At 31.5% G+C, this 243,793-nt stretch overlaps 6 protein-coding genes across 8 annotated transcripts in view; 1 reads left to right on the top strand and 5 right to left on the bottom strand.

Moving 5' to 3' along the window:
- Positions 1–211: 211 nt before the first annotated feature.
- On the bottom strand, positions 212–24,368 carry LOC143079675 (palmitoyltransferase ZDHHC1-like). The gene is made up of 13 exons (XM_076255152.1): positions 24,135–24,368; positions 18,075–18,261; positions 17,516–17,688; positions 16,996–17,097; positions 14,684–14,808; positions 13,907–13,930; positions 12,111–12,137; positions 10,570–10,698; positions 10,069–10,181; positions 9,214–9,254; positions 8,283–8,391; positions 4,757–4,919; positions 212–4,398 (listed from the first exon to the last, which is right to left on the bottom strand). Exons 2-13 carry the CDS (start codon positions 18,243–18,245, stop codon positions 3,737–3,739), a joined length of 1,839 nt encoding a protein of 612 aa, XP_076111267.1. The 5' UTR covers positions 18,246–18,261; positions 24,135–24,368; the 3' UTR covers positions 212–3,736.
- Positions 24,369–32,943: 8,575 nt separating this feature from the next.
- On the bottom strand, positions 32,944–44,780 carry LOC143079673 (pachytene checkpoint protein 2 homolog). Its single transcript, XM_076255147.1, has 11 exons — positions 44,435–44,780; positions 40,600–40,765; positions 39,717–39,896; positions 39,073–39,163; positions 38,312–38,448; positions 37,639–37,725; positions 37,228–37,334; positions 36,310–36,463; positions 35,729–35,841; positions 34,785–34,854; positions 32,944–33,697 (listed from the first exon to the last, which is right to left on the bottom strand). The coding sequence occupies exons 1-11, from the start codon at positions 44,524–44,526 to the stop codon at positions 33,605–33,607; spliced, it is 1,290 nt and encodes a 429-aa protein (XP_076111262.1). The 5' UTR covers positions 44,527–44,780; the 3' UTR covers positions 32,944–33,604.
- Positions 44,781–51,544: 6,764 nt separating this feature from the next.
- Positions 51,545–151,550, bottom strand: LOC143079672 (inositol 1,4,5-trisphosphate-gated calcium channel ITPR3-like). The gene is made up of 68 exons (XM_076255145.1): positions 151,432–151,550; positions 149,034–149,160; positions 140,293–140,366; positions 139,539–139,672; positions 138,933–139,019; positions 129,081–129,158; positions 126,016–126,096; positions 125,513–125,610; positions 123,691–123,778; positions 121,972–122,059; positions 121,710–121,817; positions 120,726–120,871; positions 118,516–118,594; positions 117,945–118,039; positions 115,917–116,042; positions 115,675–115,806; positions 114,507–114,692; positions 113,662–113,784; positions 112,887–112,991; positions 112,538–112,651; positions 108,992–109,069; positions 107,978–108,110; positions 107,660–107,769; positions 107,213–107,329; positions 103,391–103,541; positions 102,325–102,424; positions 102,024–102,078; positions 99,600–99,700; positions 98,376–98,475; positions 96,484–96,591; positions 95,137–95,273; positions 94,632–94,699; positions 94,278–94,333; positions 93,546–93,707; positions 92,109–92,347; positions 91,721–91,805; positions 89,573–89,763; positions 86,528–86,641; positions 85,678–85,849; positions 85,235–85,339; positions 84,638–84,709; positions 83,880–84,009; positions 82,517–82,655; positions 81,166–81,324; positions 79,587–79,743; positions 78,530–78,627; positions 76,032–76,049; positions 74,630–74,732; positions 73,434–73,484; positions 72,948–73,160; positions 71,199–71,333; positions 69,886–70,035; positions 68,802–68,903; positions 67,240–67,323; positions 66,506–66,691; positions 65,463–65,574; positions 63,404–63,519; positions 62,653–62,822; positions 62,356–62,508; positions 61,221–61,382; positions 60,716–60,827; positions 59,688–59,811; positions 59,143–59,318; positions 58,689–58,841; positions 55,165–55,242; positions 54,350–54,469; positions 53,965–54,102; positions 51,545–53,732 (listed from the first exon to the last, which is right to left on the bottom strand). The coding sequence occupies exons 2-68, from the start codon at positions 149,138–149,140 to the stop codon at positions 52,905–52,907; spliced, it is 8,670 nt and encodes a 2,889-aa protein (XP_076111260.1). The 5' UTR covers positions 149,141–149,160; positions 151,432–151,550; the 3' UTR covers positions 51,545–52,904.
- A 36,671-nt stretch (positions 151,551–188,221) lies between these two features.
- Positions 188,222–198,427, bottom strand: LOC143079671 (uncharacterized). Its single transcript, XM_076255144.1, has 6 exons — positions 198,328–198,427; positions 197,511–197,921; positions 196,721–196,842; positions 194,595–196,297; positions 193,730–193,954; positions 188,222–188,458 (listed from the first exon to the last, which is right to left on the bottom strand). The coding sequence occupies exons 2-6, from the start codon at positions 197,919–197,921 to the stop codon at positions 188,373–188,375; spliced, it is 2,547 nt and encodes an 848-aa protein (XP_076111259.1). The 5' UTR covers positions 198,328–198,427; the 3' UTR covers positions 188,222–188,372.
- Positions 198,428–208,552: 10,125 nt separating this feature from the next.
- On the top strand, positions 208,553–213,745 carry LOC143079670 (uncharacterized). The gene is made up of 2 exons (XM_076255143.1): positions 208,553–208,704; positions 210,568–213,745. Exons 1-2 carry the CDS (start codon positions 208,656–208,658, stop codon positions 213,054–213,056), a joined length of 2,538 nt encoding a protein of 845 aa, XP_076111258.1. The 5' UTR covers positions 208,553–208,655; the 3' UTR covers positions 213,057–213,745.
- A 13,580-nt stretch (positions 213,746–227,325) lies between these two features.
- Positions 227,326–243,793, bottom strand: part of LOC143079668 (uncharacterized) — a 21,315-nt gene continuing 4,847 nt past the window's right edge. Inside the window, exons 2-9 of one of the 3 annotated variants that reach the window (XM_076255140.1) lie at positions 237,452–237,650; positions 236,334–236,917; positions 235,884–235,965; positions 234,313–234,373; positions 233,158–233,273; positions 229,823–229,901; positions 228,746–228,812; positions 227,326–227,774 (exon numbers count right to left, since the gene is read on the bottom strand). In XM_076255140.1, the coding sequence (XP_076111255.1) occupies positions 227,739–227,774; positions 228,746–228,812; positions 229,823–229,901; positions 233,158–233,273; positions 234,313–234,373; positions 235,884–235,965; positions 236,334–236,917; positions 237,452–237,584 (1,158 nt within the window). In that variant the 5' untranslated portion in view covers positions 237,585–237,650 and the 3' untranslated portion in view covers positions 227,326–227,738. The remainder of the gene's footprint in view (positions 227,775–228,745; positions 228,813–229,822; positions 229,902–233,157; positions 233,274–234,312; positions 234,374–235,883; positions 235,966–236,333; positions 236,918–237,451; positions 237,651–243,793) is intronic. The other 2 variants (XM_076255142.1, XM_076255141.1) reach the window with 2 other exon arrangements.

Here is a 243,793-nt window from a genome sequence, read left to right as displayed (position 1 = left end):
AAACAAATCCACGAATTACGTATCTGATTTTTTTTTTTTTTTTGTTATCAGAGATCCACGAATTTACTATACCACGAAATGTCTTTTTTTCTCTATCCACGAAAATTGATACCCACGAAAATAAATGAATCCACAGTATTCGGGATAATAATTTTACATACCAGGTAGAAGAAATACAAAAGTAACCATACACTTCAATAATTAACACAAATATGTTTTAAAAAATCCATTTAATAGAATAGAATCAATGATCCAAAATGTAATAACAATTTTGCATAACATGCAACTGATGAAAATCACAGATCCATTGTAAAAATAAACATCACAAAACATTATCACAACAACTTTGTTATAAATAAAACTTAACAAAATACTATGATAGTGGACTTTAAAAAGAGAAATAATACTAAATAAAAGTTCCTGCCAATTCTAATACTTGCTAATACAAATGAAAAAAAAAATTGTTTACAATACAGTGTGATTGCAAAAATGTTGTTCAGAATTGTGCCTGATAAACAGGTACTAAAAAATCTTCTACAACTTAAAATTCTGCTGTTGTAGTTTGGGATCCATACATGAAGAAAAAAACTTCTATACAAATTTTCAACACATGATTTAAAAATAAGATGTGGTATGATTTGATTTCCAATGAGACAGAATGATGTTGGTCAGACTTGTATTAATTGATAAAATAAGCATCACTCTTGCAGACCAAAACATTTCCACAGACTACAGTCCCAGATGTCCATCTGACAAATCTTTTAGTAGTGTCTGTAGTGATGTTGATTTTTATTACTACAAATATTTTTAATAAGGCTTAAATTAGGTATTACTACAAACATTTCGAAAAAGGCTTAAATTGGACATCCATAGTTTCTCCATTCAATAAAAATGTCCCATATCCTCTAAACCTGCTTCAAAACCATGCATTTTTTTCTGCCAAGTATAATGCTATAATACTAGATACATCATGAATGTTGTCATGATTTGTGAGGGGTAAAACATAATGTATTTCTCCGATTTAATTCAAAATTTGTCTGTCAGGCTTTTGGTAAATTTGGCATAGAATGCACTTAAAACTTACAAATCATCAACATGGAGATGACGGTCAAAATACTGGATTTGGTGTTAAGAGCACTACTTTTGTACTGAGTCTCTGAACTGAGTATAATTTTATGACTGAAACCCCCATGATTAGGATAGCCTCAAAGGTTAACTTTGCCTGAGGGAGTTGCAATCTAAATACCGGTATTAGTACAAACTGAAACCCCCTGATTAGAATAGTCTTAACACTCAAAGGTTAACTTTGCCTGAGGGAGTCGCAATCTAAATATTAGTACAAACTGAAACCCCCTGATTAGAATAGCCTTAACACTCAAAGGTTATTGAATAATTTCATACCAACTAAAATGTACACAAAGGATGTATTAAAATGAAATGGAATGGAATGTTAACCAACAAATATGCTAAATACTAAAATGAAAACAATAATTAAAAACAAAATACATACTAAATTGTAAAAAGCACTTTATATTATACAAATGGTGCAATATTAGGAAATGGATGGATGTAGATAAAAAAAATAGGTAACTGACTAAAGCCCTGTTTAGAATTTAACCTTGAGACCTGTCTCAAGGGTTAAAATTATTTTTTTGTTTTTTTATTTTGTTTACATGTAAAAATCCAACTCTTCATGTCAACCCAGGACATCACAGAATTAAGTATGGACATGAATGTCATTTGAGTATTGTGTACCGCACATCAAAAGCACTTTGTTTGGTAAAAAAATAAAAAAATCTTCTTTTCCATCTATTCTCTGAAAAAAAAAATTGCTATTTCTACTTTGGCAAACTTTTGATTCAATGTTTCAAATGAATAAAGGCCCTATTACACAATTTTTTTCTCTCAGAAAAATACATAGTTGTTTTTTTGATTTAATCTATTTTTGGACCTAAATATAAATCATGTGCCAATACCAAATAAATATCTCATCAAACATGTTTATATTAAATTGTCTATAGATACAAACACTTCTTATCACAGTCTCATGTTATTTGGTATGCTTATGTGCTTGTTATTTACATATTTCACAAATTTGTATCAAAATATGCAATTTTTTTAAACATTTTTGGAGAAAAAAACTTTTTGCTATATTTCAACTTCAAAAATCTCAGTGAAAATTCAATTTAAAATTCCTTACAGCTTGAACTTTGCACATACATATCAACTATCTTTACGATTTAACCACCTTATTTTTTACATAATTTGATTGTAAGCCAAGTAGGGCTAAGTACACCTCCTCATTTTCAGCACTTTCTCATTCACACAATAAATTACACGTCTTATGTCATATTTTAAGAATAAATTTGGCAGACATAGCATACATCTTCTACCCCATAATTTCTAACATTTTAATAACAGCAATACAAATTTTTACATCATACAAAATACTCTGCACTTAAATAGACCTGTCCAGAAAGATTAATTCTGATTTTGAAAGTAGACTTTTATTTTTATTCCATTCTCAATTTTATTTTATCTTTGTAACTTGTTTTCAGAAAGGAATTCTTATTCTTAAAGGCCAACCTTGGCAAAAATTTAGTAGCAGTAAAGCAAAATGATAAAAAGAATGTGTGAATTTAATTTATAAAATTAATTTGTCAGAAAAAAAAACATTTTAAAACTCTGTAAACTGTCCTTTAAGGGCAAATAACTGAATAAAAATTAAAAACATCCCTTAAGGGGTAGTAACTGATTGATTATTTTTATAGACAGCATCACTTTTGAAAAATAACTTTATTGCCAAATTTACCCTACCTACAAAAACCAATTACCTTCCATTTCAGACTTAGGACAAGGCAAAAATCAACTTAGCATAGAAATTTCAGTTGCCTTCCTTTAATTTTTATATTACGAGATTCTTACAAAGAATAGAAATAGATTTTTTTCTTTCTCAATATTCATTAATTTAAATTAACATAAAAGAAATAAGAATAAATGTATACATCACTTAAGTTTGATAACATGAAAATGACATTGTATGAAATAGTGTATTTTATCAAATTTTATGGAATCATCTGAATAGTTTGCAAAAATTTAAAGCAGTTGTTATGAAGAACTGAAAATTGTATTGTCAGAATAACAAAGATTTGTAAATTTGTAGTTCTTAAATTTCTGGTTTGTAGAGAAATATACTGAATTTTTTCCAATAACAGTAAGAAATCTACTGAAGTAGGTTTTTTTATGCCCCATTTATGGGCATTATGTTTTCTGGTCTGTGCATCCGTCTGTTAGTTCGTTCGTCCGTCCGTGCGCCTCGCTTTAGGTTAAAGTTTTTGGTCAAGGTAGTTTTTGATGAAGTTGAAGTCCAATCAACTTGAAACTTAGTACACATGTTCCTTATGATATGATCTTTCTAATTTTAATGCCAAATTAGATTTCCCCTCATTTTCACCGTCCACTGAACATAGAAAATGATTCTTGTTTTAACTACAATGATGCAAACGAGTGCAGTGAAAAAATACAAAGTTAAGCTTAAATTGATTAAGTGCAAACTAAAGTTGATGGAACAGTATATAAGTTATAAATATAACTGTACTTAAGTAGAGAAAAATTTAAAGGACACATGAATTAACACGTCTTCTAATACTCTAGCACATATTACAATCATTTGAAAAGGCATGCAAACAATTTGGTCCCAAAATTTCAAAATATAAAAAAATCACTTGTACGTTAGCTACAGCTCAGTATCCAACCCACTCATTTCTGGCACCTGAGAAAGTTTCTGTGAAGTAGTCAAATTATTGTTATTATAATAATCTGGATATCTTGCTGTTAGGTAAGTATCATCTGACCTTAGTGAACTAGGAGGTCTATATGACAAATTGTCTAAAGAACTTGCAGTCAAGGGACCTAAGTCTAATCGTGGCACTTCTGGTGGAGGCGATTCTAGTTTTGGCAGATCTCTATGCTGCCTGAGTTTTAACACAACTGGAGTTACAGGCATACCATTAGTATAATCCAAACTGCCATCCATATTATATGTGGCATTGGGATTTACAGTCAATAAAGTTGTAGCATTCAAATCTTCATCTGTATTCCTTGTTTTTGATTTTTTACGTTTTGGTTTTTTACTTCTTCGTAAAGAGTCTTGTGAAATAATTCCAGAATCTGGACTGTCAGAACCTTTTGCAATATTCTTCTGTGATGAATTTCTAAATGCTAATGGCCTCTGTCGAGGTTTAACTTCGTGTAACGATTCTGCTGAATCCGAATTATATTCCTGTGATGCACCAACAGCTTTCACAGGAACAAGTGGGGGTGGTGATACTTTTATTGGACTATGAATCGGTAATTCCAATTCAACATTCTGAGCAGTTGTATAGAATTGAGGATTATCTGTAAAATAAAAATAAGAATTTAGAAATTTTTCATTTAGAGATTTCAACAATAATGTATCATGAATGGAATACATGTAAATGCAACTGGTTTACATGTACACATCTAACTGTTTACTATCAAAATTAAAATTGAAAATTTTATCTCTAAATTGAGCAAAAAATTCTATCTGTTAATGTTATGTTTAAACTATACAAATACCAAACTGTTGACAAAGTTAGAAACCACTATTCACTTCCCTATAACTGGTTTGAACTGACATTATAAAAGACTTGAAATGTATCAAAAAGACAGAGCTTTTGTTATATTTCTGAACAATTAGCATTCATTGTATAAACAAAATTAATAGTGACATTACCAATCGTAGAAATTTTTCTGTCCGTCTCATCATCTGAACTTCTGTGTGTTGGTGCTTTGTATGATTTTTTCTTTTTTCTTTTGATTTTTTTAGCTCCGACTTCATTGTCAATATGAGCATGTGGCTTTTTTCTTATACTTCCATCTCTGTAAATTTTATCTGCCTGCAAATATTCGAAAGGAAAATATTGAAAAAGACTCATGCAAAGGAGACCTAAAACATTTGCATTAAATATATCAGTGACCACTAATGGTTTCCCATAAACTGACCTCATTTCAAACTAATACATGTCAACTAAACAAAATATTCAGTTAATAGGCCACCTAAAGGGACGGGGCGAAATAATCTCCAAGGCAATACAATTGTATAACATATTGACATGGGCAGTAATGGTTCCCTTTAAACTGATCTTATCACAAACTAATATATTGTTGATGCAGACATCATCAATGTTGGACAAAGCACTTCTAAGTCTCGCTTTTTCAACTTCATAGAAGCTAGACAAAACCAGATGCTCCGCAGGGCGTAGCTTTATACGACCGCAGAGGTTGAACCCTGAACGGTTGGGGCAAGTATGGACACAACATTCAAGCTGGATTCAGCTCTAAATTTGGATTGTGATTAAATAGTTGACACAGCATAGGTTTCTGACACAGAATGAATGTGTTCTAATGAACTTAAAATTTTTGTTTTCTCTTAGAGCAATTCACTATGCTGTTGAATATTAATCCTCTCAAAACAAGAATGTGTCCTCAGTACACGAATGCCCCACTCGCACTATCATTTTCCATGTTCAGTGGACCGTAAAATTGGGGTAAAAACTCTAATTTGGCATTAAAATTAGAAAGATCATATCATAGGGGACATGTGTACTAAGTTTGAAGTCGATTGGACTTAAACTTCATTTAAAACTACCTTGACCAAAAACTTTAACCTGAAGTGGGACAGACGGACGGACGAACGGACGGACGAACGAACGGACAGACGGACGGACGGACGGACGCACAGACCAGAAAACATAATGCCCCTCTACTATCGTAGGTGGGGCATAAAAATGTTTGAAGAAATTTTCTTTTTTATTTATGAAATTTCAAATGAGAAAAATTGAACCCAATTTTTTTAATCACATCCCCCTTTCCCTTATTCCAAAACTAATCTCAATTAAAATTTCTAATGGAGTTTGCAACAATAACTACTCATTTAAATACATCATAAAATATTAAGATGTAAAAAAAACTGCTTGTTATCACTGAATGTTATTTATTATAATTTATCAGTTGGTAGTAAAAAGTGAATATACATTGTATATTGTATATAACAAAGATTTAAGTTGATTCTGGACAAAGAAAGATAACTCCAATTAAAAAAAAATCTTGCTATTGCACAATATTTTGCAATTAGATATTTCTTGCTTACTATTCTGGACAAAGAAAGATAACTCTAATTAAAAAAAAATTTGCTATTTCACAATATTGTGCAATTAGATATTTCTTGCCATTGCGCAATACTGTGCAATTGAAAAGACTTGCTATTGCACAACACTTAATATAATAATTTTAGATCCTGATTTGGACCAACTTGAAAACTGGGCCCATAATAAAAAATCTAAGTACATTTTTGGATTCAGCATATCAAAGAACCCCAAGATTTCAATTTTTGTTGAAATCAGACTAAGTTTAATTTTGGACCCTTTGGACTTTAGTGTAGACCAATTTGAAAACAGGACCAAAAATGAAGAATCTACATACACAGTTAGATTTGGTATATCAAAGAACCCCATTTATTCAATTTTTGATGAAATCAAACAAAGTTTAATTTTGGACCCCGATTTGGACCAACTTGAAAACTGGGCCAATAATCAAGAATCTAAGTACATTTTTAGATTCAGCATATCAAAGAACCTAACTGATTCATTTTTTGTCAAAATCAAACTAAGTTTAATTTTGGACCCTTTGGACCTTAATGTAGACCAATTTGAAAACGGGACCAAAAGTTAAGAATCTACATACACAGTCATGACAGTTAGATTCGACATATCAAAAAACCCCAATTATTCAATTTTGATGAAATCAAACAAAGTTTAATTTTGGACCCTTTGGGCCCCTTATTCTGTTGGGACCAAAACTCCCAAAATCAATACCAACCTTCCTTTTATGGTCATAAACCTTGTGTTTAAATTTCATAGATTTCTATTTACTTATACTAACGTTATGGTGCGAAAACCAAGAAAAATGCTTATTTGGGTCCCTTTTTGGCCCCTAATTCCTAAACTGTTGGGACCTAAACTCCCAAAATCAATACCAACCTTCCTTTTGTAGTCATTAACATTGTGTTTAAATTTCATTGATTTCTATTTACTTAAACTAAAGTTATTGTGCGAAAACCAAGAATAATGCTTATTTGGGCCCTTTTTTGGCCCCTAATTCCTAAACTGTTGAAACCTAAACTCCCAAAATCAATCCCAACCGTTCTTTTGTGGTCATAAACCTTGTGTCAAAATTTCATAGATTTCTATTAACTTAAACTAAAGTTATAGTGCGAAAACCAAGAAAATGCTTATTTGGGCCCTTTTTGGCCCCTAATTCCTAAAATGTTGGGACCAATACTCCCAAAATCAATACCAACCTTCCTTTTGTGGTCATAAACCTTGTGTTAAAATTTCATAGATTTCCATTCACTTTTACTAAAGTTAGAGTGCGAAAACTAAAAGTATTCGGACACCGGACGACGACGCAGACGCCAACGTGATAGCAATATACGACGAAAAATTTTTCAAATTTTGCGGTCGTATAAAAACCTTTCTGCATGTCAATGGTCAAATCAAAGAACAAGAAAGGCTTTGGACATCATATTTGAATGTGGATCTATTAGCTAAGAACAAACATACTAACCATAGATAACAAGAATTTCACAGTTCCTCCGTCCAAATATGCATAGACATGAGATTTATTTGAAACTGTTTTTCAGTGTGTTTAGATTCAGTAGCTTATCTGGTTACTTCCAGTTTGGTAGGTGAGTGTCTTAGGAAAGGATTTGAAAAATAAGCAAAGAATCTGGCTACACTTCACACTGAAAAGTATGTTCACATAAAACCTGACCAAAAAAAATCATGACAGTCTTATTTGTAGTTCCCTAGAAATGTGATAGAAACTCAAACAGGGCAATTGTGTGATAGAATATATAATTTTTCAGTAAACAGGATGTTGAGGACTGTTGAATTGGAAACTGCAATACACGGTATAGCATGTTTACATGAAAACTGCATTACACGGTATAGCATGTTTACATGAAAACTGATAACAAATTCGGGGAAACTCTGATTTGTAGTTCCTGAGAAAAATGTGACAGAATTTCCTGGAACCAACAGTGGTAAAACAGTATACATGTACATCCCCTCCTTTACTTTAGAGCTAGGGTATAATTTTGAGATAGAGGATATAATAAACCATCTATTCATCACAACAGAGTGAACAGGAGTAACTATCTATACAGTGATAAACAGCTATAAAGGAGACTTTACACATACATTATTATTGTTTTCATTCTGTCTCATTGGACTGGTTGTAGGTGGTGGGGTCTCTCCAGAGGTTTCTCCTTCATCTCTGTGTTTATATTCTTTTTCTTCTGAACCTTTTCTATAAAAAAAATATTTCCTCTTACAACAGAATCCTCTATTATAGTATGATAGTCATTTTATTTAAATAACAAGTGGTAAATAATATATATATATTTGTGTTTCACTTTTAGTTTTAATAAAAAGTCATCCTTAAATATTATTCTTTTATAAATCAGGGAATAATCGCATCAAACGATAGTCTTTCTTGTACAGTCTCTTTATTTTTGGTGATATTACTACCATAAAAATTTTTTTTTTAAATAAAAATAGTTCTCCAGTATATAAATTGCTAAAAAATTAGTCTGTTCTTTGTCTTCCTCCTTAATATATTTATCATCTACTTTTGTGTACTTTGGTATGTTTTACTTCATTCCAATCGTAATTCAAGAATAAGTAATGTATGTTTTATAATTCTTGTTTCTGGTTATCAGTTTCCATTGTGTCTCCAAAAGGACTGTACTTGAGTGCATTATACAAACTAAGTTGTAAAATAGTGATAAACAAGAATGTGTCCCAAGTACACGAATGCCCCACTCACACTATCATTTTCTATGTTCAGTGGACCGTGAAATTGGGGTAAAAACTCAAATTTGGCATAAAAATTAGTAAGTTCATATCATAAGGAACATGTGTACTAAGTTTCAAGTTGATTGGACTTTAACTTCATCAAAAACTACCTTGACAAAAAAACTTTAACCTGAAGCAGAACGAACGAACGTATGAACGGACGAACAAACGAACGGACCCACAGACCAGAAAACATAATGCCCCTCTTCTATCTTAGGTGGGGCATAAAAAATAGTTTTCTAGTTACATCCACTTAATTAATGCATTTACATACTTGACAATTTTTCTTGACCCTCTTGGTCCTACTCTGTTCATCTGAAAACAAGAAAGAAATTAATTACTTAAAGAAGTGAAATATTGTTTTTAATAATTTTGACATTGTTGAAAAGTAAGAATTTTGTCAAAGTTAAATTCATTCCAATTAAATATATCTTAATTCCTTGTGCATATAGGTGTTTTAATTACTTTTGCTAACATGACATGTCAAGCTTTTTGTCTACCAAAAAAAAATTCAAATTAATTTTACAGAGGATAACAGATTGGAAAAAAACAAACATAAAAACATAACAAAGACCACCAATAATGATGTCTCATATTATTGTAACATGTTCTTTGTGACTCAAATCTCAATCCTTTCCTAATTTTAATACATGTGTGTAACTTTACTTTTAAACTGTTATTGCTCAAAGAATCAATGATACATGCAAATATAGAAAACTGTTCTTATAATATGCCAAGTACATAATCTATTGCAACTCACAACATGGCACTGATCTGTAAACTACATATTGGGCTCCAATAGGGTAACACTTACCAAATAAAACATTAAAATATACAGTTTTGAAATTTTTGAAGATCACAGGTCGTTCTAAATGAGATATCTGGTAAAAAAAAGTGTCTTACCAAGTCCATGACGGGCAACTGCTGGGTTTAACCATTTTGGACCAACATATTAAATCAAATCTATCAATCTTATTTGTCATGAACATGACTATAGTCTTTTACCAGTAAAAAATATAAAAAACATATGCAAATCCTTCAGGAAGAAATAAGTATTTACACATGATAAAACTTATGTTACCAAAATCTTCAATGCTTCAATATTTACAGACAACAGCATTAGGCTTACCATGCTTACAGGAACTCGCTTGCGTCTACCAGTAGACACAGGTGGTTTGACTGCTTCAACTTCTTTTTCTCTCTGTTTTACAATGTAATCATAAGTTGTCATCTTATTATACACTATAAAATTCAAAAGAAAAATGTTAACAAATGTCATTTGTTGTACAAACACATTGAATAAAACAAATTGTGATGTGCTTTGTTCATAATATAGAACAAATCAGAGTTACATTCATGGTTTCATTCTCAGATAAAAAGTTGAATAAATAAAGTAAAATTAATACTAGTAGGATCAATAGTCTAACAACGGATGATATCTTCATATGTAACAATCATACTAAAAAATTGTATGAAAATATAAGGCAAAGATACTTTTTATTACGGAGTGGATCTGCTAAATTAAACAGTTAAAGAAGTAAAAAAAAGGCTTCAGTTCATGATCAATCTAAATTAAAAATCTCCACGTTCACTTATTTTATTATGCTTGGTCAATAGAGCACAAACTTACTTAGATAGCAATGGAAGGCAAACAGATGGATGAGTAATGCTAAAGATAGTAAGAGTAGTATTGCTGTTATTCCCAACAAGGCTAACCATCCTGCTTTTTCTTCTATTGGTATGTGCATAATCTTAAACTCTGAAAGTAAACAAAATAATTTAACATGTGATTGTTATCTAGAAAAGCTACATAAGAGAATTTTCAGAGAAGCTTTTTCTTTATTTGCAAAAATCTTCTAAAATATTCAATACAATGTATCACTTGGAGACTGCTGATGAAATTGGTAGTTTTATAAGATTAACTATTCTTAATTATGATGTTTCCTGAAAATAAAACTTATCAATCATATCTTGTTGGCAAAATGGTTTTGCCACATTTTTAGCCTTTACTTGGTTCTCAAGATTAAGGCTAAAATCATTGCAAATAAGAATGTGTACTATGGACACATTCTTATTTGCAATGATTTTAGCCTTAATCTTGAGAACCAAGTACACGAATGCCCCACTCGCACTATCATTTTCTATGTTCAGTGGACCGTGAAACTGGGGTCAAAACTTTGATTTGGAATTAAAATTAGAAAGATCATATCATAGGGAACATGTGTACTAAGTTTCAAGTTGATGTAACTTTAACTTCATCAAAAACTACCTTGACCAAAAACTTTAACCTGAAGCGGACGGACGAACGGAGGCACAGACCAGAAAACATAATGCCCCTCTACTATCGTAGGTGGGACTAAAAACATTGCAAACAAGAATGTGTCCATAGTACACGAATGCCCCACTCGCATTATCATTTTCTATGTTCAGTGGACCGTGAAATTGGGGTCAAAACTTTAATTTGGAATTAAAATTACTAAGTTTCAAGTTGATTGGACTTCAACTTCTTCAAAAATTACCTTGACCAAAAACTTAAACCTGAAGCGGACGGACGAACGTTTATGTTTATGTAAGTTTGCAGAGGTGTGGTTGATTTCTAATCAGTAATTTTAAAAATGTTGTCTTTGTTCCTTTCTGGTCATATAGCTTTTCAACAGTTACAATTCTTATACATCCTTGCTTTCAAATATACAGATTTGATTGTTCCTGATGCAGGTAAATCCAGAAAAGCTTTTCAGATGCATGAAATATATAAATTGTTGTTTCAATTTTTTAATATTGGAGCAAAAATTTATAAATAAATCAAAATGTGATTAAAAGGCATGTCACCAGGTCACTGTTAAATGATGTTGACTATTCTGTACATTCTCATGTCTGACTATCTTATTGAAACTTGTATTTTTAAAATATTTTCAATGAATATTGGAAAACTTTACCAGTTTTGCTATAACATGTATAACTCAAATTAAGAATATACAGAAATAAAATAACATTATATGTATGTATTCTTTATCTATTATTCATATTAAAGAGGATTACAATTTTATAGCAAATTTGCTTAATTGAGTTTTCAAGGAGATATCTAGAACATTGCAATCTTGTTCATACAATTAGAAAATATAGTTTCTGTTGTTTAATGAATACAATCAATAATAAACTATATAGTTTTACCTGGTGATGCTGATGTCAAATTTGGATCTGAAAAAGTAATTAAAATCAATATTTCTACTTGACCATAATGAGATAAACAAAGTTTCTCAAACTTCCGACAATTAATAGTCCTACCAATCAATACATATCAAATTAGTTTGAAGATCTAAATATATTCAAAACAATAGGATCCATTCTACTATTAACCTTAAGCTACTGCAATCAAAACATTACATTTTTAAGGTCTCTTTAAATAGGTTGGAAGTTGAATTGGTTTTTCTTTTTTGTTAAAGTGATTAAATAGAGACATTGGGTACAGGGCTTTCCATTGAAGCCGGTAGCCGGCAGGAAATCCACAGTTTATGGTGGCTTCAAGTGCCGGCTACTTCACTGACAAAAATATAAATTCAAAAAGAAAAAAATACCTTTTTTCAAATGTTTACAAGCAGCCGAGAGACGTATTGTCGCATAGTCGCGGTCACGATAAACAAGGGATGAAAAGTCAGTGTTACCTTGGGCTAAATATAGTTCACATGAATTCAGGTCACTGATTGATTGTCTATTTAAAGTCAGAATGCATCGTTTCTTTTCAAAGATAACAAGAGAGACGTTCCGGTGGTCATTGAACAATAACAATAGAGACGTTCCGATGGTCATTAACTCGTTGGTTTTTTTTTTGCTTTTAAAACGTGAAGACAATCAGATAGGATGACAATCTTATGTTATGGAATAATATCAGTCAAATTAAAGAAAGTTTAGTAGATCATATTGTTCAGAATCTGGAAAACAATATCTTTTGAAGTTCATTTTTCAAAGCCCACGTGGTGTTCAGAGAATCAATGTCAAAAACAAAAGTAGAATATTGTCGACTCGACCTCAAATAAATAACATTTCCAAATGATTTATGTATCCGACTTATTTAACAGTTTACAAACAAATAAGAGAAAATCAGAGGATATATCTATTTTCTGTCAATGCTTGAGAAATAATTGTATGATTTAAATATGCGTAACAGTCTTTAGAGAGAAAAGGGGGGTCATTTGTTTACAAATGCACGTAGTTATACAAAATAAATCGATCAAGATTTCTAACAAACCGGATTATTATATCAATAAAACTCCTTTAAAAGTAAATGAATTTTAAGCATAAGGTAATAAAAATAAAAAACTATAACATAAAAAAAAAATGAAATTTCTTTGAGATTTTTTTCTTTCTTTAATTTCATACATAAAAAATGGTCATTTGAAAGATGAAATTATGTGCCAGGAGATTGCAAGAATGCAGGATTTTGCTCTATTTATGCCACAGCTTCTGGGGGCCTTGAGCACCCCCCCCCCCCCCCCCCCTCCCCAACCCCCAACCCCTGGCATAAGGCGGTGGTGGTGTAAGCATGTTACAGCCGCCTATAATTTTAATTGAGCCTTCTACTTCAATTTCAAGGGAAAGCCCTGTGGGTATACATGAACTCATACCAGAAACAGACATGTGGAGATCAAACATATAAACTTTGATGAAACAAATAACAAACCTTAATTTCACAGTCTTTTTTTAAGATTTATCATTCTTAACTTTGGATTGTCTGATGTACATTTAAAATTTTGAGAAAAATGTAAATTACAAAAATCCTTCCTATCATCAGATTCAGGTACATACCCAAACAAGAACACACCACAGTACCTAAATGAATTCAAATCATGCATTATTTCTGATAATGTTGTTTATGTTTTGTATTTATAACAAGTATTAAATATATTTACTTATATGGCAATAAAGATTTATTATAAAACTTTTTATTTCTCTATACTTATATGACTTACTTAATTGCAACATTTCTTTGTAATCTGTAAATATAAAGAAAACATAAATCAATGATTTATACATGACATTAAATGAAATGGGTGAAAAAAGTAAACTATATAAGAGCCTGACTTATTTTTTTACAACAAATCTATAAGATTTTTTTCCTTCAAATAATTAACCAAATCTGAAGATTCCTTATTTGATATAGCAAAATCAATGAAAAATAGGTAACACAGAGGTTCAAACCCATCAAGATAAAATTGAGAATGGAAATGGAGAATGTTTCAAAGAGGCAATAACTGAAAGCCACCAACCCAAAACAGGGCTATAGCTGGCCCAAAAACCAAAATGTGTAGCAGCTCAGTGAAAATAGATGTCAATCTTTAGTATTATTAGTATTTTAGGGAAGTATTGATGCTTAATTACCATAACAATGTATATGACGAGTTTTTGCAGGACCAGTCATACTAGAGCGCCTGAAATCACATTTGTTTTTTTGGGTGGGGATTCATGTTGCGCAGTATGTTGCGCAGTCATTAGTGTCTATGTTGTGTTTTGTATACTGTTAGGTTTTTTTTCATCAGTTTTTGTTTTTTCCCCCATGGCATTGAAGGTTTATTTTCTTTGCATGAGTTTAATAATAAATATCCCTTTGGAATTGTTTGCCTCTCTTTTTCATTAGAACTAACTTAATAGCATATGGAAATATTTACTAAAGAATATTTTATACTTGGTTTATTTTCTTTCCTTACTTATTCATGTATTTTTTCATTATCTAGTAAATAATTTGTTACCTATATAAGGCAGTAGTATTTCTCCATTATCTTCATCTGTGAAGTATGCAATAAACTCTATCATACAAACAAGGAAGACCAGTAAAACACCTATGATCCCAGTAACAAGTACAGCGAGAAACCAACTGAAAAATTATCAAAATGTATGTTTGAAAGATTTTTGTCACTATTTTGTCTACAAGAAATTTATCCATTTCATTCAATTTTCTTCAATATTTTAATTGTTGAAATTAAAAACTAGAGGCTCTAAAGAGCCTGTGTCGCTCACCTTGGTCTATGTGAATATTAAACAATGGACACAGATGGATTCATGACAAAATTGTGTTTTGGTGATGGTGATGTGTTTGTAGATCTTACTTTACTAAACATTCTTGCTGCTTACAATTATCTCTATCTATAACAGTACTTTCTGTGGAAAATGTTATTGAAAATCTTCAAATTTTAAGAAAATTGTTAAAAATTGGCTATGAAGGGCAATAACTCCTTAGGGGGTCAATTGACTATTTTGGTCATACTGACTTATTTTTAGTTCTTACTTTGCTGTACATTATTGCTGTTTACAGTTTATCTCTATCTATAATAATATTCAAGATAATAACAAAAAAACAGCAAAATTTCCTCAAAATTACCAATTCAGGGACAGCAACCTAACAACCGATTATCCAATTCATCTGAAAATTCCAGGGCAGATAGAATTTGACCTGATCAACAATTTTACTTCCTGTCAGATTTGCTCTAAATGCTTTGGTTTTTGAGTTATAAGCCAAAAACTGCATTTTACCCCCATGTTCTATTTTTAGCCATGGTGGCCATCTTGGTTGGTTGGCCGAGTTACCGGACACCTTTTTTTAACTAGATACCCCAATGATGATTATGGCTAAATTTGGTTAAATTTGGCCCAGTAGTTTCAGAGGAGAAGATTTTTGTAAAAGATTACTGAGATTTACGAAAAATGGTTAAAAATTTACTATAAAGGGCAATAACTCCTAAAGAGGTCAACTGACCATTTTGGTCATTTGACTTATTTGTAGATCTTACTTTGCTGAACATTATTGCTGTTTACAGTTTATCTCTATCTATAATAATATTCAAGATAATAACCAAAAACAGCAAAATTTCCTTAAAATTACCATTTCAGGGGCAGCAACCCAACAACGAAATGTCCGATTCAACTGAAAATTTCAGGGCAGATAGATCTTGACCTGATGAACAATTTTACTGTGTGTCAGATTTGCTCTAAATGCTTTGGTTTTTGAGTTATAAGCCAAAAACTGCATTTTACCCCTATGTTCTATTTTTAGCCATGGCGGCCATCTTGGTTGGTTGGGCAGGGCACCGGACACATTTTATAAACTAGATACCCCAATGATGATTATGGCCAAGTTTGGTTAAATTTGACCCAGTAGTTTCAGAGGAGAAGATTTTTCTAAAAGATTACTAAGATTTACGAAAAATGGTTAAAAATTGACTATAAAGGGCAATAACTCCTAAAGTGGTCAACTGACCATTTTGATCATGTAGACTTATTTGTAGATCTTACTTTGCTGAACATTATTGCTGTTTACAGTTTATCTCTATCTATAATAATATTCAAGATAATAACCAAAAACAGCAAAATTTCCTTAAAATTACCATTTCAGGGGCAGCAACCCAACAACGAAATGTCCGATTCAACTGAAAATTTCAGGGCAGATAGATCTTGACCTGTTGAACAATATTACCCCCTGTCAGATTTGCTCTAAATGCTTTGGTTTTTGAGTTATAAGCCAAAAACTGCATTTTACCCCTATGTTCTATTTTTAGCCATGGTGGCCATCTTGGTTGGTTGGCCGGGTCACCGGACACATTTTTTAAACTAAATACCCCAATGATGATTGTGGCCAAGTTTGGTTAAATTTGGCCCAGTAGTTTCAGAGGAGAAGATTTTTGTAAAAGTTAACGCAGGACGACGACGACGGACGACGACGGACGACGACGGACGCCGGACGCCAAGTGATAAGAAAAGCTCACTTGGCCCTTTGGGCCAGGTGAGCTAAAAATAAAATCTGAAATAATGATACATATAAGCCTTCTGACAAACAAAATTTGAAAAACATAGATTGGGCCAAAATTTACCGCTTTGCCCCCTGGCTCATAAGCCGTTGCAACATTGAAACAGATGCAATTTATTTAAATGCATTGTTATTAAGATTTAGACAAAATAAATACATCTGCAAAAGTTACATTTGTCCAGATGCAAGCTGAAAATATTTAATTAAAGATATTTAATAACTAAATTTGTAATTTTTTTATTTTCAAAATTATATACTTACTTATAATTACGGCCACCAACACAGTTGTTTAACCATTTGCAGTGATGGTCAAAGTTCGTCACACACTTATTACATGCACTGCAATGCTTAGATTTAGCACCTCTGAAAATAATATAGGTTTTAAATATTATAATGACCTACCATAGTTGATAATATTAAAATCAAATTCATTACAAAATCCTAAGAACTCTTGGTAGGCAAAAAGACCAACTAAATCTAATAATGAATCTATTCATGTAAAATATAGTTTTGACAAAATGAAGACACCAAATGGTACATACACACAATTGCATACCTATCCACATGTAAAAAAAATCAAAATGGTAACTTTAGCCTGAAAACACAGAGGTGATGAGTTTGAAACCAGCTCTTGGAATCTCTATTGACTAGGATTGTAAGTTATCCAGTCAGAAGCCACAATATATCATGGCGTGCTAAAGTGCTGTTAAACATCAACAAACAATCAATACAAATACAAGAACATTAATCTTCAATACACAAAAGACTAATATAAACTTACACATCAACTTCACAAATATAACAATGCATGTTTTCTATAACATGTTTATGTTTCCGTCTGTCAAATTTGGCTGGCTGTTTACTGTTTTTCTGTATAACTGCTTCATCAGCAGGGTTGATAGTACTGGCTACAATATGAGACACTGCATGTGCAACTAAAGCAAGCCCAGTCACCTGGTAATTGTTAAGGAAAATCTTGAATCTGACCCTTTTTAATATTTTTTTTTTATATAAATATAATATAATGCAAATAGACTGTTCCAACTGGCACTTGCAAGCCGCTGAGCCAGTCAGCCTTGACTCATTAAATAACTAACATATTGGCAATTTGCTCCTCTCAAGACTGTCTGATATATCATACTATAACTGATGTATTGAACAGTAATTGTGATGTAATACTATGTATATTGTACCATCTATTACAGTAGCTCATTTTAAAATAAGATTTTTAAATCAGATGTATGTAACATCTACTTCAGAAATAAGATTTTTAAATACGATGTATATAACATCTAAATCTTCCAAATATATAAACCTATATGATCAGTTTAAAAGGATACAATATATCCTGCTGGGTGCCAGTTTGTTGGTAAGGCTGGAACCATAGTGGTGAAATATACTACAGTATAATACAAGACAGCAAACCATGCTACAAACTGTAGAGGATGAAAAGGACAACTCCAGCCATTCACCCTGAAATGGTGATGGTATTCTGTATCTGGATGAGGCATCTTGTCCTTCAGTAATCTGTAAAAAAAAAAAAATAATAATAACTTTCTTTAATAAATAATTTAGTACATGTATTAATTTTGCAATTTCCATATCAGTTTTCTCTTTAAAGTCATCATGCATAACAATAGTGAACATTGTTAAAGTTACATTCCGATTCTTAAAATTTCCCCCGTTAAATCAGAAGAGTAGGAAAGATGGAATGAAGAACAATAAAATATGACAGCCACTGAAAAGAGTATAGTAAGATAGAGACATGAATAAAATGTCCTGTAATTGGCCACTTAAAGATCCCTTAAAGATTTTTTCCCAAGGTTTCTTTAAATGCAGGGCATGGCAAACTTTAACTCCATAGTCCATACCCACGACATCATATTTAAACACCTCCAAGTGTGAATCCCTAACTTCTTATATAGATCCTACGTAGCAGAACATACACCCTTATTTAGCATCCATGGTTTTTACTGCCAGGTAGTAGAAATCATGCTGGTGATCAGGGATATCACCTGCCTACTGAGCCCCATAGTCAGCACTTCAGTGATGACATGGGTTCATACTTATGAATTAACTGTTTACAAATTTTTTTTTTTAATTACTATGTATTTTAAACACCATGAACAGATAACCTTCGCGTTATTTGGCATAACCTTTCAAAATTATTAGGTTCTTAATGATCATCAACTTCTTACTTTATTTGGCCTTTTTTTTTTAACTTATTGACGAAAGGCGTCTCTTGCATACAAAATTCTAATTCTGGTATCTATGATGAGTTTATTTACCTTAATAACCCTCACCCATAATCACAAGGTTTTAATTAAAGTGCAGGGAAAGATTTAAATATCTTTTAAATTTTTTTTCTGCTCAATATGGTATTTACATGATGAATTTGCCATACATTGAAGGGTCACATCATGTTATTTACATGTACTTATTACAACTTAAATGACTTACATGTATAGATATAAAGAAACTAACCTGTTTAATAAGTGTTTCTGATAAACAAAACCCAATTGGTTACAATTAAATAATTTTGAGATACTTTTCAAACACTGTTACACTTTTAGAAATAGAATAAAATCCCTCATAACCATCTGCTGTAACTTACAAACAATTTTCCAGGTGAATAACAATACTACAAGACAGTGAAGAGGGATCAATAATTTCTTTTTTTCATATAATATATTGTGAGAAGATGTTGATCTTGAGTTAATCAGGGCTAACTCAATGATAGGTAAACACAGATTTTACTGTAAACAAGACTGTTACAAGTAGGTTAATGATCTCTTGTATTGATTTTTTTCTGTATATAAATTAATGTTTTTTTAACATGTTAAATGGAATAATCAGGTCCATTAAAAATCTAGAAGACATTTTGAAGAGTCTTTTTTAAAGATGTAAAATATTCAGAATCATTTGAAGGAAGAGCATGTGCTATTGGTATTAATTTATGTCACATGGATTGAGGAACCATTACATTTGTGTGGATATTTGATTTTGTGGTTTTGCCACTAGCAAGTCTGCATATAAGCCTTTTGAAATTTCATTGAAATCTAAAATTTGTGGTTAACCTTTACCCATATAATCACTGAATGGTAAAGATTGCTTTAATTTATCAGTTGGTAGTAAAGGGAATATTGCATTGTATATTGTATATAGCATTGATTTAAGTTATTCAACTTCTATTCTGGACAAAGAAAGATAACTCCAATTTCAAAGAAGATTATATAAAGCATTGGTTTTAGGTGATTCAACAACCTTTCTAGACAAAGAAAGATAACTTCAATTTATTGACTTGAAACTACAAAAATGCTTGTTTTTGGTCCCTTTTTGGCCCTTTAATCCTAGACTGTTTGCCCCATAACCCTTAAAATATATCTCAACCTTCTACTTATGGTATTAAACATTGTGGTACAATTTAAGAACAATTGAAATACTTATACACAACTTATTGTCCTGACATGAAATAAATGCTATTTTTGGGCACTTTGGGTCCCTTATTCCTAAACCTTAGGGACCATAAATCAATCTCAAGCTTCCTTTTGTGGTTATAAACATTGTGTTAAAATTTTATTGATTTCTGTTTACTTATACTAAAGTTATTACTGTAAATTCAGAAATTATTGCTAGGTTTTTATTATTGCGAAAAATGCGACAGAGTTGTAATCTCAATAATTCAACCTCGCATTTTGAAATATTTTACCAGTCTTCACGACGAGTGGCAGCCCAGGCTGGTAAAATTGCTCTCGGGCCTGTAAAAATCAGACCTACAGGCCAACAGAATTTAACTAAAAATTTTCAAAAAATGAGCTGCGGGCCTGTAGATTAGCAGTTCAGCGTGAAGACTGTTTTACATGTATTAAACAGGATTTATCTCAAAATAGTAAAAATTAAAATTGCATTTAAGTCTTAAACTGATAGAATCGCAATAATAAATGCCCGCAATAATTTCTGAATTTACAGTATCTGGAAACCATCTGTCTTCGGACGACGTGATACCAATGTACGACCGCATAAAAACACATTTAAATATTTTTTATGCCTAAAATGACTACATATGTATATTTGAGGGTCTGTTTATGTATCATCACTGACAATAAGGCCATGCAAAAATTATTGTTGGTTTCCCCTAACCCTGCCGACTCTGTTTTTACCCTCCGGGTCAATTCTTTTTTTTCTATTAAATTTTATTTTTTTGCAGTTGAAAAAGGGTTGCCTTGGTTTCTATTGACAATTATAAATGATGCTATTTGAAATTTTCTGATAATCTCTTAAAAGTGTTTCAATATTGCTTAATTTCATTCCTTCAGTTTCACATAGATTATACAACAATGTAGAATGTGAAACAGCTACTGTTGAATACAGGTCTACAACAACATTCTCTGTAGAACGAAACTGATTTTTCACCAAAAGAATAAAATGTTGTTCCTGCCTGCTAGGCCTTGATAATTTTCACATGTTAGGGGAAACCAACATTCATTTTTCAATGACCAAAGAGGTCTTATTTCAAATGAGGGTTTACCTCTTGAAAGGGGGTCTTCAAATTGAAGTTCCAGTTAAATTCATGGTTTATTATAAATTTCCCAATTTGATAAAAATGATGCATATTTTCCCATTAAAAAAGGGTAGAGATAGTTTTGAAAAAAGCCGACAATATCACTGCCCCAGGTTTTGGTGGGGTTCATATTGCTTTATACTGCATACATGTACATGTTGTCTTTTAGTTTTCTATGTTATGTTTTGTCTGTTTGTCTTTTTCTTTTTTTGCCATAATTATTGCATGACTTTATCAGTTTCTTTTTTCGATCTACGAGTTTGAATGTCTCTCTTGTATCTTTTGCCCCTCTCCTTCATGTGCATTTACCATCTTAATAAACTTTAACCTGGTTAACACTAGTAATTTTTGGGGCTCTTTAGAGCTTGCTGTTCGGTGTGAGCCAAGGCTCAATGTTGAAGTCTGTACCTAGACCTATAATGGTTTTCTTTTATAAATTGTTACTTGGTTGAGTTGTCTCATTGGCACTCATACCACATCTTCCTATATTAAAATGATGTAAACAGACAGAAAGTCACAGGACATAAAGTCACAAATTTGGTAGGACAAAAAGTCACGGAACAAAAAGTCACAAATAATCTGTTGACAATTGTTTGAATATATCAATAAATATAAGACAATGTAAGAGAAATATCTTGAAATATTTACTTTTTAATACATATATTCATATTCAAGTTTAGGAAATGTGTCATTATACTTGAAAAATGATAATTTATTTAATTTTAATCATGCAAAAGAAAGATTTCTTGGCACCATGAAGCCATTTAAGTGTCAAACCACTTTGAAATTTTGTTTTTTTAACATGCAATTATTTGATCATCCTTGATATTTTTTTGATAAATTTTGTTTAAAATTTTGGTTTGTATACAATAGTTCAAGAATAATACAAAAATATTTTTGTAGAAATTAGCGTTTTTTATTTAAAGAAAATAATCAGAAAAAATTAATTGTGACTTTTTGTCCTGTGACTTTTAGTCCGTGACTTTTTGTCTGTGACTTTTTTTCCTGTGACTTTCTGTCCTACATTCTAAAATGAGTGTCACCATCGTATTTATGTGCATTACTAAAGGGTTGATTGGTTATTCATCAGTTCATTTATTTCATTCATTCATTCCATTTTCTGTTTCATCATACTCATTATGACGATTGACTGAGACTGACGACATTTCTAATATACCTCACTGCACAATTTCATATTCACGTCTCTACACACCTGAACGATTTAAATAGAATAAAATATTATTGCACGAGCGCAGGAAAATATATGTACGCCTTATTTATATATAGAGATTTAGTATTTCATTAACTGAATATAGCCGCCTTTCAATGCTGACGCTTAAATGCTTAAGCAATATTTACAGGTTAGTTAATTTTGTTATTTGAAAAAAAATATTTAGTTTCTTGATAGAGTTTCATTCATTAAAAGTTATATGGAAATATTATGATAGTTTTATCATAATCTGCAATACGGCTTTTCTGTACTTTTTACATAGTTTTATAGTATAGTTCAAAATTACTGAATTACAGCTAGAAATTGTTTTATTGGCGATATTAATTCATGGCGTAATTTTAAAGTGCTTTGTTGAATTCATTAGTCCGTCAGTTCTTGTCTCATTGTAGTTTGTGGTTTTATATTTAGATTATGAATGGATGTTATTGTTTCCGAATTTGTTGAAAGATTTGTGTATGTTGAAATAAATGTATATTTACAGTTAATAAAAGTGGTATCAAAGTCACTGTTTGGTATAAGCCATCACGATAATTTGGTGTATGTCAAGTTCACTGTGACAAATGGAGCCTTCAGAGAGAGAGATGACCTAGCTTTGATACCACTTTTATTAACTGTAAATATTGCTTAAGCATTTAAGCGTCAGCATTGAAAGGCGGCTATTCAGTTAATGAAATACTAAATCTCTATATATAAATAAGGCATACATATATTTTTCCGCGCTCGTGCAATAATATTTTATTCTATTTAAATCGTTCAGGTGTGTAGTGACGTGAATATGAAATTGTGCAGTGAGGTATATTAGAAATGTCGTCAGTCTCAGTCAATCGTCATAATGAGTATGATGAAACAGAAAATGGAATGAATGAATGAATGAAATAAATGAACTGATGAATAACCAATCAACCCTTTAGTAATGCACATAAATACGATGGTGACATGAGTATATATTTAACCTATCCATGTATTTTGTTCAAATAATAAAAATTATGAAACTAGACAACAATAAGAATAAAATACAAATCAGGGTGAATGGACCCTGAGCAAAAAGGTTAGGTTTCAGGGCATGCAGGTACTTGGCCAGTAGATTAGGGGCCAGTAGATTAGGGATCACTAGCGGACAAACTTGAAGTTGAATCAGGGCAAACCGACCCTGATTTATCAGAAGTCAGTAGAGTAAATGATGTACTGTAATTTTGAAGTCTTAGAGTTCCAGAATCAGTAAATTCAATTATATTTTATTCATCAGTATTCAGTACTTGTAGTCAACTCGTATGCATGTTTCTGATCTACATATACAACAACTGATATATGACATATATCTTTTCTGTGAATAAACAAATATGGTGCTAAGACTTCTGTCGTCATGAAAGGTGCTTTATTTCATCTTCAACCAAAGGGTATCATGTATTTGTCTCACTTGTCAATTACATTTATTATAAACTCATAATATTATAAATGATAAAAGTGATAAAATTATAATTCCAGAATTAACACTTCAAACGTCGATGTTTGTACACTTCTTTTCTGATCATAAACATGCCTTCGCAAGATTTCATATTTAGACGCTCCACATTAACATTCTTGAAACTATCTAAATGGTATACTTACACTGACAAATTACATATTCTTAAAATAATCCTCTTCAGGTTACCATTTCGAAATTTTGACAGGCAGCCATTTTGATTCCAAGGTGATATGTCAACTATATTTTTTATATTCGTTCGCAGCTCTATATTATTTCTATTTCAGTTTGGTTATATCAGTGCCATGCACTTCTTCAGTTAATATGTTCAAAATTAAACACAAAAAGATACTTTAACCGTAGTAAATAAAAATGGGAACTATTTCTAACATCATTGATAAGGGAGGCAACTCTACATTTGAGAAGTAAACAAATAAACATAAAGTATTTGCTTTTCAAAAAGCGTACGTTTTTTAACGCCTAGATACGGTTTCGGAAATCACCGAATCTTCTTTGTGAGGTTTTATTTGAAACAGAAAACAAATTTCATTCGTTTTCCCGTTTGAATGGTTTTACACTAGTAATTTTGGGGCCCTTTATAGATTGTTGTTCGGTGTGAACCAATTAAGGCTCCGTGTTCAGTGAAGGCCGTACATTGACCTATAATGGTTTACTTTTTTTTTAAATTGTTATTTGGATGGAGAGTTGTCACATTGGCACTCACACCACATCTTCCTATATCTATTGAACACAGGGACTGTAAATGTCTGTTGAAACCAATCTATCGAAATTACCACTATTTCCTGAATCTCAGTCATGATGGAAATGTTTATAAGTGAAATAGTTACCACTGGACATAAAGTCAGTTTAGCTAGCAAGCACTGTACGCAATCAAATTATCAAAGTTAGACAAAGTTTTTCCGTTAAAACATCTGACGTCAAATGTTTGCGAAATACTCAATATAATTAAATCGAATGTTGTTCAGACGTACCATCGCGTACGGCAGCCGTTGAGCTAATTAACATTATTTTTTCATGATACAGTTCAGATTATTCTGATCATAACAGATTGGTCAAGGGTTAAAAACATGGTCGCTGCGGTATTTTTTCATTTCGGCCGGAGTATTTTCTTTTCAGGTAAATTACTGTACCAATGCCTGCACCAAGTCAGGAATATGACAGTTCTTGTCCATTCGTTTTTGATGCGTTTTGTTATTTGATTTTGCCATGTGATTATGGACTTTCCGAATTGATTTTCCTCTGAGTTCAGTATTTTTGTGATTTTACTTTTTACTGTGCCGGACACAACGAGTATAGATATGTTCAGAGACGATTTTCGAAGACATATATCTAAACGAGGGACTCTGACTTTTATTTTCGTCTGGGACATAAATATATTAACCGCTATTTCGGCCAGATTTCCTCTTTGGGATGTTTAGTTGCCCCTGTGAGGATGATTTACCGTACATATATGTTTTTATTATTCTTATTTCACTATTTATGATCATCTTATTGTTGACTACAAAAATAGTTGTTTAAACAGCATCATTTCCTAAAGCTTTTTAGCTAGATAATATGGACAGGTCACATAAACGCGAAATTAAAAAAAAAAGATTTGTTTCAGTCCTTAAGTACAAAACTTACCTTGTGTACACTGATATTGGCAATTTTTTGAACTGACACCATAAACATTTTAAAGGTGTCAATTTTTGTCTGATCATGTGCCAAGCCATTTTAATTAACCAGGCACTTCTTTTCCCGAGACAGTCCTTTTATGATGTGTGAAAAACACATGCACATAAAGAAAAATAGATCAAATATAATTAAAGAATCATCTATAAGAACAAACAAATTGAACTTTTAAACTTCTTAGGAACTTTGCCATTGAATGAATGAATTCTTTCTTTCATTGAAAAACTTCCAGAGTAATGGAAAATGAACTTTGATTCATAAGTTTAAATTTTGTCCTGAAAGTTAAGAGGCTTAATAAATAATTGCCATTAACAAGTACATTTTAATTTGATGAAAAGCTGATTGGAAAAATATATTATTATACCGGGTATCAACAAATATCCACTTTTCTGAGTGTTTAATATAATACTTCCATGGTTTGTGTAAATAGAAGAAAGGTTGTATGGGTGATTTCTTGCAATGTTGAAGTGAGGTTTGTTGGTTATAACGATATCGTAATCACATATTCTTGGTATGTGCATTGGTAAAGGGTGTGTTTTATGAATATAAAATAAAGAAATTTGTAAGGACTGCAAATGAGACATACATGTATATATTCAATCATGTACCAGAAACTTATATGCCGGCGAAGATGTCAACAAAGACATAGGTCACCATGCAGGTATGTGTTCATCTCTATAATTTGCTGTTAGTTGATTAGTGTTAATAGTTGATGTTGTACTAAGTTTAATGAGTTGTTGATGTGCAATTTCCGGTTTCATTTGAATCAATGTGGGCAGTATCAATCTCTAGTACTTCTCCCGAGTTCCTTAATCTTTGTGGCATCTATTTGAAGGACACCAGCATTACATGTCTTTAATTGTTGTTGAAAGTTTTTTTTTAATAGGATACTATTTTAACTTTGTATTTCAATTTTGATCAGATATACGAGATCAATATAGTTAACAACCTTTGAATTATTTGGTGTACTGAGAGGACACAAATATTGAAGCAGTAATTAAATGACATTGCTAGCGGAATTTCTCAAGAAATAAAGTTTACTTCGTATGAAGCCTTTGGTTACGTACGTATAGTATACCCTGAAATAAGTTGTCAATAAAAAAGTTTTCTCGTTTGAATTGTTTAACATTGTCATATCACAGCCTTTTATAGCTGACTTTGCGGTATGGGCTTTGCTCACTGTTGAAGGCCGTACGGAGACCTATAGTTGTTAATGTCTGTGTCATTTTGGTCTCTTGTGGACAGTTGTCTCATTGGCAATCATACCACATATACTTTTTTGATATACAAGCATCACGATGATGTCAGTTTCTAAGGATGTGTTCAAATTTTATATTTACGCCAGACGCTCGTTTCGTCTACAAAAGACTCATCAGTAACGTTCTAATAAAAAAATGTTAAAAAGGCAAAATAAAGTACGAAGTTGAAGAGCATTGATTTAATTTTAAAAGTATCACTGTACCATGACCTCTTTATAAAACAAGATCTACGTTGTATCAATGCGTTGGCCAATTATTTGTACAGAAACTTAAATTTGAACTCAATTCTCTCACTCACTGAATGATGTAAACTGTGCAGCAATCAGTATTTGTTTGATACTATTTCAACTGGAGAGACTTTTTTTATTGGAGTATATGTTGTGGTTTAAAGTGAATTGTCAATACCTAGTTTCCCGATCAAACAGTTTTCTGTAATGGAATTAACAATTACATACAAAACTTTATGAGAGACAGGCGAAAGATACCCAAGGGACATTCAGATTCATAAGTCGAAAACAAACTGACAATACCATGACAAAAGACAAAAATCGACGAAAAGACTAAAACTACACAAAATAAAACACTAAAGACTGAGCCTCACTAACCACACCAAAGACCCAGGAGGGGGTGATCTGATGTGCTCCGGAAGGGTAGGCATATACTACTCCATATGTGGAACCCGTGATGTTGTTCTTGTAAGTGCAAACCCGGTTATAAGTAAAATTAGTTATCTAACACTCAAGGAAAAGGGGACGGAATTGTGGCTACAACAATTGGAATATACCCGTCGCCATCTCTGTAACAGATATTCCATAACTGCCAATCAAGCCGTGATTTCAACTTCACCACTTTAAACTATTAAATTGGTTCAAAATGCTTCCTTGTAAACAGCAACACTCTACTGAGTAAATCATGATAGGAAATGCAAGCTCTGGAATATCGTAATGGCTGGAAAAATACTCTCCATATGTAGGAGCTGCTGGAATGTTGCTAAACAGAAATGGAAAGTTCACAATTGGGAAGCTGAAATCATCTCTTTTTTTTTTGTTTTTTTGTAAAGTTTTGTTCTCAACCGACATTATTGTCAATTTCTTGTAAAGAGATTAAAATGTATTTTTTGTTACATTTATTTTAAGTTCGATAGCATAGATGGGTTCAATATTTAGTAAGAAAAACTTTGAATTATTAGTGAAAGGATATCATCTATATAGTGGAAGGTAAAGTTGATGAATAATGCTAGCTTCTTTTGGCTTTTCATAAGAAGCTCGTATATGAAATCAGCCTCATAGGAATAAAGGAATACCGTTGAAGAAGCAAGAAGAAACGACAATTGGTTCCCATGGGAATACCGATTGTGTGTTGAAAATCAGTGATTTTGAATAAAAGTAAGATTTATCAAATCCTAAGACAAGATACATGTTTCCACTTGTTTCGGCTTTGATTGTTGATAAAATTAATGTTAATGATTTAGGCAGTGGTTTGTGGATCACTCATAAGATCAAGCAATATAAAGTTATTTGTAAGGACCCTTATGTTATTTAGGTATCGAATACAGTGAAGTAAGATCCAGTTATTCAACTTAATTTGGTTTAAAATCCAAAGGACCATAGAACTGGCCTACGATTGTTCAGGATTTCCTCGTTGGTAATTGTTGTGTTGGTATACATTTTGAGTTTCTTAGTGAGTTGTCAATTGTCAATACCATTTCCTATATCTAGCATTTTTGTACTGCGATTAGCTTGTAAGTTTTATCTCTTGTAGGATGTGATTGTTTAGCGTATATAAATTGTAATTAGAGTTTTTTATTGATGGATAAGACATAGCTTTGAATCGCATCTTTCAATTTGTCGGCCCAAATTCAGTTTCTAGTTGTTCCAAATCTGATTTAAGTTTGGTCAGTTTGAAATAGTAGTCTCAGGTTTGAATTGTTTTGTATTATTGACAATCGTCTTCAAAATAGTCTTACTGATGATGTTAAGCTGTCTGGTTTGTCGTTTATGTGGCAAAGAAACATGATCGGTTCTCCTCCTCAAACAGTGTCCTAATAAGGAACATCAGAGTCAACTATTGTTTCTCCGGATATATACCCCTTCAAGATGGTGCGGAGGAATTTGACAGCCATTGGTTCTTTGATTCCATATTGGTCTAGTTTGTGGAGTAATTTGTTGTGTGTTACTGTATCAAATGCTTTGGTGTAGTCCAATATTGCTATTTCGATTTACTGTCCATTGTCGTGCTCTTGTAGGAAACCATTGATGGGATTAATGAGTTGGTATTCTCATGATTATCCTGATCTGAATCCACGCTTTATATTGGTTAAAATCTTTTTTTTAAAAATGTGCCGGCATATGATGTATTCTATTATTTTGCTGGTGAAAGATGTTAGATACAGGTCTATAGTTTTCTGCGAGGTGTTTGTCTTCCTATTTGAAAATATTTGATATACTTGAATATCCCCAGTCTTTTGGTAGTTCACCTGTGTCTAGCGAGCATTTGTATAATTATTTGAAGAATAGGTAAAAGTTGTCATTGTCGTGCTCTTGTAGGAAACCATTGATGGGATTAATGAGTTGGGATTCGCATGAGTATCCTGATCTGAATCCACGCTTTATATTGGTTAAAATCTTTTTTTAAGGATGTGCCGGCATATGATGTATTCTATTATTTTGCTGGTGACAGATGTTAGATACAGGTCTATAGTTTTCTGCGAGGTGTTTGTCTTCCTGTTTTCTGCGAGGTGTTTGTCTTCCTATTTGAAAATATTTGATATACTTGAATATCCCCAGTCTTTTGGTAGTTCACCTGTGTCTAGCGAGCATTTGTATAATTATTTGAAGAATAGGTAAAAGTTGTCATTATCGTGCTCTTGTAGGAAACCATTGATGGGATTAATGAGTTGGGATTCGCATGAGTATCCTGATCTGAATCCACGCTTTATATTGGTTAAAATCTTTTTTTTAAGGATGTGCCGGCATATGATGTATTCTATTATTTTGCTGGTGACAGATGTTAGATACAGGTCTATAGTTTTCTGCGAGGTGTTTCTCTTCCTATTTGAAAATATTTGATATATTTGAATATCCTCAGTCTTTTGGTAGTTCACCTGTGTCTAGTGAGCATTGCATAATTATTTGAAGAATAGGTAAAAGTTGTTTAGCACATTCTTTGAGAATGCAGACGGTGGAATGTTGTCAGTTTCAGAGCATTGTTTGGATCGGTTTCTTCAAGTCCATTATATGGTCAATCCTTATTGCTGTTAAACTGTTTTTATGCCCCACCACCTACGATAGTAGAGGGACAATATGTTTTCTGGTCTGTGGGTCTGTTCGTTCGTTAGTCCGTCCGTTCGTCCCGCTTCAGCTTAAAGTTTTTAGTCAAGGTAGTTTTTGATGAAGTTGAAGTCCAATCAAATTGAAACTTAGTACACATGTTCCCCATGATATGATCTTTCTAATTTTAATTCTGAATTAAAGTTTTGATCCCAATTTCACGGTCCACTGAACATGGAAAATGATACTGCGAGTGGGCATCTGTGTACTATGGACACATTCTTGTTGACTCTTATTCTTAGTAAATTAGTGTCTGATATGACTTGAATGATTCTAGTACATGTAGTAGTTCAGGTTTCTCTTTACTATCGCTGGTGCGATTAGGCTCCTGTTTAATGGAACTATTCATCAGCCTTGGCCTTTTGTTTAAAACCTCAAAGATGTTTTGGTTGACATATTGGTAATCTGCTTTTTTGGGTTGTTTCGTGCATTCCTGTTGAAAAGACCTGTGTACCATTTGTTTAGTTTGTTTGTATAGCCTTTTTTTCAGCAGTTTTCTCTCTTTATGTTTGATCCATGGGAAGTTGTGTCGTAATCTTATTATGTATCAAGGTGATTTGAAGCCGACTTTTGAAGGTGTCCCAAAGTACCTCAGCACCTTGCTGATGTTTTTCTTTGACCCCTACTAGTGTGTGTTTTAGGTCTATGTTAATTGCTGCCATTTTGCCTTCTTATTTATGTAGCATTTTCTTGGTTGACTTTTTTTGGTGTTGGACTTTTGTTTCAAGGTTGATGATAATATTGTGGTCAGAAATACCTGGTATGATGTATGAAGATTAATCAAGAGTTTGTTACAAAAACGAGATCTAAGATGTTTCCTTCACAAGTTGACACCATATGTACTTGTGTAAAGTTGTATGATTCAGTTGTCAACAAGTCCGTTAGATTTCTGTTGGGTCCAAGAGCAGTTGCTGTGTCCCATATGATGTCCGGGTAAATGAAATGCTAGTTTTCCGGCTGAAGAATCGTGGTTTTCAGTGGACTTACTCACAGCTTCCACTAACAAATAGCCATTATATTGTGAAAGTGGTGTTAAACATTAACAATCTATCAATAAGTTGAAAGTTTTCAAGTCAAGGTTAAACTGTAGTTATCAGATAAATTTAGCATTATCAATGATCCATTAAAATGAGATCAAGGTCAGATGTTCGTCTTATAATTATTTCATACAGTAAATAAATTGACCTTATGCTTTTTGTATCAGAGAAATGGACCTTATTATAAAATCCTCATGTTCGCCAATGAACCATAAAAATGACAACAAGGTTATTGATCTCTGCCAGATAGAAATGTACAGCTAACAATGTGTTTGATCCATATTATTTTCATTACCAGAAATACCATTTGAGTATACTCGATTTCTCAATTCATTAAAACGTTTGGTGAGCTAACTGGATACCTGCATCTTTGAACTGATAAAGTAATTGTGATTGCTTGACTTTTTACAAAAACCAGTCTTTATTCTTATGTACACAATCCCACCCCGCCTTAAGAAATATATCATTTTCTTCATTTAAAACAGTGTTAAAACAAGGTAGTCATAAGGACATTCTGATCTGATTTTGTGTCAAACAAATGCACAAATGCCGTCTTATAATGTCACCCAAAACGACACACTTTGACAACATGATAACAATTGGAATCAAGCATAGTATTTAATAACAAGAATGTGTCCAAAGTACACAGATGCCCCACTCAATCATTTTCCATGTTCCATGGACCGTGAAATAGGGTAAAAATCTTATTTGGCATTAAAATTAGAAAGATTTTACTATAGGGTACATGTGTACTAAGTTTCAAGTTGATCGGACTTCAGCTTCATCAAAAACTACCTTGAACAAAAACTTTAACCTGAAGCGGGACGAACGAACGAACAAATGGACGAACGGACGAACGAACGAACGGAGCCACATACCAGAAAACATAATGCCCCTCTACTATCGTAGGTGGGGCATAACAATAAGAACAAATACAGTTGACCTATTGCTTATTGAAGGTGTAGTCTTGACACAGTGCAGACAAACATCAACACATCAAGGATTGAAGAATTTTAACTATTTTGCAATTTTAAGTGCATTTATCACCACTCAAAGAGGGACGAAAGATACCAAAGGGACAGTCAAACTCATAAATCTAAACATGACACAACATAGAAAACTAAAGAATAAACAACACGAACCCCACCAAAAACTAGGGGTGATCTCAGGTGCTCCAGAAGGGTAAGCAGATCCTGCTCAACATGTGGCACCCGTCGTGATGCTTATGTGATAACAAATCCGGTAAATAGCCTAATTCGGTAGGTCACATTCATGAAAGGAAAGGGAAGGATTGTAGTTACAACGTAAGGAACATGTCCGATATCATTTGTGAAATGGTTATTCCATAACGGTCAACCAACTCGTGATAGCGTCCGTAAAATTTACGAAGGGATGATTTCAACTTCACCATTTGGAACTCTTGGTTTAATATGCTTCCTTGTGAGCAGCAAGCATGGGAATATTGTATCAATTGGGAGATATATATAAACTGCTAGTAATTTCATTATAGGTTAGTGTGCATTCAGTTGGTAAATGATTTTCCTTTTGATGTGAGTGTCTGCAGATGAGATAATTTGTGATGAACCAAAAAGTATGTCTTATATCCATTGTGCAAATATTAAACAACAACCACACTAGTAACTTAATCAATATTTATTATATTAGTATTTCATTTTAAAATTACTAACATTTCAGGGCTTAAAGTCTCCAATTTACTCCTGACAAGGAATAATCAAAGAGAATATCACACATGGTAATGTCAATTTTCATTCTTTCTCTCTCATAATAACAATTATATTCTCATCTCTGACAAAGTTCCCAGTAGATAAAAATTCAACAACTAACAACTTAATTATCGGATATTAATAACACTTAAACTTACTTCAATAACATAAGTTGACGTTGAACTGAATGAGACAACAGTATGAAAAGTTTAACAACTTTTTTTTGCAGCCCAATTTACTTTATTCTTGGAACAAATTTGAAATGTAGTATTTGATACCAATTTTGTTATGATTTCACTTTGATTAGTATAATTCTTTCCCAAATTCTTTTTGTAAAAACTGACAAACATATTACAAAACATTTACATTTTAAAAGTTTTGCTGATTTCAAGTATTGAACCTAGAGAAAAGTCTGTGGAATTTGATTTGAACTTTGTTTGCAGTTGAAACAAAATAATATTAAAAAGATCTGATTAACTAGATATCTTTATACCATTTCATATCATTGATATGCACATTTTGTTTTTAGTATGATAACTATAATGTGTATAGGTGTCTACAATAAATATTTTCTGCTAATCTTTTGTTAAGTCAGCTCTTTCTTGAAACTGTCTTTCAACTGCCTTGTCCAATGCTTTCAGAAAATCTTCTAATGATACAGAAGGACACTACAAAAAATAAAATAAAAATTATTGTAAAAACTTAAGATTATCAAGACCTGCAAAATTGGTAGAAGTTCCAAGGAAAATTTCTTGTTTCTTTGTCTTGTGTGCAATATTAGAAATATTCTTATCACAAAAAATTTAACCAGGTTCATCAGAGTACTATTACAGAATAATAACATTGAATTAATTTATGAAACAATTTATCAGATGTCCAATCTACAGCAAACAATGTTTTGAACCATTGTTTAGCATTCTGAATGCAAGAAATATTTTAAGTTCAAAATACTCAGTCAAATATTAGAATCTGAGTTTTAACTGTGCAACAAACTTAGTTTTCTGTAATTGCTACTACCAGTATGACAATTGGAGATAAATGAATCTTTAGAATAAAACTTATTAAAAGGTTACAGAAAAAAATGATTTTAAAAAGAATAGGCTGAATTTCTTCAGATAAAGCTAAATAGAAAGTTGAATGCAATGATCTCCAAAATCTGTTTCATTATACAAGTACTACATTACTAAGCATTGATCTATCTTGTATACATTAATTTATGGTATTATTTGCCATAATCTCATTAAATAAATTGTTTTGCAATACTTATAATGCAGATGGATTGGAATATGAAAAAAAAATGTTTTCTACATTAAACATACCAGGAGTCAGTTACACAAAATAAGTTATAACTAAGATTGGTCGTTAGTCATGAACAATTCAGTATACTAAGATTGGTCGTTAGTCATGAACAATTCAGTTTACTAAGATTGGTCGTTAGTCATGAACAATTCAGTTTACTAAGATTGGTCGTTAGTCATGAACAATTCAGTTTACTAATATTGGTCGTTAGTCATGAACAATTCAGTATACTAAGAATCAATCTTAGTCGAAAGTTTTTTTGTGAAACTGACTCCAGGACTTTTAAATAAAGAGTATACAATAAGGTAAGGACATGATTGAAACTGAAAAATGTGATGCATCTCTTGACCTTTTATAACTTTTAAAAGCCTCAGATAACTTGAACAGTTATTCAAGGGACATTTGAACAAGACTTATCTAGGTTCTACAGTATAACCACTTTGCTGTGTTACTTACTTGTACAAACATTGCATGGGCAATAAATGGTAGTTTTCTTAGTGTTCTTCCACTTAAACTGTGACTTTTTCTGAAATCATAGGAAAAATGAGATGCTTATTTGATGTATTACTTAGGCCATAAAAAAGAATAGGTTTGTTTGCCCTAACCCTACCTACCAAGAAAATATCTGCCTACTCAAAATCAAACTAATAGACATCTCATACTTAAATTTCTCTTTGCAAACAAAAAAAAAAACAAAAAAATGCCTACCTACCTACCCACTGTCTCAATGTTTGGTAGGGTTTGGGCAAACCAAAATAATTTTAAGTGTGGCCTTACGAAGCAAATATACTGCAATTTGATTAACAGGTGTAACTAATACATCACCACAGCTAAACTTTATCCACTCGGTGATAAACAAAAAAACATACACTTGTTAACATGAAATGGTACCTTTCTGTACTTGATTAACTAAATTTTGAGACAGATTGACCTACGTTTTATAGAGACCAAACTAAAAATATAATAGTTACCTCCTTAATTTGCCTTTCAACATTAAGTAAACATCGATCATATTCAACCTTATTGCTTACAAAACAGTTGTTGAAATAAGAAAATTATAACTGGACAAACATTTTATCTTTCCTTTTTTATCTTACTATTTCCTTTTTTCGTTTTCCAAATTCTCAAATTATGAAACTGATCCAAGGTTTCAATAAATTTTATCTTTCATACAGGGATAAACTGAAAATGGACCCATGAAATAAAAGCAAAACTAAAGTAAATCATGTTAATAAAGAATTTCAGCACTGATATGGTTTCAATATAAATATTTCAAAATAAAAATAATAACTGGTAATATAACTAAACTTTGCTTTCTAAGAAAATCTTATATATCATTTATTTGTGAAAAAAAATGTTTAACATGGTTTTGGTGATTGTGTTAAAAGGGAACTACTTACATAGAGATGTCCCTTAGCTGTAAACTAAGTCTAGTTGCATCATTCTGCATGAATCTCATTACTTCTAATTGTCTCAAGTCAAACATTTGTTGAGCAGGACTTATTATTTTGGCCTGAAATAAAACATATGTAATTAATCTAAAATTTGTGAGATAATATATGAGAGAAGTTAAACATAATTATATTTTAAACAAACAACTTCAATGTATGACACCATAAATTTTGATGATAACAGTGACAACCATGACAATGAGGACAAGAATATTTCATGTATATGAACCATAATTTGTACTTAAAGGACATGCTAAGCCAGTATTTTTTATATGCTAGTTTACAACATATAGGAAGAAATTTGAAACATGGTATGTACAAGTGAATGTCAAAATGACATTTATTACATTCAAAGTATCATTGCTAAAGCAATCAAGGGCAGAACTCAGAACTCCTGAACAGAAATTGTAAAAATCAACTTGACCTACATTAATATATTTTTTAAGGTTAAAAATGCATGAAAACCAAAGGTTAAAAATGCATGAAAACCAGCTTATCTATGAACTGTAGATCATGATTATATTTCCTACCTTCATTAACTCACATATACATGACAGATAGATTTTATAAATAGCTCCAGGTGAAGGAGGTCCAATATACTGTTTAATGTCAGCACGGTCAACAAACGCAAGATCTATTGCTCCAGTTACATTAGAAGTGGTTAAAATCATCACATTGTTGTGTCTGTGGAAAAAGAAAGAGAGAAAACATTAAAATATAGAATTGAGATTAATTTCAACTGATTGTCAAGAAAATAATAAAAAAAAACAAAACAAGAAAACTTTACAACAATATACTTAAGTATGTTTGATGGGATGATAATTGCACTATACTTGATGCAGAAGCAAATCTATGGTAAAAAATATGGTAATATCAGAACAAACCATATCTTAATGGTCTATCATAAGTCATCCCCAGACACAGACTCTGATTTGGAATTACAAAACTGTGCAATTGGCTGACCTCCAAGCCCTAAAGAGCCTTGGTCTTTCACCTTGATATATTTGCACCTTCAAAATGGTCCCTCTCCAATATTGGAGTCTAGAATATAGTTTATGAATAAAAAATTTATTCTTGTAGAAAAGATTGCTTTCACCATACAAACAAATGTCAAGCTGCAGATCAAATTTAAAATCATTCATTTGCATAGGTGCCAAGAAGTGTTTCACTAAAATGTTCCTTGTTCAATGGGTTTTGTAAAATTTCATACTACTGGCACAATCAGGAAGTGACTGCACAGCATATGTAAAAATGCTTACACAATGAAACTAAACATTATTAAGCTGCAGACCATTCCCTTTGTAGAACCCAAGAAAACTTAGATGAAATGATTGAATGACAAGACAGAATAGCGTGGCTACTAGACTTGCTTTCCCAATTGCTGATACAAGTAACACATATAAAACAAAATAATGGATAAACTGAAATGCAGGATTAAAATAACTTACTTTTTTATTTGATCTATTTGAGTCAGTAAAGCATTTACAACTCTAATGGCATCTGAAGGTTCACTTCCAGATAAAGCACTTTTTCTGGCTGAAGTCAAGCTTTCCACCTGTAAAACATCAATATTCATATAGATTGATGTCCTACAATTGATCAAACTAAAATGTAACCTTCAAATGCAATAGCAAGATTGTCCATTTTTTGGTTCTATAAAGCTGATCTAATTAGAGATGTATGTAATAAAATGTACTTTAACTCAGCAGAGCGTGATTAAACAGTTATGCCTTTATACAATATCCTTGACATTGTGATACAAGTATTCAGATTTCATTCTAAACAATTAAAATTTGAGTGAGATTTTTATACATGTAAATTATATTGCTCATAATGTTACTGTGCTATTATATAATTACCTCATCAATAAGAACACAAACTAAAGACTCCTGGTCATCAATAAGCTCCTGAATTTTCATAAACATCTTCATCACCAATTTACCACTCTGAAACAAAATAACAAAACAGAATATCAACTCAGATAATACAACAGTTTAAAATCTGTAAAAAGACAAGAAATTTTTCGTAAATTGTCTCGTTATAAACTTTGCCGATAGTTTTCTCAATTGAATTGTTTCATATTTTTCATGTCAGGGCCTTTTATAGCTAATTAAATGGTATGGGATTTTCTCATTGTTGAAGGCTGTATGGTTGGTATAATTGCTTACATCCACTCCATATGAACTTTGGTGGATAGTTATCTCATTTGCAATATTACCACATCTCCTTATTTTTATAATAAGGCCATAAAATGAACTGGCCTTTTGAGTTTTGGATCTATGAAATTGAACAGGTGGTCCCTATTCAACAAAATATTTCAATCTTAACTTATTGCTTGTTTTCATCTTCTTATTGTTGATATAGATAAGTATTAGCCTTGCCAACAACATATTTGTCATTAGAGACAAAAATCATTTTTTTAAACCACTTCAATTTTTGTACATCAATTAATAATTTAAAATTTCACCTTTTACTACAACAGACAAAAACATAGCCAAATATTCATATCTATGTTTAAGTTGAGAATGTTACCTCTGAGAACCATTTAGAAAACAGACTGTGACTGTTAATTTCTATCAGCTGTCCATATTTAAACCTATCAGATAGTCTGATCACTAATTTTTGTGCTAATGCTTTACACAATGAGGTCTTGCCAGTTCCCGGAGGCCCTGAAAGTAGAAATCATTTATCTGTTAATAATAAGTCATTGGTTGTTTGAGGAAATTTCAGATTACTTTTAAGATAAAAGTATTCATTTCATTAGTTTTAAATAACTGCAACACTTTGTACAAAGTTCCTGAATCTTAGCATTAATTCTGTTGAATTAAAATAAATCTAAGATATTTTATTTTATTTTTTTTCTATATCAATCAGACCGTTGGTTTTCATGTTTGAATAGTTTTACACTAGTGTAATTTTTGGGGCCCTTTATAGCTTGCTGTGCAGTGTGAGCCAAGGCTCTGTGTTGTAGACTGTACTTTGACCTATAATGGTTTACTTTTATAAATTGTGACTTGGATGGAGAGTTGACTTATTGGCACTCATACCACATGTTCTTGTATCTATGACAATGTTGTTACATTCTGCATACAGAATTGACTACAACTTACACCATCTAGGGAATGTGTTTGGATGCTTGATCATTCCGATTCTTGTCCTTAATTTATCCTCATTTCCTTAATAAGAAAGGGTAGCTACAGACATAAAATCAAAATTAACATAAAGTTCCCCCCCCCCCCCCCCCAAATAAAAGTTCAGAAAAAAACCCAAACATGTTATCTTTATAACCTTACCATGAAGCAGTATTACTTTGTTCCAGGATATCACATTTGTATCTACTTTTCTGTCAGAGAATAAAATGGTAGTTGCTGCATAGTTCAACAACTGAAATATAAATTCAAATATCTTTTCTGCACTTTGATTTCCTTTTTCATATGTAATCATAACTTTAAGAAGCATTCCTACATGATTCTCACCATAAGTTTCAATTACTTTATACACTAGTTTGGCTAGAACTTTGATTGAAGTTAAAGAGTAAATGTTGTTTGTAACAAGATATCTTCACATTTGTTTCTCAAATTGCAACCTTGACCTTTAACTCATTGACCCTTAAAAAAAATAATAGGCATAATACCCTTCCATCTGTATAATTTCCATTTCAATCAATCAAGGGGTACACAAGTCGCCATTTGTAAACTTTTTGTTTCAGACCAACAAAGCATATCAATATTTGCTTCAGACATTGCTTTCTTTGCACATTGGCCATTGTATGTGGGTACATACTTAATTAACTTGACAGAAACTTTAAAAAAAAAAAGCAGCATTCAATATTATAGAAGTGAATCAATTTTACCTACAAATGTATCCATGCTTCTATTCACAGAGAAGTCTTTAATTTATCAAATTTACACAAAACCAACCCAAAAAATGTAATTACATTTCCTTTAATATCATCATCGAATACTAAACTGTCCCACATTCCATGAAAGTCTGTAGAAGGTAACAACCAATGGTTAGCAGCAGCTAGATCTTCATCATCTAATTCCTCTGTACCAGGTCCATCATCCTGTAACTGGTACGTATGTATCTGTATATTGTTTCCTGTTAAATCTATACCCTGTAAATTATAGATCAATCAAATATATATATCACAAATTCAACATTATACTTAAGACCACTGAAAATTGATAAATTACATGATTTGTATTTCTTTGTATTCACTTGCTCCAAAATGTTTAAAACCAAACAAAAAAATTACCGCCATTCCTGAATTATGACTCCATTAAAATGAAATCTGCTATCTTATTTGTCGTTTTCAAATATTCATCCCTAGTTACACAATTCATACAATGTATGTAATTTAAAACATACAATTTTATTTGTATTTAAAAATTATTTGTCCCTCCTGAATACAGAACTTCCTCTCATCACCATCTTATCACTTGCAAAATTATTCATTTTGAAATAAAAAGAAAACATTCCTAAACTCACTTGCAACAATTTTTGTCATGTTTGTACATCAAATCAAAATCCCAAGAACAAGTGTTTGATTTGGAGTGGTCTAAAGGTTGAGTAGTAGTCAATTCGTCAGAAATCAAATAAGCACTGTTAAAGTCAACGTTTTGTTCAAATTGTGACTGTTAAAGTCGAGTTCATGAGTCAAATGAACCCCCCCCCCCTTGGAAATACCTGGCCTGACACCTTGACCTATAATGGTTTACTTTAATAGATTGTTAATTGGATGGAGAGTTGTCTCATTGGCACTCATACCACATCTTCCTATATCTAAACACTGATTTACCATATTATTTTTAGATTACCTTTTTCTCAGTATTTGATAAATCTGTATCACACAAAAAGACTGACTGAACATGTTCTCGCAGGAAACTGTCATCAAAATCTGTTATATACAAATCTCCATAAGCAGTTTTATGCCTTTTTAACAAGGCCTGTACTTTCTCACAAACTATATTATTCCTAGCAGTGCTGAAAAAAAAAGCCAAACATGAAACTAAAAAGTATGCCTCTTTTACAACAAAGACTCTATCTATTTACTTTGACACTAAAAAGAGGTTGGGACATCTATGTCAGTGATTCAGCAATTCAACAACACAAAAATTGTACATGTACATGTAGGTACTCAAAGGATAATTTGGGAGAACAACAAGGCAGTAACCAAATCCAAAAAAAAAATGTTTGTCTATAAGTCAACATTTCTTCCAAGTCAAACTAGAGGCCCATAAAGAGCATGTGACAATCAACAACATCTTCAACAACAGCCACTATTCAGTTAGTTATATAATCATTTAAGGGGAATACCTCTACTAGGAGTTAGCTGACAATTTCAGTCATATTTGTAGAAAATATCCTACTGATAAATTTCTTTCTTAAAGATTCAATTTATCTATTAAAAGAAAACAGACTCAGTGGGCAAACGGACCAAGGGAGAACATGTTATTAAGATGACCAGACCTGGTACCATGTTCAGTTGTAGAGGGAAATCAGGGAATTTACAAATTTACACCAGACATAATTATGAACAATTTTTGAACTGTGATTAACATTTATTTTCATGATTTTATGTAGACTACTTTTCTTGAATTGTTTTACCATAGAATTTAAGTTGTATGAAGGCTTTCTATTTTGCATCATGTCCCATATAATTTTCTATTCAGTTAGGTTACTTTAGTAAGATTTGCGTGACCTTGTTTTACAGGTCAAGTTAGCCACATATGGATGCAATTCCGAACAACACTATATTACTATATCTTGCAAAAGAAATCAATGACAACAGTCTAGATTGATAAAACACATTTATCTTAATCTCAAACACATTTCCAGAGGAAAATAAGATGCACAAGTTTGTCATGTGTAAAGGAAAGACTCAAGTTTATATATTAACAAAAGAAGGCAATATGCACAAACCTTTATGTGGATTTTCATATATTTTCCAAGCTATATTGTCGTTCTTATAATATTTTCAGAACGATTTTGTCATTCACCAAGTGCACATGAATTATATTATCATGAAAACAAGGGAATTTTAATAGGGTTTTTATTCATAGAAACATTTATTGATAATCATAGATAAATATGATTTTAGAAGGCAAACATTTGAAATCGTTCGTAATTTTGTCCAGTCATAACACTGCGTCTGGTGGGGCTATCTTTATAGTATTAATGAATGGGTGTTTTTATAATGGCCCTGTTATATGTCCAAGGCCTGTAATAATGGTCGAGGAAGTCTGTAATGGCGGGAGGCAATGCCAAGAGCCATTACAGACATCTGAGGCCATTATAACTGACCGAGGACATATAACAGGGCCATTATAAAACCACCCATTTCTTAATACATTTATTAACCAACTGAACAAAAGTGTATGTGTTGCTGCCAACTTGATGTACTCTCTTTCTCTTTTAGTTTAGTTTTAGTTTGAAAAAAATAATTTGTACACCATGATAAAGCTTTAAATATACCAAATATCATGAATATCCAAGATATTAAGTTGAAAGAAGTTATGTGTTGAAAAACAGGATGAACAGTCATCCCTTTATATGGTTCTTTAATGTTGGTTGCTGGTTACTGAATTAAATAAAATACAAGAAGGTAGTATACTTTTTACAACTTAATTTTAATAACTTTATTAATAACCTTAATACAGACAAACTGAGCATTAATGTAGGGCCATTACAGAAAAACTGGGCCATTACAGAAAATCAGGACCATTACAGAAAATATGTAATTTTTAATAAACAGTCATTTTTGGCATAATTTACTTAGTTGGTTAATAAAAAAATTATATTGGGACGTAGTCCCACATAACGGTAGATCTTCATTCTACTATAAATGACCTCAAAATCGTTAACTTTTAATCAGACTTTTTTAATTCCCAGCACCTGCACAGTATTCTACTTCCTTTTTCCAGTCTTGTTTGCATGAGACTTTGTTTACAATATATATTTATCAGTCTAGTAATATATAGGAAGGAACTCAATACCAAATCATTTCCATTTGAATGTTTTAAATGAAAAAAAAGAGGTTACCTGATGACAGCGTTTCTTTGTTAACATTGAATATGACGTCATAACTTAAATGACGTCACAACTCAAATCCCTAACATTCTGCGCAAATGCAGGAATTAAAAAAAGCAAAAAAAAAAAAAAAAAAAAAACGATTTTGAGATCATTAGTACAATGAAGATTTTTCCTGATTTAAAAAAAAATAAATTATTGATTTTTCTACTGTAATAGGGGACTTTTTCCCCTTAAAGCACCAGGTAAAATAAAGTTTTTCAGGACAAATCAATGGTTCTTGAGATATAAATTAATTCTTGCTATCCTTTGGATATTGTGGTACTGGTTTGGCGGATACTTTGTCCCCAACCGGCAACTGTTCATACCTGCCAACTTTCACGATTTAGGCGTGTACTACACGATTTTGACCCTTTGTCACGATTGCACGATCGTGTTCCTGAAAAACCCTCTAAAACACGATTTGGTGAAAATCTACACGAAAAATATTGTTGTTCCCGATTTTGAACTGTGTCCAATGGAGGAAAATCGTGTTCAGCCAATCAAATTGTGTGTTTCTCATGATCAAATTAATCAGCCAATCAAAAACGTTTTCTCTCAAGATTATTTTAACATGCTAGATATTGAACTTGTGTTGTTAAAAAAAATTGTTACTTCCCTTTGAATTATCCTGTTTTAAGTTATTTTGCTCTTAAAAGTGTAAATTGTAAAAAGACTATAAATGAATAATATTTTAATCAAATTATCATAAAAGGATGGTAATTAAATGAATTCAAATGTTTTGGGACAAATAAAAAAATATAAATTTATAAATTATTTTAGCAATCTAGACTTCTTTTCAAAGACTAGATTAAAGTTTATATTTTAAGTCTCTCTACAATTTTTGTGATTGTTAATCTTAACAAGTACATTGAGATTAGACTGAACATAATAAAGATAAAAAAAAAGTTTAGACTGAACATAATAAAGATTAAAAAAAAGTTTAGACTGCATAAAAGTCCCAGTAAGTAAATCTAGTAAACACTGAGACTGAGAATTGTTTAAGTCAGAATATAAGATTTAATTAATTTAGTGAACAAAACATAGCAAAACATTTTACACTGTCTGAGTCTTTTTAAAAAGTTTTCTAGAAATATCATATGACTTTCATAAAGCTTAAAAACCTTGCAATACTGTTGTTAGTGTTTGTTATTTTTCTTATTAATTTATTTATCATGTTGCAAATATACATCATACATGTATAGCATATTTCTTTCTTATTTGTCTATACAGTTACCTATGATAAGGAGATGAAGACATGATACATACCTATACAGATATAAAGATAAATAAATATAATGATTTATTTGCAAGCAGTGAATACTCAATTATCAAAAACAAAACCAAACAAGAAACAGATTCTTCTTTATAATATTTTATTTTCATTCAAATAGAAAGGCAATAAGGGTACTATAAACATATTACAATTTTTCTAGACTACAAACAAAACAGCACGTGCAAAACAGTCGTCGCGAAGAATTGTAACCATTGAAATTGTTGTCGCGCGCTAAAACCCCCATGGGCATTTTCAAAAGTTGGCAGGTATGACTGTTCTACAAATATTTTTAACAGTTAAAAGCAAACCTTGTTGGCTTCTGACACACTTCAACGTGGAATATCGGAACATTATTGTTGGTACAAGGAAGTGCATCCCCAAGTTCAGATACTTGGTCCATGTAGAAGATCAAGAACTTCTGGTTTTTTTTCTTTGATATTAAAAATCAAAATCTGGCTCTCTAGTGACTTGAAGATTGAGAAAAAAATTGAAAGGGGTTCTTTTCAGCGAAAACCTTAAATGTTATCTTGTTGTTTGATGCATGTTCTTGTTAATTTCGATTGAAATGAGAGATTTCCTGGCTTTTGCAAGAAACTGTTTTTTTGTATTTGGCCGCGTTTCGTCTGCAGTCGTAGACTGGTCTGAAATGAGTTGTCGCCCATATGCAAATGTCGTAAAACATATAGCAATAGGTGAATATATAAATACATTATTAAGTTATGTTGTATAATACTATTTAGTAAAATACAAACAAAAGCTTTAAAATTATATTTGAAAACCAATTTAAAGGAAAATGAAAGAATTTCGCATATTTGCGGTAAAGTGTGAATCCTATGCCCCTCGAGACAACATTCAATTAGGGTTCATATATGATGTGTGTGGTTTTTTTTTATTTATTAGTAAAGCTGATAAATGAATACCACTTATTGGAAATTTTGTGTCATGATTAAGTCAGATTAAAAGATTGAGATACATTTTTTCTGTAAAACTATCTTAACCGTTGTTGATATTTATCGTGAAACCGACACTGAGTTCATCATCAGAGACATCATCGGTATATTATACAAATACAAATATTTTTATTGGCACAAACCCATTAACAATAAATGGTTAAGACCTGTGGCATTACATACAACTATAATAATTGACATGGTAGAATAAAAAGTTCCATGATAACATATCATGCTAAATTATGAAAAGTTACAAAATGATGTATCATATATTAAGTTCACTATTTCTTATATTTAGACACTCTGATATGAAAGAGGAAGACAGTCTAAGTAATAATGCTGAGCTTTTATTGACCAATAGAGATATTTTTTCATCAACGGTAATGTTACGCTGTATTTGAAATATAACATTTATTTTATTTTCTAATATTTCTCGCTTTGATGTATATCTATTACATTTTAATAAGAAATGTTGTTCATCCTCAATTTCCCCATTTTTACAGACAGGACAGTATCTTTCCTCTCTAGGTATATTAAGATGTCTTCCCCTTTCAATCATTAAAGGATGTGCACTTATGCGTATTTTGCATATTGCTGCTCTATCATTTATATATATGACCCCCCCCCCCCCTTCCCTATATGTACATGTGTATAATTAGTAGCACCTATTCTCCTTTATTGTAGCGAAATCAGAAGGACGTTTAGTTCACCAAATATATAATGCTACAAAACAAAAAGCAAATTTTAACCCATGGGTCAGTCTCGTTAAAAGGTTAAATATTATTATTCAAAACTTATGTTTATCATATTTGTCAAATGTTAATCTTACTATTAAACCCCTTTGTGGTTTTATTAAAAACAAATTTACCAGGGTTTTCAGGAACAACATGCAAATATTTCAGCATCTCTAAAATTAACATTTTTCCAGAGTGTTTACAAAATGAGTCAGAACGGGCAGGTTATGTTGATGCTTTAAGAAATAGATAGATCAGATCGATCATCATTGTGTAAATTAAGAATAAGTGCTCATAACCTTGCCTTTAAAAGAGGAAAATATTTAAAAGTGCTCAGAGATCAAAGAATTTGTGAAATCTGTAAAAGTGGCGAAATTGAAAAGGAACAGCACATGCTGCTACACTGCAGATGTTACTCCTAACTTCATAATCTTTCAGTCAGTTTAATTGAAGTCTGGCGCTGGCATGTCAGTTAACTGCTAGTAGTCTGTTGTTATTTATGTATTATTGTCATTTTGTTTATTTTATTTGGTTACATCTTCTGACATCAGACTCGGACTTCTCTTGAACTGAATTTTAATGTGCGTATTGTTATGCGTTTACTTTTCTACATTGGCTAGAGGTATAGGGGGAGGGTTGAGATCTCACAAACATGTTTAACCCCGCCGCATTTTTGCGCCTGTTCCAAGTCAGGAGCCTCTGGCCTTTGTTAGTCTTGTATTATTTTAATTTTAGTTTCTTGTGTACAATTTGGAAATAAGTATGGCGTTCATTATCACTGAACTAGTATATATTTGTTTAGGGGCCAGCTGAAGGACGCCTCCGGGTGCGGGAATTTCTAGCTACATTGAAGACCTGTTGGTGACCTTCTGCTGTTGTTTTTTTCTATGGTCGGGTTGTTGTCTCTTTGGCACATTCCCCATTTCCATTCTCAATTTTATTTTTATTAGAGAGACTTTTGTATTAAAAATGTTCAAAACTGCAGGAAAAAATATAACCACATTGTGCGATATAAAAATAAAATAAGTCTTACACTTAATAATACATATTAAACGGCACTAAAAGTACCTTCCTCTTTCGTAACAAATTGTTTAAATGCACTGAGAAGTAATCTATTGCAGTAGACTTTCATTATGCCTTTAATTTTTTATTCACATATATACATTATATATATATAATTGTTTGTATTTTACTACCATGTATTATATAGTTTATCCATTCGGTCATTACCATTTATTGTAAATGCGTTTGTGCCATTAAAATATTGTCTATATGACTCTGGTTTCATGATGTCAAAGGTTAATTTGTCTATTTTAAGTGTTAATGCAGGTGATGTGCTTACTCCTAATTTTTATTCTCAAATTGGAGTAAAGCAAGGGGATGTTTTAAGTCCAAACCTTTTCAAGATTTTTATAAATGATTTACCAGATGCATTTAAGGAAAGCCCAGATGCTGTTGATATAAATGGTCGCAGGATTGACTGCCTCATGTATGCAGATGATATTGTTATTTTTTCTAGTTCCAAGGCAGGTCTTCAAAAACGACTTGATGATTTATCAAAATTTTATACTAAATGGTGTTTAGAGGTCAATCTATCTAAACCCAAAGTTATTATATTTAATAAACCTGGTAAACTTTTAAAAGAATATTTTTATTTCGAAAAAGATACAATATCAAAAATATAAAATGTGTTAACAATTATAAGTATTTAGGTTTAAAATTTATATCTAGTGGACTTTTGAAGCAAGGAAAGGAAGAATTATACAAAAAATCACTAAAAGCTGTATTCAAATTGCAAAGATCTTTATCATCTTCCAATCCAAGTATTTCTACTCTATTACATATATATGACCATGCAATAAAACCCATTTTAATGTATGGCAGTGAAATTACAGGTATGTTTAAAACTAGCTCTGCAGCATGCCAGAAAGAAAGTGAATATTTATTACAGCACATTTATATGAATGATTTTTTAAGATAAATCCAATTTAAGATATATGAAGTATATATTAGGTGTAAACAAAAAGTCCTCTAACCTAGCTGTGCTAGGAGAGCTTGGTAGATTCCCTTTATATTTTTCAGTTGTATTATCAACGCTAAAATATTGGTTTAAAATAAAGAAAATGAAAGAAGGTTTACTGTATGATATCTACATGTGTAACAAAAACATGTTTAATAATAATATTGAATGCTGGTATTCATCCATACATTTCATTTTTAAAAAGCTGGATATTCATAATTTGGAGGTGAAGCTCAACTTTTTTTATCAAGTCAGTTAAGCAAAAACTTTGTAAGAGTTTTGTAAAATTTTGGAACACAAAAAGAACAGATACACAGAGTAGTAAATTAGATACTTATTTCAAACTTAAAACTTGTTTTTCGAAAGAAATGTATCTATCTTTAAACAATTTTCAATTGAGAAGTGCCATATGTAAAATTAGAATCAGTGCACATGATCTCAAAATAGGAAGAGACAGGTATAAAACATTATATATAGAAAGAGATCAAAGGCTTTGTAAGAAATGTACTCTAAATCTGGTTGAAGATGAACAACATTTTATAACTAGTTGTCCAGCATACAAAAATGATAGGGAGCTATTTTTCAAGGAGATAAACTGTACTTGTCCTAATTTTATACATTTTCAAATGAGGCAAAATTTGTTTGGTTATTAACTAATGAAAATTTGTCTGTACTTAAATATTTAGGGAGCTATATTATTACATGTCTAGATGTTAGACGAAATGTTAATTAATGTATGTAATAACAATGATAATTGTAATGATTTTATGGATCTGATCCTGCCTGGAATTAAATGTATATGATTTTTATAGAATGAAGATAATAACATCTGTCTGAACTTTTTTTAATGTTTTATTTTATTATATAAAAAAATGTTTTTCTGTTACACATCATGATGTATACATGTTATGCTGCCCATCAAGGGTCCTTGATTGGACTTGATTGGAATAATACATATTCTTATTCTTATATTCTTATTCTTATTGTTGCTTGTATCATTCTATATATGGTCAATGGAACTTAAAGAGGGATGAGTGACTTGGCGTCCGTCGTACGTCGTCTGTCGTCGTCCGTCGTCGTTAACTTTCTCAATTATCTTCTCCTCTGAAACTACTTGGCAAAATTTAACCAAACTTGGCCACAATCATCATTAAAAATGGTGTCCGATGACCCGACCAACCAATCAAGATGGCCGCCATGACTAAACATAGGGGTAAAATGTAGATTTTGGCATATATCTCTGAAACCAAAGCATTTAGAGCAAATCTGACATGGGGTAAACGGAAACGCGCGTCTGACGTATTGAAATTATAATCCTGGTACCTTTGATAACTATTTACACCACTGGGTCGATGCCACTGCTGGTGGACGTTTCGTCCCCGAGGGTATCACCAGCCCAGTAGTCAGCACTTCGGTATTGACATGAATATCAATTATATGTCATTTTATAAATTTACTGTCATAAAACTTTTAACTTTTTGAAAAACTAAGGATTTCTTATCCCAGGAGTAGATAACCTTAGCCGTATTTGGCACAACTTTTTGGAATTTTGGATCCTCAATGCTCTACAACTTTGTACTTGTTTGGCTTTATAACTATTTTGGTCTTGAGCGTCACTGATGAGTCTTATGTAGACGAAACGCGCGTCTGGCGTATTAAATTATAATCCTAGTACCTTTGATAACTATTATCAGGTCAGATGAATCAGACAATCGGTTGTTGTTTGCTGCCCCTGAATTGGTAATTTTAAGGAAATTTTTGCCGTTTTTGATTATTATCTTGAATATTATTAGAGATAGAGATAAAATGTAAACAGCAATAATGTTCAGCAAAGTAAGACCTACAAATAAGTCAGCATGACCAAAATGTTCAATGGACCCCTTAAGGAGTTATTGCCCTTCATAGTCAATTCTTAACAATTCTCATAGATTTTTAAATATTTGTAAATTTTCACAAAATAATTTCCTCTGCAACTACTAGGCCAAGTTCGTTATAGATAGGGATAATTGTAAGCAGCAAGAATGCTCAGTAAAGTAAGATCTGCAAACACATCACCATCACCAGAAAACAATCGTGTCATGACTCCACCTGTCCTACCAAGGTGAGCGACACAGGCTCTTTAGAGCCTCTAGTTTATATTCATCTGTTTCCTTTTTAAGGTCCTTTGATTACATAGCTCCTGTGGTTTTTATGTACATTGTGTGTTTAAATATATTACTCGAGTTCAAATTTAGTGATTCAAGAGAGTTGCTGATGATGGTAAACCAGTAAACGGTTCGGACGCACCCAATTTATAAAGTGTTATAACGATTTTGCTATAATCATATTGCAATAATAGCTGGTTTTTTTCTTAAGTCATGAGATCATCATGAGATCAAATCTTCCAGGAACCACACAGACTTGGTTAATTCGTAAAATAATGACAATATTTTTGTTAGATAAATCAAGATTCTGAATTTGACAGCCAATTAGATGGTTTGATAAATATGTATTCTAACAAATACTGTTGATTTTAATGTTATGATAAGATCTCGAGATCTTCAGTACAATTGTGATTTTAATCAGTTCTTTATTTTTTTTCTTTTAAGATCAAGAAGAGTTGTTTTCAATTTGTTTTCTAGAGCGTCAATATATAACCAACAACTGTTGTTAACGTCTATTTTTCTGTGTAGTCGGGTATTGGTGGCTGGCGTGGTTTGTTGTACTGTACAATTGACAACTCCTGTTATCCTGGTATACATCACTGGGATACGATATACGCATGTTTATGATATACAATTATAGTTTGTTTAGCCACTGCTCATGATCAATAATTTTGTTCAGTTAATATCCATTCGTCAATGCATTTTTTTTTAATATGGAAAACTTTTTGACAATTGTAATGATGGTAATCATAGTTTTCAATCCTTAATAGCAACATACCTACACCATACCATATCGAACATCGCTTGTAAGACTGTTTTACTTTTCTATTTGGAGTCTTTTGTTTTTTTTGTGTGCACTGCATCGTTTTATTTTTTGTCTTTCTGCCGAGACTTTGACTGAGTTTCCTTGATGAAAGTTATCAATAACCAGTGTTGTAAGCACAGGGATCATATATGATATCATATCAATAAAATATGTCGGCTTCATATCTTATCCTTTTTTTCATGGTTTCCTTCTTTTTTTTTTACTCTATTCTGGATTTTTAGCCATTTATAATGTAGTTTGTGTACATCATTCTCTATTCTGGATTTTTAGCCATTTATAATGTAGTTTGTGTACATCATTCTCTATTCTGGAAACACCATATAGACCCTCACTTATCGCATAATAAAATCAGAAACTGAATGAACTTAACAACTTTAAGAAGGAGAATGACTGAAAAAGATGCGGAAGACACCAAAGGGATATTCAAAGTCATTAGTCGAAAACAAGCTTGCAATTCCAGGCAAAAAAAGAAAGGAAGAATGAAAAAATACAAAAAGACAAATATCAATTTACAAACACTACATAGAATACTAACGACTGAGCAACATGAACACAACTAAAACTGGGGATATCCCAGGTTCTTCGGAAGAGTAAGTAGAAGAAATCATGTCAGCAGACTTGTGGTAGCGGACATGAGTTGTTTGAATATTATTATTAACCAACTGTTATGGATCCAAAAAATAATCACACATAAACTCTTTTTAGAATGTAAATATCAGTAAAAAAATTAAAGTAACTAACATGGATAGCATAAACGTTTATTGATACACAAGACAAGAGAAAACAAATCCAGTATAGTTGAATTAATCATTTAAGCCATGGTACCACTGATGAATGCTACAATTTCAGTTCCGATTCAATCGAACATAAATGAATAGCATATAAAAGATTAGCGTGGTATTGACAATACACATGATACACGTGCTTTATGCAAAAAAGGCAAAATATAATTACGACTAATTTTTTCCAAAATATAAATGAGCTCGTACTTTGGACTTAATAACATACAGTCTAATAGTCTGTTCGAGGAATATTGCACATTTTAATGATGAGGAAAACAAAACATATGATTTTTTTTACTGCTTTGTTTTGATTACCGTAATGGATAAACGCATGTGTTCTTTTTTAAGCATTGGTTAAGCTGTCTTGAAACATTCAGACAGGTATTTGTGATAGCACATTATTTTTAATGAACAGGTTATAAAGGATACTCATTACCTACGAAATGTAATAACTATATACATGTACACAAATATTATCAAAATCTATTAACAAACACACACATGATCTTTATATATCATATGCTACTGAAAAGGAATTATAAAACTCCAAAACAATTTTTAGGCTTCCTTCTAGCTTTATATTTATGAAACACATTATGTTCAATCAATGGTGATCAACCATGGAAATGTTTGTTATATGATCAACGAAAATAAGTCAAAAGATTAAAATGGAAAACAACATTAAATTCATTGACTTTAAGTTTTGAATATTGATTAATATAATTTGATACTCTTCAGATGAAATGCAAGTGAAATTGTGCAATATGGTGACGTTGACATATAGTATACCGTTACAATTATCTGCATGCAATGTGCAAAATAGACTATATAAACATTTTGTGCTTTGATTATATATAAAATGAAAGAATAATTTTTATGTGAATTTTGTAACCGAGATTATTGTATTCTTACTATTGAATCCCAAATACGACGAATCTCCTTATTTTGATATTAATCAAGAACTCTAATATTTATTTTAGTTTTATTTTTACTGTGACAACATAAATATCCTCATCGATTTTGTGTATGTAATATTGACGACTTTTTGTGTCTACCATTTCAAATGTAGGTCTTTTAGCCTGCTAAAACATGTAATAGTCTATAGACGCGAAGTATGAATAAATTAAACATCCCATTTTCAAGTCAGCGAAAGCAAACATTCAGACAGTTGTGACTTAAGTCACAACAATCTACCAGGTAACACCTAAGTATGTATGTAGTTACTTTCATATCATTATTATTGAATTGAATTGTCCATACATAATTCTTTAAGTCATTCAAAATTATATATCATCTGTTAGCTGAACATTTGAGGTGCCATATCAATATCGAGATTCCCCTCTATATTCACTACTATGTGTGCTGTCTGCATCCCTGTCTCTATCACCCGGGTGGTCGAACTCTGGAAGGTCAAACAACCCTTCTACCGATTCTGGTCTAAAATCACTAGCTCTTCTATCTGTGCTTCCTCGACGATCCATGAAAGAAGGTGGAGGTGGTGGGAAAGCTTCTGTTTCAGGGAAGAACTGAATACCACCTCTTGGACTTGTTGTTCTGCTTTCCTGCCATCTTGGACTTAGCATACCACTTGTGATAGTATCTCGTCTTGTTAAAGGACTAGGTGTTATTGGTCTTATTTCTCCATCACTACCCTGCCGAGACCACGATGGGCTTCTCAGTCTATCTTCATACCTTATAGGACTAACACTGCCAAAATATGGATCATCATCATCATATCGAGATGGACTTCGTCTTCTCAATCTATCATGTTCCATCCTACTTGGGCTTCCACTTCGACTCCCAATCGATGGTCGCCTGTCAAACCTAGATGTAACAGGCAAAGGCGATAACAATTCTGATTTATCTCTTCCTAGCATACTCGTTGCAAGTCCTACGTCACTGTACCTTCTAGGACTAGTTCTTCCACTTAATACACCTGACTGAGGATATGTAGGTTTAAGGTATTGTTGTGGCGGTGCTAGTTGAGTAGTAGGGTCATCACCTGGTAACTGAGGATAAATCATTCCGGTCAGAGGATCTTGTTCGGCCGGGGCTGGTAATTTTGCACGTCGTCTGAATGACCCCAGTCGATGTTTCTGCTCCCACACTTTTTGTCTTACCCTTTCTTCACTCCGTTTCTTCTCAAGTTCCTAAAATAATCAAAACCTCTTGCTATTTAAAAAATAAGATATACTGAGAAGATAATATGAACATTAATTTATCATTTGATTCAAATATTGGCCCCTGACAGTGAAATAGTACTGCTTACTTCTATGCTATTTTGTCCCTGGTAAAAAGTTGTATCATTGGCAATCATACCACAACTTCTTATTTTCATTCATAGAAAAAAATCATAAAAACTACTGGCAAAAAAGGAATTACCTCTCTTCTTTGTCTTTCAACTATTGATGTGACATGGTAAAGGAGATCATCGATCTTTGTTTCTGTGGAATCCTTGCCCATTCCTGACAATGATAGAGCTCGATCTAGCGGGAAGAAGTCGTAATTTTCTTTCAACAACTGTAGGGTAAAGACAAGAAGACAAAACATATGAAACATGACTTTTTTTTTAAATAATACGAAGCAATTTACAGACTCCATATTGATAACTAAATTTTGAAAATTAACTTCATGAATATTTTGACAATGTTTGTTTAAATTAGAACCATATTTCGACACTTTTTTTATAAATCATTAAACAGAATTAATATTAACGAAAAAGTAATATGCACATGCTAGAACCCTGTGCCTGGCCAAGGATACTTACCAATTTGTAAACATACATTTCCAGTGCTGTGTAGTCGTTTACTTTCGTGCCATTCAAATGAATGAAGAAAAAGACATATGCCCACATGTTATGCTCGTGTCTTACATGATGATCAAAGCCCTGAAAAAAAGCACAATAAACTTTTTAATTTTCAAGAACAAAACACAATTTATTTAGAACCTATTATGTCTGTTTGCTTTGTCAATATAATGAAATCTTATGCAACTGTCATAGAAATATAAGGGATATATTAAGCTAGCAATAAAAAGAACAGGTTTAATCCACCATTTTCTACATCAGAAAATGCCGCTGACCAAGTCAGAAATATGAAATTGTTATTCATTCGTTTGATGTGTTTGAGCTTTTGATTTTGACATTTGATTACGTTAAGACTTTTCCTCGGTGGGTCATGAATGTAATAATTTGGTATTTTATCATTCCTCGGAGGGTCGGGAATGTTATAATTTGGTATTTGAATATGAAAATCGACAAATATTTATGTAAATAAAAACTTATCAGATAATTTACCAACACAAAACCTCACGATATTATTGTTGTCTGATCTTTTCAGGTAAAATGAGCTCATAACTTTTGCAAAAATGATAAATGATAAAACAATAATTGAAGATATAGTTAACTTAGTTTATTTGAACCAAAACAAACTGCAGCTATAATTTTAAAAGTTGAGAAAAATACACAGAGTACTACTTAAATAAGCAACAATTTTAACTATCATGAACAACAAGCGAAAAGTTCAGAAAATATGAAGTCTTTCGGTGGTGATAAAAGTCGTAAATGCTTAAAAAAATTAAAACCTTTCCATGATGCTCAAAGTCATAACTGTTTCTGCTGCATATGAAACAAGTATCACGCATGTCAGCCTCTGAAGTCCACTGAAAAAGGATATTTAAATAAGTTAATTATCTAAATGGATTACATCGCAATCATGCTACACTATGTTGCAATATCAACTTGTTCACTGATATTGGTACAAGAAAGGAATCAAGAATCTGTCGTTAAACATTTCACAAATAAAATCTGTTATTTCTATTAAAAAATAAAATAACATAAAATTATCATTGCTCTTGCACAATACGTATTTCTAAACGATTTGAGACTAAACTAAAATAAACCTCTCACAAAGAGAGTTAGGTTGTTCTATTTAAATCCATTAGGTGTTGAGGCTCACAAACGTTTAGTGTTTTTTGCTTCACACATGGGAAATTTGTTTTGGGTTATAATAGGTTTTATTATGTGAAGAACCATATTGATTCAATCAGTATATACAATGAAGATAATATTAACAAATGCTGGACTTTTTGATCAATAATATATTTGTTGAATTTTGAGGATTGCTATTTCCAATGGGTTCTAATAGTGCACCCTACTGGCCGATTTTTTTTATAATCATAAGGAACAGAATTAATTCAGAACCTTCTAAGGACAAAAAGAAAAAGCTCCTTGCGAAATTCTTTAATTTTTCTATCATATATATTGATGATGTCCTATTTCTGAATAATCTTTATTTCAGTCAGTATTTGCATCTCAATTATCACAATGAAGTTGAAATAAGATACTACTGATACCAGAAGAAGTGCTCCATTCCTTGAGCTTTTCCTTTATATTGACACTAATGGACAACTTCACACTAAAATCTATGATAAATGGGATGATTTCAAATTTCAAATTATTAAATATTTCATTGCTCAGCAGGTACATACCCTCTACCCCTATCGTATGGTGTTTACATATCTCAAGTGACAACTAAAGCTAGTGCTAGAGAAAAGATTTAAAATGACACTCTAGAAATTTCACGAACACCATCACAAATTGGTTGGTCTATATGTTGTGTCTGTGTCCAAACTAGCTAACGACATTTTTACCGCGTCTTTGATTGTCGATTACAATTAAAGTCGTATAGTCTGCTAAGTACAGAACGTGATCTATTCCAGAATATGACGTGTTTTGCCAAGTAATTTGCATTGCTTACGACGTGTCTCGGTAATTATACATCCAACATTCATGTATTTGTTTTCGATTAAGCAAAAGCAAATCCGGGTCACAAACCAAATCAGAGGGAAACAACTAACTTTCCCTCTGTTTTGGTTTGTGACCCGGGTTTGATTTCGCTTAATCGATTTATTACTATTGAACAACGGTCTACTACTGTTGCCTTTATTTGCCTTATATAAGGGTTATCTTATATTTTATTTTCTTTATGTATGTTAAAGTTAAGTTAAAAAATCAGCTATGCCATTTATATGATTTTCAGTTTAAGGGCATAAGATACAGTTTTGATCACATATTGAAATTAGGCTGACAATTTGCATGTAGGCCATTTTTTTGCCTAATTAAATCAAATATGTAATAAAAAATATACCTTCATGTGCTACTTTTTGAGTAAAATAAGGTCGAAATTTAATATATTTGCTCAAAATTCGGATTTTTCCTTCCGACATGAATACATAACTTTTTTGTTTTAAAACATAAATACAAGCTGTTTTTTATTTAAATTATTTGTAAATTCTGTTTTATATAAATGTATTTTAAATTTGTGCAATATGTATTTTTTAAATAACTCATATTTATCAAATGTTCACGAATGTAGAAAAAAAACATCACTTTTTGCTGTATATTTATCTAATTTAAAAAAAAAATGCACTATTTACGTTTTCATGAAAATTTGCACACATTATCAATTTTATTAAAGTATAAATTATTCTAAATAATAGGGATGCTCTGGTAACTTAACAGAAAACCCTGGCCGTTTTTGGCACAACTTTTTTTATCTTTTGGTCCTCGATGCTGTTCGACTTCGTGCTTGTTTCGGCTTTCAAACTTTTGTATCTGGGCGTCACTATTAGATCTTGTGTGGACAAAATGCACTTCTGGCGTATTAAAATTTTGAACTTGTTGCCTTTTGTTGGCTGTTGTTCATGTGTTTCTTTGTCAATTGTGTTCTCCAATTTATTTATATTGTAGTCCTGTGGTGTTGAGTTGTCATTTTAATGTTATATTTCACATGGCTATAAAAGGGGAGGTTTGGCATGCCACAAAACCAGGTTCAACCCACCATTTTTTCCTTTAAAAATGTCCTTTACCAAGTCAGGATTATGGCCATTGTTATATTATAGTTCGTTTCTGTGTGTGTTACAATTTAACGTTGCGTCGTTTGTTTTCTCTTATCTTTGAGTGTAAATTGACATTACGATAAGACGTGTCACGGTACTTGTCTATCCCAAATCCATGTATTTGGTTTTGATGTTATATTTGTTATTCTCGTGGGATTTTGTCTGATGCTTGGTCCGTTTCTGTGTGTGTTACACTGTAGTGTTGTGTCGTTGTTCTCTTATATTTAATGCGTTTCCCTCAGTTTTAGTTTGTTACCCCGATTTTGTCTTTTGTCCATGGATTTTATGAGTTTGAACAGCGGTATACTACTGTTGCCTTTATTTACGGACGCCATCACGAGTTGGTTGACCGTTATGTAATAACCGTTTCACAAATGATATCGGATATGTTCCTTACGTCGTAACTACAATCCCCTTCCCTTTCATGAATGTGACCTACCGAATTATACTTTTTACCGGATTTGTTGTCACATAAGCAACACGACGGGTGCCACATGTGGAGCAGGATCTGCTTACCTTTCCGGAGCACCTGAGATCACCCAACGTTTTTGGTTGGGTTTGTGTTGCTTATTCTTTAGTTTTCTATGTTGTGTCATGTGTACTATTGTTTGTCTGTTTGTCTTTTCCATTTTTAGCCATGACGTTGTCAGTTTATTTTCGATTTATGAGTTTGACTGTCCCTCGGATATCTTTCGTCTCTCTTTTATCGTCTTACGTAATCAAACTAAATGGCATATTAAAAAAGAGGGGTCCATGAACTCGTTTTCAAGTAAAATAAGTTTGAATGATAAAAATTAGTCGAAAACTGAATGCTTTCCCGATAAGTCGTAGTTTGACGTCGCGAACATAACTATTTACGTTAGCAACGTCATCACCTTCCCTGTAACTGCATCGTATGCCCTTAAAGCATCTTTATGCACAGGTTTTCTTTGTATATACAAAGTTTTGTTTGGAATACCAACCGACATTTGTATGTGCAGTTTACTGTATTTGTTGTTCCGTTGATTTCCTCTTAGAGTTCATGAGTGTTCATCGGTGTTAATTTATAACCTGGATCTATTTTCGGTTAATCGATTCATGACTATTTGACAGCGATATACTACTGTTGCCTTTATTGATATTTTTTGTTCGTAATTGCAAGTATTTTTGTTGCATGCTAATATAATGTACATACAACGTAAACATAAAGTTAAATGGCCGTACTTTACCTTTAGGTCCCTGAGTTCCGAGAATGTGTCCACAATGATACCAAATATAATGTTCAAACCAATGGTAGTGATGAATACGAAGAAGGAAACATGATACAGAACAACCCAACCAAACTTAGCAAAAGTTGCTTCCGATTTATGGGCTTTCATTTCCTGAAAAAAAGCCAAATTTCTTTTATTCAGTGTAACACATATCATGTAATAACATAATATTTAATTAATTATCAACAATTCTACATGAAAACAAATGAAATTAACGGATGTCTTCCTCGAATGCACACATCTTCAGAGTGTAGAATAAATGCAAAACAAGAAAATACACGTTGTCTTAATCGATAAATATTATTGCTGACTACTGAAACACTGTTATCCATATTGAATTGTTGTTTTCAGTCTAATTTAATGAATACTACAAGTATGTCAAATGATCGAACTTCATGATAAAATTACTCACCTCAAATAAATCCCCTATTAAACCATATCTAATAACTGTAATAGTACATTCCCACAACGAGGCACAATATAAATAGGATTCTGGATCAAACATGCTTCTCATTAAGGCAAAACTAACAATGGCATACAGATAAAACACAACTAAGCCAAGTATAGCCACCCATACTAGTGATTTACCTGCAAAAGAATGAACATATGTTTTAAAATGAGCTATTATTTTGTGCATTGGCCTGTTGTCTGAATACTGGTTGGTTTGTTGTTTCTTTGACACATTCCCCAATCCATTCTCAATTTTATTACGAAAACAAACTGTTATTTACCCTATCAAGATATATGTATGCATTGAAAGTAAAAGTGTAAGATTAAGAAAATTGATTGATTATGTCATTTCATAATAGCAAAATTGTGGAAGAAAGTTTCTTAAGTCTCATTAGTTTTCAAAGATGCAGTCTAATCAATATAATGAAAACAGTTTGTAATTGTTTCTGTAACCACACATGAACATACAAATGCCATGATAGACTCCATGCATTTAACATAATTTACCGTTCTGTGTAACAGCTTTGATCACTCCACTCAATAACTGATTATTGTTCACTATATTCAGCATGTGGAATGCAAAAAAATATCCATGTGCTAAAGTTCCACCTATAGATAATGCTAGAAATGCCTGAATAAATTAATAATATCAAAATTAATGAACAGATATACTCTTGTATGACAACCTTTTACATATATCTAAATAACTCGATTAAAATTATAACCAACATAATACTTCTTATAAAACACGTTAGCTGAACAGTATAACCGGTTTATTTGACCTCAAAATAAAAGAATACGATGAAACAAAAAAAGCATATACAAATAAATGTGTTTATGAATTTTAGTACTAATCTATTCGTAAACTAGCGATATTGTTGGATGAAAGATTAATTTTTTAACTAACTATCCAATTCATTACAATTTTAAATTAGAAAAAAAAAAACATTTAATAAATACGGTAGCTTGATTTTATAGATTTACCTTCATCAGCAAATCTAAAACTAAAAACACAAAAATGAACGAATGATGTACAAGGAGCTATTCATACATTCTATTCTATTTTCTTGAAATATAAAGGCTTATTCCCCCCGATTTTTTTTTTAACTTTTTTAGCCTTATATAAATAGGATAATTTAGTCGCACATATTAGAGAAGCAACACATAGACCTGACCTCGTTCTCAGTTAACACATAACAATGATAACGGGTGCCATATGTAGAGTAGGTCTGCTTACCCCTTCCCGAACACCTGAGATCATACCAAGGTTATTGCTCAGTCTTTAATTTTTTGTTTTGATGTTTGTTTTTTTATACTCTTTTCTGACTTTTCTTTTTTTTGCCATGGCGTTATAAGTTTATTTTCGACTTCTGAATTTGCATGATTCTTTGGTATTTGTCATCTCTCATGAATAAGGAAATATATCAAAAATGACAATTACTTTAATGTCATTAGTAGTTGCTGAAGAGACATTAATTGTCGAAATATGAATCTGGTCAGTAAAATTGGTACAACTGTGTATTATTAAGACATACCAAATAGTAGAATGTTGTGAAGCTTAATAACTTGGCATCGAGTTTGGACTGATGTGGTTTCTTGGCGTCCTCCTCGTGATCATCATCTTTTTTTTTTCTACTGAAGGTCTGCCTGTGAAGTAAGTATACCTAGCTTGTACATTGTTACCCAATCTCTATTTGAAATTTTTCGTTTTTTTTCTTTTTAGAGTTTTGTTTGTTATATAGACGTCATTATATTGCTGGTGTGTAAAATATTTATTTTGAAACCAATATGTCATTTACCTTGCCGATTTGATTTCATGTGGACGATTCGATTATTTATTTACATTATTTCTTTTGACCGGTAGGTGAAACATGACAGCCTTTCAACCACTGCTTTTATCAATGAGCATCAATTAAGTTTGGCCAGTTTTCGTTAGGAAATGAAAAAAAAGCATTAGAAGTTTAAGAAAAAAAATAATCCTATTTGTATGAAAATGCAAAGCATAATTGATAGATGATTCGATATAAACTTTGTACTTACTTAATTGACTCAATAGTTGTCTTGAATTTCGGCAGACGTGGGTGATTTCCAACAAAATAACTTATTAGGATCAGTACACATAAGAAGTTATGAGTTCCTCCAAGAACATAAATTGCTATATCATACTGCTCTAGAGACAAGACTGCTATATCTGGCGTAGGGCTTTAAAAATAATAAAATATTATTAAAATCTAAAGATAATAACTCCTCAAATAAGCACTAGAGCTATAAAAATGCTGGAAAATAACGAGTTTTTGGGTTGGGTATCTCAACAATTTTTAAGATGATTCTTGAAAAGGAAAGGAAAGAAATGAAACCTTGGAAGTAACTGTTCTTTTTTATCACTTAATTATTAGCCTTATTTCCTACCTTGCGAAATTTTTGGATTCCAGTGCTCTCCAACCTCGTATCTAAATGTATTTTAACTCCTTTGATTTGAGCGCCACTTAAATGTACGTCTGGGATATCAATGAGAAGCTTGATATCTTTGATAATGAGATTCTTTTTTTAAAGCTAAACCCTTATTTTTGGCTCTTGAAGTTCTTCTTATCCATGTACAAACAAAATATCATGTGTATGAATAGACATGAAAGTGATACATTCTCAATACTCTATAACTTCGTACTTTATAATGCCTTTTTAACCTTTTTGGATCGAGCGTTACCGAATAGTCCTTTGACGTCTGGCGTACACAATTTGTAAGTCTGGTATCTATGATTTGTTTTTATACTACAACACATCAAGAATTTTCCTGACTTGTGGTTTCTAAGAACTACAGCAGACAATTTCAGGTACGAGTAACAAGAAGATGAACAGCAGGTAGAAGAAGAATATCAGGATAAAGAAGAACTGTGCAAAACCCACTGGTTACCAGACTTAAGTATACATTTGCCTTTAGCCAGTATAAAGACATTTATATCTAATTTTAATTAAAACCAGGTGAATGTCATATAAGATTCATAATGACGTAAGAATGATAATGTTAAACCCATATGGATTTAACATACGATTTCCATTGAAATATATTTTTATATTGTGAAATGTGAAACGATATTTTACAACTACCATGGAATGACTATATAAACCTAAACTTTCAATGATACAATGATACAATGATTTCAAGCTATACACTTACTTATAAATCGCTGGGTCTATCTCTGGGGGTGTCGCTGTAGTATTGTCCTTTATTTGTGCTGGGACACCCAGTGATCCTTTAGCCTGCCACGTGACTAGCATTAAGATATTGATAACAAAACTGATGGCAGTTACTAAATGGTTCCATACAAGCCTAGAAAAATGCCAAAAGTTGTAGTTAAAGTTTTGTCTGTTTGACTGTTTCAAGCGTATAGCTTTGAAATATGTCATTCAAGTGTGTTTAATAAGTTCTATTCAAAATTATTTCACTTATATGAGAGATTAAGAGACAACTTACCAACCCTTAGTTAAACCAATAGCTATAGGGTTACTAAGTATAGTCCTTTGGTATATTATATCCTTCATTATGTCCTTTGTCCAGCCCATCAGGTCTCGAATTTTGTTGCTTGGTGAAGATCGATCCACATTCCATTTCAAATTTTCTTTGACTTCTTCTCTCAGTACTCTCTATAAATGAATAAATAACCTTGTAATTTATTTTTCAAAGGTTTTTGTTTCAAAATTAAAGGTAGATCATATCAGGTACATTGAGGTAGCAACATAAACCAAGAAATATTATTCTGATTCTTTCTGCTTGTACAAACATCAAAGAATTTTTAAATCAACCGTCCAAGCACACGAAACTTAGAATGTCATTTACAAAACAAGATCGAGAGTATTATTACTAGTTACTCAAACTATCCATCACACATCACTTTATACAATAAATTTTAAGAAATGCCAGTTCAATGTCAGGAATATTACAGCTGTTATCCATTCGATTGATGTGTTAGCGCTTTTTGTTTCCCTTTTGATAAGGGACTTTCCGTTTAGAATTTTCCTCCGAATTCAGTTTTTTTGGTGATTTTACCTTTTGACACCAGTATTCCGTCGAAGTTCAATTCCCATAAATTCGAAAGTAAACTAGAGAAATGTATGAATTAAGTCAAATACTAAATCGTCCTTATTACTCGAATGAAGAAAAATATAGAATAAAACGTTTTCGTACACTTCTTTTTATATTGAACAGGAAATATTAACATGAATACCTTGTTTTTAACTCTAAAGTTAACTTTCTGAAGTTCGTCGTCTTTTACAATTTCTATCGACATACAATTCTTTTTGTAAAAGATAAAAGCCCGTTGCTCTATAGGATTCATTTTCACTGAAATTAAATAGTAATTAGTTGGAAAACTTTCATTAAAAAATCACAAGTTTTCTGTCTATTTACGATTAACCAAATCTTATTATTTCTTTGTATATCGTCTGGCCAAAAAAACGTAATGTTGATTGAGCTTTCTATGAAATAATAACGTAACTGAATTTTTTCTTCATATAGGCCAATATTGCCTATTTTGCTATTTACTCAAATAAGAAGAAAAGAAATACATCTTAAAAGTAGTAGCAAAAGCTTTCCGTAAAATAAAACATTGATTATTGCATTTTTTATGCAAACTTGAATATTTGTAGTGAAAACTCCATTCCTTAAATGCCAACAAAAATCAATAAAATTGAGAATGGAAATGGGGAATGTGTCAAAGAGACAACAACCCGCCCAAATAAAAAACAACAGCAGAGGGTCACCAACAGGTCTTCAATGTAGCGAGAAATTCCCGCACCCGGAGGCGTCCTTCAGCTGGCCCCTAAACAAATATATACTAGTCCAGTGATAATGAACGCCATACTAATTTCCAAATTGTACACAAGAAACTAAAATTAAAATAATACAAGACTAACAAAGGCCAGAGGCTCCTGACTTGGGACAGGCGCAAAAATGCGGCGGGGTTAAACATGTTTGTGAGATCTCAACCCTCCCCCTATACCTCTAACCAATGTAGTAAAGTAAACGCATAACAATACGCACATTAAAATTCAGTTCAAGAGAAATCCGAGTCTGATGTCAGAAGATGTAACCAAAGAAAATAAACAAAATGACAATAATACATAAATAACAACAGACTACTAGCAGTTAACTGACATGCCAGCTGCAGACTTCAACTAAACTGACTGAAAGATTATGATTTCATCATATGAACATCAGGCACAATCCTTCCCGTTAGGGGTTTAGTATCATACCATCATAACATATATGAGAAGAACATAACCCGTGTCATGCCAACAACTGTTTTTAGAATAAATGTGTTTAGTTCCGATGCAAAGACCTTATCAGTGACTCAATATTAACGCCAAAATATGCAATCTTTAATGACTCGACAACAGTATTGTAATTATATCCCTTCTTAATAAGTCTATTCAAAGGTTTTGTAAGTTTCTGAGGTGAATACTGACACCTTTGTGCTTTATAAAGAATATTACCATAAAAAATTGGATGTGAAATACCTGAACGTATTAAAAGTCTGCATGTTGAGCTATATTTACGAATAATGTCTTTATACCGATGATAAAATTTAGTAAATGTTTTGACTAGTTTGTGATATCGAAAACCCTGGTGTAATAATTTTTCAGTAATACAAAAATTTCTCTCGTTAAAAGTCTATTTTGTATTTACATTGTGTCATAGATCAAATTTATTTGTTCAGTGTATGTTCACTTGTGTTAATATGTCTTTTGATTGAGTTAAGCCAATTCAATTTATGTTTTATAGTGTGTCTTTCTGTATTATCAAAAGACTTCAAGTCAACATTAATTTGAGAAGCGATGAATATAAAAATGAGTATATCGCGCTCACAAGAAACTCTGATGTGTAGTTCGATTAATTTCAAGGAACGAATGTACATCTGAAAATATACACTCGTCCTTCATATCAGAATAAAATTGAGAATGGAAATGGGGAATGTGAAAAAGAGACAACCCGACCATAGAACAAACAACAGTAGAATATCACTAATAGGTCTTCAATGCAGCGAGTAACTCCCGCACCCGGAGGCGTCCTTCAGCTGACCCCTAAACAAATATGTATACTAGTTCAGTGATAATGGACGTCATACTAAACTCCAATTTATACACAAGAAACTAAAATTAAAAATCATACAAGTCTTACTAAGGTCAGAGGCTCCTGACTTGGGACAGGCGCAAAAATGCAGAAGTATGATTTGCATCTAATTTTAAGGGTTTTTAAATTAAAACAGATATTTTAAGATCACTCACGTTTTGGATTGTTCAATAATTTGGGGTCCACATCAATCATTCGGTTGAATATAAGATAAAACCGAAAACCAACATCCATATATGCATCTGCTAGCTCATCTAATTGTTTACCCTGTAGTAAAAATGAATGTATAATAAATAATTTTAGGGTCGATGCCACTGCTAGTGGACGTTTCGTCTCCGAGGGTATCACCAGCCCAGTAGTCAGCACTTCGGTGTTGACATGAATATCAATTTTATGATCATTTTATAAATTTCCTGTTAGAAAACGTTGATTTTTTCAAGAACTAAGGATTTTCTTATTCCAGGAATAGATTACCTTAGCCGTATTTGGCACAGCTTTTTGGAATTTTGGGTCCTCAATGCTTTTCAACTTTGTACTTGTTTGGCTTTATAACTATTTCGATCTGAGCGTCACTGATGCGTCCTATATTGACGTAACACGCGTCTGGCGTATCAAATTGTAATCCTGAAACCTTTGATAACAATTATCATGTAAAATAGTTCATGATGTTTATTTTTTATTTTCACTTCAGATTAATTTACGCAACGAATTTAAATTTAAGATAAGTATTGTTCCTGTTCTCTGTGTGAATTTAATAGAGTATATTAAGAAATAATACATTTACTAATACACTATGGTAAGGTGAATCATATCTGGATATAACACAGAAATGTATTTGAACACGGTGGTTGTAACTCATAGATGGACCAGGAACAACCGCAGTAAATTGCAATCTACTTTAAACAAACAAGTCTTAGATTTATTCCCCAAGACCAATATAAAAGGGCTTTTGGGCTAACAAAAAATGCATGGATCTATTTTGTCTGAAGAAAAAAGAGTCCGTTGTATTTGTGACCAGATTATAGATATGTGCCTTGAGTGAAATATTTGAAGAAAAAAAATGTCTCTATCAAACCATGTAAGAAACATAGGCTATGATCGTCAACATACATTGAGACGAAATTAAGGACATCATAATAAAACAAAGATGATACTCAAGGAAAGGCAATAAGTTCCATATAGACGTTGATAAACTTACTTTCACCTTCCGAAGAAATGAACCACCGATTTTGGAAAATGATTTCATTTTTGATTTGGGAGCTATTGGTTCATCCATCATTATGCTTTTCAATTCTGCAATTTTCTTTTTGTCTGGTTCATGAACTTCGTAGCATTCTTGCATTAACTGAAGAACTGCAACTTTGTCTAACGTATCTTTGACCTCCTGTAAATTAAATGTAAAGTCATTTCATTACCGATAGTTCCTTTATTGTAACATTTTGTTTTGACACTTAAGCCGAAATTGTCTGGTTTTATTTTGAAGAAAGAAATAGGCTTAAAAAATCCTTATTATTTAGTCATGAATGCGAAAAAGTCGAAATCAAAAAGCTGTTTAAGTCTGTTTAAGAGATTAATATATACTTATTAAAGGTAACAAGATATGTGTATATTACATTCAGTTACAACATATCTAAAATTCAGCACAAAACATATAATTTATGGACGGAAACATGAATAATGGTACACAACTACATGTTGACAACCTCATATAGAATTCCAATTCCCCAACAGAATAGATTACCATAAAGCATTATAAAAAAATAAACAAATATGAAAATTATGGATATATATATCTGTTCAAAGAATTTTATTTTCATCTTCTAGAAAACAGTAAAAATATTCAAACAATTGTTTTTTCTATCTTTCCATGTAATTGCAATGAATTTTGAGAATAATCTAAGTCGCATTCGACACTTTCCGCTTAATACTAACCAGACTGACTTCTGAAGCCCCTGGTCCATTTTCTTCAATTAAAGATAGGATCAGATTTGCTATACTCTCTCTCAGTAAGAGAATCTACAAAAAAATACAAATGTATCTTTGAATATCTATTCAGGCATGTTCGTAACAGTAAATACTGGTTGCCTTTTATAGCTGACTTGCGGTATAGGTTTTCTTCATTGTTAAAGGCCGTATGCGGACCTAAAGTTGTTAATTTCTGTGTCATTTGGTCTCTTGTGAAGAGTTTTCTCAATGGCAATCATATCGTATCTTTTATTTTTATATACAACAACGATTTAAAGGTACCAGTAGTTGAAATACAGATTGAATAAAGCGTAAAAAAACAGCCAAATATACAAGCCTTATTATTGGGTAAGCCATATGCGGAAGTTAGTTTTTTCTTTTATTGTTTCTAGGCTTATATACAATCTTAGACATGTAAAGGTTCAAACTCGAAAAGCCAAATTAATTTATGAATGAAAAAACTATCATCTATATATTAAACTTCATCACGATATACTAAATTTATCATACATGTCGGCTCAAAATCCACGAATTGCAAGTAAATCAAAGTTTTATCTCTCTGTTCATTATAATTAAGATTGAATTTTTAAATTCCAGATTTTCTTCAACAATTTCGAATTTCAATGTTGATATACTTAAACTCATCACAGAATACCAGGGTTGAAATTTTATATTTACGCCAGATACGCGTTTCGTCTACAAGAGACTCATCAGTGACGCTCAAATAAAAAAATGTTAAAAGGCCAAATAAAGTACGAAGTATTGAGGACAAAAAATTCATAAAAGTTTCACCAAATACAGCTAATGTAATCTATTCCGGATGTAGAAAAGCCTTAGTATTTCAAAAATTCAAAGTTTTCTCAACAGTTAATTTATAAGTATTAACATGTCAATAATAACTTAGGTCAACACAGAAGTGCTGACTACTGGACTGGTGATAACCTCAGGGAATTAAAACTCCACCAGCAGTGGCATCGACCCAGTGGTTGTAAATTAACTGATCATAGATACTAGGATTGAAATCTTATATTTAGGCCAGACGCTCGTTTCGTCTACAAAAGACTTGTCAGTGTCGCTCGAATAAAAAAATGTTAAAAAGGCCGAATAAAGTACGAAGTTGAAGAGCAATGAGGACCAAAAATTTGGAATCAATTAAGTTTAGAAAAACAAACACAAGCAATGTTTTAATAAATGTATAGACATAATTATTTTCTTATTACTTAAAAAGCGAAACAAACATAACAGTCCAGTATCATATATTTGTAAGATTCAAAATATTATGTCTAGACTAAAGACAAAATATACTTCATTTCATTTACCACGCTTTCAAAATGAAAAATAACATTTTTGTAAATTTGGTACGTTCAAAACTCTTTCTTTATTCACTTTCATCAGGAACACTCATAATCGAAGTATAAAACCAACCGTAAAGATGGGTGTATTGAACGAAATAATTTTTCTCAGTATGTATAATTTGTTAAAATTTTTATTAGGCTTCCCAAATATAAATGTAATAAAAATATAAATACCTTTTCTGTAGTGCATGATTCAAAATCACCAGCTCTAAGAATGAAATTGATATAATCTATAATCTTGTTGTCATAAATGACAACTCTGTTTTCTTGATTACCCTGGAACAAAAAGTAAGCAATTGCTATTACTTTGTTTATAATGAGATTCAGACGGTGAATCGTATGGCATGAACCCCATGCTCACAACACATGTTTCTTTAATGAAATCCATCATTTAGAGAGGTTTAGCGCTATAAAACTATTTTCTACATTTGAAAATGCCTGTACAAAGTCAGGAATATGACAGTTCTTGTCCATTCGTTTTTGATGTGTTTTGTCATTTGATTTTGCCATGTGATTAGGGACTTTCCGATTTGATTTTCCTCTGAGTTCAGTATTTTTGTGATTTTTCTTTTCAGAACCGAAAAAGGTCTGGCAAACCAAACTTGCTTATTGCCAATATTTCTTGACGGTAGAGTGTCACAGGTGGAATGGACAGTGTTATCTTCTCACCCGTTCACCAGTAACGAAAACTTTGAAATATAAACCATAGATATACATTGAAAAGCATCATTAGTTTAGAGATGTTCTTATCTCATAAATTCACAGTGAAGTACAAATCAAGGTAAAAACAATAAGTTAGGGAATCGTATCAACTCTTTCATTGCGTTACCATGTGCTTTGGCACGATAAGCATCACAAGCTATGCATGCATTACCATCATGATAATGGACATGAAATAATGGACAGTAGAAAAGACCACAATCATCAGTGGTCGGGAAGAAATGACATGTTTGAATACGGTTCTCCACAACTATGATAATTACACATATTCATTAAGCACAGGATTTTAAGACTATTGCTTTATAAAGTCAAGATCTTCTTGGTCATCTATGACACCAATTGTGTTGCTCTTATCCTGCAGAAAACTAACGATATGTCAGAAACTATCAACGTATAAAGAAGAACGTACAAACAAAATGCCAACATGTAGAGTCTAAAACACACTTTATTGTTTTGGCCTTTTATCCTTAGCCGTTTTTTTATGATAGGTGTATCCGTTTTTTCATCAAAATAAAAGTAATAAAACTACACTACTTACGGCAGTAAATTCATTCATCGTATTGAACAGCTGAATAACCAAATCAATGCTCTTAAAATTGATATTGGAATATACAACATTCAAAAATCTAGTCACTTCTGCGATTATATTAAAAGATTTCACATTATCAGGCTGTTCTCTGAGATAATCCTACAAAAGTTCAAGAAAGAGAGAAAAATGTCAAAGCAATGAAAACGATAAATGTTAAGTCTTCTACATGATATCTCATTCGAATGGTTAGTATACACATTTATTTTTGCCATCACATAGCTACTCAAGCCCTGCAATGGAATTTTGATGACAGAATTAACTCTTTAGATTTAACGTTGTAAAGGAAATGTGAAATAACTTAGAAGCTACATGTAATAGAGATTATATGCATTGGTATGTACTTTGTGATGGAACTGCAAACTTTTTTAATTTAGTGAAAGATGAATCAGAAATGATTGTCGAAAATCATTGTACGCATTTTCCTACATAAAATAACTTGAATAATCAGTTTAATTTAATATCCAATGTTAGTGTTGTCTCCCTTATTCCAGTATTCCAAATGTTATAGACTGGCGAGGAAACTCGAATATCAATGACAGAATTTATCAATGATGTTTGATAAACACCAACGATGGTATTAGATTACAAAATATTTAATATACTGATAAATATAAGTTTCCAATGGCTATAATCTTATATCTTGTTAAACGTTTTTCATTGAATTTGGATTTTGTATACAGAATAGTGAATAATGAATTGTTAAAATACAAAGAATTTAGAATTTAGGGCGAAAAAAAAACCCAGAGAAATAAGATATTTTGTCGTTTTCATATACGGTATTGATATGTATGGAATTATTTATGAAGTCAAATGAGCAATTTTCACCCTATTAGAACGGTATCATACAGATTTTAGATATAGCCTCAGATTTTAAGAAGGAACAGTTTCTTCTATAATAAAATAAACGTTACCAATTTTACATTGCACTAGATGCGCATTTCGACAATTTTTATCTCTTCGGTGGAGCTCGATGCCAAAATATTTAAAAATATAAAACCTAATACAAAAGTCGAAGAGCTAATCAAACCAAAAAGGGCATAAGTATCTCCAAATCTAAATAAGGCATTAGAGCTTTGCATGAGGAAAATATATTCCTTTAATTTAAAATGATTCTTAAATTTTACATCAGCCATATTCAATCAAGCAATATCCGTATTTTAATGCCAATTACGAAGCCTTAGCTACTAACAGTCCTTCAGCAGAGGTTTCAACCCAGTGGTAGTAGTAACATTCACGGCACAAAATTTTACTGCACCAGCTACCTGTAAATCATGGTTTTGACCATCACACATTCTGGCCATTACTTTCAGGACAAGCTCAATATAACCATCATGTCTGTACTCGGGTCCTTCCGATATTGATACGGGTTTTTCTTCAATTTCGTCAGGTTCAGGATCCTGTAATTGGAAAAGGTAAATTAACATCGATAAAAAAATCCATATCACAAATTAATGGTTACTTAACTTACTCCAACGCTATGTATAACACGTGTATTCCTAGACACATATTTAGACACCCTATCGATCAATCGTTGATTTTAAAAAAAAATAATACTAGCTAAGGAGAGGAGCAGCAAAAACTTATTAAAAAAAATCTTGTTTGAACTTATCCGGCTCGATTCTTTCAAGGGCAATAACTCTTATAAGGGGTCGACTTGCAATTTTAGATATGTATGACTTATTTGAAGATCCTGTACTGCTTATCATTTTGTTACTTACAGTCTCTCTTTTTATTATAGTGTCTTCAAAAATACGGAATCGGTAAAAATAGTCTTTCAACGACATTTGCTTCTATAAAGAGTCAAACGACAATGTTAACTTATTTGTTGATTTGTCCTGTTTATTATTTTATATTCCGCCATGTTAACTTATTTGTAGATCTTGTCCTGTTGATCATTTTGTGTTGTATACAATTTCTCTGAATCTTCTGTAGTTACCGCTAAAAAATTCAAAAAGGTTAAAATGTTCTATCAACTGCAATAACTCATATGAATAGTCATCTGAAAATTTTTGTCCATTTGACTTAAATATAGAAATCGTCCTGCTGATCTTTTTTGAAATTCATAATTTATCTAAAAATGATCTACTAACGTTTCCACACAAAACAACAACTGTTTAAAAAAAATCGTCTTTCAAGAACAATAACTCACATTAGGAGTCACCATAAAACTTTGTCTATGCTGTCATATTTGTTGATCATGTCCTCCTGATTATTTTTATGTTTACAGTTTCTCTCTGTCAACTATAGTTCCAACAAAAGTATAGATATGGGTAAAATTTTTCGTTCGAGGGCAATAATCATGTCATCTGACAAATTCGACTATTTGCCTTATTTGTAGATATTTTCATGCTGTTCTTTTTGAACATTAATTTATCACTTCATCCAAAATTCCAAAACATCCAAAAAAATGTCATGTAAAGGAAATTAAATAACTTCCTTAAATGATTTGTTCGACATTTTTGATTTAAAATAGACGGTAGGTATTGTTGCTATTCTGAACATTTTTGCTCCTTCAGATTTTATCTACCTATGAGAGTTTTTGTTATCCTCTTATAGTTGATGTGTTTCCCTCGGTTTTAGTTTGTAAACCGGATTTGTTTTCCCTCAATTGAATTATGACTTTTGAACAGCGGTGTACTACTGTTGTCTTTATTTAAAGATAATGGACAATATTTTGGCTTTACCTCCATATTCTATTTTAAGCTTTGGCATTTATGTTGGTTGACAGGGGGATCATCGGACTTATTTTTGAAATAGACACTAAAGATGATTGTGTTTAATTTCAGTTCCGATTGACCGAGGAGTGCCAGAGAGTTTTTTTTCTAAAAATCAACGGACGGCGACAGAAGCTGGACGCCACGTGAGGAGAAAAGCTCACATGACCATTTGGGTCATGTGAGCAAAAAGTATAAGCAATTTCAAGTTTTTGTATAGGTACCGTTATAGAATATTATAAATTTTATAATCCAAGAAAAACAACATGTTTAATAATTTTGTTTGTACAAACTTACTTCTAGTATTTTGATTGCTACGGAGTTTGGTCCATTTTGTGCAATTAAAGCTTGCTTTTCCTTCCGAGCTGGGTTTACAAACGTGACTTCCTTTTTTATTCCATTTACAGATGAATCTGTTACTTTAATTGCAGATTTCGGTTTCTTTTCTTTCGGTTTCTTTTGTTTCTTTTTCTTTTTATGTTTCTTACTCAATGGTTTTCTTTTGACCGACTGAAAAATGTGTTTGTTGCAATCATGAACAGGTTTATGAGGTAATATAAGACAGTGCTTGAATTAAGAGGTAAGACAAATGCAAGACAGCAGTGAACTTTAATGCAAATTCTAATCATTACAAATGTATTTAATTGGTGCATCACTAAAGACTTTAATTTAGTATTACCGACATAACTTGTTTCATATGATGTCACATGCAGACTATTTATTCTCTGCAATGATAAATATTACTCAAACATAGTGCGGGGATTTATTTTAACTTTTACCTACCCAGCCAGCCAATCTTTGCTGTCGCAGAGTATCTTCATACGCTTGAATTTGCTACAACAAAAAGCACAGTAAACGAAAATTTATCTTTAAATGTATTTAAAATAATCTGCATGTATACACGAAGGACTTCTAGAACAAATAATGGACGGTTCCAATATCTATCTTTAATAAACATATTGAAAACTTAAAATTAGTTCATTTACATCTATAGATAAGTGGTCATCAACACACCAAAACCCAAATTGTTTGCATTTGTATTTGCGAAAAAGAGACAGAAACTACCAAAAGGTCGATCGACATTCGTATTCTGAATTTTCAACCTTAATGTAAATTTCGATCAAATCTGGAGTGTGTGATGCATGCATATTAGGAGACATTTATACTTTCCACACACCCGGTTGCTCTGTTTAGAGTTCATTCAATTATATTTTTACTCTTGATTTGTATATTTTAACAGGATTTGAACATCAGTGAACTACTGTTGCCCTCTTCTCAGAACCAATCGTAAATACTCGAAAAATGAAATATCAATTAAGGGCATACGATACAGTTTTGATTCTGTATTTACAAGTTGATGAAAATTTGCATATAGGCTATTTTTTACCTGATTAAATCAAATATGTAATAAAAAATATACCTTCATGTGCTACTTTTTGAGTTAAATGAGGTCGAAATTTTGTATATTTGCTCAAAATTCGGATTTGTGGTCGTATTTTCCTTTTAGAAAGAAAGACATAACTTTTTTGTTTTAAAAGATAAACATAAATTGTTTTTTGTTAAATAATTTGTAATTTCTGTATTTTATAAGTATTCTAAAAATGTATGCTTTTTTTGTTCAGAAATAACTCATATTTATCAAATGGTCATGAATTGAGTAAAAAACAGTAATTTTTTGCTGTACATTTATCAAAATTCAAAAAATTGCACTATTTACAGTTTTATAAAATTTGGTCCACATAATCTCCCTGCAAAATGAAACAAAATGTCGGTTTAAAAAATGGGGGTCCATGCACTCGTTTTCGAATTAAATCAGTTTGAATGCAAAAAATCAGTCGCAAAATGCATCTTTTCCCGATATGTCACAGTTTGACGTCGCGAAAATAACATTTTACGTTAGCAACGTCATTACCTCCCCTGTAACTGTATCGTATGCCCTTAAGATAATCATATTAACAAATGAAACATTTAGCACCTACCTTCAGAGCCAATCTGGATACAGGGAAGGAATCTTCTGATATTATCCCCGTTGTCTTTGATTTTTCTTTTTTCCTCTGGGATTGTTGAGAGTTCAGTGAACGTCTTCAAAAATAAAAGATTAATGTAATCATTGCTTTACATTAATAAACATACAGAAAACAATAGTTCGTTTATTTACAAATATTAGTTATAGGTCGTCATCGAATCCACAATTGGTGTATTTTTCGATGTACTGCGACCTTAACAGATGTCTGTATTTAACTACAAATTTAAAAAAATGTGAAATAAATAATTAGAAAAAGTAAAGTCATAATTCATTGAATCCCATTATTCACAATTACATAAAATAGTTAACGTTGAGTATGTGTGCAAATTTTAGATATTCATTCTATCCATTCTTATTGTATTAATCATTTGTTTTCTTTAAAACTAAATGTACAAAAAGTAAAGCAAGTTCTTTATTCATTTAGTAATCGCTCAGATAAATGCACATGTTTTAAGATGCCATAACATTTGAAATAGTAGGAAAGAAAGTGTAAGTTCTAGGTATAAAGTCAGGAAATAACAATGTATCAGATTATAATATTAACAAGAACACACCCAATCCCACACACATAAACATGTTTACTTAAACTGTTAGTTTGGAAAACGGAAATTAACAGACAAAACAACACAAGACAGACATTTACAAATCAGAAAAAAATCAGCCTAACGATGCTTATCGAAAATATACTAAATTATAAGAATTAAAGTTGGCTTAAAACAGGAGACTAATACAGATAATGAGCCCGATGATCCATATATAGCTATTCTTAAAAGAAATAATGATTTTCTACTTGGCATGCAGTATTTCTGTCAGTAGAAGACTAAACAGTTAATAACTCAAATAAATCTAGAGGCATGATTTTGCATGTTCGTGCACTTTGTCTTAGATTTATTTTCCGTTATTAACATAAAAAAATGAGTGTTCTGCTTTTGTGTAAATGAAAGTGTTAACTGTCGAGTAAAATCCACCATAAAGACGGTGACTCTTTAAAATAAAAATCACCCATGCTACCTTAATTCCTTTCCAAATGATTATTCATAAGAACCTTGTATATTTTATGTCATAGATACTATGCTGTCTGTTGATATTATTTTAATACCTATGTTATTGAAATTTTATACTGGTTCTTAATCATAATCTTTACTTTGCACAAACGAAATTTTATTCATTTCATAAGTCATTCTCTAATCAAGTATGAAAGTTGCATGCATTGTCCAACTTGATTCATTATGCCTAAACTTTTATATATCATATCTTAATAGAATTTCCTAAATTTTAGGAATTATATCTCATTTAATTTTAATCAGGTGGAACAATCTGTTCATTCAAAACAATTCAACGATTAACTCACGAACCTCCTGGCTATCTGTACACTGCAAAAATATATGTAAGTGTTCAATCTATAAAACAGATCCTTTTCAGGATATAGGATAAACGTAAATGATACATCAACAAGACAACAAGATAATAAAAAAGCATACGGAGGAGGTCATATATCTTCCCACAACGAAAGGGTACCAACACTATATATCAATTTATAAGTTGTCTTGGAAAGTACTAATACGCGATTAACTTTAAAAAACCCCAATAAAAGTCTGCAATCAGTCGAAAATTAAACAAGCATTAGATAAAACCCAGTCATAACTAAGTAATAGTCACTTGGAGTATTCATTTTATCATGGGGATAGTACTGAAGTATTCATTTCTCTCACAGTTCATGAACAAAACAAACAGATACATCACTATAGTATGAATTCAGTAATCAGAAATGTAGGTCAATATCGCAATGCTATTATAATGCTGGAAATGAAAACAGAGCAAGACTGGACTCGTCGCTAAGGTAAGTGTCTCTTGCTATGTATGCATTACCTGTCATGCCAATTGGCATTCAATTAAAACGTCAATCGTAAGGAATAGGGCAAAGTCGGTAACTTTACAGATAAAACGACTATTCTGGTATCTAAAAATATCAGTTTTGACAAACATGTTGCTAGTGAGTTGAGAGGCAGTGAACATACAGGAGAGTAACGTCATACGAGGGCAAAGGGTAAGTTACGGTTGACAAAAGTTTACAATTGGAAAGTTGAAATCATCAATTTTGTCATATATTCTAGTTTGAAGTCGTCTTTCTGTGTCAATATCGAAAATAAGATCAAGATATGAAGTAGAACATATGGTTTTGCATTATCAATTTTCACAAATTATTATAAAAGATATATGAGATGACAGCACTCACTACTCACTGAACTTTGGGGTTAATAAATGACACGACATCATAATTATATCTAAAATGAAAATTATAGAACTTGTCTAAATGCTTTTTCTTTTTGTCTTTGATAAGGTGCTGTAAAATTCTGCTTCATATGAGTACAAACAACAAGTTGGTCAATAGTGTTAAATCAGAAATGTTGGAATACCGACTGCCTATTGTAATATCAATCTAAATATATATTGACGATTAAATAAATCCAACACTTTGTAAATGTACTTGTTGTTGGAATCAGTGTGGTTCCTCAGAAAGCACGGTTATTTATTACCTTAAAAAAGGAATTTATATCTACGCTTCCCATTATTGCAGAAACCCACCCTTGGGTGAGAAGGCGTAGTTGATAGTTTAACTAGTCCCCACCCTTTCGTTTTCTTCATGGTAAGTAAAAATCCGGGGATAAGTAAAATACTGTAATGTCAGAAAAAGAGGTCGGAGTCTGCTTTCAAAAAATGTTTTTCTATACTTTCTCTTGATTGAAGGTGGAACTTATGTATAATTTGTGACAGTTTTATGATTAAATTATATTAAGAAAAAAACAAGACTGTTATGTTTACGTGAATCAAGTGAAGTGAACGTTTTTAAGAGTCAAAGATATGTATCCCATTAAGACTCGATTATCCATTTTGGCTCACTAAACAAGCACCCTCGAATGTCCATATACTCTTCTCTATGACCAGCTACTTGTGTTAAAACGATTCGTCTTGAAACCAACTTTTTCGCTGCAAAATGCTGGTTGACCGAATGACATTGTCAAAGCAAAGATTTGTTAAACTAGGGGTACCCGAATCAACCATTTTTCGTCTCGACTGAGATTTGGTAAAAAGTTGCGTTGGATTGTCGTGACGGCCACAAAAGGAGTTATTGTGTTATTGTTGGATGCTTCTAGTAATAAGCATTTAATAATTAGTTTAACGATTTTTGATTTTTTTGGGTCTTGTCTAATAGTCTATCGTGAAAAATAGTAATTGGTATCTTTCATGACATTGTCAGTTTGTTTTTGACTTATGAGTTTAATTACCCTTTTGCCTCTCTTTTATAATTCATCTCACAGATGGTTTTTTTTCATGGGTAATCATTGAAAGTCACAGAAACGAACAAAACCATCCAAAAAATGTGAAACAGCAGTTAGAAGACGTAGCAATCAAAACGGAACAGTTAGGTAAACCGATAAGGCTCATGTTAAGCACGTGAGTTGAAACACATAAAAGTGAGGAGTTACGATGAGTAGTCTGTACTAAATGTCTCTTATTTAAAAGTAAAATATATTTGTAATAATTTAAAAACTAAAATCTATGTGCATGAATACCTTGACCCTTTCGTGTCTGATTTTGTTGTAGTGGGAGCTAGTTTCCTGTACAACAACAAACAATAAAAATGGTGTACTTATTACAATGGGAACATGCATTACGTGCGTCTTAATAATGCTAGGGTATACAATAAACTTCTAAAGTGATTATTATTGAAAAGCAAACATCTAACAATCTGATTTGAAGGCTTCTAACAATTTTTGGCTTTCTTTGTAAACATCAACAATAAAAGCTTGATTATACATTTATTGTCAATCATTAGAAATCATATACTTACTTTTCTTTGATAGAATTTGTTGAAAGAGCCATCCTATCTCTTACAGCCATGAAAAAGACCTCTTCCCTTGTTGAAAGGAAATAAGACAACATTGATTTCTAAAAAAAAAAGTTTTTTTTAAAGTTGAAAGTTAGCTAAAAGGTCTCTACTACCATTGGAAATTAAATGTCATAAAACACGCCAATTTAGAACAAAAGAAAAAAATGATTTCAATAGCGTTTTGAATTATTTGAAAATGTCTTGTGTATCTAGTTTCCCATAGTATGAAACATTATAATTATTCAGAATATGCAGTAGGGTAGATGTCAATGACGCACCAACCCACAACACAAATAGCTATTAAAGACATGTGGAAGTCAATATACAATCTTCAAAAATAGTTAGGTGCGTATTTATGATGTCTCGCTCTTCGTCGTCGTTTTTATTTTTGGTCATGGTATTGTCTGGATTTTTGAAATCCCCCTTGGTATCTTCCCTCTGTTTTTTTTTAAATCTAAATTGTTGGGTTTGTTTCTTTAAGAAATTGTTTTTGGACAAGCTTGTTTTGTTCAATATTCAAACATGGTCAATTTATGCGAACTTTCTTTGTTTTTAACATGTATCTTTCATCTTTGATCATATATAAGAGAATTTATATATAATCGAAGATGAAAGCTACATGTAAAAATGGAATAAAAAATCGCATGGTTTTTATGTGGTAATTTGTAAGGCTTGGACAAGAGGCATTTACCTAATATTCGCTAATACATAATAACCCGTCACTCGCCAATATATTTCAACAGGAGTACCATGACGAATTTCACTAGTGAAGCGATAGCTGCTGGTCTCTCCGGTGCACCTGATGTCGACCCCGGTTTTTGTGCTGATTTATCTTTATTTTTTTAGTGTAGTGTTTTACGGTTTGTTATACGTCCATTTATTATCTTTTCTTTTGGTCCTGAATTTTCCACTCGACTTATGATGGTTTTTTTAAAGCCCCTTTGTATCGTCCTACTCTTTAGATGATTGTTTTGTAGTCTTTCCGACATATTTCGTTTAAAAATAGTACAGAATATACCTGAACAGTTTGATTTGCATTAAACAACAACACACATAGAAATCCTAGAACTTCTCTTGCCACGTCTTCATTTCTCGTCGCCAAATGGGGCAAACACTTGCTCATCGAACCTTTCCGATCGAAATAGTTCTGTATGCTGGCTATCCATTTCAATTGTCTAAAATCAAACAAAGGCAATATCTCATTTATTTGGAGAAAATTTGGTTCCAAAAAATAGTAGGAAGATAAAGTTTCCTCCAGATAGAAGACTTGGACTTCTATAGAATTGACTCCGAACATTGAAAATATTGATTATTTTCTCTCTTTCTCGATTGTGGCCAACCGAATTAGACTAACCACTGGGTTTGTACTTACATTGGCAACACGACGGGTGTCACATGTGGAGCAGGATCTGCTTGCCCTTCAGGAGTACCAAATATCACCTCCAATTTTAGTTCGCGTTCGTTAATGATAAGCCTTTCTGTGTCGTGTTTTGTATTCTATTGTCTTTTAGTTGTTTTTCGATTTTTGCCCTGGTATTGTCAGTTTGTTGTCGACATATGAGTTTGAATATCCTCTTTGTATCTTTCGCCTATCTTTTCGAATCAAGAAAGATAGCAAAAGAGGGACGAAAGATACCAAAGGGACAGTCAAACTCATAAATCTAAAACAAACTGACAACGCCATGGCTAAAAATGAAAAAGACAAACAGAAAAACAATAGTACACATGAAACAACATAGAAAACTAAAGAATAAACAACACGAACCCCACCAAAAACTAGAGGTGATGCTCCGGAAGGGTAAGCAGATCCTGCTCCACATGTGGCACCCGTCGTGTTGCTTATGTGATTACAAATCCGGTAAATAGTCTAATTCGGTAGGTCACATTCATGAAAGGGAAGGGGATTGTAGTTACGACGTAAGGAACATATCCGATATCATTTGTGAAACGGTTATTCCATAACGGTCAACCAACTCGTGATGGCGTCCGTAAAATTTACGAAGGGATGATTTCAACTTCACCATTTGGAACTCTTGGTTTAATAGCTTCCTTGTGAGCAGTAACCCTCTATCAAGAAAATCATGATAGGAAATGCAAGCACGGGAATATCGTATCAATTGGGAGATATATACCCCGTATGCAGGTGCTGCTGGAATGTTGCTACTTAGAAATGGAAAGTTCACAATTGGAAAGCTGAAATCATCTCTTTTGTCGTAAAGTTTTGTTTTCAACCGACCCTCATTGTCAATTTCTAGAAATAAGTCAAGATATGAAGCTGACTTAACTGTATCTGTAGTATCGAATAAACCACTGGTATGAGAGCTTGTGAAAATGATATTTTATATATGTATACTACTGAAGTAATTATTCACATGCTTTTCAAGACGTTTTTCGAACTTTCAATAAAACACTGAAACTGAAACAAAAATTGAAAATATTTTGCGAACGGACAACCTACAACATTTCAGAAATATATAAAAATAAGTGATAACATTTTCAAAAAAAAAATGTACAAATCCACATATGGATACAATATTATTAAATACAAATTATAGAAAATCGATTTCTGCTATAGTAATATATAGTTAATTACTAACTTTTCTATTTTATGTTCTGTTGTTCTAACTTCCCAATTCTCATCCATTTTCCGTTCTTCATTATGAACGGCTGCTCTCAAAATTTGTAGGCATTTAATGTTAAGATCGTCCATCTCATTCCTTGCAGATTCGGTCATTCTCTTGTCAGCAATGGAAATGCTAAGAAACATGTGCATGTTTAAACACGTATTCTATTTAGATTTAGGAAAAGGAATTAAAACGAAAATGACACATATCTTATAAATGAAAATAAAGAACACTTCATTTGATTAATCTTCAAAAGAGACACACAAGCTCAAATATTAGACAGCCAAGGATGTTGAAGGACTAAATACGTGAAAAGCTATATGACCATAAGGGCCATAAAAAGTCAAATTCATCTAAGGTCAACTTTACCAGAGTAAATGGAACCTTCGTATCTTCGTAATTACCGAAAATATCCCAGTGATTAGAAATACTGTTCTTAAACCATTTAAGGTGGTACCTAACACTACAGGGAGATAACTCTGTAAAATCAGCTAAACGTTTTAATTACGTTGTGTTGTTAAGGGAATATTAAGCTTCTCAATGATCAAAATAAGTGTTTGTCAAACTGCTATATAACCAGTGTAATTTTTCTGATAAAACGGTTGGTTCAAATTTTTTGAAATTCTTATATTTTTGTAAAAGGGTCAAAGTAAATACATTGTCAAAATTTTAAGAAAATTAAACGAGCCAAATTAATTTAAGTTAAAGTGTTGGGTACCACCTTAAGGAGCCTCACGGGTATAAGATTTTCAGAAAAAATTAGACATTAATTTTTCATTACAAATTTTATTTATTACCTCAAGTAGTTGTTATTTTATCATATGGTACAAAAATCATTCCAAAAAATCAATTCGTGTTGGCCCCGGTGGACTTTTAGAATGTAGATATCATTGAAAAGGCTCCAAATTATCTCCCTTTGGTGCAAAAATGCCATTTTTTGGCATTAAAATTGAATATCTTTTTTAACTCATCGCCGACCTATATTTTCTATTGTTGTTTTCGAATAAGCTGTACATAAACTAAATGATTGTAACATTTTAGCGATTTCTGTAATTTAGTTATTTTTTTATTTCGATATAACCGCTATTTCTCCTATTAGTTCAACAGAAAAAAGGACATTAACAAAAATGTATGCTTCTTTCGAAGGCAGACTGTGAGCGTAAATGACCGGTGACCCCCTTTTTTATTTCATTTTTCTATTAAGTATAAGATAAAGTTCATTTATAGGAAAATATAGAGAAATCCTATATTAAATAAAAAAATTCATTTAGATCCGCGAGCCCCCTTAAGGCACAAAACTAATTTATTTAATAAAAAAACGTACTGTAGTTGTTCTATCAGGACCGCCAACAGCTCATATCTTTTTTCTGCCTTCTTTTCACGAAGATCAATGAACACTTTTACTAAGGTTTGGAATTCTTCACCTAATGGTAGTTCTTCGTTCCCTCCTAACTCAGTAAATTCTTCAATAAACAATTGACATTTTTGAATTTAGTGTTCTGTTTAATTGACAATTGATTACCTAGTCGTATAGACAAAATATCCCATCATATGTAGTTAAGACCTTTGTCTAACTGTAGATGGGTTTTCGTATTCTCATGGTCTGATGGGTTAATTATAATGGACGTATACTCAACATCTCATATACAATCAAGAAAATAACAAAAATATCAAACAATTATCATTAAAAATAGTTATGAAAAACCTCGAGACGTACTGAATAAAAACAAGTAAATAGGAGTATTCTGTGTGTACCGTTATCCCATTGACATATACCACACATCTCCCTGTGTTCCTACATAAAAATCAGTTCAGAAAACACTCCCCAATATCGGTATCGGAGAACAACAATATAGAGGTAAAACTGTACTAAAATACTGTAACAAAGAGTGCTTCTAGTTTTTACAAACAAAGTCCCAAAGCGACTGATAAAGAAATTATGCTTTTGAATAGAGTAATATATCTAACCCCGTCATCCACAGTAAAGAAAATGACTAACATGTGTTATACATTAAATTAACCCATGAAAGAATTTAAGTACAGTCAAAAAGATAATTGACGCAGTTGAGTTGTATTTCAAACTGTTTATGAATCAATATTATTCCCCTTAAAAAACTACTAGCAGAAATTGTTTTATCAAGAACGATTACTGCTAACGTTTGCTTTATCACGAGTACGAAATTTGTGTAAATTATCTTAACTTGAAATTAAGAAATGGAAATAAGAAGGTAATTTAACTTTAAAGTTGTGCAAAAATGTAAAGCATTTAACTAAAAAATGTTAGAATATAGAGACTCCCTTAAAGGCAATTGATACCATCTTAGATCAACATACTACCTGTATATTCATTGTTCCATTTTAATAGAATAAGTGATACATTTAATTTGTAGATCTAAAAGCACCGATTTGCTCATTTGCAATTTCGAATCATATTATAGAGGGAAAAAGTAAATGTACTTAAAAAAGTAAAATCAGACGATAACTGCAATAATGAAATCCGAAATTGTAAATTATAGAAAAACAAAATAATATATTATAAGGAGATGTGTTATGCAAATGAAACAATTATCCACTAAACAAAGCGACGTAGATGTTAGCAACTAGAGATTACCGTATGGCCCTAAACAATGAGCAAGATTCACACTTCATAACAAGCTTCGAAAGCCCGACATGACAAATATGCTTACCTCTGTTAGACTTGAACTTAAGCTGTGCTGAAACAGTATTGTGACCAGCAAATACAGTGGCAGCATTCTTGGCAAAGAGCTTAAATTTATAATTGATTTCTACCTCATCTGTATAGTATTCAATGTTTCCCTAAAATATAGGTCTTTGCTGCTTCAATATACATTTTATCTAACATGTACTATAGCATGCTGCATGAGAATGATTAATCAGTTTTACCGTTTTATTTTTGATTAGCAGTTTGTTGATAGACTTTATATTCGTATTCTTAGAACTCTGTTCGTTTATATTATTATATTATGTGCAGCAGTATTACGATTATTCCCTTATATCTTCAATTCACATTTATGTTAACGGAAAACAATTACATTCTTTGAAAACAATTACATACTCCCTGCGTGTTTGTATCGTGTCACTTTTATTCATTAAGGATTAGTAGCATTACTGAAAAGATTAAAATGCAACAACATTTCTTTGAGGTAAATATGTTGATGATATATTGGAGGGTTAGGCTTTTGCTTTTAGTATATTTCATCATAACTGTAACTCAATAAATGAACAAAGTGTCTTCCTTATGTTGATTCTTTTTCAATGCATTTATATGCACAAAATTGTATATGCAAATGCTGTTAAGGGAGCTAACGTCAGTGGGTTAGAAAATAGCTAAGATAAATTATAAATCAGATATAAATTTTTATTAATAAATATTACAGCATTTATATATTTTGCATTTCTGGCTATGGATATGAAAAGTGCATACCCTTCTAACTGCAGACGAAGTGTCCTCAATTGTTATACCACATGAAAAACGTCCAAGCACATGTTCAATATTCTGAAGAAAGAAGTTAAATATTGAAAAGTATTATCTCAGTTATAATTGATTTTTAAGAGGACAAAAAAAAAAAAGCATTTACTTTGTGCTATTATTTAGCCACGGTTGACAATTATGATTCTATGCAATGTGTTTTTTTTTTAATTTCCGTTAGAAACAATATTATCATAATGCTCTCCCTCTTCGTTATTGAATTGATTTCTTTTATGTAAACCTTACAGAAGAAAAAAAATAAAAAAACCTCTTGCAAAGTTCTTTAAGCTTAATTTCAGTTATTTTGATGATATCGTGTCAATCAATAAACCACATTTGAATGAGTGATTGTGTCTCATATATATGTATACCAGTGAACTTAGGATTTTGAAACTAGAAGGTATGGTAACTGGTACTCGACCATTATTTTCCTACATGTTTCTGTTCAGAAAATCATAGTGTGAGATATTTGTTAAATAACTTGAAGTAAATAAAAAATAGAAAGATAGAAAAATAAGTATCTTAATATTTTTTGAAATGTAAAATTCTTACCGAGTTAGGCATATTTGAAGCAGGTACAATTATAGTCATTGCATTGACAACATTTTTCATATGTTGTGGCTTGAATAGAAGCGGACCAACTATTTCTGAAAACATCTGGAAAATACAAACACAGACGCATAACTATATCATTAGATCTTCATTATAATATCAAATTAAAAAAAAAGGGTAACTTATATTTAATTACATGAATTCTTGTATGTTTGTGGATTATTCTATGAAATATTTTATAAAATATGTGTCTTAAATCTAAAAGGAACAAAATCAAAGATTAGAACCTTGGTAGAAAATTGATCATTGTGATCCTTTAGCATCTGAACGTTAATTCAATATAATTTAAACGCAAAGCTTTTTCCTTGGAAAGCAGAAATACTGAAGGGTAGACTTGCAAATCTCCCATCTTTTTTTGATGTCTAAATAAATAAACCGTTTACCACAATTGCCTTTGCTATATGGTCTGTCTCGTCTATCTCATTACTGTATGTAGACTGATCAGGATAATAAAAATCACGAAAAAATGTCTCAAGGAATGGTAACACTGCATCCAAGAAGTACAGAACTGATCCATATGCAGCAGACTCAAAATCAGGAGCACTAGCAGAGCCACTATAAGGAAAAGATAATATTTTGCGTCGGTCAATTCATTTTCTGATTTCTTCAAAAGTCTTACGAAAACATCAAATGAGGAAACTATTTTTAATTCTTGTATACGCTTATAACAGACATTTCTATTGAAAGACTTATGTTTATGTGTCAATTAATTGATTTGTTTTATCAGCGAGAATATGTAATTACTATATCATAATTATAATTACTATCAATTATGGTGCTGAATACTTCACTGATGTTTTTCTCTGGTTTGATTATGTTGTTTGGTTTATGCTTCTATGAAGTATACCCCTCATCTATTATTTATATGGAAGCATATATTTTCCATTACATGGTCTTATTCTAGCAATATATCTCTTAAAATGACAAAAATATTTCATCTCACATACGAACAAAAACACTCGTCTTTTATAAGTACAAAATCCGTAAAATAAATAGATGAATGATTGTGTGGTAGTTTCTACATTACATCTATTCAAACTGATCTTTTCTTAAATTGTATCATTTGATTTGTGTACGATACTTGTTATGTAAAACGTTAATCATTTAACAGACTCTTCCGATGAAATGAGAAAAAAAATAAAAAAAAGATTAATATTAATTAATTAATTAATTCATCTTTTTGAGATAAAATGTCAAGTATTCAATAAAAAAATCGCGTTTCATTTAACTTACCTCTTTTCTGGAGCTGTTTTTAGTTGAATTGCTATTTTGTCAGGGTCTTCCTTTATACTGTCTGTCAATCTGTTCATTTCTATTGAAAGGTTTGATAGATAATCCCACAGCTCCCTATTCAAAAAATATATTCCGGTTTACTAAATTATTTATAAAGCACAAGATTTAAAAAGTTTTCGCCGTATAAACGATATTTCTTCAACAAAATTGTAGGTTGTCACATATACTGAATTCTAGTATCCACCCAGAAATATTTTAAAAGGCTACTTACAAGATATTTGACTACACTAATAATCGTTCAATAATACGAGGTTATTCAATACAAAACCAAGATCTAACAAATGTTCTAAATAGGAGGCTGGTTCGAGTGCCTTTGCCTTAAATGTAGATAATTGTTAACCAAAATAATCGTTTTGCCTAATCATTTAAGTATACAATGTATATTACACAATATCCTAATGAAAAGACGATTTTTTAGCAGACAATTATGTGGTTATGAAATTTGTGAGTTCTTATCAAAGTTTCAAAAATACCAATTGAAAACTATATTTTTTCTTGTTTCTTGAGGCATCAATTGCTAAATTAGATCTGTCTGATGTTCGGATGAAATATTATTTATAGTTGTCATTATAAAGTCTTGGGGATCTTTACTCCCTGTGGGAACACCTGGGTTTCGTGGTCTATATTACAAAAAAACGAACTCGCCTTTTCAATATCGTCTTGTGAACAGGAAAGCGGTTGTACCTGCTGCGTCAGTGGTCTATATTTGTTCGGAAGTAACCGCAAACAATGTCATTCGAATCACAGAAGAAACACATTTAAATGTTTTAGAATGTATTAATGAAATAAAATGCTAGAAATTTATTAATCAGTATTTATCCCTATAAAGAAACAGTAGTTATAGAAACCAATAATATATGAAAATATATACATGTACATGTAGGGAATGCTTTAAAGAGGTAAAAACGAATGGGGGGACAATCGTGACAAACATAAATTCATACGTTCGTTTAACAACAAGTGACTTGGATAAAACGTCAGTCAAAAAGTGTATTTCGACGTTCTTTTAATGTATCGTCAGGTATCACCAGTATCGTGTGTAACGTCTTAGTCTTAATTCTTAAATTTGAAAATTAGATGAAATTCAATTATCAAAAATAGAAGTAACCAATAATAAAGTGAAATAACTCAAAAATAAACAACGCTACATTAGAAGTCACGACAAATAAATATTTCTTAATACAAAATAAATGTATGTCTGTTAATGGAACTCAGCAACATATTTATGCCTTCTACATACATATACATAAAATGGAATTTATTAATTAGAGATATAGGAAGATGTGGTATGAGTGCCAATGAGACAACTCTCCATCCAAATAACAATATATAAGAGTAAACCATTATAGGTCAAGGTACGGCCTTCAACACGGTGCCTCAAGTCTTCTTCAGTGGATTTTTAAAGTTTGTTTTGGTTTCAGTCTTCGCACACTGTTAGAAGGCTTTGTTTTGACCTGTTTGTCATCAACGGACGAATTTATGAATATCAATAATATTGAATTTCATAATTTAAAAAATAATCAACCGACCCAGCACTGTTTAATATCTTATGTTTAACTATCAATCAATTCGCCTATTCAGAATCTAAATGACTATGGGTAATTTCATTGTTCGTCCACCAAAATGAAAATTACGTTACGTCATTGGTTGAACTTCCATTGTTTAGAACGTTTTAAACCACTCATAACGTTTTGGTGTACGTTTTTGAAAATATTTCCCAGAATGCATTAGATTCTGAAACGGCGAATTACAGTGCAGAATATTAATCAGTAGCATACATTCATCTTTCAAATCTTCATAGTCATACTATAAGGTGCAATACTTAGTTTATATGGAAGGAGGTATTGAAAAGCGTTACAAATTCAATAAAATTAAGGCTATATATGATCTTTTTTATTTGTTTGTTGTTACAGAACATCGAAAGGTTTTCCTATTTGACAACATATATTATAGGTAATAGCTTTAATCACGACATATCGATGCAAACTTAAGGTCACTCAGAGAATTTTAGCATGTGAAATTAGTGTTTAAAAAAACTAATTCCTGATATATTTATACATATATATAAAAAGAAAAAAATGCTCAGCTAAATCTATTAAAGATAATGCATACAATCTACTGCTATTTACAAAAAGCATTTGTTATATTGTAAACACTGATAGCATATCACATATTATTTACCAATTAAGCATAAAGCCATGATCCTTTAAAGAATGTGTTCTTTGCAGCAAGAGAGTTGTAGAAGCCAAAATATTAATTACATTTTACATACATTAAGGGATTGCTTCGATGAATAGTCACAGTATATAACTTTTTTAAATTTACATTTATCAAACACAACATCTACATAGAACATGAGGAAAATAGTATATATACACAGTGTAATTGATTATCATGTCAAAACCGTGAGTCAAAACAAAATTCACAAGAGACTGAAGATCCAACAAAAGGTTGATACCGGTTAAACCCGTTTAAAAACGTAATTCCCAGTAAAAATAAGTTGTGTTATAAGTCCTCATAGCAGCGTATTATTATATGTACAAAGAGGAATATAGCCTAATTTTTCATACATATTTAATAAATCCTTTATTCCATGCGGGTTAATCTATATTTCAACAATTCAAAATTTAAAATATTAAGAAAGCTTTTAAATTACATTTTTAAGGAGCGTTCTTGTTCAAATCTTCGGAAAACAAAATAAAGTAAAAATTAAATGAGTAAATAATTTACATTTGCCTTAAATGATGAATCAAAAACCGGCTAGGGTCAAATATATATTTTACTCGTTTTCGTTCAGATATAAAGAAGCGTAAACAGTGAAATGTGTTAAAACTTTTCATTTGCAATTCACATTGAAATATGATTACGAAAGTTACATGATAAATATATATATATTAATAATCCATGCGAAAAATCTATGTTATATATAGAAAAGGTTATGGTATGAAAATGGAATCTAAACTAAGTATACATAAATGATCTTACTCATTGTGAGGCATTTCTCCTGCCCCTGCGTCAACTCCCTCTGGTCCCATACTTTTCATGTACACATGATGTAGACATCGCAAGAATGGTTTCTTGTATGTGTTATCTATCACTGAATTATTCAACACCCATAACAAATCATCCATTGGCAGAATGGTTTGGCATAGAGATTCTATGAACATATTTTCGCCCTAAATATATACAATTGATATATAATAGGTTTGTTGTATTTAATACTACATTCATGCAGAAGAAAGTGTACTTTTTAAAGTCTTAGCAACGTTAGGCACTTAACGTACTGACTCTCTTCAAACTATTACCCTTGAAGCTGCAGATTGATGTACTATTAAGGATATAATAAAGCAATTATATTAGTTAAAAAAACAAAATAGCAATTTCAAAAACAAATCTTAATTATGTCATTATATCTTATCATGATAAATGAATTTTCTATGATTTTAGTTAAACCTTCTCAAATGATTGAACTCATGATCATGGCTGCGATCACATCTTTTCTCTTACTTTGAACAATGCTATTTCCAAGAAAACAAATGTGGTGCCCGAAGTTGTATACTTATATTTATATTTTAGATAAATACAAATTAGCCGGTCCTAGTCACACCATTTAAAAATAATGTAATAAATGAAGAAAGAGTCATAGAACTATTGATTGATTGTCTTGTAACTGTTATCACTATATGAACTTTTTTTAAAAGGTGTTTGAGCAAAAAAACTAAGTAGCCAGAGAGTATTGTCATAGAAAGTCTCTTCCTTTTTCTCAAAAACATTGGAAAGTACAAAGACATAATAGATAAATATTCAGTGTCTACTTTGCAAATAATACAAAATGATTTTGAGATTTTCTGTGTTGAAGTTGTGTATCTTCTTATTCAATTGTAGTTTCCTTGTTATTTGTCTTCGTGCTATTTTGTTTCTTTTGGTCGTTTGACTTTTGACATGACTCGATATTTATACAAGCCATCTTCGGGTTTTTTTACTTTTTAGTTTTGGGCATTCCTATTGCATTTGGTCCCGAAAATGATTCAGACACGAAAGATTTTTGCAGTGTTGTTTCTGTTTTGTTTACCCTTGTATTAATATTTACTTAAGTTTCCATTATCGAGAAAGTGTGTTATATATGCAGCTATACTTTTTGGACCTTTTGGATTATAGCTTTTCATCTTTTATATAAGCTTTGAATTTCAAATATTTAGGCCACGAGCATCACTGAAGAGACATGTAATGTCGAAATGCGCATCTGGTGCAGGAAAATTGGTACCGTTAATGTTATTATGTACGGTAAGTACTATCAACGACAAAATCTTTTTTGTTGACGTCATTCACAAATTTACAATTTGCTTTCTACTTCACCTTTTTGTTGTCGTCTATGTTATATTTATTTGTATGAGTGTTAAGCTTTTTCAGTCAGTTATTTTATTTATCTGTGATGCATGTTTACACAGTTTTGGCTGCTGGATTACAAAAATTGTCACATTAACCTATTATGTCTATTTGGATTGCTCTCCCTTTTTTTGATTTGCCTTGGAGCTCGGTATTTTTGTTATACATTTTTTTATAAGCGGTTAAATTCAAAATTGTAGAATTTTCAATTATTTCCAAGAAAAATAAACAAAAGAGAGCTGGATTCTTGTTTTATTGATAAAGTGTTTGTATTTTGTTAGACTTTTGTCTCGCCTTCTTTTTTGGTTAATAGATTTGTTAAATGTGTCGTAGGATAATACTTTTTCATGTATCGGTATCGATATTTTAAGACGTAAAAGTTTTTTTTATTAAAAGAGTTAGTAATTTTATAGTTGGTCAAATTCCCGAATTGTGGTAAGTGATCGAGTATAAAAGGTTTTTCTTTCGTCGAATGAATAGTAGATTTCAATCATCTTTGAGGGTTCACACAACTTGTCTTCATCCAGTTTTAGTAAGAGTTTTCATTACCCAGTGATATTGACCATTATAGAAATCATACTTTGATCTTCATCATTTTTTTAGAACATCTCATTTTTTTATAATTCATGTTCATGACACTATCTATGATTCATTATAACAATCATCTTTAATGTAAGGATTCCTCGAGACTATAGTATCGATATTAAACAACTGACAAGGAAAACAATATTTAGAAAGGCAACTTACCTCTGCACACAGTGCAAGCAAATCTAAAACACTCAAATAGTATCTCATAGTGGTCATTTTAGATGGATTTGTCAGTATATTTTCCCTAATATAAAAACAAATTAAATATTATAATGAGGCAAACATTCAATAATACATTTTTCGATACTAAAATAATATATGTTTACCCATTTATTTTCATATGCAACATGCTCTACAATTTAAAGACTAAATTCTATGTGTATTTATTTCTCATTCAGGAAAAGCTTGAAATAATAAATTTAAGCCATATCTACTAAATCAGTTTAAAAATGAAAAACTTGAAATTGTTTTATATTAAACACTTTGATAAAAAGTGAAACGTCTAATAATTGCATCAGCTTTTATCATCTTTATGTTATTCTCTTACCTGTCTTCACGTGACATATCAAGGACATACGCCAACTTCTTGTAATTTTGCATGATATACTTCATAACAAAAGCTTGGTTTCGTTTTAACGTAAGATCTGATCCAACTACCTTTACAATCATGCCTAAGAGATCAAGAAACTCTGGAGCACGTTCCTGCATTTCAGCTGCACGTGATACAATTTTCTGGATTTGTCTCGGGCTTATTTTCAAACATGTATTTTGATTTCCAATGAACACCTATAAAAAGTACGTTTTACATATTTTAAGTGTTATATCAAATAAATAATCATCATATTTAATATGTTTCTACATAATTTGCTTCTCGTTGATTAAAAGACGTTTTTTCAAGATATCATTTTGAAAGATGAAAATTATTCAATATTATAGAGTGGGTCTGAAGCTACTAGCATTACCAACAACTCGCAGAGTCAACAAACTAGCAATTGCTCTCAAGACAAAGCTTAATCGTTTTATTGGACCTAACAAGAAAAACTCAAATACACAGCATGGCAGTATAATGTTCGGATATACATAAACATGATTTGTGAGAAGCTCTTTTTTATTGCTCTTGTTTTAATACTACATAGTTTATTTACTGGAATGGAAATGCGGAATCCATATATAAAGATTTCCATGCAAACGGTTGATGATATTACCATGCTTAGCACATCAACAATAAACTCTCTCTTTCAATATGTTCTCGCATTGACAGGAAGCTGGTTCAAAGCAAATTTCATCGAATATATAAACCATGTTTTTCAAGACTAAAAAACTAATCAGAACACATTCAATGTGTTCAGTGTAAAGACGTCATAAATAAAAGAAAAGCAGTGCCTTGTGCAAAGCCAACTTATAAATATCGACAGAATGTAGATAAACTCATCATAGATACCAGGACTAAATTTAATATATACGCCAGACGCGCGTTTCGTCTACAAAAGACTCATCAGTGACGCTCGAATCCAAAAAAATTTAAAAGGCCAAATAAAGTACAAAGTTGAAAGCATTGAGGACCAAAATTCCTAAAATGTTTGCCAAATACAGCTAAGGTAATCTAGGACCGTAAGTGCTCTCTGTGTAACAATAAATGATAATATTTAGTTATTTGTTAATTTATTGAAAAAAACATTTTTGAATCAATGTAAGTTCCAATAACGTGTTAAATTGATAACTTTTCAGAATAAGTTTATTCAAGGGATACTACTTTTACATGGATCGTATAGTTGGCTGTATAAAAAAATCATAAAAAGCTTAGAACGTGATAGCACGTTTTAATAAGGGATCTATAAGATATGCTTTGGAACTTTTGCTGAACAGGTACAATAAAACTTAAAAACACTATTTCTTGTTCTTTTAAAATTTAAGTATAGGTCTTTGGTAATAGATTATTTTATAAATGTTTAGATTTTCTCAATATTAAACAGAGACTACGTACCTCTTTCAAGGCTAAAGCAAGGTCTGATTCGACAACTCTCACGTCCAATAAAACATCTATTCTCTCAAACAAATGATGTTGTACATGTGCATTTTCACGAGCCAGCAATTTTACTAACTGAAACGTCTTCTGGAAAACATCTCTCATTCCTCTGTATAGCTCCTAAAATAAAAGAAAAAGGTGATTTAATTTATATTCTGGGGACCAACTAAAAAATGAAAAGGTTCTTCTGGAGAGAAAACAAACATTTATAGATAAGGAATTTTTATTTTCTGTGACTCTGATTATGACTAAATTGTTTACCAGGTATGCTCTAATCAAAATGTTTCCTCGATAACTAGAATTGTTCAAACAGCAATATTGACCTGGTTAACAAATTCTAAAGTTTTCAATGACGACAGCTTATTTCTTGTGAACCTTCATCTGACCCCTTGGAAAATAAACGTTTACAAAGCAACATTCTTGAGACTTTTTAAGACAGCCAAAACTGAAAAAAACGTCCAAAAATGTTTAATGTTAATGTTAAAAATATCGGTATTACAGAACCAAATGCACTGCTACAATTAGAACAGTTCAATATCGTACAAATGATGTCTTTTTACAGAAAATGAAGGTTTGACATTTTTTATTCTGGTTTTGAAACAGTTGCTGCGGTAATGTCTGCATTAGAAGAAAAGTGACTATATAAGACGTTTCCATGACAAATTGCATGTATAAGAAAGGTTAACTTACTAAGAGTTTTGTATCGATTTCTTGGGTGAGAACATCAAATAAGATCGTCAGAATTCCTGTAAATAATGTAGTCAACAATTTATTAGCAAATGTTCTAAATATCATATGGTTTTCGCTCTAAAACATTTAAGTTTTTCATTCTAAAAATATAAAACAGATTTCAAAGCACAAAAACATTATGAATACAACCATTTATGAAGTTAATATAAGCATTTAGCGACAACTATTAGTTTTTAATCAATTCATGTGTCAAGATATCGTTTCAAAGAAGAACCAGATTATATATCATAAATACTTTTATCTCATTATCAAAAATACACTGTACAGACACTTGCATGTTTATAATAAACTTACCATTACTTATCATGATATTCTGGTTCATTGGGTGTGGTTCATCGGGAGTCATTGGAAGGTGGCAAAATCTAATAATGACAAAATGAAAATTGATAAATCCCATTTCTCTTTATTGTTCATTATTAAAGTGTTTTCTACCAATCTAATTAGAATACAGATACTGTGTCCAAGCAGCAACGAATTTGCATTTTAAGCAGATCGTTTTTCTACCTGATTTATATTTTTAATCAATCAGTTTTCTGATAAAATGTAATTCACTATAGATTACTGTACGACCGTTCAGTGTAGTAAGCTATAAATGATAATTCACATCTTTCATGCTATGCAGTTTTTGGTTCCGAGTACATCAGACGGTTTTTTATTTGTGTGTCTGATTTTTTTTCTACCTTTGACACTTTTTGGTAACCTCCATATGGTATGCATCCCTTGATATATTTTGAACAATAATATATTTTTCCTATGTATTTATACATTTTAGTAGGTAAAGTCTTAAGAAATATCTTACTCTGCTAAATCGTCCAGAATAGAACACATTAATTTCACTTGTTGGTCGTCTAGTTTTGTTCTGGCTAATCGTCTCAAAATTGGCATGTTTTTCAACACCTCTCTATGCACTCTTGACGAATCTTGCGTTAGTAAAATCTGTAAAGTGTTATATATTTTTTTTAGATAACTATATATGAATGAAAAAAATAACGTTGGGTGCAAAGCAATACAAATGGACAATTAAAGAAATACAACGCGCATACAATACCGGAAACTATAAATTGGTGCAATGTTAGGCAAATATATAAATTCACCATTAATCAGGTTTACATAGCCAAACAGATAAATCAATGTCAAATCTTTTGAACTTGCGTGTTTAGCTTTTCATACAAAGTTTTTCTGAAACAAAAAGAATCACACCGAATGATTTAGTAACTATATTTCTGTTAAATGAAAATATTATTATTATACATATCTGGTAAATAAACCCATCATAGATACCAGGATTTAATTTTGTATTTACGCCAGACGCGCGTTTCGTCTACAAACGACTCATCAGTGACGCTCGAATCCAAAAAAGTTAATAAGGCCAAATAAAGTACAAAGTTGAAGAGCTTGAGGACCAAAATTCCTAAAAGTGTTGGCAAATACAACTAAGGTAATCTATTCCTGAGGTAAAAACGCCTTAGTATTTAAAAATTCAAAAGTTTTGTAAACGGGACAATATACTATCTAACTAATTTAATGGCAGTTGTTTTCCTTGTTCCGTTGATTGATAGCGTTTGACTATGTGAGTTTTTATGTACTTTATGCATAAGAGTCCGGAATTTTTTAATACTTTTCAGGTGGAAATAAGAAAAAACTGCTTGTTCTATGATGAAAAACACACCAATGCAAGCCGATAAATCGATTATCAGATATATGGACGTTGTGAAATATCAGCTGCTTGACAAATACCCTTTTTTTAAACTCTTGTTAAACATTTGAGTCTTTCTTCAAACTTTGAGAATTAGTGTACTTTCTTTAAAGGCTTAAATGCTGTGTCTAGCTCACGATGTAACAATTAATAAAATAGAACATATCATTTTGAGTACGGACCAACAAATTTGTGTTATAAGATGCAAATACGAATTTGAAAGTCTTAAGTTGACCCACACATGCGATCGAATCAAAATGTTTCCGAGGCAAACACGCTAGTGTGACAACAAAGATAGTTACCAAATTAAAAAAAGAGTAGATATATTAGTGTTCTACGAAATCAATTGTTTGAAAGAATTAAACTGAAAGAATAAAAAATATTTAAAGAAGATAAGGCAAAATTTAGTATTTTTATAAACATTCCGTACTAGCTTTTGTAACAAAATACCTGAGCTTTTGTGGAAAGCTTGAACATGTTTGTCTTTGATGAGTACAGTTTGTTCAAGATGTTTAATGACTTCGTTATCATTTTGTTGTACTTATACATTGATAGATCCTGAAAAGAAAGGTATGTTTTACAAATCTTTAAATACTTTTGGAAAACCTAAGATATTTTCTTGCATTTAATCTGTAATAGGTGCTTATAATGGCATCTACAATATTAGAAAACAATTTCATATCATATATTGTTGTTGTTTTTTTTTAATTTCTTCTGAATTGATTTTACAACTACCATAAAATGTAAAAACTTGTAACAGTAGTTAAATCTAGAATAGTGCCAAGGCGACTAAGATGATTGGAAAATTGTTCAGAAATACAACACCCCGAGGATAATAAAACTCGATGACCAATACATACAAAAGTAAAGTAAATTAAGGAGAGAATTTATAATAAAAAAAACTTATAGTGATTATGAAAATTGATAAAAATGTTTGTAAACTAAAAACTGAAGATTAGTAACTTACCTGAGAATTTATTAGATGCATTGAAAAATGAACATTTAGCCTGAAAAATTCTACCTGAGAAACTATATGTGTGGAATTTTTTTCCGACATCTGAGCAAATAAAATAAAAATTAAGACTTCATTTAGGAGCGAATGTCAAAGGAGGGACGAAAGATACAAAAGGGACAGTCAAACTCATAAATCTAAAACAAACTGACAACGCCATGGCTAAAAATGAAAAAGACATACAAACAACAGCACACACGACACAACATAGAAAAAAAGAATAAACAACACGAACCCCACCAAAAAACTAGGGGTGATCTCAGGTGCTCCGGAAGGGTAAGCAGATCCTGCTCCACATGCGGCACCTGTCGTGTTGCTTATGTGATAACAAATCAGGTAAATAGTCTAATTCGGTAGGTCACATTCATGAAAGGGAAGGGGATTGTAGATACGACGTAAGGAACATATCCGATATCATTTGTGAAACGGTAATTCCATAACGGTCAACCAACTCGTGATGGCGTCCGTAAAATTTACAAAGGGATGATTTCAACTTTACCATTTGGAACTCTTGGTTTAATAGCTTCCTTGTGAGCAGCAACCCTCTATCAAGAAAATCATGATAGGAAATGCAAGCACGGGAATATCGTATCAATTGGGAGATATATACCCCGTATGCAGGTGCTGCTGGAATGTTGCTACTTAGAAATGGAAAGTTCACAATTTGAAAGCTGAAATCATCTCTTTTGTCGTAAAGTTTTGTTTTCAACCGACCCTCATTGTCAATTTCTAGATGTAAGTCAAGATATGAGGCCGACTTAACTGTATCTGTAGTATCCTTTATCTCTAGCTGGATTGGATAGATGCGTTCCACATAGTCACCAAATTTTGAATTATTTAGTGAAAGAACATCATCTATATAGCGAAAAGTAGAGTTAAAGGATATTGCTAACTTCTTATCTTTCTTCCTAAGAAGTTCCTGCATGAAGTCAGCCTCATAATAATAACGAAACAAGTCGGCAAGTAGAGGACACAGTTTGTTCCCATTGGAATGCCGACAGTCTGTTGAAAAACACGTCCTCCGAACGTAACAAATATGTTGTCAATCAAGAAATCAAGCATCTTGATAATATCAGTTTCAGAGAATTTTTTGTTCGAATCAGAGTGATCCTTTACAAAGTAGGATTTATCCCTCCCTAAGACAAGATACTTGTATCTACGTTGGTCAATCTGCTTACACACCATTTATCATGCAATCTCTAACAACTGCGTTTGTTCCTAATTAAACAACAATTCATAATGACAAACAGCACACTGTATGTCATGTTATTGAGTGAGTAAATGTCTTATTAAAAACTGCACACGAAAATGTTTAATATGCATTACCTACCACCAATACTTTGGTAAGAAAATCCATATCAAATAAGGCTGACTGGTTAAACATGTCTCTCAGTTCTTTGTTTATTTTTCTTTGCAAAGATAATGCCTTCCTGTAGAATTCAAGTGCATGTATAATAAAAAGTAAAAATAAGAAAATAAAAAAAATACCAAATTCCAAGGAAAATTCAAAACGGAGAGTCTTTTTTACTGTTAAGTCTGTTTTTTTTGTGATATCTATTTTACATGACTCTGTATTTATGTATCCCGTCATACTTTGAACGACAACATTATTTTATGTCTATCTGTGCGAATTTCAAACGCGCAATTTTACACGAGTACTTAAAACCTTCCATCCTTTATGGGTGGATTTTACATAGATAAATACGTATAATATAAGCAAAATGAGGATGTTAAATTTGATGTATGCCTTTTTATGTTTCTTCGTTACATTTGTTGTTTTTATAGTGATTAAGATGATAACTCAATTTTGACTGCTGTACCCCTATTTTTGACATTTTTACCTATTGTGTCTGTTTGTTTTGTTCACGCATCGTTGACAATATAATGGAATGTGATGCGACTGTCATACAAGTGAGAGGTTCAGCTAGCTATAAAACCAGGTTCAATCCACCATTTTCTATGCCAAAATATTAGTTAACAAACAAATTAAGCTCGTAACTGATTCAAAGCATCCAATGATATTTTAACACTCCAAATTTCATTAGTTCCTAATTCAATCATTTTTATCTACTTTATTACTTCGGCACTGGCATGAAAATAGAATTAAGGTCTTTGATTACGACTGTCGTACAATTTAGAGGTTTAGTAAGCTATAAAACCAGGTTTTATCCACTATTTTTACATAAGGAAATGCCTGTACTAAGTCAGGAATAAAACAGTTGTTTTCCATTCGTTTGATGTGATTGAGCTTTTGAATTTGCCATTTGATTAAAAAGTAAAATCACAAAAATACTGAACTCCGAGGAAAATTCAAACGGAAAGTCCCTAATCAAATGGAAATATCAAAAGCACAAACACTTAAAATGAATGGACAACAACTGTCATATTCCTGACTTGGTACAGGCATTTTCTTATGTAAAAATTTGTGGATTGAACCTGGTTTTATAGCGCTAAACCTCTCACTTGTATGGCAGTCGCATCAAATTCCATTATATTGTAAACTACTGTTGCCTATATATATATATACACTCTTTACTTTTGGGGCTTTACTTACTTCGACTGATCATGAGGGTTGAAAGAATCACGCAACATAGATTCTTGTACATTTCTTTGACCACCTGATTCTTCAGCTGCTTTGAACTTGGAGACAAAACTCTAAAATCATATACATGACGTCTTACTGTTTCGTGTCAAATAACGCAATTTCGATGCTAGTTTAAATAAATAGACAACATAAACGCCCGCATACTAATATCCCAACTGTGCAAGGTATTAATTAAACTTTTCAACGAAGGACCCTTATTTCAATAGCTTTATGTAAGCACCGACCCTCGAGCTCTATTGAGAGATTCCAGATATATTGTGAATCATGAAGGATAATGCTAGCTTATTTTATTTTTTCCTGAGAAGCTCCGGTATGAACTCCAGTGATGCCGGATGCCAATATGTTGGAAATATCAAAACCTTATACACACGTTGAAAAGAAGTTTTAACCAAAAAGTGCAAAATGTATAGCAAAGACAGGACAAAGAATCAGGGCCTGTATGCATAAAGCTACTTAAGTTAAGATTTTTGTCTGAACGGACGGATTTTTTAACATGTTCTAGTATAAATTAGTACTACGATTGGATATCTTAACTTAAGTGGATTTTAGTATATTAGTCTAGAACTATGCATTAGGGAGAAAGTCGATAAGTTTTTACGCAATTTTTATTTTAGCTGACAACTCTGTTAAATGTTGCACTAAATTTCTTGACTTTTTTGGTACTAACTCTCATAAGATTGCAGGAAGAAGAAGGCAAATGAACATTGTTCTAAAGGTTATGCAAAAAAAGAGGCGAAAGATACCAAATGGACATTCAAATTCACATGTCGAAATAAACTGACGACACCATGACTGAAAAAGAAAAGGACCAAAAGACAAACAAAATTTTACAAAACTCAACAATTTCGGAATTCAGTGGACAATATACAAACAAATTAACAAAAAAAACAAAACAACAACAATACTTGTAACAGGGAAAAGAAGAGACTTTACAATCAGACAATATTCAGATCTTAGATACCAGTAATATAATACGACAGCAAATAAAGGAAACAATTCGGTCAAGCCTTCTCATTATTTTGATGGAAACAGTTTTTCGTGATATTTTCATGAAGAAGTTTATACTGACAAAAATTTGTATTTCCAAAGACAAAAGCAATCAGCAATTCCCAATCATAACTTGATATAGACTAATGAAACAAATTTAAAAAGACATGGAAAAAGATTATTGTAAAAGAATTGTGTAATCCCAGTCAATTACACTAAAATAAGAAAACCTGTACAAAAGTAATCCAGTATTTATATTGGCTTTTAAAACGGTGTAAATATTTGCATTTTTACCCTTTTTATTACACATAACTTAATTCCCACAAATTAATCTAAATCTAGTTAGCCTAACTTTTGGTTTGATAATTCCTGATGAATTAAATGAGGATAGAAAACAGAAAGAACTGTGGATCTGCTTTCATTTACTACCAAGGGGCTCATATATCACGCCATGTAGACATTCGTCTCCAAGGGTAATATACGTTCAATAGTCATAGAGTTTGATTCAGGATATATTAATGAATATCATTTTTTTATAATTTCATTTTGGATGTAACGCGTCTTCTGATTGGCTGACGTTATTTTGTTATGAGCCCATAGACATAATTTAGTCATGTGACCGTGACGTCATCAACGTTTTTTCGTGGTTTTCTACGGTGTAAGGTGGTACCCAACACTTTCACTAAAATTAATTTGGCTCGTTTAATTTTCATAAAATGTTGTCAAAGTATTTACTTTGACCCCTTAACAAAAATATAAACATTTCAAAAATTTTGAACCAACAGTTTTGTCAGAAAAAATACACTGGTTATATAGCAGTTTGACAAACACCAAATTTGATCATTGAGAAGCTTGATATTCCTTTTACAACACAACGTAATTAAAACGTTTAGCTGACTTTACAGAGTTATCTCCCTGTAGTGTTAGGTACCACCTTAAAATGGAATTAGAATTAAATTATAAGAAATAACTGTAATATTTTTTCTGTCTATTCGAAATAACATAAAAAATGTGGTGCACACTGTTAAATAACCCGCTACGCGCGTTATTCTGTGTGCACCAAATTTTTAATGTTATTTCTTCATAGACAGAAAAAATATTACAATCATTCCTTAAATAAATTCTCAACTGAATTTTACAATAATTTGCAACGTCTCAGACATTGTTGACTTTGGATGATTTTGGCTATTCTAATTCAACATCTTTTGCTAAAAAAAGCATCCAATATATTAATATACTTCTTCCATTTTTAAATTTCGGCTAATCACATTATAGATTTATGGAAAATTTGATATGCTCATCGAAATAAAAAAATCACAGTAAGTTTTACTTTAATTAACGTAAAACTAGTGCAAAATCAATAGTGTAAGAATTCAATTGCCTCACCTGCAGTCTTGAATTTCTTTGATAAGTAAGGAGAAGGTCAAGGACTTCTAATACCCTTTAAAGAAATTTAAAAAATGATATAATATAAACACGAGCTACCGTGAGAACAATATTCACGTTTTTATGCCTTTTATTATTTTTCTTAATTTTAAAAATCAAAATTTAAGTCATTTTTGAAGTGGTTTCCAAATAATTAAGAGAGGAGCAGATTAAAAGGAATCTTTTATAAAGTGACGTGCATTTTTAAGTACCTATCGATATTAAGAAAAATCTGCAGCTGAATCTTATTTTGAATACGTACTGATATTTGGCATTGACAATAGCCTCTGTCTCTGGAGATTTGTCCCAGCGTTCAGATGATTGATATTTTGTCACCAACTTTTTCTGTTCTTTTGTGTAATCTGTTAAGATAATCACAGTACTACTAACAAATAGACAACGGGATGGTCAATTGAAGAATATATCTATTTGATATACAACAACTCAAGTGGTTTTGTCATGTTGGTTATGGTTTTTGCTTTGAAATATCAGTCAATTGTGTTTTCTGATTTGCCGTTTTTTGCATAATTGTAATCTAAAATAACAACACGCAAAATAAAGTTAAGCCCCAATCATAATTTCTCTCCGTTACGACACACAGGCTGAACACATTTCCGAAAAAAATATTTTGACATTAAAATGAAAATCTGCAATTAATCCTAAGCGTTTTTTATAAAGCGAAAGATACAGAAGGGACATTCAAACTCATAAGTCTAAAATAAATTGACAATGCCATGGCAAGAAATGAAAAAGACCAAAAGGCAAACAGTATAGGTTCGAAATTTCCTCCATCGCTTACCTCGCAAAATATTTTATATTGCTTTGGATCACTATTAATAGAAGATACGGCTAGCATACATCACAAAACGATACTCCACCCTTGTATTCAATTTATTATACAGAGAATTTAACCTCACAGAAAAAATATAAGTTATCAGGAATTGTTATGTTTGTTTTTACCTAAAATGGTCTACACTTATTTACGTTTCCCCCGTTACAAGGTAAATTTAAGACTAAACCTCAGTTTTTCCACAAATACGACTATGCAAACATTCATTTTGATACATTGTGCATTGTCATGTTTGAGAAATATTTTTAAAAATGTAATGTTGAAACTTTTGAACAACTTCGATACAATTGGATATATTTGAGACAACATGGTATTGCAGCTTCTTCAATTTACTTAAGCCAAATTTGAAGCAGATTTAATAATCGGATTAGTTATTAGAAATTCTGTTTTTTAGGTTGAAAAAATTATCAATATTTAAAGAACCGGCATGCTAATTATCTGCTTATTATATAATATTTGTAGGAGAGTATGGTCATACCTTTTTCTTTTTTTTCTTTATCCTTTTCTCTCGGGTATGGAAAATCATGTCTTCCATCCAACAGGTTGAGCAATGGCGGCAAAAGATTCTTAACATCTTCAGCGTCTAAATAGTATCCAAACTTTACCAAATGATATAACAGACGTACAACCTACAACATTGATAACTATAAATTTTATTCTACAAAATCAGATAAAGTCATACTAATTTTAAATGCGGAACATGTTCTTGGTAACCATTTTCTTGAAGGCTTCTGAAACAGCTATTTCACATAAAATTGCAGCGTGGCGTGAAAACCAAAAAGGACTAATACCTTAGTATAAAAAATCAATGACATAAGTTAAAACAAATCTTAAATTCAAAAGTGTTGCATGACACATGTTAAGACTACCTTTATATAAATGAAAATAACAATTTAAAATTTCGTGTGTGCACAGGGCATTTTTGGATTTACCCTTAATCCAATAGAAACACCCAACCTAACCATATGAAAGACAGTGATGTATGAATAATGACGTAGAATGTTTTGTATGTTTGTTTGAAATTTGTGTTCTAAATGATTTAGTCTGGGGAATATAAAAAAGAAGATGTGGTATGATTGTCAATGAGACAACTATCCACAAAAGACCAAAATGACACAGACATAAACAACTATAGGTCACCGTACGGCTTTAACAATGAGCAAAGCCCATACCGCATAGGGAGCTATAAAAGGCCCCGATAAGACAATGTAAAACAATTCAAACGAGAAAACTAACGGCCTTATTTATGTAAAAAAAAATGAACGAAGAACAAATATGTAACAAATAAACAAAGGACAACCACTGAATTACAGGCTCCTGACTTGGGACAGGCACATACATAAATAATGTGGCGGGGTTAAACATGTTAGCGGGATCCCAACCCTCCCCCTAACCTGGGACAGTGGTATAACAGTACAACATAAGAACGAACTATAAAAATCAGTTGAAAAAGGCTTAACTCATCAGATGGACAAAAATACCAGTGGACGCGGCCAGATACTTATACATCCCGGTCAAAAAGACACAATGAACAAATCTGAGAGTACTCGCAGTTATCTGACAGCTAGTTCAAAGCCACTTACAACTAATAAAAAAATCATGCAACTAAGACTAAACAATCAATCCGTACACATCCAACATCCAATGGATTTAGTATAAAGACGTCATAAACAGCCAGAGAAAAAACATTACCTTGTGCAATGCCAAGTTACAGGTATCGACAGATTGTAGATCCATGAATATGTATATACATATAACATACTAGGAATATTTAGTTAGCTTTTAATTTACTGATAGCAAAATCAATATTTATACCAATAAAAACAATATTCAATGATCTTATTACAGTGTTGAATAGGTAACCTTTTATAATAAGTTTATTTAAAGGAGCAACAAGTTTACATGGATCATTTCTAAATTTCCGGGCACGGTTAACAACATTTCCGTAAAAATGAGGATGTACTATCCCGTTTGAAATAAGTTTTCTACAGGTACAACCAAACTTCAAAACCAAAATCTTTATATCTGTGGAAAAATTTAGTAAAGGTTTTAAGTAATTTATGGTAACGATATCCCTGGTTTAATAATTTACCAGTAATACATAGGTTGCGTTCGTTAAAATCAAAAACGTCACAACAGACACGGGCATAGCGAACAAGTTGTGAAATATAAACACCGTAAGATGGTGCCAAAGGAACATCACCATCTAAAAATGGAAAATTAACAATAGGGAACGAAAAATCGTCTCTTTTGTCGTAAATTTTAGTGTGGAGTTTCTCGTTTAAAACCGAAATATCTCAATCCAGGAAAGGACAGTTATTACCGAATAAATTTGATTTATTTAAAGTAAGTTCCTTGGGGTAAATTTCCGTAGTATATTGAGAAAATTCTTGATTATATAACGAAAAAATATCATCAAGATAACGGTAAGTGTTGTTGAATTTATCAATTAAATGCAATTTTGACGGGTCTTTATTGAGTTTAGTCATGAACTGTGATTCGTAACAGTACCAAAACAAGTCTGCTATTAAAGGGGCACAATTATTGCCCATGGGGATACCTACAACCTGTCGATAAACTTTGTTGCCGAAACGTATATAAATATTATCAAGGAGAAAATGAATAGCTTCAATCATCTCATCACGCCTCCAGTAAGTATATCTAGCATATTTACCTTTCTCATTAGAGAAGAAGGCTTTAAATGAGTTGCAGCAAATATATCTACATTCAGCTTTACCAAACGACCATTTAATTAAATAGGAAAACTTTTGTTTAATAAGATAGTGTGGAAGTGTAGTGTAAAGAGTAGAAAAATCAAAACTATTAACAGAATCAAAAGGACCACCAAAAGCACGTAATTTATCTAAAACATCCAAAGAATTTTTTACACTCCAAAAATGGTTTATACCACTATGTTCATATATTTTATTACAATAGTTTATGATAAGCTTTTTAATAGTAGTTAATAAACTAGTTAAGAGCACCGAAAGATTAGTTGTAGAACACTTACTAGAGGCCGAGATGAAACGACATTTAAATGGTGTTTTGTGTAGTTTAGGTAGCCAATACATAGTAGGGACCTTCAAATGTTTAGAAGAAGCCTTGAGCTTTGATGTGGTTGTGATATGCTTGTTTACTATATGACTCTCTGTGGAGCGGATGGACTTGAATGTAGATGAATTTAAAATTTCATTCTTAAGAACGTCCGTGTAGTATTTACGGCATACCACCACCACATTGTTGGCTGCTTTGTCGGCCGGTACAAACACAAACCGCATTGAAAGTATTTGAAGTTTATTTCTTATTCTGGAAATAAGTGTATTGTGTACTCTATTTTTTACTTCTAAATTACGTTCAAAATGTGATAGTCTCTTATCTACCACATTCATACATTTATTTAAATAAGAATCAAGAGATTTTTTTATCAGATTTTCCCCGTTTACATCATTTTTTACTAAAACGAGGAAAGAGCATATTTGGTGACTTGACGACACTCTTTCCAATCTATTTTAGATGGAGGACGATATTTTGGTCCCTTTTTCAAAAAGTTTTTAACCTCTCTGTCCTGGACGATATTGAGGTCCCCTGTAATAACATGGCCATAAGAAACATATCTAAACTTCGACGATTCTCATTTTCAAGTTAAGGGAGTATTACTATTTATATTCACGTCTGATGTAACCGCCGTATAATTAAAAATTAAACTTCTGCTGGTTTTTTTTTGTATGTGTATGAAATTATAAGTGGTTCTATATTATCAAAATAGGGAGGTATAAAGTTTTGAACGGTAGAGTCATTAAATATACTAGATAAGTTGATAAAATCAATGCCTCTGCTAATATATTTAATTTTCAAAAAATGACGTTTATGATCTTCAGGTTTGTCGATACGCGGGAACAGCCTATGGTGGCAAAAAGCTGTAATTATACGAAAATGTTCATACAGTGGGTTGAAGAATGAGATGGTGTCACACTCTTTGAAAATATCGTGTAATTTACTAATGGGTATTTGACCCAGTTTACATAATAATTGATGCCTACCATTATTTTTAAATATAGATAGGAAATTTGCTTTAAATCATTAAGAATTTTAGGAGATTATAGGGCTTATATCAGTAAGACAAGCCGGTATTTCAGCTATTTCATAGAAACAATATCATCTAGGAGTCAACATTTTAACTTAATGAATTTTATTTTGTACTTATTCATTCTTGTTAGAGAATTGAGACAATGATAAAAAAAGATATACAATGCTAATTTTTTGATTTCTTATATAGAAATAATTATTTAAACTTTTGTACCTGTTCAATAAGCATGTTATGGCCAATATTGCACGCAAACATGCATTTATTCTGGTCAAGGAAATCAGCAATCCAATCTCTTAAAACGGGGAAAATGGCAACAAGCTCTTTGACAACCTACAACAAGATTAGAAATAAAAAAAGTTTATGCACAGCTTGTTTGATACTCAGTTTTTTAACTGTATTTATTAGTTTAAAAGTTAAAAAATAATTTGTTAGATTTTTAAGAGTTCCAAAATCAATTTGCTAAGACAGAAAAACAGATAAGGAATATTTTTACCCTATGACACAAATATATCTTTTGCCTTTCCCAAATTGATACTTGTGTGAAACTTGGAAATATTCAATGTTGTATATAGAGTTTCTACTAAGATTTGCAATCAGTTTAGAAAAACAACGGGTCTTATCAAACCCGAACAATATTTAATCTTTAAAAAGAATATTTACAAAATCTCCTTGGCTTTTCTCTTCGTCTTTTGATCCAACATATTCGTATATGAAACATATGTTTGGATGGTCTAATACTGAATAGTTGTTGCCCGTATCAACAAACATGCCTACAAAAAATGAAACACATAGATGAATAAGAAATTCGAATAAAGAAATCATTTTTTGTTTTATTTTGTGACAAAATTACCAATGAAACAATAAAGACTGATTAGATATCCATATAAATATGACTGTTGAGTAATCATTAATAAAATTACTAATAACATTTATAACTTTTTTCCCTAAATTTTAGATAGGTGGCTATGTGTTGCTTACATGTTGTAAGATCACAATATTTTGCTCTAATTGCATCAGGTAAAATTGTTGATCTCAGTGACAGAAATGTTTCTTCCCATGTCAGATATCTCAGTTCTTTGGTCAGCATATTAATTGTATAATCGTTTCTACCCTAAAAATAATGAAACAAAGGAAATCATTGACACACGCATGGAAAATGTTTAGAAATTTGCTATTTTTATTGTTTAATTTGAGCAACATAATGACTGTTAATAACTGAACAGGAACTGAATCAAATTTAATTTCTGTGTAGTGTATTGTGTAAAGTTGTGTATCGTTTCATCTTTTTTCTTGCACCATACTTTACATGCATCCACAAATTATGGTAAATCATCTAAGAATTTGTGATAACAATTGGAACATAACATACTAACTTTACAAAAGAAGTGCAAAAAATATATGTCTTACACTGACAATACACAAAACAGATAAATATACGGACCAACAGTAAAAAGAGATAAACGGAAAGTTAAAAAAACTATAACTTTTGGAAATACGATTATATCAAAATTAGGAGTTATATCAGCTTGTCAATTACACAACACCTTGACACATCACATAACAGCATATTCTTTTCAATATGTCATGTTGAAAGTCTAAAAAAAAGTTCGAACTTAAATAAATTAATTCTAAAGTATTGTAAATATGTATGCTGACTTGCCATGGAAGTTATGATAATGTTAATTCTTTATCAATAGGTTCAAGTTATGATAGACAAAACAATTCAAATATGAAATTGCAAGCTATATCACACTGAATACATAATACTCAATCGTATTATATTCAAACAGAAAGATTGTTGACCTGCAAACCACTGGCAAACAAACAAAAACTAGCTGCATGGTGGATTTGAGATTTGCGTACGCGGTATAACTCAACGATTTATAGGACTGATAGCCTGAAAAGATAAATGAAGTTCAAATCTACGAGCGCAAATATAGCATTATATAAGCATATGGAAAATTAAGATACATGTATAGTTATTTTACTTACAAAGCAGAGAGCTTTATAAAGGTCAAGCTGATGGATAAAGAAATCATGTTGATCTTTGTCATACTCCTCGTCAGAAGGCTGAAAGAGTAAATTTCATAATCATTAATGTAAACACTTTCACATATGGCCAGTACCATTTTACGTGTCTTTGTTTCCAATAAACTATTTCTGAAAGTTACTTGATGATATTGCATAAAAACTAAATTTGGAAGTTTTTTGTCTTCTCATGTAAAAAACATTGAAATTTATTTACAACACATATAACATATTTTATTGTCAAAAAAAGTCATAAAACAAAACCCACAAAAAGTATTTAACTTTAACTTTGCTTCATTTTTTTGTTATCGTTCCCATTTTGTATACTTAATCTTTCTGTAGATAATATAAAATTTCAGAATATTTTTGTAAACTTAAGGGCATACGAACAGTCATACCTTAACCGGTTTGTGTAAAAAGTTCCCTAGATCCATGGCATCAACATACTGTAACCAATTTAAAGTTAAACCAAATTGTTATTTTCTAAATTTATATTACTATTAGTGAAATCAAGAAATTGACAATATTTTTGTGTCTATTCAGAAGCGCAGAAAAAATTCGATCGTTGATTTTTTTCGTAAAATTTTGGCGGAGCGTTCTTTAAACATTACTTGATTGATTGCAAAAGAAAAAAACTGGGATTCATGTGCTTGTTTTTTCAATAAAAGCAATAAACTTTGATTTTTAATGACAAACGGGACGTTTGCCAATAAGGCGCTTTACTACGTTGAAATAAGTTTTAATCGCAACAACGTCGTGAAATCATTCCCACCGTAATGATATAACTCCTGAAAATCTTTAAAACTGGTTTCTCGTAAAATAGCATAAAATATTTGCCAAACCTTAATGAATTGTTACGAAACTTGGATAGAAAAAATATTCTAGTAAATTACTTTTAGAAAAGAAATGTTCGAAAACAAAAAAAAATAAATCTAAAAAAATAAAAAAAATAATGTGCATCTCTGTCCGACATAAATCCTACAATTCATCTAGACAACACAGCTGAGCATAGTTTTATTTATTCAAAAGGCAAAATGTGAAACAATTATAAAGAAAGTGGGATAATATAAAAATCAGGACAACTGGAATGATTGTCAATGAGACAACTATATACATTAACCATAGTTTAAATGACGAAGATAAACGCAATTAAGGTTTTCCCCCATTAGTATTTGTTAAATTTGCACTTTCCAAAAAAATGTGCAGAATTTATCTTTGTTTCAAATTAAGAAATACTTGGCGTGAGTAGAGTTATATCCTGTCCAGTACTATAGATAAAATTTCTCATAACATTTTATTACATATAAGAAAATAACCATCACTGTAAGTTAACCAATCAAATTTTCACCTCTTTTTTTTTTATCTGTGTTCAAGCTTTAGTAACTATGTAATTTCAAGTTTCCAAAATATTCTATAGAAACACCAAATAAAAAAATAATGATGCTTTGGAACACCCAAGGTATATGTTTATTACTCACATTTTTTTACTATACCATTAATTTCCTACAACTGTTAAGTTCAATGGAATATTTTTTTCCGACCCTTTATCGTATGTAACCGGATGTGACGTACCATGATTTGGTGGTATTACACCTAAACGGTGCGGCCTTAAAAAAGCCACACGGTATAGTCAGCTTTAAAAAACCCAAATATGAAAATGTGAAACAATTCAAACAAGAAAAACTAACGGTCTACTCAATAGGCATTATATGAACACAAAACCATACCCACATTAACTCGGGTCAGCTTAGAAACTATTCTAAATATGTTTAAAAGGTGAATATTTAGAGCTGTTTTGAGCAAATTCATGTCGTAATTGTCTCAATATAGTCCATTGCGGTGTAGTTTAACATTTCATTGGAACTACAGCAGTCAGTATTATAGCATGAAATTGCATGAGTATGTATCAATAAATAAGTTACATAGGCTTGTCTTCAGGGTATTTTTTTTTATTTCGGTACATATAAGTATTGACTTAGGGAGCAACCATTTAGTCAAGTTTTTTTCGACGCTATCAATCAAATTATTTTTTTCAAAATTTAACACTATAAGGTTGGAGGAAATCTGGATACTTTTTTTTGTTATCTGCTTGACCACAATATTGATCAGAATATTTTTTAGGAAAAATACCATAACCCCACCCCTCTTTCTTTAATTAAATGGTCGTTTACTTACTTGTCTGTATTTTACTTCCAATCTAGGAGTGGATGCAACCACAGTGTTTGTCCGTCCGTCCGGTGGTCTTACAAGTATGTTGTTTCTTATCTGAGAAACTACCTTACAGAAAGACTGCATATTTGATCAGCAGCTTAACATCAATGAATTGCAACGTGTGAACACTTACTGGTCTGTCAGATACCTAATTCCTGTGTGCCGATATTTCGATTTTTTTCTCTCAATATATACACTGGGGATATGCTTAGCACATCAACGGGTGCGTTTTTGTTTTGGTCTATAATATGGGGCTTATAACTGTGTCTTATCAACTGACAGTTCTTCCTCATACACATATATATTCACCTCGGTTAAATTATGAAAATTCCGTTTAACTTTTTAATGTACTTATTCAAAGTCAGGATCAGTATGAGGCGTTGTCTTTATTTATTATGTTATTTTGTCATTTTGTTGATTGTCTCTGTTAAATTTATCTGTAAAATTCTCCATACGATTTAGAGTTTGCCAAATGACGTAGATACTATATATTGATCAATACAGTACGTTTATACCTAAACTACTTATTGGGCTTTTTGTGTAGTTGGGTTTCTGTCTCATCGACGTACAGTATTACATATCTTTTATTCATTTCCTATATGAAATAAAACACATTATGAATGTGTATTTGTTTTTTTTCACATTTAAGTTAATACTATTGACTTCCTTAATAATGAATAAATATAACAATTTTCGTGATATGGCCGATTTTCTTAGCAGGTACTTTTTTCAAAGTCGCGCAACCGAATTTTTTCCGCACATGTGAGAACATCTAAAGCGACGTCGCAAAATGTAATCGTTCTTATTAGAAACATCGCGAAATCACATTGTTCTGTTTAACAATGTCGCGAAAACATCACGAAAAGTTTTTAAAACGGTATTATCTGCCCCTGCTACTGTATCGTATGCCCTTAATAAACACCAATCTGAGGCATTCATTCTGCCATGCAAAGGAGCAATTGCAAAGGGGATGCCCTCTTTTCATCTTTTCTGCTTGTAAGTCGATTAATCTATCATTTGAAGGCAAATATGTTTTATTTTTGAAAAGGTATCAGTGAAGATATGTTCAAAAACCGATGCATTATTCTGCTATATGGACGCATTGTTTTAAAATATCAATAAAATAATACGTTGTGGATACGTCAATGGCATATAGAGGGCAGCATATTGTCTTCAACAATAGACATATGTCTATGGTATATAATATTCAAGCGCTCATTCGTCTTGAGTCTATAACAATCTATTGAAGATTACATATAATGAAAAGTACATTGATTGAAGTGAATCGTTCCAACTTACATCGACAAACTGGTGAAGGGCTCTCCATGTTGCACCACTATCGGTCGTAATGTACAAAATATTTGGCTGTCTGTTGATATCTTGGCCCCTTGCAGTTAAAAATGTTCCTCTACCCTAAACATAATATTCAACATTTTAAACGAAATAAAAATGCGTTATGTTTACAAAAGAATAAGAAGGTTTAAATAACTCTACATTTTCAAATAAAGCCCTTTTTTGCTATTTGTAAGTTTCAAGGGCTAAATATGTACGTAATATGTGTATTAGAATATATTTTTTACGTTTCCAATTATTCAAGTACGGTATCTATGGTACTGAATTATATTACTGCTGTCACACGAATTCTTACCTGTTCAGTTTGTAACCATTTCTGGACAATGTAAGACTGGTTATTTGGAATCGCAACGGAATCACAAACACACAACACATGTAGTAAATCTAGGAATCTGTAGTTCTACAAATAAAAAAAAACATGCTATAAAACATTAATGTAATGGATTAAAAAGTACTAATGAAACACATACAACAAACCCTTCTTAAAAATTATATATTCAAACAGGAAAAAAAACAAGACATACAGTGAGCTATTATTACTCAATTATACCCCCCCCCCCCCCTCCGCAAATATAACGAGAAAAAGAAGTTGTGTCTGAAAAAAGTAAATAACTAAAATACCGAACTCCAAGGAAAATTAAAAACGGAAAATCAAATGACAAAATCAAAAACTCAGACACATCAAACGAATGGAAAACAACTGTCTGGCTTGGTAAATGCATTTAGTCACACAGTATGGCATAATTTCGTGATATCTAGAAGCTATGACTTGCAGTTGCTGAGAAAAACGCTATTGATAATATGTTTTTCCTATTATAAATAATGCTTATTTCATATATACCGTAAACGTTACCCGAATTAGTTTACACTAGGTTATAACACTTGTAAAAGAACGAAGATAACAAGTAGGCAATACTATACTTAGGTCAAAGATCTTCAAATAACAACATAACCAAAAATGAGTAAACCAAAAAGATAAATGATAGTCAATATTATTTGACAAAGAAAACTACTAAATGAGCAACATAAACCCCACTAAAATATACAAAAAAGTATCAAATAAGTAGTACCTGTGACTTTTGTAAAAGTCCAACAAATTCGTCAATCTGTTCTCTTGTTATTCTGTCTACAATTTTTCTTTTGTCTCTAATTAGTTCTACTATCATTTGTGCAACATTCAATCCTATTCCACCCTGAAACGTATAAGATGTATAATCCTTACTTTCCTTGATATTGCAACATTGTGTTCTCATTCTTTTGTCAAATATGATATGGAGAATTTAATGAGTTGAACGGGAAAAAAATCAATAAAAATTCAATAAGAAAATAAATAAAATTCCTAGTAATATTTTTTTTTCTTCAAAACAGTTTTATTTACTAATCGTGCTAATATAAGTAGCTCTTCACTTTTATCTGTGTAAATACTTCATTTTGACTCTTTCTACCTTTTTTCTTATCACTTTAAAATAATTATCAATTTAATTAAAAGCCTAATATTGATGTATTTACTATATTTTTTAATATATATATATATATATATATAGGTGTAATGCTGCAGTTTGCGTTTTTAGATTTAAACAATGTTTCCATACACAAAGCTGTTATTGCATGCTGCTGTAATGATTTTTTGTAGAAATTAAAGTCCATTTTACTTGTCCAGGGATGTTTGGTTGTTGTCTCATGATCCTAAGACTCCCTCCATACACAAATAATAAAGACCGATTCGTTTTCATCGAAAAACAGACGCATCGTGGTAGTGTCCCGCTTTACTCAATTCTTTGTTCATTTATATAAAAGTTACATATGAGCTGAATTATACCCCCGCCGTTTCACAAAATTTTTGAAATTCATTATTTAGGGGAATGGCAGTATAGCAAAGAGAATCTTACTAACTTAAAATGTAATATTGCAATACCTTTTGTGTAAACTGCGTTTGGAAGAATTCTATATACTTTGCAAAATACAATGCATTCTTTCTGCTCTTCCCAATCATGTAGGTATACAGTATTTCATACGCCTCTTTGAAAACATGTATCAGATTTTGTTCGTCATGACTTCCATCTAATGGACATTGCAATATTTTCACCAACAAATCTATTATCTTGAAAAAAAATTAATAAAGTAAGATATAGTTACTTCAAAAAATGGTGCATTTTTAAAATAAGAGTGCGAAAAACATTGGGAGTTCAAGGAATAACGCGTATGGATGTTATAGTCTAATAACTCACTCTTCGCAAGAATAAACATTTTCTGATAATTCTTATATATTAATGTTGTAAGTGAAGGATTAATAGACAATAACTGTTAGTGTCTGTATCTTGCAATTAATTTTGTACATTGTTTTTGTTTCGAAAGACAGAAAAACTCAAAATTATTGAATTTATTTTCTACATGTATTTAAAATTCTTTGAGGCCTTGCGTAGCAATATTTCGAAAAAAAATATTGAGAGAAAAAAAATATTTATAATAACATAGCAACTAATTTCAACAGTAAAAAGAAATAACAAAACATTGTCCGATTTAAGATTTGTCCTACGCTTCAGAATTTCGAACTGTCCGTGCATTCAATGATTATTGACATTGTTGAATGGTTGATTTTAGGTGTCACACATTTACACATTCAAGTTTTGACTTGAAGATTGGCGATAGGCGCCGTAGGAAATGGAGTTAATCCTGCTGTTCATGTTTGTCTATGAGCAGAAAGTGGGTTGCGGATCGAAGACTAGAACATTCACAGATGGAGCAATACGTCATTGCAATGCGATTGCAATTCACATTCGGAGGTTTTGAAAGTTCATACAACACTCTTCAACAGCAATACTAAAAAATAGTCCGGAAGTGGGCGGAGATTTAAAGCGATGTCTGTATAGTATACAAATACAGGCCATAGATATATGTTAATGTATGATTAGACACCCAATTGCAGGATAAAATAAAAGTCAATGTAAAATTGTAATTAAGCAAGACACAAGATATATGTTACAGACTGTTAAATTTATTTGTTTCTCTTAATATTTATTTATTCATGTTCGATCGTTATGTTGTTTAATTTAAGAAGTGATTCTTCCGTTTTTCATACATACTCTCAAGTTTCTCATAAGCTTCTGTCTATTTTTACTTGGAAGATCTTTTATCATCATAAATTTCCTAAGTTCTTCCATGGCAGTTAATATGGTATGGGTCTTCTTAGCATTGAGGTAATGTCCTTCCTTTCTCTGTAAAAATAAAAACAAAAGAAACGTTAATGGAAGATTAACCTTATACAAAACTGTATAATATATTCATGATTTGAAAGAGTAAAAAAAAACATTATAGTGCTACTTACATCTTCAACAAGATTAAGTAGAAAGGGTACCATTCCTGATGCGAAGTTGAATTCAGTGATTTGATATTGTTCTACATATTGTATCGTGAAAGCATCGTCATATTGACTTTCTCCACTTGCTGCTACCTGTAAAAAATGTTCTTTTATTTACAATATAATGTAAGAATCAGTGACAGGAGGATATATTGCAGTTAAGTTAAAAGGTACCTTTTGTCAATTCACAGTATTACATTTTTTTTTTAAATGACCATTTTCGTATATAACAATTCACAGTTGACGACGAGATTGATATTGTTTGTTCAAGGGTTTTTTTCAATGTTTAGTTCCTTTTACCCTCTCTTTAGAACTTATTTTCCATGTTTTTTGGTGGACATCTTTCAATTGTTTCGTTTACTGAAACACTAATGAATTATAACGATTTCAAGCTAAGTCAAGAAAATAAAAACTTCATGTGAAAGGTAGTCATGAATTGAATTAAGGCTATTGAGCTTTGAATAACAATATAATTTTGAAAAAAAATTGTCTAACCAATTCATTTATATATGAAAAAAAAAAAATTAAAAAAGGTTTGCCAATTTCACCTGCATTCATTTCATTCACAGAGTCAAGATCCAAAAAATATTCAAAACGACCGGAATTGAATATGATAAAGTCTAAATAATTAACATCTTATTCATGTTATTCAGTGTTAAACATTGCTATTAAACGCAGTTTTGATAAATATGTTTTTGCGCAAATGAACATACTAAAGCACAATAAACTCATATGCATCTGAAAAACTTAATTTAAGTTTTATTTCGAAAAATTAGATTCTTATCTAGGTAATAAATGACCTTCATATTTGGTTTGAGATAAATACTCAAAATTTGCCAAACTCTACTTAGTTGCAAGTATTTCGGAATTTGCATGTACACATTGATATTGTATTATTTATTTTGCGGTTATGATTTTAAATCAAGGAACGTATCTTCCTCAGGCATAGCTCTGATTCGTCGTCGGGGTTTGGCTTACATGTGGTCCTTTTTGTTTTATAATCTCTTCAACGTTTGTATTGGGTTTTTGTTTTCAAATATGGTGGCCTCGAGCATCACTGAAATGACATTAATTGTTGAAATGCGATTCTGTTGTGTAGTAAAATTAGTACTGGTAATATTAATATTACCGCTGGGTCGTTGCCTCTGCTGGGACATGGTTGGTATTTTTGTTTTTGATACTGACTTTATCAGCAAGAATATCAAGCGAGCCTGTTAGGGCAAGCTGATATTCGAGCTGATGAAGTCAGTATCAAAAAATAAAATGCCATTATTCTGTTTATCGGCAATTTGAAATCAATTGTATATATTTGTTGTTGAGAATATGAAGTAAAATGGAATAGTTCGTAAAACTTTTTTCACGCGTACAAAACGTTGGGATAGTTGTTCGGTTGTAAGAATGAAGTCGAGTGCATTTCATTGTTAAATTGATGCGGAACGACTTGAACAAGCGACGTTGCTGTACTGGTACATGACGTCATTGCCTAATATTTTCGAGTATCAAGTCCTGTCCATGATCCTAAAAATATTAGGCAGTAAGATCAATGGGGAAAATGTACAAATTCCCGATAAACCCCGAGTATCTTTAGCCAAGTAACCAATTCTTTGGTATTGGCAAGAAAATACGGATATTGTTAGATTGAAATTTGATTTAATAAATTTCGAAATCATTCAAAAGAAAGGAATGCAGCTCCCTTAGGTATAGTTTTGATTCCTTGCCCGAGTTTGGCTTTACTTTGGGTCCTTTTAGTTTTATAAGCTCTTCACCATATAAGCAATATTTGTTTTCTCTCATTTTTATTCATTATCTTTTAAACACAGCCTGCGGAATATTTCATCGGCGTTAGCCTATATCGAAAAACAAAACCATTTCTGAAGATTTGAACAGTTTGTAACCACTTTTAATGTATTAAAACCGTGAAATATCAACTTGACTCCGTTGTACAAATAATCATAAAAACTGAAATAAGTTGAACAAATTCATTACGGTCTTTACCTGTCGAACTGGTGCAGAATCCCAGCGAAGTCCACGAAGACTTTGATCATTGCTGTTCTCCATATCTCGAAATTTCTTTCGAATATAGTCTTCATCTTCATTTAAGAAGTAAAAATACAACAAAAACAAAATAAATCAATATCGATAACATCTATTGTGAATGAGCTATATTAACGACAATATTCTTTTCAGGCATACGACACAATTCCTGTAATAATTTTTTTCAGATACGTAAAATTCATATTTGAAAGGTTAAAGCATCTTAACCCATAAAATATCTTAAGATGTTTCTTTTTTACGTTTGCTTAATTGATTGTTCTTTAGCTTTCGGGTTTTTTCTTTAATTTACTAATCTTTTTTATGTCATTGACAAATGCATGTTAATTATTAGCTTTGTGTTAAGCAGTAAGATCCAAAGCATAATTTTGTTCTTGTATTTACCGATTTATAATCTTATAATCAACGAAATATTTTTTGAATTAATAGACTTCGAAGTTTTACTTAATTCTTATTGCACTCAAGTTCAGATAATGCTTTGATATTTATTTTCATAATAAGAAAGACACCATACCTTTCAGTGCATGTAACCAAAATCCAGTTAAAACATGCTCTATTCTACAATAGCTTTCATAACGAATTTCATCTCTTTCCTGTAGGAAATAAAATGAGTCAAATTGGTTGTTATTTATCATTTACATGTGAATATTTCACCCAAAAATGGAAAAAATAGTTGCTTTAAGTGTGTTCGAAAATGTTGTAATATTTGTGCATTTGTTTAATTATATTTACTTTGTAAATTGGCATATGAATGCAATTGTCACGAATATTCGAGAAAAAAACTATATGCTATCATATACTTGCAATGAAACACATAATGTATTAATAGATATACTTGTCTTATGTAGAGTCCTGTGTATTCTTGTTTGCTAATGTGGATAATCAAATACTAACTTAATATCAGCAGTTTGAAAGAAACAGTAAAACACGTTGAACTTGACATTATGGATCTATATGATCTGCTATATCTTTTGTTTAATTATAAGAATGAATGACTTCTATGACAAGTTAAGTTTTCCCCATTGCTAAATTTTCTGATTATATCTCAGTTTTAACATACCTCCTGCCTAATTATATGGCGTTTGCATATCTCACTAAATTACAATACGCATATACATGTTCAAATGTGCTCATAGCCCAAAACCTATAGTTCAATTCAATTAAATTCAAATCTTTATTGCCATAAAACTACATATTTATAGTATGTGACACACCATAACAAAATGAAAATAAAATATAACCACAAAATCATTAATATACACGATAAAAGTCAATATTTAGAGTTAGGATGAAGAATAACTTTAATCAACGCTAGAAAGGTTTTAATGTCGTCTTCACAAATTTTCTTCATAAAAACGGTACCCGCCACTCACGAGGGATTTGTTTCCGTATTTATAGATCATTAGACACCGAGATAGTCCTCTGATCTGTAAAATTGCCGATATTGTCGTTGCTACTGTCATAACATTCTTACTGAGTGTTGGTACACATGGCGAGTGATCATGAAAACCAGAAGATATTTGATACATTTGTTAATGCATCTGATCCCGATCTCTTTAGAGTTCCTTTAATTTTCCTAAATATTTTCTTGGTAACCTTAATTAGAACATATTTTCGGGTTAAGCACATTGGTAAACTAATATTGTTTCTTATCTGAGATAGAACTTTTCATAGTTTTTTTTTTTCTTTTCATTTTGCAATTTTTACTTATACATTCACAGAAACATTATAAATCTGAAGCCGTGGATTATAATATTTTCTGTTTCAGTCAATATGCCGGTATGGAAATTCTATGAAAAGTATCATCTATAAATACGTAATTGTTAATTGGGTAATCAATAACCAAGTTGAAATATGGCAGTTAGTCTTTATAAAATTATCGGTGTATTTGATCAAAATTTTCATCATGTTTCAAAAATGAAATCATGACAAAGCTTCAACTAAATTAAGATTTGACACTTAACATTATAAAAGTAAACTAATTGAAATAAAAAGTAATTTTTCTGTTAAACTCAAGGCTAAATGAAGTATAGCACCACCAGAAAGTAATACAATCCTCTGTTACATATTTATTGAAACCTACAAATCATGACCGCTTCATTTCATGAACACTATATTCAAGATAAATGAGCAACATTATATTAAGATAAATTCGAGATGTAGATTTTACAATGAATTTCCCTAATGTTGATGGTTTCTATAGGAGAATCAAGTTTCACCATTTAATATTTAATGTGGGATTCTATAAATAGCGCGTTTAATCGTATAGGGAAAACGGTACTATTTATTCTGCCATAGGCGACAATATTAACATTTTCGAAATTTACCACTTTTTAAGATAAAAACCTGGAAAAAACAGCTATATGTTGTGTTAGTACTTTATTATTTTGTTTTAAAAATTAAAGCCAAATAGTATCATGACCAACTTCCAACGGAGCTTGTTTATGTTATCCATGCCCACCGTCATTTTGCACCAAATTTATGAAATTTTGGAAGTCTTTTCAAATAATTCTCTAGAAAATATTTCAATAGATTTCAAAATTTATATTGTGAATATACACACTGCAGTTATTCATAGATACATAGAAAATATACTGTACCCTTACATTCAATCACAGCGCTCCTAATTTGACTTCTTTCACCTGCCTTGGGTACACAAAAGGCCAACCTAATGCTGGGAAAATTTAATACTACCGTTTTCCCTATAAAAACATGAAAGCTTACACTAATAACAGAGTAAAGTCTGAATACTGTTTTTGGATCCTCGTTGTCATCAGTCAATGTGATTTCTTTGGTAGCATCTATACAGAGGTACTTTCGTGTTGTCATGTGACGTAGTCTCACTTGCTGTTCCCATCTCAATATATCACCTACAAATATGTCCATCGAATTTAAACTCAGAACTCAGACTCCGAGGAAAATTCAAAACGCAAAACACAAAGTCCATTATCAAATGGCAAAATCAAAAACGCAAAAATTTCAAACGAATGGATGTCTTTTTCATTTGTCGTGAAAAGGGGACAAATCATTTGCACTCAATGACATTATGTGAGATACCACAAAAATTGAAAAAAAAATTAGTGGAAGGAAGAACAAAAACACCAAAACAAAAGACGAATAAGTCCCAAAAGCACTTAATAGGAAAAAAAAAGACTGAGCAACACGAACCATGATCAAGAGACATTTCACAGAAAAGCAAGTATTGGATACCAAGAAACGTTGACAGTACAATATCCTTCATCAAATAATGAAATTTGCATTTGCTATTAACGATAAGGATTTACAACATAGACTGACACGTTTTCTGGAAATACAACGCCAAACAATACTTAAACAATCTCATTATGCAACACGATCCACTGAGGAAAACAAACATGTCAAATGTCAATAGAAAATTAAAAAGCAATAGGTGTATTGGGTGATTTATCAACTCGTATAGTTTTTCTTTAAAGCAAATATTCAGTGTCGTACATTTAAAAATATATAATAACTAGAAAAAAATTAGCATGGGTTGTCTATAATATGATAATTAAGATATATAAATGCATAATATGTACTTTTAGTATTCTTTTTCATTGTCCTAAAAGTAGACTAGATTTTTGTACGGTTCTAAATTTGGTACGGTTTGTATTTGATCTAATTTTTCAAACACGTGAAAACATCCTACCGTCCGGGAAAAAGAATGTCGTATCTGGTATGAATACTAACCATTTAATATTCCATTTTCAGCTTCAATTTGCCAAAATGTGTTCCCTGAAGTCGGCGGAGATAATGTTCTTGGTTTATGCTGGTCCATAACTCGTATCCTAAAATGAACTGAAAAAAAGTTTAATTACAATAGACAGTTATTGGAATGAAGATTAAACAGTTTGATTATAAAAATGAGGTGTGATATGATTGTCAATAAGACTTTACCCGACAACCGAAAACGTAACAGCGTAAATAGGTTTTGACAAGAATCTAAGTATACCATCTTCCGTAACTTCTTCATCAAATAAGCCCTCTGCCACCAAGTAAGCCTCCAATTCTTTATGGAACAACCGTATACAACTGCCTCCCTGAAATATAAACGTCCTTAATTTTACTATAATGATTATTGTACAAGTTCATGTCGAAAACATTTTTTTTTATTCTTTTAACGCTTAAACCATATAAACGTTAATTGTAGATATGATGGCCCAAAACCTATTCATAAACAAAACAAAAAAACGCGATAATAATCAAGAGAGATACACATTGTCTGAAAAGTTAACGGTTGACGTTCTATAAACTGTTAGTGTGACCATAGTGTGAATCAGGCATAAGGAAAAGCTGTGTTTCGGTAACATATGTTTTTGTTAATTTTTCTACAAGATAACTGTTTTTATCAACCCATAAATTTATGACCATCAAGTTCTTCAAAACGTTTTTACTTTTCAAATTTCTCTTTCACTCTCTGTGGTGACTACACGACACTTTTCCAAAGTCTTATGATCGGAATCAATGATAATTTAACTTCATTTTGGCAAATATTTCTACGAACGTATTATCTATTACGAAACAAGATAGTCTCTCGTATTTGAAATAGAACTAAAACAATTGTTTTTTAAATAGCCTTTTAATATATCCCCCTGGTAGCTGTGTCTAATACCATTCATCGTCAATATTATTTATTATTTCATATTGGTTAAGAATAAGCTTCTCTTATTGGATAAAAAGGGACCACATGACATTCATTTTTTTCAGTAATAAATTCCATCGGTCATTAACAGAACAAAACGGACCAGAAAACCGTTCGTTAACGGACTTTTACATGATTAGGACCGATGGGGCGTGGTTTCTGTCTCTTAATGACCGTTGGGACGGGTTTTTCGTCTGTTAATGACCATTGGGCGTGGTTTCTCTGTTAATGACCGGTGGGGTGTGGTTTCTCTGTTTAGAGAGATGTCCTTTAATCAAACATTTTCCTGTTTTAATATTATATTTGAGTTGTTGAATTGCTTACCACAATTTTTCGTAAATTATAAAATCATAGAAAACTTGATGAAGTATTTATATTCTGAAAGATTGCACTAAAATGAATTGCAGTATTACTACGACTGGTCTTCAATCTTTGCCTTAGAAATCGTACAACTACTCGAGTTTGTTTTGGACATTTTTAATTGATGAGAATTTTCAAAGAAATGGTACCTCAATGAAATAAACATAATATTTCTTTAGGAACTGTCATTATCGTGGTACATGGTCTGCCCGTAGGACAGTGGTATTGACTCTGACAGCGATAATGACCTCGCCTTCGGCTTATTCATTATCACTATCTTAGTCAATACCACTGTCCTGTGGGCAGTCCATATATCACGATAATGACCAGTTTTTCAAGAACTATTATGTAAGTAATAGTACAAATTAAAAATTTATTTAAAAAGATATAGCCAGATTATATCATCTTATACATTTACAAATAAAATTTGCATAATTTTGAATGGATTGGAGAATTATCCTTATTCTTTGATGGAAGATACCTGATAACGGTTTTTAAATCTCCTATTTTTTGGAGTTTGAATTTTAGGAAAATATTTACCGATTATCAATAGAGGCAACATTCGAGTATCCTAAATACATAATTTCGTTACGATGTTTCTACAAATATTTATAGAGTAAGTATAACATTGATGTAAATAGAAAAGTTACTCGATAAAGTACATCTTACCCTGACATAAGGGTCATGCTCTGGTATTCCAGGATGAAATCTGATAAGGGAAAAACCCGACCTCTCTACACCAAGGTTGATTTCCGATCTACATAGATATATATTTGTCATTAAAATGGGAACATAGAAGAAACAGATAATCAAAAATAAATATTGTGTATTTTCATTCCATTAATCATCGGTGGTGTTTCATTAAAAATAGTAAGAGAATCTATAAAATGTATCTTATTGTTTGAATATTTTTTTTAAGTTTACCACTTTGTTTGCATTGATTTTGTTGAATGTATATTAATTGATAATTTAGTTTTAACTGATTTCGCCTCTGTAACATACAATTGATGAATTTCATTCTTATGGACACATAGGAAGGAAGATAACGGAAGAAATGTAAGCATCAACCAGACACTCAAACGACAGGAAAAGACAAAAAAATAACAGAATATGAACAAACATCGAAAAAAATAGATAACAAAAGTACCGAACTCAAAACGGAAAGTCCCTACAGAAGAAAACCGACAAGAGGGAGAAAAACATTCAATGTTCAAGCTAGAAATGTTACAAACTTTAAGGAGGTTGTAACATAAAAATAGATGAAACACAATTTTGTACTTCAATGATGCTGAGAAATTTAGCATGTAGGTGACAAGTATACACTTTTATGAAATTCATAGATAATAAAAAAAATGTTATTCTTACTGTCGAACCACTGGATTGTTCCTTAAAGATAATTCAGATAATAGTTACTTTTGTTGAAACACAGCAAAACTGATGTTGGTATTAATATTTATAGATATATATGCACGTTAACATAGGTTACCATTGAAAAGATGTTATATATGCTATGCCTAACAAAATATTTAATCTTTCATATAAACGTATGACACAATTCAAGAAAGTCTTGATCAAAGTTAATGCACGTTGTTATAAGCTTGATGTCTCTTTGTAGTGTTTCACATTTTGTCAAACAAGTCGGCCTTGTATGGCCTATCATATGATATGAATAGCGCTTATTTTTGCAGTCTGTATGGTCACATTCTTGTCATATGGTTTATTGTTTAGATTTTTCACATTTTCAATTATACGTCAGCTCCTTATTTTAAACATTCAACTCAAAGACACAACAAAAACTAAAACAAATGCGTACATATATATCGCCAATGGAAACAACTGTTTGTTTCGTACCAAATATTTGAAGCCTTTTCAATGTCTGAACCGCACTCCATCAAGAGAACAACGTTGGAAACACTTAAATTGCAAAGTTGCTAGTAATGCTATACATACAAATATAGACATAAAATAAGCGTTTGGTCAATGTGCTTTATGGTCTTAACGCATGTTTTTCTTTCGGAAATATTATAAAATTTAAGACAATTTAGGAAAATGCAAAAATAAATTAATTTTAAAGATCAACAACTGATAAATACCCTCGGAAGTAACATTCCGCTAGTAATTGTATCGACTATTTGATAGTATATAAAATTTAAACGTACAGATATTTCTCTGTTCTTCATATTTCCGTTATTAGAAATGTCCTCAAAAGCATGGGAACTGTTTTTGACAGCTTTTAGTACTGAATGTCCATAAATATACACTCGAGTTTAAAATATCAAAAGCCATGTATGAATCCGTGAATAATAAAAATTGTGATAAAAAAAATCCTTTAATTAACCAATGTAAGAAAACAAACGGTGTAAATAGTGGTTTTTTTCTTCTAACTGACTGTGTATAATACAATTGACGAAAAAATACCAAAAAGGGTTTTATAAAAACAATATATATATATTTTATAATTTTCTTTATAACTCGAATGAAAAATACTTACCCATAAGTAAAATGATCTACATTAAAAGGCTGACTAGCATGAAAAAAGTGACCAGGCGATTTTATGCTTTCATAAACTATCTGGTCATATATCTGAACCTGTAAATTAAAAAGCGAGGCAGCTATTAAGGTAATTTAAAATCGGTTTGATAAGAGACTCCCTGCAAATATGCTGTTGTATAAAGATTTAGATTTTTTTCTAATTTCTAGTATTTCTTCCTTGATAGTAAGAATAAGAGAAGCATTCAATTCTGCAATATGGAGTAACAAGATATAGGAGGCTATCATTTGTTTATATTATCATTATGTACATATTATTTTGACTTTATCCCTTTTATTTAGTAACCTGTCATTATTTGGTATATTCGTTTTTAATTCAATATGCGCTGATATTCTATATTCAACCCTCCTCCTTTTTGTAGATACTTCTGTGATACTGTTTTCTAACATATGAGTACTTTTTCTATTCTTTATTGTAACTGTTCCATATAAAACACTACTCACCACTTCTCCTTCAGATTTTACTTTGTATTGTGGAAGGATGCGAAACTGTGCATTCTTAGCATTGTAGTTATGAAGCATTATCTATAACGAATAAATAGTTCCGTTAGAAATCAAACCAAATTTTTCTGTATAATGTTGAACTGTGAAATTTGCATGAATGTAACCTTAACACCAACACATTTGCAATTATGTTATCCCTATATTATGTCAGAATTGAAAACCATTAAAATCAACATGGACACACATAACAGCAAATTTTAGGTCAATGCTTGTAAGATTTATATTGAAGTAAGTTAATACTGGTATGTACCATACCATTGACCAATAGGTGAAAAAGGTATAACAAAAATACGAAATTCAGAGGCAAATGAAAAAAAGGGAAAGTTAATAAAAGCTGACAAAGTCGAACGCTGTTAATCAACTACTGCCATATTCCTTACTTGGTACAAACATTTTCCGAAGAAAGTGGGTTAAACCGGGTTTAATATTTAGCTAAACCTCCAAATCGGATCACAGTTGTTTCTGATAATTCCGTTATTGAAAACATTGGATGAGCAACCTTTAACAGACTTAAAAGTTTAATATGACTATAATTGGAATCCAGCAGTAATACTGCATAAACTTACATCACAAACGTATACAACACAACTGACGAAAACAATTGAACAAACATACATTTTTATTTAACTTAGACTTCAACAGAAAAGATGTAGTAGATAGTGAAAAATGAAAATAATAAAGTGACGTTATACATTTCATGTGTCCTAAGTTTGACAATGATGATAACGAATGTCGTTGTAAGGATATACCATATATAGTACACTTTATAATACACTTTCTCGATAACGTAAGATTTAATAAATATGAATAAAAGGGTAAAACAAAAATACAAACAACATTTTAGAACCCTTTGTGTCCGACTCATACATTAGGACCAACCTGCATTAGATTGCCTAAAGTTGAAAAGTCAAATACTTTTCTTGTGCATCACATGACTATTTACTAGCAGTAGTTTTTGGGTAAAGACACTATATTAAATAAATTATATTCAGAGAATGTCTTGTCAGGTCCATGACATGAAATGAATAAAAGCATGTAGAATATACTGACATTATGGTTCAGGAAATAGATGACAAAATAAATTGAAGCTGTCATGTCAAACTTAGATATAGTATCTATTCAAATGGACAGAATAATGAAATATCTTTCCTTCACCAAGAAGAAAAGATTGAAATCAAACTTTAACGTCTATTTGTTGGAAAGGTTCCCTTTGGAAGCCTCTGTAGTTGACAGAATTAGCAAAGGCATTCGTGAAGACGAATTTAAAAGGAATGTTTGACAAATATTGTCCATCTCTGAATTACAAAAATAGCATTTTCTTTTGTCATTGAATATCATACAGAGAATAAAGCTTAAAATATAATGATTTCTGAGTAAATTAATCATCTATTTAAAAAAAAAAAAAAAACATGTTATCGTTTTCTAGAGGTGTGATTGAATTGATGTTTTATCTTCCCTAATGGTATTTAAAATGTTTCCCTGCGAAGTCACAAACATGCTGCTGTGTTCGACAAATGATTAACAATAAATCAATTAGTAAAAACAGTTTTTGTAGATAATGATAATCGTACTTAAGAAAAATGCATGAAAAATGCTTAAATTAAAACCTGTAAAACTATAGATAAGACCTATCAATCAGCTAAACCAGTTTCTTAAAAGCAATTTTATGGGATTGATATTCTCTAAAGCTATGACATCAGATTAAATCTTAATGCGCATGACATAAACAAAATAACTATATTTAACGATATGGAACGACAACGATAAATAGTTGTAACAACTATTGTGTGTATTTATAGAAATAATCTTATATTTTCATCAGACATGAAAAATGTTCATAACATCTACAAAAGAACAACCCAATCGTTTTATTTTCTTAATCACTGCAAATACTACTATAAACATGCTTAATCAATGAAAGAAAACATCTTCAGTGAGTGATATATCGATGTATGACATAGAAGTGCTGAACTGGAATCATTTATCATTATTTGAAGCAAATATAAACATAACTGCCGTACAACATATATCTTTAGTAGAATTGTACTGATAAAAATGGCTGATTCCCTAAGCTGACATTACTTTCTAAATAATGTTCTATCTTGTTTATTTACGGTTTCAAAGCACATTATGTGCAATTTGTGGGCACAGATACATTTCACGAAAAATTGAAGTTGTGCACCTGGTTTTATGAATATTTCTTATTTTCACAAATAAATTATACATTGCATTTGATATAAGTCATATTCAGAGTGAGTCATTAAATACAATCAGACTTTACAGTTTAAAGATTTTGTACAGGCAATTCACATCATTGTGTCAATAAATTCAAATGTGAAGTAACATGTTATGAACTTAGCAACATATGATACGTATAATAATCTAGTTAAACGTAGTAATTTTTATAATATTTACAATTCAACGATATGAAAATACATTGTAGAAAGCAATAGTCGTGATTTTTAAATAAAACAGAAACTCCACCGGGGGAAATGGTTCATGTCAATTATTCTGTATTAGAAATATATACGTGTATTCAGGAAAAATATTATTATGGAAATGACATATTGGCCATGAAATCTAGTTTTAAAGCGAACATATTGAAAATAACTAATACCCTGTGCTTCCGTAATGGTATGCTTCAAATGTCATATATTGTTATTAAACCTGTTCATTAAATCATGTAATTGTGTTGAAGCTATAGTCGAGTTGAAATCCTTAGGGTAAAGTTGACGATAGACGGATTTTTTTTTTTATTTCTGGTCATGTCTTTTGGAGTATGAGGTCACTTAGGGTTGAGGCAATGGCAATTCATCATATCTCATACTAAAGACAAATTTTTATTTTCTCTAAATTTGGATACATCTATTTGATTTGCGTCACTTAATCGGAATAATGAAGCACACGTAATTGTACATTTTTTACCAAGTGGATATATCATCTTTCTTACTATCCATATTCTGAATGAAACATTTTTCTTTCATTACACAAGATACAAAACTTACCATCATATTATTTTTATCTCTTTGACTCGTTTGGGAAGTACACATATGCACATACTTGCTGGTTAACACATGTTTCAGCTGAAAAATAGATATTATAAAATCTGTAATAGAAAATCAACTATTTAACGTTAAGCTTTTACAACTTTGCATGTCTGTGTAGGTATTTCACACTCTCTGATTAAAAAAGTCTTATTTCATGAGTATTGTATTCCAATTCAATCGCCAATTTATAACTTAAAATGTTAGAGTCCCTTTTTGCTGTTTTCGGAACCATCATTAAAAATATAGTACGTATGAGATATAAGAAACAAAAAAAAAACATTGCTACATTGTATAATAACGTATATGATATAAAACTATTCCGATTAAGTTTGTAAACTAAGTATCTTATGTTTTAAAGAGCAATCGAACAATTATAAATGAGGTCGTAACTACCTCAGGCAAGACGAACGTAGGATATTTGAGCTGTTCTGCTTTGTAGGTCTTTTTGCTATTGAGATCCTAAATGTTTTATCTATTTGATTTCTGTCATGCAAAAGGATGGTTATCCATTCCGATTGGTGTCATACGACAGTTTTAGACAGAAAGAGAAAAAGACAATAACAGATTACTTTATATGACCGCTGTTTTACTATCTTTATAGCATTAAACTAATAGAGTTTATCACATGACATATATAGCCCGTTGGAAGTTACGCCTAAGATGTTAAGCTTATATTGTTCTCAGTTATGGTGTATTTTTTCTTAAGATAACTTTTCTCATGTGTATTTTTTTTCTATCTAGATTGTAAAATAGGTCTATCTTAATTGTAAGATAGCTCTTCCTAATTATTTTTTATATAACTTCGCTCAAAACGACTACAGAACATCAGTTTTAATTCTGTTCCTTTTCTGTGTGTTGTCTTGCTTGATTTGTGGTACTGAATGTATACGTCACATCCGGTTTTTTATCCATTAAAATTAATTAGTGCACATTTTGAAGGGCCGTAGCTCAACAAAGATTCGTTGTTAAGGGAATTTTTTAAACCATCCATTTGGTTTTAAAAAAAGTTTGACTACCTGTCGATACATTTATTTTTGGCATTGCGGGAAAGTCATGTCTTCTCTGACTGTTCATGACGTTAAAATACTAAATCCCTGGGATGTGTTTTAGTTGATTTTAGTCTCTGATGTATGATTTTTAATTATTATTTGTTTTGGCTTTTAAATAGCTGTCAGTAACTGCATGTACTCTCAAATCGTACTTTCTTGTTAATTTGACCTGTTGATACTATTTGTAATGTTTTTGTATTCTTATATAAGTATGGATTTTGTCTATATACCGGCTTTGATGTTTTTGAATATCTTAGTAATTTCCACTTCTTCGTACTATGAACATCAAAATTATTCTTCTTAAATCTGTAGTTTTATCTAGCTCTATTTGAATAGTTTTTTTGTTGATATTCAACCCATATGTAACAAGTGTTATTATATTTATTTGTATTACAAAACGTTCTTGGTATTCCTTTTAATATACACAGAAGTAGTATACCTAAAACGACAAAGTTATTTTTCATTAACCTGTATTTATTATGAAACCGGTTTTGTTCAACAGTGATAATTTTCTAAGGATTGTTAAAAACTTCGCGGTGGTGTCTTGCCATGGCTTTGTTTTGTCTGCTTATGGCCTTGAATGTTTGTCCCTTATAATTTTATTAACTATGTATTTGCATTCATGTATCGCAGATCAAATTTATTCGTTCATAGTGTGTTAGTTAACGTTTTTTGATTGAGTTAAACCTTCCAATTGATATTTTATCGTGTGTTTTTCGCGTTGAAGGCCGTACATTGACCTATAATGGTTTACTTTTATAAATTGTTATTTGGATGGAGAGTTGTCTCATTGGCACTAAAACCCCATCTTCCTATATCTATTTGATAATAAATGATATTCTGTTGCATATGCTTTGCACTGAGGAGAACAATATATATCTTTTCTAAAATAATTTGAAAGTTAAAATAAAAGATGGTCAAAGTTTTCATTTTTTTTAATTCGAAGGTAGCGATTGTACCTTCTGAAGTATTCTATGCTTCTGAATGTACTTTTATTTAATGCAGTCAAGTTATTAGTTCTATGTATACTATAACTTAATTTTCTGCCTCAATAGGCTGTTTTTGTAATCGTACAGGCTATAATAAATTTGTACATTAACCAAATTACTACCATGAACAATTTTCTCTGATCTTGATTGGTGTAAATAAAATCCCTACGTCATGACCCTTCCCTTGTAGATGTAACCAAGTTCAATTACTACTCTTTATGAACAGGAATAATTTGTATCGCCTGATAAGGTCATCTATTTCTGTAAATCATATTTCATATCAAACTAATTCAGTTTAATAAATATGGGGCATGAAATTGATTTATTTACATGCGGCTATATATAACAAGGCCGATCGAAGTTTTATTTACAAATCATAAAACAATTTCTATAGAGTTGGTCATCAGAGTCTTTTTCGTACTTAATTCAAAATACGGGCAGGTTTATACATTTTTTTTATTATTATTTATATTTTATGAATAAAAAGAGGATTGTGATACCATATTTATAATATATGATCTTTATTACTTTCCATAGTTCAGCTATGTTTCTAGTTTTCTCAGAACTTGTATATTTATTCTCCGCATATTTGTCTTTTTAAGGTGGTACCTAACACTACAGGGAGATAACTCGGTAAAGTCAGCTAAACGTTTTAATTACATTGTGTAGTAAAGGGAATATTAGGCTTCTCAGTGATAAAAATTGGTGTTTGTCAAACTGCTAAATAACCAGTGTAATTTTTCTGATAAAATGGTTGGTTCAAAACTTTTGAAATTTTTATATTTTTGTTAAAGGGTCAAAGTAAATATTTTGTCAAAATTTTATGAAAATTAAACGAGCCAAATTAATTTTAGTGAAAGTGTTGGGGACCACCTTAAGAATCTATTGTCAATTTTCAAGTAACAGTGTTTAATATTTTCCGTCTTTTCTTTCAGTTCAACAAACAAAATTTCTTTGATTTTTTTATTTTATGTACAAGGTAAGAATTCGTGACTAAGTGAATTTCAGTCTATTGAGGATATTCACATCCGCTTTATAAAATTGGAGCAGAAATATGTCTGACTAAGGAATTGACATATGTGATGAAGGGAGTAGATAATTCAATTTAAGAATTGAATGCTTTGTTTTGTTACTTCCTTGGGGTGTAAAAGCGTTGACCGAAGTACATTTTGCATGAAGCGTGGAAGCGATTCATTCTTAAAATGTGCGCACGGTCAACGCTTTTACAAGCCTATGAAGTTACAAAGAGAAGCAGTCAATACTTATTATTACATTTTTTAGCTAGGATCATGAAAATACGAATTTTATAAAAAAAAAAAAAAAAATAATTCACCTGTGCACTTTATTGTGTGACCTCGTGTTATCATGACTGATAATTTTTATTGTGTAATGCAATTGCTTAAGGAATAACATGTGATGTGCAGTTAGCCAATCAGAATCACGTATTATAATGAAACATACATCCAGTGTAATTATATGCAAATGACTTTAAAAAGACCCATAACAAGTGTAAAGATTCAATAACGTATCTCCACTTAGAAGGTCATGCCAAAACTCACTCTTTTGTTTTTTGCTTTTATCTTGTCTTAAGTTTCATACCTATTTAATATTAAACATTGATATAAACAGACACAACAGGTTGTATTTAATTTAAAGTATATTATTTACTGTATAAACACAACGTTTTTGATAAAAAGAGCTATGTTTCTGTTGTATTGTTTTTGTAGTACGAAATTGGACATGAACAAGACGAGACATTTACATGACAAAATGAAAACACTGTTGTGAGCACTTTGACTTATACAATTTTATTTTCTGACGAGAATTGGTTGTTAGCTGTACATACGGATTATTGATGTAATTGTGATGTCAAAAGTGGGACCTTTTTTTTGAAATAACATTTTCTTTCTTCTTGTCCTGCATGCTATGGCGGTTTAAATTTGAGAATGAACTATGACAGATATATTTCACTTTTGATGAGTTTCAGTTTATTAAGTTTATTCGGATAATTCAAATCACATCTGACCTGAATTTCTGTGGCATTTTTTGTCTAGACTTTAGAATCATCAGTTTATTCATATTACTGTTATACTATATAAAGCTAATATAACTGTTTGACCAACAGTTTATGATTTGTAGCATCGTTTGAGGTATACAATGATGATTAAGTAATGATTTAAATACAAAGAAAAGGGAAATTATTCTGGAAAAGAAATGCTCTACCATGTTTACGGTACATGCTTTTAAGACAACATAATAACCTTAACCTAAATTTGATAAACAAAATTATGTTTACCAATTAAACTTATCGACGTTTACTTTGAATAAAATCCTAACATTCTACTCAATTCATATGCTGTTCAATAATTGCTAAGAAAGAGAATTTCTGATAAGTCATTACTAATACTAGTAATCTTTTCAATTTTCAAAACTAATGAATTTGTTAAAGTAAAACTAGATATTTCTAATAAGAAGCTTTCGAAAAAGGTAGAATTTTACAAAAATAGATTTTTGTCTTATAACAGAACATTCATATTATCAATATAAAACGCTTTTTCAAAAATCTTGAAATAGAAAAGAGAATGGAAACAGAGAATGTGTAAAACAGTCAACAACAAAAACAAAGAGAAACAAGAATGTGTCCAAAGTACACGGATGCCCCACTCGCACTATCCTTTTCCATGTTCCATGGACCGTGAAATTGGATAATTATCTAATTTGGCATTAAAATTAGAAAGATCATATCATAAGCAACAAGTGTACTAAGTTTCAAGTTGATTGGACTTCAGCTTCATCAAAAACTACCTTGACCAAAAACTTTAACCTGAAAATCCCACTTTCATTTTCTATGTTCAGTGGACCGTGAAATTGGGGTCAAAAGTCTAATTTGGCTTAAAAATTAGAAAGATCATCTCATAAGCAACAAGTGTACTAAGTTTCAAGTTGATTGGACTTCAGCTTCATCAAAAACTACCTTGACCAAAAACTTTAACCTGGACGGACGAACGGAACCATAGACGGACGGACGAACGGAGCCACAGACCAGAAAACATAATGCCCCTCTACTATCGTAGGTGGGGCATAAAAACAGCCCATGATTGCTTATGTATCTTCAACGCAGCCAGAAAATCTTGATTTAAAATAAATGTAGTTGTTTAGGGTTTCGATAGACACACAAGAGTTTGGGAATCGATTGCATGAATCTTTGCTAGAAAACCAAAACAATGGGATCTAAAAAAAAAATCCGACCACAATTAATTTTGACTATAATGGAATTTCAAACATATTTGTGTACAATAAGAAATTTATGTTCAACTGGGCAGTACATACCATCGAATATGTGTCCAGTCTTAAACTCTGTGAATAACATGACCTCTTTCCTGTTTACAAAAGTTTGATTTTTCGAAAAACTAAGTATATTGTGAGATTACCTTAGCCGTATTTGACACAACTTTTTGGAACTTTGAATTCTTAATACTATTCAACTTTGTTCTTGTTTGGCTTTATAACTATTTTGATATGAGCGTTACTGATGAGTCTTATGTAGACGAAACGCGCGTCTGGCGTACTAAATTATAATCCTGGTACCTTTGATAACTATTTACACCACTGGGTCGATACTACTGCTGGTGGACGTTTCGTCATTGAGGGTATCACCAGCCAAGTAGTCAGCACTTCGGAGTTGACATGAACATCACTTTTGTGGTAATTTTTTAAATAAATTTCCTGTTTACAAAAGTTTGATTTTTTCGAAAAACAAAGGATTTTCTTATCCCAGGTATAAATTACCATAGCCGTATTTGGCACAACTTTTTGGAATTTTGGATCCTCAATGCTCTTCAATTTTGTACTTGTTAAGCTTTATAACTATATTGATATGAGCGTCACTGATTAGTCTTATGCAGACGAAACGCGCGTCTGGCGTACTAAATTGTTATCCTGATATCTTTGATAACTATTAAGATTTGATATTTTCTGTTTGTTGTTTTCTTTCTGATAGTTAAATAAAGGCAACAGTAGTATACCGCTGTTCAAAACTCATAAATCCATAGAAAAAACAAAATCGGGGTAACAAACTAAAACCGAGGGAAACGCATCAAATATAAGAGAAGAACAACGACACAACATTAAAATGTGACACACACAGAAACGGACTAAGCATTATACAAAATCTTATGAGAATAACAAATATAACATCAAAACCAAATACATGAATTTGGGATAGATAAGTACCGTGACACGTCTTATAGTAATGTGAATTCACACTCAAAATTAAGAGAAAACAAACGACACAACGGAAACACAACGTTAAAATGTAACACACACAGAGACGAACTATGATATAGCAATGGCCATATTCCTGACTTGGTACAGGACATTTTTAAAGGAAAAAATGGTGGATTGAACCTGGTTTTGTGGCATGCCAAACCTCTTTCTTTTATGGCCATGTGAAATATAACATTAAAATGACAACACAACATTACAGGACTACAATATAAACAAGAGGCTCTCAAGAGCCTGAATCGCTCACCTGGTAAACAATGCCTTATTGAACATATTGAACCATGCCAGGCAAACATGTACAGCTAACAATTCTTCAATATTACAAATATATATGACTTACTGTTTATAAATAAAGAAAATGAGACCAAAACACAAACACTTAAAACTTAGCAATGGACTGTGAAAATGAGGTCAAGTTCGAATAAAACCTGCGTAACCGACATATAGATCATAAAATATTTTCATACACCAAATATAGTTGACCTAATGCATAAAGTATTAAAAAAATAGACCAAAACTAAAAAAGTTAACTTTGACCACTGAATTATGAAAATGAGGTCAAGGTTAGATGACACCTGTCAGCTAGACATGTACACCTTACAATCATTCTATACACCAATTTTAGTAGACCTATTGCATATAGTATAAGAAAAACAGACCAAAACACAAAAACTTACCCCTATGTTCTATTTAAAGTAAGGGCGGCCATGTTTTTTGACGGATCAAAAATCGAAGCACACACTTTGTGCAGGATAATCTAAGGAACTATCATGCTAAGTTTCATCCAAATCCATTCAGTAGTTTCAGAGGAGAAGATTTTTTAAAGTTAGCAAATATGATGAACAAATTGTGAAAAATTGTCATTAAAGGACATTTACCCCTTAAGGGGTCAATTGACAATTTTGGTCACATTAACCTATTTGTAGATCTTACTTTGCTGATCATTTTTGCTGTTTACAGTTTATCTTTATCTATAATGATATTCAAGATAATGACCAAAAACAGCAAAATTTCCTTAAAATTACCAATTAAGTGGCAGCAACCCAACAATGGTTTGTTTGATTCGTCTGAAATTTTCAGGGCTGATAGATCTTGACCTAATGAACATTTTTACCCCATGTCAGATTTGCTCTAAATGCTTTCGTTTTTGAGATATAAGCCAAAAACTGCATTTGACCCCTATGTTCTATTTAAAGTAAGGGCGGCCATGTTTTTTGACGGATCAAAAATCGAAGCACACACTTTGTGCAGGATAATCTAAGGAACTATCATGCTAAGTTTCATCCAAATCCATTAAGTAGTTTCAGAGGAGAAGATTTTTTAAAGTTAGCAAATATGATGAACAAATTGTGAAAAATTGTCATTAAAGGACATTTACCCCTTAAGGGGTCAACTGACAATTTTGGTCATATTAACCTATTTGTAGATCTTACTTTGCTGATCATTTTTGCTGTTTACAGTTTATCTTCATCTATAATAATATTCAAGATAATGACCAAAAACTGCAAAATTTCCTTAAAATTACCAATTAAGTGGCAGCAACCCAACAATGATTTGTTTGATTCATCTGAAAATTTCTGGGCTGATAGATCTTGACCTAATGAACATTTTTACCCCATGTCAGATTTGCTCTAAATGCTTCCGTTTTTGAGATATAAGCCAAAAACTGCATTTGACCCCTATGTTCTATTTTAAGTAACGGCGGCCATGTTTTTTGACGGATCAAAAATCGAAGCACACACTTTGTGCAGGATAATCTAAGAAACAATCATTTTAAGTTTCATTCAAATCCATTCAGTAGTTTCAGAGGAGAAGATGTTTGAAAAATTGTTAACGACGACAGACGACGACGACGACGACGACGGACGCCAAGTGATGAGAAAAGCTCACATGGCCTTTTAGGCCAGGTGAGCTAATAAATAGGAGAACACAATTGACAAAGAAACACACGAATAATAGCTAACAAAAGGCAACAAGTTAAAAATTTTAATACGCCAGAAGTGAATTTTGTCCACACAAGACTTACTAGTGACGTCCAGGTACAAAAGTTTGAAAGCCGAAACAAGTACAAAGTAAAACAGCATCGAGGACCAAAAGTTCAAAAAAGTTGTGCCAAACACGGCCAGGGTTTTCTGTTAAATACCAGAACATCCCTATCATTTAGAATAATTCATACATTTGCAAACAGTAAATTTTATAAAATGGCTATACAAAAGATATACATGATAAAACTGAAGTATTAACTAATTACAGGAAACAACCGAAATACATTATATAACCCGACAAAATGCAACACAAAAAATAGACACATCCGAATAAGTGAAAACCTCAACGCCAAGTGACGTCATATTTGAAATTGTAAAAAATGACAAAAAATGACGTCACATTTGAATTTGTAAAACAGATCATCAAAAAATTAAAAATGACGTCACATTTGAATGAATAAGATAGAATTAGGATTGATTTAAGATTATATTTGAACTAAATACAGATATTACATTTAATAACAATGCACATTTCAATACTTATTAATAGCAAAGTACGGTAGCTATTAACTTTATTATATAGCTATGTCCGGTTTGTTTTGAATCTAACTTCAAACGTAAAACATCGTACAGATTACGTTGAACAAAATCAAATTTAATAAATGAAGGCGGTGATTAATTTTCTTTACCATAACACATGAATATAACAGAAAAGACGTCAATACATTTGACAAAATCCGATGAGAATTACAAATAAAACTGTTTTGTTTATTTTATATTGAATAGTGATATGAGTAAATTGAGGGTTTTGAAATCTATACAAAAAGGACATAGGTTTAAGAGAGAAGCTAAAGATCAAAGGACATTCAAATGCATAAGTCGAAGATAATAGGCAACTCCATGGCAAAAAAAGAAAAAGGCCAAAAGACTAACAGTATACAAAACATGACATAGGAAACTAAAGGCTACACGAACCAAACCAAATTCAAATTTAAATGAAATTATCTTAATAATGCATAAAAGTAACTGAACACAATTCAGGGAAGCCATGACTAGACTACATCTTACTTAGGATTCCTCAGCAGTGATATAATAAATAAACACATTTCCCTAAACTACAAAAGTTTAACTCTATATTGAGTTACAGGTTGCCTAAGTTTGACCAAAGTTAATCAATAGTATTTTTTTCATGTCCCAAATTAAAATTAAAGTTGCAAGAAAATGGTATATGTTGGTCTTTAACTGAAAAAAGAATGTGCTAAAATTTCTTATAAAAACTGATTTTCTGTTATGCAATATATTTCGGTATATAAGAGATAAACAATTTTCCTGTTTTGCCCTTTTAAGGTGGAGTTTTTGTTGAGACAAAATAAATTAAAAAAAACCGTTAAGATAAGTGATATAATGAAGCCATACATGGCAATATTTCATCGTTGTTCGTAACAAATAGGACATCCTCTGTAGTAGCTGATAAGATGTTTTGATTGTAAGACATGACATTACCTGAACAATTTCCCCATAGCGGACACGTTTCCCCATTTGTCGTTTCTGTTCCGCTGCATTGTCTGCATCTTCAGCTTGGGCTGCAAGCTACAAAATAAAATAAACATTGAAAAAAAGTAATCAGAATAAATGTCGTTTAATGATTTGCCTATTATATTCATGATCTATTATTGGATTATATAACATACACTGAGATGCTTTATATCTTATATGAAAGGCCTAAACGGAAATAAGTTTTGAAGTCCATTATTTATCAACGTTCTCATTGAAAACGCGTTGGAAATAATCTCGATTGTGGTTCTAAAAAACCTTAGTTTTGTTAATGAAAATAATTCACCCAAAACCACTATGTGTTGATGAAAGACAGATAAAATGCGACAAGAAGCAAAAGGTCAAAAAGAAAGTCAAATTCAACAATTGCAAAGAAAGAAAAAAATTCTACGAACAAAATGCATTCATCAATTCTGATAATTTATTTAGCTTTTCTAAAAACAGCAGTAAAATACACTCTCATCATCCAAATAAGATATTATGCATATCTACAAATGTCATTTACACGCTATTGAAATGATAAATTATATGCTAAAAAGAATGAGTGCACTTTACCTTAGCTTGGTGTAAAATGACACCCTTGTCATTTACATCAAGGAGATTTCCTTGTGATGTGGTTGGTGCCGATAGCTTCCTTAACTTTTTATTCAGTTTATAGCGGTTTTGAATGCAGACCTCAAAAACAACCGCTGAAATAGAAGCAAAACATTATTACCATATAGCATGTAAATTATACAATTAATATTACGTGCTATTTTTTTTATATATAATTTAAGGAAATAATCGGAATTTCTTAAAATTCTTTCTGTATCTATAATGCTGTTTATTGGAGCTTTGTTTTCTTTGTTTGTCATCAAATGAAAAGTACAAACGGATATATTGGTTGAATTGTTACAATTGCGTCAAACATGGGATCTAAATTATCAAATGATGTCTTTTTTTATTTGTAACAGATCTATTTTTACTCGATCGTGTTATTTTTCTGTTTCTTAGCAAGTACAAATACGTTCTATATTTCCGACAATGTACATGTACTGTTTTTGTCCTGCAATTTAATCACGACACTTGAAAGCTTTTATCGTTTAAACCTGAAATCATTGTATCTGATTAAAAAAAACGTCTTCTTAGTTAAAACGCAGACAACAAAAGGAAATATCAATATACTAGTAACCATTTGCTCAACATGGAAGCGGGGTAACAGAAAATATAAAATACCAACATATTTGAGTACCTATTATTTACATAACAGTTGACTGATTGCAGGCTAAAAAAAGAATCAAAGAGAAATTTCACTGCATATCATACAAACCATGTGGATTAGGTATCTTTGTTGGTTTTTCCCTGTCCTGGTTCTGGTAAATGTATAGTCCACTATGGACAGAGCTATAAATACATAGATACTTATATATTAATCACAAAGTGTATGTAAATGAAAAAGAACCTTGCTTAAGTGTAGCATCAGAGGAGCCAAAAAAATATTTGCCAAATTTAGACAAATAACCTGATTATACACCAATTATTACGAAATTAAAGACAGAAATGTAATTTGAAAATTTAAAGAAAAGTTTTGGCTATATACATATTAACACGAAGCCTAAAATTTATTTAAAAAATCAAATCAAATCAGTTTGAGATGTTGGATTCGTAGTTATTTTCAGCTAAAGTTGAGTAGCATTTGTTTGTAATCAATCATCAGATGAAAAATAAATGTCGGAAAATTATTACAAAAATATTGATTGTAAACCTAAGTACCAATGTTCTTTGCTATATTTTATTGTTTCATCGCATTTGATGCTTTTTCTCCCGCCTTTAAATGGCCGACTTCAGTCGGAAATTACACAAAAAGAGATTAAGTTCACGTCCATTCATGTACAGCAGCTTTCATAAGACAGAGTGTAAATATGTTGAAATAATTAAATCATTTGCATTTATTAGCATTATGTCAAATGCAATGAATTGCCCTCTTTTTTTGTAACAAAAATAATCTTGAAGATGGTATATTTATATGTTCCTCTGCCAGTGAATACGTCTTGACCGTAAATTGACTCCTATAGTTCAAATAAGGATACACAATACAAACAGCAGATGATCATAGAAGATCTTGTAAAACAATATCATCAAATGAAGTATTGTAAACACATCCAAATGTGGGACAAACCTTCAAATATAACTCCCCCGATGGGTAGTATCTGTTACACAGTAAATATCTATATATCGATGTTTATTTACAATACCTCATTTAATGTGACTGTATAACAAAATCTCTTGTGACCCTTTTCAATGTACGAAAAGATGAATTATAATAGTTTTCAAGTTATTAATGTAGTCTAATAAGATCATAACACGTTAGATCATAATACTAATAATGTTTTGAGTATGGATTGTCAGCTTCAGTTACATGTCACAGGTTACAGACTTGATCATTGAAACACTATATTTCTACAAGGATGATTGGGTTAATTGAACAATTTCGCTGCCATCCATTTCATAAACAAATCTTACGAGAATAATAAGTCATGAACATTTCGGAACTAGTTACGATCGTTCTTTGTCATAATTGTGAAAAGAGCTCCGGGGTTCTATTCACGTCGTGTTGTTATTTATATTTGATAAATTCCGATCGCGATGAATGATGTATGATGGTTATATTAGAGGCTAACATAAATTGAAGCACACAGATTGGATATCAGATGGTTGGAGGTTTTGGATTTACCAGCTACGTTCTTTTGTAACAATTATAGAGAGTTCTATAATGAATAAAACAAATAAATCTTAAACGTCTTTCACCTTATTTAGTACGAATAGATCTGTTTTTCGGAACTATACCATAGGCAGGCCTGCCAACTTTCCAATTTTATTCAGGGATTTCCTTTATCAAAGAAATTGACCTAATTAGTTAATAAAAAGGTACCAGGATTACAATTCAGCTAACCCATTTTAATCAAGGAATGAAAACAGATTTTTAATTACATATTTGCGTAACTAAAACATAGAATTATGATTAAAACACTTATGCACAAAAGATGCAATGAGTTCTTTTGTTCTGTAATCTCCCGTGGAGATTTTGAAGAATTTGCTGGTATGGATATATATCATCATCCGATTTCACATGGATAACTGAACGCGCTTGATGAAGCTAATTTGGCTAGCAAAATATTGCGTGAATCTGTATAAAATATAACAAGTATATTCACAACACTCGTACGCATAATCAAGTTACACATATTTCTTCGTATTTACATAATTGTGATTTAGAACCCGTATCAGTTAATTTCAAACAGATAAAAATATGTAGTTGAATTGTTAAGGAATATTTTAGACTTACGATACATTTTACACTTAAGATTTTTTTGTATAAAGAGCTACTGGTATGTATATTCTTTTCATTAACCCGACGTCATCATCATTGCAAAAGACAAAAGTACGACAGTCAGACGGTTTCATATAGCACCAATTAATAGAATAGAAACCTAAATATAGTTTCTAAAAAGCACATGGTATATGGTTATATTGTCATTAATGCATTGGTAAATTAAATAAACTCATTATAGACATTATGATGGACTTGTTATATTTGCGCCAGACGCGCGTTTCATCTACAAAAGACTTATCAGTGACGCTCGCATAAAAAAAGTAAAAAAAACATACGAAGTTTAAGAATATTGAGGACCAAAACATTCCTAAAACTCTTGCCAAATATAGCTAAGGTAATCTATTCTTGGGAGAGAAAAAGCCTTTGTATTAGAGTAAATACTAATTAAGGTTAATATTTTTTTTAGCAAGAACAATTTATATCTGCAGATATTGTGAAGTCATACATTAAACTTCATAACAGTAAATGAAAAATCGGCAGTAAGAGATAACTGTTAGTTCTCATCAGAATACTTTACTTTTGGTTGTATAATTTTTCCCCAAAATCAAACACAAAACTATCAAGCTTAATATCCCTACCTATGCCAACTGCCCGTTTATTCTACAAAAGATTTACCAGTGACGCTTTAATACAAAAAAGTCAAAAGGCCAAAGAAACCATGTCTTATAAGTTAGTACCTCTATCAACATAAGCAATAAATATTAATTGACTCCTAATGATTGACATAGTACTATGGGTAGTTCAAAAGTTACTGGATTCAAATGCAAAATGGATACCTATCAATTATTGCACATGTGAAAAAAATGTGATAGGGATGTAGCGAGTACATGAAAAAAATGCTAGCATTGCTTTTTTTTGGTAAAAAAAGTATCCTTTCTTTGTTTTTCTATCACAGCATTTGAATATTTCGTTTACATTTAATGTTTGATTAAAACAATAGAAACGTATTGATAATTGATTGATTTATAGTGCACGGCGCTATTTTTTATTGATGTAGATTGACCATTGATACCCTTGAGGTATAACCTTTATATCAGAGTTACATTAATAATGCTATTATTGGAGTATTATACTAAAATAATGGACATATCTTATTTATAATGTAAAACTCGCTTTTATAACATTCAGTTGTTAAGTTAATATTTTATACAAAAGTATTTTAACCTTCAGAATAAAACATAACCCAATATCAAGAATAGCATCAGTTAATGTTTAGCCACTGAAAAATTATAATTATTTTATCAACAAACAGATGATTCATTGCTCATAAGGAGAGTGCGAACATAATTGAAATATACTGACAAAGGTAATACAAGTACATGATCCTAAATAATTCAAATTGAATGATTTTAGTATTATAGGACATTTGGTGTTTTAAATAACACACAAAAATCATTAAAGGATTATGCTAGGTATACGTCAATGAGACATCAAACTAAGGACAAGAATCACCAAAAGAAATATAGAGAAAACCATAGTGTCTTCAAACAAAGACCGGTGTGTATACAGTATGCCAAGCTTTAAATTGTTCAGAGTATATAAAAGTTGTGCATCAATTTTACGGAAACAATCAAAGATCTGTTACTTAAACCAAATTCTCAAAAATGATTAAAAACAAACAGATATTATGCTCACTAATTTTTAAAGATAACGTGACGACACACAACTGTCATGAAAGTTGAATAAACTAGCTATAAAACCAGACTACATAAAAAAGAAGATGTGGTATGATTGCCAATGAGACAACTATCCACAAAAGACCAAAATGACACAGACATTAACAACTATAGGTCACCTTACGGCCTTCAACAATGAGCAAAGCCCATACCGCATAGTCAGCTATGAAAGGCCCCGATAAGACAATGTAAAACAATTCAAACGAGAAAACTAACGGCCTTATTTATGTAAAAAAATGAACGAAAAACAAATATGTAACACATAAACAAACGACAACCACTGAATATACAGGCTCCTGACTTGGGACAGGCACATACATAAATAATGTGGCGGGGTTAAACATGTTAGCGGGATCCCAACCCTCCCCCTAACCTGGGACAGTGGTATAACAGTACAACATAAGAACGAACTATAAAAATCAGTTGAAAAAACCTACTTGTTTCTTCAGTACATGCTTTGACCGAGTCAGGAATATATTAAACAGGTGTTTTCCACTGAAGAGTCGTTTGTAGGCTAAACGCAGGTCCCGCATACAATATTTAAATCCTGGTATATATGATGGGTTTCTTTTTGTCATTTTGTTTAAATTCAAGTTTGATGTTGATTCGTGACGGTACGAGACGAAAAAAAAACTGATATCTGATTTTAAGGGTATATGATCTTTGAACATAGAAAGCAGATAAAGTTTGACATTGGCAATATCATTATGATATCAATTTTAGATTTACATACCTGATATATATCTAGGTCTAAACTAATGAATGTGTGGGTTTTTTTTATTTGATAGATGCTTTTGTGGTTTTTTTTTAAATGATTGTTTGTTTTGAGATTGTAACATAATGATGACCGCTGTACCCGTATTTTGACTTTTATTTTTTATGTCAGTTTTGTTAACTCATCGTTGTAAATATAACGGAATTTGATGCGACTGTCATACAAGTGAGAGCTTTAGCACTTTAAAGTCAGGTTCAATCCACCATATTCTACATTTGAAAATGCCTGTACCTAGTCAGGAAATATGACAGTTGTTGTTCATTCGTTTGATATATTTTGCCATTTGATTAGGGATTTTACGATTGAATTTTCCACGGAGTTCAGTATTTTTGAGATTTTACTACTTTTAAAAAGAATAGAATTTAGAAAAAAATGAACACTTAACATGTACCAGAAAATGTAATCTCTAAAAAATGACAGACAAGAAAGATGAGCACACAATTTATCATTAACACAATGTATCATTATGAATAACCAAGATAAATTGTCGTCCGATAATATTTTCTCATTGCCAAAATCAAAGTTGTCGTTAGTATAGGACTTACAATAACACTTTAAATTCAAATGTTTCCCTTAACGGATTTGCAAATGAAAATTTCAAATTTTCTTAGTCACCTATAACATATTCTAATTTTTGTTACTATTTTGCGTTTAGATATGAAGTTCAGTAATATATAAAATATCCAAGTGACGTAAACATTTGCGTATAAAATTTGTATTGGACAACAACAAACAGTTAAGGTAATTTTCTGCTTTTCAATACTCAAGTGTATCCTACAAAGGGGAGATTATAACTAATTAACTAATGTTTTCTCTGATGTTACAATAAAAATTGTACACAAAGCGCACATTTTGTGAAAAATATTCGTTTTATCTGTAACGAAATAATGTTTTGTTCCAAAGAGAAGCAATATATCATGATAATTACATGTATGTATGATCCTATTTGAACATAGGCAATAAGGGCATAGAAAATACTAGTAGAGGAAAAGCACGTTATAATAATTGTTATTAGAAAATTGAACGGTTAAGTGCATGTTATATTAAAAAAAAAAATGAAATACTTAAGAAAACAAAATGAAAATTCTTGAACAACAGAAAAGAATAAAATAAAGGACATTTGAAATTATAGTTATATCAATGAATTCAACAGAATTGCATATTTTCAATACCAGGAAACTAAATGTAGAAGTTTGTTTCGACAATCTTAAAATTATTAAACGTGTTGTTTTCAATTTTTTAAACCACTGGGTCGATACCTCTACTGGTGGACTATCAGTCCCCGAGGGTATCATCAGCTCAGTAGTCAGTACTTATAATTAGGTACTGACAAGATTTAACAAACTTGACTAAAATTGTCCGTTTATAAATTTTAAAATTATTAAGAAACTAAGGTTTCAACTCCATCAGACAAAGTTGGTTTTAGATGGATTTGGCTATTTATTTTAGGTATTTCTGATATGCTGCTCTTCAACGGTTTCGGTACTTATACATCTTCGGATTTCAAATGTTTGGCTTTGAGCGTTTCTGATGAAGGTAAATCCAGAAAAGCGCTTCGGACGCAAGAAATTATGAAACGTGTGATATTTTTCTCTTAACAACGAATTTCTGAATTGGTTATTGGGAACTTATGCATCGCCCACATCCTATTAATCTAGAGTAAAATATCTTCTCTATATCTTGATATAATCCTCGAAATCGATACATATGGACGACTTTATACTTGAATCTATGAGTAACGTGATGATTTCAAATATTTCTTATTGTCAAGTTCCCATACATAGCAAATCGTCGTTCCATCACGAAAATATATCAGTTCGTTACGTGCATGTATCTGAAAAGATGTATGGAGATTATCAGCAGTGGTAGAATCCTCATACAAAAATTTCTCAGAGTTAATAGAAATAACTACTGACATCTAAACAGCATAAGTTTTACGGCCAATATCAGGAATTGATTGATCGAAACGATTTGTTGGTGTCTCAACACACTTGCGACCTGTTTTCATGTTTGAAGTTCTTTATTATGACATTTTGACTAGGTGTGAACTTGGATGGCAGGTGAAGCATAACAGGAACCGATTACACTGGCGACGCAACCGATCTACTTTTGTAGTTTATGGGATCAAATTTTTATTGTAAATTTTGTTGATTTGTCCTAATCGGTAAACTACTTTCGCCTTAATATATGATACTAGAGTTACTAAAATCCAAATTGGTGTAGCTTATGTATCATAAAAAGTAAAATCACAGAAATACTGAACTCCGAGGAAAATTCAAAACAGAAAGTCCCTAATCAAATGGCATAATCAAAAGCTCAAACACATCAAACGCATGGATATCAACTGTCATATTCCTGACTTGGTACAGGCATTTTCTTATGTAGTTAACTTTAGTTCTCTTTCCGTAGTTTTTGACTAATACCTTTTTATATCTTCAAACCTTTCATATTTCCTACAAGTTATCAGCTATAGTTTTACAGAAACTGTTCTTGAAGTTTCCTAAATGTTACAGTAACGATCCGTAGAGTTATTTAATTGTTATCATTGTACCGCTACAGAATCTACAAATAGTTATATTATCTCTAATAAAGACAAAGAATTTATGTCTGTTTGATAACATTACATCGTCTAAAGTAAAGAATCACTGTATAAACATTGAACACAACTGAGATAGACAAGGAATATCTTTCATCCAAATTAATTTTGACATGTAGAGCGAGTTTAAACATGGATATTTGTTAACCCAAAGCTTTTTACAAACACCAATTTGATTTGTTACCAAAATTGTTTGCATACAATATCGACAATATGTTATATATCATTACAGTGTAAGCAAACCACAAATTGTAAGGGAAATAAGTGGATCAAACAATGATGGAGCATGAATTTCAATAAAACTGAATGCTTAAAGTGTCACTTTATGACCGTAAGAAGGAATTAATATTTTGACATTATACCAAAGAAATTTAAAACATAGTGCCAAGTTTGTCAATTTTTTAAAGATGCGGTAAAAAAAAGACATGTATGCATTTAGGTGAAATTTAAATGATTTTAAATGATTTTAAACATTTAATGAATCATAAACTTAAAGAAAATGACGCCATCAAGGCAAAGTAAGTAAGTTTGAAACTATAAATCAACAAGGGTTTCATCTCCCTCAGGCAAAAGTGACCGCAGATGGTTCATTTGGTTATATAGCTCCTCAATAGTTGTGACTTTCATATATTCGACTTTTAGAGTTCCCGATGAAGGTAAATCAAGAAAAATGCTTCAGACGCATGACATTTATAGTGTATCTTTTTTTTTAATTTTTTTACAGTACTAGGTAGATATTGGTTGTGGTGAACTTTCAATCCCCAGTGATATCATTATAAGTAGTCAGTACTTCGGTACTGACAATATTCATAACAAACCTTTCAAAAATTGTCAGTATTTCTTTGTAATTTTATGAAAAAACTACTGTTCCAGCTCATTCAAACAAAGTTGACCTTATAATGATTTGGTATTTTTTTTTATAAGAATTTCTTTTTCGGTTTTTTTACATTATTAGCTTTCAAATACAATCAACGTTATTTCGAGTCGAAGGGACCGTATTCGACTTATCCGAGGCTCGACTCATCTGAGGTCTAATGTATCAACACAAATTTGGAATGAATGAATTTCGGCATCAAATTTGCTTTACTAGTTATTTTGATCAGTGTGCCGCTTTTATACGACACGTAATGACTGTGTATTCAATCTCCATATTTGTTTGTCACTCATGAAATTTAAATACACAAAGACAGAAACAAAACAATCACAAATGAAATCAACAAACTTACAAAGGTCAGTCCTATGAATTATGAAATCATTCGCGGAACGAAAGTTCAAAAAGATTTCGGATGTTCGAAGGTCATCTGCTTTGCATTCAATTAATATAAAATTATCATAAAAGCGTTTCGGGCGCATGAAATTCATAAAGTGTGGTTTTTCTTTTTATAGCACCGGGTCGATTCCGTTGCTGGTGCACTATTAGACCCCAAGGTTATCATAAGCTCAGTAGTCAGTACTGAAATGATTCACAACAAACCTTTCTAAAGTTTTCATTATTTAATTTTTGAAATCATAAAGAAACTAAGGTTTTAACTCCTTCGGGCAAAGTTTACCTTATGTGGATCTCTAAAGTGATTGGATGAATTGGGCATACTTGATATATTTGACAAGCGAACACTACATAAAAAATTACCTTGATTGGACACTGTAAGCATACCCTTCTGTTTCTACAGAGTATAGCGCAATCTGGTCCCCTACACACAGGTATTCACCCATCTGATGATTTGTCATCAACATCATTTTGTCTTCTTGAAGAATATCTAAAATAGATTTTAACGAATACTGAAACACAGTTTGAATGATGAGAATATAAAAGCGTATGCAAGAAGTGTCCACTAGGCTTAGATACCACAATACTGACGCATTAACAACATGTCACCGTCAACTTTGATTACCTCTAGACCAATTCCTGTCTTGAAATGTGTATCATACGGAATGTTTGAATATTCAGCTCGAGTATAAAAGACAGGTATACATATATATTATTATATGTTGGTAAAACACTAATGTTTAGTTTAGGTAATACACTTAGACTAAATCTCAAAATATTAACAAAACATATCGCGTTTATGACACGCGTTTCTGATTTAACCTAAATCTAACTTTCCCAAAAGTAAACATTTAAATAAGAGACATTAAAACCATTTTTATTTATTAAATGTTAAGTTTTTGTATTGCAGTCTAAGCGGAATAAAAGATGATTGAAACAGACTGGTCTTAAACAAGTAGGTATTTCAGGCGAATTATAATGGATTATTTTTTTATGACTGATATTTCAAGGTTCACTTATGGCACAAAATGGCCTAAAATATCAACTTTATCATAAAACACCAAAAAGGTCTCAAATTGGTTCGTAAATGGGTCTATTTCAAAAGTCTAAATGCTAAATATATCGGTTCTTTTCATAAGAGTACATAATATTCTCCAAAGTAAGCTCATTTTGGACATTTTGTCAAAATATGATGATTTTGTGCATTTTTCAGACCTAAAAGCTTCAGAAACACTTTGGCTGCCACCTACGATCCAAAATGTGTTGTAACGAAAAGATTCCAATTTTGATATAGATTTCATTAATATAAAAACTTTTTGGATCGGAGATGGCGGCCAAAGTAAATTATGCCAAAAACAATTAAAATTATGGGGGAAAAGTACCAAAATTGACCTTTAATTACAAATTGTGTTGATTTAAGGGGTCATAGCTCGATAATTTGTAAAGGAAAGTGCCAGAAAAAATAATCTTGTCTTAATAGTATCATCACAAGTATTTCTATATGAAATTTTGAATAATTTGGCCAAATTTAAAAGACCATAAAAAATTCAGGGCCAATTTTAACCCTTCGTGAACCTTCTCCTTTGTGGCATCAAGACATTTGAAGGCAAATGAAAGTTTTGAAAATGAAATAAAACTTTGGAGACATTACACTGAAATTGACATCATTTCTCTCCATTTTCATCCAAAAGCTTCGTCTCTAAACTAAAAACACAAAAGAGATAAACAAAAAAATCCTTAGAGAATAAGTAAAACTCAAAACAAATAATCGGAAAAAATACTCTCCTGTGCAATTTCGATAAAGTGAATATAAAGAGGAAATAGTAGGGAATTCAAATATAATTAATATGTTAATGAATTAAGTGCAAAAACGTTGCTTTTAAGTCGTATTATTGTAATAATTCATAAAGTCTAGATGAAACACGTATTGATATTGTTCAGTTTAAAAATGTAACACGATATGGCCGAAAAAAACTTTCATTCCCTACAACTGATTAATATATACATAATCAAGCTTTTCAAACGCGCGCTTATTTTTTACTATACTTTTTTATTCTGATTTTTAACAAATGTTCGATAGTCAACATGCAGGATTGTGTTGCTTTTATTCTACCAAAAAAAGTGTTAAATTGATATTCTAAAAGTGTATTGCTAACATGTGTCTTGTGTTTTTGTTTTGTTTTATAGATCGTTAATGTAACTGTTGAATTTCATATTCCATAATCGACGATCGTTTAAGTTGAAGTAGGAAACTAATTATCTTTAATAACACAGGCCAGACATTTTGGTAACGTGTATCTGCTAAATAACACCAATCTTTATATGGCCCAACTACATTAGAAATTCAAGATTGTTATGAAGTCTATTATTATCAGTATAATTGTAGCTTAACAAAACTTATTTTTGTATTATATCGGTGTTGTATGTATATCATGAGATATTTAATTGAAAGACTAACCAAATACAGTGTATAACATTAGTTGCAATATAAGACTTTTCTGAGATTCAGGAAAAGACCATTTTTGATATACAAACAGTTTAAAGCAAATTAGTTATTCGGAATAAAATTCATATTATTGAAATTCATGATAAAAAAAATACATGTTATGTGACTTTGAACAAAATTATAACTTTGACGAAAAACAGTTACAGTTACATAACATGAGAATTGCTGAAAATAATTATTGGAAAAAAAAACATTTTGACAAAGTACAAATTTTAAAAAAAACTAATCGTTAAAAGTATTTTTTAAGGAACTTACCCAAATTTTAACAACTATGTATATTCCATTCCTATTTCCATAAAATATCTCTTCATCTTAATTAGTTCTTCCCTTTTAGAGTAATGTTTGATATCATTGTGTACCAACAGAAAACGAAACAATAAAATTGAACTATCTCTATACAACGTATTAGACTATTGAGCTTAATTAGATTGATCACACGCCTTGGGATGTCCTATTCGACACAGAGCCTACCTTATACATAATGCATCTTGTAATTACTTCAATATCAAAGTGGATTAATGCATTTGCAGCAGCCATAAATTTATTTTCAATAAAATACATTTTCCAAGTATTTTCTGTTATATTGTATACATTTTTTTTGCTTAAACTTACTTATACTTATTGGACATGAAACCTATTCGAGATGTTATATCAAGATACTCAATTAAACGATTAAAACATATTTCTATTTATCGCAAATTTCGTGGTGTCGACGTATCAAAATGACTAGCCAATTTTCGAATTGATTTATTGTATCATTATGATTCTAGACTCCTCATGTAATAAAGCTGAGGAGGAGGAGTACTCAAAACCTTAGTTCATCTCGTCAACAATAAGGAAATTAGTCAGAAAAGTATAAAGATTTTACTAACTGGAGTTGGCGTGTCATAGAACTTATTCATGGATTGACATATATGGTAATCCTATAAAATGCAAAGAAATGACACTGTATCTAGGGATTAGCATTGTTATTATCCTCACTTTGACAATTAGCTGTTTCAGAATAAAATACAATTTGGTAAAAGTGTACACCAAAATGTTGTGATATAATATTTCTTGGGTAACGGTTTCGAAAGCGTATTCAAAACATTGTGATAGGCGAAGTATGTCTTAAACAATAAATTCTACCAATGACACGACGCAATTTTCATTTTGGGTACAAAAAAATACATTACTATTCTGTAAAGGCGAATTGCGAGAAAATCTTCTTTTTATCACATATCATACATGGTTAAGTGGACATCAAATACATGTTAATTGATTTTTTTTCTACACAGTTTTAACAGACAATTGAGACGTATTACTGACACTTAAATTTACCCTTAATTCTTTCCAGTCAATCTCATCCTTGTGGGAGTTTCATGATTGAAAAACTTTATGTGTCTGCAACATCTTAGTTTAAAGAATCTTATGCTTAATCATAATAAAATTGTTCCAGAAGAAAGTTTATTTTCTATCTTTTTTTAATAATTTTGTTGAATTTACTTGATCAGACAAAACATAAATACCTATCAAAATATTCATAGCCGTCTATAATACAAAACGAGAAATTGTTATATCAGTAAAGGTTTACGACCTGTATGAGTTTGGAAATTCGAACGAAGGAAACAAGCAAATTCAATTTTCATGGATGCATTAGAATCTAAGATAATGTATATTATTACATGAAAATATGAAGTATAACGGTAATCACATAGTTTATATCAATCGATTTTACTGTCACAGATTTATTCTAACGAGTGTATACAAGTCATCAAAAATATACTTATAAGTTCAGAGCTTGAAGTAAGACAATTTCCGTTGTCTATATACAAAAGTTTAAAGGAACTTATCACAGATACTGACATATACCAAGACTACAGTGTGGGTCTTATTTGGGTGTAATCATGATGTGTGGTAGGTCGATTCTTTGTAAGCATAACACGTGAAAATTGAAATTATTTTCCGTGAAAACAGGAAATGAAGTCGGACGTGACACGTGAAATTACAAGGGCCTATTATTACACCGATAAGCGAAATACGAGATTCTGACAAAACAATAAGCGGATTCCGGTATAAGAATGACATACGCTCCCCATTTATATGAGACAGTCAACTTGTATTTGCATTAACTTCAGGAAGGTTTGCCTTGATTTTTTTTAATGGCCAACTGTATTGAGAAAGAGCAGAGAATTAAGCTCTGCTGTCGTATACTCTTTTCTAGTGTCGTTCTTTGTGTCAACTGTCTTTTTTTTATTGAAGTCATCAGTACCATTCCTTATACTCTACGAAACTATGTCTATATTGTTACAGCTTAGACTTGAGTGTGTTGGTGTTGTCTGTGTGAAATGTTAGTTTTTGACTTGCCGGAGTGATTTCATGCGTGTATGATGTACCCATATTTTGACTATTTTATTTTGATGTCTGTTTTGTTAACGAATCGTTGTAAATATAACGGAATTTGATGAGACTGTCATACAAGTGTGAGGTTTAGCGCTATAAAATCAGGTTCAATCCACCATTTTCTACATTTGAAAATGCCTGTACATAGTCAGGAATATGACAGTTGTTGTCCATTCGTTTGATGTGTTTTGTCATTTGATTTTGCCATGTGATTAGGGAATTTCCGATTGTGTTTTCTTCGGAGTTCAGTATTTTTGTGATTTTACTTTACACTATCCTACTACCTTACGGAAGGGGAAATGTTTTGCAACAAACAAGTGAAAGATTTTTTGCTCTTTTTTAAATCACATGATATGGTAAGTAATTAATATTGTATTGATGAATATTAGAGAATTATGTACAAACCAATCAATAATCAATCAATCAATCAATCAGTTCAAAGTTTTGTATTTGTCTTTGCTTAACTGGTTTAATTCTAGGATTTGCAAACAAACAAATAATGCTACGTGAAATCTTTCTATGTTACACTGGTAATTGATATTTATCATAACTCATGAAGACTTTATAATTGGTTTCATCTATAGACATATATATTTACTTAGCTTTATGTGCTTGCTTGACCTATTATTGATTTCAATTACAGTTAAATACAACGTACGTCAATACAAGAATAATATTGAATTAAAACTCTTTGTGGGAAATTGTAGAAAAAATATCGTGTAAGAAGAATAAAAAACTGAGTTTATACAATTGTGTTATTTCTGTTTTTATTTAATATTCTATCAACGGTTTTATTTAGTTATAACCCAGTTAATGAAGAACTGTGTTGACGTAGACTGGTACTTGTATTAGTTATTGAATCATTGTGTTAATCGGACATGATTGTATAATAAAAACCAGGGCTAATTTCATGATTCAAAAATAAATTTCGCCTATAATCGTTTGCAACACGTAAACAGTTCAATACTATAATTTAGCTGAATGAATGTTGAATATGATTTCTCTGCGGGTCAGCTACGTGCCCTGGCACATTTCTTCTTTCTTTAAAGACTCGGACTTTTTGATGAAGGGTATAAATCTTTGTATATGCTTCAATTAATCCTGTCAATAAAAAATCTAATATTGGTTAGTTTTATGAATCGTGGTTCATTAAGAACGAGATAAATGATGCATTGTTATCATGCAAAAGAAAGTTTAATTGAATCTACTGTTTATAACGTATATATTTCTTGAAAGAAACTTTAAAGGTAACATTTTTTATCTGTTTGAATTACTCTTTTGCTTCGCTTAATCTTTGATTTCACGCTTAATAGTTTTTACATAACACGATAACGTAATATGCATACTATATTCTTGAAACTTATTTGTCATTCTTTTAAAGTTTTGTGCCCAAACAAACTTAAAGGTAGATAATAATGCAATATCAATATGACATCAACAATTAAATGTTTACTTATATTCACGGTGGGTAAGGTTGTCCTGCAAGAAAACGTTCTGTGCTGGTGATTCGGTCCTGACTGGTGCTGGTGATTATTGAAAGAATGTAAACAAAGATGAAAATGATGATTTTTGACGTTTTCTCTCATAAAAAATGGAAGGAAACAGTTGAGATTTTTCAATTTTGTTTCTTATGGGTTCATAAGCAAACCATTAAAAAATTGACCCTCTAAACTGTTTCAGTAAGCGTAACACAAAAGTGCTCATTTTCAGAAAATCTAAAACTGGAAAAATAAAACAAAAATGCTCATGAAGTCCGCTTTCTATACTCAAATCCAAAAGACAAAATTATTTTGTGAAAAACCCGTGCAATTTAAGAAAATTTAGCATTTTCTCAGTTTATTAATGTCCTGATACTGTGCTAGTTGTTGGGTCCTGTCATTGTGCTGGTGGGTCCTGATACGGTGCTGGTGATTTTGGGTAAAAAGTTTGTCATATTTGAAACAAATGTTACAAAATCAATAAAATTTGGCTGATAATTGTATTCAATCGGATCTGTGACTCCTATTTTTACTTTAGTGCATCCATTTGGCTGTTTTATAAGTGTTTTCAAATGATAGGAACTTATATTACACAAATTAGCATCATCTTCCGTCCAATAGCAGATGAAAATGTATCTAATTAAAATAGTTTTATTCAAGGTATTAAATGTCTTTGAATTGATGATTTTTCACATAATATGTTAACTTAAACAGTTTTAAAAGGTGCTTAAAGTAAAGCGACATTTATAAGAGGGGGGGGGGGGTGTTTTATTGACATTAAGGTTTGACTAGTTTATTCAGTTAAATATGCGTTCCACACACCGCTCGCAACTCCATCAAACCAACCCCTCCTCCTTTCCTCATTCATGGTACAGTGGTGTAACAACACAACAATTTATCACATAAAACAATAACATTAAGACACAAATCATTGGACAACGCATACTCGCAGCTACTTTGAACACTAGTTCAAAGCCGCATTTTCAACTAATACCGGTAGATAAACCAAGTTATCTTAGATAAAAATCTCAATCGTACCGATCATAAAGTTCATGTTTTAATGGTTGATTAAGCAGAACTTTGAAAGTGTGCAGTGAATCTTGTGCTCACAACAGTTATTTCAAAACTATGTATAAATCAGACATCTTAATAGAGAAGATACAGAGAAGTATTTTACAATTAATGATCATGAAGGGGTAGAAATTGCATGGAAGTTAAACTAGGATAAGAAAAATTAATATATAGTATGTTCTGGCGAAAGACTTTAAAAAGTATTTGCATTAAACTCTAAACAGCTTCTCATTGTCGTAAATTATTAAATTCTCAACAAAATCTCAATAACTTTGTTGGAACAAACAGAACAAAGGTGACCTATACATGTAGTTGTTAATTTCTGTGTCATTTTGGTCTCTTGCGGAGAGTTATCTCATTGGCAATCATAAGCACATCTTCTTTTTTATATTTAAATAAAATGTTTATGGAGTTTTATTTACTTTTAAGCTTCAACCCTGGTGAGCCATGTTAATTGTCGGTATGCTGTTGCACCCATCGCACGTAAATTTTCATATTTCCATCTTTTTTCTGATTTATTTTACCAAATTCATACGTGACAAATTGACAGGATTATTATCCTAGTAACCAGTGTTACCAGGTATATATTGAACACAAGTTAAAAAAATAAACAATTATACTATACTTATGTGTATGTCAATTTGTTTAGGTAAAACAAAACTACAAAAACTTCGAAAACAAGAGATTTTTTTTTTAAATTGTCATGATTATATGTCGATTTCTAGAGCTATGTTTAGTATTAACTTCAGATGACAGCTAGGGACTTCACATACTGGTGACCATGCTGTCTTTCATAATTATATTCATATACATTTATAAACTGAGACTATTATAACACAGAGATTGACCACTATCAAACTATCGGATAATGTGAGTCTCCCTATAGTTAGATACGTTATTTTAACCTAGTTTCGTATTTAACCGTAGCATACGACATATGGATATAAAGTACTAAATGGTGGCTCCATTGCCGGCAATGCTATTTTTAGCAATTATCTCCTTAAAAGGCGCTTTTAATAAACTAATTATGGAAAAACTGCTGTTGTCTAATTGAAGCTCGATATCTATTTACGATTTTACCGCACTCAAATATATATGGTCCCATGGCTTTTCTTGGTGAATTTTGGGGTTTTTCACGATACCTGACGATTTCGCAGAAAAATTTCCCTAATTTTGAGCAACATAAAAAAAATATTTCCGGCCCTTCATACTATACATTTAAGGACAAATTTGTGCTTGCATGAAACTTCATTCATAATGCTTTCCAGAAGAAAAATATATAAAAGATATAACAACCAATCACAGAGAGCCATCTATTTTTATCTCTATGTCATGTTCCCTTCATAAAATGGCTGCGCCCATGTAATTTTATTTGGTACATTGTAACCATATATCACTACCTTATCACTCAGACAACTATAACACTGAGACTACTATAACACACTGTGTTATAATATGTTATAGTAGTCTCAAATATGATTAAACCAACAAAAGAGGTTGAAACTGGTATTTTTGCATTTGCATTTTTAAGTATTTGTTGTAACAAGAATATTTGTGCTGAATGGAAACTGTGTTGGTCAAAATCTTATATTGGTTATTAATGTTGTTGTACCAAGTTTCGTTATTTGATCTGAATTTTCTGAAAAGTGCAAGGTAGATAGGCATTTTTTGTGTTATTACGGACGCCAAGTCAATACATGTAGCTCACTCCGCCCCTCGCCACAGGTGAGCTTATAGCGAAACGGGTTGATAACCAGTTATTTCAAATCAGTTTTGTAAAATGTGTAGATTTGTATTGTTACAGCGGATGACAGTGAGGGCATTCCGGTGTATTGATATCGCCTAGATTTCCATTACTTAACTTTCGGTTTTGGTTTTTAACCGATCTATGAACATGATGAATACAGAGTTATCATCAACATTCCTTATCGCTTGTTATAAATCCATGATTTAATGAATACTCATCGAATACTTTTTAAATAAGATAAATATTAATAATATTAAAATGTTTTGTTATATGTATATACATATAAGAAAAAAACAATAATATCTATGCACACGCATGGGGAAGAATATCTCAAGAACGTTTGCAATCTCAAGGAACGATAACTCTGCATGGATGATTAAACATTTTGCGGGAAAATACGAATGCCTACTCAAATCCATTCTATTAGAAAAATCGAATTATTTCAGTAGAGTGTCCAATATGCACTTGTACTGCACTATTATTTATATAGTAGAAGAGAATGATATACAAATACATGAACATTATATATACATGTAGCTGTAATAAACAAGTATGAATATAATACATAACAATAAACCAGAGTATACTGAGTTGTATCACTACAATATAATAGTCATTACGTTGAGTTTGAATTCCCTGTCAGTAACTTATTATCAACGCACGAATTTGTCCCAGAAAAAGAAATTATATCTGTCAACAAACCCTCCTTTAAGGTATAGAGATGTGATTTTTTTTCTGAGACAAGTCTTTATCATTTTATCCATCGGACAGCTGTCATCCGATGTTCAGTACATCAGTACTTTGATTTTCAACTGTGAATGTAGGTGTATAATTCAGGTTTTTTTTGCATGGATGATTAAACATGAAGCTACGAGATATTTTAATTTTTGAAATTAAAAGCACATTTAACAAAACCGATTTCTGTAGGTGCAAACAAGTATAAATTCAACTGAAAAAAAACGTACACGAAAAGATAAAATATTGATTTTAATTTGCATATCTGACCCTCCTTTCCCATCCAGCTCTCTTTTGGGGGGGGGGGGGGGGGAAGAAAATGGGCAATCATTTTATCATTTTATCGCATTCTACTTCCAAGGCGTGTTTGAGTTTATTGTTTTGTCCTGAAAACACATAAATAAAAAACAAATGTTTGATATATCTGGCTTAAGTTTCGATTTAAAAAAAAATATATACAAAGGTTACATGTTAATGTTATAATACTAAGAATTCACTGTATCAAGAAATGAAATAAATGCGTGAAATGAAATACCTCAGTAACGAGTCATTACTACAGAGAAGGTGTGTTTGGAACACAAAACTTAAAAGCCTCGTGATATTACCAATATTTAAATAAATATTTCTAGTCAGGCATTTTTTCCGTTCACTCGTTTTTCACTCAATTTCAATTAAAATTAAGGCATATTTTTATTTTTATTCATGAAATATATTTAAATATAGAAAAGTAAGACACATCATTCACCCCCCCAAACCCCCACCATCACACCCCCACCCCCTTTAATATTTTATCAAAAATCTTTGACAACAGACTTTCTTTTGGAATTATAAAATGCAAAACTTAAAAAACTTATTTCTGTTAGTGTTATCTAGGTTTTATCGTCTTCATTCTCTGACAAATTCAGACCTCCCTCTCCCCCCCCCCCCAAAAAAAAACCCATTAAAAAACGTAAAAAAAACCGCAATACTACTACAATAGACTAATCATCCTTTTAGTCAGCACTAACTTGTTTACAAAGAAACCTGATTGTAGCTGCTGAAGACACATGATTCTAACGCACAGAAACAAGGCTGAGTTTCATTTGGTTGAATAAAAAGAAAAGTATCTACAGTATCATGCAAATTTGTCAGAGAAACAATATTCACTGAATTCATTATCCAAACTCATCTAAGAAATGTTCAGGCTCACCTGAGTCTGATTGTTTGCCGCCTTGATCAACTTTGTTTGTTTTTGATTCATACAAAACGTGTTAAATCCCCAAGCATTTTAGCGCCCTGTCCAAGTCAGGCGACTCTTGGATTTGTAAGTCTTGTATGTCTGTTTTGTTTATAATTTCAGTACACTAAAATGTTGATAACCGATAACAGCTGTTTAAATCATTTTAAATGAGAAAAACAGAAAACAGTTAATTCATAAATTATGGGTTCTTTTTTCATAATTGCAGTATACAGATTCACAATAATGTCAATTTTAAGAAAACAGATAACAGCTAATTAGTCAATTACAGTTAAGCATCAATGATCTTGAATATTTGCCACTTTTGACTAAAATATAAAGGCACAGAACCAGGACATAGGAGCACAGAACCAGGACTGTTTTTCTTATCACCAGCACAGCGTCAGGACAATTTCGTTTAACAAACTTGCACGACTTTTGCAATAAAATATTGTTGTAATATACTTTGCATGGTACTTATGACGTATCAGAGAAAAATTAAGCAACAAAACAGTCGTTTTATTGTCGTTCTGATACAATGTAAACAAACCCACCAGCACAGAATCAGGACCCACCAGCACCCGTCAGGACAGAATCACCAGCACAGAACGTTCTCTCGCAGGATAACCTTACCAACCGTGATATTGGAAAAAAGTTGCCAAAGATGCATGTTCATGTTAACCTGCAGAATATGCATACCAAGCTTACAACGGTATGAGAAGCAATATCATACTGAAATACCACCAGCACCGAATGTTGTCGGGCAAATGTTGCTTTGATCATAGGCAGTTTTATTTTCCCACCAAACTCGTAGTCTGTCGTATTCTGGACGTCCCAGTAACCGATTCTTATCTGACCAATACATTTTTGCCAGCTTCTCATATAATCGATGGTCATTAGGCCATTGAAACATTATTACTAGTATACGGTGTCTAGCTGTTGTTGCAGTTCTCTTGATAACACGACGTGCTTTTATGTTGCCTCTATGAAGTCGACGGATTAATGTGCGAACACTAACACGACCACCTGTAGCTGGAGACCAGTGATGTCTAAGCTGCGGGGTAGGAGTAAATGGGTTGGCTTTAGCTCGACAAATAGCAGTCTGTCAGCACGACAAGGAGTTGAATGGGGTCTTCTGGACCTTGCTTTATCATTTACAGTTCCTGTGTCAACATGACGTCGTAAAAGTATGTCAATGACGGTGTATTAACATTGAAAAGGTTACCGATGCTCCCAGTACTCCTACTGTCATTTGACATGCAAATTGCTTGCCAGCTTAAGCCACATATAACTTAAGCCTTGCCATATTACACAGTGACTTGATGAAGGTCAAATTTCACCTTTACGCGTGACAAAAGGAAGATGGTTTAAAGGTATTTAAACAGTGTATTTGTAAAAGTGCAGATGACTTTTGATTATACCTCACCTGACGAGTTTATCAGAGTTCAATCTTTTTGGACGTAATGAATTTCCTTAGTGTAGGTTAAAGGCAATTTATAACACCAAATATCAATAATTTTTTGGCAATATTTAAAAAATATTGTCAGTTATATTTAGGTGGTGCTTAACTTTTGGTGGACAGTATATTTTTATTTTTTTGTATAAGTGATTCTATCTTTAATATTTTTGTGGTTGTGATTGTATCTATTATTTTCTATTCGTATGTAAAAGTTAAGGTAATTAATCACCCAGTTCATTCGTATGATTTTAGTTTCAAGCAACTATGTGCACATGATTTATTTGTTTTACACAGTTTGATTCAAAAGAAAGGTCTACATAGTTAGTTGCACTATTACTGACACAATTCTATAATAATATTCTTGTAACTGTTATAAAAAATACATCAAATATCATAATTAATTTATATCCAATTTTTAGAAATTTACCAATGACCTTACTTTTTATGGCGTTGATCCAGTCGTGTTACAGACACAAACTTCGTAATACCATTGAGCTGTTTGTGTGTACTGTACTATATTTATTTAGTTATTTGTTGTTTTTCAGGGGTTAACATGTAGAAATGTACTCTAATATTATTTATTCATGTATTTCCGGTGTTTTTGCATTTACTTGTACTGTGTTCCCGTCATGTAATATAATCATTTGAGGGGCATATTTAACATTGCCATAAAGCGCAGAGGTTTGTCTAGCCACTAAATCAGGTTCAACCCACAAATTTTTCTTAAAATATCCTGTATAATATAATATAAGTCAGGAATATGGCAGTCGTTATCTTATAGTTCGTTTCTATGAATTGTGCATTGTCGCCTGTTATTTGTTGCACTTCTGTATTTTGTTATTTCGTTGTTTTCCTTTTATAGTTGAAGTGTTTAACTCGGTTTTATTTTGTAACCTTGATTTGTTTTCTCTCAATCTATGTGTGTCTTATGAACAGCTATATACTACTGGTGCCTTTATATATTGCATTGGAATAGGATTTTTCCTGATTTGGATGATTATGTTCCTTCTATTTCTGATGGTGCAACGCTATATAAAAACATATAAACATACCAATACAACACACATGACATAAGTACTGTAGTGAAATTGAAGATGTTCACTGCCATAATTTTAAGCTACATATATCATCCTACGACAGATCTGTCCATATAAATCAAAACTGTTTTAATTACACAATGTTGGAAATGTGTAACATGAATATTATGTGGGTGAAAACATAGTATGATCTTACATATGTCATTGTCTTTCATATCAAATAAATCGTACTAGGAATTCCTGGGGGACTTTCAGTTTCCAATGATAAACAAACCTATTTTTCCTAATAAAGTTGAAACGTACCAACAATACAGCAAAAAGTATTTTTATAAATGCACGACTTTTTATTTCATTAAAGTGCCGATGTTCTTATTTGTTATTGAATAGGACAACTGTCTGTGATGTGCATACTAATGCCCAATGATATGATTCGCGTTCTCCCAATACACTGCCAAAATTTAAGCTTTATATTAACGTTGGGGTAAGTTTAGTTAGTTAGTTTATTTATTTTAGTTGATTGGTAAAAAAGTTATTGCGACTTATATAAACCCCTTTCAACTTTGCGGGTGCGAGTGCTGCCTTGTATCGGCTTTAGTCTGTCCTATTTCGAAATCTATAAGGGTGTCCTTTATGTGCAAGAGATATGGATCTCTCTCTTAAAACGTGTCAGCCATTTATCGTCTCCTTCCGACAGACTTTCATCGTTTCTCAAGATCATACTCGCAAATGGTGTTAAGGGAGAGCCAAAAATTCAGTCCATGAAAGTTCAGTTGAAATTTGAACAATTATCAAATTGGAGAACGCAATCAATTGTCTATGTATAACCACTTCAAAGATTTCAACATACAAGTTAACCTTTATTATTTCAATCATTCGAAGCTGCAGCAGGGTTATAGTCAAGCTTTCGTTTTCACTGTAAGTCTCACAGTTGCACGGTATTTTCCTCCATTGACCATTAAACATCGTTCAGTGTATTGTCATGAGGAAAGCTTAAAACATAAATAATTTCAATGTCAGGAATTTAAGATTAAATCTAAATATACATCAGTGATTACACTTTAGAAGCTGTCATTGAAACTGGACGAGGTCGTATTATTTAACTAAAGGTATAAAAGGTAGGATTTGCCACTTCTTACACTTTTCACAAAATTTTCAAAATATGATTAAGTATTATTTAATACCCTATTCTGGATATAAGATGTTTATCATTTATTTCTTTAAAAATGTCCTGTACCAAGTAAGGAAAATGGCCATTGTTATATCATAGTTCGTTTCTGTGTGTGTAATATTTTTACGTTGTGTTTCCGTTGTGTCGTTTGTTTTCTCCTATATTTCAGTGTGAATTCACATTACTATAAGACGTGTCACGGTACTTTTCTATCCAAAATTCTTGTATTTGGTTTTGAAGTTATATTGGTTATTCTATTGGTGATTTTGTCTAATGCTTAGTCCGTTGATGTGTGTGTTACATTTTAATGTTGTGTCGTTGTTCTCCTCTTATATTTAATGCGTTTCCCTCAGTTTTAGTTTGTTACCCCGATTTTGTTTTCTTGTCCATAGATTTACGAGTTTTGAATGGCGGTATACTACTGTTGCCTTTATTTACTTTATAAAAGTTTTTTTTTCGAAGAAAAATGCCGAAATACATTTGACACACGGCTACGCCAGGTTAACCTATTGTTTATCTTTTTTCAGTTTTATTATAAATTTAGATTTACAATTGTTTTGTCCCCGAGGGTATCACCAGCCCAGTAGTCAGCACTTCGGTGATGACATGAATATCAATTATATGGTCATTTTTATAAATTTCCTGCTACTAAACTTTGAATTTAATAAAAAAACTAAGGATTTTCTTATTCCAGGAATAGATTACCTCAGTCGTATTTGGCACAATTTTTTGACTTTTGGGTCCTCAGTGCTCTTCAACATTTTTACTAGTTTGGCTTTATAACTTTTTTCATCTGATCGCCACTGATGAGTCTTATGTAGACGAAACGCGCGTCTGGCGTATTAAATTATACTCCTGGTACCTTTGATAACTGTTTACTGTCAATTTCGTCTACCTCACCAAAAATCTTTTTAGCACTAGAATGCTTCTCACCGCAAAAATTACAAATTTATTGAAGCTTAGTACAGCTCAGATGTTATAAGCACTTTTTCAAAACACAACTTAATCTTTTGAGCCATACAAAGCGTTTAGGGGGAGGGTTTAAATCTCAAAAACATGTTTAACCCCGCTGTAATATTGCACCTGTCCCACGTCAGGAGCCTCTGGCCTTTGTTAGTCTTGTATGATTTTTAATTGTAGTTTCTTGTGTATAATTCGGAGATTGGTATGACGTCCATTATCACTGAACTAATATACATATTTGTTTAGGGGCCAGCTGAAGGACGCTTCCGGATGCGGGAGTTTCTCGCAACTTTGAAGACCTATTGGTGGTCTTTGGCTGTTGTCTGCTCTATGATCGGATTGTGGTCGCTTTGACACCCATCCCCATTTCCATTCACAATTTAATTACAACTAATTTTAATCAAATATCGTACAATTCAATTGAATACATGTGCATTAGTTTTCAAAAAGCTAGGAAAATCGTCAGTCGTATAATTTTGTTATATCTCAATTTTTGTTTTGTTATTTAGGAAATATATTTTGATCGTATATCTTTTGAAGTCTGTAAAATTTATTTATAACTGTTTAGACTAGTTGCCATTTATATTTTGATATTATACCTTGTATATTGCTGGAGACAGTATATTGACCTCTAGATGCCTTTTATTTTTCGGTTTAAAGGCTTTATTCTGAATGACGCATACTCTGCATTTTTTATTCTTAATATTTACAGTGGGAATAGTGTACTTTGATTATGTATATTACACCAATGTCTTCAATCTTGACAAAATCTAATCTACGTCATTTTTTTAAAACAAATTAAATAATATGCTTGATACAGAAATATGGTACCAGTGAAACTTCTCAAAACCGGCCGCCCATCGGACCACAGGATTCGGCCGGTTTTCAGGGGTGGCCGGTTTGTTGAATTTGAAATTAACAAGAGTTACTTCCCTTCAATATTTGTGCATTTGTATTTTTGACCATGTATTGTACCTCAATCATAAAGTTTGTTTTGTTGTGTAAATTTAGCTTCGTATTCTAAATTGATTATGAAATAAATATTAAAACATCATTTGTATCTTTATTATTTTTTTATTTTGCAGGAATAACAAATAAAATGCAACTATATAACAAAACAGTTTTAATATCGATATATTATGTTATTGAAATCATTTAACACACATTCATCATCGGTATCATACGGTGATAATAATATAGAAAGCAGTACACAAACAATACAGCACTACACATGCTCATAAATACCTATAAATGAAATATTTTATAAGCACTAAGATTAAAATTTTATACATAAACATTAGATTTTCCAATTAAGTGTGAGCACTATCTAATTACGATTTATTAGCCATTAATTTCTGTAATTTGCCTAAAATTTTGCTTTTTCAAATGATCAAATAAAGTAGCCAAGCTAAAACATTTAATAAAAATTAATTATCATCATGGATTAGCTGGGTGAAGATCATAATCTCTCAACCGATAATTTATTCGGGTATTGATTTGACATTGACAGGTAAACACTACTCAGTGGCCATGCAGGTGTCCTAATTGACCGGATTAACTTGTTTGTTTATATAACATTATTTTATATGCACTAATGATTACAAATGACAAGGCCGGTTTTATGAGGTGATATTTTATTGATTTTGATTACACAAATACACAAATATCGGCCGGTATCCGGTTTAAAGGGGTGGCCGGTTTTATAAGGTTACCTGACCGTTTATTTACATACACGCCGGCCGGGACTTGTTGGTTTGGCCGGTATGAAGGGAGAACCGGTATTAAGAGGGACCGGTTTAGAGAAGTTTCACTGTATTGATCATTCATTTGCAGTCAAGATTCTACTACGTCAAAATTATCTCCCTATTACGCCACCAATTTTTTTCAATTGTGAATAAACTCATCATAGATACCAGGATTAAAATATGTATACAAGACGCACGTTTCCTCTATAAAAGACTCATCAGTGACGAACGAATAAATGGAAACCATTGTAGGGATGACACGCTGTCAATTTTGCTCTTGGAAACCGATGAATTTATCCACATGACATCATTACGCTTCTTACTTAACAATTGTATTTTAAAAGACAAATGTATCAACTAACGATGAAGCATCATCTATGATACTTAAAGGTCAAGTAAAAAACTAAGGATATAGGACGTACCCGATATTCTCTTTTCGAGAAGATCATGGACCTTTTTAAGATTGTGTATCTATCAAAAAAAATGTTGCCAGGGCCTTATTTGAAAAATATTCATAAAGAAGGTCGATATTTTATCTTTTGTTTGATTGTTTTCCGATTGAATGCATGAATCAAAGATCCAACTGTTTTTACATCAACCATAAAAGAGGGACGAAAGATACCAGTCAAACTCATAAATCGAAAATAAACTTACATAATGACTAAAAATGAAAAAGACAAACAGACAAACAATAGTACACATGACACACCATAGAAAACTAAAGAATAAGCAACACGAACCTCACCAAAAACTAGGGGTGATCTCAGATGTTCCGGAAGAGTAAGCAGATCCTGCTCCACATGTCGCACCCGTCGTGTTGCTTATGTGATAACAAATCCGGTAAATAGTCTAATTCGATAGGTCACAATCATGGAAGGGAAGGGGATTGTAGTTACGACGTAAGGAACCTATCCGATATCATTTGTGAAACGGTTATTCCATCTCGTGATGGCGTCCGTAAAATGTACGAAGGGATGAAAATTTGTCTTTAATTTTCAAGTTTACAAGCTAGCTTAAGCTCCATACTTTTATTTGAACGTAACGTGAATTTAATATACAATAAATCCTAAATTTTGCATCTATATTTAACTTTTAAAGGCAAATGAAAAAGAGATAAACAATTAAAATATATATACCTAGTCCTATGATATAAGACTTCTGAGGTTCATATCATTTATATTCAACGTTTTCATCGGATTGTTTTTACTATCAATGTTCCGATGTTAAACAAAACAAAATATCCGATAAAATAACGTTGAATATAAATGATATGAACCTTCGAAGTCTTATATTATAGCCCTAAATATATACCATCATGGCCAATTTACATTCTCCGATAAAGAGTTCAAATTCCATTGTTTATTTTCACCTCGATATCAACTGTTTGGAAATCCGAAAATCAAAGGAATAATTTTAATTGTTTAATAAAAAGAATAGCTAAAGTTTACACAACATAAATTACTCAAGGAAGGTTTGTTTCACTGCTCCTGTGTACTTTAAATTCAATGCTCGTTGCATAGAAACATAATTTGCAGCAGGTTTAGTGTACTGATATATCGTATTATGATTTTCTTTTTCCCAAATGGCATTAGACCCTTGAAAGGTTATCAGCACAATGGGATAAAAAATACACCATGTAATATTTTGAATTACTGGTATGCTTAGCATTATAGAATTAGTCATTAGAAATATTTGACTTTCCATATACAAAACTGTCTAGACGCACGTCAGTGATAACCGATTATCTGTGTACAATAAATCCTAGAGGATCATCTGTCCTGGTACTATGAGATGTAATGGCGCTGTTATTCATTGTATTGACATTTGCATGACATGGAATTCCTTGAGGACAAATAGATTCTCGCATTTGAAACCTAATCTTTCAAAATGCATCAATTGGAAAGAAAGATTTAAAGTGGAAAAATAAATTAGTTAAAAATTCTTCCTCTTTCTTTTCTTTTTTATATTTATCAACTTTTGAAAAATTTAAATTTTACATTCTGCTTTTAAAGATTTAAACTCGTTATCATCTAATTATAACAATTCCGTTATAAACAAATATTGTTAATACGTATTCATAAATGCTGCTTTAAATCAATGAAATGAAAACTCACAAACTTTCATTTTTAAAGGTTAAAGGATGAACGCGATCCTGCGTTGATAAACCATTATTCTTAAACAATTGTATGTTCCTGGCAAACTGGTTATTTTGTTAATGAAATAAACCTAACACAATTACATTATTACTTCAGTATTAATCACCTCCGATTCTTCGAGTCGTGGTTTGAATGGCACCACAAGTCGAAGATACAATTCTAATTAGCTTTTGAAATAAGTCAAACTTCGAAATACAGAAGACAATACATAGTGACATAAACGTTTTGAATATGAAAAGGATCGAGTCTTTGCTAACTTCTATAGGCAATACTTCGTATCTTTGCTTTTTTTTAACCTCCAAAATTCACCTTATGTACATGTGCGAAAGCATAATCTTTACAGACGTTTTGTAAACAGTATATAGGAGGCTAGTCATAAACGTAAAGAAAATGTTTCGGTTTCTTCTTTTATGACATATCGAACGGTTTAACGTATGAGAAAATTAGGTTCGATAGCAATCAGACCATTTTTAATTGTAACTTCTATCTACTTATTTTGTTAGAATTAACTAGTTCTAGTTGATTTAGAAATGTGATGTTTTACTAGATGTATACCTAGTCGTCTGGGAAATTAAGGTAATTGAAATCGTAGAGGAATAATGAGGTTTGTTTTATGACAATTAAAACAATGTATTAAGCATCACTCACGCAGAGATGTGACCATATTAATTACTTAATTATTCGATAGTGTCCTCACTACTTGAAATATTAGTTTACCAAAAAGTCAGTTATTCACTCCTCTGTTATTTTTTTTTAATTATAGAAAACAGACAGGAGTGTCTTCTTCCTTTAATAATTGAAGGTAGTCTCGGTACTGTTTTTTTTTTTTTTTTTATTTTTTTTTATTTTAGGTTACCATTTTCTCTATAAAAAAATCATGTTTGACCATTCTCAATTTTATTTATTATAACAACCCATCTATTTGAAGTTGTTTTTAAGCAAATGTTTATCTTCCCTAAATTTATTTCTATGCACATTATTCTTTATTCTATGAACATCACTCAGATTCTCATTCACTATTTGTTGAGTTTACAGGTGCTTTTCGGAACAATTTTATATCACTCTGGAAGTTTACTGTATGCTTAAACGTCGAATCTATCTGTCTTACTGACCGCGATACGGTGATGGGATGTGTTTCTTTAATTGAATTAACAGGAAAACTAGGTTCACTGTATCATAATTATTCAATGATCTGTAAACGAATTTGTACTTTCTATTTAACGATTCCGAACATGGTCGTCTTTTTTTGTGTGACGTCGGAAAAGCACATTCCCTTGAAAGCAAGAAAATTTGATTTCATAACTCTTCAACGGTTTCGGTACTTAGACATCTTCGGATTTCAGATGTTTGACTTTGAGCGTTCCTGATGAGGGTAAATCCAGAAAAGCGCTTCGGACGCAAGAAATTATTAAACGTGTTGTTTTCAATTTTTTCAATTTAAAACAAAGTGATTTGAATTGAGATGAAACGAATCACATGTTGGCAATGAAAGGAAATCATCCGATTGAGTTCAGTGTATAAACATAATTCAGCAAAGAAGTATAGGAAAGGAACAAAAAAAAACAAAAAAAAACATAGACGACAGATACAGTTCCATAAAATCAAATAATAGAAAATGGATAGCCATACAAGAGTAGGTACTAGTATATAACATTCAGTGTATTTGATCAAACAAATCCTTATCAAAACTATTGATTATCGTTTTTATACCAAAATGTTTTTAAAAAAAAGTGGTAACTTCCTTCTACTTGTAATGTTCGAATTTTACTTGATCAATATTATATAGATATAAGAAGATGTGGTATAAATGCCAATGAGACATTTCTCCATCCAAGTCACAATTTATAAAAGTAAACCATTATAGGTCAAGGTACGGTCTTCAACGCGGAGTATTGGCTCACACTGAACAGCAAGCTATAAAGAGCCCCAAAAAATTGCTAGTGTAAAATCATTCAAACGGGAAATTCAACGGTCTAATCTATATAAAAATAATAAATATAAGAGGAGAACAACGACAGAACACTACAGTGTAACACACAAAGAAACGGACCAAGCATCAGACAAAATCCCACGAGAATAACAAATAACGTTTCTGTGTGTGTTAGTTACATTGTAGTGTTGTGTTGTTGTTCTCCTCTTATATTTATGCGTTTCCGTCAGTTTTAGTTTCTTACCCCGATTTTGTTTTTTGTCCATGGATTTATGAGTTTGAACAGCGGTATACTACTGTTGCCTTTATATATAACATCAAAACCAAATACATGAATTTGGGATAGACAAGTACCGTGACACGTCTTATCGCAAAGTCAATTTACACTAAAAAAAAAAGAGAAAACAAACGACGCAACGTTAAATTGTAACACACACAGAAATGAACTATAATATAATAATGGCCATATTCCTGACTTGGTACAGGACATTTTTAAAGGAAAAAATGGTGGGTTGAACCTGGTTTTGTGGCATGCCAAACCTCGCACTTTAATGGCAATGTTAAATATCACATTGCAATGACAACATAATATTACAGGACTACAATACAAATAAATAGGAGAACGTATTAGAAAAGGAAACACATGATTAATAGATAAAAAAAAGCATCAGGTTTAAAATTCAATACGCCAAAAACGTGCCTCGTCCACACAAGACTCACCAGTGGCGCCCAGATATAAAAGATCGAAATTGAAAAAAAGTACAAAGTTGTACAGCACTGAATATCAAAATTTGAAAAAGGTTGTGTCAAATACGGCTATGTTTTTATGCTTGGGATAAGAACATCCTTATTATTTAGAACAATTAATGCTATTGCAAACAGTAAATTTTATCAAATGAATATAAAAGATATACATAATGAAACTGAAGTATTAACTAATTACAGAAAACAAAACTCGAATACATAATGCAAAGACCAACACAGAATAGACACACCCGACTCAGTCCAGGAGGCCTCAACGCAATAAAATAAGTCATAAAAATGACGTCACATACGATGGTGAAAAGGCACAAAAATTACGTAACATTTGAATTTATGAAATTTCTGAAACAGCCCAAAAATGTCGTCACATATGAAAAACTATATCTCAAAAGTAAGATAGAATTAGGATTGATTTAAGATTATAATAGAACTAAATACTGCTATTACATTTAAACACAATGCATATAATAATAGGGTTTCTTTTGAACAAATAGAATAAAAACTATGAAATAGGCATGAATAAAGTTACTTTAAATATAGTTTGTCCCTAGTACTATATGAACTAAGTTATAGCTGAGTTGAGGAAATATTGAAATAGTGTTTTTCTTAGGAATGGCATGTGTACCTTTTTGACTATAAAAAGTACCAAATATATATTATAATGAATAAAAATTTATGATCAGGAGTAAAGGTCAAAGTAGAAAAAAATCTACACTTTTCATATGCAACTTTTGGTTCCAAATATATGTGAGATTGAATAAAAATATCATGACGTCGCAAAAAATTTAAAAACTTCAATATTCGCACAGAGTCTGGTTTTCTTATATCTGGTTGCTATGTACAAATCTGTAATATTTGCATTAAATATACCAAACTGATGCTTTTTAATTAATGTATACATGCCGTACAATATTTTTCAGAATTATTTTACTCCATTCGCTAACACATTTCTATGCTAAAACATCACTATATTTTATATTTGTCCCTTAAGGGTGCAACACTGAACGAATAAAGATCTACTTAAGAGTGTGAGTAAAAGGGGGCTTTCCGATTTGAATTTTCCTTGGAGTTCGATATTTTTGTTATTTTCCTTTTTACATGTAGTTACAAAATACTTATGATATCTAGACAGGAAAAATATTTTTCCCAAAGAAAGATGTGATTTCATCGTGACATGAGATTTGGAAATTGATTTGTCGTTCATTTAATAAATATATTTAAGTCTTTATCTATTTCTAATTTTTAACAGACCAAATTATGACTAATATAATAGCTATTTCTCATGTAGTTTGCCTTTTGAATATTTTTTTTCTTGCATATCTCAGGTTGTTATAGCATACAATCATCTAATTCTGTAGATTTTCCTTAATATTATCAATAAAGTTGTTAGTTACGGACTAAACAATTAATTACATTTATATAAAGTTCTTTTAATCTGTAATTGGTATTATTTTCTCTGACAGCTGATATTTAATCTAAACTGACCATTAAATTAAAGGCAATAAAACGATTACTGTATATTATTTGGATGATTCTATCAAAGAAGAAAATGCTGTAAAAAGAGTATGGAACTGTTTTAATTCACCGTTACAAAAGAAATGTTGTCTCAGCGTTATTTTAATGTCATCAAATGGAGCAGTTGGTATATGAAACTTGCACTACTGAATGACAATTGTACAGATTATCTACTGGCGACGTTTGATGACTAGGGAATGTAAAGATCTAGTGTCTCTCACCTAGATATGTGTGCATCTTCAACGAGGGCTACGTAAAAAAAATTGAATACTAGTAAATAATTTTAGAACTCTTTTTTGTTGATATTATAGTATTATTTTTTTTCTGTATTATTCTCTATTTACAATAGTGTTTGCCAAGAAATAAACATAAGTAAATAGTTATCAAAGGTACCATGATTATTATTTAATACGCCAGACGCGCGTTTCGTACACTTAAGACTCATCAGTGACGCTCGGATCAAAATAGTTAAAAAACCAAACAAGTACAAAGTTGAAGAGCATTGAGGACCCGAAATTCCAAAACGTTGTGCCAAATATGGCTATGTAATCTATTCATGGGATAAGAAAATCCTTAATTATTTTGTTAAATTTAAAGTTTTGTAAACAGGAAATTTATAAAAAATGACCATATAATTGATATTCATGGCAACACCGAAGTGCTAACTACTGGGCTGGTGATATCCTCGGGGACGAAACGTCCACCATCAGTGGCATCGACCCAGTGGTGTAAATAGTTATCAAAGGGACAAGAATTATAATTCAATACGCCAGACGCGCGTTTCGTCTACTTAAGACTCATCAGTGAAACTCCGATCAAAATAGTTAAAAAGCCAAAAAAGTTCAAAATTGAAGAGCATTGAGAACCCGAAATTCCAAAAAGTTGTGTCAAATACGGCTAGGTAATCTATTCCTGGGAAAAGTAAAAATCATTATACATGGGAGCAGTAACCCAAACCTTAGTAACACTATACTAATATCACCTGTTTGTGGGATATATATTTCCCAACTCATTTACCCACAATTATCTACATAATAAGAAGTAAAATCACAAAAATACTGAACTTAGAGGAAAATCAATTCGGAAAGTCCATAATCACATGGCAAAATCAAATAACAAAACGCATAAAAAACGAACGGACAAGACTGTCATATTCCTGACTTGGTACAGGCATTTTCAAATGTAGAAAATGGTGGATTAAACCTGGTTTATAGAGCTAACCCTCTCACTTTGATGACAGTCAAAAATGCCTGTACCAAGTCAAGATTATGACTGTTGTTTTGATTTTGATTTTTTGTTTCCTATCGTTAATTACCCATTTTTAGAATTTGACGTTCCCTTGTCACCATCTTATGGAATTTATATATCTCAACTTGTACTTTTCGATCCTGTATATAACAAGGTATTATATTTTAGCGAGAGAAATTTAAGTATTACTGAAAAATTATTACACTAGGGTTTTTGTTATCACAAACTAGTCAAAACATTTACTCAATTTTATCATAGGTACAAAAACATCATTCGAAAATATAATTCAACATGCAGACATCTTATACGTTCAGGTATTTCACATCAAATAATTTATGGTAATATTCCATACAAAGCACAACAATTTCGGCATTCACCGCAAAAGCTAACAAAACCTTTAAACATACTTATTAAGAAGGGATAAAGTTATGATTGCATATTTCTGCTTTAATATTGATTCATTTATAGGGTCTTTGCATCGAAAATAAACACATTAATTCTAAAACCAGTTGTTGTCATGACACGGGTTAGGTTATTCTCATGTTTTTTATGGTACAATGCTAAACCCCTAACGGGGGGATTGTGCTTGCTATTCATATGATTAAGACATTATCTGTCAATCATGTTAATTGAAGTCAGGAGCTGGCATGTCAGTAACTGCTAGTAGCTCTTTGTTTGTTTATGTATGGAACGCCGGAACTGTCTTATAGTGTAAATATTTAATGTGTTCTGTCACTTTGTCTTTACGTCCTGTCGTTTCTTCTTTATATTATGTGCAAATGTCTGTGTTTCTTGGCACGGCATCTCTGTGTTATGTCAAATTAGTTATTTGTTTGGTCAAACAGTAGTATTATATGTCATTGCTAAACTTTGTTGCGTAAAATAGGCTTTACATCATGCTTTTACTACTATATATTCTGTGAATACTTCGAAACTTTATGATCAACCACCTTTACATTCTCTCATATTTAATCTATGTTCTGTCTATTCTTCTTTTTCGTGAGTCAGTTAAAAATTGCGTCCTGTCTCAAGTGTTATTGTTATGCCGAATGTTCTAAAGGTTTTGTTTTGATACACTTTTGTTCTATGTAAACCTCATGATATTATAGTCTTTTGGCGTTATGTTGTGTTAATACATATATATCTCCAGTGAAAAACACAACACATCATGGTATAGTTCGTATGCGTTTTGCCGAACAATTGATACTCTCTGTGAGCATTCATTACGTCATGTGAAAATGCCATTTAAATTATGTACAAACAACTTATACGTTTTGTGCAATTCTCGTTTACCTTTTATGCAAACATCGTTCCCCTTATGTGCAAACATCGTTTACCCTATGTGCAAACATAGTTTACCTTATGTGCAAAGACCTATTGCGTTATGTGCAAATACCTATTAAGTTATGTATAACAACTACATCATTATGTGCAAACACTATTACGTTATGTGCAAACAACATGTAAGTTATGTGCAAATGCCTATTACATTATGTCCAAACATCTATTACGTTATGTGCAAACACCTATTACGTTATGTCCAAACACCAATTACGTTATGTGCAAAATAAAGGCAACAGTAGTATACTGCTGTTCAAACTCATAAATCCATGGACAAAAAACAAAATCGGGGTAACAAACTAAAACTGAGGAAAACGTTTTAAATATAAGAGAACAAGGACACAACACTACAATGTAACACACACAGAAACGGACCAAGCATCAGAAAAAATCCCCCGAGAATAACAAATATAACATCAAAACCAAATACGTGAATTTGGGATAGACAAACACCTATTACGTTCTGGTAAACGCTTTTTTGACACAGATTAAAACAAAACGCATCAGTGATATACACTTTGAAAATTAAGAAAATTACAAGTTTTAGCTTTCTAAAAAGCTCTGAACTACTTCGTTGTATTTTCTTTCAAGGTAATATCCATTGGAAATTTTGGATGCAGAATGTGAGCTGAAGGTTATATATGTGCATCGGGATGTTGATTTAGTATTGGAAATGTAGTATTTTTATATATTGATTGATATAAAAATGTTATATAAATATTTAGTTTTTTGTTTTATTTAAAAGAGGGACGAAATCCGGTAAATAGTCTAATTCGGTAGGTCACCTTTATGAAAGGGAAGGGGATTGTAGTTACGACGTAAGGAACATATCCGATATCATTTGTGAAACGGTTATTCCATAACGGTCAACAAACTCGTGATGGCGTCCGTAAAATTAACGAAAGGGATGATTTCAACTTCACCATTTGGAACTCTTGGTTTAATAGCTTCCTTGTAAGCAGTAACCCTCTATCAAGAAAATCATGATAGGAAATGCAAGCACGGGAATATCGTATCAATTGGGAGATATATACCCCGTATGCAGGTGCTGCTGGAATGTTACTACTTAGAAATGGAAAGTTCACAATTGGAAAGCTGAATCATCTCTTTTGTCGTAAAGTTTTGTTTTCAACCGACCCTAATTGTCAATTTCTAGATGTAAGTCAAGATAAAGGGGCACTAGCTGTCAAATTCATGGTCACCGATTTGACTCAAATTCTCATATTTGATTTATAACAATGTAAAACATTTATCCAAACTATCAAAAGTCTAAAATAAACAGTTTACAGAGCATAGATAGATAATATATAGGTTCGTTTTGAGTGTATTTTAGTCAAGACGCCATCTAATTACCTATCGATTTGACCTCAGATGACCATATAAGCGATGTAAACATAAATGAAGATATGAATAGATTAAACCAACACGTGCAATTGGATTTTTATAGGTCTGTTTGATTTTATTTTATAGATTAAAAATAGATGTTTCTCATTGTTTTGAACCGTATAAGAATGATTTTATGTGCATCGAATTAGTAATCAAATGATTTATCGTAGTTTCACTTTCATCGTTGACATTCTTTTTCTTTAAATAACCAGTACACGTACAATGCATGCGTTGTCAATCTCTAGCTAGGGGTTAAATTGAAGTTCACATGAATACGGATTTAAAGAGGTCGACTCATTCACTTGCAAGTGAATTACTAATTATCAATGTTTCTTAGCGTAATTTGACAAATTGAACCTTTTTGGCTGCAAAAAGCGAATTGTTATTTCACTATTTCACTTTCATTATTGATTGAACAGAAAAAAATCAAACTTTATATTTTTTATATATCTCGTAGCTAGTGCCCCTTTAAAAAGTGTGCGTTATACATCCATTCTTTTTATATTTTGTTCACTTTACTTGTTGAAAATTAAAATATTTACAAATATATAGACACGATTCTCGAGTTGTGTCTCTCTGGGGGTGTGCCTAGATTGACAAAAGTCATAAAATACATTTAATGCATTTTTGAAAACATTGTACAGGAACATTTTTTAGCAAACAAATCGTGCATATTGCAAATTAGCAATGCAAATAAACACTTATCAATGATTGATATTTCAATTTTCAATTTCAGTGTGTAATATATATGCATAATAAAACGACCATGAATTAATAACATTTGATCTGAAATATAATACACATAGTTAAATTTGTGTTTTGAACATAAATCAATGATATGAAAATGTCGTTAAACTCGTTAGAAACATAAATAAAGCAAAACAAATTTAATATTTATAAGAACGTTTGCAATCTCCCATGCAAAGTTATATGTCTTTGCTCCCTCTCTCTGCGTGGGACATTGAATGTTTTTCTGGAAAATATGAATGCCCACTCAAATTCAATCTATCAGAAAAATCGAATTATTACAGCAGAGTATCCACCATGCACTTGCACAGCACTATAATTAATATAGTGCAATAGAATGATATACAAATGGATAAAAATTATATATACCTGTAACTGTAATTTACAAATATTAAAATAATGTATAACAAAAAAAAAGAGTTTACTGATTTGTATCACTTCTACGATGAGGTTGAATTTATCTTCCATGCACAGAAAAAATATATATCTGTACTTTAACGTCACTTTCAGGTAAAGAGATGTGATTTGATTTTCTAAGACAAGTGCTCGTGACCGTCCACTAGAACTTGCGGTCATCCGATGTTCAGTACTTCAGTACTTTGATTAATATCTTCAACCTAAAGATGTTCTCAAAAATTGAGAAAACATAACAAGGGTTTTATATTTTTTATAAATGTCTTGTTATTTTTATTTTATCTTGATTCATTTTGAGAACTCAAACCGTATCAATGACATACTGCACATTTAAAGATTTTTGAAAACTGGGAGTTAGCTGGCAATTGTGTCATGGTGCTTTAAACGGATGAATAAGAGGGTTCCGAAATTCCAACAATACAAAACATGACTTTCTTAGTTTATAATTGGTAGCAGGAAAATTACAGAAGAATTTAAGCCTTCCCTTTCGTGTTAAAGTCTTCACAGTTTTCTTTTCGTTATATAGGTGATTTTATTTTAAGAATTTTGACTAAATATGTTACGTCGATTTCAAGGCGAACAAGATTGCATCAATACAAGATTGTTACCGCACTTTGAGGATAATTTGGATTGAATCATATGAACTTCATGCCTCGCAACCTATTAATAAAAAAAACCGTTTCGCTTTAATAGTAGCCGAGAAAAGGGGGACCGATATATCTAAAAATGGCAATATTTAACGGAAACTGTCAAAACATATTTTAGAATGATAACATTTAGATCCAAAAGAATATATTTGTATGAAATTTTATATTTTTCTAACAGAAGATTTCTTAAATAATGATGTGCAGCAAATCCCTTTTATGATCATTTGGCTTAATTGTGTATTTAGCTATATTTATCGAACCATTCGCGTTCATAACTAAACGCATCGAAGCTTACCGTTTATACCGTATATCCCGCAATAATATTCATTGAATTTATGACTCTCCGTTCGGAAAATAGGTTGATGTTTCTAGTTTATACGACGATATTCGTTGAAATATTGAACAAAAAGATAAATTTATATCAACAGGCCGTACGGTGACCTATAGTTGTTTTAATGTCTGTGTCATTTTGGTCTTTTGTGGATAGTTGTCTCATTGGCAATCATACCACATCTTCTTTTATATATATCAACAATTGTGGAATAATGTATTGATTATAAATGTACTTTGTCGGTAAACGTGAAATTTATTTGTACGAGCTTTAGAAACAGGACGAAAAGCGAGGCTTACCGAATTTTCTCCTGTTTCGCAGCGAGAACTAATACATTTTATATTTCTGACAATGTACATATATTGTTTACAATTTACACCTGGTATTTGAGCATAAGATGTTTAAATCTTAACCATTGTCTTTGATTTTTACAATTATTGAAACGCGGACTCGAAGAAAACCCCAAAATGAAGATTACCCAGAGAGAAATATATTACCGATTGATCAACATGGAAACGGGTAGCAGGAAAATTTATTTGTACATGTACAAACAAAGCAAAAAAAAAATTTTCATCTGTTATTTGTATACAATAACTTAGTCTAGCTAATTGCAGGATAAAAGCGAATTACTTAACTGTAACCATTTTTTTTAACTGGTGAAAAATTAAATGGGGTAGAAAAATAAGTATTAGATACAATAAAAAGGTAACAAAGAAACAGTCCGGTAACAACCGTTGCCGGATAGTTTTTCTGCACGAGTAGTCAGGTCAAGGTCCGAGGCGCTAGCCGAGGACCTTGACCTGACTACAAGTGCAGAAAAACTATACGGCAGGTTGTTTCCGGCCTGTTTTTTTGTTACTTTTGTTTTGTATCTGACTTGTACGACGTTTCAAGGAAGAAGTATTACATTTTGCAAGCTTAATATTTGAGAAACTTAAATGGCCTCAAATCAGTAAATGTAAGTTATAGAATAAACACATTTTTTTTCATTTTCCTTCAACGGAGTTTTTTTTCCAGAAAAAAAAAAAATCAGGAATCTAATAATTTGATAAAAACAAAAGAAACCATTTCAAGTATAAGATTTAGGTTATCAAGTTTGAGACTTTTTTAAAATGCAACTTCGTTAAAATGTAATATATTTAAGAAATATTTTAGTGGTAAGTAAGCTAACGTTTAATTTTATGGGTGAAACGGAAAGCTGGAAGGGGCCTTGGATTTGAAATAAACATGCTGTGATCTTTACTTTGATGAAAAAATGCAGGATGTGCCATTTCAATTTCCCATTCCCCCTTTAAACATTTCGTGAAAATTGCACGTTTGCTGTCAAATACATGAATTTAATATTCAGTGGGGGAGGGGTGCCGGGGGTTGGAATCCCTTTTTTTGGACGATCAATGCATGTGAATGTGGACAAATAGTGGAAACCCCCTTTTTTCCTGGGTTGGGAACCCCTTTCTTAAAATGACTGGATCCTCCCCTGATAGATTTGAATTCAACTTATAATTAAATTCAATAACAATATAAATGTATCAAAAGAATGAATTTTCTACTTCATTATTGATTGAAATGTTATATAAAAAAGGATTTTGTTCTGTTATTGTATATATTAAGACAAATACTTAAAAAAATAAAATCATGTTCGGTCAGTGCAAGTGTTGATCGCGATTAATTAAACACATGTTACTATATGACCAATCGCAGCCAACCGTCCAAAATTGAGGCCTGACATAAGTTGGATGATTTTCTTCAAGAGTTGCTGCTTATTTGGACATGTATTACACGAACACTTTTTATTTATAGAATCAATCGTGCATTGGTGAGTTGATAGGGTTTTTATCTTTTGATGAGATTTGTTTCTTATTTACATATTTTCTGTCTTTTTAAATTGAAATATAAACGTCGGTATCATCATTTCTTCACTTTCAGCATTATCTAAAAATACTATTCATATCCATGCTCCATAAAAAGGGGGGAGGGATATGTACTTTTCTAATTATATTAACTATTTACCTTTACAACACCATCACCCAATATATATATTTTTTATTTTTTTTTAAATTAGCACTATAATATGTATACGGTATTCGAAAAATCAGGAATCATTAATTTGTTATCTGCTTGACCATAGTAATTTTTTTCTCATAAAATTTGGGATCAAAATATCTTTTTATTAGGAGAAAAACATACCCCCCCCCCCCTTTTAGAAGTTAAATGTATGAATCTATTAGTATACTGATATGAATAGTATTTTACTGGAAATGTTTTAAAAAACATATTGATGATAACGGAAATATTTATTAAAAAAAAAGACAGGAAATATGTCGGTGAACCAAAAAGTTCAAATCTAATTGAAAGTTAAAGTGCCCATGAACTCGTTGTTCATGCACGAGTGATTCTATTCATAAAAAGTGTCCGTGTAACAACTAAAAAGAGTCCGTGTATCGTTTAAAAAGAGTCCGTGTAACACCCGTTAATGTACTGTTTTTCTATAGCTCTGCGGGGGGCAAAGTCGTACAAATAGAGTAGATGACTATTCGGTATGGGTGTTTTGTTAAAGGCCATACGGAGATCTATATATTGTTATTTATTTCTTTGTCATTTGGTCTCTCGTGGAGAATTGTCTCATTGGCATTCATACCACATCTTTTTTATAGATAGTCAGGTTTTTTCTGAAATTCAAAAGGAAAATTATGTTAAGATGACCATTTTAGCAACGAAATTATTTATTTATTCTTATAGACAACAAAATAAACGATATGCATATCACTTATAAAAAAAATAATGGAAGAAAACATTTCAATTTACTATAATATTTATTTTTTTGTATCGTTCTTGATGACACGGTTCGAAAAGTTACCGGACTAAGTATGGCCAGTGAAGGTGAAACAAGGCTGATAACCCTTTCATTCAAAAAAAAAAATATGTGTATGCGTCATTTTTGTAGATTACAGGATAATGCAGTTTTTAATATGAAAAAAAAAATCTTAAACATTTGTAGGATTCCTTAGCTGCTACATGAATCGTGGGAGACGTCATTACATTTGCAGCATTAATCTAGTACACGTTTCTCGCTAGATGAAAACCCTACTTGGAGGGTAATAACAAATCATCCTGGTATTTTCTGAAGAGTTGTCACATTAGCATTCGTACCACATCTTTCTTTTTATATCGTATTGCTCCTTTCGGTTGCACCTCTTGAAAACTAAAGTCGTGTCTGTATATTTGTTATAATTTTCAACAAGTAAAGTAAACAAATTTTCAAAGCATGGATGCATAACGCACACTCTTGCGTAGAGCAAAATAATTTCCCATAAAACTAGATACATTGCATGTATATAGCATTTTTACACCAATCAATACAATTAATATAAAAATCCACAGTTTGTTAGAAAGGTCAAACTTTTAATTTTCTTCATTTTCAAAATGCATATCATTGATGCGTTTTGTTTTAATCTGTGTCAAAAAAGCGTTTACCAGAATGTAATAGGTGTTTGCACATAACGTAATAGGTGTTTGGACATAACGTAATACGTGTTTGCACATAACGTAATAGATGTTTGGACATAATGTAATAGGCATTTGCACATAACTTACATGGTGTTTGTACATAAGGTAAACGAGGTTTGCACAAAACGTATTTGTTAAATAAAGTGACTTATAGACCCAATGGGTCGGGTGTATTTTATTGTGTATGTAATATATTGTACTTTACTGAAATATGATTACACATGTCACTATAATAAAAAAAAATTATTAATAGGTATTTGCACATAACATAATAGGTGTTTGCACATAAGGTAAACGATGTTTGCACATAGGGTAAACGATGTTTGCACACAGGGTAAACGATGTTTGCACACAGGGTGTAACGATGTTTGAACATAAGGTAAACGAGGTTTGCACAAAACGTATTAGTTGTTTGCACATAATGTAAATGGCATTTGCACATGACGTCATGAATGCTCACAGAGAGTATCAATTATTCGGCAAAACGCATATGAATTATACCATGATGTATTTGGTTTTTCACTGGAGATACACATGTATAAACAAAACATAATGCGAAAATACTATAATATCATGAGATTTACATAGAACAAAGGTGTATCAAAACAAAAGCTTTAGAACATTTGACATAACAATAACACTTCAGACAGGACGCAATTATTAACTGGCTTTACGTAAAAGAAGAATAGACACAGCATAGATAAAATATAAGAGAATGAAAAGGTGGTTGATCATAAAGTTTCGAACTATTCACAGAATATATAGTAGTTACAGCATAATGTAATGCATATTTTACACAACAAAGTTTAGCAATGACATATCATACAATCGTTTGACCAAACAAATTACTAATTTTACATAACAAAGAGATGTCGTGTCAGGAAATAAAGGCATCTGCACATAACATAAAGAAGAAATGACAGGACGTAAAAGCAAATCGACAAAACACATTAAATATTTACACTATAAGACAGTTCCGGCGTTCCATATTTATGTATTATTGTCATTTTGTCTAGTTTCTTTTGTTACTTATTCTGACATCGGACTCGGACTTCTTTCGAACTGAGTTTTACTGTGCGTATTGTTGTGTTTTTGTTTTTTCTACATAGGTTAGAGGTAAAGGGAGATGGTTGAGATCTCAAAAAACATGTTCAACCCCTCTGGATTTTTGCGCTTGTCCGAAGTCAGGAGCCTTTGGCCTTTGTGAGTCTTGTAAGATTTTTGATTTTAGTTTCTTTAGTTTAGTATGACGTTAATTATTACTGAAATAGTACACCAGGAACCATCTCCGGATGCGAGAATTTCTAGCTGCATTGAAGACCCATCGGCTGTTATCTGCTCTTTGTTCGGGTTGTTGTCGCTTTGACCTATTTCAAATTTCCATTTTCAATTTCATTAATCATGTTATTTGTTTAAAGTTTCTCTTTACCTATAATCGTTTTCAAGATGTTATCCTCTTTCATATAAAACGTTTCTCGCTGTCTTTTATAGTTTACCAAGCAAATAGGCAAAATTTAAAAAAAAATGTATTATCCTTTCTTCTAGAGTTCTATAAGTTTTGGTGTAAATGAACAGTATCTAGTTCACAGCACGTTTTCATTTATGTTCTGTCAGATTTCTTCATAGAAATGGCGATTTTAAGATAAGTGACAAAACTAGTTTTTACCCAATTTTGCAATTTGTAGCCATGAGGGTCATGGTGGTTGTTTGTCAAAATCATCGAAAAGGTTTTTTTTTTTTTATATAAATAGATACCTCAAATGAAAAGTGTGGTCACTCTTATTTAAATATGACCAAGTAGTTTCCGATGAGATGTTTTGGTAAAAAGTTTAAGGACGACGGATGATGAGGATAGCTCAATAGCTCTTTAACTTCCTAGCTCAGAAGAGATACATGGGCGACTGGACCTGGGTTTATAGCAAGCTAAACATCTCACTTGTAAGACGAGTGAACAAATAAACAGACATAATAGGTAAAAATGTCAATTATACAACAGTGAACATTGTGCTATTATCCGAATCACTAAAAAATTCATCTGCACCGTAAAGGGATCGGAGAAACATCTCTTAGCAGTTGCACTTATTATTTTGTTGACTCTAGATACATGCATAAGGTTTTAAATTCATTCACATGATAAGTTGAAATATCATTCATTTCATTTGATTCTGTCATATGTGTACTATTTGTACAAAAACAATTCAAGATTATACAATTAATACCTCCGCATACCTAATAAATCAACACTATTTTCAAATATTGTTCGTGTACTTCGTAAACAGTTATGTTTGTTTTTAAATCACAATTTTATTGAGTCAAAAAAGTTTATATTGTAAATGTGAATAATTGATAGAGATATGTATCAAAACTAATTTGCCACCAAAGATAATTTTTGAAACTTCTTGCAAGCTTTATTTATTGAAAACGAAATCTTTCTTATTCAAATTTCGGGTTTATATCAATTTGTTGATTTGCGTGGAATAAGACTGCATGGTGTCATCAGAAAATTGCTGACGATATTTGGCAAGATCTCGTGATTGATACATCCATAAGCAATTGTTTTCTAGTTTACAAATAGTTTCTACTGTTTAAATGGTTATCCATTCCAAAATCAGGATCAGTTTTGATTTGTCAGCATACATTTTGTCTTTGTATATTTTAACCTTTACCGTTAAGTCCATTTTTTGCGTGGCAGTTGTATCTTTGTGCAATGTGGTTTGTTTTTTTTTTGCATTCTTGTCTTTCATTTTTGCTTATATAGTAAAGTGCCTAAATGCAATTTTGTGTTTCTTTGTTGACATAGTTGTTTGTTTTTATAGTTTTAAATAATACAATTTTGACTGCTGTACCCCAATTTTTGATATGCTTAAGGTATGTTTGTTTTGCTCACACATTGTGGTAAAAATAATGAAATTCTATTCTACTTGCATACATAGATGTTTCGCTAGCTGTACATTGGCACAAATATCTATTTTGTCATCACAAATTTTAACATAACTAAATTTATATTCTTTTCAAGCGGGATTTATAGAGACAGTTCCACGTTAGTTTTTTTCTATAAAGAAGTTAACTCCTAATTATCCTACTGCCTGTCAATACATTAATTTTTGACATTGAACAAGTCATGTTTTCCTTGACTGTCCATGACGTTAAAATACTAAATCCCTTGCATTTGTTTTAGTTGATTTTAGTCTCTGATCCATGATTTTTTATTATTAATTGTTTTTGGCCTTTAACTAGCTGTCAGCAACTGCGAGAACTCTCAAATTGTACTTGCTAATTTGACCTGTTGATACTATTTGTATTGCTTTTTTTGTTATTTAAAGTTTACTCATTCAGAGTTATATGTCGTCTATATATCAGCTTTGATTAGTGTTTGGTATTACTGTACATTATCACCTCTACGTACTATGAACAACATAATCATTTATGTTACTAAAAAATCCATTCTCCATTTAAACTGTATACCTTACCTCAACATTATGTTCATTTACCTGTGTATATTATTGTTTTTGGTTTTAGTTCAAGGTTGGTTTTTGTTTTAGATTGTCAACATATTCTCACACCTTTATAATACTGTTGCTTTTAATTATTCACCCCTTATTAAATTGATTTTGTATTCACATTGTATCATAGATCAAATTATTTCGTTCAGTGTAGGTTCACTGTTGTTAATATGTCTTTTGATTGAGTGAAGCCATTTCAATTGATTTTTTATAGTGTGTCTTTCTAGATTTTGATATTACACTAATGTTTCAGATAAGGGTGAAGGTTGGTTCCTATTATAACGTTAAACCCCGCTGCATTTGTTTGCACCTGTCCTAAGTCAGGCAAATGATGTTCAGTAGTTGTCGTTTGATGATGAGGTTGATAAGTGTTTCTCATTTCGCGTTTTTTATTTAGATTAGACTGTTGGTTTTCCCGTTTGAACGGTATTACACTACTCGTTTTTGCGGCCCATTATAGCTTGCTGTTCGGTGTGAGCCAAGACTCCGATTTGAAGACCGTACTTTCACCTATAATGGTTTTCTTTTACAAATTGTGACTTGTCTCTTTGGCACTCATACCATATCTTCTTATATCTTTTAATCCACAATTTTCTACAAAAACAAATACCTGTTCCATAATCAGGAATATGCCAGTTGTTTTCCATTTGTTTGGTGTGTTTGGGCTTTTGATTTAATTATTTACCTAGTGACTTGCCGTTTAAATTTTCCGTAGTTTTGCATTTTTTGGTATTTTACAAGTGAGGGGTTAAGCTAAATATACAGCCAAGTTGAATCCATCATTTTCAACAGTAGGAAATCCCTGTACCCAATCACGAGTATGACAGTTGTTTTCCATTCGTTTGACGTGTTTGATCTTTTGATTTAGCCAATTTATAAGTGACTGGTTTGAATTTTCCTTGGAGTTCGGTAGTTCTGTTATTTTACTTTTTAGTAGAATTCCTCGAGTGCAAGCGTTCTTGTTCTGCTACAATAATAAAAGGCCTGTTTAGCACATTTCTTTTTAATTTATTTGTTTTTGAAGTCACAAACAAATGTGCATTGTTCATACACACTGAAATATCGTAATTTAATTACTGTGACGTAAAATGTCTTGTTATCTAATGTCAACAAGGTGCGATATGTTTTTTTAAATGATTACTATTCAAATTTTGTTGTTTTATTAAACACGAGGATTCCCTGAGGCTAAAAGTTTGAATGCTTGATAACATTAACATTGTTTTTAAGTAAAGTTTTTACCGTGCACAAAACTCATGTTGCGTTTGTATAGAACTAGCTTAACTAACTGCATTGAAAGCAACCATTCGAATTTAACGAAAAAAATACCAGAATTTGGATTAGCTTTCTAAATTTTTTTTGAAATTTTTCTGATGATATAAGCAGTTTCCTTACAACAGCTATGTTAATCAAATAATTTGAATAATCTGACAAGGGAAGAATAATGTGACCGTGGATGCTTTTAGGTAATACTATCGGACACTGTGATGGCTTATGTCTGCATGTCGGCATTGATATTTTTGAATTGAAAATGATGTAGCGAATCATTTTTATAACATCATTCGCTTATATAAGATTTTTTTCTAAGATAAGTTTCAATAAAACGAACGCATTAAACTAGTCATTACCAAGTAAGTAATATGACAGTTATTATCCATTCGTTTGGTGTGTTTCAGCTCTGGATCTAACGGACTTTTCATTTCCTAGGAGAACCTTTTTTTACGTTTTTTAAATCTAAATGAATTATCTTCATAAGAAACATACATAGAATTCTATCAAAAAGTTGCTTTAAACTAGTCATTTAATGCATGAGCCAAATATTTCTTATCTTTATATTTGCATCGATATTTTTTAATTGAAAAATGATGTGAATTATTTTTGTAACATCATTCGCTTATTAACGATGTTCTTTAAGATAAGTTTTAATTAGCCGAGTGTGGTTGTAACGAATTTTCATAACATTCACAAAAAAAGCAAAAAAATACAACTATTTGTAGAATAAATTGGTTTTGGAAAAGGGATATAAACTGCGGAAAATAGAAATAAAGACATTCGTTATGTCTTTTTGGCTTATTGCAACGAGTTTATTCTAAAAATACTTTGAAAAAAGTGACATTTTATTTTATAATTTTTCCTTCTAACCTTTAAAAGTATTTGCTTTTGTATTTATTTTCGTGTTTTCTATAAAGATTTAGCAAAATCTGGTTTTGAATGTAGTGTTATTCCCATTATAATAATTATATGTTAATACGGTTGTCACTGTACTTTGATGATTTTCATTAGCAGCAATAGAATCAGTTTTAATAGTTATCAAAGGTACCAGGATTATAATTTAAAACATTCTTATATTGTATTTGATATATCTGACCGAATCTGATATTCATTGGTGTATGAGCGATAACATCATCATAAAGTCAAAGTATGTTACATTCTCAATTTTATCTTCATACTTAGTAAAGATAGTTAATAAATATATTTCAGCCATTGTGTCACATCTTATTTCTCATTTTCCTCTAGTCCATGTCCATTCACAAGTCACTAGTTTAAGAATATAAGCAAGTTGTAGGAATATAAATTTTATATATAGGCATATTTAACAAATTCAAATTTATCAGGTGATCATTTTCATTTATGAAATGAAAAAAAAATAATGAAGTGCATGGACGGAATATCTTGGGACTTTTTCAACGAATCGTATAGCAGTCTATGTTTTATCCGAAGCCTGGTCTTCCCCATCTCTGAACAGGCCTATGTATGTGTCTTGCGCGATTGTGGTTAAGTTGGTGTCTTGGACCACCTGTAATAGAAAAGAAAACAATCTGTTATCCACTTGTTCCTTTTTTGAAGTTTAATAATATATTTGTTCATAAAAATTTTGTCATTTTATACAGCAGTCAAAAACTACATGTCGTTATAAAAAAAAAGTGTTATTTCCCAAAGAGAAAAAACATAAAAGGTATATCAGTAATACTAAACTTAAGTATCAGACGTATCTTGTGTACCTATAATGAAACTTTCTGAATATTTGGTATTATTCGGCCAGCAGCTCAGGGTAGAAAGAACCCCCTTTTATATATTTTTTGTCTACCTTTTTGTTGTTTAATTCTAATAAAATATTCTTTAATGTTAAAACTTTTTTTTCAATTATCATTTGCATTCCTTTTCTTTTTTATTTGAAACATTCTTTTATATTTTGACTTATTTTCCCTAATTCAATGCTTTCTTGCTTTCATCCATGCAATATAACAATCATTGAAGTTTATATAGGATGTTTATCTAATTTCAGGATGTTATTGTAATTTTGAATGAATAAGAAAATTTATGCCTTAAATAAGAAAAAATATGTCAAAACATTAAAAGAAAATGCTTACGAAAAATCTTCAAACAGATTATATATACAAAAAGGGTCCATTTAAAACTGTGTAGATATATTGATTAACACATATCAACCTGCTGATTAAGATCCACTTGAGACAGTTTACAATGCGAAAACCATCGAAAGTGAAAAATATTGTTACATTGAAAAGTGGTAGAATATCATATTTCTCTACTTATTTGATAACGAATACTTTCCGCATTGCGGTTAATTGAATAAGACAACTTTATTAATTTGTAGTTTAAATCAATCAAACACCTCCGATTCCTCCATTACCACTACTACCAACACCACCACAAACACAACCATCACCTACTTTGTAGACAATGTGTATCCCTATCGAGATTTTCATACCTTAGAATGCGAGTTTTATAAAGTATATAAAGAATGGAATATAACTATCAAGATGAATACATAGTCAACGGGCGTACAACTCATCAAAGATATATATTATTTTACTTTCATTTCATTTTTTTTAAATGCATTTTTCTTATTCGATTTACAGACGGAAAATAAAAACAAAATGCTTGGTAAATTAGATAATATATTTCTAATTGAGTTAAGCATATGCAGTCAATTCCATGTAGTAAATATGCGTAAATTACGACTTAATTGGTGAATTGCAAAATAAAACACATAATATGTCCATCAATCATGTAGTACGATCCTAACTTTGGACATGATTTACTCTGTTTCTTTAAAATCATATAAATTACATTTAATATAAACTGCACATTTAATCATTAAAATACAACAGATTGGAAATTAATGGTCAGTAAATAAATAATTTGTTCCAAATGAAATGTTGAATATGATTTGAGTAGTATCTTTATAAATCAGTAAAATATTGATAATGAGTAAGAAGAGTATCTAATTCAAAGTATTTCTGATATTTTTTTTTGCTACTGACGAATTAAGTTTAATTTGTTCCCTTTGATTTGTAGTAATAGTGATAATCGTTGCAACCAAAAATTGAAAATAATATTAAAAAATAATATGTTATGACAGTGAAAATTAAAAGATTTACACCTTTCAAGATAATAGCGAATGGAGTTTGTCAAGTAAATGTTTGATTTTATTTAACTTATTGACATGATAACTACTATCACTGTCAAATACAATTTTTAGTTTATGATATTCAACAGCATTTTGTCAAAAAAACTGTGCAAATGCCTCATAACGAATTATATACAGTCAGTTTCGTATTTTATCATAAAAGAATTAAGTTGTTGTTGTTTATTTACACTTTTTACATTGTGATTCTCGCTAATTAAACATATATTTTGTTTATTTGATTCAAGGTGGCCAATTAATAAAAACTTTTGGTAAAGGTTCATTAAATGTTGTAGCTTGTTGTGACGTTCGTACAGTGACAGAAACAATAGTTTATTGAACTTTGTGTAATACTCCGGGAGACATCGGTCATCCCTGGTGAATACCTATTGCATTGAGTGACGTCAATACAGAGCTATGACAGTAAATAGCTTATTTCCTTGTTATCATTCAGAGGTTCCCGCTTTGTGGTATTGAATATACCATATGCATTTTACATTCTATTTTAACTCTGACATTTATAACACTATTATATATTTGAGGAGACAGTACAATAAAAAAGTATACGTATTAATCATATTCAGTCAAATGTCTACCTTATATTGCAAGAAACACATTGAAGACAGATCATAATTACCATTCAAACTGTAAATCATTTTGTAGTAGACTACAGCCTTTGTTAGTTTAAAATGATGAACAACCTTTTCTACATTTAGAACTTAAGTGTCAGAGATATAGGTAACACCAACCACCAATGCGTACTAATTACTTGTGTAATATTATAATGTTACACCTTAAGATTGGAAGAGTACCGAGGTGACCGCGCTAAAAAAAAATATTGAAAAACCCACATGAAACAAAAACAAGGCTATTACTATCAAAAAAACTCATACTAGCTCAACATTTTTTTGGATGATAGAATGATTTGATTTTACACGTAACACAATATGTTTCAATGAAAAAAATGCATTTTAAAGATATTTCTGCAAAACAGCAACTTTACTCAAAGTTGTATACAATTGTGTTAAATCTGATACAGGTTTTGTAGTCGAGGTTAAAATTGTGTCACTAGTCGAAAATGCTGCTTTTTATTTCATATTAAAACACATTTTCTTATAAAATTGTCAAATACTTTTTTTAGACGTTATGAAATTTTAACTGTTGAGGTCAATAAAAGCTACTGGTTATTTTTTTGAAGACAATGATAAAATATGTTTATAGTGTGTTATTACACATAAATCATTATTAAAATACAAAACTTGAAATTCAGGTGTAAAGGGGTAATAGAAAAAATCCGATCGGTTCCTTCATAAAATAGGACAATTCCAACAAACCACCCTAGGTCGCTTAGTTACTAAAACATGAAAATCGAGAGAGCAAAATCTGCTTTTGTACGTACTGATAAAATTATTAAATGGATTCACATCAGATTGCTAATTTAAATGAAAATAATTATTATCAAATTGCATTCCTCTATCGAATTTTACTGACTTTATTAAAATTCTAGACCTATTGCTATTGTACAAGACCCCCATACTACTTTATGTGTTATGAATTACTTCATTATCATGTATTATTTTCCCGGTTAGAAATTCAGATTTGTTTTAACATTTATTTTCTTAAAGTTATCAATCAAACAAATGCTACAAAATTTTTTTCAAAAACCACATTTCGGATAAGAAATAGATATTGAGAATAATTTTTTCTTCTTCGTATGGATATAACGAAATTAAAAAGTAGTGGAACACTTAAGACATCTGACTGTTGTTGATATTACATGTGATGTATTGCTTCTAAAAGATACAAGAGTTGAAAAATAATAAAAAAATAACGTCTAAAGTCAGGATAATTGTACGTTATGATTCATTACATTTTTAATGCTTAATTTGGAAATTTATCTGAAGTCAAAATATATTAATATTAGGTACATCTAGTTAAATGAACATGTTTAAATAAAAATATATGATCACATGTACGAAGCAATTTTTTCGTGTTTAGCCTGTATAAGGAGCTAGAAATGTTTTGAAAATAAGTTGAAAATAAAATCCAAAATATACAAATTTAAAATTCAAAATTCAAAAAGCGGTGTTTTTTTCTGGTTTAATCATCGAGTATAATTGAAAATAAAAATGTTGCCAGGAAAAAAATATTATTTACGTGATAAAAAGAAATGGCTGGAAACCGTGATTGTGAATCCAAAGGCTCTTATAAAACCAGAGATAAACTCATCATAAATACCAGGATTAAAATTGTGTACGCGTCTGTTCGTTTCGTCTACAAAAGACTCAACAGTGACGCTCGAAAAAAGGTAAAAGAGGACAAATAAGGTACAAAGTTGAAAAGCATTGAAGACCCGAAATTTCGAAAGGTTTTGACAAATACTGCTTAGGTAATATTATTCCTGGGGTTGAAAATCCTTTGCATTTCGAAAATACGTCTCAATGTCACAAATACGCCGTGTTCACTAAAGTGGGCGACGTGTTAAGACTTTTTTGCTGGATACCATCGTGTTAAGTCTATATTTACTTTGTTTTAACTAGACTTCAAATTTCTCTTTTCAAAGAACATATTCTTTTCCAAACCCTTGTATCTTTTAAAAATTCTAAATTCTAGTTTATACATTTTATTGAGAATTAACAATACAAAACTTGTAAAACATTTATTATATAAAACACATTAAAATAAATAAGTATTTACATTTACATTATTGCACATTGTCCAAAGAGACATTTCACTTGTATAGTCTTTTGTGGTTTACATATAACATCTGATACATTTAGAACTTTGATAATTCACAGATATACCACAGGACCTTCTTTGATAGAGACAAATCTTCCCTCGATGTCAGACAACAATTCGAATTAAAAATGATCCTCGTTTGACATTTGCTTTAAGTTTAGAATCGCAATTCGAGTGATACATGTGTAGCAATGCCACAAAATACATTTTTTTTGTCTTAAGTATCGAGTAAAATGCATACAACATTGTTTCGAACATTCATTCTTAATACAACCATCATAACCATGCGTTTAATACAAACATGTTCAAAAAGGGTTATCCTCATTAGACAATTATTAAGGATTTCTCTTGATATTTTGTTACATTGAATCATGTTTTAGGTAGCTGGATAACCCTTTTTGCAATGTCACAAATAGTATAAAAAACGAGTTAATAAAAACACATGCAAACAATAATCGTTCCAACTTGTTAGCCTTGTCACATAAGGACTTGTTAAAAGGTAGAATATATTTGATCATAAAAAACATCTTTTATTTGTGCAAACAAACACTCTGATTAAAATTTTAAATCATCTCTCAATCCATTTTTATTCAAACAAAATGTCCACCTCTTTGTCAGATAAGATTTCCATTGCTAGATCTCGGGCTTGTAAAACTTACATGTGAACAATGCAGAATGTAATTGAAAATATTGTCCACATTTGTGACTTTTTCTCATATTGATCAAATAGGCTAGTTTTGCGTTCTTGTTCTTGAAATGGACACAATATGATAAAAAAGGTAAATTATTTATTCTCAAAGACTCTCTTGGATTTTATACCAAATTAGTAATAGAATTGCTTTATATGATCATATATATATCCTATGTGTGTTAATTCTCCAAACTACCCAGAAAACCTGCCTCTACTTCCGCTGTTATATTCTTCGTCTGTACAGTGGCCTTTGCCGCGTTGGCATTTTCCTTCTGTAATATCATAATGTCCATAACTACAAGTTTGTATATAGTATTTCTTGTAAAAACATCTTGCAAATGTATTACATTTGTTTACACATGGATAATTGACCAAATTTTCACAAGGTGCTCTGCAATCATCACGTTCAATCATGCATCCTCTAATTGCACATTCTGAAACAAAAATAAGATACCCATTAAATACAATTTTAGAGTATGCATAACTTTAGAAAGAACCAGTAACATAAATGCATTAATACGTTTTTTTAGGAATTACTTCCATCAGAACTAAAAGATTTAAAAAAAAAAAAACAACAGATAAAAGTATATTGAGTCAATTTTGAGTGAAGCCATGCTTATAAACAAATAGTTGGAAATTTGAAATCTGAGATGTCACTGCAAACTGTCGCATATCGAAGCAACTATCCATAAAACGGAGCCAACGAACACAATCATTAAGGAAAGTTAAGTTATCAAAGTAATGTTTATCCTATTTATCAATGGTGCGATGATTGCTGTAATGATTTTTTTTTTTTATGTTCTTCAGTTAAAGGAACTTCGGTCACAATTAAACTTGGTTTATTAAGCATAAGTTGTAGTGGATAAATCTTATTTGTAGATTTTAAAACATCTTTTGTTTACAAAGAATATATACATGTAGTTTAAATCTGTGCAGGTGTAGTATGGTTTTATTGCACGTTTTAGCTGTGTCCATCGTACAAGAACATGAAATTGTGTTTTTTGTCATCCCTTTTTATTACAGAAGGAGTACACAAAGCTGTTCCATGATATTACTTGTCAATATAATACTTACTTTGTTTTTGAGGTGTTTGGGGCAATGACAAGCTAGCATCAGTTTGTGTATTTGCTACACGTGGTCCTTTTGGTTGATTGTCTACTGAGGGTCTACGTTTTGGTGGTGGTGGAGGGAGGTTCTGTTTACGTGCATGTTCCCAAGGCCACCTGTTACTGTAATCACAGAAGAAAGAGACGTATATTTGATCAATGTTGAATTGTGGACATGATGCAGAAGATGTGTAATTCCAAACGTTCATAACAGAATTTCCAAAATTTCCACCATACATTTTTGGGAAACGTGGAACATCGGAAATTCTTAATGCACCAGAACACGGTCTGTAGTAATCAGTACCCGGGATTAGACACGTAGCATGACACACTCTCCCACATGAATCAAAAGCAGAAATTACGACATCAGATGGATCGTGGATTTCTGGTTTCTTCACCGCAACATATGCAACTGACATGGATATAGCTAAACGATGATCAATAACTGCATACTCCCTATATGTCCCATCATAATTAAGTCCATCAGATTGTATGTACATTTCACCTGCACCGCTAGTGGAACTTTTACAATTTCCATAGTTTTCTGGTCTACCTGGTCTTATGTATTTGTTCATAGCTGAATATCCAGATGGAGCATAGATATCTGATTTTGATGCCTGCTTTCCATTACGAATTGGGTAAGATCCATAATTGGTGAAATCTGGTGGCCGTTGATATGTTACTCTAATTGGTAAATAAACCCATTCTCTTGTGTCACTTTTACCATTTACACAAAAGTTGTTTTGTACAGGTTTGTGCAATGTAGGCTTTACTTTTGGTGGTTTTGGTACATGTGGCTTTGGAGTTGGACAGCTGCCGTCTCCTGTGTTTCCTCCTCCGGTGTTTCCTCCTCCGGTGTTTCCACCACCAGTGTTTCCACCACCAGTGTTTCCACCTCCTGTGTTTCCACCACCAGTATTTCCTCCACCAGTATTTCCTCCACCAGTATTTCCTCCTCCAGTTGCCATGTCATCTTCATATTCTTCCAGTGTTTTTGACACACACCTAAATGCACCAGCTACATCAACACACTTTATATATTTAGAGCCACAATCCTGATTATTTCTACTACAAGTTGGTCGAGGAGCATACTCATATATGTCTCTAGTAAATTTGTCGTCCAAACCATCTCTCATTGTCATACTTCCGATCCCCATTGCCTCCTCTGGTGCATGAAATATATCTCCAAAGAATTCGGCAGGATAATCTACCTGAGGGTCTATTCCATTCCGTCTTTGGTTGTCTCTAAACTTTTCCCATATAAGATCCACAAAGGCATGATGCATAAAAAAGATAGGATCATGGGCAGCTGTCTCAATAATTCCCATCTGACCATCAATCCAAACATGAGGAGGTCCGTGTAAAAACTCCATGTCATGCTCGGGTAATGCTTCATCTCCACAAATTTCTCCATATCTTGTCCTTGACGTGACATTTAAAAAGTCTTCTTCGCTGTAAAGTTTTCCAGAAACTCCAATATTTCTTGTTAAAGGTCCAACAGCAGTTTCCCAGTTTTTGAATGGACCTGTTGTAACTAATCCATCTCCATTTCCCATAAATTTGTCAGTCCATAAGATAGACTGTGTAGCGTCTTCCATATAGAAGTCGAGAGTTGAATCCCAATAAGGAAGCGTAACGGTAGGATCAACTTGCATCATAGCCTGTTCATACCTAAAAAATATCAGTAAGAAATATTTTATTTTTACTTCAAATCAACACTTGAACTGTCTTTTTTAAAACTAGGGTAAATAAGCCCTTTAATTTTGCAAACAAAAACCAATTGGTAAAGTTGGAGTAACATGCTGTATATAGTTATTTTATATGAGCTTATTGACATTGATTGTTCGGTTATCTTTAGTAGTCGGGTTTTTTTTTAAGTCTTGAACAAATACTTGTACATCAAAATACTTTTACATTTGAATACTGTAATCTGAAGCATCAAATCATGTGAGTCCATCTATGCATTTTAATTGAACAAATTAATTTTTTTAATGCACTTCAAACAGTTGTATTGTAAATCAATCAACATAATTTCATATTAAATTTTACTAAGCTAAGTGGATCATAATATTCAGCAAAGATTATCATACGTACATTATCAAGAAAGCTCTGTGCCACGGGCCAAATCCACATCCACCATGAGCCCCCAACTGTTCACCAGAATGAAAAGCTGCCAACAAACCGAAACGACTGATTGATTCGTTGTCGACTTGTTCCTATAAAGATGATATAATGTTTGATCATATATTTAATTATATTCATAGATATAGAAAGATGTGGTGTGAGTGCCAATGAGACAACTCTCCATCCAAATAACAATTTATAAAAGTAAACCATTATAGGTCAATGTATGGCCTTCAACACGGAGCCTTGGCTCACATTGAACAACAAGCTATACATGCATGTATATGAATGATAAAACCTTATTTTCTAACAAACAACTTTTAAAGACAAAATGAGGGAAACACGAATGATTCGAATTAAACTGTAAAACAAAAGGTATTTGGCAATTATACAATATTTCCCTATTTTCCTATACTATAAGGATTCTGATATACTTATTTTTATTTAAACATAGGGTCCAGCTTTCTTTGAACTTTTGTGTTCGCATCTTAGCGAAGAAAATGATGCTGGTGTTGTTAGCTGAGCTCAGGTTTTCTTTTTCTTAAGCATTATTTTTCCAGCATTTTCTTTGATTTGAACAGTCCATTAATTCGCATGGAAGTGCGTTTATTGACATGATTAATTTCTAGTATTATACAAATAAAAAGAAAGCATGGCATTTTAAGACAGTTAAGTTGTGTGATAATGTGGAAAATTTTCATATCCTGCAATTCTTAAATCGAAGTACTTTAACAATGTCAAGAATGTGCAGACTACTCACATTTGTGGATTTCAATGTTGTAATTGCATTAAAGTATTTTTCTCGTTCTTCGTCAGTCATCATTCTTATTTCTTTTCTCTGTCTTCTGGGGGGCTTTCCCTGACCTTCAGCTTGTCGCTTTGCTCTAAGGTTAGATTCTACTCCGTCCATATTTCCCTTAAGATACGCGTTATTTTTAAGACCAAGCAGTTTTCCCTTGTATTTTCTGTCGGTTGATGTTTTAAGTCTGTATTCATGATAACAAGAAAAGTGGATACTGTATCCCACACTCCTGGCTACTGTAGTCTTATTGTAGAAACCGTTGTAACAACGTGCTAATTTAACAGGGTAGTCAATTTGTTCTACTTTAGAAAAAGCATATGGCAGCCATATACATATACACACACAGATTTCATGTATAAAGAATCGCATCTGAAATTGAAAAAAGGTTAAATATTAGATGTATTTTGTTGCTTTATATAACTTGCGTTATATTTTCAATTTTTAATTTTATTCTTTTTTTCGATTTTATTTGCTAGTTCATTTGTGTTCTCATTTACTTAGAAAGAAGAAGTTATCAATAATTCCATTTAAAAAAATAGCTACACAATCAAAATAATTTCCGTTTGAAAAATAGCTACATGGTTAATAATTTTGTTTGAAAAATAGCTTTAAATGGTCAATAATTTTCGTTTTGAAAATAGCTATACATGGTCAATAATTTTCGTTTGAAAAATAACTACCAAATATGTGCCCTTAGACAAAATAAAATCCCTAGACCCACAGTTTATTTGTATTAATCAAATAAAGCATGAATAAAAATAATGTAAAACTATACCTTTGGTTGGTTAATCCGAATTTCTAAAATAATGCACACATTATTTGAACCTTTAAATATTATAAATGCAGAACTGTATTATTATTAACAAATTTAACATATGGAAATATTCACAGACTGCTAGTATTTATTAAATGTGTCCTGTACAGGGAAATAACATTGGTCCAATGAAAAGTCTTATATCAATTACATAAAATGACAATCGTATTGTAACATATCTACGTAGATGTGACAAAATCTGACAATGAAAACTACAAACTTTTGATTGATGGACCCACGTTGTACATCCGTCTATTGTTTGATACACAAAAAATGTGTTCGTTTCAATACGATTTAAAACATTTTAGAGTACGTGAGTTTTTCTCGCCCCTCCCAGGTTTCTGCTAGGGTTTAATCTTTATCTCTTTTGTAGCGTTTTGTCATAACTTTTCTTCTATTTCTTTTCGGTCATATTCGTTCCTTTTTTTTTAATTTTTACTCGAAATTTATTTCCGTTTTAATCTTACAACTCACTATTTAGCAAATACCAGAGACACGTAGTGTATTTGTAAATTGAATTTACAAAACCATTTTGTAACCTTTTTTAAATACTCTTAACTTGAATTGACTGGATTCCTTCACTTGCCAAGATATATAAGATTTAGTAAGTAGCATAAACATTAATAAGACATTATTTTATGGGTTTGTGTAAATTGTTTTATCAAGGAATTGTATATCTAAATATATAATTCCTTGTTTTTATTAATATGTCGTTAACCCCTCGGCGTACAAATGTGTATTTAGGAATAAATTATTCTTGAACATAGATTTTTTTCAAATATTTTTTTCCATGTTTAGGTTCGATATTTAAACAAAATCTAAAAAAAATATACATCATTGGACAAATATCAATATTATCAGTCCAATTTAAATATGTCCTGCCATGTCTATAGATTTCAATTCTGTCGGTTTTATAAAATCGCCCATTTTTACGAGTTCTGTATCAGATTTAAAGTATCATTTTACTTCACATACAAATACTAGTACAAAGATCCTATTTTGATATCCTAGTTTGAGATCACCTCTACTTTTTGGTGGGGTTCGTGTTGCTTTGCTTTAGGTTTCTATGTTGTGTCGTTTGTACTATTATTTTTTTTTGTTTGTCTTTTTTTCTTTTTTGGCCATGGCGTTGTCAGTTTTTTTCGATATGTGAGTTTGAATGTCCCCCTGGTATCTTTCGCCCCTCTTTTTTTCCCCCGGAATAATCTGCAGTTATCTATATATTTTTTTAATTGTTCTGTATTGTATTTCGTATGGTTTAGTAATTAGTTTTATTGTCGGGTATATCATGAAACTGTAATTGAATTCTGAACCAAAATCTGCTACGCATTCATCCATTATTTTTACATCATGGTAATGAAGGTTATTGTTATAAATCTAATGACCTTGATAATAGAAAATAGATATGTCAATTCATGTCATTGGCCCACTGTTTATTTAATATTTTCTTCATTATTATTCAAGAGTACTTGTCAAAATAAAAGTGTAAATAAAACGTCATGTGTAAATTATACAGCACATTGGACTTCCTTGTCGCATTGCATTGAATAATAATTACAATAGTTAAGAAAAAATAGTTACGCATTACGGAAAGATTTGCATGCAAAATTTACATTAAATTGTGTTATGGTCTGTCGATGGATGGCTGTCTACTAAATCTTGGTTCTTAAAATATAGTTTCTTAAATATACGTGTTTCGCGATTTAAATATAATTAACCATGCACTGGATTTACGGCGATTTAGAAATAGTAATTTGGCCGGTTTGTAAATACTGAATTACAATTATAAGTTATGAACGATTACAAAAATATATTCCCTATCTTCAGTTACTAAATATCATAATTTAGTTTCGCTATCAATAATGCATTGATATTTTCAGTCTAATTAGGAAAAGCGACAAGCACTAAATCTAAATTTAGACTATATTTACGACCACAAAGTCATCGTAAATGGGTTGAATATATATTTGTCCCTCTCTTACGTTTAAGTTGACGTTTGACAGATAAATGTTATTGAACAGGGATAATTTTGCTTGACTTGTATATGCTTAAAAGGTCACGTAGTCTTCGTTTATATATATTCTTATTTTAAGACTCCAGTTAAAATTGGTTTGCTGTAACTAACTGTCGTATCATGTTCAAAATTATCAATAGATTTTCAATTCATACAAGTTATCTTCTACGTCATTTGATCTCTGGTGGATAATTGTCTCATTGGCAATAATAACACGTCTTCTTATTTTTATAAATACTTAACCTTCATAGCCTCAAAGACGAATATTTGGTTCCGTCATTTCACTAGTCAATTTCAATCGAAGTTTTGTGTTTAAAGTTAACGTTTCAGATCCACAATTTGAATATTGGTTTTTTTTTTTATTGCAAATATAAACTCAATATATGTTTTTTCGTGTTTCCTGTTAATAAAAATGTGATGATCATGGTCACTTCCTTTCATTTTGTATAAATAAAAAAAAAAAAAAAAAAAATAGCATTCAATTCTATGACAAAGATTAAATAAATTTGTTTTAGATGTACGTTTACGTAAAGGCTGAATAGAGCGTAGCATGCTACGTTCGTTAACTTGTCGACATGTTTCTCTCTCAGTCTGGCACATATTTTATTTACAAAAAGAGGAATTGAATTGAATGAGGATTTCGGCTCATATTTGAAGTTGATTAACACTATTTTGTATCCTAGTTTTCACTGTCTTTGTGTTTCTAACCAATATCCGCTGATACAGTTTGTCCTTTATTTGGGAGTAGTCTACGTTTGCGCTGCTATTCTTTAAAAAAAAAAAAAAGCTGTGATATGACAAGTTAGTTTCGTTGAAACTTTATGAATCTTTGTAGATGGGGAAGAAATGCAAAACATTTTTTCATTGTTATATGAAAAGGGTTATTATGTTTAAATCAATTCATTAGCAATTTTGATTTTTTAAGTACTGTTCTTGCAAATGCAGTACAGTAACATACAGCTACTGCCTACACTTTAACATTAATGTATTTTGATTATTTTTTTTTCTCCGTTTGATCATAATCTGCTTTTGCTTGAGAAGGTTCTTCGGTAAATTTAACAAAACCTTTACTTGTTTATCTATATTTAATTCTTTCTCCCTCTTTTGACTGATATAAAGCTTTAAATCAGCTTTGAATTTACAATGTTCAGTTTATTATGTTTTCTTCTACATCTTATGACTTCTAAGCTTCCGTGTATTCATTCCTTATTTATGTTAAGACGACCTCTATAAATTTCACTTTGATTTTTAACCGAATTTTGTAAGTTTTGTAAAATTCTTTTAAGCAGTAAAAAAATAAATGCATATTCAAACATTTGTTTTTGGTAATTGAAAGCACAGTCGGGAACAACGTAGTGTACATTTGGTGAGCTCTTAGTTCAATAGAACGATGTCGGAGAACCTTCTTACAGTGCTTTGAAATAAGAAAGAATACGCTAAAAAGTTTTTAATCAAATCGAATCATCTCTTATTTCTACAGTTGGATGGCTGTCTCGTTGAATTTCAATCCACATTTTCATTTATCCTTACCCTTTATCAAAACTTTAATTAGAGCTAAATTCCAAATTAAGCCTGTATATATATATATATATATATATATATATATATATATATATATATATATATATATATATAATACTTAAATTTAAGTACAATATACAAAAAGCAAGCAAGCTTACATAAGTCTTACTATACATGCATTCGAAAATTAGCTCTAAAATAACATGTCTTGGTATTTTGTATTGGATAAGTTCTTATTTAGATTAATATTTTGTAGAGTATGCATAGAACTACAAATATTCATACGTTAAAGTATTTTTGTGGGTATTTATATAATCATGTTGAATATACATATGACTGGTTAAGTTTTAACCACGTAATTCCCAAAAGTAATGAGATTTACAGTTTTTCAGAGATTAAAAAAAAAACTTTACAGAAAGGAGACTGCAACATTATTATGTTACGATTGCTTTGCTGTTGGCACTTCTATACAGACGATACAATACACCCCTCATGTAAATAATATAAAAAAGAAGATGTGGTATGATTGGCACTAAGACATGTCTCCACAAGAGACCAAATGACGCTGAAATTTACAACTATAGGCCCTATACGATCTTATACAACAGCATAGTCAGCTATAACAGGCCCAGAATTACAAATGTAAAACAATTCAAAACAAAACAAATGACAATCCATGAATCACAGGCTCATCACTTAGGACAGGCACATACATAATGTGGCGGGGTTACACTAGTTTGAAGGCGCCAACCCCAACCCCCCTTACCTGAGAAAGTTGCGCAACAGTAAAGCATAATGATGGATACTAATAGAAGTACATCTAACAAAACACAGACTGGACGTGGAAGGGTACTTGTACATCACAACAACAAAAAGACATATATCAAACTTGGGGCTTGCTCATTAAAGATAGATAAAAGATTGACCATTGTAAAAATGTTGTGTAGTCCTCTTAAGACGTAGAATTTATCATTTTTGTTTTGTTTTATCAAAGTGTGGTCGATTGTAATCTTTTTTTTTAACAAACTATCCTCAATTCTGTGTCTGTTTTGCACAAGTTTACGTCTGTCAGACTTGAACTTATCGTAAGTAAGTAGAAAAAAATATGGGTTAAACACAATCAAAATATTATTGTAAATACGTAACAAGTATTTCCTTCTTCTCCTTAGAAATATTTAATACCTGTGTCATGCAAAACTAACTTTTTTATTTATGACTTATGTAATTGGTGTAGAAATATCACATACGTTGGTAAGATAGTTTGTATGCGTGGGGTTTTACATTTCCCTCATGTTGAAAGACAAATGCAATAAACAGTCTTTTCTCATTTGTGCATTAGTAAGATGCGTCAAATATACAACCAATAATATGTTTGAATATAGAGTATACATAAATATAAGACATATGTTTCGCGGCTAGTGCGTATATACAGACCTATTTATTTTCACGTTAAAACTTGTAACTTCAAAATATATATGTAATTTCGACGAATTAAAGAATAAATCTGATGATTTGCATACTCGCTACACAGTTAATTTCAATTTTTAAAAAGTATGATTGATTTATTTGAACATAAATTGTACGACGTTGATAAAGCATTAAAATATTAATTCGATTTCAATGGGAAAACCGTCACCATATTATACACTCAAGACCAAAAGTTTGTACGTATCAACTTCAAATGGGCCTAAATAGTACATTTCAGACATTTAAACGTAAAATGTATTTGAAAAAGACTGGTTTTGCTCACTGCTGAAGGCTGTACTTTGACCTATAGTTGCTAATTTCTGTGTCACTTGTTCTCTGGTGGAGCGTTTTCTCGTTGACAATCAAACCACGTATTTTATTTTTATATGAAACTTCTTTTAGTCCAACTATTCTTCAAAGTTTTAATTATCAAAGGCAAACGATACCAACTAAACATTCAAACTAATTAGTTGAAGAGAAACTGGCCATGCTATGGCAAAAAACTTTAAAATGACCAAAATAACATACAACAGTTTACAAAATACAACATATCGAGAAAACCAGGCTGAGCAGCACGGACTACACCAAAAAACGCGGGTGTTATCGGGAGCTCTAGAAGGGTAAGCAGATTCTGCTCCACATGTAACAACCGTATATTATACACACCAATTTCTTTTAACAATGTATCGAAAAAAAAACATCTTAATCATCTTATGAAAGAATATTTGAAACATGCCATGTGCAGTATTTTGTCTATTTTTTTCTCAGGACCTTACTGAAATGGTAAAGTTATTTTGAGAGCTATTTTTTAATGGCAGATCTATGATTATTTCTGTTAAATTCATTGACAATATCGATAAATTGTTTTTTGACGATTTAGTGCTTGACATGTAAGAAAATCCAAATGTTGGTTAGGAACTTTCCCTTGCCTATCCCTGGATAGCACTTTTACAATATGTGCTATGCATGCACCTCCAATGCAAGTACTAACTCAGTCAACATGTCACAATCGAGGAAATTACAGACCACATGACACTTATGGTTATCATGATCTAAAACCGCGAAGACAAGTAGCTAAATAGCTCAGACACATGTACCTCGTATCGGTCAACCATTCTTGATAGTGACCGTAAAACTTATATGATCGCTTTTGCCAATTTTGGTTTGCTCATAACTCTGTTGTAGAATGTAAATGTAAAGCAGCAATGTAACTTAAAGATACAATTCTTCAGATTCAATTATTTATTTCTCTTTCTAATTAGCACAAAATCAAGTTCTTTCCTTACGTACTGTTTGACCTTTTTCATTATATGTATGAATTTTGACTGAGTACCAGGAACGTTTGTTTACGGTAACAAAAACAATGTGGTAACATGAACGATAATATATGTTGGGGTTTTCTTTAAATAAAGAGAAACTGTATATAAATTTGTAGTCGTTAAATGCTTCATTCCAGAAATGAACTTATAAGGTTAACTGTGATGTTGATGCCATCTGAGTATCAAATTTCGAAATGTCAAAAGTAATTTAATTCCTAGGAAAGTATGAAATTGTCTATGCTGTGTTTTTATATACTAGTAATATTTGTCTTTTAGTAGTTTTCCTTTGTCATTACATTGTCAGTCTGTTTTCGACTAAATAGTTTGAATGTCCCTTTGTTATGTTTCGCATCTCTTTCAGAAATGTTCATCCTATTAGTATTAAGGATGTACTTAGGTGAGGTTAGGTAAAAAATTAGAAATTAAGAAATTAAAATTGATACTATAAGCTGGTAGAGCATCAATTAATGATAAAGATAAGCTAAAAATATTGATAGGTCATGGACCTCCTTTTCGAGATATTTGAAATTTAAAATATGGCGGGAAAAGGCTGACTCGGACTTTTACCCTAGATTTGCATTTGTATTATTTGGGAGTCAAAACAAAGAAAGAAAATCAAGAATCTTCTAAAATTTTGGTAAATGACCTTTCATGAGCTATTAAGTCTTATATGAAAAAATAAATGGGTGTTATGGGGCAAAATATTTTACATTGCATTGTATGGAAAAACACCAAGGATTTCGAACATTTGACACAAATTCCAAAACCTCACCTAAGTACATCCTTAAGTACAACTTATATACCCCTGATTGTTGTAATGCTACTGATCTTTAAAAACCTCAAGTAAAAGGAAAAAGTCAGATACATTCTTATTCAGTAATTCTAAGAAATGAGATTGGTTACACCGTTTTTATTTTAATTTGCCATATTTCAGTTTTGTCCTCTTAAAGTTAGTGTCTATGTTTGTATTACTGAACAGTATAGTACATGTTCTGTACTTGTATAGTTATATTTTAAAGTTTTTATTCACTAGATGTATTTATGATTATTTATAAATGACCAACCAATATAGTGTCCATTGTCTATCGTGTTACCTATATAAAGTTGTATATATATAAAAAAAATTAACCAGTACGAAAGCCAAAACTACAAAAGAATCGTCAGTGACGCTCGAATCAAAAAAGTTAAAGGTCAAATAAAGTAGAAGTTGAAGAGCATTGAGGCCCATAAATTCTGAAAAGTTTTGCAACATACAGTATACAATATTGCGTGTGTGTTGCTGTTACCTTTAAATAAGTTCAAATAATGAAACTTTTCAATTTGAAGAAGTTTCAGACAAATATAGTATATCCTGTTACTTTATATATTATAGTAACAGGATAGACAGCAATAGAATATATAATTACTATATTTAATGCTGTTGTGAAATAACAAATCGTTTTTTTTTTTGCTGATATATTATTCTTTTGTGGTCTTACTCGTTTTTACATTTCTAATTTTGTTTTCATTAAGCAATGTTTATGTACTATCACACACACGTACTGGATTAATTTTTCTTACTTATGTAAATTTCCTGAATTTTCATTTTCTACAGCTTAAATTATGAAAGAAAAGTGCCGTCTGCGTTGTTAAGGTTTTTTTTGTGCTTTTGAAATCACCAAAGAATAGTTCCATATCCATATACAATATATTCCATTTAAATTGTAGAAAAATCTTACAAAGAATAATAACGAAATTGTATTTATGTAGAATTTATAATAAACACATTAAAAGTAAACTTACTGCAAATTAAAAACCAATTGTTCACCAATTGAAGGTCTTTCCACTAGTAAAGATCTAATTCGATATTAAAATATAAAGAATCAGTTTAAAATGTTAGTTCCTATGGCTTTATGATGTATTAATATGAATTTAAAGCAAAGGTCAAAATCTAGAACGTCCTATTAACCTATGACCTTAGCTTCAATTTCAAGGTCACAAACCTAGGACCTTAAATCAAAAGACCCTAGGTCTTTAATATGTTTGGATAAAGAGTAATATCACTTTAGGCGTAATGTAAGATGGGCAAAAACTCCCATTTATTGTGTGCACACCCTTTCAACCAAAAAATGCAAGTAAGGACATCTTGCAACTAACAATTTATGAAAAATTATTTGTCGATATGTCATACGGTATTTGAAAATCAGTGAAAATAAGCAAAAAATCAAAATTTAGAACATGATCTTGATCTTTGACATTGACCTCCTTTTCTTTTTTTTGGAATCAAAAGACCCTAGGTCTCTATCACTTATGGTTTACCAGTTAGAAATGCAAATCACTTATATCAAATATATAAGGGGGAATAACTCTTATATGGAGTCTCCGGATAGCTTCGGTCAAAACTAAACTCCGAATCCTGAAGATGTAACGAGCAATTTGGTAAAATAAATTTGTCGTAATCTTTTACGGTTGCAAAGAAGTAGTGACCACAAGAAAAACAGTGTTTGGGGAGATAACTCTTCCAACGCAAAATATTTAGTTGCGCGGTTGTCAGTTTTTAAAGCGTATAAACTATACGATATCATATTCCAAATATCTAAGCGAAATCTTTTGAAACAACAAAATTACGCAAGAAAAAAAATGGGCGGAAGAAAAAAAAAATAATAATAATAATAATAATCAGAACAAAATCAATAGGTCTTTCCACGGAAAGGTGGAAAGACCTAATTAAAGTCATTCACAAAAATAGCAATACCTAAATACTACATATAATGACTAACTATCCACCAGCAGTGGTACTTTTGACACTCACGGTTAGAGCAATATAAACATTTATTATATATATTTTGCCTGGAAATTTAGGTACGATCTGGGTAAAAAAAACCTTTGTTCTTTACATACAACTTTATTATAAAAGGTACCAATTCAACACTAGTGAATTCAACTCTATAATTAAATCTTTAAATATTATTTTTATTGATATTAATATTGATTTTATTATCAGTAAATTAAAACCACACTGATATTATTATGTTTACATATATACATATGTACATTTATTTCATGGTTTTACAATCTGTCGGTACCTATATTTTGGAAATGCACAAGGTCATGTTTGTCTCTGACTGTTATTGACGTCTTTACTAAATCCATTGGAATTCGAATGTGTTCTGATTGATACGTTTGTTTTAGATACATGTATTTTTTCAATATGACACTTGTTTTAAATTTATTTGATGTGTTTGAGATTTATATCTTGCCATTTGATAAGGGACTTTTCGTTTTTAATTTTCGTTGGAGTTCAGTATTTTTGTTATTTTACTATTATGAGTGAATTATTCCTGTTTACATGTAGTAATACACTCCGAACAAATGTGTTATCACTATAGTTCTGTAATATTTAGTTATTTTTTTTGAAAAATGATCAGAAACAAATATATTTCTTGATATTAAGCGAACGGTTCGTTTAGGTGGAATTGGTTTTGGAAGATGAATAGACTCTTGTTTTCTAAATATTCTCAAAATAATGCATTTCTTTGGAGCAGTATTCAATTATACGTACTTTATATGAAATTTCATTAAAGCTAACTTTAGGAGAACAGCTAAAGCTTGTACATAATATTTTTTTTTCAAACAAAAGAAGTAAATTGAATGTATGTTTGCGGCCAAAGGAATAATGAAAATTCCCGAATTGTTTATCTAGGTTTGGTTTCTGGTACGAAAGCATATACTGCAGTCCCAGCATAGCGACCAATGGCACCACTTATCTATTACATGTATTCATTATCTTTCCATGCTTAAGTTTATCAAAGTTGTTTTCATTATATTCAACTTATCATTTGTGCACGTTTTCATTTTTATCATCCGAGGAATGAAGACTTTATCATAATGTTATCAGTTTGACACACGGTATAACTTTCCACCTGCTAGACTATTGATGAGCACTTGTGAACAAAGATCATTCAAGTCGAGCTGGAAGAATAAAGATCATGATCTGTACATATTTGCTTGTATTCTTGCTTCTGTTTGTTTTTTCTGGTGAGTATTTTTTAGTTTTTATTAAGTTAAAATAAAACGTTATTTATTATAAAAATGTAAATTGAAAACTAAAGAGAAATATAGAATTTGAAAAACTTAAAAAATATATACAATTTGAATTTCACCCATTTGTATTTTTTTGTTTTGGACTAAAGCGGGATTTAAAAATTGTAATTACTAAACGTGTAATTAACTGATATACACTATAAAAACAAAATGATCACTTTCAAAACAATTCCCAATTGTCCCACATTTAAACTTCCCAATTGTCCCACAAACATATTCCCGATTGTACCACAAAATTTCATTACTTTTTTACCTGTAATTTTACCGTAGACACCGTATTTTGTGTGCCTTTTTGACATTCAGATAGCAAAAGCATCACAGCAACACAATTCAATCAATTCAATTCAATGTTTATTAAAGTCTCATCTCATCACAAAACAAAACAATAAACCAAACGAACGAAAAGTGAAGAAACGAAGAGAAAAAGCACATATGAAGGTCAACATGCGAGGTTCGCTAATGGTCAAGTGTCAATACCATAAAAGAAGCTCTGCATTTACCAATACTTCACAATTCAAGTTATGAAAAATTATTATTTTATCAAATGTTAACAAAGATCTGCAAGCAACACGAATTTATTAAAGGAAAAAAAAACACCACAATGAGAAAAAGAAAATTAATAAGGTTCGTGACTTAAGACACGCGGTCTTTTCGGGAGACAACACCACAATGAAACAAGAACAAAGTTCAACAGTTCGACAGGTGTGTAATGTTACTGCATGCACAGCTATATGTTAAACCTTAGTAATCCATACTACCGCAATGACACAAAACGGATTTCGTGTCATATGTCGTATATATTGGTTAACAGATCTTGTTTCAATTACATGGTCACGTTTGCTTTACTACAAAAAGCCAGAAATTAGTCATTTTTGACAAAGGGCGTTAGACGATTATAGAATCATTTGCCGGCAATACCAGATAGTAGTCGTACCCATTCTGACACAATATTGAGAGATTCAGTAACATCTATAACAACCGCGATAGCCATGTTCTGTCAACATACTTAGAGAAACTTGCTTTTTTTTTTTAAGTCGAGCTCTCTTGTAATTATGTATAGAAATTTAAAGTGTTCTGTTGAGACAAGAAATAAGGGGAGAATTCAATAACTCAAACAGTAGCATATACAAGAGTGTTTGAATGTTTCGAATCAATGAGTCATCTAAAAACTGTCTTAACAAATTATCAAACCGTTACACATCCCATCCTTGTTGACTATATAAAGGTTTCATACCACCAAAAAATCCCTTTATATTCAAATAATTTGTTTTAATTTTCAAAGCTTTATAAATGTTTTACTTTAGGTGTAACTCATTAAGACCATGTATATTCTTAATTATAGATTTATTTACTTTCTACATTCCAATTTTTATCACATTTTGAAACATGAGTCCCTGGAAATAAGCTACTACGGAAAATAGCACCATGGTTTATTGTAAATCTTAATCAGCATACTATTCAACACATCTACCCTACAACTGTAATGCAGGTTCAAGCACAGGAAAATGTGGTATCAAAATGGTCAAATATTTTCATTCATGTAAGTACATTTGCTAGTTTAAAAAAACGAAACATCAAAACCACTATGTCAGAGTAGGGCTACTCTTACATATATTTTAAATGTGATTGAGTGACTTGATGGTGTTGCACCTAAACTTAAATGGAATGGTTTAGAAGTCAAACATTTCGATAATACTTCAAATGACACGATGTTTTATAGCCTTAATTTGTCGTTGTTTTACTTGATTTATGTTTGTGTAAAAAAAATCATTATATGTAATTATTCTTATTCTTTAGATGCATACAAACCAAAAAGAAAGTATGACCCCGACATGCATAACATGATGACCAGTTTATCTGGAGGCGAAAATAATCAACGACCAAGTGTGTTTGGAGATGGTTGGGGATTTTTTATTCATAATCCTAATTCATATTTACAACAGTATAGAGAATATAAACATGTAAATATTGGTGACAATTTAGTTAATAATCAAGCATCTACTGCCATGAAAATGAAAACAATGAAAAATTATAACATGTACGGATTATCTTCTGTGGAGCAGAAATCTGCAGCAAATACAAATAAGTATATTTTCAACCCAAATACTCTCAATCAGCAGCTGATGCACGATTCGCAGAATAGTAATTACGATATGTTAAAAGATTACATGCAAACAAATATCGTCCATCAAACAAACCAAGCACATAAAGAGGATATCAAACCGAATTCTGACACTGAACATACCGAGCCTTCCCGACAGGGTACACGAACTAAGAACAAAGCCATTTCAAATATTAATAGTATGCCTAAGGATAAGACCGATAAGCAATTAGATAATGCATCTAATGGAAATTCTAAAAGTTCACATGAAGCAATAAACAGATTTGATGCAGCCCAGTTAAATAATCAAATGATGAAAACTATGTTTTCTCCGAATAGTTTGAATGGAAACACGAATGGACTTCTTAAACATGGATCAGTTAATGAATTAGCGGACAAATCAAAACAATCATCAAGACATGGAACATTTCATTTCGATGCCACAAATCTGAATTCCGAAATGTTACATAACGTCGGCTATAATCCAGTATATGTAAATGCTGCTACAGGTTTGAATAGAAACCATAAAAGAAGGAGTAGCGATTTTAACCCAAATACCATTATGAGTAAATACATGGAGCTCAGAACAAATGGTAATTTGTTTGGATCTTATCACCCGAACGACCTGCTAAACGAAATTACTTCATTTTCAACAGAAAATGAGAACAGTAAAACACCATTAGAGTTTGACCCAAATGGTCACAGCATGTTTCCTGCAGCTCAGCATACTGATTGGGGTTTCTCAAATTATAATCCTTTGCATTCATTGGAACAATACAGTGGTCGCAATGATGACAAGGGATCAGCTGGACCTAGTCAAGAAGGATTCAACCCAAACAAATTAAACGACCACTTAATGGAAATGCTTAAACAAAAAATAACAGAGTCTTCAAAAGCACAAGCTCAACACATTGTCAATGGTTTTAATCCTGATACATTAAATAGTAAACTTTTCCATAGTCTTGGATATAAACCTGGTACCGTTTCTATGAAAACAAGTGTACCAATTTTTCATGAGAATATACCACAGTCCGTCACAACTAATTCAGATAATGTAACTCAGCGAAATGGGCTTCCAGGTATAGGCACTTCCGATGTGTTTGGAGAAACAAAATCTTCTACTCCGTCACAAAATGGGTATGTTAAAAATACACATTCTAGTTATGAAAACAAAGGAACTGTATATTTAAGTGGAGTCCAACCACAACAGGTTACTCCTACTACATCTACAAATCTCCATAATAACCAAGGACAAACACAAATAACGAATAGCGGTGCTGGCATTAAAAATCATAATCTTAAATATGGAGTCAAAAATCAAAACAGTGCACAAGGAGTTAATTCAATTTTCAATGGAAACATTATTTCACAAACTGGGGCTACTAATACAGCCAATGCGCAAGCAACTGGGGTAGGGTCCTTAAGTGGATCTGTCCAGACCAATGGGAATGGCTACCACCAATCTATGTATCAACAAGGTTCAACACAAGGCATGATAAACAATACCTCCGTGTTGACAGGAGCAGGTGGTATAGTAAGTCAAACTCATGCAGGGGGTCTGGGTAGCACGACAGTTCAACACACTGGAATAGCATCAGGTAATGGAAAAGGGCAAGGTACTGTGTCTTTAGGATCGAATACAGTATCACAAACTGCAACAGATGGTCTTGGGTCGACAAGTGTTGGGCAGACTGGTAGTGGATCCACTGGTTCAAATGTTATTACGCAGACAAATGCCGGAGGCCTTGGATCTAATACTGTATCACAATCAGCAGCAGGTAGTCTCGGATCAACAAGAGTGGGTAAAATTGGAAGCGGATCACTTGGTTCAAATACAGTATCTAAAACAAATATTGGAGGTCTCGGCGATGAAACAGTATCTCAGACTGCAACAGGTAGCCTTGGGACCAATTCCGTTACACAAACAAATACTGGAGGATTGGGATCTAAAACAATGCAGCAACCAAATACTGGAGCCTTCGGTTATAGCTCTGCTTCTCAAACTAGCAATGGATCATTAGGATCCAATTCCGCAGCACAAACCGGAACAGGAAGCTTAGGAACAAAAACTATCCAGCAAACTAATGGAGGGTCGGTTGGATCACATGCAATTACTCACACCGGAGTCCATGGAGTCGGAAATCTAAGAAATAGTGGTTCTGTTGCTCTGTTGTTGGGTCCTTAGGTTCAAATAGTGTTAAACAGACATCAACTGGGAGTGAATAATGGATAAATAAATATGAATTTCAGATAAAATACAAGTTTATCATTTTTCGTGAAATGTTAAGCCTAAAAGATATGTGTTTATAATCTTGTTTGATTTGTCCATGATAAAGACAAAATATCATATGAAATATTGAAATATAGAAGGAAAGTCAAATATACAAATAAGTATAAAAATATATTGTCTGGCAGATGCAAAAAAAAAGTGTAACTCAGATATAAACTGGCTTGTTATTTCATTCATTGGACATGCAAAACACTAATTTGAAGATTATTGGCGTGTTATCAACTGTCAAATGAAATGGATTGTCGCGGTTTAAAACTGCTTTTTATATTTTGTTACTTTTGGGAACACCTGATCATCACCAGAACATAAATATGACAGGCGGCTGTGTCAAGTTATACACGGTATAAACGTTTTGATACAAATACAATTCCAGTTTGAAGGGAAACATACAAAAAGTGAAATAGCAAAAATACCGAACTCCAGGGAAAATTGAAAACGGATACTCCTTTATCAAAAGGCAAATTCAAAAGCTCAAACACCAAACAAATGGAAAACAGCTGTTATATTTCTGTGTTTCAAACGAAACTATCTGAATCATGTTCCTTCATATTCCCATATTTGACATACAATATTTGATTTCCTAATCAATAAATTTCGTAAAGTAAAACAATTTCTGGAAATTCTCTATTTGTATTGTCGTTTGCTTTTGTTGCACTTCAGTATTCTGTTGTTTCGTTGTTTTCCTCTTATAGTTGATGTGTTTCACTCGGTTTTAGTCTGTAAACCGGATTTTTTTCTGTCGATTTATGACTTTTGAACAGCGGTATACTACTGTTGCCTTGAACAAAGTCGTCGGGTGACCTCCCACTCCACCCTTTCTGTAAGGCTCAGTAATCTGTACAGAAAAAATGACACACGTCAATGAAATGGGCCTTGCGCTTTAAAATACTCGACTCTCTTTCAATAAGAACCCCAAAGAACTTATATAATAAATATGAAATAAACCTCAAAGTATGTTATATGCTGAATTCAGGCATATAAATCTGTTGGTGACGTATCTGCGTATGGCCAACTCATCGGACAGTTTATAAAAGACACATTAATGCTTACAAAGAATTTTCAAGATACCTTCGTGGTAGCATTCTATGTTTAGAATTTGTTTCTTGTAGCAAAACTTTTCCCGATTGTTACCCCATTCCAAATGAACACTGAAATACTTAAAATGCAACCACTGTGCCAATGGTGTCTCACCTTATTATAGATTTTATGTTGAACTTTATATTTAGTCTCCAATTTCACCCGGATTTGTTTTCTCTCAATCGATGTATGACTTTCGAACAGCGGTATACTACTGTTGCCTTTATTCATTCTAAATTGATGTACAAGAGACATTTACAGCATGTTGCAATATTTGATATTTCAGCCTGAAATGCTTGCTGTAGATATGGATATGTATAAATCTATCTAAAGCTTAAGATTTCCATATATATGTCCGGCCTCAAATCTATGTCCGGCCTCAAATCTATGTCCTTTCCCCAAATCTATGTCCTTTTTAATATTGCGTCATAGACGTTCCAAATCTATGTCCTGTATTGTCTCACATCTATGTCCTTTATTTACTCAAATCTATGGCCATTTTTGGCTCAAATCTATGTCCTTTCATTGACGTAAAACATAACAAAACGTCATCAAGTAAACAATGAAAAGTTAACAATTACAGGTGTAAGTACGGCCTTTAACACGGAGCATTAACTCACACCGAACAAACATTGAACAAGTGGTTTATATGACAAAAGCAAGGTTAACATTTTGTCTATTAATATATATGGTTTAAAATTGCTTTATATTTTGTTTTTTTAAACTGGAGGAAAATCTGTTATGAATAGTGGACTGATGGAATATTTTCAAATACGTCAACTAGAGATTTATCCTCTTGAAATGTTTTCTGACAATTATCGGGATATCTTTACTTACTCCTACTTTTTGGGAATATTTATAATTCAAAACAAATCCAGTCATGAACAAAGGGACTGCAGTGTTTACATCTGGTTTCTGGAGAGAATGTGGAATGTGCCGAAACATAAAGAATGATTCTTTTCGGGGAAAGATTTTTGTTATTAAAGACATAATTACAAGTTTTACATTTGAACTAAATAGATATCAGCTAAGACCAAACAATTGATATATGCTTTATTGTGATTTACAAATATTTTAATTAAAAATATAGAGCACGCAACTTTTATTTTTAGCAATTCAGAATGATTTTATTGATATTTAAAGTAACATATGCTAGATAAAGTGGTATGAATGTCAATTTAACAGCAATGTGAAAAAATTTAGAGACAGTTGAAGTACGCTGAAGTTGCATACAAATAGTCATTCTTTACTGTCTTTTTAGTAAAAAAATTATGTGTAGTTTAATTATTGAAGACGGCATACAATAATAACACACACATGTAAAGATTTTAACTACAAACATGGAGAAATTACTTTATAAAACAAAAATCATACAAGACCGTACTTAAAAACCAATATTTTAAATCAGGGACTTTCTTAGTCCCTGTCTAAATACAAGCGAAATAATCTAGCTAGATTTACTTATACTTGAGCTCTTGTGCACACAGGGAGAACACATACCAATAAATTAATATTGAACTATGGGAAATGACTTAATAAAAAAAACCCTATCAGGCCGAAATTATTAGACGGGCATAAATTTGTGCATGGCTGAAAAAGAATTAAAACATTACACAGTTTTAAAGCCTTATCTTTTATAGCGGACATAGATTTGAGAAAAAACGTCACGATTAAAAATCGGCCACAGATTTGAGGCCAAATTATTTTTTAAGGACATAGATTTGTGAATGATGTCATGATAAAAAATCGGCCACAGATTTGAGGCCAAATATTTTTTTATGGACATAGATTAGCGATTGACGTCACGATGGGGCATAGATTTGAGAAACGGACACAGATTTGAGGTCGTACACAGATCTGGGGTTTACATATATACACGGTGAATTCATTTACTTTTTATATTGTTGGGGGAAAATGTTTATTTTCGTGAATATTTTAATTCATGGTTTGGCAAACGCGTGTATCTAAGCTAGTAGAAAATTTATATTTTGGTTGAACATTTAAAATCTTTGTTATCAGCAATCAACGAAAATGTGTAACCAACAGTAGATGTGCAGAATACTCAACTACAGAGTCACATTCAGTGATAAACTTGATTTTTTTTAATCTATTGCATGGTAAATTAGTTTGTCATCTGTTATGAAAACAGATATGAATTGCTTGTTAGGAATTGACAAGTAAATTATGATGTCCAAGTTCTAACATTTTGTTAGTTATACTTCTAACGCTCGCATGATAAAAAGAACAAAGAGACAACATTCATGCAGACAAAATAACATCTCACTTCAGTTTAAGACGGTCCATAAAGCTGATTTGAGAAATATAATCTCTTTACCCATGTAAATACTGGATACCACCCTAATAGAATCTGCCCAACTAAAATATCTCATATTGTTCCCGTTCTGAGTAAGAATACACATATCTACTATGATGTGCAGCAGACAGTCTTTATTTGATCGAGTTAGAAATTATGGGAGATGATTCACAGGTTAATGCACTATTGATTCGTGCTGAGTCTTAGTCCTGGTATCTATGATGAGTTTATTTACAGAGTGTTGACTGAAATACAAAGTCCAAATTCATGACTTTTTCGGTCGTTGTCAAACTTTCAGGCATTGTTTTCTCACTTATGGAGCAGGATGTCTTTACAACAACAGTTTATGACTTATTTAGAGGAGTAATTCTCAAATAATGCCCCCATAAAATGTAGGGTACCTTAGCAATGAGTATTTCGTGTTGTTGTTTTAGAGGTTTGCCAATTGATATTTTAATCTGGTCAACATGAAAGTTGAAATTTGGCTTTGAACCAGCTTTATACAACTGTGATTTTACATTTAACATCCCAGGACATTCTAAAGCTGACTTTACATTATGAGTTTTTGAAGGTATTATTTTGAGATGTCTCATTGTTAACCATCACTATATTTCTTTTTTATACAAAAACTTTAATATACAATTTAAGCTGACAATAAGATGAACAAATGGTTGAATCTGAACATTATTCTGTTGATGTATAGATGTTCTTGGTTTTTTTTTAGATGTTATGTTTTGCATTTTCTAAGAGCAAAACATAACCAGATATTTAATTGATATCTGTTTTTCTATGTTGTAATGTTATGCTATTGTTTCAGAAAAAGGGAGAAGGTTAGGATCCATTAAAACGTTTAATCCTGCTGCAAATGTTTGCACCTGTCCTAAGTCTGGAATCTGATGTAATTTATACGTGTTTCTCGTTTCTCGTTTTTTTTTTAAATTTTATATAGATTAGACCGTTGGTTTTCCCATTTGAATGGTTTTACACTAGTAATTTTGGGGCCCTTTATAGCTTTTTGTTCCGTGTGAGCCAAGGCTCCGTGTTGAAGGCCGTACATTGACCTATAATGGTTTACTATTTTTAAATTGTTATTTGGATGGAGAGTTGTCTCATTGGCACTCACAACCACATCTTCCTATATCTATATATCACCTACATTTCACATTCAATTATATCTTTACAAATAATAATTAACCCTATACCATTTGATTTATTTTAAGGGGAATAAATGTTTAATGCCCCCAATTGCAAAACATGGATTCTGCTATAATAAAAAAAAAACAGGGCGCAGCTTTATGCGACCGCAGAGTTCGAACCATGAACAGTTGGTGCAAGTATAGACACAACATTCAAGCTTGATACAGCTCTGAATTTGGATTGTGATTAAATAGTTGACACAACATAGGTTTCTGACACAGAATGAATGTGGTCTAAGAACTTAAAAATTTTAAATTGGACATTTACCTATTATGGTCAATATCCAAAATCTAAATACATGGTGAGATTCAGCATATCAAAGAACCCCAAGAATTCAATTTTTGACGAAACCAAATAAGTTCAATTTTGGACCTTTTAGACCTCAATGTGGACCAATTTGATAACCGGGCCCAAATATAAATCAAAGCACTGTAAGCGCTGTAGGCAGTTAACCAAAAACCAAGCCAAACATAATTATAAAAACTGTTGCAATGACCAATGTTGCTTCAATTTTTTTTTTTAAAGATTTTTAAAAAGAACAAACATTAAACATTCATATATTGTACATTTATGTTCATTTAATGAATTAATCATTAAGGCAAATAATTCATATTTTGTCAAAGTTTTTAAAAGCAACGCATATATCAAGTATATTTTTTTCATGGTCATGAGTCTGCAGTGATACAAGTTTGCAATGATTGCAGTTCTTCTAGTTGATAGTTAACGTTGGTATTAGTTGACTGTTAGTAGTTCAAGTTGACTTTAGTACGAGCTTGTAAAAGTATGAATGGACTTGCTTCCCTGGAAAGAAAACTGAGTTTGTGTTCAACAGTACAAAAGTTATGAGACACAAATCAGACAAATGTTTACTACTACAGGGATCAAAGGTGAGGTCTGACTAACCTGTCCATAGTAAATGTAAATGTCTCCCACCTTCAACCCAAGTCTATGATTTCTGAGTTTGGAATAAAATGACAGGTAATTATAAAAACAGTTGGTCAAACATTCTTGGGCTTGAAAGATATGTTTTCTTTAAAATGAGCCATATGAAAATGAAAATTTTTATAGGACCAGAAATAATTCAAATTATAATTAAGGTAAATTCTTTAAACCTACTAATTATTTTCCATCAATAAAATTTTATAATTATCAAAAAAAATGATTGTAACATAATGCTGTTACGAAGTCTTCCAAACAAAGCTCCCAAAATTATTCATTCCCATGGTCGCCTGAAATTGTACAAGGTCTAGTACACATTGGTTAGGTCTAGCAAAGTGACATGCATATGTGACGCCCATGAGATTGACATTGATTGTCATTCAATCTTTTTGAAATGACAAACAGGAATGAATATGGTTTAGTTTAAGAGTTGGTATTTCAATCTTATACAAGTTCTCAAACACACACAAGAGGGGGTGGGGTGACCCTAGGGACTACCCTTATATTTCATTTAATGTGTTATCTTGTCCCATACATGATTATATATGGTTTGGGGTGGGGATCTCAACCGTTATCAAGTTTTCAAACAGGGGGGGGGGGGAGGTCCTAGTGACTTCCCCTATATTTCATTTGATTAGTTATTTAGTCTCTGACATACATGAATGTATATGGTTGAGGGGTGGGGATCTCATCCTTTTCAAAGTTATCAAACAGGAGGAGGTAGAGTGGCCCAATGGACTCCACCTATATATCATATGATTTGCTTACATTCAGGCATCATATAATATAGTAGCACTATTTGTGCCTGTCCCAAGTCAGGAGCCTGTAACTCAGTGGTTGCCGTTTGTTTATGTGTTACATATTTGTTTTTTGTTATTTTTTTAAATATAAATAGGGCTGTTAGTTTTCTCGTTTGAATTGTTTTACATTGTCTTATCAGGGCCTTTTATAGCTGACTATAGTGTATGGGCTTTGCTCCTTGTTGAAGGCCGTACGATGACCTATAGTTGTTAATGTCTGTGTCATTTTGGTCTCTTGTGGATAGTTGTCTCATTGGCAATCATACCACATCATTTTTTTTATATAAGAAACTTTCAGCTATTTTAACTGACCTATCAAAATTGAGAAGAAAAAAATACCCCTTGAAATTGCAGTAATATGTTTAACTTTAAAAGCATCTTACATGCATTACCAACATTTATCACAGATAAAGAAAATTTATACTGTTACCAGGAACATATATATTGTCAGATAAACTGTTCCCAGCTGTCACATTGTATTGGATTTTGACATTAAAATTGGTGTACAAAATATTTTCTGCTTTTTCTTTCTTTTACATATATGTTTTGGTTTTCAATTCTAGTGTTTATATTTCTTTACCATGCAAAGATGTATTTTGTCACCTGTCTGGATTTTTTTAGTTAATAGCCAAAACCCGGGATTACCCTTATCCGCTTCCGGAATCGGATCCGATATTGTAATTGTCTTCTCGTGGCAGCCATTTTGTTTTCAATGTTGTTTTTGACGAGGGATAGTGAGATACGATTTTACTCGGATTTACACATTATATGTCGGCGATTTTCTGTATAAAGCTAGCGGTTGAACAAATTGAACATCGCTGTCATAAATAGTAATGATGAAAATAAGTTTGTGATCGTTTATTAGATCGAAACTTTGGTAAAAACGTTTGCAAAGTTATTTTTTATTTTCTTTCAAGGTCCGTCGGGCATATCGGGCGTAGCTAGTAACCAAGTAGAAAGTCCGACTGCAAAAGTGGAATGTCGCAGACCTCGGACAACCGCTTATTTGAACCCCTGCGTCCACATTGAAAAGATACGAAAATTTCGTCTTCTAATTCAAAATTGCCGCCAACAGCGTGATCAGTTGAACTTATATTATAAATAGACTACTGACGTAGTTGACTACGTATTGACGACAAACAATATTCCTACGACTTTTGCAATTTGGGAAATCTTAACTACTTTTCTTTAGAGATTTACGGCGATTAAATATTTCATACATTTGTTCTTTGACATCTTAGCCAAAAGCTCAGGGGATAATAAACTACATAAGGATTCCTAATGTGCTCTACTTCCTATGTGCAACTTCAAAACTTTTGGGAAAATCGACGATCATTTAAGGTTTTTCTGGTCATATTTTTTGTAATCCAGAATGAAAAGTATGAAAAAACTGTCCAATAAGTTATAAATAACATAGTAGCCAGCTAGATGATAACAATGGCACGTATTTCAGCATTTATTGGGTAGAACACAAATCCAGGGTGCTCGCATAAGGCAGCTTAACTGCCTAAAAATCTACATACATGGTTAGATTCAGCATATATCAAAGAACCCCATATATTCAATTTTTGTTGAAATCAAACAAAGTTTAATTTTGGACCCCTATTTGGACCAACTTGAAAACTTGGCCTATAATCAACCAGGTGCTCCGCAGGGCGCAGCTTTATACGACCGCAGAGGTCGATCCCTGAACAGTTGGGGCAGGTATGGACAAAACATTTAAGCGTGATACAGCTCTGAATTTGGATTGTGATCAAATTTTTGACATTATATGGGTTTTTTACACAAAACAAATGTCAAGATTTTACAAATCAATTAAAGATTTCTTCTTCAAACTTATTTAAATCTAAAATTATATAGTTGACACAGCATAGGTTTCTGACACAGAATGAATGTGGTCTAATGAACTTAAATTTTTTTTTGCCTTTGAGCAATTCACTATGCTGTTGAATATTAACCTGTCAAAAAAATGTTTGAAGAAATTTTCTTTTTATTTATGAAATCTGAAATGAGAACAAGTATGGACACAACTTTTAAGCTAAAAATATTTTAGATAAGATAAGGAAAAAAAAACTTCATCAGCAACATTTTATATTGGCAAATTTCCAATGAAGTTATTTACATAAAGTTATTGGCAAATAAAAATAGAAAATGACATCATAGTCGTGTCTGGCAAATGTCCAACATACATTATCTAAAAACATTTTAGATAAGATAAGGAAAAAAAGCTTCATCAGCAACATTTTATATTGGCAAATTTCCAATGAAGTTATTTACATAAAGTTATTGGCAAATAAAAATAGAAAATGACATCATAGTCATGTCTGGCAAATTTCCAACATATATTATCAACTACTATTCTATACAAAGAAAGATAACTCCAATTGAAAATTAATTGCTATTGCACAATATTGTGCAATTAGATATTTCTTGCTATTGTGCAATACTGTGCAATTGAAAATTTCTTGCTATTGCACAATACTTGATATGGAATTCTGATTTGGACCAACTTGAAAACTGTGCCTATAATCAAAAATCAAAGTACATGTTTAGATAATGCATATCAAATAAGCCCAATAATTTAATTTTTGTTAAAATCAAACTTAGTTTAATTTTGGACCCTTTGGACCTTAATGTAGACCAATTTGAAAACTGGACCAAAAATTAAGAATCTACATACACAGTTAGATTTGGCATATCAAAGAACCCATTTATTCAATTTTTGATGAAATCAAACAAAGTTTAATTTTGGACCCCCATTTGGACCAACTTGAAAACTAGGCCAATAATTAAAAATCTAAGTACATTTTTAAATTCAGCATATCAAAGAACCCCAAGGATTCAATTTTTGTAAAAATCAAACTAGGTTTAATTTTGGACCCTTTGGACCTTAATGTAGACCAATTTGAAAACGGGACCAAAAATTAAGAATCTACATACATAGTTAGATTCGGCATATCAAAGAACTCCAATTATTCAATTTTTGATGAAATCACACTTTGGGCCCTTATTCCTAAACTGTTGGGACCAAAACTCCCAAAATCAAACCCAACCTTCCTTTTATGGTCATAAACCTTGTGTTTAAATTTCATAGATTTCTATTTACTTATACTAAAGTTATGGTGCAAAAACCAAAAATAATGCTTATTTGGGCCCCTTTTTGGCCCCTAATTCATAAACTGTTGTGACCTCAACTCCAAAAATCAATCCCAACCTTCCTTTTGTGGTCATAAACCTTGTGTTTAAATTTCATCGATTTCTATTTACTTATACTAAAGTTATTGTGCGAAAACCAAGAATAATGCTTATTTGGGCCCTTTTTTGGCCCTTAATTCCTAAACTGTTGGAACCAAAACTCCCAAAATCAATCCCAACCGTCCTTTTGTGGTCATAAACCTTGTGTCAAAATTTCATAGATTTCTATTTACTTAAACTAAAGTTATAGTGCGAAAACCAAGAAAATGCTTATTTGGGCCCTTTTTGGCCCCTAATTCCTAAAATGTTGGGACCAAAACTCCCAAAATCAATCCCAACCTTCCTTTTGTGGTCATAAACCTTGTGTTAAAATTTCATTGATTTCTATTCACTTTTACTAAAGTTAGAGTGTAAAAACTAAAAGTATTCGGACAACGACGACGATGACGACGCAGGACGACGACGCCAACGTGATAGCAATATACGACCAAAAAATTTAAATTTTTGCGTTCGTATAAAAATCTATATACATGTTTAGATTCAGCATATCAAAGAACCCCAAGAATTGAATTTTTGTTGAAATCAAACAAAGTTTAATTTTGGATCCCGATTCGGACCAACTTGAAAACTGGGCCCATAATAAACCAGATGCTCCGCAGGGCGCAGCTTTATACGACCGCAGAGGTTGAACCCTGAACGGTTTGGGCAAGTATGGACACAACATTCAAGCTGGATTCAGCTCTAAATTTGGATTGTGATTAAATAGTTGACACAGCATAGGTTTCTGACACAGAATGAATGTGGTCTAATGAACTTAAAATACTTTTTTTTCCTTGGAGCAATTCACTATGCTGTTGAAGATTAATCCTCTCAAAAAAATGTTTGAAGAAATTTTCTTTTTATTTATGAAATCTGAAATGAGAAAAATTTAACCCCCCCCAACCCCCCATTTTTTTTTTCACATCCCCCTTTCCTTTTTTCCAAAACTGATCTCAATTCAAATTTCTAATGGAGTTTGCAACAATAACTACTCATTTAAATACATCATAAAATATTAAAATGTAACAAAAGGTGCTTGTTATCACTGAATGGTAAAGATTGTTTTAATTTATCAGTTGGTAGTAAAAGTGAATATACATTGTATATTGTATAAAACAATGATTTAAGTTGATTCAACTACTATTCTGGACAAAGAAAGATAACTCCAATCAATTGAAAATTTCTTGCTATTGCACAATATTGTGCAATTAGATATTTCTTGCTATTGCACAATACTGTGCAATTGAAAATATTTGCTATTGCACAATACTGTGCAATTGAAGATTTCTTGCTATTGCTGAATACTGTGCAATTGAAAATTTCTTGCTATTGCACAATACTTAATATAATAATTTTGGATCCTGATTTGAACCAACTTGAAAACTGGACCCATAATCAAAAATCTAAATTTAGATTCATTTAGAATTTCATAGATTTCTATTTAGAAAATGCTTATTTGGGCCCTTTTTGGCTCCCAATTCCTAAAATGTTGGGATTAAAACTCCTAAAATCAATCCCAACCTTCCTTTTGTGGTCATAAACCTTGTGTTAAAATTTCATAGATTTCTATTCACTTTTACTAAAGTTAGAGTGCGAAAACTAAAAGTATTCGGACGACGACGCAGACGACGACGCCAACGTGATAGCAATATACGACGAAAAATTAAAATTTTTGCGGTCGTATAAAAATCTAAGTACATGTTTAGATTCAGCATATCAAATAATCCCAAGAATTCAATTTTTGTTGAAATCAAACAAAGGTTAATTTTGGACCCCGATTTGGACCAACTTGAAAACTGGGCCCATAATACATGTTTAGATTCAGCATATCAAAGAACCCCAGGAATTCAATTTTTGTTACAAGAGGCTGTCACAACGACAGCAAACCGGATTTATTAATATTTATTTGTGTCCTGGCAATATCACAAGAACCATTACTGATGAATGGTGAAAGTGAAAATCGTCAATATCAAATTTGACCTCCATTTTGTCATCAGTATCAACATCTTAAAATTTGAAAAGCTTAGATTGAATGGTTCATGAGTAAATGCAACAACGTGAATGGAAACGCCATTTCACAATCTTTCAAGAACCATAACTCCTGAACGGTAAAAGTCAAAATCGTCATTATTGAACTTGACCTCTAATTTGCCATCAGTAACAACATATAAAAATTTCAAAAGCTTTGGTTGAATGGTTCATGAGAAAATGCACGGACACGACTGGAAACACCATTTTTCAATCTTTCAAGAACCATAACTCCTGAACGGTAAAAGTCAAAATCGTCATTATTGAACTTGACCTCTATTTTGTCATCAGTAACAACATATTAAAATTTGGGAAGCTTTGGTAAAACAGTTCATGCGTAAATGCACGGACACGACTGGAAACACCATTTTTCAATCTTTCAAGAACCATAACTCCTGAACGGTAAAAGTCAAAATCGTCATTATTGAACTTGACCTCCATTTTGTCATCAGTAACAACATATTAAAATTTGGGAAGCTTAGGTAGAACAGTTCATGTGTAAATGCACGGACACGACTTGAAACTCCATTTTTCAATCTTTCAAGAACCATAACTCCTGAACGGTAAAAGTCAAAATCGTCATTATTGAACTTGACCTTCATTTAGTTGTCAGTAACAATATATTAAAATTTGGGAAGCTTAGAAAGAACAGTTCATGCGTAAATGCACGGACACGACTGGAAACTCCATTTTTCAATCTTTCAAGAACCATAACTCCTGAACGGTAAAAGTCAAAATCTCCATTATTGAACTTGATCTCCATTTTGTCATCAGTAACAATATATTAAAATTTGAAAAGCTTAGGTAGAACAGTTCATGCGTAAATCGAGGACACGACTGGAAACTCCATTTTTCAACCTTTCAAGAACCATAACTCCTGAACGGTAAAAGTCAAAATCGCCATTATTGAACTTGACCTTCATTTAGTTGTCAGTAACAACATATTAAAATTTTAAAAGCTTTGGTTGAACGGTTCATGAGTTAATGCACGGACAACATTTGATTCCCGCCCGCCCGCCGTACATCCCCAAATCAATAACCGACATTTTTGTCACAAAAATCCGGTTAAAAATCAAACTAAGTTTAATTTTGGACCCTTTGGACCTTTATGTAGTCCAATTTGAAGACAGGACCAAAAATTAAGAATCTACATACAGTTAGATTTGGCATATCAAAGAACCACAATTATTCAATTTTTGATGAAATCAAACAAAGTTAATTTTGGCCCCTTTGGGCCCCTTTTTCCTAAACTGTTGGGACCAAAACTCCCAAAATCAAATCTAACTTTCCTGTTATGGTCATAAACCTTGTGTTTAAATTTCATAGATTTCTATTTACTTATACTAAAGTTATTGTGCGAAAACCAAGAATAATGCTTATTTGGGCCCCTTTTTGGCCCCTAATTCCTAAACTGTTGGAACCTCAACTCCCAAAATCAATCCCAACCTTCCTTTTGTATTGATAAACCTTGTGTTTAAATTTCAATGATTTCTATTTACTTATACTAAAGTTATTGTGCAAAAACCAAGAATAATGCTTATTTGGGTTTTTTGGCCCCCAATTCCTAAACAGTTGGAACCAAAACACCCAAAATCAATCCCAACCTTCCTTTTGTAGTAATAAACCTTGTGTCAAAATATCATTGATTTCTATTTACTTAAACTAAAGTTATAGTGCGAAAACCAAGAAAATGCGTATTTGGGCCCTTTTTGGCCCCTAATTCCTAAAATGATAGGACCAAAACTCCCAAAATCAATCCCAACCTTCCTTTTGTGGTCATAAACCTTGTGTTAAAATTTCATAGATTTCTATTCACTTTTACTAAAGTTAGAGTGTGAAAACTAAAAGTATTCGGACGACGACGACGACGACGACGACAACGACGACGACGCCAACGCCAACTTGATAGCAATATACGACGAAAAATTTAATTTTTTGCAGTCGTATAAAAATAATTCTGTACATGCAATGTATAAACATGTAGCTAGCTTTATTTTAAAATTAGGATTTTATTGTCAAATCAATGTATTACAATATATCATAGCAATTTCTAGTTCAGAAGTTGTTTTTTTATAAAAGTTTACCTGTCAGCATTCTTTATGTGACATCATAATTAACATAAATCTTAATTTAACTCCAAATTCAGGAAAACATGCAAATTTTATTATGTTAACAGGAAACAAAGAGTGCATATTTTGGCAAAAAAACTACAAAGTTTGTTATAACAAATGAAATACCTGACTAGAATATTCAATCGTCTAACCCTGCACTCTATGCTTAATTCCTAGGCGCACATATGTTTATGATCCAGAAGATTTGGAAATTTTCATGGAAAATCCCTATTTTTTTTACCTGGGACATTTGTAATAAAATCTGTACAAATATTGTTCTGTTTCAATTTCCAACCAAAAACAATGTATTAATTCAAAATAATAAAAAAATCTTGAAAAAAAATACAATATTTGGAGCCGAAATAGACCTTTACCAAGCCAAACCTACTCCTCTCTCATAATTTAAAATCAGCATACCTTTTTTTGTCAGATTCATATGTAATAAATGGAACAGAACACACATAACAATTTTCTCTTTTAATTGTGTACAATTGTATCTCATAATATTATGATGTGATCAGTCAAAAGAAACAACAAAGTAACCTCCAATATGTTTATAACCTATATTATGGAAAAACAAAGTGTCAGTGGCCTTTTGTTGACAAACATTACACATAAATGTTCAAAACTGATGTAATATTAATTGATATATATTAACCCTAAATATCATATAACATATACAAGTCTGGAATGCAAATAAAAACAAAACTGATGTAATATAAATAACATGCAATATATCTTTAAAAAAAAAATAGAAACTTTTATTCTTGTATGCAAATGTTAGTCAAATTGCTCATTTTCAAACTTTCTGCCAGCTTGTCTGAAATTCTACTATATCTTCATGGATTTTTTTTTTATCTTTTTTTGCTTAAGGGGTTTACCATGTCTCCAGTTGTGCACTCCAGTCGAACACCTACAAAATAAAATGTTTATTATATTATTACAGTTCCTTTGAATATGGAAGAAGGGTACAAAAACTTTGAAATGGTTTTAAAAATATGAAGAACAAAATTTACAATTTAACAAGAATAAAAGGCTCTATGAAGCCTGAATCAATCTTTTTACATCTTTGTCAAAAAATTGAAAACAACACATTAAATAATTTCTTGCGTCCGAAATGCTTTTCCCGATTTACCTCCATCAGGAACGCTCAAAGCCAAACATTTGAAATCCGAAGATGTACAAGTACCGAAACCTTTGAAGAGCTATATGTCAAAGTTCCTTAAAATAAATAGCCAAATTCATCTACAGCCAACTTTGCCTGAGGGAGTTGAAACCTTAGTTTCTTGATAATTTCAAAATTTATAAACGGGCAAATTTAGTAAAGTTTGTTAAATCATGTCAGTACTTTGTCAGTACCAAAGTACTGACTACTGAGCTGATGATACCCTCGGGGAGAGATAGTCCATCAGCAGAGGTATTGACCCAGTGATGTAATAATTTGAAAACAACACGTTTAATAATTTCTTGCGTACGAAGCGCTTTTCTGGATTCAACTTCATCAGGAACACTCAAAGCCAAACATTTGAAATCCGAAGATGTACAAGTACCGAAACCGTGAAGAGCTATATGTCAAAAATACCTAAAATTTATCTAAAGCCAACTTTGCCTGAGGGAGTTGAAACCTTAGTTTCTTGATAATTTCAAAATTTATAAACGGGCAAATTTAGTAAAGTTTGTTAAATCATGTCACTACCAAAGCACTGACTACTGAGCTGATGATACCCTCGAATGACCTTCAAACTATATTTAAACATTCTCTGGCCTCATCAAAGATGAAATGAAGAATATATCTTGTTCTGAATCATCTCTGTTTTAAATTTTGTCACCAATTTTCAAAGTAAAAGGAAACATCTGTCTGTTAAAATTGAATATAATGCTTACATAATTTTTTATCTTTGTTTGCTTAAGGGGTTTACCGTGTCTCCAGTTGTGCACTCCTTTGGAACACCTACAAAATAAAATCTTCATTATTTTATTGCAGCTTATTTGAATATGAAAGAGGGGAACAGACTACAGAAACATTGAAATGGTTTCAATTATATGAAGACCAAAAGTTTTTATTTTTTAAAACAAGAATGGAAGGCTCTATCACTCATTTTACATCCATACCAAATGACCTTCAAATAATGTTTAACCATTTTCTGGCCTCCTCAAAGACAAAATAAAGAATATTCATGTATCTTATTATGCATGAACTCTCTTTTTTTAAATTTTGTCACCAATTTTTAGGCCAAAAGGAAACATCTCTTAAAATTGAATATAATGCATACAGAATTCAGGAGGAAAGGGGTTCTATGTGGGACCAGTAAACTGTAATAACCATAAAAATGTACATCTGTGAGCCTGGGCTTAATATAGATATATCGAGAATTTTATCATGCTGTTGCTTAAAAACCAAAAGCAGCACATCATATTAAAATTTAAGTCATGGCATCCATTTGGTTTGTTTAGTAATTCACCCACTTAGGAACAATAATGTTTTATATGGTTGAAATTGGTTCAGCTGTTCGGTGTGTCATTTTTTATATCCATGTATATGAAAAAATACAATTATCATTTAAGGGCAATAACTCAAATAAACAGTAAGTTCAGAGTTACTTTTATATTGGTATTTTGTAAACAATGTGTCACTAGGCATTTTTGTTGAATCAGTTGTTGTCTATCTATGCAACTTTTAAAGGAAAAGGTAGAAATTCTAAAACTTGTCAAAAGTAGATAAATATTGAAATTGAAAATCAAGCCTTTAATCAGTAGTGTCAGAGCAGAAGTTGTAATCCTTGATAGAATGACTGACAACAGATACCAAATAACACCGAGCTATTACTTTTCATTGTCCAGATATCTGAGCTAAAAAGTTATGTTTAAAAAGGAAGACTAGATATTAGCATCATCAAACTTAATCATTTTCATCTACCGGTATTTAATTTGATCAACTTTATCTTTGCTGTTGCCACCTACCCAGTGATTTGGTGTTCTTTCAGTGTTGGTTGGTTAAACTGAGATTTCATTCCACAGCAATTCCAGTTCCCTTCAAGATCTATATAAAAAAATAAACATAAAATGAAATTTTTAAAAATAGAAATAAAAACAGAAATGAGGTAAAGTCAGTTAGACAGCAACTGGACAACAACAGCAACAACAACAACAACAAACCAGGTGCTCCGCAGGGCGCAGCTTTATACGACCGCAGAGGTCGAACCCTGAACAGTTGAGGAAAGTATGGACAAAACATTCAAGCGTGATACAGCTCTGAATTTGGATTGTGATCAAATTTTTGACATTACATGGTTTTTTTTTACACAAAACAAATGTCAAGATTTTACAAATCAATTAAAGATTTCTTCTTCAAACTTTTTAAATCTAAAATTAAATAGTTGACACAGCATAGGTTTCTGACACAGAATGAATGTGGTCTAATGAACTTTTTTTTTATTTGCCTTTGAGCAATTCACTATGCTGTTGAATATTAATCCTCTCAAAAAAATGTTGAAATTTTCTTTTTATTTATGAAATCTGAAATGAGAAAAATTTAAACCCCCCCCTTTTTTTTCACATCCCTGTTTCCCTTTTTCCAAAACTGATATCAATTCAAATTTCTAATGGAGTTTGCAACAATAACTACTCTTTTAAATACATCATAAAATATTAAAATGTAAAATAAAGTGCTTGTTATCACTGAATGGTAAAGATTGGTTGGTAGTAAAAGTGAATATACATTGTTTATTGTATAAAACAATAAAAAAAACTTCATCAGCAACATTTTATATTGGCAAATTTCCAATGAAGTTATTTACATAAAGTTATTGGCAAATAAAAATAGAAAATGACATCATAGTCATGTCTGGCAAATGTCCAACATACATTATCTAAAAACATTTTAGATAAGATAAGGAAAAAAAGCTTCATCAGCAACATTTTATATTGGCAAATTTCCAATGAAGTTATTTACATAAAGTTATTGGCAAATAAAAATAGAAAATGACATCATAGTCATGTCTGGCAAATTTCCAACATATATTATCAACTACTATTCTATACAAAGAAAGATAACTCCAATTGAAAATTAATTGCTATTGCACAATATTGTGCAATTAGATATTTCTTGCTATTGTGCAATACTGTGCCATTGAAAATTTCTTGCTATTGCACAATACTTGATATGGAATCCTGATTTGGACCGACTTGAAAACTGGGCCCATAATCAAAAATCAAAGTACATATTTAGATAAAGCATATCAAATAAGCCCAAGAATTTAATTTTTGTTAAAATCAAACTTAGTTTAATTTTGGACGCTTTGGACCTTAATGTAGACCAATTTGAAAACTGGACCAAAAATTAAGAATCTACATACACAGTTAGATTTGGCATATCAAAGAACCCATTTATTCAATTTTTGATGAAATCAAACAAAGTTTAATTTTGGACCCCCATTTGGACCAACTTGAAAACTAGGCCAATAATTAAAAATCTAAGTACATTTTTAAATTCAGCATATCAAAGAACCCCAAGGATTCAATTTTTGTTAAAATCAAACTAAGTTTAATTTTGGACCCTTTGGACCTTAATGTAGACCAATTTGAAAACGGGACCAAAAATTAAGAATCTACATACATAGTTAGGCATATCAAAGAACCCCAATTATTCAATTTTTGATGAAATCACACAAAGTTAAATTTTGGACCCTTTGGGCCCCTTATTCCTAAACTGTTAGGACCAAAACTCCCAAAATCAAACCCAACCTTCCTTTTATGGTCATAAACCTTGTGTATAAATTTCATAGATTTCTATTTACTTATACTAAAGTTATGGTCTAATGCTTATTTGGGCCCCTTTTTGGCCCCTAATTCATAAACTGTTGTGACCTCAACTCCAAAAATCAATCCCAACCTTCCTTTTGTGGTCATAAACCTTGTGTTAAAATTTCATTGATTTCTATTTACTTATACTAAAGTTATTGTGCGAAAACCAAGAATAATGCTTATTTGGGCCCTTTTTTGGCCCTTAATTCCTAAACTGTTGGAACCAAAACTCCCAAAATCAATCCCAACCTTCCTTTTGTGGTCATAAACCTTGTGTCAAAATTTCATAGATTTCTATTCACTTAAACTAAAGTTATAGTGCGAAAACCAAGAAAATGCTTATTTGGGCCCTTTTTGGCCCCTAATTCCTAAAATGTTGGGACCAAAACTCCCAAAATCAATCCCAACCTTCCTTTTGTGGTCATAAACCTTGTGTTAAAATTTCATTGATTTCTATTCACTTTTACTAAAGTTAGAGTGCGAAAACTAAAAGTATTCGGACGACGACGACGACGACGCAGACGACGACGCCAACGTGATAGCAATATACGACCAAAAAATTAAAATTTTTGCGGTCGTATAAAAATAGTAGTTTAGTATTTGATAGTCATCATAATTTCTATAAAAATGCATTATAAACAAACTTTGGTTATTTCCTTTTTTACGTTCTTAATCTGTTTGAATATCTGTTTCAGAGAAAATCTTGAAAAACAAAAAATATATACTGGTATTATTAATTCCAGTAAGATCTGAAATTGAATCTCCCCTAGTGAAAGAGACAAAGAGTATTTCAATGTATAAAGTCTTGTCTTCTTTTTATTCTTATAAAATATGTATGAAACTATTTCAAGAACCTTACTACAAATATGTAAAATTACTTTGCGTTTAAGACCCATTGGTGTCCTTCACCTGTTATCTGCTCTTTGGTCAGGTTGTTGTCTCTTTGACATATTCCCCATTTCCATTCTTAATTTTATCTAGACCAAGTTGAACTGCATATTAATATTGAAAAAAAATGATAAATGTAGAGTGAATAATCCAAAGGATCAAAATCTATTCAAAATTTGTGAAACAGGTTATATCTGTATAGAATGTACTTAAGGGAGGGAAGGAATGCCCTTTACAGTCATGCCTCAAAAGGTCATTTTCAGCTACTGTTAGCGTCAAATTGGTTCAAATTTTACTGTGATTTGTCAAAATATCCTTATCATGATTCGTCAGAGGTCTCAATAATTACCGTCACTGTTATGTTTGGAAAAAAATTATCGTGATTTGTCAAAATCAGTTGATTTTTTTATCGTCTAAAAGAAAGTGTACATTTTATTGTCATATGTACGAAAAATTACTGTTAACGTCATTTGGCAAGAATTTTTACCATTATTCGTCATGAAGGTACCCCAAGTACTACCCTCTTATAGCAGTATATTATAAATGTGATAATATTTTTCAGGATCCAAACCATTGAGAATACAAACTATTTAATATTTATTTACCTATGAATCCTGGATGATATTTGCAGACATCTGGATGTTTCAGTGTAACAAATTTATCAAGACAGTTCATACAGTGACCATCCTTTAGTGAAGCTCCTGGTGTCTTTGTCTTGTTCCTGAAATTATCACCAAAGTTAGTTACTAGTACTTGCATTTCTCACAAACAGCAAAGTTAACATAGATCAAATGTTCTAACTTTCCCCAAACCCACAACCAAGTATTTTAAGTTAAGGCCAAATAAAATAGTATGTGTGGTTCCAGATACATCTAAAGAAAAAGTTAGGGTAGGTAGGTAGGGATTTTATTTTATTTTATGTTGGGCTTTTTTTTACATTGAGTCTAACTGACTTTAACAATACTTAATGACAAATGACCAAACAAATCTTCAGGGTCTATTATTTAGACTAAAAAGAAGGGTAGTGGGGTAACTGGTACCACATATTTTTATTTCGCCTACCTGTAAGCTGTTTCTGATCAAATTATTGGACAAATTTGGCACACCATTGAAGAGCATGCTGTCAGAATTGATTATTCATTGTTATTTTATTTCAAAGTAAAATAAACTTGAACAGTAACCTAAAAATCTGAAAGTGAAATTCTCACTATACAAATCTTTGATTAACCATATGCATTTATTATAAATAAATATTGTCTTTATTGTCTAATCAAAGTGCTTGTAAGCACTGAATGGTAAAGATTGCTTCAATTTATCAGTGGGAAGTAAAATTAATTATTGCATTGGTTGTAGTTGATTTAAAAGCAATTAGACAAAGGAAGATAACTCCAATTTTTTAAAGATAATGTTAATGACATCATTCTATTTTTAGAACAAATATTAAATTCCTGCACCTGGCAAAAATTATGTAATTTTCTTGACTAGTGTAATAATAGTTTATGCCTTAAATACCTAAGCATATATTACATCCATAAAATAATGCAAGGGCTGTATTGCTAGTCAAGGTCGGTAAAAACTTCCATTTGTTGTCATCCATAAATTTTTTGAAATGGTCATGGATAGGATATAAAGAGTGTTTTGATCAATGCACTATATTTTGTGTATCAAAAAAGGTAGTTATAAGCCTTGGAACATTTAGATATCAAGTCAGTCTTATAAGGTTTGATTGCATTTCATGCAATCTTTTCATAAAAACATACCCAATTCTGTTTGCTTCACATCTTCTTTTGTATAAATCTGTCATTTCTTCTTTGTATAGCACTGAAATTTAAAACAACACTTTATTTTAAACCAGCATATCCAAATGATTTACAAAGTAACATCATGACTTAAAGTATTCCCACAAGTTTTAAAGTTCTTGACTTTAGAATAGAATCCATGTCAATTTATCAACACTTTAAGACTTATATATTATTGATACCTATCTTTTGGCAAGATCCTTCTTTTTTCAGACTGCCATAACATACTATACTAAATCTGTTGAAAACAGACTGACTGATATTTTAGTTTGAAAGAGAATCTCATGTTCTAACAAAAATTGAGCTTTGAACTAAGGTTTCAGCATAAAAAATATTTAAAATTTCATATTAACTTTCAAGAAATAAATGAGGAATGTGTCCATGGGAAACAGCTGTTGTCCCTGCTTGCATGTCATAAATAGTTACAAAGGGACATAACTGATGAATGGTAAAAGTTACAATACCCAAATTTGTACTAGATCTGGTAATAAGTATTGTGTACAAGTTTCATAACATGTGGTTAGTAGACAAACTAAATTAAGAGAATGGAAACTAAAAATTCAGCAATTTTTACATTTATAAAGGGGCATAGCTCTAAAAATGTTAGAGAAACACCCCCAAAATTCAAATTTGATCGGTGTTTTATGGTAATAAGCATTGTGTATAAGTTTCATAACATTTGGTTAAGAAAAACTAAAGTGAGAGAACTGAAACTAAAAATTCAGCAATTTTGCCATTTATAAAGGGACATAAATCTAGATAAGTTAAAGTTGCGCCACCAAAATTCAAACTTGATCTGTGTTTTATGGTAATAAGCATTGTGTATAAGTTTCATAACATTTGGTTAAGACAAACTAAAGTAAGAGAACTGAAATTTTTCCATTTATAAAGTGGCAGAACTCTAGAACTGTTAAAGTGACGCCACCAAAATTCAAACTTAATCTGTGCTTTGATGTGATAAGCATTGTAAAAAAGATTCATAACATTTAGTTGAGGCAAACTAAAGTTAGAGAATGGAAACAAAAAAAGTTGGCAATTTTTCCATTTATAAAGGGACATAACTCTAGAACGGTAAAAGTGACACCACCAAAATTCAAACTTGATCTGTTTTTTATGTTTATAAGCATTGTGCATAAGTTTCATAACATTTGGTTGAGGCAAACTAAAGTGAAAGAACAGAAACTAACTTTGGGATTCACAGATGGACAGACGGACAAGGGTAAAACTTTAAGGCCCCTTCACTACGGTTGGGGCATAAAAATGAATTTTTAAATAGCAGTTATATTTCAATTCAGGATCAACCTGTCTAATGAATCCGTACATTATATTTATAGAATAATCAAATTGCCCATGTGGAGATTTAATTTACAGGTATATTATACCTCCACCATAAAAAAGAATATGCACAACATCTAGTACATTCAGAATAATATCAGTTTTAAGTAAAATTGTTTAAAACAGGTGTTATATATCTTAGAGCTATAACATCCAACTGATGTCAATATCTGATACAAACCATAATAAATACATACATGATTCATCAGGTTCATCTATATTAGAATCCTGATAAATTTTTCTTTGCAGTCTAGCCATTTTCTTCTTTTGAAAAATGTCCTAGTAAAATAAATTTCAAAATCATGTTAATATATTTGTTTATATAATCTTAGTTTAATCCCTGTAGAGAGTACTCTAATTGATGAACATGTAATTGTTTTAACAATGTGGCATATGCTTTGGATTAAGTATGCAAATATTGCATGATTTAAAAAGACAAAGCCCAGCTTATTTGTTTCTGCTGCAGTGGACTGGTTATGTATGCTGTGTATTCAAAGATAGTTTGCAAATGAGGCTCTGATAAGAAGGGTAAACACTCACACTTTGACCAACACAAATGCTATAAAAAAAAAATCCATATAAATCTACAAGAATCTCATAGCTTTCAAAAAAGATTTCTAATCAATATACTTTCTTAGACTACTTACTGATCGCTTTTTATCTAAAATATTCTGAATATCTTCCCCAATTTTAATTAGATGTCTTGCCATCTCATGAAGTCCATCTTTGACCTTTCCTCCAAGTTTGACTTTTGTCTTTTTCAGATTTTTATCCATGAACTCACTGTTAGCTTTGTTGTCTATTTTCACCACTACATCTTTGTGTTTTAACTGTAAGTTTTGAAATCTTTCATCATTTTGCAGTACCTTAGTGTTTCCAGCAAACATTGGAACTATGACTTCTATTTTGTATAAACTGTTTCTCCATTTTTTATTAATCATATGATTAAATTGTACAGCAGTCATTTTCTGTTCAGGTTTTTTAGGAACTTTATCAGATTTTTTCTTTTTTATCAAAGAATCTAATTGGCTATAGGTCTGACAATAAATAGCGTTATATAAAATCCACACAAGCATACTTTGACTATATTGCTGTAGCCTCACATCAAGTAACAATGGCTTGAGCATTGTAACAAGAGAAACTGGCCATTTCTCAGACTTAATACAGTTTCCCAAGTAATTTGCCATTTCTTGCAAATCTAATTGTCTGACTTCATCTGTTATCTTAAATTCTACAAAACAAAATGGAATATAAATCCAATGTTAGTCATTTTAACATGCCATTAAAACACAAAAAAACATATTTTGTTTGCTGAAGCAACATGACACTACTGGAGACAGTAATTACAAAACCTCTTTTGAACTAAATGCAAAATTCTATTTATTATGATGTTAAATCATGCAAAAAGGAACCCTAGAAAACAATACTGAATGATAATGTTAGTAAATAATTCAATGAATTTGCAAGATTGGTATAATTATAAATGCATGTGAACATTAGTTTATTGCTGACATTGATTTTGTAGTTCTTAAAACATAAATTAGGGTAAATCAATATCTTACAGCTGCATAACCATTAGGTTGTCGAATTGGTTTCTTTCTTTCCTTTCCTATTACATGCTACTATTTACCTTACTGTTGTTTACAGCAAGTAGTTCCACTGACCTCACAAAATGCAAAATTTCAAAAATGAATAAGAGACTTAGAATGACTTTTATGACAGGACTATCTCAACTATACACCTTAATTTTTTAAAGTTCACTTACTGTTTTTCCTACAAGAGCACACACACATTGCTAGCCTCTTAACATAATTTCTTGGTATAATCTTAGCTTTTTCTATGTCTCTTGTGACGATGTCAAAATGACATTTGTCAGCATGATAAAGGCAGACATCCATTTCTGAGTATATTGCAAGCTGAGTTGTGTAATGGTGTCACTCAAAGATTTATCTTCTAGGTCTCAACTGAAATTGGAAAATGTTTTTTAATCTCTCAAATATTTCAATTTTAGCAGGTGCACAACTTCAATGTATGTGCAATCTGTCTGTGAAGTTTCAAAGGTCTGGGTTGAAAGATCATTACACAATTTAGGAACCCTCTTTTTCTTGTCAACCAGCTTAATTGCACAAAAAGATATTAATTTGGCACAGAAAATGTATAGTTTATTTTAGTGAAAGTCATTATTTTATGCTCTATATGTTAATTTAGATAAATAGCCTGATTTTCCCAAAATCTATCAATTAAAGAACCCTACCATAGGATATTTCAATCAAATTATAAATATAGATAGCTTAAATCTATTATATATTTTATTATAAGGAAATTATACCATGTTCAAAGAACAAAATCATATTCCCTTCTATTTTAACATTGTGTCATCCCCTCTGTGACGGTACAGGCTGTTTATTTAATGTTTTACAGCCCTTATTACTCTACGAAATCATTGTCAATGTCATATTCAAGCTTATTTCAGATGTAGAATTCAATCAAAAGGAAAAACATGTCATGTTATAAATGATAATACATTGACAAAAAAAATAATGAAACAATTTATTTATGCGATGAAATTCCCAAAATAAGACATCAAAACTTTTATTTCCATTATCGTTGGAACATGAAGATCTGCTCACCCTTAAAAAAAAATCATATTTTCCACCCACAGGCACTCGTCTCAGAATTGTTTTTTCCTACATACCTTTATATAACATTATGGTATATAGGAATTTTTTTTCAGAGACAAGTGCCTGTGTTTCCGCCCTAAGGCAATGCCCATGGAAACTTTTTTGGGTGAACATGGTGAACTGTTCGTGTTGCTTAGTTTTTAGTTTTCTGTGGACTGTTGTATACATGTTTGCTCACCATTTTTCTTTTGGTCATGTAGTTGTCTGTCAAATCCCCGTCATGATCAGTTTACCGCTGAGTTTATTTGACATTATTTATGTTTTGTTACTTTAATCACTATATATAATGACATACATAATGTGCAACCAACAATTATATTCTGTAGTAGTTATATTATGTCCAATTTTCATTTTGCATTTTTTATAATATATTAAAAAATACCCAAAATGTGGCAAAACCAAGGATGTATATATGTTAGATCTGTCAAGCCTGTCAAAATCATTAATTTTACTTAATTTTGTTATTGATTATTAAATCCTTGGGCAAAACATAGTTTTATTTCACTACAACCGTCAATTACCAATTAATATCTTTAGTTTGACTGAATTATATGCATACAAGTAAACACTTTTTTCAAAACAAGGGCGAAGTAATCCGACGTTAGAAACACAAATACAAATATTTTATTGGCACAAACTCAATTACAATAATTTGCAATGGCCCATACAACAAGTATACAAATAGTAATGATGCAGCAATTAAACAATACTACAAAGCATATCATTGGGCACATTTCGAACAATGAACTGTGCAGTTATAAATATATCAAAATATATATATGTTAATTTGTAAGAATAGACTACTGACATAAGTAATTTATAGCTTCAAATTGTTCTTATTACTCATTTATAAGGACATTTTTCCTTAATTTAATTCAAATGATTGATTAATAAAAGATGATATTAATCTAAGTGTTTTTTTACACTTGCTATTAAGTAGTAGTTTGAAGTTTTGGATTGTTTGTCTTAATTTTTAAAATAGGACAATTTTGATATAAGAACATTTCTTTGTGATTCATATTTTGTGCAGTGCAAGATAAAATGTTTTTCGCCTTCTATATTTTTATTATGACATAATTTGCACAACCTTTCTTCTCTGTTAACTTGCATGTATCTACCTCTTTCAATTTCAAGATTGTGTGCACTTAGCCTTAGTTTTGCCAGGTGCCCTATCTTTCAACATATTCAATTGGTCAACATAGTGTGCACGTTTGTTTGAAAAACAAAAATGTAGAAAAAATGATAATTTTGATGATTCTGTAATATATGAATTCTGTTCTTGTAAAATTTGGTCATGAATTCGTTGTTTTATTTGAGCAAGCATAGGTTTAATAGGTACATTAAAAGATGTTCAATACAAGAAACCCAGATTATGGATACATTTCTTCATATTACTTGTCAGTGGAGGATTTACCGGGGGGGGCACACAGGGCACGTGCCCCCCCCCCCCCCCCCCCCCCAGTTGAGGTCACTAAAAAAAAAATTTTAACATAATTTTATTGCTACTAAATCTGCTTATCTAGAGCGGAAATTAATCACAGCTTGATTTGACTTCTTAAACTGGCCGTTAATTAACACCAGCGTCCACATGCGTGATTTATGACAACTTATCGGTGGGTGTGTAAATATTGACACCTGTGTGTAATGTCTCTTTGCAATTTAAGCTTTTATGTAAAATACATTATTTACATGTTGATTGGAATATTACGAATTTTTATTTGTTTATAATATATAACACAATACAGATTAAGATCGATTACCAGGTGAAATCTTCTGATCTGTGTTTTTAAAAAATAGGTACAAATATAAGTTTAATGTCGATAATGTTGGTATACAGCTATATTTGGGATATCTCTTCATTCCAAAATACAGTACTCAAAATAACATTTCTTGTGAATGGATGTTTTTTTTTTTTTTTCTCTTCAAAACTGTATTTTTGTGAATTTACAGTGTTTTACAGATATTAGAATAATGGGCAAAAAGTAAGTCTGGACTGAAGCGAGGCCAAAAAATATAGATAACAGAATACAAAGGTGATGAAATATAAAGAAAATATTGATTGATTGTTGGTTGTTTAACATCCAGTGGCAAATATTTCATGCAGGTTTAGGACGAATTAATTGGCAGGAAAATAAAGTCATGATAAAATGAAAGAGTAAAAAAAATAAAAGATAGAAATATAGAAACGATTATCTGACCCCCCCCCCCCCCCCCCCCCAAAAAAAAAAAAAAAAACCCACTCACACTCGCATATACGATGATAATTTTACATCTCTAAAAAAAATATAGAATTTTGGTTTCATGGTGCCCCCCCCCAGACATGGAGGTTCTGGATCCGTCCCTGCTTGTCCATAGGTTGTTTTTTCTTGTTTGAATAAATATATGTCATGAGCTAAGATCTTGTTAGATGAGATTAAATGATCTAAAAATTTCATGGAAGACAACAAAATTTTAGCTTTTAAGGGGAGTCTACAAAGCTCACTGCGACATGCATGGTTGGAAGTTTTACAGTGAACCCCAAGAATTTCTTTCATAAATTTTATATGAAACTTTTCATATGGCTCATTCTCAGTATTTTTTTGAATTGATTCAATACCCCAATACTTCACTTCCATATTATAAAATTGGAAGTACCATTGTATCAAAAAGTTTTTCTAAAAGTCTACATGGATTGTTAAGACTAAGAGATTTCTTTATTTTGAATAGAGCTTTTCTAGCCTTTTCCATCAATAAATTGGAGGCAGGGTTAAATTTGCCATTGCATTTTAAAGTTATCCCAAGGTATTAAACAATATTTATCAACTGTCTCAATATAACATTTGTTGATTAGTAAAAAAGTTTTGAAATGATTTGCCGTTAGAATTGAATATTAGGACTTTTGATTTTGTAGAATTTACTTCCAGCTTCCAATCTGTACAGAACTGAGCTAGAGTGTCAAGACTACATTGTAGTCCTTCTGGACTACTTGACAAAAGGACCAAGTCATTGGCATATAACAAACAATGAATCTTATCATCACCAATTAGCACAGGGTCTGTGCTATTGTTTTTTAAATTTTCAACAATATTATTAATAACCAGATGCTCCGCAGGGCGCAGCTTTATACGACCGCAGAGGTTGAACCCTGAACGGTTGGGGCAAGTATGGACACAACATTCAAGCTGGATTCAGCTCTAAATTTGGATTGTGATTAAATAGTTGACACAGCATAGGTTTCTGACACAGAATGAATGTGGTCTAATGAACTTAAAATACTTTTTTTTCCTTTGTGCAATTCACTATGCTATTGAATATTAATCCTCTCAAAAAAATGTTTGAAGAAATTTTCTTTTTATTTATGAAATCTGAAATGAGAAAAATTTAACCCCCCCCCTCCCCCCCATTTTTTTTTTCACATCCCCCTTTCCCTTTTTCCAAAACTGATCTCAATTCAAATTTCTAATGGAGTTTGCAACAATAACTACTCATTTAAATACATCATAAAATATTACAAGAGTGCACACACTGAAATGTCTCGCCTTCTTTACTAATCATTGATATTATGTTGATACTCCTAAATATAAAGCTTTATTACGACTGTCACATAAACTTAACACGAACCATGAAAATGAGGTTAAGGTCAGTTAAACCATATGCCAGGCAGACATGTACAGCTAACAAAGCTTCCATACAACAAATATAGTTGACCTATTGCTTATAGTTTAAGAAAATAGACCAAAACACAAAAACTTAACACCGAGCAATGAACCGTGAAAACCAGGTCAAGGTCAAATAAAACCTGCATGACTGACATATAGATCATAAAATATTTCCATACACCAAATATAGTTGACCTATGACATATAGTATTAGATAAAAAGACCAAAACTCAAAAACTTAACTTTGACCACTGAACCATGAAAATGAGGTCAAGGTCAGATGACATCTGCCCGCTAGACATGTACACCTTACAATCATTCCATACAACAAATATAGTAAACCTATTGCATAAAGTATGAGAAAAACAGACCAAAACACAAAAACTTAACTATAACCACTGAACCATGAAAATGAGGTCAAGGTCAGATGACATCTGCCCGCTAGACATGTACACCTTACAATCATTCCATACAACAAATATAGTAAACCTATTGCATAAAGTATGAGAAAAACAGACCAAAACACAAAAACTTAACTATAACCACTGAACCATGAAAATGAGGTCAAGGTCAGATGACATCTGCCCACTAGACATGTACACCTTACAATCATTCCATACAACAAATATAGTAAACCTATTGCATAAAGTATGAGAAAAACAGACCAAAACACAAAAACTTAACTATAACCACTGAACCATGAAAATGAGGTCAAGGTCAGATGACACCTGCCAGTTGGACATGTACACCTTACAGTCCTTCCATGCACCGAATATACTAGACCTATTGCTTATAGTATCTGAGATATGGACTTGACCACCAAAACTTAACCTTGTTCACTGATCCATGAAATGAGGTCGAGGTCAAGTGAAAACTGTCTGACGGGCATGAGGACCTTGCAAGGTACGCACATACTAAATATAGTTATCCTATTACTTACAGTAAGAGAGAATTTAACATTACAAAAAATCTGAACTTTTTTTTCAAGTGGTCACTGAACCATGAAAATGAGGTCAAGGACAGTGAACATGTGACTGACGGAAACTTCGTAACATGAGGCATCAATATACAAAATATGAAGCATCCACGTCTTCCACCTTCTAAAATATATAGCTTTTAAGAAGTGAGCTAACACCGCCGCCACCGCCGCCGCCGCCGCCGCCGGATCACTATCCCTATGTCGAGCTTTCTGCAACAAAAGTTGCAGGCTCGACAAAAATGTAACAAAAGGTGCTTGTTATCACTGAAGGTAAAGATTGTTTTAATTTATCAGTTGGTAGTAAAAGTGAATATACATTGTATATTGTATAAAACAATGATTTAAGTTGATTCAACTACTATTCTGGACAAAGAAAGATAACTCCAATCAATTGAAAATTTCTTGCTATTGCACAATATTGTGCAATTAGATATTTCTTCCTATTGCGCAATACTGTGCAATTGAAAATATTTGCTATTGCACAATAAATTGCAATTGAAGATTTCTTGCTATTGCGCAATACTGTGCAATTGAAAATTTCTTGCTATTGCACAATACTGTGCAATTGAAGATTTCTTGCTATTGCTGAATACTGTGCAATTGAAAATTTCTTGCTATTGCACAATACTTAATATAATAATTTTGGATCTTGATTTGAACCAACTTGAAAACTGGGCCCATAATCAACCAGGTGCTCCGCAGGGCGCAGCTTTATACGACCGCAGAGGTCGAACCCTGAACAGTTGGGGCAAGTATGGACAAAACATTCAAGCGTGATACAGCTCTGAATTTGGATTGTGATCAAATTT

The sequence above is a fragment of the Mytilus galloprovincialis genome, chromosome 6 (assembly GCF_965363235.1).
Source record: "Mytilus galloprovincialis chromosome 6, xbMytGall1.hap1.1, whole genome shotgun sequence".
Lineage (NCBI taxonomy): Eukaryota > Metazoa > Mollusca > Bivalvia > Mytilida > Mytilidae > Mytilus > Mytilus galloprovincialis.
The sequence above is the reverse complement of the archived record's forward strand: the minus strand, read 5'-3'. Positions and strand labels throughout refer to the sequence as shown.

Excerpts from the sequence above, each read along its gene's own strand:
- LOC143079675 (XM_076255152.1), bottom strand. The coding sequence starts at position 18,245 with ATGCCTCATCCAGATACAGAATACCATCACCATTTCAGGGTGAATGGC. Across the intron at positions 17,098-17,515 it reads TATATTTGTGAAGTTGATGT|AGGTGCTAAATCTAAGCATT; the intron begins GTAAGTTTATAT and ends TATTATTTTCAG. Across the intron at positions 10,699-12,110 it reads TTTGACATCAGCATCACCAG|AGTTTAAGATTATGCACATA; the intron begins GTAAAACTATAT and ends GTTTACTTTCAG.
- LOC143079673 (XM_076255147.1), bottom strand. The coding sequence starts at position 44,526 with ATGGACCAAGTATCTGAACTTGGGGATGCACTTCCTTGTACCAACAAT. Across the intron at positions 39,164-39,716 it reads ATGATGATATTAAAGGAAAT|TTGTTGAACTATGCAGCAAC; the intron begins GTAATTACATTT and ends TTTATATTTCAG. Across the intron at positions 34,855-35,728 it reads CAGCTAAGGGACATCTCTAT|AAAAAGTCACAGTTTAAGTG; the intron begins GTAAGTAGTTCC and ends CTATGATTTCAG.
- LOC143079672 (XM_076255145.1), bottom strand. The coding sequence starts at position 149,140 with ATGATGTTGATGACAAATCATCAGATGGGTGAATACCTGTGTGTAGGG. Across the intron at positions 103,542-107,212 it reads ATAACATGCTTATTGAACAG|GTTGTACGTCTGTTATATCA; the intron begins GTACAAAAGTTT and ends TCAATGTTGTAG. Across the intron at positions 98,476-99,599 it reads AACCCTCATGATCAGTCGAA|GAAGGCATTATCTTTGCAAA; the intron begins GTAAGTAAAGCC and ends TGAATTCTACAG.
- LOC143079671 (XM_076255144.1), bottom strand. The coding sequence starts at position 197,921 with ATGCGATTCTTTATACATGAAATCTGTGTGTGTATATGTATATGGCTG. Across the intron at positions 196,843-197,510 it reads CAACATTGAAATCCACAAAT|GAACAAGTCGACAACGAATC; the intron begins GTGAGTAGTCTG and ends TCATCTTTATAG. Across the intron at positions 188,459-193,729 it reads ATATAACAGCGGAAGTAGAG|GTGGTCCAAGACACCAACTT; the intron begins GCAGGTTTTCTG and ends TTTCTATTACAG.
- LOC143079670 (XM_076255143.1), top strand. The coding sequence starts at position 208,656 with ATGATCTGTACATATTTGCTTGTATTCTTGCTTCTGTTTGTTTTTTCT. Across the intron at positions 208,705-210,567 it reads GCTTCTGTTTGTTTTTTCTG|ATGCATACAAACCAAAAAGA; the intron begins GTGAGTATTTTT and ends CTTATTCTTTAG.